Source organism: Podarcis pityusensis (genome assembly GCF_964106645.2).
Source record: "Podarcis pityusensis genome assembly, chromosome: 1".
Classification (NCBI taxonomy): Eukaryota; Metazoa; Chordata; class Lepidosauria; order Squamata; family Lacertidae; genus Podarcis; species Podarcis pityusensis.
In genome coordinates, this window is record NC_138028.1 from 44,325,462 (window position 1) to 44,581,158 (window position 255,697).

Consider the following 255,697-nt stretch of genomic DNA (forward strand, 5'->3'; position numbering starts at 1 on the left):
TTTGACATCATACTAGGATAATTGCTGGATTACAGTATGTTCTTAAGGAACCTGTTGTATCATATTCCATAATCCAAGAAACATGAATAAAGATTGAGCATTCCCGCTACAACAGCTGACTAAATGTCTCGCGTATTTTTGCTGCTGTTTTATCGGGTTTACCGGTAGTTTATAGGTAATTCAGATTTCAGGTAGTTTATAGGTAATTCAGGTAGTTTATAGGTAATTCAGATTTCCTAGATTTCTATTTTTGATACTAAATATTCAAAAGGGGATCCTAACAAATCCCTAGGGATCTAGATAGTTCTGCTCCAGCACAGGCCCTTGGAATCCTCTTTGCACACTGTACTTCAAAGGTCAGCACTTCCTACAAGAATCTGGAAAAAGAGCATGGAGGGAGAGCATTTTCAGAGGAAAAGAGGAGGTTGAATCTCCACAAAAAACAAGGTTTGATACGCAAAGATGCCACATATTCTGTGCTGTGATCCGTTCTGTATGTTCATAACCTTCTTGCTCAAATTACAAGAGTGAAATTGGTAAGGCTGGGCAACAGCCCTGGCAACAGACAAGATATGGTACAGCCCTGTGGGGAGAATGGGGAATCTTCCCTTTCTGCAGGAAACCCTTTTCAAGCCCATCTTGGGTGAGATTTCAGCAGACATTGTTGGCATGCTTTCAGACCTTTCTTGAAACCCACATGGCAAGTGCTTGAGTGTAGTAAACCATAACAATCCAACTAAAGTCCTTAGCTGGAGATAGTGAGGCATGTGCTTAACTCCTTGTTTGAAATCAGTGGGACTTGGAAGTATTTTAATTTTCTGAGGGGGGAAAGCCATGATTCTTAGGAAACCAAATTTTGTGCCAAAGTTCAGACTCCATGCAGGAACGTTCACTCTCATTTCCTTTTTCCATCTGCAGTTATGAAACTGAAAAATAAAGCTGAGATTTTGAAGGAGGCTATTTGTGTGATAGGATTTGGAGTCCAAGCAGCAGAATCAAATGAATACTGAACCCCTGGCTGCCTCCCTATGGCCAAGGTAGGGCAATGAGGAGCAAGTAGATTAGGCAAAGTGAAGTGGTTACCTCAACGAGCTAATGTGGAGTTTATTGAGAAGGCAGCAAATTGTTAGATGTTTGTTGTTGTTTAGTCTAGTTGTGTCCGACTCTTCATGACCCCATGGACCAGAGAATGCCAGGCACCTCTGTCCTCCACTGCCTCACGCAGTTTGGTCAAACTCATGCCGGTAACCTCGAAAACACTATCCAACCATCTCGTCCTCTGCCGCCCCCTTCTCCTTGTGCCCTCCATCTTTCCCAACATCAGGGTCTTCTCCAGGGAGTCTTCTCTTCTCATGAGGTGGCCAAAGTACTGGAGCCTCAGCTTCACAATCTGTCCTTCCAGTGAGCACTCAGGGCTGATTTCCTTCAGAATGGAGAGGTTTGATCTTCTTGCAGTCCATGGGACTCTCAAGAGTCTCCTCCAGCACCATAATTCAAAAGCATCAATTCTTTGGCGATCAGCCTTCTTTATGGTCCAGCTCTCACTTCCATACATCACTACTGGGAAAACCATAGCTTTAACTATACGAACCTTTGTTGGCAAGGTGATGTCTCTACTTCTCAAGATGCTGTCTAGGCCTGTCATTGCCCTTCTCCCAAGAAGCAGGCGTCTTTTAACTTCGTGGCTGCTGTCACCATCTGCAGTGATCATGGAGCCCAAGAAAGTAAAATCTCTTACTGCCTCCATTTCTTCCCCTTCTATTTGCCAGGAGGTGATGGGACCAGTGGCCATGATCTTCGTTTTTTTGATGCTGAGCTTCAGACCATATTTTGCGCTCTCCTCTTTCACCCTCATTAAAAGGTTCTTTAATTCCTCCTCACTTTCTGCCATCAAGGTTGTGTCATCTGCATATCTGAGGTTGTTGATATTTCTTCCGGCAATCTTAATTCCAGCTAGGGATTTATCCAACCCAGCCTTTTGCATGATGAATTCTGCATATAAGTTAAATAAGCAGGGAGACAAAACACAGCCTTGTCGTACTCCTTTCCCAATTTTTCCCAAAGTTGTTCCATATCCAGTTCTAACTGTAGCTTCTTGTCCCACATAGAGATTTCTCAGGAGACAGATGTTTAGGTTGTTGTTTTTTATTGTATTTTGACGGTCAAGAATGCAGGGAAGAGCTGCTCATGAGATTTTCTGCTCCAGGCCCAAAATAAATTAGCTGGCCTTGGGTAATTGACATATCCTGCAAAAAATTACTTGGTTGGTCCTGGGAACAGAAAAGCAGCAGCTCTCTCTCCTCCTCCCCTCTGTGTTTAACTTGTTGACTTCTCTGCTCCAAATTTCCCTCCTCCACCCTCTTTCACTCATGAGTTTCCCTCCCAAATACATACTGTACTGAGTAAGAAGCCAACTAGGGGAAAGGGGGTATAAATAGTAAGCCATTTGGAGTGTACAACATAATTTTTTTGGGGGGGGGAAGTTAAGCACTTTCACTCCAAGTATCCTCTCCTTTTTTGGATTGGTGTGAGGACAGTTAAAGTTCAGTTACATAGGATTGTGTATAATTTGCAGTTAGTATAGGAATAAACGCACAGCACTACACATACTGAGTTGTATCTGACTAAATCATACCCAGGTAGACCTGTTGAAATCAGTGCATATCAGTGCAAATCAGTTGACTTAAGTCCATCGAGTTCAGTGCGTCCACACTGAGTATGACTATATTTCCGTTGATGTAAATTGTTATAAGGATATAATGGCGCTTTTTATGTTTGGCATTTTCTGAGGAAGAACATTCCTTAATGAGCACATGATGACAATTCTCACCTAGATTGCACTATGAAATATAGACCTTAACTGCAGACCTAAGAGCTTTACTAATTAGAATTCAGGTTGTTATAAAAGTTGGTGCTGCTATTCCAGGAAGGAAACTAGTGACAGATGTGGCTAGGAACCTGTATTACCACTGCACCTTCCCCTATCTTCATCTTGAGCAATACCCTCAGAGGCACATAGGAAGCTGCCTTATACTGAGTCAGACCATTGCTTCATCTAGCTCAGTACTGTCCGTATTGGGTTGTAGCATCTCTCCAGGGTTTCAGACAGGGCTCTGCTTTCTCAGCTGAAGGTGCCAGGGCTTGAACCAAGAACCTTTCATGGGCAGAGCAGGTGCTCTACCCCTGAGCTATGGCTCTTCCTTCATGACTCAGTCACAAACAGAGTTCATATATTAGAAAGCAGACTCTGTGGAACCTCTTTCCATTCACCTGTGTTGCTTGTTTTCGGTGGCTTTTAGTCAGCCAATTTGGATATACTTGTATGGTGAATGAGGACTGGAAATGCTGTTTACAGCTTGTTTGGAATAATCCTTCTGGAATGTTCCCTGCAGTGTAGCCAGGCTTGCTTGCTTGGTTCAGCTTTTCTATAGCACTGGACCTGCAATTAAAGTCCTGCTCTATTTCTGCATTTTACTTCCTGATTTCCTCTCCTCCTTGTCACATGATTCCCTGTCTCACAGCCTCTCTCTTCCATCCTAGTCTTTGCTTTTTCCTCGTGTTGGCTTCCTAATGCCTTCCTTCCTTTGCCTTCCTTGCTCCTGCAGCCTCTCCATAGGAGCCAGCTCCTAGGGGCTGAGGTTCCCCCGGCCCCTCCAATAAAATATTAGAGGGGGCTGCCCCTAGTTGATAGGCATTGCCATTCAAATGGTGCGCCCAGGAAAGTTTGGCAGGGGAACTGACTGTACATAGAAACGTTGGTGGAAGTGCCTGGGGACCAGAAAAATGTCCACTTTGCTCCAAGAAGATGGAGCAAAAGGAAGCACCGAAGGCAGAGAAAGCTTGTCTTCTTCACAAAAGAATTACGTATGTCTAATAATGACAGCAAATTGGCACAACTACATAGGAAAAGTAGCTGATCTCTATGGAAATCCAGGTGCAAAGTCCAATTTAAGGACCAAAAATGCCAACTTAACTACAATACATGCTGCAGAACAGTGAATATCTGAAGAAGAAAAAGGTTTCCTATCTTTTTTTTTAAAAGCTTAACGAGGAAAAATAATTGCAGGTGTTTCCATGCTAGCGTTTCCAGTGGGATCATTGCACCTTGTGCATGGAAGATTTCCTGCGGCATCCACATAAAATGGTTGTTATCAGAATGGCAACCCACACCACTCCCCCCCCAAGAGTAATAATAATCTGAATTTACCCTTTCCAGGGAAAATCTAATAAATTAAGAAAATAAAAAACTTGTTGCGAGCGACCCACTTATGGGACCTCAGGACTGCTTACTGTATTAAGTGTCTTTCTGCAAACACCCTGGATAATGTGAGGATTTTGGAAGTGAGCCAAGGCAACTGAGAGCGGTGTGGGATACAGGGAAACGGAACATGGCCTATGGGGAAGGAGGTTACACTGAATGGAATGCAGGCATTGCTCAGTCTCAGGTGTATATCAGGGATAAGAGAGAGAAAGAGGGCCTGAGAAGAATGCAAGCAAAAGGAGCTTTTTTTTGCCCAGCTTCAGCTACTCAGCTATGCAAATCACGTAGCCCATGCAAATCAGGCTGTCATGTGACCCATGTGTGTATGTGCATATGGAACACATAGATCAAAGTTGGGACAGATCTCTACGCTTGCTCTCCCCTCCCCAGTATGTTCTCACTAATACACATCAGGAAAAGGCTTGAGGTAATTGGCAGCTAAGATACATATAGAATTATTATTTTTAAAGGTGGAGATATACCAAATGTGAAGACAAAAAAGCCTCCAAGAACGATACATGTGCATGTTATTAATAGAGTAGACCAGGGGAATCATTGTAAAATAATCCGATTTACTGTGATACTGAGAATAACACAGAGACGTATTCTAAACAGTTATGTTTCTGTTGAGCAGAGATGCCAAAGGAAAATGTGAAGCAACCCAGCCACGTGACAGAGTTCACTGGGAGTTTTGCTGGAGCACATACATATATTACGCCTTTATCTGTTACATTGCCAAAAACACTTCAGCATGTGAAAAACACCATACAGCTTGCTATAGAGAATTTGAAAATGAATACACATTTTGCAATATTGCTTAGCAAAATATTTCTGGTAGCTTAATTGTTATGAAAGATTATGTATCTTTTGTATTTTGTGATATTTCAATTATTTTGTTACTATTGGTGTATATATTTTATGTAAACATTGTTGAGGCTTGCATGACATAAAGCAGTGTATATGAACGAAGAACATTCAATGCTTCATTTATTTAATTGCCTCCAATGAGGCACCTTTATTTCTATATTTATACCACACCTCTCCTGTTCAAGGTGGTGAACATTATTTATGCTCTTCCCATTTTATCCTCACAACAGTCTAACTTTGAGGAAGGTTAGAATGAGTGACAGTGACTGGCCAAAGGACACCAGCGAGCTTCATGGCCGGGTGGAGCCATGAACTGATTTAAAATACAATCAAAACGTGTACAGAACAATTATATATGAAAACCATTTAAAAAACCACCCACCCACACACATACATAATCTAAAGCAACAATAACAACACATGTATGAAACCAATTCAAATCCAGTAGAGATGTGCCTACTGGATTACTGGGCCACATGCAACATGCAAACTCCATTTTTTTCGGCAGTCCCAAGGAGGCTAGGAAACAGGAAGTGGCTCCTGGGTCCCTCATGCCTCCTTCACACATGTCCCTCAGCATGTCCTGTGTGGGGAAACTAGTCGCGCTGCCCTAAATCTGGCACTGGCTTGCAACCATCAGTGCCAGGCAGCAGAGGGCTAGGCAAGAGCTGCCCTCAGGTCCCCGGAGCAGTAGAGACCCAGCAGTGATGCTGCCACTGCTTTTGAGTTGGGGGTGCTCCTCATTGTCTCTGTTGTGCACGGGTCAAGGGGTTTGCTGGAGAATGGGGAGCAGTGAGGTAGGGAGCAGCAGCAGAGGTTTGAGGTGATCAGGGTAGGTAGATCTTGGCTGTGCAGAAAAACCTGCCTGGTGGGGGCAAACTTGGGCTTCTGATTTTAGATTTTTTTGGGGGGGATTTTTAAGATCCCCACCTCTAATGCCTCTCACATCAAAAGCACACATAAACACTTACAGTGGTACCTCAGGTTACATAAGCTTCAGGTTACATACGCTTCAGGTTACAGACTCCGCTAACTCAGAAATATTACCTCAGGTTAAGAACTTTGCTTCAGGATGAGAACACAAATCGTGCTCCGGCGGCGCGGCAGCAGCAGGAGGCCCCATTAGCTAAAGTGGTGCTTCAGGTTAAGAACAGTTTCAGGTTAAGTACAGACCTCCGGAACGAATTAACTACTTAACCTGAGGTACCACTGTATAGGTAAGGAAAAGGAAACTCACGGTGGACAGGGAAGGGTATATTCCAAACTGCAACAGTGTGGGGAGAGATGGGATGTGGTGACCATGGATTTGGGGTCACTTTGTCTGCATTCGGATCTCCCTGCTTGGGATTTCAGGGGTTGGATTCTCTCACACACCCCAATCTTGGGTTCTCCTGCATTTTCATGTAGTGCATCTATATCTATCTATCTATCTATCTATCTATCTATCTATCTATCTAGGAACCACCCTGAGTTTGTGTATTCCATTTGTTTAATGAATAAATATATTGAATCTATTATTTGTTTAATTATATATTTTTAAACATATTGTGTATATTAAATAATATTAACTACATTGCAAAACACTTTCATGAACAATATGGAAATTTAATTCAGTGTGTGGCCTGTGGGTTCTGTCTTGAAGGATTCTTGCAGCCCACTTGGTCTGAGGGGGTTGGACCGCCCTGACTTAGAGGGCTTGTTGAAAGAGGAAGGACTTGTGTTTCAGGAAATGTAAATTACTTCATCTGGCTTTATGGCACTGAAGTCTGTGTGTTTCAAGTATTCCGCATGCTGGCAGCATACACTGTTCCTTCCTGCCCAAGGGCCATAGTAGGCGGAGTTCAGAGGCTACATATATGGAGCAGCAGCAACACCTTTGAATGCAGTTTGCCTGTTAACCTGTTGTTAAGCATTGCTGATGACAGTGGCGCTACGACTTCCCAAGAATGGGGACCGCAGCCGAGAAGGTAAGGAAAATAACTTCTCACAATTTGTTTTATCTTTATATTTTGTTTTATCTGGGGAGTGGGGTGGGGGGGGGTGCATCCAACTCCTCCCTGGATCTGAATAGTCTGAAAATGCCCATGTTCAAACAACTTTTGGAATGTATGTCTGATGTAGTAGCAGGCATGGTTTTGCTTCGGGGAGAGTTTTAATGAAGCAACTGGTTCCTGCTCTGTGAGATAAATGTGTGCCTCTGCACCATTTGATTCTGAATGGTACAAGCATGGGATTTGGTTTGAAATGAAAGGAACTGTTTAAAACTAATACACATTTATTAGATTTATTAACAATGGCAGCAGGGGGTTTATTAACAACATGTTGTTTTTAAAAAGTATATGAAAAGGAAGACAATTTGACAGTTCAGGAGCTACAGGAAAAAAATAACAAAAAGTCTCGTGGCACCTTAAAGACAACCAAATTTTATGTCATAAGCTTTTGTCACTGGCTGTACTTTTGCATTTCAAGGCCATTTAGCTTTGACATTTCTCTCTCTCTGTCAGTCTTTCTCTACCCATTTAGAGAAGATATACAAGTGGGGATCACATGTGCTCATGTTAGGGATGTGCAGAACCTACTTGCGGAATTCTGTTGGCAGTTTAGTTTCTCAATTCTAGCAGAAATTATGGTTGCCAGTTTGACACATTTTGGATGCACACCATTTCATTCATTATCAAGACGAAAGATCTATCTAGTCCAGCATCTTGTAATCGCAGTGGCAAGTCATACCCTAGATCTAAGGTCATATATTTTTATTTATTTTATTTATTAAATTTGTATAGTGCCTTAGACCCGCAGGTCTCAGAGTAGTCACAACATAAAATCACAATATAAAAACACAAAATACATAATGAAAACAAAAAGAACCCAATTAACGCCCCCATCCTATCCATCCAGCCATCATACTATCATTTTATTTGTATGCTGGCTTTCTGTAGTTAAAACCACACTGAAGGTGGCTGTTAACATGAAAAAGTTGCAAACATAGCAAAAGCAGTCAAACAGAAAATCAGGATATGAATTCAAAAGTAATACGGTTCCATCTTAATTAGCCTAAAAACAAATTATTTTAATGCTAGCAGTAAGTGCACCAGGATGCTAATAAAATGGAAAATGGTGTAACTACCAGCAGCAAGACATGTCGGGAGCAGCCTGCGTGTTGATTGCTGTTTTGCAGATCAGAGATTAGGTACAGAAGATAACACTTGGGGAAGAGGTCAGGGAGGACACTGGCAACGAAGAATGTGGATGAGATAGGAAGTATTTTTGAATCTTCTTTGAATTGATGCATACCTGCCCCATGCTCTGAATCCTCATGTGCACATGTGTACTGCTAGTCATCACCATATAGAAAGACTTCCAAGAACATATGTGCTGAACAGAGAATACTGGCAGTACTGAGCACCCTTCTGGTTGGTGTGGGCATCTCTTGGATTCCAAACTCCCCTCCCATCCAGTTACGGGAATGTCAGGGCTGATCATTGGCAATGCTGAATGAGGGGATCGATGTAATATAACAGGGATCGCCATGCACACAAGCCTGGATGTTGGGTCGTGTGCTTATTTCCACCGGGAACACTGTCTGTGTGTCGCAAGGTGTTTATGTTGGAAGGAGGCTTCCTTACATAAGTCACCCTCACTGGATCAGGCAAATGTGGATTAAAGGTGCTTATCAGAGTTACCTTGGCATCCTCAGTTGGGAGTCCTTTACGGAACTAAAGAATAGGACATGCCATTGCAGCAATAATAACAGCAACAGCAACAGCAACAACTCTTTAAAGCCCTAAAAGGCCTGGCCCACTATACCAGTTTCCACCCCCATCGTTCAGCCCAGACACTGAGGTCCAGCTCCAAGGGCCTTCTGGTGGTTCCCTCACTGCAAGAAGTGAGGTTACAGGGAACCAGGCAAAGGGCCTTCTCGGTAGTGGTGCCCACCCTGTGGAACGCCCTCCCATCAGATGTGAAGGAAATAAGCAACTATCTGAAGACATCTGAAGGCAGACCAGTTTAGGGAAATTTTTAATATTTGGTATTATATTGTTTTTTCAGTATTCTGTTGGGAGCTGCCCAGAGTGGCTGGGGAAACCCAGCCAGATGGGTGGGGTATAAATAAATAAATAAATTATTATTATTATTATTATTATTAATTATTACTATTATTATTAGCAGTGTCAGCATTTGAGTCCCTGCTCTCTTCTTTTGAGACACAGCAGCTGGGTTTATAGCGTTGGAGCTACAGCACACTAATGAGTAGTTACCTAGAAAAGACTTCATGATCTATTTGGGTGTGTACATATGTTCCTTTAAACACCTCCCCCCTTTCAGGTGAGCCCAACAGCTCTCTCCTTCGCACTGAATCCCACAAATAGACCCACCAGCAATTCAAAACCCCCACCCTACCCCTAATGCTTCAGGCAAACTGTTTCATGTTAATGCACTGCATGGATACTTTATAATGTTCATTTGTTGCTTGCTCATTTCTTGCAACCACGTTGCAAAACGGATTTGAGTGGGCAGAACTGGGGAAAGCAGGCTTGGGATGCTGCAGTCACATGTGGACCAGCACTGCTGCTGTAAAGCTATCGGAAGTGATATCCACAGAGCCTGGCCCTGGAGGAGGTGAGGTCCCATAAGCATATTTCCTGATCAAACGAACACACATTTGGATGCCCTTAATATCTGTGAATATCCCAGACAGAGTTGTTGTCCAAAGAGACATGGATTGCATTCAGGCCAAGCCCTTCCCCCGCATTAGTCATTTGCTGTAGGAACAGTGCCTTAATATATATTTTAAATATACGATTCAAGCCATTGGAGACATGGACGGAGTTAATTGCATGCTTGCTTGCTCCAAAGGGTTTATTAGCAACGCTTTCCTCCACTGCTCCTTGACCCAACGCACACCACGTTCAGCATTATGCCTTGTCACAAAGAAACAAGTGCCCAGTAGTCAGAGACACTTAAGCTTGCGTTTGCCAGTAACTGAAAGAAGTGTGGTTTTGTTGTTGAGAAAGTCGGTTACTAAAGCAGGCTTCCCTCTTTGCAAAGGAAGTGGGCACTTCGCCCTCTGTTTCCTGAAGCATCTCTGCAAGAGGATCAACCCTGTACTTTTATGAGCAGAGGGTGCAGGATGCTGTGGCTCAGCAGCCATTCAGAGTATGTACTAGGGAGGGAATACTGACAGGAGAAGCTATGTAGGAGCAGACTGGATAGCAGTGGGAGACAGGAAGAACTGGGAAGCAAATGCTTCTGCAGGCCACACTCTCCCCTCTTTTAGCCACTGGGCGTGGGAAGGACATGAAAAAAAGAAAACACGTTAAGGAAAGAAACGTATTTTTGTGTTTTGATTTTGTTGTTGCAAACACATAGCTGAAGAGTTAACATAACTGGGGTGACTAGAGCTTACTGTAAAACACATTTGCATAGTGCTGTTATTACCAAAGCTTAATTGTATAACAATAACACACGCAGACGGATGATGCCTCTAGACATCTTTGCTGCCAGAGTTTTCTGGCTTTTCAGAAAACACAGCTAATTTAAAACACGGCGTCTCACTTTGTGCCTCAGCAAACTTGGTAGTATGGTATTCCTGCTGCCAAGACCAGCCTGCCCTTGGGCAATGCTCAGGCAATTGTGTTTAGGTGGCATGGAAGGGCAGCAAATAGTTCCTTATATAATTAATTATTGTTTCATTTTTACTCACGAGAGATGCACCTGTAGGATTTTCTGCCTTGGGTCCCAAAAGAACTTGGGTGCGATGTACCTTGGCTTGTGTGTGTAGAGGGGAGGGGCAGACAGGGAGCCAGTTAACCCTTTGCTTTGGGCTGCAAAATGTTTTGCCAGCCCCGGCTCCTGTTCAGGGTGCCAGCTAGCCAACCAGCCTCTTCCAGGGATATTTCTTTCCAACCCCAACCCCCGCTTCTTTCTGTTTTCTTCGCCAAAGTCAGCCAGCATTTTTGGCCACTTAACATGCTCAGTCTTTCTGGCCTGTTTTTGAGTGCCCCATTTTATTTTATTTTTCTTCCCTCAAGGCTGCCAGTTCCTCTCTCTTGTGCATGGATAGTGGCATCTGGAACAGCTTGCTGAGTGGTGCTGGAGCTGCAGCAATATAAGCTCCTGATTACCGTGTGTGTCTCTGTGTGTGTGTGTATCTGTGTTGAGGGTGGCAGTGACAGGGAGGTTGGGCTTGTGTGGGTATACTAACAGGACCACTGTGCAGAGTCTGCACCCCCCCCCAACCTCACTGCTGCTTTGATCTTTCTTCATGTAATGTTGTTATGGACCATGTTGAGGGCTTGTAGAATATTCATTTCATGACGATGATGAAAATTGTTGTTAGCAGTAAGCCCAAGCTTGTTCAAAAAGCTTGGTTGAAATGGCTTGGTTGAAATTGCTTATTCCTGATCAGTTGCTAAATAATAGCTATGGTGTAGTGCAGGCATCCCCAAACTCGGCCCTCCAGCTGTTTTGGGACTACAATTCCATCATCCCTGACCACTGGTCCTGTTAGCTAGGGATGATGGGAGCTGTAGTCCCAAAACAGCTGGAGGGCTGAGTTTGGGGATGCCTAGTGTAGAGTGCCAGATTAGGACCTGGGAGACCAGGGTTCGATCCCCACTTGGCCATGAAGCTCCCTGGGTGAGCTTGGGCCGGTCATTGGCTCCCAGACTAACCCATCTCACAGGGGTGTTGTGTGGATTAAAAGAGGACAGTGGGGTGTAAAGAACCATGTGACCATCCTGAGCTTTTGGAGGAAAAGTTGGGATATAAATGCAGTTAACATTTATATATTAATATATATAACAAGATTCTACTCATCAATTTGCTATGTATTCAAACTAGCCCCCAGTTATCAGAAGCAGAATAAAATGTGTTTATTAGACAATGGCAATCCTCTCTTGCATCATCAGCGTAGCTGCTCTTTTAGTATAGATATCTGTATATCTGGAACCTGACTTTTTCAGTTTTAAAATCTTGGTCCTTCAAAAAGAATTTGCTCATTCATGAATATTAGAGAAAGTACCTGCAGCCAGAAGAAAGGATTAGTAATTTGGGGGTTTTTTTTAACTGCCAAGTTGTCTCATTTCCTGTTTCAGAGATCTGTGCCAGAGACTAAAAAAATACATTGGTAAATGGGAGCAACCTGAAGCTTCAAAAAGTAGCCTTCCATAGTGGAAAAACTTCTATAGCATATTGGGGGTGGGGGAGGAAGGGTGTTCATGTTTAAAAATGAACTTGGATCCCTTCAATACCAGTACTTATTGCCCCTGCTGGTTCAACTCCTCCAGAACCCTAAAACTAAGCAAAATAATCTAGTTGTGCTGACTGTCATTCAAGTCTAGAAAAACAGTCATAATGAATAAAGAGCACTGCTTAGCTGAGGCACTAAATATTTTTAAGGTATATTGATGCAAATGGTGGACATTTTAAAAATGAGGTTGGTTTTAAACATTAAAATCAATGGGCATTAATAGGCTTTAACTTTGCCAAAAGAGACTCAACATTTTTAATTGGATTCTGCACATCCTACTGGTTCTTAGTGCTGTTTACAGTATTAAAATGCAACTTTGCCTTTTTAGTGTCTAAGGAAGTTGCCCAGTTGCCCAGTGGTGGGATGCATGATTTGTATGTAAAAGGTCCCAGGTTCAGTTACTGGCATTGCCAATTAAACGGTTAGGTAGCAGGTGATGTGAAAGTCTTCTGCAGGAGGCTCTGAAGAATTGCTGCTTGACAGAGTGGACAAGGCTGGGGTCAAAAGACCAATGATCAGACATAGGAAATCAGACAGCAGCTGTAATATTACCAATAGTAATAAGAGTAAAGTCCAATAACCAGAATTCTGGATGAAGAAGGCGGTGAAGTAGACTAGAGATCAGTTAATAATCAGCTCATAAGAACTTGCCAGTATGCTATTAATTATTGGAGGCAAGAAATAAGACACAAGTCTGGGAAGAGAAATCTTGAGAGCTTCAGAATGTGGAAAGATGTGCCATGTTTGCTAAGAGGGAACTTGAAATGAGGTTTCCTAAGATTGCTCAACAGACAGCATGTATAAGGAAGTGAGGGTAGCAGCAGAGTATATGCAAATGAAAATATGCAAGAAATAGAAGCATGTAGATGACTGTGCAAAGTAATAACATAATTGCCTGGAGCAGCTCATTAGAGTTATAAATGGTGATTAAATGAGGGCAAGTAACTAGTGTGGTGTGATCAACTGAAATTCTTCAGACTAAGAACCAGACCCTGCTGTAAAGCCTTATATAAGCACTATGTATATATCTGTCTAACTTCAAGACGTCACAAGTAAGCCTCTTTCCCATCAGATCGAGCCTTTTTGTGCTTTGTGTTTCCAATAATTCTGCTTTTGTCTGAATTTTGGAATTGACATCAAAATCTTGACTTTGAAATGCTGAAGGGCTCTTAAAATGTAACTCAACTTTTGGATAAATTTAAAAACAATAAGATGAAGACTTAAATGTTGCCATTTTGACTCCAGCGTTCATAATTTGAATAGCTGGGAACCATTTCAAATAAAAGAATGGAATGCTGATTTTTTTTTTTAATGAATCAGAACTATGTTTTGTGGCAGCAGATTCCATAGCCTAAATGTGTGTTGTTGGAAGAAGTGCTTCCCTTTGACTCTCATTGGATTGTCCTGGGGTTCTGAAACAGGATACTGTCATAGAAAAGCTAGAGAAATTTCTGTATGAAGAAAAATTGGGAGGTCAAAGGGTATTTCAGTTAAAGACAAGGTGAACTATTCCATTCAATTGTTTAGGTGTTTGCAAGGAATCAACTCAAGATCTAAAGCTAGGCATTCAGGCCTGCCAACCCAGCACCAACATAATACCCATAGAGTGAGGGATCTACTTTGTTTTTCTTTCTACCAACCAGAGAGTCAGATTCATAAGACATACAGTTAGAATCAGAGTGCAGGGTGCCTCTGAGCAGATTTTGAGCCTATCAATGTGAATCGAGTTCACATTCCTTCCACCCCCCCAAAAATCCACTCTGGATTAGAAAGAAAGCTTCATTGCAGCAGCAAAATTTAGGTGGAAAGTTCTTTATTGTTGCTGTTGTAAAAGAATTGGGAGTCAAAAACCATTGTCAAACTACTATAAACCACCAAGAGACCGCCCAGTAGATCTTGGCCTACCTTCTTCCTATCCCTGCTCTAGAAACTGGGACTGGCTAAATTCCACTTCGGCTAAATTCTGGATCCTGAACTGAATTAGACTGATTCAGGGCTTGTCTTACACTTCTGTTTGTCCTGTGTCTAGAAAGCATGTGTCTGAGGCAGTTGTCCCTTTGCCCCACTCCTTTCCCAGCGAAAACCCACTCTTTAGTGCTAAATCAGAGCAAAAATCAATCCAGAGAATTTGAATTGCAATTTTGCTCTAACTGAGCGCTAGTGAGTGGTTTTCCCTGGGCGAACGCAGCTGGACAAAAGGAAGTGTGGAGGAGCCTTCAGTTCAACCCATGATTTTGCTGTAAATGGCCACTGATATGGCTTGGGTCACCTCAGTTCTGAATTGTCTCAAGTTGGATCAGGGCCACTCCAAAGTTCCTGAATTGTATCAGGAAGGGACACCCCCCCACTAGAAACCCTGTCCCAAGCCAGCAAACCTAGTTGCCTATTTGTGCTGAAACTCACCACAAACACCTCCATCATTCTCTTAGAGTGACAATGATGCCCACCTGAGAGGTGTTGGAACTAAGTCCTGGTGAGTTCCTGCTGAAAAAATAGCTCTGCCTAGATCCAATATCTGAGTTTCACCATTATGAATGCCAATGAAATCTAGGGATTTCTTGCATAACTCCAACTCTCTTTCAACTTTATCCTGAAGAAGATATTGCAGCACTTTTTGCCCATGGACATGATTGAACTTAAAGAAGGAACACAAACAGATTGTTCTTAGAGTATGCTTTTCTCTCACCCACCCACCACCTCTTAAAGTAATGTGTTTGTAATTACACAACTGCAAATACATGTAAATGAAGCCATGCAGCAGAGCCACAATCCATAATTTCTTTTTAATGAAATCTCATCCAGAAACACTGGTCAGACTGTCGGTCATCTTTGTATTGCACAAACTGTTTATTTGGAAGATGTGTGTGGGCAGGTTGATGTCAGAAGGTATGAAGGTCACAGACAGTCTGGAACCAGGCTGTCTGGATAAGAACATAAGAATAATCCTGCTGGATCTGGCCAGTAGCCCATCTAGTCCACCATCCTGTAGGCTATATCTATTAGGTCCGTAAACTACCATATAGCGTATGTTGTTGTTGTTGTTTAGCCGTTTAGTCGTGTCCGACTCTTCGTGACCCCATGGACCAAAGCACGCCAGTCACTTCTGTCTTCCACTGCCTCATGCTGGTAGCTTCGAGAACACTATCCAACCATCTCGTCCTCTGTCGTCCCCTTCTCCTTGTGCCCTCCATCTTTCCCAACATCAGGGTCATTTCCAGGGAGTCTTCTCTTCTCATGAGGTGGCCAAAGTATTGGAGCCTCAGCTTCAGGATCTGTCCTTCCAGTGAGCACTTAGGGCTGATTTCCTTCAGAATGGATAGGTTTGATCTTCTTACAGTCCATGGGACTCTCAAGAGTTTCCTCCAGCACCGTAATTCAAAAGCACCAATTCTTTGGTGATCAGCCTTCTTTATGGTCCAGCTTTCACTTCCATATAGTGTATATTCAACACAAAAAACAGCAATGATTTGTTGTTGACAAAAGACAGCTGGACATATAAAGGGCCCCATTACCTTCAGTAGCTTAGAGCCTCATCAAATCTAAATCCGGCCCTGGAAAGGACTCTTGCCCAGATTGAGAAATGGTTCCTCACCCAAGGTCACACCATACGCTTCATGGCTGATGGCAGCCTGAGTCTCCCAGGTCCTAGTCTGACATGTTAACCCCCACACCACATGGGCTCTCAACTCTGGCAGTCTTTATACTTCTCTGTTGGTACCACATTGGTCCACTAGCCTCTTTTACAATCCTAGGTCAGGATGATTATGAGCCCAGCTGTAATGGCCTCTAGTCCCCTCCTCTGATTAGCAGCTTCAGTGGAACCCATGTCACATTCACAGGGCTCCCAGTCATTGCTTGCTTGCTGCATGTTCTTTTGGTGGTGGGGAAGCTTGGCCAAAACACCTCAATACTCCCTTCTCTCTGTGAGACTATCTCCTCACTCTCATTGTTGCCACCTGCTGTTCCTCATCACTGTTACACCTGCTTGGCCTTTTCAGATGAGGAAGCAGGCAGTAGCTGCTACATTTCCTCCTCAGCATCAATACTGTTATTTGTTTGTCATAGTGAGAGGCATGGTTGCCATGGTGAAGAGTAGGTCCCGGTCCAGGCTTTCACTGGCCCCTTGTCAGTGGGCCTCCTGTGGGGTGTCCCCACCCTTAGTGGGTGCCTTACTATGCCAGCCATTGACAATGGCCCTTAGCCCATTCTCATCTCAAGCCTTGAAGCCATTGACAGGCAAACACGCTCTCTGTTCATGCAGAGACAACATGGAGGCATTCATAAGGGACATAATAAGATAAACTATTTCACTTTGACTTGTCTGCTGAGACATTCCTGGGTGTTACATACAAAGGATTTTGGCTAATATTCTAGAGAGCACATTTTTTTCAAGCAAGGTATGTGTCCTAGGCTCACCCTTGTCATGTTTCTGCATTAATCAAGTAGGGCTATTCGTTTTTTTGGGAGGGAACTCCAGTCAGAGCCAACTGGGACACTCTAACAGCCCAGAACGCTCTTGGTCAGGTGGCACCACAGGACCCATCCAATACCCCAAACGTTTCTTTTTTTTAAAAAAAAATCTTTTTATTGATTTTCTATGCCAAACAACAACAACAAAAATAAAAATAAAAATACACAAAACACACCAATGAAAAAAAAAAGAAAAACATCAGCCAAAACAGAAAATATAAACAAACCAGAAGACAAACATCGGTTAACACAAATAATAGTTGACTTCCCTCCATCTCGGTTTTGGGTTATGTAAAGTAATAATTCCAATACCCCAAATGTTTCTAATATACTTCCTTCTCTCTGTCTGAGTCACATATCACTGAGACTGATCAACAGAGTGGACCGCTGTGCTTCCAGACTACTGATCTAGCCTTCTCATCTACGGCCTGCATTCTCTTGGGCCTGAACACTTAACAACTCCTTGTGGCTCTGCATTGCAGTGGTGGGCAAGATCACATCTGCCTTTAAGGGAAGTTTGTTCACCATTACTCATCATCTGCTCACTAATCAGAAGTTTCTAAGGTTTCCAAGGGAAGTGTCCAGCAGTGTTAGGGAAATGGGAATGGGATGAGAAAGGGAGAAGCAGAAGCTTTGGCGGGGCCCGATGGGCAATGTTTGTGGCTTTGGGTGATCTCTGTCATGTGGGAATAAATCCAGAATTCTTACTAATTTTTTATTCATGTGAAGTTCACTGGCTTTTCTTCCATTGCAGAAACAACTGTTTCCAGTTTCCATGGTGTCTGTCAGAATTATAAAAGCCAATATCATCCCCTCAGGAATTTCATGTAAGTTTTGTGCATCCTTCATTGCCCCACTGGGCTCAACTCTGCAGCAAGATTATTGGATAAAATAGCAATGTAGGAATAAGGAATCTTGGATTGGATTAAATAACAAAAGATCTGAAAGAGCACAGGTGGCGCTGTGGGTTAAACCACAGAGCCTAGGACTTGCCAATCAGAAGGTCGGCGGTTCAAATCCCTGTGACGGGGTGAGCTCCCGTTGTTTGGTCCCAGCTCCTGCCAACCTAGCAGTTTGAAAGCACGTCAAAGTGCAAGTAGATCAATAGGAACCGCTCCAGCGGGAAGGTAAACGGCGTTTCCGTGCACTGCTCTGGTTCACCAGAAGCGACTTAGTCATGCTGGCCACATGACCCGGAAGCTGTCTGCGGACAAACGCCGGCTCCCTCGGCCCATAGAGCGAGATGAGCGCCGCAACCCCAGAGTCGGTCACGACTGGACCTAATGGTCAGGGGTCCCTTTACCTTTTTAAGAGAATTGGTATCCAGTTCTTAAACATTACTGAACATGTCCCCAGTGTTTTAGGTGGAACAGAATTCACATCCATGCATACATTCAATCTTGTAAGAGCCTCTTTCCCATGGTATGATCCTGCACCCCTACAAACTTTCATAGGCACTGCCAGTGGGACTCTCTTGCCAAAAAATAGTCTGTCACCCCTAAATGCTGGATTCCTGTCATCACTGGAGGTAAGGGAATTTTTCACACACTCAGCTCACTTTTCTTAATTATCATGATTCAGTTTATCCCCTTAAGTAATTTTGGTATGCTTAATTGAAAATTTACCATCAAAATAAATAGGACATACTTTTTCAAGGGTTATTCAGGATGGTATCATGAATGAGAAATATATAGTTCTGTTTCAGAAATGTAACATTTCCCGTTCCCTGAAATGCACTCTGCCATTCTATGCCCCACACTCAATATATTTTCTGCTGCTGATGGCACAGTGCCACCCCCCATTGTTGCACTTGCTCAGAACTGGTGATGGTTCAGTCAAAAGGACCCAGTTTTTTGGTCTTGTTCATCAATTTGCACAGGTGTAGCCTGTGCATTTTGCACAATGCTGCAGGTGTGAGAAAGAGGCCTCCTAACACTAGACATTGCTTTCAGCTGCAACAATTTGAACAGCGATATTATGTAAGGCAAAGGACCCCTGGCGACTATGGGGTGCGGCGCTCATCTCACTTTCAGGTTGAGGGAGCCGGTGTTTGTCCACAGACAGCTTTCCGGGTCATGTGGCCAGCATGACTAAACCGCTTCTGGTGCAAGGGAACACTGTGACGGAAACCAGAGCGCACGGAAACACCATTTACCTTCCTGCCGCAGCAATACCTATTTATCTACTTGCACTGGTGTGCTTTTGAACTGTTAGGTTGGCAGGAGCTGAGACAGAGCAATGGGAGCTCACCGCGTCATGCAGATTCAAACCGCCAACCTTCTGATTGGCAAGCCCAAGAGGCTCAGTGGTTTAGACCACAGCGCCACCCGCATTATGTACCAATATCGGTAAGAGTAGTACTAGGTGTTATAACTGCAAGAATATTGGTTTATGTTCTAAAACGTCACATTAGGTCATCTAGTTGGTGCCAGAGGCTTCACCACCACCACCAAATTTCTCTGTTCCTTATATCACTATATATTCCAGCTCAGACCTCCACTGCAAAAATATATTCAGAAATAGATGCCCCTCCCACAGTTTGTCCCATACAAAGTGACGTGGCATCCCCATATTTGCCCCTAAGGCTTAAGACACAGTTGAATATACAATCACAACTGTTAAAAAGCTTTTTCCATTCCTCGCTGCAGTGTTTCCATCTAATTGCTACGTGACCTTGCATCTGCCGACAGCATCGCCTGAGAAATTTAGAACCCGAACTATGAAGAACTCTGATAAACCAGTCTGGAATGAGACATTCTATTTTAGAATCCAAACTGAGATCAAGGTAAGGTAAGCTATTCAACATGCCACCACTTGTTTGGAAAACCTGCTGGGCAGATAAAGACATAAAACATTATTGCAATAAGATAAAATAAATGGCTTTTCCAAACAAGTCTGATTTAGGAACGTTCAGGAAAAATGAAATTGTTGCCTCTAATGCAGGGGTGCTTGTGTGACAAAAATGCCTGTGTGCAGGTAGTTTTGTGCTTAGCTTGTGCTTAGGGCCAAGCAAGGTACCGTAAATCACATTTCACATGCAGGGCTTAAAAGTACTATTATCATCGGCTGAGGGCAGGCCTGATAATTAATGGGATCCGAGCAGGAATGGTGGTCAAGTGGTGCCCATGTGCTCTACTTTACAGAGGACTATTTTGAAGGGGTCCTTTCTTTTAAGGAAGAAAAAGATAAAGGACACTAAGAAAAGGGAGCATTAGGGGCCTTGAAGTTGCAAACATCTGGGGAGCAGACTAAGTAGCCACACAGCTCACCTGCTCTCAAGTCTTTCACACTAGGGTAGCATGTACTGTTTTTTAAATTTAAATTATAGTAATTATATATAAATTTGCAACTATACATATGAATCACCACATGCAAAAATTATGGAAGTCAGTGTCCTCCTTTGCCTTTTTTTTTTTTGGTGGTATTATTATTATTTATTGAATTTATATACCACCCTATACCTGGAGGTCTCAGGGTGGTTCACAGAATAAAATCAAAATATAAAACCCCAAAGTAAATAATCAAAACAACAACAACAACCCAATACCCCCCACAAATCAACCAAAGGCCTGGTTAAAAAGGAACATTTTTGCCTGACGTCTAAAGGTGTATAATGAAGGTGCCGGGCAAATTTTCCTGGGGAGAGCATTCCACAGATGGGGAGCCACGGCAGAGAAGGCCCTTTCTTGTGTTGGACCTCTTGAGGAAAAGGCACATGAAGATGATCTCAGGGTCTTGGTAGGTTTATATGGAAAGAGGCTGTTCTTGAGGTATTGTGGTCCTGAGCCATTTAAGGCTTTATAGGTCAAAACCAGCACTTTGAATTGGGCCCAGAAACTAATCAGTAGCCAGTGCGATCGGACCAGGATCAGTGTAATATGCTCAAACTGTCTTGCTCCAGTGAGCAGCCTGGCCGCTGAATTCTGCACTAGCTGAAGTTTCCGAACCATCTTCAGAGGCAGCCCTACGTATAATACATTGCAGTAATCTAACCTTGAGGTTACCAGAGCATAGACAGCAGTAGTTAGGCTTTCCCTTCCAGATAGAGGCATAGCTGGGCCACCAGCTGAAGCTGATAGAAGGCACTCCGGGTCACTGAGGCCACCTGAGCCTCGAGCGACAGCAAAGGATCCAAAAGTACCCTCAAGCTACAAGCCTGCTCCTTCAGAGGAAGTGTAACCACATCAAGAGCAGGCAGTCTCCCACTCATCTGGTCTAGGGAACTAACAATGTCTCAGTCTTATCTATATTGAGTACATTTTGGACAATGCATAAGTGGCCACCCTAAATGGAGGAAGGGGGGATTAAACCGCCCCCCCCGGAAGTATTAGCTTTCCTGAAACAAAACTAAATCCGCCCTCCCTAGTCATTAGACACTTTGGTCTCAAGTGTCATAAGAATGCCCTCAGCTGGTATGTGCAAGTCATAATACATACCAACTTGTATTGAATCTACCAACAGAGCAGTTTACTTCAACCCTCATTTAATGGGAAGGTGGAGATTAGTTTTGTCATCATCAAAGATGCTAAATTCATAGCACTCTCCCACCAGCTAATCATGCTGGTCCCATAATTACTTTCAATTCATATGGAAGCTTTCCCACTAAAGCTAACCTCCAGGCTTGCCTATACCTGTAATCCAACCCTTTAAATCCTCCCAGAATCTGGTAACAGTTAGGTGTGGCAGCCTTTTGTACACATTCAGAGATTCTGCAGTGGATACGCTTCTTCTGTCTCTCAGAAGATCTGTTGCTCAGTGGTGGAGCATCTCCCTTTCATGCTCAGTGACCCAGGTTGAGTCTCCAGCATCGGCCCGTAGAACAAGGAAAGACTCCCTGGCTGGAACCCTGCTGAGCCGCTGCCAGTCAGTGTAGCTGGCGCAGGGATAGATGGCCCAGTGTTCTGATTCAATATAAGGTGGCTTCCTGTGTTCCTGTGAATCAGTAGATCTCCCCCTTTTTTTCTCCATGCAGCAGGATCCATCTTGCTTTGTGTGTGTGGAGCAGTTCTCCAACATATTCACCAGCCACTTTGCCTGCGGCAAAAGAATAGCTATGTCAGGTGATTCTGTGTTTGGCATTGCGTGGACAGGCGGAGTCCCCAGATCCCGAGCGGTCCCCCCGTCATGTGGAATAACGACTCAAGACAACGTGCTATGGGATTAAATTGGTCACAACTTTATTAAATTCAAATGTGGGTAGACCTTGGCTCAGGCATTGGGCGTTCTCCCTCCCCAGTCCCCAGCTGGGGACCTAGGGAGCATCAGGGTTATCCAGTGTTTGTGTGGGGGATGGGCCGGCTCTGGAGAACATATGTTCAAGCAGAGATAGCCGCCCCCGTTATGCTGCCGCCGCAGGGGAGAGCAATGACGACCTTTCGGCGTACGGTCAAAGCCTCCCTTCAGAAACCCCTTTAACGGGGAACCCTGGTATCGCTGCTGCAAAGAGGAAGATGGACAAAAGGATTCCGCCCAAGGCCTGATACCGCCAAAGTTGTGACGTTTTGCTACGGGAAAGGCGAAACCTGCCAATGCAGGGAAATTCCTTTCCGACCCTTTGACAGCGACCTTAACGTAGCAGCGCCCACATACCTGTGAAGAAAAGTTAACCTGCAAAACCTATGAAGAAAAGTTAACCTGCAAAATAATGCATTAATTGAGGGTGGGTAGGGTGGGAGAAGCTCTGGAGCCAAGTGAGGATTCCCAGGTAAGATCCTCCCTCTATTGTGTGGGCAGGTAATCCCTCCCCTACCTGGCCTGATCTCCTTGGCAACGCTTCCCCCAGGTGGGATTGGACAGCTGACTGGGGTAGGCAGAGACCTCCAGGTATCCCACCTGAGGGAAGGCGAAGCCAAGCCTATGCTGATGGAGCCGCTCCAGATCCAGGGGCTGCGCGCGTCCACGCAAAGGTCACCCCCCGTTTTATGCGGGGAGCGGTCATTCTGCAGAGTCAAGGCTTGTTATATGCTTATGGTACGTTGCGTTTTAGAGTGTCAGAATGGCACTGCTGCAGAAAATGAGACAAGGGGTAGAGTTTATACCTTTTAGTTGGAAGTGGATGGTTTGTGTGTGTGTGTGTGTGTGTGTGTGTGTGTGTGTGTGTGTGTTTGTGTTTGTGTGTGTGTGTGTGTCTGATATGCAATACAGGGGGGAAAGGTGCTCATGTTAGAGATATTGTTTTACCTTTGATGTTTAGCTTAGACCACGCATGCACATACCTTTCTAAAGCCAATATTGGTATTCCAGCAGTCCAAATTCAGTTTGGTGTATAGTGCAACTTCTGCTGCATGGGGCTTCCTTTTAAAAAGGGCTTGGAAACTTCACTTGCTGCTGCTGGTTTTGACTGCAGCCAGTTTTTCAGATTACAGTGGTACCTCGGGTTACAGACGCTTCAGGTTACAGACACTTCAGGTTATAGACTCCGCTAACCCAGAAATAGTACCTCAGGTTAAGAACTTTGCTTCAGGATGAGAACAGAAATCGCATAGCTGCGGCACAGCAGCAGCGGGAGGCCCCATTAGCTAAAGTGGTGCTTCAGGTTAAGAACAGTTTCAGGTTAAGAACGGACCTCCGGAACGAATTAAGTTATTAACCTGAGATATCACTGTAATGCTGTTCCAGTAGCTCCCTGTCTGTGTCCAAGACCAAATCAAAGCCCTGATTACTTATGCTTTTTGAAGTCTTATATTGTTTGGGGCCAGGAATTCACCACCTCCTGTGATGCTACCTGATCTCTCAGGCCTTTGATGCAGGCAGGCTCTTCTCAGGGTTCCACAACCAGCAGAGTCTGATTGGTGAGCATATGAAATAGCTCATTAATCTAGTGCTTTCCAGGTATTTTTGACCCCAACTTCTTTCAGCCCCAGCAAGCACAGCCATATAATGTTCAAGCTGATGGGAGTTGTAGTCCAAAACATTTGGAGAGTACCAGGTTTGGCTTTCCTGCTGAGACTGTGCAGCTCTCTAGCATGGGGAATGAATTTTCTGACTTCCCTAATGGCGTTTAGATTTCCAATGAAAACTGGTGTTCTGTATATCTTTGGCATTAATGATGATTGAATTTCTCCCTCCTTTTTAATGCTGGTTCTGTTCTTATTGTTATATCTACACTTGTATTTCTTACCGAATTCAGATTATTATTATTTTAATTTTTGTTTTTTAAACAACATACTAGCTGCCTTAGTGGTCCCTAAATATGTAAATATATGACATACATAAGTACTTTCAGATGTTGCTTGATGTATGGATGTTGGGGGGCAGGGTCACTATGTGTGATTTGGGATGGAAGGGTGCATCCATTTTGGTTTTCTCAGTTTGGAAAAATGATAATCTTAAATTCAGTTTACCACATTTTGCAGCAATTTGCAAACTTTCTTTAAAAAAAATGCTCATGAAAATTCACCAGCATTTTAGTGCCAATTTCTTCCATTAAACACAGCTATATATGCTGCTTTTACTAATGTACATATTTTTTGCATGCAATTTCCTCTAATATAATGCATTCTTGTCAGTTATCTTCACCAGATATTCATTTTCATGCACACTTCCCCCTAATATATGCATTTTTGCAAACATTGGTTGGTTGGCAAACTGTTTGGTAAAATTCAGGTGAGTGCAAATTTCAAAGGATAGTTGTGTTTGGGTTTGAATATTGTTTTGAAATGTGCTAATTTGGTAGATTCTGTTTTAAAGGACACCTGAACTGAATTTCTACTCTATCCCTATACAATTCTAACCTTCCTTCTCTTCTGTTCCTAGAATATATTACAGCTGGAGGTCTGTAGTGCCAATCTAACCGACAAAGATGATGTACTTTTTGTGATCTTTTTTGATTTGGAAAAAGTCCGGCCTGGCACAACAGCTCTTGAGCTATTTTCCTTAAAACCAGAGGTGAGGACAGAAAGCTAATGTATTGTCTACACATTTACGAAACTAACTAACTAACTAACTAACTAACATGCAGAGAACTGAAAAACCATGGAATAGCTAGCAAGCAGAGCAGACAGGTGAGGATGTCTTGGGTGTCCCATGGCCCACTCCCAGGTCTTGGCTGACTGCTTGAGAATCACTTCCTTAGAGAATTACTTAACTGGGTTTTGTCCAAGTAAAAATGGAAGTGAATTTGGAGGTTCTTTCTCAGGCAGTTGCAGAAATGTTGAGGGAACCCAAAAGACTTTAGGTAACACTAGCAATAATAAATAATATGATGTGGATGTTCTTTTCCCTTGCTTCAGAACAGCTGTGCAGAGCTACTAATTTCACTAGGGAGTGACACCTCATCCCTTTCATCTGCCCTGTTTCCCCAGTCTAAATTCTTCCCCCACCTCCAATGCCTGGATTCCAGGTGTGCTTAGTTAGATTTTGCCAGATTGAAGGGTTTGGGAGTGCAGTGGCAAGTGTCCATTATGTCCTTAATGACTGAAATTACTACACTGAGTAGATAAATGAGCATTAGTAATTGGTTTTTGTGTTATCAGAAAGAAGATTGTCCTCATGCTTATGAATCTCTGGAAGTGGAATTCAAGTTGGCAGAAACGTAAGTGGTTTGTTAGATGCAAGAAAAGGATTCTAAAAATAGTATATTTTTGGAAATTCCTACTTTTCTTTTGTTATCTAGTGTGTTTCTGCTAATCTCGTGGTTTTAATATGTCTCCACCACTATTCCTTCTTTCTGTTTTGTCTACATTTGAATCTTAATATTCTGGTTTTGTTTATGCTGCCATATTTGGGTAGTAGTTCTATATTATATTGAGAATAATGAACTACCTTTCTTTCTTTATCATTCATGACAATACATCAAAAATAGGAAAGGTACATCCTTGCATTTTTGTGTAATTGGTCACATATAGTGTCAAGATACCACCTCTGATGAACCAATATTCTCCTTTGCTATAGCAGCATCTTTAACCAATATGGCCTTTTCAGTACTCCACCTGATTTGTGGAATGCCTCTCCCCATTGCTCTTTTTATGTATTGCATTAAATCGACTACTTTGAATTTGCCCCATAAAAAAATAGAATGCAAGTTACTAAATAAATAGCAATTCTCCCCAACTTCTCCATATTATAGTACAAGAGCACTTTGTGATTTGCCTGACTATTTCATTTCTGGTTTGTAGGGTTGGATTCCAGCAGCTATGTGGTCAGACTTCCATGTACAGTGGTACCTCAGTTTTCGAATGTCTCCGTTGACGAACATTTCGGTTTTTGAATGCCATAAACCCAGAAGTAAATGCTTTGGTTTTCAAACACGCCTTGGAAGTTGAACATGCCACACAGCTTCTGCTGAGTGCAAGATCCTGAGGCCTAGCTGTTGGCTATTGAGTTTTTGGTTTTCAGATTATGTTCGAAAATGGAGGTACCGCTGTATTAAGTACCTTGAAAACTACAGTGGTGCCTCGCAAGACGAAATTAATTTGTTCCGCGAGTTTTTTCGTCTAGCGAATTTTTCGTCTTGCGAAGCACGGTTTCCCATAGGAATGCATTGAAATTCAATTAATGCGTTCCTATGGTCAAAAAAAGTCCAATCAAAGCCAAATTTGGTACAACAATAGTTTATTAACTACTCTTTAAAGTCACACATACTTTAAAGAGCATATCAAAAATTGAAGGAACAATAAATTAAGTTTCTAAACATGACAGGAAAAACATTTAAAAATCAAAAAAGGGTACATTACATTTTCTAAGACTCTGGGGGACCACTCGAAGAAGATTCCTCTTCCACTCTTTGCTTCTTGCTGAGGAACCTGTCCATGGTCTGCTGCTTCATCCGCCTTTTCAGCAGCTCCCTGAGAGGCAACATGACCGTCGTATCAAAAGTGTTCTCTTGGTCATGTGCCACGTGCTTGTTCGGGTGGTGCCGCTCTGCAAAAGCCTGCACCTCCTTCCACTTCTGGCAAATGTCCCTCAGTTCTTTGGAGGACGGCCGTTCCTCAGTTGCTTCCTCGTCTTCCAGCGAGGCCTGCTCCTGCGCAACCTCTGACTGCAGTTCAACCAGCTCCTGGGTGGTCAGCTCGTGGTCGTGTTCCTCCACCAGCTCGCAGACGTCCTCCTCTGTGACCTCCAGGCCCATGGTCCTCCCCAAGGCAACAATGTCCTGCACCACTGTTGACTCTGGTGCATCAGAGTCACTTGGTGCCACACAGTCCGGCCACAGGCTGCGCCAAGCGCAATTCAAATTTCTCTGGCTGATCCCGTTCCAGGCCGTGGTGATCATCTTCAAGCAGGTGACGATGTCGAAGTGGTCCTTCCAGAATTCCCGCAGGGTGATGGTGGTGCAATCAGTCACCTCGAAGCATCGCCTGAAAAGCTCCTTGGTGTAGAGTTTTTTGAAATTGGCGATGACCTGCTGATCCATCGGCTGGAGCAGTGGCGTAGTGTTAGGCGGCAGGAACATGATGTTGATGAAGCTGAACTCCTCCAACAAGTCCACCTCAAGGCCTTTAGGATGAGCAGGAGCATTGTCCATCAGAAGCAAAGCCTTCAGCGGCAGGTCGTTGTCCAGCAGGTACTGTTTGACAGCAGGGCCAAAAGCAAGATTGACCCAGTCCACAAACAGCACACGTGTGACCCAAGCCTTGCTGTTGGATCGCCACATGACACTCAGCCGCTCCTTGTCGCCCTTGTGTTTCTTGAAGGCCCGTGGGTTCTCCGAGTGGTACACCAGCAGGGGCTTGATCTTCAGGTCACCGCTTGCGTTGGCACAGAAGAGCAGGGTCAGACGGTCCTTCATGGGCTTGTGGCCAGGCAACTTGGCCTCCTCCTGTGTGAGGAAAGTCCTTTTGGGCATCCTCTTCCAAAACAGCCCGGTCTCGTCGCAGTTGAAGACCTGCTGTGGAACGTAGCCCTCTGTCTTCACAGCCTCCAGGAACTCCAAGGCAAAGTCTTCAGCCACAGGAACATCAGAACTGGCAGCCTCTCCATGCCTGACCACGCTGTGGATTCCAGATCTTGCCTTGAACCGGTCAAACCAGCCTCTGCTTGCCTTGAAGACTTCTGGCTCGCCTGAGGTTCCTGGCTGTTCCCGGATGAGGTCTGCGTGCAAGGCCTTGGCATTCTCACAAATGACGGCCTCAGTCACTGTGTCCCCTGCACGCTGCTTCTCTTCTAACCAGATGAGCAGCAACTTCTCGACCTCCTCCAGAACAGCTGGGCGGTTCTTCACGATCCTGGTGACTCCCTTGGCTGCATCAGTCGCAAGGATCTTCTCCCTCATCTTCAGGATGGTCCCGATGGTCGATGGGTTCCTGCCGTACTCCCTGGCGAGGTCCATCACACGCATTCCACTGTTGTGCTTCCAGATGATCTCCTTCTTCACTTCCAGCGTCACCTTCTCCTTCTTCCTCTCGCCGGCCTCCGCAGCAGCAGCAGTCTTCTTGGGTCCCATGGCAGCACAGCTCTTACCTTCGTAAACTCAGAAAAAGAAAACAAAAAACCAGCAATTCAAACCCAGAACCAAGTCCTTGAATTCCAAACACCCAACCCAAAATCCAAACCCCCCCAAAAAAGTTTAACTTACGAAATGGCTGCAAATCACCAAAGTCTTCAAAATCCTCAAATGGCTGCAAAAGAAGTTTTGGGAAAGCTTTAAAAATCACCAAAGTCTTCAAAAACCTCAACTGTTCCCCCAGCCCCTCCCCAACTGTTGCAAACCCCTCCTCAACTGTTCCCCCATCCACCCAGCACACAGAAATTCAAAACCCAGAAATTTTTTCAAAAAAAACCAACATGGCCCAATGGTCACAGAAAACCATAAAAATTCAAAAAAAACCCCACACAAGCTCCCAGATTCTTGCAAACCCCTCCCCAGCTGTTCCCCCAGCCACCCAGCACACAGAAATTCAAAACCCAGAAAATTTTTCAAAAAACAACAACATTGCCCAATGGTCACAGAAAACCATAAAAATTCAAAAAAACAACAACAACAAAAAAAACAACCCACACAAGCTCCCAGATTCTTGCAAACCTCTCCCCAACACCAAGTCCTTGAATTCTAAACACCCCAACCCAAAATCCAAAAACCCCCCAAAAAGTTTTAAAAGTTTAACTTACCAAACAGCTGCAAAAGAAGTTTTGGAAAAGCTTCAAAAATTCAGCAAACTCTTGAAAAAGCTCAAAAAGGCCACCACACCACGTGCAATGTGTTGCTCCTCGAAGTCAAGTCGCAACTGCACTTCTTCCAGCAATGCACCCTGGGTTTTAACGGTTTTACGAAAAAGGAAACAAACTTGCAAGACATTTTCGTCTTGCGAAGCAAGCCCATAGGGAAATTCGTCTTGCGAAGCAACTCGAAAACGAAAAAACCTTTCGTCTTGCGAGTTTTTCGTCTTGCGAGGCATTCGTCTTGCGGGGCACCACTGTATTGCTCTTTGTCAGTCATTTCCAAAATGTTACTTTATTAAATATCAACGACTTTACCAGGCTTGGATTTAATCACCCTTTCCCCTCCTCTCTATCTTCCAGTTCAGGACCTCTCGAGCAACTGATTTCCAATGGTGTTTTAGTGGTAAGATTTCTTTGTATTGAAAGTTATCTTGATTCATATTTATTTATTCCATCTTGTTGGAGATGCTAACTCTTTAGGAAAGATGACACTCTTAGTAATATCTAATTCCTTCAGGATTATGCAAGCAATTGAGAGTACATCTTTCCATAATAGTAAGCTGATCTCTGATTTTAAAATATTTATATGGCTTTTATTGTGTGGTTTTATGTAGAACTGTTGTAAACTGCTCTGATACTTTTTATAAGTATTTTTAGCAGTATATAAATATTTTTATTAAAGGGATGGGTGGATGAATAAATGAAGTCATATTCAGGGTAGACACACTGAAGGCTCCTCCAGGTGACCTTTTTACTGAGCATTCATTGCGATTTCCTTGCACAAGGCTTACAGAAAGATTAGACTATGCCTGGTCATTATTGAGCTCTTGTTTTGATTTGTTTATGTGGAGATTAAATGATAAAGAGCATTTGTCCTTATTTGCTGCATAGTGTTCATATGTCAAGAGGGATGCGGGTGGCACTGCGGGTTAAACCATAGAGCCTAGGACTTGCCGATCAGAAGGTCGGTGGTTCGAATCCCCGTGACGGGGTGAGCTCCCGTTGCTCGGTCCCTGCTCCTGCCAACCTAGCAGTTCGAAAGCATGTCAAAGTGCAAGTAGATAAATAGGTACTGCTCCGGTGGGAAGGTAAACGGCGTTTCCATGCACTGCTCTGGTTCGCCAGAAACAGCTTAGTCATGCTGGCCACATGACCCGGAAGCTGTACACCAGCTCCCTCGGCCAATAAAGCGAGATGAGCACCGCAACCCCAGAGTCAGCCACGACTGGACCTAATGGTCAGGGGTCCCTTTACCTTTACCCTTACGTTCATATGTCTCCCTGTTAATCATTTCCCCCCTGTCACTTTCCTAACCACAAAAAGCATTTTCTTTTAAAATAAAAAAGTGGATTTGTCATGCTAGGGCAATAGAGTGCTTCAGCATACATTTCCAGCGTGTGTTGGAACCCCTCCTGGAAAATACTGAAAGTCTAGGGGGGGACAAGCAGTGGACATAAATTACTTGTCCATTGATTTCAGTGGATCTTTTCTGAATATGACAAACACTGAATATCACCTTTTGGGATTCTATGAAGTGCTAGCAAATAGAGAGAGAGAGAAATTAGAGAATGGCAAGAATGGTGCAATTAAATAACTGGCAATCATATTACTTAAACAAATTGCTTGGATGAAATAAACAGATGGCTTTGATTGTGGAAATACTTTGTATTTTCCTCCAAGCATTCAGGCATCAACATTATTACTTTGTGCCCTTGTTTTCATAGGCTCGTGAACTTTCCATCTTGGAAGTAAAGGTGAAGAAAGAAGAGAATGAGAAGCTTTTGAAAGGTTGGCCTCTCTCTCTTAGGCACGTAGCCAGCTAGTGTTTTACCACTAATATATGTTATTAAATATATATTGTTTACTAGGGCTGCAACATTTAATTGACTGTATTATTTTTTTACTGATGTTGAGATTGTAATTTTAAGTGATGTAAACTGTAAGTTTATTTAGAAGATAAATACGGCAGAAGGCAGATGCTATCTTAGAAGAGTAGTAGCTATAAATATTCAACTACTTTAAAGTATTTCTAAGTACTTATATTAAAAAATAATAAACCTGCTGCCTAATTGGCGACTGTCTAATGACTGTTGCCTTTTAGTCAGTTAAATAGCTTCTTAATCCATTAATCACACTGAAGGGAATTCCTCTTCTAAGACTGCAGCTGTGACTCATTAAATTTGCCATATGTATGCTTTTCTCTTCAAAATTATTGTTTTAGAGAAATAATTTTCTCTAAAGAGAAATAGCAAAAACCACACAAAAACCACCCCTAACTAGGTCAAGTTTAGAGATGCAATGAATTGTCTCCTCAATATCCTCCTCTATCTGCAAATTTTGATGTTGAATGCTTGCCTCATATTTTCTGAAGGTTCAGATATCTGCATAAAAGGTGGAGCTAAAATATGGGTTTCTAAACTCATGTTTCTTGAGGGGGAGGATTTGTAAGAGAGAACTGACAAGAGGTGGATGCTTAGTAAGCAATTATTTCCAGAGGGGTAGCCATATTAGTATCTTACAAAAGAAAAAAGAGAGAGATTATGATACCCTAAAAACCAACAAATGCATTATGGCATCATAAATTGTATATAATACAATAGGATGATAAATGTATCAAGATTTTCACTTCTCCAAATTTTGCAGTGTGGTTCTCTACCCATTTAATATGTAAAGAAATGTATATGCGGGGGTGTAGTGTGAATAAAAATGCATATATTCCTGGGAATAACATACAAAATGCATTTTATTAGGGAAAATTGCTCTTTAGAAATGTGTATATTAGGCAAAATTGCACAAAAACACATATATATTAGGAGAAATTTGCACTACTTCATAGCTGATTTGAAATGCTAACAAATCTGAAGTGCTAAAGTTGTGAGGTAAAAGTGAGATTTTAAATTTAATATTCAGATCATGAGTGGTGACTGTTACATTTTTGGTGGATTTTGAATATTTGCTTGAATTTTAACCCAGGCCAATTTAATTTTCTTAATAGGCAAAGTATGAAGTTTAGCAGACCAAAATAAAATAAAATAAAGATAACCCGTTATTTGTGGATGTTAGTCATATTGAGTATGTATAGTTTATGTATAATGTATCTGGAATATAGCAAGGCTTTTGACGTAGCCTCACTAAGCTTAGATGAAAGTTTCATACAAATATGCAGTTAGCTGCTCTCACACATGCAAAGGAACAGTAAAATATACATAGAGAGAGAGAGCGCTGCAGATCAGGATTGTATAGAACTATGCTAAACAGAGTTTAACTGGTTAATTAAAAACTGTCTGTGAACAAAAATGTGTAACTTATGATTAAAGTATTAATTTTTTTAGCCAAGAAAAATGTTGTGCTTACCATGCGAGAGTCTTATGAAGGGACACAGAAGACGTCCGAAGATGTAGATTCCTTCTGCTTTCATTGCATAAAGAGCTGGGGGCCAGTGCTGAAAGCCAACATTCAGGTAAAAGCCACTGTCCTTTATCCTGTACCCACAGGTAGTATTAGAAAAGTACAAGGAGGACTCAGCAAATACAGGAGCATATGCCTGAGGCTAAAGAATCCTGAAATGTTGTGCAGTGGTACCTCCGGTTATGAACTTAATCCATTCCAGAGGTCTGTTTGTAACCGGAAACCGCTCGTAACATGAGGCACGCTTTCGCTAACGGCACCCCACCCCTCACTGCTGCCACGTCACCCGTATGCGACTTCCGCTCGCATCCCAGGGCAAAGTTCGCAACAAGGGGCATCTACTTCCGGGTTAGCGGAGCGCATAACCCGAAGGATTTGTAAGGAGGGTGGTATGTAACGAGGTTCTACTGTACTGAAAATAAATATTTCTGCCAGCACAAGAATTTCTACTCGTGCAATGGAACATTCCCTCCCTCTCCTCCCCGCCATGTGCCCCCTAAATCTGTTTTGGGCGTTCCCCCAACCCTCTGGAGCAGATTTTAGGTGTGTGTGTCATGCTTGGGGGATAGGAGATGGGGGGGGGGAGTTCCATTGCCCTAGTAATTATTCTTGTGCTGGTGGTACAGTTGGATACTATCCATAGTTCCTGAAAATCCAAAATGTATTGATGTTGAGATCTCCAGTTATTCTACTTGTTGCATGTCTAACTAGCAAACCTGTCCTAATTAGCACAGTAGCCAAAGAATGATAAAGTGCTCTGCCTTGATCTAGTAATTCAACCCATTATGAAAGTCAAATAGGATAGTTAAATCAAATAAATACATTTGTAATAGTTGTGTGCTATATTGAAAAGCACTTCATCATGATCCAGCAATGGTCTTATTTTTGACTTTGTCAAAACCATTGTTGAGGATATGTTAGTGAACAATAAGAGGACAGTATGAAGGGAAATCCGGGACAATGCCTCTGGTTCAAAGAGATGGCTGCTCAGCTCTCTTTAGGCTGGATGCTAACCCTAAGGTGGTCCCTGCATTAACACATAGCTTCCCTTCACTCATTCTAAGGCCCATTTTATGGCTGAGAGGCAGGTTAAACATAACATGACATGAAATCAGTGACTGCTTCTTAACTGCGACCTTCATTTTTCAATGTAGTTTCTACGTCTTGTACCTTTGGGTAAAAACTATACAGTATGTTTTCCTTTCTTCCCCAGAGTATTTCATGTGAGGAGAAGAACGATTCAGGCCACGCTTTAATTCTGCCTTTGAAATTGCTTCCAGTGGGACAACAAGTCAAAGTAACTCTACCTGTGCTAGAGGCAAGTGTTGCTTCTGTTTTATAAGAGCTCTTCGAAACAACCTTTCTATTCCTTTTTCAATGTGTTTCCACATCACTTTCCAAACTGCAAGAAGACATCTTCATTTTTTTAAAAAGGGTGATATGTTGCAGTAGGGTGACACTCTCATTTAGACAAGGGCAGGGCAAATGTCAGAGTGGTTGTAGCTACTTTTGCTCATTTAGAATTAAACAATAAGCTGCCTTTGAGAACATGCTGAGCCTAGGAGTTTGTTTTCAGTACCAGACGTGGGTGGAACCAGGGGTGGCTTAGCTGAACGCTTTCCATCCCTGTTTTCTGGCAGGTGGCAGCATGTCTATCTCCCTTTAGATTAGGTGTCAGTAACCTTTTTCAGCCATGGGCCGGTCCACCGTCCCTCAGACCATGTGGGGGGCCGGACTATATTTTGGAAAAAAATATGAATGAATTCCTATGCCTCACAAATAACCCAGAGATGCATTTTAAATAAAAGCACACATTCTACTCATGTAAAAGCACCAGGCAGGCCCCACAAATAATCCAGAGATGCATTTTAATTAAAAGAACACATTCTACTCATGTAAAAACACGCTGATTCCCAGACCGTCCACGGGCCGGATTGAGAAGGCGATTGGGCCACATCTGGCCTCCAGGCCTTAGGTTGCCTACCCCTGCTCTAGATAGAGAGTAGCATAATGGAAGCTTTATTCTGGCTTCTAGACATGACTGATGAGAAGAATTACTCCTAGTAGGAAGAAGGGACTAAGGAGACTCAACTTCCTGAATGGTAGGCAGAGCAGTGTATTTTGGCCTGCGCTTTTCTATGCATCAGTCTGATGACAGTATTGATATAGAAGAGTTAAGTTACAAAAATGAAGTAAGAAACAAAAAAGATTCCACATTCCAGTGTTTTGACTCTTTGAAGACAGCCCTAGCATGTGAGTTTATTGGCTTCACATTCCTGCCAAAACAATCTCAAGAAAGACCAGCAATGCAGAAAATCATTTTCTGTGGTTGGTATTGGACTTCAAGAATAGGAAAAAAGGGCTGCTACAAAAGTTTGCATTCCCCGCCCCACCCCCAAGGAAGTCGCTGCCATGTAGTTTCAAGAAAACACAGAATCCAGAGCAAAGAAGAATCTGTCCATTTCAGTTTCTCATTTTTCCAAACTTAAATTCAGTTCTCCACATTCCTGTAGCATGAAAATTTATCAGCTACGTAGAGCAATTTTCTCTTTTAAGAAACACAATTTTGTATGTCATTTTGACATATGCACACTTTTTTGCAAGCATATCTCTTTACTGATATTTGTATGCTACATTTGCAAATGTGTGCATACTTTCCCCTAAAACATGCATTATTTTGTATTGGTTCTTGTATTGGTCTGGGAAGTGTAAACTAGGTAGTTTCTCATTAAAATGCGAACAAACTTTGATTTCTCTCCCATCTTTAATTGTTTTTATAATTGCTTTCATAAACAGACATAGGGCAATTGCAGCTCCTTAGCACAGATAGCTGCAGTGATTCATTTGTGATTCATTTTTTATTTAATTTTGCAATTACAGGATCAGATTTAAGGTGCTGCTTTTGACCTTTAAAGCCCTTCACGGCCTAGGACCCTCGTACCTACGGGACCGCCTCTCCCGGTATGCCCCACGGAGAGCCTCAAGGTCCATAAATAGCAACACCCTAGTGGTCCCGGGCCCTAAGGAAGTTAGATTAGCCTCAACCAGAGCCAGGGCCTTCTCAGCACTGGCTCCGGCCTGGTGGAACGCTCTGCCTCATGAGACCAGGGCCCTGCAGGATCTGATTTCTTTCCGCAGGGCCTGTAAGACAGAGTTGTTCCTCCTGGCCTTTGGCTTGGAGCCAATTTGATTCCCTCCCTCTTTCTTTTTTCTTTTCCTTCTCCTCCTGCGATGAGGCTACATTTTAATATTTTAATGTTTCAATATTTTAATGTTGTATTTTTAATTTTGTTTTTAAGTTGTAATCATTTAACTTGTTTTTATTATTGCTTGTAAGCCGCTCTGAGCCCGGCCTTGGCTGGGGAGGGCGGGGTATAAATAAAAATTATTATTATTATTATTATTATCTGTTATCATGCATGATCAGGGCTTTTCCATTTTATTTGTCAGGTTGTGTTCTTTTCCTACATATATTGTTTCATTTCAGGGTGGAGCTTTGGAGTTGTACCTCAAGGTAATTGACTGGTAAGATACTTGCTTTTTCTCCAAAGTGCTCTGTCCTGGCTACCTTGAGGACATGAGGAAGGGACGGGAGGCAGTTTGCTTCTTTAATAAGCAGGTGTCTCTACAATTGTAGAACTGCTGTGGTTCAGCTAATGGCATGTCATGCCATGTCATGTGAACTTGCTTGGGTTGATGTGGCATTTCTTAATTGCACTGCATCATTTGAGTGTGATGTGCATTTGCATCTTCCCAGTTGTTCCTTGTATTAAAGCCGATTCCTTGCATTTGCATGCTGAATATCTCTCCCATCTTGCCACAAAACGATATTTGCTCAGGAGCACCAATATTTCTGATTTTTATTTTAAAAACTAAACAGAGGTAAAGCTCTTAAAAGAAATAGAAAGCACTACTTCTTTGCTGTTGCCATTTTTAAAATGGAGTATGTCCCACTGGAGTCCTTGTAGGGAATCTTCCCTCTGCCCCCCCTTCCCTCTGCTAATGCTGCCCCTGCTTCCTTGAGGGTGGCTGGTCTGCTTCCCAAGAAGTCCTCCTCTGTGTAATGATGTATGTGGTTGTATTTTAGTTTACATTATGGTGGTGTTTGGGTGAATTTGCTCAAGAAGATAAAAATAAACAAAGCCCCACTTTTGTACCTCACAGTTAATTGCTTTATTATAAAGTTCATAAGACTTGCTTCTCCCCACACTATATGTAGCTTTCTTTGTTGAAACAGGGAGAAGTGCAGACCTGTGTCTGTACTAGTAGACAACGGTTGTTAATACATCTGGTTTAGTACAGACATAAAGATTGAACATGTTACAATGAGTGCACATGGGGCTGAGTGGGTGAGTGGGATCACATCTGCTGGCCTCATTTCTGTCTGGGTTTCCAATGTAACTTATAGAGCACAGCTGGATTTTATATTTTATATTTTTTAAAAATGGGGCGTCAACCATTATATACTCCCTTCTTCCCGGACAGCAGCCCTACAAAGCACCTAATAGAACTTCATTTGAATGTCCGTGAATTCCTCTCCTATCTTCCCTTCAGTGACTAAGCACAGACTTCATCAGCCAACCTTCTCCTCCCTCCTCCCTCCTCCCTCCCTCCCTCCTCCTCTTGCCCACTGCCATTTTGTTTACCAAAAAGCCCAATTGTCAGAGCTGCTTCCAGATCCTAGCTCACAGAGGATCACGCTAGCCAGCGATCATTAAATAAAAGTCTTTATTGAGTTACAGTTTCCATTCTCAAGCTGCTGCGTGCAACTCTACGTCTCATGGTTAGATCGGCGAAGCCCCATCTGAGTCTCCGCCCTTTGTACACCAACTTAATATCCTAGCCTTGCTCCACCTTTTCCGCCTGACTGTTCTTCTCTCCCCGATGGAGGTGTGGCCACTCCTGACTCGTGCCCTCCCCCCTGTTGTGAGCTGCCAGCGCTTGATCCCTGGCGCCCTTCCTCTTCCCTGCTCTCTGGCGGTGACGCTGGTCCTGATTTCCAACTGCTCCCCTCTGAGTCCCCTCTGGCTCTATCTTCCTGGGGTGTCCCCCTAGGCTCCCCCCTTGCCCTGGCCACTGGTGCTCCTTTCTGTGAATCTTCTGATTCACTGGAAAGACTCGGAGATCTCGGGTCGTCGTCATCACTCATCTTTTCTTCTGCCTCCTCTCCCTCGCTCTCTGTTTCCTCCCTTGCCCTTGCCTCTGCTCCTGAACCCCTGACATCCATCCCCCCCTCGAAGCCCCCTCTTCCCCCCTCCCCTCCTTCCGGTGCGGGATCTGGGTGCTGCCGTGTCAGGGGGACGAATGTCGGATACAGTTCGCTTCCCGTGGCGGGCCGCCATCCGGAGTCTTCCGGTTCTTCCTCCCTGCTCTCGTTGACGACGGTCACCTCCGCTTCCATCTCTGTGCCGCCGTGCTCGAAACCCGGGTCGTCCCCGAAAACGTCCATGTCCGTCTCTCCTTCGTTGCCTTCAGGAGACGTTGCTCGTCCTGGACCCTCCAGCCACCTTCTGCGGAACTGCTCCTCTGGTCGATCATCCCACCAATACGAGGGTTCTGAAGCAGATCCCGAGGGTGACCCCTCTGGGGAACGGGCGTCTCGTGTCGGTTCCTCGTCCGAGTCGAACCCCCGGAACGTGCTGGCTGAAAGCGTGGGCGTGAAAAGCCAGTCGTCGAAAAAGTCTGCTGGCATTGGCCTATGTGGGAAGAGGGCATGAAACTCTTCTTTGAGCAGAGGTTCGTCTAAAGCGTAGCCCGGCACCCAGCTGTTGGCACTGGCCGGGGTGCCCTCCTTGGCGAGAAGGTATTCTACCCCCTCTTCCCCCCATCTGGAGTCCAAAATCTCCGTGACTTCGTTGATGCGCTCCTCCTGTGCCACTCCCCCTTGCCCGGTTCTCTCTCGGAGCGGACCCGGTGCCGTTCCTGGTTCCTGAAACCTGTGAGGTGCCTTGTAGGGAGTGAGCACCGATCTGTGGAACACCGGATGCATTCTGGAACCCTCCGGAAGAGCCAGCCTGAAAGCCACCGGGTTGACCTGTTCGTCGACTTGGTAGGGCCCCAGTTGTTTATGCCCTAGTTTCTTCTTCGCCAACGACCTGGCCGGCACTGCGTGGGCTGCTAACCAGACCCAGTCTCCCACATGGATCTCTTCGCCAACCCTTCTGTGTTTGTCCGCTTGTACCTTGTATGCGTGTTTAGCCAGCTCCAGGTGCCGCCGCAGCTGATCGTGGACCTCCTGCAACTCCGACGCGAACGCATCTGCTGTCTGCGGCTCCCCCTCCCCCATTCTTTCCAGTCCCGGGAAGGTTCTAGGGTGCCTCCCGTTGTTGGCGAAGAACGGCGTGACCCCCGTGGACACGTGCTTCGTGTTGTTGTAGGCGAACTCGGCGAGAGGCAGGTAATCCACCCACGTCGCAGGCTGCTGATTCGCATAACATCTCAGGTACTGCTGCATGATGGCATTGACCCGCTCCGCTTGCCCGTTGGTCTGCGGGTGTCTAGCCGACGCCAGGTTGATCTTGACGTTCAGGAAGCCCATCAGCCTCTGCCAGAAGTTCGAGATGAACTGTCGCCCTCGGTCGGACAGAATAGACCGCGGCAGACCGTGAACCTTGAACACGTGGTCTATGAACAGTTTGGCGGTTTGTTCCGCCGTGGCCACCTTCGCACACGGAATGAAATGTGCCATCTTGGAGAACAAATCCACCACCACCAGCACAGCCGTCTTGCCCCTCGAGCTGGGCAGATCCGTGACAAAGTCCAGGGCCACTCTCTCCCATGGCTCGAACGGAGTTTGCAGCGGTTCCAGCAGTCCGGCCGGCGGTCTGTGCACTGGTTTGGACCTCTGGCAGGTGTCACACCTCGCCACGTAGTCCGCGACTTCCCCTCTCATTCCGGGCCACCAGAAGTCTCTGGCTACTAATTCCACCGTCTTCTCCTTGCCAAAGTGCCCGGCAGTGGGCGCGTCGTGCAGCTGCTGCAGTACCTTGGCGCGAAGTTCGTCTCCCGGCACGTAGACGGCCCCTTTACGGATGAGCAAACCATCTCGCAGCTGGAACTCGTCGGTCGCTGCCGTGCCCCTGTGCACCTCTGCCATCTTTGCTTGCGCGAAGGAGTCATCCTGCAACGCTCGTCGCACCGCATCCAGGTCAACTGTTGCCGCCGCGCACGCCCACACTGTCGGTGCGAAGATGTGCATGGCGGCCGCTGGCGTTGCCTCCTCCAGATACTGTGGCTTACGGGAGAGAGCATCCGCCATGATGTTGGTGTCCCCCGGGACATACTCTATTCGGAAGTCGAAATTCGCAAAGAACTCAGCCCAACGTATCTGCCTCTGGTTCAGGAACTGTGCCGTGCGCCAGTGCTCTAGATTCTTGTGGTCCGTGCAGACCTGCACCGTGTGCTTGGCGCCGATCAGGAAGTGCCTCCACGCTTTGAACGCTGCATGAATGGCCAGCAACTCCCTGTCCCAGATGGTGTAGTTCTGTTCGGACTTGCTGAGCTTCCTTGAGTAAAACGCTCCCGGCCTCCAAACCCCCTGCGGGTCTTTCTGCAGCAGGACTGCTCCCACGGCTCTGTCCGAAGCGTCTGTCTCCACCCTCATCGGCCTGCTGGGGTTGACATGAAGCAGCTGCTCTTCCGACGCGAAGAGACGCTTGAGTGCCTGAAAGGACTGCTCCGCCTGCTCTGTCCAGATGAACTTCTTTTTCTTGGAGCTGAGCGTGTCCGTGATGGCCGCTGTCTGCATCGCAAAGCCTTTGATAAACTTGCGATAGAAGTTCGCGAAGCCGACAAACCGTTGGACCTCCTTCCGGTTGCGTGGGCTTTTCCAATCCAACACTGCTCGGACCTTGGCGCTGTCCATGGCGAGCCCTTTATCAGACAACTTGTAGCCCAGGAAATCCACCTCGGTCACGTCGAATTGGCACTTCTCCAGCTTGGCGTAAAGCCTATGTTGCTGTAGCCTGCTCAGCACTTCCTTGACGTGTCTGTCATGCTCCTGCTGCGATTCCGAAAAGATCAGGATGTCATCCAAGAAACAGACGCACGTCTTGTAGAGGAGCCCCGCCAACACGTGATGCATGAAAGCTTGAAAAACGTGGGAGCCATTTTGCAATCCAAAAGGCATAACTCTATATTCGTAGGTGCCCAGGGGCGTGAACATGGCTGTCTTCCACTCATCTCCCTCCCGCATGCGAATGAGGTTGTATGCCCCTCGCAGGTCCAACTTGGTGAACACTCTGCCCTTCCGTACCTTTGCGAGGAGGTCGTCGATTCGGGGCATGGGGAAGTCCGATGGCTTGGTCACACTGTTCAAGATGCGAAAGTCCACTACAAGTCTTTTTTGGGGCGTGTCCCGCTTCTTAACAAAGAATACCGGACTGCCCCCCGCTGCCTTGGACTCTCGGATGAAACCGCGCTCCAAATTATGATCTATGAACTCTTTGAGTTCCTGCAGTTCGTCCTCAGACATGGAATACAGCTTCCCTTTGGGTAGCGCCGCCCCCGGCAGCAGGTCAATTTTGCAGTCATATGGTCTGTGGGGGGGTAGCCTGTCTGCCTCTTTCTCGCAGAAAACCTCCAAAAATTCTGCGTACTTGTGGGGGACCGCTTGCAGCGTGCCTAGCTGCAGCTGTGACTCCTCTTCCCCTCCTTCCTGCCTGGGCACGATGCAGTGTTCAGCGCAAAAGGAAGAGCCGAAGGTCAGCCGCCTCTGGTACCAAGCCAGCGTCGGGCTGTGCTTGTCCAGCCAACTCATGCCCAATACAATGGGCGTGTCCGATAGTTGAGTGACATTGAAGCTGATGATTTCCCTGTGATTCCCAAGTCGCATCACCATTGGTGGCGTCTGCTTCACCACTTGCCCCCCTAGCAGCTCCCTGCCATCCACCGTGACAACCTGCAGGGGCAGCGTGGCAGGCAGCAACTGTATAGCGTGCCGGTCGACAAAGTCCTGCCCTATAAAGTCCGCATTGCTTCCGGAGTCAATGGTGATTGGCACGTCCATGGTGATTCCATTGGGCAGCTGGAGCGACGCGGTGAGCTTCACTACCGGTTTGGGCGGGAGGGGGTCCATGGGCTGTAAAATCTCTGGGGACTGCTTCACTGACACGTCTGGTTGGGCCCCAGTGCCTCTTCCTCCAACCAGACTCCTTCGTTTCCCTGCTGTGGTTGTCCTTGCTGCGTTGCTGCAGTTACCATTGCTGAGGCTGCAGTGTGCTTGTGGAGCCTCTGGGGACACTCTTTCGCCATATGCTGTGGATCATCGCAGATGTAACACTTCCTGTTCCCTCTAGGAGGCTTCGCTTTCACTGCTGCCGGTGCTAGGGCTCTGGCTGCTGACTGAGCCCTTGCACCTCCAACCTCCATAGGTTCCGCTCCTCCTCCTGGCGGAGGCGTGGATTGCGCACGCGCTGCTTCTCTGGGAAGGAAGGAGGAGCCCCTGGCTGGTTCGCGCCCTCCACGCCCTTCGTCCCTGCTCCACGGACGTCCTTCCAGCCGCACCCCCACCGCCAGCGCCCTCTGAACGATCTCCTGCGTGGTCCGGGGTCTCTCCCCCCTCGCAATTTCATCTTTAACCGAGCCGTGCAATCCCTCCCAAAACAGGTCTCTTACAGGAGCCGAATCTCTGTCCCATTCCAGGGCACTGACCAAAGCGAAAAAGCGGGCATGGTACTGCCTTACGCTGGCCCTCCCTTGCTTCAGTCCATGTACCTCCTGCCGAGCAAGATCCACGTCAATGCTTGATAAAAAGCACCCATCCATCGCTTTAATAAAGGCATCCGCATTTTGGAGCGCTGGATCATTATCTCTCCACAAATTGCGCAGCCATGCTTTAGCATCTCCATGCAAATGGGACATGATGAATCCCACCTTCTCTTGCTCATCTCTAAAGTCTTTGTTCAGCAGTTGCAGTGCACACATTACATCTGCTCTAAAGTTGGGGTACTGTTGCAAATTCCCATCGAAGTGAGAGACCAGACCGCCTGTTCGTCTCCCCAACCCAATCCCCTCCGGTTTGGGTGTCAGTTGCCCTTGCTTCGTAAGCACTTCCAACCTGACCTGGAGATCCCTGTAGGCGGCAGCTGCGTCCTCCTCTCTCTTCCTGGATGCAAGAGCCTCGGCATTCAGTCGTGTCACTGCTTCTCTGAGTTCCACTATCTGCTGTTCGGCCGTCATGTTGTCTGCCGTTCGTGAGCTCGCTAGTAGGCACCCGCTTTCTCTCCTCTCCTCGAGGACGTAGATGCCCACAATCTTGAGATGGGGCTTACTGTCAGAGCTGCTTCCAGATCCTAGCTCACAGAGGATCACGCTAGCCAGCGATCATTAAATAAAAGTCTTTATTGAGTTACAGTTTCCATTCTCAAGCTGCTGCGTGCAACTCTACGTCTCATGGTTAGATCGGCGAAGCCCCATCTGAGTCTCCGCCCTTTGTACACCAACTTAATATCCTAGCCTTGCTCCACCTTTTCCGCCTGACTGTTCTTCTCTCCCCGATGGAGGTGTGGCCACTCCTGACTCGTGCCCTCCCCCCTGTTGTGAGCTGCCAGCGCTTGATCCCTGGCGCCCTTCCTCTTCCCTGCTCTCTGGCGGTGACGCTGGTCCTGATTTCCAACTGCTCCCCTCTGAGTCCCCTCTGGCTCTATCTTCCTGGGGTGTCCCCCTAGGCTCCCCCCTTGCCCTGGCCACTGGTGCTCCTTTCTGTGAATCTTCTGATTCACTGGAAAGACTCGGAGATCTCGGGTCGTCGTCATCACTCATCTTTTCTTCTGCCTCCTCTCCCTCGCTCTCTGTTTCCTCCCTTGCCCTTGCCTCTGCTCCTGAACCCCTGACACCAATGAAGAGTTCTGGAGGACCTGAAAGCTTGCACAGTATTTTGTAACAAACATGTATTGTTGACTCACTAAAAGTATTCCCCTAATTTGGACTTTGGAATTATATTTAAAATTATGTATATCTATGTAATGTTCTGCCCGATTTATCAGTTCATCTTTTTTTTAAACGAATTAAACACTTCAGCCCTACAAATAATATGTGAAAAGTAGGTGGAGTTCCCATTTAAAAGTTATATTTATACCTGATGTGTGAAAAGAGGAGGCCACCAAGGCAACACAGCAATTCCATATAAATAATAACATGCCTTGAATGGGAGTCTTGTTTTTCTGGTTCAGAATTTGACTGATGAGTCTTAGTTGTTGATGGAAGCTTGTGTAATTGCAGCTACTGTAAAAATGACCTGTCATCTGCTCCACAGTGACATGGCTCTGTAACTCTGTTCCAGTCCACAGAATCTTGATGTGCGTTTGGGATATGAGCTTTGTGCTGATGAGCAGGACTTCCTTCGCAAAAGGAAGAAGATCGTTGCTGGTGCCTTGAATAAGCTTGTTAATATGCGACGAGGACTGTTTGAGGACGAGGTGCGTCTTAGCATCCCATGATCTGTTTGGAAGTTATCTGGTGACTCACATGTTTGAAATTGTTGTTTGCGTGGATTTGTATTTGACATAGGACTACCTGTGAAGTGTGAAGGTTCATGTACTGTAAGGGAGGTCCTGAAAACTCCAATTCTGATGTCACTCAAACTTCTTGTCTTGTGTGAATTCCCGTTAACTGTCTGCAACTTAAATAAATCCAGAAATTCAGTGGGGGCCCTGTTCCATAACCTCTGCACTCGTATAGGATAGCACAGTTTTGCACATGCAAAGTGAGAGCCAAAATGAGAGATTTGAGACTGAATCCCACCTTAGCCGTGACCAGCCTTGTTCTTGGCCAATGTTCCACATTCCATCCTCTATAAAGTCAGGATTTGCCTCACAGGACAAATGAGATTAAGAGAGCAGGACATTCTGTAATTTATTCTAGGGATCAAACAAAATAACCTTTAATTCACAGATCACTACCATACTGTATTTCATTGTTTTCCAACCAGTATTTTGTTCTGTATGGATGCTGGAAAGCCAAGATTTTGAAATTCTTATCTAATTATTGGTCACATTAAGCAGAGTCTTATAATGCAATCGTTCGGGTTTCTGAGGTCATCACTTATATTTTTGGTGATGCCATTGCTTATATATTTTTAACAGGTCCCCGTGATAGCTGTTATGGCAACAGGAGGCGGAGTCAGAGCCATGTCAGGATTCTATGGTCATCTCCTAGCACTCCAGAAACTCAACCTTTTGGATTGCATTTCATATATCACCACTGCTTCTGGGTCAACATGGTAAGGAGTTAGGAAAGTATGTCACATTTAATTAGAATCCCAGCTGTACTGGGCACAATCCATTTAACATTCTACATTCTGAAGGTCAGTGGAACAAATATACACCTCAGTGGGATTTCCCATGACTAGTGTATTTTGGTTCACACTCCAATAAAATTTTGCGATGTGGGCCAATAGATACAAAATTAAGGAACCTGAATTTCGATTCTCCTTCAGCCATAGTGGCACCTACAGCTGAGGGAGAGCCGGTGGGCGAACCGTTTCGGGAGCGGGAAGCCTGCATGTGCCAAAGCCACAGCATCTCTCACAGACGTTGAGTTCCGCACAGCATTTTGTCACCCCCCTCGGAGGTGACACCCGGGGCGGACCACACCCACCGCACCCACCTTGCTACACCTCTGGGGTAAGGTGAAGTGACCCTTTGCTGGACTTCATCAGCCTCTGCCACTATGGAAGTCCCCATGGCACCCAGGGGCGTAGGAAGTTCCTGTTAGTGCCAGTGCCCTGAAATGAAGACATTTTGAGGCCACAGAAAAATCCCTGTCAGGAGGGACAAAGCTGGGGTATACTGTATTTGGTCCGAATGTAGGCAGCACCTGAATATAAGCCGCACCTTTAAAATTGGAGCGGGGGGAATAAAAAAATAAAAAAATACCTGAATATAAGCCAGTCCATTCCTTGCTGCTCCTGGCTGCATACTGGGGGGGGGGGGAGCCGTGCAACGTTGCCAGCAGCCTTTCCCCTCTCTCCTTTCCCGGCCTTGGGGGGAGAGGATGCGCGGGGCAGGCGGCGCTTTGCCACGCTCCTGGCGCTGTTTGCCCCGCGCTCCTGGCTGCATACCGTAAGGTCGTTAATATAAGCCACACTTTAACTTTTCACAGTCGGAATTTGGGGGCAAAGTGAGGCCAATACGGTAAATAAAATCATCATCATCATCATCCTTGTTCTGTAAATGCTGTTTTTTCTCCTCCCTTTCTTAGGACTATGACAGACTTGTACAGAAATACTGATTGGTCACATGAAAATTTGGAAGAAGCTATCAAAGTAGTTAAACGCAGCATGTTGAAGAGCAAAATAGATATTATTTCTATCGATCGATTGAAGTATTATCACAAGGAGCTGGTTGAGAGGGTTAAAAGGGGGCACCTTCGATCTTTTACAGCTCTCTGGGCCCTTGTTCAAGAAGCTTTCTTACATGATAAAGTATGTATATTAAATGTTTTGTTATTCCTAAACTAGGGGCTCTGATGGATCTCTGTAGTCACAAGGGCTTACCTGTTGACAAATCCCTGCGCATGGAGGCAGTTTTTTTCCCAGTTAAAGAAAACCATGAAAGACTCTCACACAGCTTTAGGTTACACTGTTTGCAAGAGCCATCTTTTCCCCTTTGACAATATTTTAGGTTTTGCAAGTGCTATTAACTTTGCACACCACAGAGCACTCCCTGAGTAGTGGTTTGAGCACTTTAATAATTTTTACCCAAGTATAAAATGTTCAGATATGGGACGCGGGTGGCGCTGTGGGTAAAACCTCAGTGCCTAGGACTTGCCGATCGTATGGTTGGCGGTTCGAACCCCCGCGACGGGGTGAGCTCCCATCGTTCGGTCCCTGCTCCTGCCCACTTAGCAGTTCGAAAGCACGTCAAAGTGCAAGTAGATAAATAGGTACCGCTTTATAGTGGGAAGGTAAATGGCGTTTCTGTGTGCTGCGCTGGTGCTGGCTCGCCAGAGCAGCTTCGTCACGCTGGCCACATGACCCGGAAGTGTCTTCGGACAGCGCTGGCCCCCGGCCTCTAGAGCGAGATGAGCACGCAACCCTAGAGTCGGACACGACTGGAACCTAAAATGTTCAGATAAAAAAAGAGCATTGAAAGCAGCATTTGAAAGGTAGTGCTTATATTTATGCTGACTTAATCAGCACAGGATTGAACCACAGATAAACTCAGAAGTAGGCGTCACTAAGTTCAATGGGACTTACTCCCAGTAAATGTGCATTGGATTGCTGCCGCCCATCATATCTTAAGAACTGTACACAAGGAAATGGTGCACAAGGAAAACCATTCTGAAACTAGTTACTAGTTCCCCTAAAACATTTCTACAAGAAAAGAACAGAGTGAAACTCATAGAAAGATTGGCGGGCTAGGGGTTGTTTCTCTATTCATCTTAAACATGAAAATCATGTTCTTGGTTGGAGTGGGGAGGGAAATTTTAAGCCAAGCCAATTCCCATGCTACCCTAAACTCATCTGCTAAAGGCTAGCACCAAACAAGGACCATCTAATTGTTGTGAAATGCCCTTGGCTCAATTTTTGGTGAGCCTGCAAGAGGCCAAGACTTATGGTACATAACAGCAACTAAGCATCTTTACTGTCATGTGCTATGAAGTAAACGGGGAGAGAAAGTTGTATTCCTTGGGGCATTTGAGCTTTCCCTATCTTATCAGTGAAGAAGTGGTGGTGATGGTGTGTGTGTGTGTGTGTGTGTGTGTGTGTGTGTGTGTGTGTGTAGAAGACCTATAGTTCAGGGGTAGATCACATTATTTCCATGCAGTAACTGCTATACTCAGTCTTTGGCCTATCCAGTGAAAGGTGATAGTTAGGTGATTGGAAAATCCCTGGAGAGCTGTTGCAAGTTTGGATAGAGAACACTTGGACCAACAGTATGACTCCATAGAAGACAGATTCACATATGGTAGGAGGTGAATGGGCACACCTGCTATTTCTAGATCGGATTTTTCTTTTCGGGGGGCAGTGGGAAGCTCATTTTCCTATTCCAGCATTAACCTTTCACTCAGAAAAAATGGCCAGACAATGAGATTTAATAACTATCTAGACCTATTCATACCCTCTCCATCTGGCTGGGTTTCCCCTGCCACTCAGGGCAGCTTACAGCATATATACTTGCAGAGAGTAAAGTCAGTATTAGATTGCAGGGGGCGCGGTGGGGCGGGAATCAATATGGTTTCATAATCATCCTTTTGATACTGGATGCTCATGAGATATTGGCTTCAGTGTTGTTTTTTTCATTTACTTTGATATTAGTTTAATGACAGTAAACTCTCAGAACAGCGGCAGGCTTTGGATCAAGGCCAGAACCCTTTGCCTATCTACACAGCTGTAAATGTCAAAGACAAAGTCAGCACCTTTGATTTCAGAGGTAGGTGTTGTCATGCTAACCTCACTGTTGTTGAATGGAATCCTTGATGCTGCTGCTGAATGCTTTGAGCATTTAAAGACAGAGAGAAATGTCATTTGGTTTTGCAGTTGAGTTGCTTCTATTTGTAGGGGAATCCATTTCTTAGAGTAGACCTTCAGAAGGCCAAATTAAACAAGAGTCTCCTTAATTTGTAATTGGGAGTTTGGATTGCATTTTTCTTTCAGTTTAAAGCTTACAGTCATATCAAACTGGTATTTAGAGTCCTAATGTGAATAATATTTATACGTCTCTTCCTATTGGCTTCTAGGAGATTCCTTTTCAATGGCTTTAACCCTGATTTGGAATAATCTGCTTTCTTTCCCTGAAAACCTGAGCCTGTTTCCATGTTAACTTCTTTAAAAATTGTAATGAAAACCAATGGTTCAAAATTTCAAATGATGATATGTGAAATAAGAAGAAATTACCTTGTATCCCATGTTGACTTTTTTGTAGGTGGTGTTTTCTGTACCCATATTCCAGATGTTGCATAAAATTGTCAGTGTTTTGTCATCCAAAATCTTGCTTGAATGAGCTTAGGTGATTCCTTTGCACACCTTTTGTTGCTCTCTGCTAGTTGGCCTTTTGTTCTTTAAATACAGTGCAGGGTAAATTATTCTATTTTTAATTTAGACCACGATTTACTACCCTAGTTAGACTTTACATTAAGATACAAAAATGGGACTCAATGGTTTGCTGTCTGATGATGCTAGTTCTTCCACCAAGAATGTTCACTGAGGATGTTTGCTTACTTCTTTTCTGCTTCTTTTTATGCTAGTGACCTAGCTATAAAGTTTAGAGGCATTTAACCTTCTGTACACCATTTTGTTTGCAGAATGGGTGGACTTCTCTCCTTATGAAGTAGGGTTCCAGAAATATGGTGTCAACATTCGTGCAGAAGATTTTGATAGTGAATTCTTCATGGGAAAGCTAGTGAAGAAGATCCCAGAATCCCGGATTTGTTATCTGGAAGGTGATCTGTTTATTCATAAGCTAAACTAGAAAACCTATCACATCCTTGCACATCTCCTTTCTTCAATGTTATCAATGCTTCATGACAACCAAATGATGCCAGTGTACAAGCATATCTCTCATATTATTTTTAATAATGTTATACCTCATTGTTGATATATGATGTAGCTTATACAAGATTCTATCTCTGTGTAAAGAACAAACTCAGTTTCCCAAGACACCACACTCCTGTAATTGAGTGTGTCATGGTGTGATTATGCTCTTACTGCATTCCTTCCAGCTGTTGTTTAAAAGTATTGTTAGCAGTGCTAATAGAGGCAACTAATGTATGGAAGAAAGAACAACCAATTCCTTTCATGCTTTCATTGCAAACCAAAAATGCACAGTGTTAATTTTCCTTTGCCACTCACAAATTACTTTCAAGAGCAGCAGACTGACAAAATGGTTGAAAAAGTAATGATCTGAATCTACTTCCTGTGATTCAGTGATAAAGCAACATTTGGCCTCGCTTGTGGTAGTGTGACTAATAACTTGGTGCTAAGGCAAATAATTTGCTTATTCATTGAGCATATAGACACTGATTCTCCTGATTCTGGTGGTTAACTTGGGCTAGTACAATGATTTTTCTGTGTGTTTGGATTTACAGGTATCTGGACTAACATCTTCTGTGTGAATCTTATGGATGGGCTGTATACTGCTTCAACGACAGAAGAATTTTGGGATCAATGGGTCAAAGACCTGGCCAAGAGTAAGAGCTTCAGTACTGACCTCTTTATTCTTGCTTGCACAGTTGTGGGTTGCATGCAGCTCCCCCAACGTGCTTATTCCCTTCTCAGATTTGTCACATAAATAATTAACTTAATGTTAAAATTAATGTTTAAAAATGTTTTTGACTGCTTCTTTGGGCCATTCTCTGTGATGCCACAAGCCAGGTTGGTTCATAGGACAGAGGACACAAAACTTTGAAGTCTCGATTTGGCAGACTTGCATCACATCCCAATTCCTCAATTCCTTCCCCTTCCCTTCCAGGGCAAAAACAGTGGCATCCAGGAGCCATGTTGACCATGGCTTCCATTCAACATAGCTCAAAGGCTAAGGTTCTGTCAGCACAAGGATCATCTGCTGGCTTCTGCTAGCACAACAGTTTAATTGAATAAGGCTCTGCGAGTTTGAAGAGAAAACCATGAAACTGAGAGCGGAGGTTATAGTATAGCCTTGCTGGTAGGAACCCTGAACAGGAGTACCCCTATCAGGGGGATGAGGATACACTGCAACTTTTGGTTGTGAATCCCACTTACAAGCATCAGTGATTGGCTTTTGTTTTCATTTTCCAAGAGTGTGCCAGTTGGATGATGCCTTTATCAATGGAACATGGTTGTGTGGAAAAATACCTGAAGTGTTATGTTCTGGAAAGGGAAGGGAAAGCTTCCAGAAATTAACTTCCTCAATATTTTATTTCAGGTGAAGAACATGAAGGATATTTCTCGATCTATAAGCCTCCAACTTGTGGGCCTGGAAAACTTGGTGAAATCTTTAATGATATTCTAACTGATCGTCCTTTAAAAGGGGAAACTCACAACTTCCTACAAAGTCTTGACTTTCATAAAGACTATTTGCAACAGAAAGAATTTCTTGAATGGCGAGGTAACTAATAACTACGGTTCCCTAAAAGGTTTTGGCCCTTCACAACTAGCTCAGTTTTCTACAGCCAGCAGAAAATTCATCAAGACCCTCAGCAATTTTCAACTGGTCCATGAGTTTGGGAACCACGGTCCTATGTAATTTTCATTTTATAGCAAGGGGAGTGCTCTTGTGCAACTCCTGCTCAGTTTATTGGGTTTACCCAGTAGAAGCAAGGTGAATTATTATGAAAAGACAATACAAATCTTACCAGTGATGGATGTTAATACCTGCTACCATGTTACTTTGACATAATCATCTTTCTCATGGTCATGCTGATAAGAAACCTTAAACCTTGTTTTTTTCAGACACTGTGTTTGATGCTTCTCCTAACAAGCTGACACCAGTGGACAAATCACTGTGCTTAATAGATATCGGCTTTTTTGTTAACACCAGTATTCCACCACTCCTTAAGCCAGAGAGGAATGTGGATGTCATCATCATAGTGAATTATGACGTTAGTTCACCCTTCAAGGTAAGAAGAAATGAATTCTATATGGCTTTTCCATCCCAGTGTCTGCAGCAAGGTGGCATCCCAGGAAGCTTTGAGACGGTTGTGGAGAGGAACAATAGTTCAGCAAGTTCCATCCTTGGCGTTTCTGGTTAAGGATCAGGTTAAACCACAGAGCCTAGGACTTGCCGATCAGAAGGTTGGCGGTTCAAATCCCTGCGGTGGGGTGAGCTCCCGTTGCTCGGTCCCTGCTCCTGCCAACCTAGCAGTTCGAAAGCACGTCAAAGTGCAAGTAGATAAATAGGTACCGCTCCGGTGGGAAGGTAAACGGTGTTTCTGTGCGCTGCTCTGGTTTGCCAGAAGTGGCTCAGTCATGCTGGCCACATGACCCAGAAGCTGTCTGCAGACAAATGCCGGCTCCCTCGGCCAATAAAGCGAGATGAGCGCTACAACCCCAGAGTCGGTCACGACTGGACCTAATGGTCAGGGGTCCCTTTACCTTTACCTAAAGGGGTAATGGGAACCCCAGAGAACTGTTGTCAGAGTATTAGGCAGGGTAGACAAATTATCGGATCGACTTTAAAGCAGTTTCAGTGCTTATAAGGGAAGCTGCCATGCTGACTCTGGATCTGAATATCCCACATACAAAAGGGGGGGGGGGCCTTGCTGAAGCAAACATGACACCTAAGAGAGGTGGAAGTAGATTTAATGAGAGTCATAAAATCAGCTTTTGGAACATGATGCAGGTATGTATGTAAGCGGTTTATAAGGACAAGTTAGTGGAGTCCCTTCCTTGCTAATGCAGGGAGTTATAGTGGTGTGGGTTTGGTATACTCACTCCATCCCTGAATCCACCTTGCTATTCAAGAATCAAGCACCACAGTGGGGGTGCCTTTTCCACTGGCTCTGAAAAGAATTGTGTGGTCCCTGTAAAAAAGTCACCGGGCTGGGATTTAAAAGGCTGTTGTTATTGGGTGTTCTCTCTCTCATTAACAGAAGTAATACACACACATAAAGCCTATTGGACACATTTGGTAATAATAATAATAATAATAATAATAATAATAATAATAATAATATTTGTACCCCACCCATCTGGCTGGGTTTCCCCAGGCACTCTGGGTGGCTTCCAACAGAACACTAAAAACAGAATAAAACTTCAAACAGTAAAAACTTCTTTTCACTTTTAATTTTAAATTTATGAGATGGGTGTGATATAAATAAAGTAATCATAATAATATCATTTTTCTATAACAATTGCTGTCAAAGCATCTTAGAGAATAGAACAGTAGCCTGTATTTTGTATCACAGGTATGTGTTTTGTATTCACACCCCACATTTCAGCCCTCTCTAGGTGGCCAATCATGGGTTAATTCAGCGTGCCGTACTATTGACTTAAATTCTGATAAACAGAAAGTGTTGATTTGTGTCTTCTCCAGCAAATACGTTTGACAGCCAAATACTGTGAAGAGCAAAGTATTCCTTTTCCAAAAGTTGACCTAACCGAAGAAGACTGGAAGAATCCCAGAGAGTGCTATGTGTTCTCAGATGAAGATAACCCACAAGCGCCAATTCTGATTTATTTCCCTCTAGTATGTGCCTCCTTCAAGGAGTACAAGGCACCAGGTAAATTCAGCGTCCATTGCCTAATGCGTTTTTAATAGCAATCTCTAGTCTGAACTTCTCAGTCTTTTCCCCCCCATTTAATTTTTTTGTTTAATCCATTTGATGCTTCTATCACTAGGAACCCTCGCTGGTGCCTGCCATCTCCCCCCCCCTTGAAATGTTGGTGCATGTTGACATAGCATCACTTGGAGGGAGTTCTGGGGAAAACTGGCACCCACCAGGATTTTTTTCCATACACCCACTTTCCCCTGCCAGCAACACAGAGAGGAAAGAGAGAGGTTTGCTGATTTAGACACCCACCCACCCACTCACTGAACACAGGTCTCTGAAATAACTAAAAACCTGTCCCCACCCCACCCCATCCAGATGAGAGGTGGAAGGGGAGTGTGTACACCCTGGGTGAGAAGTAGGAATGGCTTGATTGATTTTTTTGTATCTTGCTGTGTAGTAAATTGGCATTCCCAATATATATCTGGCATAATTTATATGCATCTTACTATGTTCTATGCGAATATGTCCCAGAATTGGGAGCAGTGGTGGCATTTAGTTAGTTGGGTTGTGGAATAGCTGAAAGGGTGGGGAAGAGTCAAACTTTGACCCCTGAGTTATCCAATAGGTTTTGTGGCAGGAGGTTTATTATAGAAGTGCTAGGCCAGCTATTGTTTACACATAATAGACTCTGGCTGTGTCTTCCAACTTTCCCAAGCAGCTAAATAACACAAGAAGCAAGTAAGCAATCTGTTTTTAAATAGCCATAATTTGAAATTTGTGTGTAGTGAATCCATCACTCCAAATTGTAAATGTGGGAATGGGTTGGACCTAACATAAGATTCCACTTTCCTTCCAATAAAAGGCCAATGAGAGTATATGGAAAGAATGCTGGAGCCAAGATTTGCAGTCTTCCACCTTGGCCCCAAACTGTTAATTGGAGACAAGCAAACATGAATCCCAGACAGTAACACATTTCTGAGCTACAGGCTCACATGGCAGCTGTAAAACTGTACAAGCAGGAGGCTTGCCAATAGCAAAATATAGTAGGGCTTCATACTGCATAAGATTGGACGAAATTCAAAAAGGGAGGGAATGCTCTGCAATTATTTTCAAAGCTTGCCCCAGCCATGGTGAGATTCTATAGGTGTCATTTCCAAAATTGTTTGCAGAAACCACACACTATTTATTCACTATGGACATTTTCACCCTTTTCAGAGGCCTGGGAAAAGAATGCCCCTGGCTTCTACCTCTGCCCCTATGGCTGGGGTGGGGAGTTGATTCAGTGTGCTCCTAAAGGCCAATTTATGTAATCTGCATTTTCTGAAACAATATGCGAACCCAAACACAGTCATCCTTCAAAATTCCATTCTCTGAATTTTGCACAGCAGTTCCCCAGCCAAGTAGTATGTACAAAAATGGATGTGCTAGGGTAAAGTGAGCATATGAATGCATGCTTGGAAGAGCACGGAGATGCAAACAACAACAACAAAAGAATTTGCAAAGATGCATTGTTGCTATCACAGGAGAAACTTTTCTTGGGACTTTTAGCTGGTTGAATGAAAGTTTCAAGGGGATGCTGCTTGGATTTGCAGAAATGAGTATTGGAAAAATACCCTAAAAGTGCAATGTTGTCTTGCCCAAAAGAAAAGAAAACCCTATAGTACTTTTGGAATTTCTTACTGCTCAGCAAATTGGGTCGTGCATAACAAGGAGAGCATGGAATAGGTAGAGTAATGTGGAAGCGTTTTGTTGCTGTTGGTTGTTTCCAGTTTAGCAAACGTTGACACTTCCAACCAAAATGCAGTACAGAACTCTGAATGAAGTAAGGTTTGCTTACCAGTGGTATTATTTTGTTTCTTTCTTTCAGGAGTGAAACGCACTCCTTCTGAAATGAGTGGATGTGAAGTAAACTTGGGTAAAGACTCGCCTTACAAAACAATCCATTTAACCTACAGTGAGGAGGACTTCGACAAACTACTAAACCTGTGCACCTATAACATCCTCTGTAGCGAAGACCACATCCTCCAGGCCATCCAGCATGCTATACAGAAGAAGAAAAACATTTGGTCTCAGGCTAGAAAGAAATTCTGTCACCCTGAGCAGGGCACCAATTAGCCCCCAACACTTACATTGTTGGAGGTTATGCTAAGGCATAGTCATACCATACAGTTTGCAGTGAACACTAACGAGTGTAGTTCCCACCCTGCCTAGTTTGAACAGATGGCTTCTTTATTTATTAATATTCCTATTTTTTGAGCCATCCATGTTCAAGGTCACATACCTGGTTTGTAGCTTGTGAACAATGCGAGGAACATAGCAGGAAGAGCTTCAGGAGGTGATTCTGATGGGGCTGGACGACACTCAGTTAAAGTTACCAAGTCAGTAAGTAGCTGAGATTGTATTGCAAGGAGTGACATTGTTGATACGTTAATTTGAGAGGTCACAGGGATTTGTTTATAATACTTTGAATGGTGACCCTCTGCAACTCTAATGGAAATGAAGGAGTACCAATGGAAACTGTGAAGAGTGGAGCTTTCTTGCATCAATTCCACTATGAGCAATTACATCATACCATACAGATATTCTTGCTGTTCCTTTGCTGATCATTATTGTTTCCATTTCCTATTCTAAAGAGGACTGATGCATTTCAGCTGTGAATAAAAACCACCATTGCTAAAATAATTTAGTATTATAACTTAATGAAACCCATTATAATTATTTGCAATATTGCCTTGTTTGCTTGTATTGCCTCCGTGTTTAGTCAGATCTGCTAGTTAAATTCAACAAACTCAATCCACAACATGATGGCTTTTGCTTGTATTTGATCCTTTTAAACCCAAATCTATAGCTAAATTTGCCACAATAGAAGTGATTCAGGAGGGAGTTAATTGGAGATTTATTGAGGGTAAGGTTACCAGATTTTTTTCAATGAATCCGGGGACACTTTTCAACTTCAGTGGATTTTGTATGGGGACTGATGTGTAAATCCGGGGACGTCTGGTAACCTTACTCTAGGGCTGGGAATAGCACCTACCTGATACGCTCAGAAAATGGGTCTGAGACATGCTGTGGTCAGCATTCACAGTGTTAGGCTAGATAGATGAACTGCTAATCTGACTCAATGAATAAATGTTGCTCTTTTGGTGCTTTGAGGCAGCTGATTCTACCAATGGTAGTATTTTTAAAAATAGATTGGCACTATAATATTGCTATTTGGACTGGCAGAGATCAGCAAAGCCTCTATATGAATTGTGATGTCAGGTGCCCTGATTCCACATGCCTGGTTCTTTGGTGAGGCAACCTCTTACACACAAGCAGTGCACAGTTGGTGATTGTATCTTTGCATGCAAAACCTTCTGGGGGATGCAATGGCAAACAGTTATGTTGTATAGTTAAAATGGAAGCCTTCAACTTGTTTGCTGTAAATTGAACATACCCTGTAAAAAACTGGTTTCCATTGCTTATGAATGCTCTGGAAGATGTTACCATAAACCTGAGGGTAGGCATGTCAGAGCCTTAAATAGTGTCAGAAGAATTTTGTCTCCACAGAACATTAAAAACCAGATCTTCAGCTGGAGCAAATTATATCCACTCTTCAGAAATTATTTGGGGTAATATGATTTATACTGTTTCAGAATCTGGTTAAAAAGTATTTGCATCTCTCATATAAAAGCAAGACCACTCAGAAATGGTATATTTTCATCATCTTGTCAAGAAATTTGAAATATAAAGAACAGGGACTTGAGAGACAAAGTATGACCAATTTTGTTCTAAAGCAGTCAAGGTTAAACATTTTGGTGTGTTTTAAATAAAGCATGGCCACATTTAATAAAGGCAAAATGAATAGAAGTAGCTGTAGTGTACTAGGAAGGAACTCAGGAATTTATTATTTTTGCTTTAAGAGTATCTCAGGAAGAACAAAAAATATATGCAGCTACTATGTGGTGACTATAACTTCATAATAAAACAGTTGCAACAGTAAATCTTCGTGTGGGGTTAGTTTTATTTAAAGAGGTACGATATATGAAAAAATGTTTTCCATTAGTTTAAAACTAGAGAAACATCAGTATAAAATTTGGTATTCTATGTATTATCTAAAACCGAGTTCTCTCTGGAAAGCAGTTTCTAAACATTAAAATGAAGGAACGCAAACAGTTTCATCCTTTTCTCTTACTATAGTGCATTTTTAATGCGCAACCCATTGATGGTGACAGCCTAATGTAAGGGGATGGGCCAGCAGTGGGGAGAGGCTCTTTGTAGTCGCAAAGACCCTTTCACATGCTTAATATGTGAAGGAGGCTTAAGTACTTTCTAGCAGTACTTCCCTCTAAAAAAATAAGTATGCTGAGAGCAGCCAGTCTACAGTCGCTTTTATGGCTTTTCAATCCATATGGTTTACAGTCTAAAATATATTGGTGCTGAATTATTGACAGTGGCACTGTTTTGTTGTTTTATTTACTTAGTGAAGGCAATAGGGTGTAGTCAAAAGAAGAACCCAGCACATCCACAGAACTGCAGCACTCGCTTCCATTTGCTGCTCTTATTTCTTGCTAAAAAGCTTTTTGAAGACATTCTTCTCTTTCTTTTTCTTCTGCTTTGTGACATCAATCTCTGGCTCTGTTCTCCCCGGGTTCTGCAGAGTGTCTAGGCTCTTGGTTACTTCAGTTTTTGGTTCAGCTTTGGCTCCTGAAAAACTAACCATTGTCAGCACCTGCCTAACCTCAGGAGAAAGCATATTTCACAACCAGGGTGCAACTGCAGAGATGGCCTTATTATATATTGCTGGGGAACTACCCTTTATTAGGCAATGGTGCAACCAAAAAGGCCGCCTAATGGAAAAGGGAAATTCTTCTACCTGAGATCTTAAAAATCTCGTGCTGGTCAGGATCCTTGTATTCTAACTGAGCCAATAGCCATCTCCATGTTGCCTACAGAGACTGACAGTAGCTCTCCATGGTTTCAGACAAAGGATTTTTTCTCAGGCTTACCTGACTATGCAAGGGACCGAACCTGGGCTCCTTACCAGTGCAAAAATACGACTGAGCTATTACCTTTCCCCATCACACTAAAAAGCTGTCATGATGCACTCCTGGAAAAATAACCACTCATCAATGTGACACCCTGCGCCAAATTCTATGTCTGATCTCCCTGGGTTGCCACTACTCAAGGAGCAGAAGCAGAATTTATAATGGTAAAAAAACTAAGGGGCTATCAGGCCTTATACTACAGCATCTGCTAAATCAACTTGGCTCCTATTCTGGTGATTTAGGAGTGGTTGTTTTGGAACTGACACAGCATTTTACAGAGCTGCTTTACTGAATGCCTTGCAGGCTCAGTTGGCGGGTGATTTGTCTGTGTTTGACATACATCCCCAATGTAGGAATTTAAGTTTTGGGGAAAGGCCAAATATGTAATGAGAACAAGGAGGAATTTCACACAGAGGCGTGTAATTGGAGCAGATTCCTCAGTTCATTATTCCAACCCCCTAAGAATTTGATATATTTCCTAGCCAACCCTGTTTTTCCACTCGATTCCTCCTAATTTATAATCTCACATTTTAACCAACATTTCCCATGGACTATATCATTTTCTTAGTTGATACATTCCACACCTCCTCAGGGATAAAACAGAGATGGAGGGTGGATGTGTGTTTAAATGTGTTAAATTGAAATTAACATATGCACAAAATGAGTGCAACCACCCCTTCAAGCTGATGTTTATGAATTGTATAATTGTATCTCAAGTTACCCAGAAAATTGCCCCCTTTTGCCTAACTGCAGTTAAACTTTACCTTGGACTCCTTGATCCAGAGTTCCTGTCTTTCCTCCATTAGGATAAGGCTGTGCTTTATGATAGCTTTGAGGGTGCTCTGATAGACTGGACATCAACAGTGTTACTGGATCAGACTCCACGGAGTGCACAGAAGAAGCATCTGAAATGAGTTATTAGCACATCTTTAATGGTCCTGTAGGACGCGGGTGGTGCTGTGGTCTAAACCACTGAGCCTAGGGCTTGCCGATTGGAAGGTCAGTGGTTCGAATCCCCGTGACGGGGTGAGCTCCCGTTGCTCGGTCCCAGCTCCTGTCAACCTAGCAGTTTGAAAGCAAGTCAAAGTGCAAGTAGATAAATAGGTACAGCTCCGGCGGGAAGGTAAACGGCGTTTCCATGCACTGCTCTGGTTTCGCCAGAAGCGGCTTAGTCATGCTGGCCACGTGACATGGAAAAACTGTGGGCAAATGTTGGCTCCCTCGGCCAGTAAAGTGAGATAAGCACCGCAACCTCAGAGTCGTTCGTGACTGGACTTAACGGTCAGGGATCCTTTACCTTTAATGGTCCTCTGGCTGAGTAAAGCTACCATCAAAACTCTAGAAATATTTATAGATCACTATTGATTTATTCAAGTCACAAGTAAGGACTTGAAAAAATCTGTTGACTTGGGACTGCTGGAAGGTTATCAAGCCTCTAGCACAGAGCTTTCCAAACTTTTCATGTTGATGACACACTTTTTAGACATGCATCATTTCACAAGACAGTAACTCAGTTTTACTAGCAAACCAGAGGTTAAACTAACCCTTTTCCAGTCCCGCAAGGAGCACGGGGAGCGTTCATGCAATACACTTATACCCTGCAGATGACTCACGAATGTTGCGACACACAGTTTGGAAAGGTCTGCTCTAGAAGGCTACAGTATGCGTCTGATGAGCTCTGTTCACCAAAGTGGGTTATAAATTGGGGAGGCCTGACCTAGATAAAGTACAGTTCTCATCTCCTAATTGAATGAATCATTTATCCCACACCTCTATTACTCTCCACCACCTTGAATGTTTTCATAATGAAAGAAGATATGAGAACTGATAATAGAATAATAATAATGCTTTTAATTCTGTTTATGGAAGCAAGAGGAGGTCTGTATCAAATTTACGTATGTATGTACCATGAAGAAAGCAATTAATCTGTGCACTTGACTGGTAAGAATTTTGCATATTGCTATGGTCAATGGCCAAAATATCATTAAAATATTAGATTAGTAAACTGGATTATACTATATGGCAGAAGAATATGGTGTATTTTTATATGTTAGCTGCCCTGAGTTCCTGTCAGGGAAAAATATATAAACAAACAAACAAACAAACATACAACAACAACAACAACAACAACAACAACAACATTACACAGCATGTTTTCATTTCTATATTATGTAGTTTCCCCCTCTTAGGTGTATTTTTATATTTTTAATAAAAGAAAAAATGTTCCAGTATTACCAGAATCTTCAGAATCCTGAGCAAAGATTATACTAAAATCCTGTGTCAATTCTCCTGATTCCTGGGGATTTCCAACAGGTTTTTTTTCTTTTGCAACTTTGAAGGAAGGTGTTCTCCTATCAACAAACAGTATTAAACAGATATTAGCTTTCCTCTGCTGAAAACTTAGATAACAAATACAAGTTTAAATTAATTACAGTATATCACACCCTTAACTGTAAATATATTAAGGGCAAGAAACAAAACAAAGAACCATCAATCATTTTGTCGCAAGTCCTGTGGAGGTGTCATGCAGGGGATGGCCTGATCCAGAGAAAGAATGGGTAGAGATTTCAGTGAGGTATTTGGCAGAAGTAAGTGCTGGTTTTAAGACACTGGCATTCCTGATCCTAATAATTTCCACCACATGATTTCCAGCAACAAGCCCGTCCATACTTACCTTTTGTCCCGTGTTTTCTAGGCACAGGTCTGCGCTTTAAAGCGCTGTCTGTTTTGTTTTGTTTTTGCCCCAGTGCTTTCCCTGTGAAAACAAGAATCAGAACAAACAGCAATTCAGATTTTCAGCAGATTGCCGTTTGCTCTGATTCAGTGGAAGAGAGTGGACTTTTGCAGTGAAAGTACTGGGGGGGGAGTGCTGAAACGTGGCACTTTAAAGCATGGACCTGGGCCCAGAAATGTGGCACAAAATGAAGTCTGGATGACCCCTACGTATTGGCTTCATTTCTGATAGAAGTGTTTATAAGATGCAGAGGCATATCTATGCCGTAAAAGACAATCTATGTTACTTAGGTTACTGCAGTCTTTACAAAGATAACGGATAAGTAACATTTGACCCGACATATACAAAATCAGTGTGTACCTGAGAAGCAGACTTTTGGTAATCTCCTTGTTGGCAGAACTCCCAGCTGCAGAGATCCAAGGTTTTATCTGAGGCCTCGTTGCATTTGTAGTGGCTAGAAGTTCATTCCGCAGAGAACGCAGGCTGTTATGGCGGCCTTGTAGAACCCAAGTAAAAAATACATAATATGGATGAAAGACAATTAATAAGAAGGATTAGTTTTTAAACACAATATTGCTCCTGAGCTACAGCCCTTATCCAGTGTGGTGTAGTGATTAAGAGTCTCGTAATCTGGTGAACCGGGTTCGCGTCTCCGCTCCTCCACATGCAGCTGCTGGGTCACCTTGGGCTAGTCGCACTTCTCTGAAGTTTCTCAGCCTCACTCACCTCACAGAGTGTTTGTTGTGGGGGAGGAAGGGAAAGGGGAATGTTAGCCGCTTTGAGACTCCTTAGGGTAGTGATAAAAGCAGGATATCAAATCCAAACTGTTGTTCTTCTTATCTTCAGTCAGTAAAGCTTCTGCTCTTTGAGCTGGATAGACCAATGGTTTGATTTGGTATAAGGCAGCTTTCTATGTTGTATCTGGGGTACTTCAGTATGTGTGTCTTTTGCTTGTCCAATTATGCACCTCTGTTGAGGCATCTTGTGGGAATGTCACATGGGCAGAAATAGGGAAATGCTGCATAAAATGAATCAAACAGCCTTACCTAATGTAGTCCTTAATGCTTGCACCCAGTCTTCCATTAGCTTCTGAGAAGGTGCTGCGAAGTAGTACTCTGATCCATCACTCAACCTGTAAGTCACAGATTGAAGAAGGACTGAGTTCTGGGGTAGCCTTTCCCAATAAGTTATGTATAGGAAAACCCAGAATTCTCTTCTTTTGTTTTCAGTTGGGTTTTTCTTTTGAGATAAAGTTAAGGATACAGACAACAAAAAGGACAACTAATATGTAATGATACAAAAAGATCACTAATTTCTGCAGTTTCCCTGGGATAAAGGAAACGACATTCAAATGAGTCTAGACACAGAGATGCATGTTTTAGATTGGGTGTGTGATGTGTGGGATAACCAACCTCATTTAACAAACATGAAGGAGCTAACTGTTCTGTCAGGCTTAGCGAGGTCACTCCCTCTCACCTTGAGAGAAGAGGAATCAATAACTTAGTTACAGTGATGAAAGTTCTTAAGTCAAGTTTTACTGCCTGTGCAACTTTTCCTGAATGATGTATGGAAAAGCTAATGAATTTGACCTTTGGAGAATTTGTAAGTAAACAATTTTTAACGTACCAAACATGTGGTCTTTTTCTTTGCTAGGGGAAATGGGGAACTTTGGGAGGAACTTAGAAGGGGAGATTTTAAAGGTCTAACAGCCTATATTTCCTTGCTTTACTTTGCCACATGTTTTGTGATTTTCTGGGGTTCTCTCACCAACGAGTACTTGCCCCAAACTTGGATCTTTGCATCACCGACTTGATGTACCTTAGGCTGAAGGCGTGTTCTTTCCTAGAATACTCCGTCAACTTCTCACACTTGGCTCCAGCAATACTAAGTGATGAAATTGGAGTTGTATTCTGGCAAGGCAGAAGAAGAGATGATAACCAAAGACTTTCAATCCTATTTTTTCTGGTTTAAACACTTACTCATCCTGTATAGCTGGGGTGTCAATAATGCAGGAAAAGTTTCCTTGAAAAACTGCTCATCATTCACTATGAGGGTTTATCCACACTTCCCCTTGTCCTGTACCTAGAAAGCATGGTCCAAGTGATTTCCTGCTTGACCCATGCTTTCTTGGCATGGATCTGAGTGGGTTTCCCCTTGTTCTGTTCCTTTCCTAGGAAAACCTGCTCTTTAACTCTAAATAGGGGCAAACGCAAATATGGAGAAACCCACATTGACATTAGGTCCTATGGAGCGCTAAAGAGCAGTTTTCCCTGAGGGAAAGCAGAGGGGCAAGAGGAAGTGTCAATAAGCCCTCAGTGTTCCTTTGTGATGTGCAGGGGAGCATCTGGTACCTCCCAGGGCTTGTTCTCCATATATGTGGAGTGACAGTGAGGCATGGCTAAAGCTTCAGGTGGACTAATCCTGAATATGCCACAGAACCTACTTTAGCATAAAGGAGTGTATTGGCATATAAACTGATATGGAAGGGAACATTAACAGCAGAAAGTTTGAAAGCCACTACTGTAGGGTTATATGCCAATATCATGTTTCTCTGCACTAACAAATGACCAAGTATCATAACCTTACTGGCTCTGTCTGTCTGTCTGTCTGTACCATGGATCATCACTTACAATACTGAACATTGTTGGGGTCACGACCCAGCTCCTATTTTTAAAGGGACAGATTTCTGAATCTTGCTGCCCTAGGATATATTCATCTACAACTGTGTCCAGCTAATATACCAAAGATGAAGACTACCTCACCTTCAAGGCAGATTTCTATTGCTCAATATTTCTTTGCCAGGAATGTGGGTTTTTCAGCATTTGTGTGTGTGTGAATTAGAAGACATTTTGACATGTATGTAGTGCATAAAATACCAAATACTACTAATAATAACACAGTCTTTAATAAGAACTGAAATATGGAAACACAAATTACCTGGAATGCTTCCTTTTCATCCCTGTAGATGTCAAGTTTTTGTCTTCCAAGTTTAACGTAATATCTGTTCCAAGCTCTTGACATTGGCTACAAAAGTCATAAAACTAAGTCAACCACCTATTACCTCTAAACATCAACTGTGCTGCTTATTACTGAATCACTGGGGGTTATTCATCACTTCATGGTTTGCTTTTACTCTGATTACATTCATCTAATGTATTGTACAGTGTTTTGTTTTTAGCCTCAACCATGCAGCTGGATAGTAGGATACGCTTTGCAATAGCTGAGCTATACAGTTCAGGGAGAGAGTCTTGTAAGGCAGGGATGGCGGAACCTGTGGCCTTCCAGATGTTGTTGGACTCCATCCTCCATCGTTCTTAACTATTGGACGTGCTGACTAGGCCTGATGGAAGTTGGAATCCAACATCTGGAAGGCTGCAGATTCCCTTTCCTGGTTGTAAGGGCCAAGCTTCTCCACAAATTATTAAACATATAGTAATTAACATGGGCAAAGGTGAGATTTCCAAATGTGTTAAAAATCTGAAGTATTTTAATCCTCTCTGAGCTTTAAAATGCATCAGTGTGAAAAGGGTAAGTAAGAGAATGAAAGAAAATCAACGGGATTTTTTTGGAACTAGCTGTATCAATGTCATGTGAACCAATCAATGTGATGTGAACCTAATGTGATGAGGCTACTTAGGATGTAGGCAAAGGGGGGAAGATGGGATGTGGAAAGGTTGGGTAAAAGATGGGTGGAGCAGTATTCAACTAAACAATCGCACCAGCAGAATGACTTTTTATTGCACAATTGGACTCCCCTCCCCGCTCTGCATGCCCCCAACATCTGTTCTGGGGTTTCTCCCAACCTTCTGGAGAAGGTTTAGGGACTGTTGGGGAGGAGAGGAAAAGTCCTGATGCAAAATCCTTCTGCCCATGGAATAAGAAAAAATGAGCAAGGAGGGGAAATCTCAGGAAGGGATAGGTGTATGGGGATTAGCAAGGGTAATTCCACAGGCATTATATCAAGAGTTTTCTTGATTCCCTCCACCCCACCCAAGAATCCCTGTTACAATCACCTCAAAATGGGAAAGAAGATTAGGCTAACATGCTTTGCCTTTAGTGAGCCTGTTCTGTTTATATATTATCTCATCTTTCCCTTGGCAGTTTAACTTGTGGTTACCTGTCTTCTTCCTGGAAGAATCTGATCCCTCTTTTCTAGGAAACCCTCCATGCTCTGCTGATTTGCAGGAACCTGGAATCCACAAGGCAATTTCAGAGATCTTAAATTGGTTGGAAGAATGCTTGATTATAGCACTAATTAATATCCCATAGTTAAGGGCCACTTCACGTATTGCAGAGTTATCAGCTGCCAGTGAGTATTTGGTGTGTCCAGTATCCCCCCTAACCCTTTAATTTCTAACATAGAAAAAACAAATTATAGATTTATGTAGCTTTCATTTAGTGTAGGGGTTGCCGTGGGCACAGATAAATGGCAACCTACCTGAAAAGCAGTTTCTGATCTCTGAGGAGGTAAACCCAAGGATGGCAAAGTTGGATAAATGTCAAATGATTCACTCGTGGGCACAGTCCTCACTTTTTTGGTTTCTACATCAGAGAGAGTGCCATCGTTTGTGTTTTTCATATTTGATGGTTTGAAATCACTAGCGTGTGGTACCACCAAATCACCGTCGGTTGGCTGGATTTTTAGGTTAGAGGGTAACGAGGACACCGAAGAAGTCTGAGTTCCTAAATCTGAATTTTGTAGGCTAAGCGACACTGGTGAAGGAGGAGAACTGACATTGCTGGAGTCGGTCAACATTAGATCTTCTCCAAGGCCACATTTGTGCAAATTCTCTTTGGACTTTTGCGTAGGAGACACACCACATTCTAGGGGAATCTTTAATGTGTCCGTCGAAGAAATAGATGGCAATGGTTGAGTTTGCTTCGGATCAAGATGTTTCGTGTGAGATGTTCTCCTGTCTGAATGTCTTCTTCTTAAAGAGGGAACCTTGATCACTTTCCCTTTCTCTCGTTGCCCACTCTCCTTAGCATCAATTTGTTTCAGTAGTTTCAGTTCCCTCTGAAAGAAACAAAAAGTGTACCTGAATGAAAATGAAGTAAAAAAACAAGTAGTTGTGAGCCATGGACATACCTGCCACAGATACTACTAAATTTGAGGTGAAACCAGCAAGATCAGGCTATAATTTGGGCAGGTATACGGGTGTGTTACATAAATCTGTCAATTTTGGTTTCTCATTTGCTCCATTGCCACATTAGTTTGCACCTTTTTTAAAAATAATGTTCACAGTATAATTTGTCTGCATGCCCTTCTCCTAATATATTATCACATTTGTATGTGATAATTTCCCCCTCATATAACACCTTTTGGTATGCTTTCACTAAACGTACTTTTAAATACACTTTCCCCCAATATACGCTTTTGTGTACCTATATTTTATTTGGGAAACTACAAAAGAGAAAGCAGGAAAATCCCAGCAAGGTGTTTGGCAGCAGCTGCATTTCCTCACCATGTTTTCTCTTTCAATTCACCCTTTTCTGCCTTGACCTTCCTTGGCTGTTATATACACCTGGGGAAAGGCAGAGGATACCTGAGGGCTATCCATCTTAACAAGAAACTCAGCTGTGAAACCACAGGGTCCCACTCTTTATTGGGAAAGATAATGAGAGGTATTGATATCATTTGCCTTTGTGCAACCTGGCCTGCCCCAGGAAGCATTCACCAGCTTCTGTTACATTACCTTTGTCTTTCTGTTCAGCTGCGCAAATTTCTCCTCTTGGGCCTTTAGAATTTTTTCAAAATCTTGATGTTTCTTCAAGAGGTTCTCCACATCAGAGACTGAATGCTGGGGATGGGAGCAAATCAACAGAGGCGACCATTTGATACAGAAATACCATGAGAGAAGTGTTGGCAATGATGGGAAACGGAAGAGGCTGAAATTGTTCAAAGTTGGTCGAGGGAATAAAGCTTCATTTGAAATTGATGAGGCTCGTGTGACATTTTAAGTTTCCTCATTAAAGGGGCTGCATCTTGATCTTGAACATTTTGGAGGCAATAATATTTGGGCATTTGCTCATGCCATGTGGCCGGAAGAGTCAGTCATTGTCTACAATCACAGTTTCCGTTGTACTAAGTATTATGCAACAGATCAGTTGCAATGAGTATTGTGCAACATACTCATAAGCTGCAGCCCTGTGCCATGATATATTCCAAACACTGGCAGAGGAAGAGGAGTGCAGGGGGAGTGCACCACCCCCGGCAGCACGATTCCTGTGGGGTGCCATCATGGCTGCTCCTCTGCCCGCGCTGGGCGCCACGCCCTGGGACACACACCAGCCCCGCCCACACCCGTTCTCTGCCCCCCCCATGAAGCTCCGCCACTGATTCCAAAGGTGTTTTTCCTGCTGTAGGACAGGGGTGGCTAACCGTTTGTGGTCTATGGGTCACATTCCGTCTTGACCATGGACCACATGCCAGCAGAGGACATGGTGACCGCACAGTGCAATATGCATGCGCGTGTACACACACACACACACACACACGGCACTTTTTCTTTTTAGCATTTGGAGGGAGCAGAAACATTTGCACAGGGAGCTGGCGTAGACCCCCCTGTGCTGGGAATTAGCCTAGCAATTGCCTTGTGCTATGCTAAGCAGGCTGTGTATCCAGAAAAGCATGTCAGCATTTAAGTTTATGTTAACCTAACTCACCCCATAGCTAGGATCTGACAGAAAACCCTCCTTGGTTGTCATCCAAGCTTCAGCTAGGTCCAGCTCTCTTCTCAGTAACTGGATCTCCCAGTTTTCCTCGTACAAATCCTTCTTCATGTCCCAGCATTCCCGCACCATTCTCATTAGCTCCAACAGTTCTGAGAGCTTCTCTTCAATCTGCAGTAATAGTAGTAATTAACAACAACAACAACAACAACAACAACAATAATATATTACTTATACCCTCCCCATCTGGCCAGCCCCCCCCAGCCACTCTGAGTGGCTTATAACAGGATATTAAAAACACAGTAAAATATCAAATATTTAAAACTTCCCTAAACAGGGAACAATTCACAATTCCCAAGATTTAAATTGAAGGAAGGGTGGAGGAAGATAAAGGAACTGAACATTTTTATTTGGCATTCACAAGGTGGACTGAATATATGACCTCCCCTTGTGTCCATTTGGAAAGTATGGTTTTGTATTTTGCAAAACCACAGAAAGTTACTTATAAAAAATGATAGATTTAAACAAATGAATCAACCAAATATCAGTAGATATTGGAAAGATAAAACATCTGTATTGTCAAAAAACACCACCGCAAAGGTTCCAGTTAAAATGTCTGCTTGAGTGTTGCTATTGTTCTTATTAGCAGGATTACGCTATTAAAAATGAAAATGGATTCAAGAGGAGCAAGAATGATGGGAGTTATATCCCTACAACACCTGGAGAGCCACCCTTGCTTTACAAAGTCTGTAAAACAGACTTTGGGCACCTTTACTCATCCAGACAAATTTCAAACATAGCAATTTTTTCAGTGAAACTGCATGTACCTGGAACACACACCATTGCATGCAGTAAAAAAAAACCTTAGGCACACAAGCTGCCCAAGCTATCCTCTTTACAAAGAATGCTTTCTCCTAGGCCTGCCATGCACTTTCAGGTTTGCTGGTTGGATAAGACAAGCCCATCTGTTCTCTTGCTCTGCGAGTAGCATTTATTTTTATTTTCGAAACAGAAACAGAAACACAGTGGGGTTTCTCAAAGTATGTAAAGTGACGTCCATAAGAGCAACAGGATCTTTTAACAAATTCTGAAGATGTTCTTACCCCCATGATCTGCAGATCTCCTTACAAATTATACACAAGGCAAGTCGAGTATCATTGTAAAGGTCAGTGTATGAAGTTACATAGATATCAAGACCGTGGGGTGCTTTTCAAATGAAGCTCTCTCCTCTCCCCCCTTTCCTAATAGTCTGAAAAAGGACCACATGTCTGAGGAAGCCCCAAGGCCCTTAAACCCGACCTGTTTGCTCCATATCAGGTTGCACTTCTGCTCTGCTCAACACAGCTTATGCTTTTAGATCACAAGATTGGAGATTTACTAACTTAGTTTTTATTTCTTTTTGAAGTCATGCCTAAGTCAAGAGAACCTTACCCACCACATCCATATTTTATCCTCCTTGCAATAACCCCAAACAGAAGGGAATGCTTGCAGATAGTGATATGTGTTCAAGTTCACTCTGGGAGCTGCTGTTGCTGAGAATAAACTTGAAGTTGGCTCTTCCATGTTGTGTGGCTGAGGCTGCCAACTCCAAAGTACATACACCCACATCATGTAGAAAGCACAAGAGCAAGCTTTGCTGTAGTAATTTTAGATCTCATTGGCAAACTAGGTTTAAAAAATCTCTTTGAGGTAGTCCTGAAGCAAATTAGTGCTAAAGAGAGTCTCCTCCCAGGCTAATTGCAGCATGGAGGGTATTTTTTAATCACATTTGTGGTTGAGGATGGAAGCCCTGAGGTCCTGATGAAAATCGGTATTCCTGCACTTAGTACTGCATTTGTAAAAAACCCAAACTGGACACAGTTGTTAGCTATGCTGTTTAAAACATCTAGTTATGTCTCAGTTGTGTTTGGGAGGCACAGCAGGAGGTTGAGGACAAAATATTTCCCCTTGATGGAAGGGGTGGTTTGAAGGTGCCTGGCATAGCAACTTTGCTGGTCTGGGTAACATGGGCTCCTGGATGAGAGGGAGAATTCATTCCAGAGACAAGACTATGGGATAGGGTTTTTGATCATGCAGCCTGCTCAAAACCATTTGAGAGATGGGCCACATTACAGTGGTACCTCAGGTTACATACGCTTCAGGTTACAGACTCCGCTAACCCAGAAATAGTGCTTCAGGTTAAGAACTTTGCTTCAGGATGAGAACAGAAATCGTGCTCTGGCGGCGCGGCGGCAGCAGGAGGCCCCATTAACTAAAGTGGTGCTTCAGGTTAAGAACAGTTTCAGGTTAAGAACGGACCTCTGGAACGAATTAAGTACTTAACCCGAGGTACTACTGTAAGTGTTACTTGGCCCTTTTCAGTATCCCGAGTTGCTGTTCCTAACTAATTTCTTCTCAATCAGTTCATTCAATAATATCTAACCCATGAAGAAGAAGAAGAAGAAGAAGAGTTTGGATTCAATATCCCGCTTTATCACTACCCTAAGGAGTCTCAAAGCAGCTAACACTCTCCTTTCCCTTCCTCTCCCACAACAAACACTCTGTGAGGTGAGTGGGGCTGAGAGACTTCAAAGAAGTGTGACTAGCCCAAGGTCACCCAGCAGCTGCATGTGGAGGAGCGGAGAAGCGAACCGGGTTCCCCAGATTACGAGACTACCGCTCTTAACCACTACACCACACTGGCTTACCTCTATGGACATAAAGTGCCCAGCCTTCAATAGGTTGTTTCCGGCTTGTTCCAAGTCTTCGTATTTCAGCCATCGCATCTCTATATCACGCTTGTGTTCCTCATGGCGTTTAATAAGCAGCTCAGCACCAAGAAGATCATTGGCCAGTTCCTCAGATATAATCAGGGCTTGCATTTCCTTGGCCCAGGCCCTAAAGGAGTTAACCAAAAGGGAGGCTCTGAGCACCAATGTTTTCTCCACGAATAAAAGTGGAAGGGATTCCACTCATTCAAAGGGCAGGTGGAAGTTTTTTCATTCACAACATTAGTGCACACACAATAGCTTTCTATTGTACTTAAAGTGCATTCAAACAATTCTCAGAGGGATTATGGCAGCTCGGAATGGTGCTAAAATGTTCTAGCACCTTTCCTGGTATCAGTGTCAAGCTGACTGACTGGTAGTTACCTGGGTCTTCTCTCCCCCCTTTTTTAAAGATGTGGACAGCATTTGCCTGCATCCAGGCTGCAGGGACCTTACATGTTATTTATTTGTTTGTCTTTGTTTTTCTGATGGATTGCATTTTTTATTGTTGAAATGGTTATCTATGTTGTTTCTAACGATTTCATATGGGAAGGTCTGGAATAAACCCAGAAAAATTGGGGGGGGGGACCCAGTCCCCCCTTTTTTTCTCTTTTCCCACAAAGCTGTTTAATTTTTTTTTGGAAAAAAACCAAACAGTTCAATATAGTTTGAATATTCCACACACTCCCCCCCATTCCTCCCCAAAAAGCTTTGGAAAAACCTGGAAACCCCCCACGCCCCCCCTGGCCTTCCCATCGACTCTATTTTGTTGCTGGAAAAACAGCATGTATATTTTAAATTAAGTACACACACAAACTGCTCTGTTACAATCGCATATTGGTCCCATTGACATAAACTGATTTTACGGTGCCAATGTTCCACCTTTATTGCTTTAACACATCCAGGGATCTTCATACTGTGCATTTGTTCAGCTTGTACGTACATTAGTTCTCTGCAGTCATTGAAGTAGATCTGAACATGTTCTGCCTGCTGCAGCTTCTGCTTTCTCTCCAGACACTTCTTGTCCAGTAGCTCCCAGCACTCATCTGCCTCTGCTAGTCTTTTCATCATGTTGCTCCTGGGCTGAGGGTATAGGCGGCCAAGACGCCAGGCCTCCCCCCTGATCCTTTCCAGCTCTTTTGCAATGACGGCTAATTCCCTCTGGAACACAGCAAGGGAAGTTAACTGAAGTCTGCAGGATATGGTTTCTCTTATTATTTATTTATTTATTTATTTATTTATTAACTGCATATGAATTCTTTATAAAGTGGAGTGAACCTAGAGAAGTTCTGAATTCTAAAAATAAAAAAAGTTGGTGGAAATGTGCAAATTACCTTTTTGTCTCACAAATATTGCCCCCAATTAACTTGGCTTAATGGGAATTGCATGAATTCTAGGCAGATGTGGGCCTGCAACTCTAAATTTAGGTGGCCCGTAAGCTCAGAGACCAGCCTGAACGTGTAGTTAATGTGCTCAAGGATTTTGTTCAGTCCACATTTTTGAAACAAACTAGCCTGATTTGCAGTTCTCATACTAATTTACAGATCAAAGAGCAGTTCTCATTTGCTTTTTTCTACTTCTTCAAATTTTGAAAAACAGCTCTCAGCCCAAAAAAGCTACAGAGTATCAGGTCGTTGATTAAGAGCAGAGAAGGGAAGTGAGGCTATTCAATCACCTCTGTAGTGAGACCATCTGCCTGTGGCCTTCCCTGCAGTGTCTCCCAGCAGCCCATTCCATTAGGCTATCCGAATAGTTTCCATCCCAGCTAGTCATTAAATACAACTTTAGGAGTGGGGTTAAAATGATTTTTTATTTTTTAAAAAGCCAGATTGCACACAAAAATGTGTACTTCAAACTAAAACATGCACACAAAATCCAAATCTTCATGCAGTTTAACAACCGCCCCCAAAGAATAATGCAGAAATGGGACAGAACAAACTTATGAACCAACAAAGAAAACTGACATGGACCAAATAGAAACTGCTTTTGTCCATCCATAGTAGTGAAGTGTTTTCTGTAAAAGTGAAATAAGGACTTATTTCTGGAAGGGAACGAACAACAAGAGTACAAGAGCTGGAACCTCTGCAAAGGAAAATGCAGGATCTTTTGATTTCATTCATCATGCAGCCAGCTCAGGGGTAGCCAATGTGGTGCTCTCCAGGTGTTGTCCCACCATGCCTGATCACTGGCCACAATGGCTGGGATTTGAGAGAGCTGATGGGACTCCAACAACATCTGGAGGCCACCATATTGGCTATCCTTGATGTCGTTTTTTCAAGGTGGTCCATTCCACTTACCTCGAGTCCCTCATGTTGGCTGAGGAGGATCTGCACACCTGGCAGGTCATAGCCATAATCATCTCTATCCACAACCGCCTCTTTCTCCTGCATCCAACCCTTTAGGTCATCCACATCACGGTCATATTGGTGAACCTCATGAGCAGCTCTGAGATTCTGATGAAGGGAAAGATGTGTTAGCAATGCCAGCCTTACGGTCACAGTATTGCAGCAGACATGAAAACAGGAAAACTGACTTGTGCAGCTAGAATGCTATGCATGGTACAATCTTAAATGTCACTCTAGATATTAGGTAAAGGTAAAGGGACCCCTGACCATGAGGTCCAGTCGTGACTGACTCTGGGGTTGCGGCGCTCATCTTGTTTTACTGGCCAAGTGAGCCGGTGTACAGCTTCCGGGTCATGTGGCCAGCATGACTAAGTCGCTTCTGGCAAACCAGAGCGGTGCATAGAAATGCCGTTTACCTTCTCGCCGGAGCGGTACCTATTTATCTACTTGCACTTTGACGTGCTTTCGAACTGCTAGGTTGGCAGGAGCAGGGACTGAGCAATGGGAGCTCACTCCATTGTGGAGATTCGAACAGCCGACCTTCTGATAGGCAAGTCCTAGGCTTTGTGGTTTAACCCACAGCACCACCCATGTCCCTTACTCTAGATATTAGATCCTATGTAAAACCATGCCCCTGCATCGGTTTTTTTTTTTTTTTTAAAGAAATTAAAGGTCATGGAACTGGCTCAGAGATTCAGAAGTTAGGTTGGTTTGCCAAGCAGATCCATCTTGTTGTAGAGGACCACATGGAGGAATCAGTTGTATCTACTCTTCAGTGATATGCATTATTGATTGAAACTGGCAGCCCTATTGGTAGTTGAAATGACTACAGGAATTATAAACATGCACAGTGGGCGGGCTTCTCCATGTGATTTGTGGGTATTGGCAGTGCTTTTCTTTTTTGAGCTTCTGAATAAAAAAATGAGGTGCTGGTACTCATTGGTGCCAGCACAAAATGGCTGACATGGGCAGCAAAAAGGAAAAAAAAGAAAAAGAGGTGACAGTACTCCATATTGGCAAGTACTGTCACAAAAAGCCCAGGGTATTGGATTATGATGATTAACTCATCACAACAAATTGTATGTCTGAATAGGCTCATAGAGTATGAATGCACTTCAATAACAGCAGTGTCGTAACGAATCAGTCAAGACACCAGAAAGTTTAGGACCTCACCTCCGCCCTTATCTGGATGGCCTGCTGCAATCTCTCCCATGTGTCATTGACCTGTTGAGTCTTTTTCTGGATATCACTTATCTGGCTGTGACACGCTCCTTTGAGCTGAGATGCTAAGTCATTTATCAGAAGAACCTTGGCACGTCCTAGAGATCTTACTTCCTTTATAAAATCTTCAAACTTTTTCTCCAAATTCTGTAGGATAGGGAGATAAATTATATCCCTAGCTTTTTCAGAACCTCTAATACCTACAAAAGCACAATACTATTGGTATAATATCAAAGAAGTGGTAAACTGGAGTTTGGAAACTCACTTGATTTAAGAACAAGCAAACAAACTTTAAACCTACGGGACTGCCTCTCCTGGTATGTCCCACAGAGGACCTTACGGTCTTCAAATAAAAACATCTTGGAGATCCTGGGCTACAGGGAGGTTAGGCTGGCCTCAACCAGAGCCAGGGCCGTAGCCCCTATCTGGTGGAACGCTCTGTCACAAGAGACTAGGGCCCTGCGGGACTTGACATCTTTCCGCAGGGCCTGCAAGACAGAGCTGTTCCACCAGGCCTTTGGCCAAGGCACAGTCTGACCCACTCCTTTGGTAATCCTCACAGAACTCTAGCCCAATGGTTGCCATTAATTTGATTTTGAATTGATTTTAGAATGAATTGGTTTTAGAATGCATTTCAATCAATTGATTGTGATTTTATGTAAACTGTTTTACTTTTATTGCTGTTAGCCGCTCTGAGCCTGGCTTTGGCTAGGGAGGGCAGGATATAAATAAAATTTTATTATTATTATTTATTAAACAAATCTTTCTGGTCCAGCTGCATGGAGGTAAGGGGGATTTCTTTTTGGCACCTACATAAGAGTTTGATGACAGCCGAAAGCTTGGCTATTCCATTACTTTTCATAAATGTTAAATGTTACTGCTCACAGGCTGCAACCCTAACTCCACTTACCAAGGAGCAAGTCCCACTGCAGTCAATAGGACTTACTTCTGAGAAGAAATGGCTAGGGCAGTTTTTGAAAGTGACCAGCATATGCCATCCAGAGCTCTCTATGGAGCTATGTCAGTCTCTAAAATGTATTTCATTTTTTAAAATTATTTTTTAAATGATATTTATTGAGAATTTAAAATTACAGAGAAAGAAAGAAAAAAACAAGAGAAAAAGAAAAAGAAAGAAAAAGGTAGACAAAAATAACAATTGAACAGTACAAGTCAATAAAAACCAAAGTCAAAGAAAAACAAAACAAAACACACAATACATCAAAATCAAAAAACAAAAATAAACAAAAAATTAAAAACAAATCCAATATTCCAAAATCCTTATTTTCCATTAACTTATTTCATCGACCTCCTCACACCTCCCTTTTTTGTATTCTAGTTATTAATTATCTCAGCAAATCCTTTCCATCTTTCACAATATTCTGTCATTAAATTACCTTAATCTATTTTAACCTTATCTTACCATAAAAAACCCTAAAGCTTAAAACTTAAATCTTATTTATACCTAATTCTTTTAAGCATAACATATTCTTACATAATTCTTTTTCACATTTCTACTAAAGCCAAATAATTTCATTCCAACATTTTTCTAGTACTCATTAATTTTACGATAATTTTCTAAATAATTTTTTTAAACTTTCTTCCACTCTTCATCCATCGTCTCTTCTTCCTGGTCTCGGGTTTTGTCAGTCCTTTCTATCCCATCCATCTAGTCCATCAACCTGGTGACCTTCTAAAATACATTCTAAAATGTATTTCAATGACACAGTGATGTCTGTAGCTATAAAATGGCCAAGGTCTTCCTGCTTGGCAAGAGATAAAATCTGCTTTACCTCAACATCCTCCAAATCCTGACCGTAGTTATCTGATTCAGCCGTGCTCTGCTTTTTCGAAAGCCAGGCGTCCACCAGCTGGGTCTCCCTCTCAAACTGATGCAGTTGATATTGCTCCTGCAGCGCTTTTATCTGGCTCTCTGCTCTCTGCAGGAGAGAGAGATACTCTTCGAGAACACCCTGGAGCTTGGGAAGGATAGTGGAGCTGTTAGGGGGGAAAAGTTAACAGCCTTAGAGGGGGGAAAATCTGTACTGATTCACGTCACAATTACTGTATCCTGCACCTTTCACCAGTATAGCCCCTGTCACTACCAGTGAAAGTATCAGTCTTGATCTGAAGCTTAGTAATACATCAAGGTGAAACATGCATTGTCTGTACCAGTAGCATAAATGCCCAGCTCCCAGGCAGAGTATTGATTTGCAGAATGAGTGCAGGTGCTTTCATTTTGGTTGAAATCCTTTGTAATTTATGTATGCTGAAAGACCAGTGTATATCAACGAAGAAAGGCCCCTTTTCTGTTTCTGTGATGGCATCCTGCTCATGGAAAATGGGCTATCTAACTCATTCAACACAGGTCAAAACCAAAATAAATTTATTGGTGAATTCAGGCAATATGATATGAGGGATGTGCCCCAACCTCCCTTAAAAGGTTGCTAGAGTATGATCATTAACACGGGATATTGAAAAAACAACTTATTGAAGAATAAAAAGTCCCCAAAGAACTGTTTGGAGAGCAATGATACAGGAGAGACAGCATGGACTGTATTGCATGAATTAATAATCTACAAAAGATGGTCATATGCCATAAAATTTATTTATTTATTATTAAAAGCCATTGTCTGTGCATTTTAAGACAACTGAGATAGAACAATTGTCTAATGCAGTGTGGCTCATAATTGCTGTGTTTTATGAAGAGGGGGAGAGAGAGAGAGAAAAAATCAAGTTATGGGACTTTTAAAAGGAATACAGGGAACACAGGCACTATAATAATAGTCATATAAGTGGTATAAAAAGATTCATGCACTGTGATTCAAAGCTGCTTGTGTGTGCATTCTGATTTATGCACAGAAATGCTCTCCGCACAGCAGCTTCCATTCAGTTAAATAGGAACAGCTGACCAGCACATGCAAACAAATGTGCATATCTGTTGTGGGAGGGAGAATTCCATGGCTCATTTGAGATCTACCACCCAGAACAAAGAGCCGGCTCAGCTTAATGAGCTACTAGCCCGCTTCTATAGTTTCGCACTTTGCAAAGAGAGACAGCCTTAAACATCATTCACATAGTCAGTATGCATTTACGTGTGTGAAGAAGATCGGTAACCAGTTCGACTCGCCTACCTCTCTGGGTTGTCGCTTGTTGAGAGGCGCATTCCTGTTTCCCTCAGCTTCTCCATTCTGGGCTTGAATCCTTCCAGGTCTAGCTTGGCAGCCTCCACTTTTCGGAGCAGTGCCTGAGTCGATTCTTCATTCCTCCCATAATCAGGGGTTTCCAGGAGCAGTCCTCTCTCTGCCACCCAGGATTCCACTTCCAAAAGCTTAAAAGAAATGCAATGGTGATCAAACTTGAATGAGAAACAGGCCCCGGCCTACAACCCAGCAAAACAAATCTATATTTAACAGTGACATAAATCACTAAGGACTAAATGAGATGTGGCATTAAATGCATCATTAGAAACTATGGGCTTGTGCATACTTCCGCTTGTCCCGTCACTTTCCCCCAGGAAAACTGCTCTTTACTGCTGAATTGCAGCAAAGGTCAAAAGGTTTTTCCATGGAAAGACGTTTGCTCCAATTCAGTGGTAAAGAGTAGTTTTCTCAGGGAAAGCAGCAGGGCAAATGGAAAACCATTTGGACCCATGCCTTTAAAGCACAGGACTAGCAGAAAACCTCTTGGACCCATGCTTTCTAGAGCAAGGGACAAGCCGTGGATGAGCCCTGTGTTAATAATACCAGACATGGGGTAATTTTCAGCAGAATCATAGCACTTTGGGAAATAGGATTTAACTGCTTGCTCCCCTGCTGCACCACTGACAAAAATCCCCCCCCCACAGCACTTTTATCAGCTTTAGGAAAAAAGCTCCCATCAGTGCCATTTGCAGAACATGGACAATTTTCATTGCGCCTGCAGCTGGGGAGGAAAAGTTAAAACTACTTCTCCCTGTGTACTAAAGTCCTGATAAAAATCTCGCCTGTGGCCTATTAAAGCATTTTTAAAACCCTGATGCAGTTTCTAATGACACATTTAGGCATGCCTAGTTTGATGTCAAGGCTACAGCCTAAAGAGGCAGAGGGGTATCTGCTAAATACTAAATTATATTAGATTTATTCCACATGGCGTTTCCCAAAGAATCCTTGGGATTATAGTCTGGTTAGGGTGCTGAGAATTCTGTTAGAAATCTATGTTCTCTGAAATGAGATATCCATCACTGGCTCTCCCAATGTCTTTTTCTTTCATTAAAGGCCGTGGAGTGTCAATAGGCTGATTGATTGTCTGATAAAAGAATTTATATACAGTGGTACCTCGGTTTAAGAACAGTCCTGTTTTCGAAAAATTTGGTTTATGAACTCTGCAAAACCGGAAGTAGTGTCCCGGTTTGTGAACTTTACCCCGGTCTAAGAACGAAATCTGAATGGTGGAAGGGCACTGGCGGTGGGAGGCCTCATTAGGGAAAGCACACCTTGGTTTAAGAACAGTTTCAGTTTAAGATAAGGTTACCAGACGTCCCCGTTTCCTGGGGACAGTTCCCAGATTTACAGCTTTTTCAGCATTCACATGTACGTAGCGAACAATAAGTGTCCCTGGATTCATTGAAAAAAATATGGTAACCTTAGTTTAAGAACATACTTCCGGAATGGATTAAGTTCGTAAACTGAGGTACCACTGTAAAACATCAGGGCAGTGTACAGCAACATAAAAACATTGAAAAGCAATATAAAGCAACTATGAAAACAATGGATTTGGATTAAATCTGCTGCTGGGAGATAGGAGGTTACACCGACTCTCATCCCAGGCCGCAGCCCTGATTTAAATTGCTTGTCTGAAACTTGGGAAGGAGGAGGAGAAAGGACAGGTATGATATTGGGACACATATCCCATCTATCCAATGACTAATAGAAACATGGAGTTGATTTAAGTCAGGGAAATGGCAAACGAGGGCATTTCCTTACAAGAATTTCATATCGACTTACCCTGTTTCAAGCAACCAACCAACAATAAAATAAAATACAAATTATTAGAACAGGCAGAACAGTAAAATCTAGCAAGGTAATGGCTTCCATGTTTTAATTATGCTTCAAGCTCTAATAATTTATCAACCAAGCTATCAGAAAACTTTCGATCCTTTAAAAGGTATCAAACCTGAACATGAGATCCCAGCCCTATCTTACCTCAGTGAGGAAATGCTGAGCTTCGTAAGATTGCATGAGTCTCTTTCTTCTCTCCTGAGCCTCACCCTTCAGGTTGTCCAGGGAAACTTCCAGTTCTTTCACCTGTTCCATAATATCCCGTGAGGCAGAGTGGCCTCCCTTCACCAGCTTCTGCCCAGTGCTGATCACCGCTTTAGTTAAGGCGTTGTGGCTGCTAATCTCATTTTCTAAATTCTGATAGATACAACAAAATAAAGTATATTTTGAAAATGAAGATGTTTTCTCTTTTATATAAGGTAAGGTCAAAACCATGCATCCACCAACACTCTTAAGAGATTCCAAAATGCTCAAAGAATGAAGTAGAGGAATTTTGCCCTCCCTCCAGCAGAAGGAGCTATTCATTTCTTGTCTCTTTTATATCGAAATAGAAGTGTTCATGCACCTTGCTGAAGCACATGGGGGATGGGGGGGGGGAGGCGGCAAACATGCTTGGCAGTGATACTTTAGCAAAAAGATATGGTTAAGGAACAGTGACAGAGAAACTCCATTCTCTCTATTTCCAATATTCCCTGCCCTTACTATAGAACCTTACCTGGTGCTTCTCTTGTAAGCTCTGAACAGTTGTAAGGGATTGGCCGTAGTCTCTGGAGGATGCCAGGGAAAGTTTCTCATGAATCCAGGTCAACTCCTCACTGACATCCTGGACGAATTGGTACTGAAGTCTGCTGGCCTCCAAACCCCCCCGCCTCTCTTGGAGTGGCTCCCTAAGGCTTTTGTACCTGGAGAGTCAAAATGAAGCCTCCACTTCAGTATTAAGGAAGGTTGTTGGTATCCGTCTATCTCAAGAGACAATGGAGTGTGCCTCCAGGGGTGAAGCCAAGCCACTGTGTTAGCAGCACTGAAGTGACCTCCCTGGGGGACAAGACTGGGCAGTGTGTATGGAGGTCCTGGGCTGCCCAGGTGACAAGACCACCCGCCCCCCCAGCTTTGCTGATGTGGTCCAAAGGAAAGCTGAGCAATACGTTTGGCACCAACTTGGCTGCAGGAGTTGCCAGAAGGAGACGTACAAGGAAGATTATGGGATAATAAACCAAGACGAGTGCCAAGACGAGGAATGCAATAATAATAAAAAGATGGAAAGAGGAGGGTGACAACAGAAAAAAGTGACAATAGAAAGGAGAAGGAACACAGAGAGAAGGAAAGGAAAAAGGAAAAACTATTCAAGCACCTGTGCACCACATGGTCAACCCTCTCTTCTATCTCATGTGCCAGAAAATGCTTCTCTTGTTGAAATTCTTGCACTGCATTGATAAGGCCTTGCACCTGGTCTCTATAGCTGACAAAGCTTTCTTCCAATTCCTCCTGCTTCTTTAGGAGATCATTCAGAACCAGTAAATTGTTGCTGCCTTCTGGGGCTTTCATCTCGCTTTCTAGATCTTCCAGCCATTTCTCCACATCGTCCACAGTGCGTAGGAAACGTAAGGCCTGAATCCAGAGGAAAGAACGCAGATGTAAACAGACATTTAGAAGCGCGCGGGGGGGGGGGGGGAAGAGACCAAATGAGGATTCGTCAGAGCCCTTTTATGAGTGCAAGCATAGACACCACACATTTGTTAAGTAATTCTTTCGTCTCTCCTCCTGGCAAATAAAGAAAACCAAAGCCGTCTTCTGATGGCTCATCCTTCTGAACCTGAGAACACCTTTCTGAACCAAATTATTCAATATCAGCACCTTCAAGCGACCCTATCTTCCTTGTGATTCATAATTATGTTCACATTATTTATACCGCTGGTGGCAAATCCTTCCTTTGGCTAACCTTGACTTTTAAATTGGCAACCTGTCAATCAAGCAAAGGTGAGGAATGTGTGGTCCTCCAGGTGGCAATGAACTGCACCTCCCATCAACCTTGTCAGCATGGCCAAGGGTCAGAGATGTCGAGGGTTGTAGTCCAGGAATATCTGGAAGTCCACAGCTACACCACCCTTCCTCTATTGTCACTCCCCCCCCCCGTGTTTTGCTTCACCTTGTAGGCATCCTGCATCTTCCTTCTCTTTTCATGGCAGTTTTGCAGCAGCTCATCCCAAAGCTCATCTATTTCCTGCAGCCTGGACTGGATGGCATCAGAGGCACAATGACCCTCCTGGATCATTTTCTCTCCTTCCTGCAAACAAAGAAAATCAAAGTCTTTTCTCTTGTTGGCTCGTCTTTCTGAATTGGGCAACATCTTTCTGAACTACATCCTTAAGTATCAACAGTTTCAAGCAATCTCATCTTCCTTGGGACTCATAATTAAGCTCAAGTAATTTTATTTCTGATGGCCAAGCATTCCTTTGGTGAACAAGACTTCTCTGGCAGCCCCTCTTCACACTTACAGCTTTGATACTATCTAGGTGGCTTCTGTTGGCCACAATCTCTGCCTGGAAAGTCTGCTGCTTTTGAAGTTTGGCTTGAAGGTTGCTTGGGTCTCTCCAGCTCTCATCCAGAGCAATGCTGTTTTTTTCATTCATCCAGGCAGCCACCTTGGGGGAGAAACAACAAGGAAGTGAACAAGCAAACAAGGCTGGCAGTGTCTTTTCTTCCTCCATCAGGCTTCCCACTTTGGGCACTTCCAGGCTGACGGTATTTACTGGGTGGGGCTCAGTCACAGACCACAAATTCAGGTTGCACAGCAGAAGCTGATTTGGAGCTCTTGCATAACGAGTGAGCTTCCCCCAAACAGCAGATTTTTTTGTGATAAGGAAAGTGATGAGAGAATGCAGTAGAGTGGAAGATGTGGGATGACACTGGCTTTGGACACAACGTCATCTGGCTTCCTTGCAAACCAATCAGAGTGACTGCTCAATAACAAGTTGCCTGGAAGCACCCTTAGGAAAAGGAGACTCACAAAGAAAATGTTGTAGGTCACACTCCAGCATTAATACCCAGGATGACATACAGTTAAGAGATCCCCTAGAGTTCTTTCAGAACTATTCCTCTATCTGCTTTCCTCAGGTATTGTAACTAATTAATGTGTGGAATTGGTTGATGGCAGGCTCCAGCCTTCTCCGTCTACATATACACCGAATGCCTGGAAGGAGCTCCCACACGTACAACTGTCAGAGAAAGGGCTCTGTCCACACAAGCAGGTTCCCAATCAGTAACAAGGCCCCATCTCTCATGGACAGATCTCCATTCAGGCATTCATTCTGGTAGTGGCTCTCTGGAGTTTCAGACAGTGGTCTCTCCAAGATCAAACCCTCTGGAGATGCAAGGGACTGATCCTGGCATCATTTGTATGCAATGCATTTGTATGTTTCCATAAGGGGTGAATTATCTCACTTGTTATCTACACTTCACAGAGTATCACCCACACCTGTAGAAAGGCTTTAGAAATACAGTTCATGTTTGCAGAGCCCATGAGGTGCCATTCTCACTCCAAGGTGTTCCATGACTCGCTCCATTTTCTTTCTCCCAGCTTCCACACATATTACTTCATATCAAACAATGCTAATTGGATCTCACATCATGGCTTAAGTTAGTCTCGGCAAATAAAATAGATTATACCTCAAAGGAATCCCGTAGAAATTTTTGTAGTAGCCACGACTGCTCCAGCAGACGTCTGCGAGCTAAAGCAACTTCCAGAAGCCTCTCCTTTCTAAGAAGAAGAAACATTGTTGGTGATAAGATGGCACGGGTGGTTAACTGAACCTTCTCACAATCTACTTCCAAAACGAGTTCAAAATATATGCTTAACTTTTGGGACAGATAATCTCACTAGAATCCAAGAACCACAGAACTGAGCAGGGCTGGCAAGGAGGCAGGAAGGTCACTAACAGAGTAGCATCCCAAAATGAGCAAATCTGAAGCACATATTCCCAGATATTCCTAGCGCTATGAACATCTGTAAATATTATGTACATTTCCCAAAGTGGGGCGCTGGTAGCTGAGTAAGTGCACTTTTATCTGAAAGAACTTCTGAAGAACTGGAATACCATAGGATGAGTGGTAGGTAATCAAGAAATTGTTTAAAAGATGGGTCTCTGTTTGGGGTGTACAGCCTTTTTCAGACAAACAGCCATATTCCTCCATGGGGAACCTTCCGGGGACACGTGCAAATAGCAGGGGGCACGAGAGGCAAACATGAGCAGAGCAACAGATGTAACACACTTTCCACTCAAAAGTCAGAACATACCCCAACACACACATCTTTCCATCACCCATCCTGGTAGGCAAGAAGCATCAGCACAATTCAAGGCCACACTCCCACTGAGCAGAAGCACTCAAAGGGGCTGGTGAGTGCGGTCTGGGGCCAGAGAGAGAGGGCCACAGTGGTTCCCCTGAGCCTGAGATTCTCAACTCTTGCTAGGAGAGATTTTACAGACACCATGGGAGGAAAAGGTTAGGTGCTACCTTCTGAGAACTGCTTGGCACTTGTTCATGATGTTCTCGGAGTCATAATGCTGGCTGTCCCTCAGTTGCTGGGCACGTGAGGCCATCATGTCAATCTTCTCCAGCTGGGTTTCCAGGGCCTTTTCAAACTGCATGTGTTTTTGATGCAGGCTCTCCACGCTGGATACCGAATCCTGAAGAGGATGGCAAAAATCGTTAACATAGGAAACAACCCTGTAACAGTCCAGCCATTGGACATGCTTGGTGAAGTTGACAGGAGCTGTAGTTCAGCAACTTCTGGAGGACCAAGGGTTCACCTCACTTCATCTAGTCAGTGTCAGTCGATTTAACTGGATATACCCAGGGTGGAACTTGGCACCTTCTGCATTCAAAGCAATTGTTCTTCCACTGAGCTTAGGGTCCACTGTCTAAACTGGGGGATGCTTTTATTTCAGGATTCAAATGTCCATCGATCTAAACTTTCCAGCGGGTCAGGATAGTTTTGCTTGTTGAATGCAAGAGCACAGAATATGGGGGTATCATCAAAAGCTCTGGTTGACTACGTGGCTTTGAAATTCATCAGTGTTTTCAGAGGCTGTCCCAATACATGTGCATTAGAAAGAAAAGGCAGACTGGAGGACGGTGTTAGAGAGGAGAGAGTGAGGAATAGGAAACTATTAAATAAAGCCAATGGTAGCAGGAGACAAAAGGTGAGGAATCCCGTGTGCCTTCTGGCAAAGAAAGCTAAAAGTAAGATTTCCTAAGGGTGATTTTATTTAAAGGAGGGTTTTTACACTTTCTACTCTGTGCCAACGTCTTCTCCCTCTAGTTGAAAATAGAAAACATACAGCTCATTTTTCTTACCCCCAAGTCTTTGTTTGCTAAGAAGGCCTCTTTGCTGCTAAGCCAGCTTTCATTCTGCTCCACACAACCTAAGAATGTCTGTGTGCGGGAGAGAGAGAGATGGTGAGCTCTTTCCCAATAAAATCAAGTCAGCACAAAATACAATGAGGCTTACTTGCAAGAAAATATGCTTAGGATAGGTACCGGTGGAAGATCTAACATTACTTATAAGCATCCAAGTCATTGCTAATATTAAAAAGCAGCACAGCAGACAGTTCTAGGATTCAGAGTCATTACTATATCCAGTGGTGACTGGATTTCCATCCCACCCCTTGCACCAGGAATTAGGAAGTAGTCTTATGCCAGAGGATACATCTGCTGAATCCAGTAATGTCTACTCTGACTGGCAGCTGCTCTCCAAGATCTTAGGAAGAGGTCTTTCACATCTCCTGATACCTTATCATTTAGCTGGAGATGCCAGGGACTTTCTACATGCAATTCAAGTGCTCTGTCAATTATCTAAGTAAACCACTAATGAATGAAAGAGTGCTCCTCAATGGATGCTTTGTGCCATAGTCTCCTCAATGAGAAACAGAAGCCTTTTTCTACATACAGTATCTATGAACAGAGAAAATAGCTTCCATGTGAAAGGGAATAAACACGACTATTAGACCAAGATGAGTTCCAGCTATTCTCATTTATAAATCAAGCCATATCAAAATATAAATAATATAAATATAAATATAAATATAGCCTGGCAAAATATCTTTGTTTTATGCATTTTAAGGAAACACACAGACACACACTGTCTGTGAGTGTGAGCCAGTGTGGTGTAGTGGTTAAGAGCGGTAGTCTCGTAATCTGGGGAACCGGGTTCGCGTCTCCGCTCCTCCACATTCAGCTGCTGGGTGACCTTGGGCCAGTCACACTTCTTTGAAGTCTCTCAGCCCCACTCACCTCACAGAGTGTTTGTTGTGGGGAAGGAAGGGAAAGGAGAATGTTAGCCGCTTTGAGACTCCTTTGGGTAGTGATAAAGCGGGATATCAAATCCAAACACTGCCCAAAATTGAAATAGGAGGATATATCAAAGTTAACTGATGGTTTCAGTTTGAGATGAATATAAGTTTAGTGTAGGGATGTGGGAGAACTGCACTCATTCACATTTTAATGCAAACCTACTTAATTTGCTTGCACTTTGGATAATAAACGAATCAAAACACAATTTTGCACTTTTCTGGATTTTGCAATACCATTCTCCAACAACAACAACAACAACATGTGCACATGTATACATTTGGAGAAAGTGTACACATTGCTGAAAATTGTATGCAAAAGTGAATTATATTTGAGAGGAAAGGCATTCAAAAATGTGTATATAACAACAACAACAACAACAACAACAATTTATTATTTATACGCCGCCCATCTGGCTGAGTTTCCCCAGCCACTCTGGGCGGCTTCCAATCAAGTGTTAAAAACAATACAGCATTAAATATTAAAAACTTCCCTAAACAGGGCTGCCTTCAGATGTCTTTTAAAAAGAAGATAGCTGCTTAGTTCCTTCACATCTGAAGGGAGGGCGTTCCACAGGGCGGGCGCCACTACCGAGAAGGCCCTCTGTCTGGTTCCCTGTAACCTTACTTCTCGCAATGAGGGAACCGCCAGAAGGCCCTCAGTGCTGGATCTCAGTTGAACAATGGGGGTGGAGACGCTCCTTCAGGTATACAGGACTGAGGCCGTTTAGGGCTTTAAAGGTCAGCACCAACACTTTGAATTGTGTTCGGAAACGTACTGGGAGCCAATGCAGATCTCTCAGGACCGGTGTTATGTGGTCCCGGCGGCCACTCCCAGTCACCAGTCTAGCTGCCGCTAGACTGAAGCGTAAACAAAAATGTATATGAATTTTCATGTGGACTTTAAAACAACAACCATGCAGAAATGGGGAAAACTAAGATTAGAAAAAGAAGAAAGTAACTGACATTAATTCATTTTTAGTTTACTGAACCAAGACAAAAGCAGCAACATATTCCAGTTCTTTAAGTGCATTCTTTCCTTCTTCCCCTTTGAGTCCATAATTCTAAGGCTACCACTTTCTCCATCTATCAGCCAGAAACAGCTACTGACAGATGTTTCCTCACAGCACTTGCTCTGGTCTTGGTTGGCTGTCTCAGACCATTTGTCCACCTACCTGCAAATCCATGGCTTGAAGCAGTTTCAGATTCTTTTCTTGCCAGATCTGGATCATTTTGGTCAAGGCCTGTTGAAGTCCAGTGAGGGAATGGTGGATCTCAGGGGTTGCATAATGACCGGAGTTGGCAAGTGTTTGACCGTAGCTGCTGAGCGCCCCGAACCTTTCCCCTCGTGCTTCAATTTCTTCCTATAAAGATGTTGGGTAGATTGATGCCAAATGTTCATGCAGAAATACAGCTATCCAGAATTACAGGTCATTGGGGACAAAAATAGGCTGTGTAGAGTACCTTCCAATACTAATATTTATATGGAAAGTCATTAGTCTTTGAGTTGTCACTGAAACTGCACAGGAAACTGTGAGAGCTAATAAATATAGAGAACAAATGATCCATTCTCTAGCAGCCCAAGCATAGAGTTGGTCCCACTCCAAGTCAATATATTTTTGTTGTCGTTGAAAAGTTTGCAGTAAATGACAGAAGTTTTAATACTGTTGCTGGCATTCATCTGTCTCAAGAGACAGTGTGCCTCTGAGGGTGAAGTCAAACTGCTGTGTTATAAGTACTTAAGTGATCTCCCCTCCCCACAGTACCAAGTCAGAATGGCTCCTTGTGCTTGCTTCTGAGTAAGAAAAAGGCACAATATGTAGATGCGGGCTATGTGCTAAATATACTATGTAGCTTGATCCTGAATGAGGCAATGGAATCCATGATCAGGATGCCTATAGCCAGCTGATGTGATTCATACTTGCCTTTCTTTCCTGATGTTCTTCGATCATACTTTCTGCTTCAGCGAGACTTCTAGGAAGACCACCAGCCTCCATTCGACCTTTGACCTCTTGAATCCAGTCCAGGAGTTCCTTCATTTCAGAATTAAACTTCTGCAACTGGTAAGAGGCTGCCAATTTCTCACCCCTGTCACACAATGAACAATCTAATAGCAGTTCTGATTGGATCTAACTGTACCATTTCCCAGCAGTACTTCTTGCATGGAAACAATTCCTAAGCATATCTTTGCTGGAACAGAGCCAGGTTCAGTGGAAATAGAAGGCTTGCAAACTGAACTCAAGGCAGCAAGGAAAATATATATTTTGCCATGTGTGGAGAGCCTTGCATATCCGTTACCTATAGAATTACACTTTCTCCTTTAGCGACATTCACACACACAAACAAGGAAATATGCAAGCACATTACACATACCTAAATGCAACTCAACTCATGTACATTCCATCCAAGTTCTGCCCCTAACATCTTTTGTGGTGTAGACATATTATGGTACTCATGGTAGCAGGGCTAGAGTGGTACTCAATTTTTTCCTGAATCTGGAACCTGGATACCACCCCAAGTGGAGGCTACATGCCAGCAGTGGGATGGAGCAGAATTCTACCTTTGTACAGTAGGCAAGTTTCTATATTGGGTTATTGCTTTTATTTTTCTTTTTATATATTGTGTTCTTCTCTATGAACAGTCCTGAGACCTTCAGGTATAATATGGGATATTAAATAAATAAATAAATAAATAAATAAAACCACCACCAAAGAAGAAACATTATGAAAAGTTCAAGGTCACATTCTAGACAGGAAAAAAACATTCAAGAGTGCAACTCAGAACTGGTAAGAAGTACTGTATGGCCTAGGGAGAGCCCCAAAGGCCAGACCGAAAGTTCTAGAGGGCCACATTTGGCCCCTGGACTGGAGGTTCTCCATTCTTGGGATAACAATGTATACAGGATGGAGGTGGCCATGTTCTAAGTATTTTTACCTTTGCTTGGTCTGACCCTGAAGTCGTAGCCAATTGTTTTTCATTTCCTTTTGCTTCATAGTCAGTTTGTCGGTTATGGAGGACGGATTCCTCTTGCAAAGTGGAAAGGATTCTAGATCCAGAGCCTGAAAGAAGCATAAGCACACTGTGTAATGGTCCCTTCTAAAAAAACTCTTGATTTAGGACATTTATACCCTACTTTTCTGTTCACAAAATATAATACACAAAGAAAGACAAGAAAAATAATCTTAGTAATGAAACCATCCATGGAAGATCACAAAGTAAACTACTGGGAACATAATATGGCAAAACTAGCCCCCCCCCCCGATCCTCTTTACAACACCATGATCCATTGTAAACTGATGCGACATGATTACTGCATTAGCTTAAAATTGTCTGCAGGACAAATGTCAATGGATGTGTCCATATAGTATTTACCATTTGCATTTCAGGATATTAACTATTTATTTATTTTTTACCTCTATCTTGGATTGAATGACACCAGTTTCCCTCTCCATTTCTTCATGTTTTCGAATTAGGTTTTCTACACTTTCCATATCTTTCCCATAGTCCAGTGTTTGTATCAGTGTACTCTTAAGGAAACAAGACATTTGTGGGGTGGGGGTAGGGGAAGGAAAGAAAAGAAAAGAAAAGGTCACAGCTCAGTTCTTTTAAGCACCTTCAACTTCTTTCCTTCTTTTATTTCTAGACCATTTTCATTCAGAATCTCAAACTGGTTTAAAGAAAAAGCAGTAAAACAAAAAGTATTATAAGACGTCATGGAATATGCACTTCATAGCATGGGTGTCCATAAAAAGCTAGCATCAATGGTTTGCAAACGCCAGTGTAAAAAAGGCCGGTTATTCATAAACAATGGAAATAAACCACCATTGGTGCCTGCTATATTGCAGGAAGAAGTTGACACTTTTTACCTGCCTTGAGGTCTCTCTGAGAAAAGGGCAGGGTACAAATAAACATATAACAACAACAACAATAATAATTTTGGATCATTTTATATACACTATCAAGTTTACAGAACAAGTTCAGTTTAAACTGAACCTACTTATGACAAGATGTCTCTAGAGAATAGGCTATTTTGCTACTTTGTGTGTAACCCCAATCACAAAGCAGAGAAGTACTGCAATAGCTGGGACTGGCAGCTCTCTTTTTCCACGTATTCCAATAAGAAAATGCTACCCCTGCATTTCTCAGTTTATTTGGGTCACTGGAATTTCAATCACTTTAGGGAACTCACCAAGGGGATAATAGGAATGGAAATTTTATAACAAAGCAAATCACCTTTTCACTTATTCTTTCGGTGATATCGTCCATTTCTCTGATCAAGCTATGGACCTCCAGAGCTCCTTCCAACTTCCTTCTATATGATTTGAGATCACCATGGAAACTGTTCCACCTATTATTCAAAAAATTCATTTTATTGGAGCAGATCACACTGTTCAAAGATGGGAATCAGAAGCTGCTTTCAAAACCTGCACTTTGGTTTATGAGACTTCTCAGTCACTGCCCTGCTTTGCTTAGGTAGATGTTCAAACAATTGGAAATGAAGATATGTAAAAAGTGGTTAAGAGAAAAGTTGAAGAATACATGTGGAGTTATTAATTAAATGAAAGTTGTCATGATTATAACTTTTATTGGTACGGGTGGCTTGGTGGCCTAAGTTTAGTTGTTCTAAGACAGAAGTTTCTAATTTTAGCCATAAGAAAATACATTTTAACAGCTGTATTCTGCAAAGTTATAGCCTATTAGAACTTCTCTATGGGAATTTTTTTTGTCTCTCCAAGCTACAAGGTAAACTTAAGTTGCATTCATGAATCCCAAGTTGCTCTGTGGGTTATCTTAGGTCATGGCTGGAAACCTGCCAGATGCAAAAAGCAGCTGTCTTAGGAACAGCTTGAGAAAGTACAGTACATGGCTAGGAAGATAAAAAAAAATAATAAAACAAAAAATTCCTTCCAGTAGCACCTTAGAGACCAACTAAGTTTGTTATTGGTATGAGCTTTCGGGTGCATGCACACGAAAGCTGATACCAATAACAAACTTAGTTGGTCTCTAAGGTGCTACTGGAAGGAATTTTTATTATTATTTTGTTTTGACTACGGCAGACCAACACGGTTACCTACCTGTAACCGGCTAGGAAGATATCATGCTGATTGATCTCCACTCATAATTTTGTTGCCTTTTGTTGTTCACCACGTATTTCTCTGCCAAGCTTGGAGGTACTGGCCTAGAGACTAGTCTGACCTAGTACTGACACCACTGGCATCAGCATGCTAACTGGCTGCCAAGCTCAATTAGCAAGACATTATGGGTTGTGCTCAAAGCATAGCATGGTGCTGCGAAAGACAGCTTTGGAAATGTTGTCATAAAGGAAGCCTCATCACTTGGGAGTTAATAGGTATGACAGTGGACACTGATGACAACTGAAGATCATTTATCCTATGGAATAAACCTGGGTTTAAGAATGATGGTTGACTTCTCCTTTGGCGTACATCTTGTAGTTCGCCCCACAGCTTTATTTTCTTGCACTCCCCCTTCCCTTTGCTAAAAGCTGAAAACTCAATACAATCCCTGTGGAAAAAATGAAATCTTTGGACAGAGGAACTTGCCCAGTTGAACATCACATTTGTTCTAACACCACCTGTCCATGATTCTATGAGAGTATGGTTAGGATAGTGAGGAATGATGAAAATACATATATGTTAAGATCAGTCTTGTCTCTTTTTAAATCATTGCAGGTGGCACTACCAATTCCTCTTGGGCCCTAAAGCTGTTCAGTTTTGATTGTCCTGTTCATCCCCCATGTGGACATCATTATAGATTCACATACACACACCTCTCATTCAGCTGCTTTCGGCGCTGGTATATTGTTTTCATCTCTTCCTTATTCTCCCTCTCCAGCCTCACAGCAAGGACATTGATGGCTTTGATGTGGGCATCGTCCACTGCTACTCCCTACATGACCAACACCGAAGAGAAACAGCCAGCTTATATATAAACAGTTATTAAGTAAAAGTTATGTAATTCTGCCAGAGTATCTCAGTAATACAACCTCTGCTGTTCTGCTCACATTGCTGAATGAATGTGACCCTTGACAAAAGGGACAAACTAGACATAACATCATTAGTCACTGTATGAATGGTGTCTGGTTTGTTTTAGTGTAAACAGCAGATGCGGGCACTGGCAATCAAGATCACAGCAGAGGGCCTGGAGGCCTTAACCCTTTGAGCCCTGCTATAGTCCTATTTTGATGCCCCCTGCATTATGGCCATTTATTTTGTAATGGAAATTCCCATTGGGACCATTGCAAACAGCACAGGAAGAGGGGGAGAATGGTAATCCAGATAAGGATCACAGTGAGGGGTTGAGGTCTCCTATTGGGGCCCTGATCTCAATTGGCCCCCAATGCCTGCAATTTGCTCTAAACAAAACATGTATGTGGTTGTTAAATGTGTGAATGGTGTTATGTCTTCTTTGGCCCAAAGGTGCAAAGGAGGAATCTAGCAGCACTTCCATAACACGGAAGAAACCAACTCAGTTCAAATTGCACAGCAGACAGGCAACATATCCCCCCCCCCCTATTTTAGATTAGGCCATGTAGTTTTGAGCCCTGTAAAACCACTTCAAGAGGAGGACTAGTTAGTGCCCACTCTTTTCTACATAGCTATTATCGCTTCACAGTGAAAAACAAATCAGATCATCTCCATGAATAACATTCTTCAGAAACCACCACCTCCTGTCTGTTTCAATGCGCACTGGAAATGAAAATATTTGCTTACAACACATCAAACACAGATTACATTGTGACGAACCTTTTCCTGGATCATGATCAATATCCAGCTCTGAAGAGTACATAGTTTCGAAGGCCAAACTGTTCCGTTGCGGTACTCAGATTTTCAGCTTTGCAGTAAGTACAATAAACTCACACAAGGAGCAAGGAGACATTAATCATGGGTTTAGCAGAGCCTTGGGGGTGGGTAGGGATCAGTTAAAGAAGTGTTGATTCCTTATGCACTGTGATACATACATACCACTATTCACTATTCATTCTGGGGTAGGCTCACATTTTAGACTCCACAGCTAAGCAAGTATCAAATGAGCAAAATAATAAGAAATAATGCAACAAAGAACAGAGATAGAGGTGATGAAAAAGGTAAAATATTTAGGAATTTGGTTAACTCCTTGTCAGGGAACTGCCATTGGAAGGAAGGGAGGTGGAAGGGCTCACACAGGTCGGGAGAGACTCAGCAGCTGAAGAGGGAACCAGTAGGGGGAGAAGAGCTGAGCTGAGGGAAAGTGAGCAGGAGGGATGGCTCCGAGACACTTCCAGCGAAAACAGTGGGGAGGTTTCAGGACCTCCTGTAGGGACACCCACTCCTCGCCGGAAACTGTCACGCAGAGAGTCCAGAAGACGTGTTTCCGTTAAGGAGCTTTTATGTTGGAAGCGATTCCGAAAGCAACCACTGTCGGAATCTGCAAGCGACTGACAGAGCCATGTTTAAGGGGCTCCGTTACAGACAGAGGTTTGCAAACTTGACCAAACTCTGAGGGACTTGGATTTTACGCACAAGCAGCTCATCGTCCCATCACAGCATTCCGACAGTCTCTGTGAGCAGTTTGTGCAGGAGAAGGCATCATGAGCAACCCAGCCGGAACCGGAGAAGCAGGAGCTGGAGCGGGTCCAAGCCTGGAGGAAAGGTACCGGGCGTTGGAGGTCCAGCTAGCGCTGCAGACGGCGAGGCTCGAGGAGAGGAGGGCTCAAGATGCAGAGAAGGGGAAAACCACCCCGCTCGCCAGAAAGTTGCCAGGATTGGTGCAGAAGTTTGGGGGGGAGGCCAAGGACTATCATGCCTTTAGGACAGAGATGCAATATGCCCTTAATCTGCAGTTTGATGACTTTCCCGACGAGGAATCGCGGGTGGCTTTTGTGATTGGGCATCTCGAAAAGGGGGCGAAAGACTGGGTGAGGCCCCTGATGGCAACAAACAATGACATCCTGAAGGATACGAGGAAGTTTTTTCGTGCAATGGATTTGATGTTTTCCAGCGATATTGAGCAGGGAGTGGTACGCAGACAGTTAATGGCGTGCAAACAGGGGAGCCGATCTGTGCGTGAGTACTGGACTGAGTTTACCATGTTGATCCATAAATTGGGGTGGGATCTATCGGCGGAACCCATTCAAATGCTCTTTGAAGAAGGGCTTGCTTCGGCGGTAAAGGATGAACTTTCCCGGGCGCCCAGGGCGGAGTCTATGGACCAGCTGACCAAATCAGCGCTGACCATAGGAGCGCGCCAAGAGGCGAGAGCCTTGGAGAGGCGGGAAGGGAAGGGGGAACGTTGGAGGGAGCTTCGCATTCCAGAGATTCCAGAGCCACCGTTCCCGCCGGGAGAGCCGATGGAAATTGGAACAGCGCGCGCGCGCGCAGTTTCAAAGCCCAGTGAAGAGCGGAAGAAGGAGGGAAAGGGCGCCAAGAAATGTTATCTCTGCCAACAGCCAGGTCATTTTGCCAGAGTCTGCCCCCAAAGAAAGGAATGGCAAGGAATGGCGGGAGCTGTTGGGGAGAGGGAGGAAAAGGTACCGGAGCAAGTAAAAGCCAACGCCTGGCTGCCACCGTCGGGGCACAGCAGCCAGGCCAAAGAGCAGTGAAAGTGCCCACGCTGGAACCTCCTAAACCCGCCCTAGTGATAGAGGTGTTACTAGAGCTGCCTAACGGACACCCACTAAAGATAAAGGCGCTATTGGACTCAGGCAGCTCCTGCAATTTCATGAGTAAGGAGTTTGCTGCTGAGCACCAGATACAGACTATCCCTTTAAGTAACCCTTTGCAGGTGACCACGATCGATGGAAGGGAGCTGCTGGGAGGAGAAGTCAGCCAGCAGACCGTCCCAATGATAATGAGGGTAGCAAGACACACTGAGCTAATAGCGTTTAATGTGGCTACCTTGGGAGGAGCTCCCATTATTTTGGGGATGAGCTGGCTAGCGTTACATGATCCGCTAGTGGGCTGGCATCAGAGAGTGGTCTCCTTTGGGTCAGCACATTGTCTAGAACACTGCAAAGAGCGGGAGGCTCAAGGAGGGGCCAGAGCCACTCTAGCAGGGACGGAAGTAACGGAGAAGGGGAAGGTTCCCCAACAATACGCCGACCTGAGCAACGTCTTCAGCGAGCGGGAGGCAGACAAACTACCCCCACATAGGCCCTTTGACTGTCAAATCAATTTACTCCCTGGGGCACAGCTCCCTGTAGGCAAGCTGTACGCCATGTCAGACAGAGAGATGCAGGAGCTAAGGGAGTTCATTAACAAGAACCTGAAGAGAGGGTTCATCAGAGAGTCCAGGGCGGTGGGGGGCAGCCCAGTGTTTTTTGTGGACAAAAAAAACACGGACAAACCCAGGCTTGTAGTGGACTTCAGGTCCTTAAATGCAGTGTCAGAACCAGTGACTTTCCCGATGCCCAGAATTGATGACATTTTGACAAGGGTCAGGAAGGGAAAGATTTTTACTAAACTGGACCTGAGGGGGGCGTACAACCTGATACGAATAAGGAAGGGGGATGAATGGAAAACCACCATGTTCACCCCTTTGGGGGCATTTGAATATTTAGTTATGCCCTTCGGCCTACAAGCAGGCTCCGCGTGCTTTCAATCGTTTATGAACCACGTCCTGGGGCCTTTGCTTTACAAGAATTGTGTGGCCTTCTTAGATGACGTGTTAGTATATTCAGAGACTGAGGAGCAGCATGTAAAAGACGTCAGGGAAGTGTTGGGCAGACTGCAAGCCAATCAGCTGTGGGTGAAGCTAGAGAAGTGTCAGTTTCATGCCAAGGAGGTGGAATTCCTGGGGTACCGCTTGTCGGACAAGGGATTGGCCATGGATCCTGGCAAGGTCCAAGCGGTACTGGAATGGAAAACACCGAAAACAAGGAAGGATGTGCAAAGATTCCTTGGATTTGGAAACTTCTATCGGAAGTTCATCAGAAATTTTGCCCACTTGACGGCTCCCATTACGGACTGTCTCAGCAGTAAGAGGAAATTCGTTTGGACGGCGGAGGCGGAGCGAGCTTTTGAGGAACTGAAAAGGGCGTTCGCTTCGGAAGAACAGCTCCTGCATGTGGATTTACAAAAACCGATGCGAGTGGAGACGGACGCATCAGACCGGGCTGTGGGGGCGGTGCTTCTGCAGCCTGGGAAGGAGGAGTCAGAGTGGAGACCGTGTGCCTTTTTTTCGCGAAAGCTGAACAAATCTGAGAGGAACTACACGGTGTATGACCGAGAACTACTTGCCATTCATGAAGCGTTCAGGAGATGGAGGCATTTATTAATTGGGGCACAACATAAGGTGCAAGTGTGCACGGACCACAAGAACTTAGAGTATTGGAGAACGGCACGAGTGCTCAACCAACGGCAAGTGCGATGGGCCCAGGAGTTCTCCAAATTCCACTTTGAAATTTGTTATGTGCCAGGTCCAGAAAATGTTAGGGCGGACGCTCTCTCACGCAAACCTGAATATTTGGAAGGGGAGGGGGGACCCGAAGAGAGACATGTCATCCCAGAGGACCGCTGGGTGTGTGGGGCGGCATTGGTGGGGCAAAGAGAACTGGTAGAGGAAACAGAGAATGATGAATATGCCCAGAATAAGCTCAGAGGTCTTAGGGGTGAGGGAGAGGAACCAGGGGGTTTTGAGGAAAGAAATGGAGCGTTGTATTACAAAGGGGCACTGTATATCCCCGAAGGAGACTTAAGGGGGAGGGTACTCAAGCAGTTGCACGACAGCTCCACGGCGGGGCATTTTGGACAACACAAAACCATGTGGTTGGTCACCAGGGAATTTTGGTGGCCTAAGGTGAGGGAAGATGTACGGGAGTATGTAAGAGGGTGTGAGCAATGCCAGCGAGCCAAAGGGGAGAGGCGGGCGCCGGCGGGGCTATTAGAACCCTTACCAACCCCAGAACGACCTTGGGAGGCAGTGTCGATAGATTTTATGACTGATCTGCCGAAGTCCAAGGGGAAAACAGCCATCATGGTGGTGGTAGACCTACTAACAAAGATGTGCCACTTTGTAGCCTGTTCGCATGCAGTCACAGCGGAAGAGACAGCGAAGTTATTTGTAGAACACATTTTTAGGTTGCACGGAGTGCCATTGAGGGTGGTCTCAGACAGGGGAAAACAATTTACTTCCAGGTTCTGGAGGAAGCTCATGAGCTTACTGCAGGTGGAGGTCAACTTTTTGACTGCCCGGCACCCTGAAACCAACGGGCAGGCGGAAAGAGCAAACGGTGTCCTCCAGCAATACCTGAGGTGTTATGTCAATGACAGAGAGAATGACTGGGTAGAGAAGTTGGCGCTGGCGGAATTTGCCTACAACAATGCAGAGAATGTGTCCACAGGGATGAGCCCCTTCTTGGCTAATTATGGGTGTCATCCCAGGGCATTCCCAGGGGGAGGAGGGGAGAGATGGAGCGTTCCGGCAGCCGAGCATTTTGTAGAAGAAATGGAAGCAATCCATCGTCAGCTCCAACTCAACTTAGAAAGGGCGAAGGAAGAATACAAGAGGCAGGCAGACAAGAACCGAAGGGAAGGTGAAACCATAAGGGTGGGAGATAGGGTGTGGCTGTCAACCCAAGGGTTGCCGTTCAAAGGAGGTTGTAAGAAATTAAGACCCAGGAGGTTGGGTCCCTTTGAGGTCATTCAACACGTCAACCCAGTGGCTTTCAGGCTCCGGTTACCCAACCACATGAAACTGCACCCAGTATTTCACAGGTCGTTACTGTCACCGTATGAGGGGGGACGAGAAGGGATGTCCACTCGGGGACCGATCATAGAAGAAAGGGAATGCAGCAGCCATGTGGCAGAAATCCTCGACGCCAGGTGGAAGGGGGATCAGGTGGAGTATTTGGTAGCGTGGGAAGGAGAACCGGAGTCAGAAAACACTTGGGTAATGGCAGAAGATATCAATGACGAGGTATTGATAGAAACGTTCCATCAAAGGTTCCCAAGGAAACCTCAGCCTGTGGAGAGGTTCCGGAGGGAATACTTTGGGACCACCGATGAGGAGGAGGAGTTGGAAGGATTCACGGATTCGGAAGGGGAAGGGGAGATGGACTCTGAGGAGGAGGAGTACTTCGAGACCAGGAACCGCAACAGGTGGAGAGAAGTGTTCGAGACATCAGAAGATGAAGGAAGTTCCTTCCGGGGTTTTGCCTCCTCACCGCCCATAGAGGAGGGGGCGGGAGGGGGTGAAGGGGGCCCTGGAGGGGAGGTGGATGTCAGGGAACTGCCATCGGAAGGAAGGGAGGTGGAAGGGCTCACACAGGTCGGGAGAGACTCAGCAGCTGAAGAGGGAACCAGTAGGGGGAGAAGAGCTGAGCTGAGGGAAAGTGAGCAGGAGGGATGGCTCCGAGACACTTCCAGCGAAAACAGTGGGGAGGTTTCAGGACCTCCTGTAGGGACACCCACTCCTCGCCGGAAACTGTCACGCAGAGAGTCCAGAAGACGTGTTTCCGTTAAGGAGCTTTTATGTTGGAAGCGATTCCGAAAGCAACCACTGTCGGAATCTGCAAGCGACTGACAGAGCCATGTTTACAGACAGAGCCTCCGTTACAGACAGAGGTTTGCAAACTTGACCAAACTCTGAGGGACTTGGATTTTACGCACAAGCAGCTCATCGTCCCATCACACTCCTAAAAATATTGATTTGTTTCAGAACAATTATATACCGGTCTGGAATGGAATAAGAAAAGATCTGGAGGTGTGGGGCAGAATGAAGTTATCTTTTTGGGGTAGAATTTCTACGATAAAAATGAGCGTTCTTCCAAAGATGTTATTTTTGTTTCAGACTATCCCCATAATAAAGGGGGTAGCAATTTTCAAAGAATGGCAAAGAGTGTTTTCAAGGTATATCTGGCAGGGCAAGAAGCCGAGAATCAAATTTAAGTTACTAATGGATGTAAAGGAAAGAGGGGCCTTCACTCTGCCAGATTTGAAACTATATTATGAAGCATCAGGTCTTTGCTGGCTGAAAGAATGGATAAAACTAGAAAATAAGGAGTTATTAGATTTAGAAGGGTTTGATAACAGATTTGGATGGCACGCGTATTTATGGTGTGAAAAGAAGAAAATCCATAAAGCCTTTGGGAACCACATATTCCGGAGTTCACTAATAGAAATATGGGATAGGTATAAAAACCTATTAGAACCAAGAGTTCCACACTGGCTGTCTCCATTAGAGGTTATGAGTGTAAAGAAAATAAATATGAGAAATAAATGGATTATATATGGTGAATTGATTATTAAAGAAGGAGGAAAATGGAAACTAAAGCCATACGAACAAGTCAGAGAACATGTCTATGATTGGTTGCATTATTTTCAGGTTAATGAAATGTTTAAAAAAGACATTAAAGAAAGTGGTTATGCAGAAAAAGACATTTCTTTACATTGGAAATGTAAAGAAAAAGAAGGAACGTTTTATCATATGTGGTGGGACTGTAAGAAAGTGAAGGGTTTCTGGGAGATGATTTATAATGAAATGAAAAAGATGTTAAAATATACATTTGTAAAGGAACCAGAGGCCTTTCTTTTAGGGATTACAGGAAGGGAAATAAGAAGAAAAGACTGTAAACTCTTCCAATACGCAGTTATTGCAGCAAGAATTCTACTGGCCCAGAAATGGAAACAAGAGGAAATTCCGACGATAGAAGAATGGAGATTGAAACTGACAGATTATGCAGAACTGGACAAACTAACTGGGAAAATTAGATATCTTCGAGACCAAAAGTTCATCGAGGACTGGGGAAAATTTGTTGAATATCTGAAAAGTACATGTGATGTGCAAACAACGCTAGTGGGGTTTCAAGAAGCACTGTGAAAGTTGAGATCTATTGTTAAAAAGAAATAGATAGTGGGAGGGAAGACTAATGGCAATAAAAACAAAAGAAATGCGTAATTGAGAGGTAAATATGGATGATTGTCAGTGAAGCTGAAGGAAGTCCAAATAGAGTTAAATTTGTGAAAATTTTGATAAGATTGTATACTTGTGTTGAAAATTAAGAAAAATTAATTTTTTTAAAATGAGCAAAATAATAATATCTATTGTAGGCTAAGGGCTAACAAGTAGTAGCTGGAGATTGGAATGGGTGGTGATAGCAGCCAACAGTGCAGGAGGGGGGAAAGATGGGAAATATGGTGTAGAGGGATGGCAGCCACATTTGACCTTGCAGACTTCACTTGTATTGTGTTTCAGGAAGATGTCTCATATGCCCATTAATACTCTGCATCTACACATATAGAAAAACTCTGATATGTGAAGTGGACCTCAGCAACAGAATCCAAGCTGAGAACCACCTTACTATGCAGAACCTACTACGGTACTTTCCAGAAGCTATTGGGAGCCATTTTTGTTTTGATAAGCTTTTCCAGCTGGATGAAAAGGTCTTTGCCTTAAGTGTTAATTTTGTATAGTTTTAAAAGTTATATTTAGTTGTTTTTCCCTTGTACTGTATTGAACATTCTTTTTAACTCTGGCAAGTCACTATGAGATGCATGTAAAAGGTGAGTCATGAATGAATGAATGAATGAATGAATAAATAAACAAATAAAAGTTCGGTAGCCTTGTTCTAATTATGACATAAAGCAAAAATGATCTCCATCCTCATCTCTGCATTATTTTATCACGGAGTGTCATGGATTTTATTGTTCTGCTATAGCCAACAGGTTTCTCTTGAAGGCATAAGGGACCAAGAAATGTTTAGCCTTGCCTGGTCTAGCTCTGCTGATTTCCTGCAGTTGAAATGGGACAGTTCTGGCATACTGCCCAGAACTGCCAGATGCATTTTCACTCCAATATTTTTGGGGAAGAGGGAAGCACTGTAGAAGGAAACTTAAGTTTGTAAAGATCCCAGCTTTCTAAGGGTTGTTATAGACACAATACAGATTTTCCTTCTGCCATTGGAAGCAAGTGGCCCATAGTACAAAAATGCTTGGATAACAGGAAGAACTCTAAGTGAAGATGAAAAGAAGGGAAGACCCAGAAAACATAATCCAGCTTCAGATTGTTCCATTTGTTCCCAAACCCCGCTTGCTAGAAAACTGAGGCTCTTTCCAAACTTTCTGTTTCTGTCAAAATTGATGCCATGCACTGCGGTTGTGAACTCTGTTTATGACTGAAAGATGGCCACACATAGAAAACTGAAAGTGGCAGCTAACGGGCCACTATCACCACACAGCAACTGGCCACAAGTGCTCAACTCAGTTCAGTGCCAGAGTTAGCAAAGCCCCGGGGAGCTATAAGTCAACTCGGTTGTGATGACTCAGCACCAGAGATGAAGAAACTGAGAGGTCACGGCAGAGAAAGATGACACAAGCAGCTGTCATGTCATGCTGCCTTTGCTCAAACTGTTACTATATTTTCCTAATGGCTTGTATTGTTTTGAAAGCTGATCTTGCCAGGCCCACATTATATTACATTAATTATATTATATTCAAGCAATTAAATGTATAAAGGAACGGTATACAATATTTAGAAATAAGAAAGAGTTTTGCCATGGTTAACTTGACTGCTAAATCTGATGTGTATAACACATAACATGGTCTTGGCTCATCAGAGGCTGAACTTCAAGTTACAGGACATCTCTAACTTTGTTATGACCAGCGTTTCTCTTGGCAAACATGAAGTGTGGGTGATATCCTGACATCTGTAAGCATTCAGACTGCATGCATCTTGGAAGCCTGATCTGGCCAGGGCCCCCAGATTCATGTATGTGATTATTTTTAAAAATACAGGTACATGGTTGTAATGTCATACATACTTTATGCCTTTGCTGTGAGAAATACTGTTGTAATGTTGGTGTAACAAGTAGTTTTGCTGCACAAATGGTAGGACTTCCCATAAGTATCAAACAAAGCTAGAAAGTCCACATTTGCCTGGTTTGGGCATATATCTCACTTTGAACTCTTGGTGGTCATACAGTTTCCTGCAGAGCAGGAAAGGGTTTAATTCCTTGTTAGCCCCAAATGCTCAATGTAACGGGACTGCAACTTAATGCCAAAATTCCAGTCAAATGCTCAGTGTTCCACCATACAACTAAACATGAGTGTCTGGCTGGATGCTTAGAATCACATTTTCATTTTCTTGTAGAAAATATGTGGTCGGTTTTTCACATAAAGTTTACATTCAGTTTAACATTTTAGCAAACATATGCTAGGCTCATAACTTTGTAGGTTGCTTCCCGTTACAGGATAGCTGACTGATGTTGTAAGAGAAACTGACCTATGCCAAATGATCTTTATGGCAAATAAGGTGGATTCAACCTAAAACAGGTAGACATAAGAGCTACACCGACCAATCTAGCATTGTATTAACTCACACCTGCAGCAGCCAAATAGGTCTGAACAGCTCGCTGAAAAGTTAGATTTTTTCCAGCTGTGAAAGGTGAATCTGGAAATGTATCTCTTACCCCTGATGCTCCTCGGAACTCATTCAGCTTTTTCATCAGCTGCAGACAGTGTTCATAGTCATTCCCCACATCACCAATATTAATCATGACTTCCTGGGAAAAGAAAAACAGTAAAATTGGCATTCCATTAATATCTCACACACAATGCAGGCCCAGGGTATCAACAGATGACATCCATCACCTATCACCTGGATATTTTCCCACTCTGTCCCCTATAAGTCATTCCCATTCTGAGAGTGGCAATATGCTTTTTACAGTATCAGGTAACATCACGTCTGCTGTGTTACATTCTGCTCTGGTAAAGGTATTAACAGAACCTGATGTTTGATGCAGGCGCTAATACAAAGGAGGACAACTGAATCCCCACTGTCTCAAAAGGCATTGGGTTTATGAAGCCAAAACAATAGAAGTCTAAGTCACAGTTATCTGTGATTAAAGCTTTGTGCCTAAGGATTTCCATGCATGCGCTGTACTTATAGGAAGAGGTACCATTTTCCATAACACAAATGAATTTCCAGCATGCTCCTGTAAGTAGCTGGCAAAAAGCTCCATATCCATCAGAAAATTCACATGACAGCTCTTTAGAGAAGGAAAATGGAGACCACTTCAAAACGGATACTTTTTGATTTGTTAACGAGATTTCCCATATCTTCATGATGACCATCATTCTGAATGTTCAAATGTGTGCATTTTGCACTTTTGAAATATCACAAACACAATTTTATATTGCAGGAAAGGCCAAATTACTGGGAGAAGAGCCCTGTCACAAAACATTGTATATCCACTCCTAATACTAAACCCATGGTCTGTTTAACAAACCATGAGTTGTTTCATGGATGAGCAAAAAAGCGATGGCTGGTTCTTCCAAAGTCTGGCTTGTTTTCCATTTTCTCTTCACTCATGCCTTGATGATGATCTACTGTGAGGTAGCCAAAGAAACCATGATTAAGCAAGGTTGTTGGGATCAGATGCAACACCAAACCATGGTTAAAACAAGCCAACAACAAACAATGGCTTCAATCATGGTTTGTTGGCAGAAAACAAACCATTAGTCTGCTGGGTTGGACAGCTAGGTTACATAAAACATGGTTTAGGTTATGCGTGAAACAGGCCAGAATGTGTTTAAAAATGCATGTGCATGTTTGATCTGCATACTAAACATACTTTATGCATTTGCTGTGGGAACACTGCAGAGAAATGTTCAAAAATAAGTAAAACTATGTGACTCTTCTGTAGACTTTGCAACTACAGAAAACTTGTCAGCTATAAACGTATGAAAATGGTAATAATAGTCTACAGAAGAGTCACATAATGACTAGTTTGCAACTAGCCAGTAAAAGTCACTGACCTTGTCTCTGATCCAAGCCTCTACATGGTCCACTTTCTGCAGAAATTCCAGGAAATCCCTAATGTCTTCCAGCATCTTTCCACGAGCAGCAACAGCACATTTCAGTGTCTCCCACCGTTCTTGAAGCAAACGAGTCTTACGACGGATTTCCCCTGATTTCGGGTGATTCTGGCACAATAAGGCTTCTCCTTGCTTCATGTAATTAGGAAATAATTAAATAAGAAGAAAAAGATGAAACACAATATTTCCATATTTTTCTAAGAAAAGCTCAACGCCAGGGAGACACAGGGCCAAACTATCAGGGATGTGGGCCTGTAATAGCAGGTTACCTGCAGCAACAGGAAACAGATTGGACGACACAACTATTGCAGTTCCATATAGATTTATGACTCTGTGAAAGTGGATAAGGTTAAAAATGTGTGACCACATTTTTAAGAAAACAAACTGCTGTTGAGAGAGCCATTATTATTTATGAATAATTTCCAGAGGCTTCCTTATAGCTGCTGCTTCTTGTCAAGGACAAGGTAGAACCAGGAATTTGTACTTATTTTTATATTATTTTTTGCAGATAGGGAGAGAACTGGCCTCTCTCAACAGCAATTACTGTAACTACTGTTTATTCATACAGGCTGTAACAAAGCATTTTCAGTACATGGAGACAAGCAAACTCCAGAGTCCTGAAGAGATCTACACATTGGGGGATAACAATAACTTTCATTTCAAGGCTCTTTAATCTTTTTCTTCTTCGGTAAAAGATTTTAAGGCTATTCCATTTTTTGATCTGACAGTTGCAGAACCTAAAGGACCTAAAGATCACAGCACCTCCATTCAATACTCACCGTGTTAACAGTAGAAATTAGATCCTTGTGAGCCAGAATCTCAGCCTCAAATACTTGATGTTTCTGCAGAAGCTTCATTTTGTCATTCAGGTTGCTAAGATTTTGGAAAGATGGATCCTCCAGCTTTTGCATGCGCTCATCAATCCAGCTCTCTGCCTGTCACCAAAGAATCAGTGTGGTTAGTATTTCACACATATTGCTATTGCCTTCCATGTAACACTGACATCCTTGTATCTTAAGCCACATGAATTTAACACAGTGGTTTCCCTATCAATCAGAACACATCTGAAGGACTAACAAAGACTAAGATCACCCTAGTCGTGTTTTGATAATCCAAGGGCATATTCAAAATAGGCTAAAGTGAGAGTTGATCCTTGGTTGTGCTAACAAAAGTACAGATTCTTTCAGAATGGCAAGTTTTAACTTCTTCATATCTCCATGGCAAGAATGGGGAACCTGTGACACACACACCCCAACATATTATTGGACTTAGAGATGACAGATAACTCTGATGAAAATAGAAACAGGGGGAGAAATTGCGCGTTTGCTTATTTGTCTCATGTCCAGAACAGAAATCAATCTAGCAAATACAGGACATATTTGTTGTCTTTTTGCTTTCACATTTGCATTGTGTTTCCTTTACAGTGAAATGAACGGGGTGGAACAACACATTGACAGTGTAACTTACCTAATTAATAATATAAACTACCTAAGTTACATAATTTTGCTACACTAGTCACTGAGACAAATAACGCAGCTTCTTGTGTTAGATGAACGGCAGCTGGACAGAAATAGTGCTGCATGAAGGCAATACAGGGTGGAACAGAAAACAATGCCTTATTACGTCCCTAGTTGGACTACAATTCCCATCATCCCTGACCATTGGCCATGGGGGCTGGAGGAGATGTGCACAGCTTTTCCATACCTGATCTATGGAGTTCTCAGACTACTGATAGAGCTGGTCCACATAGCAAGCCATTCTATCAGAAAATGCAGCAGCCATTGGGTGATTGCTGTGAAATTATGTTCAGCCTCCTGCTTTTCATCCAAAGGGCCATAACCATCTGGGTAAGGCCAATGATGTGTATCCAATTAATGGAATAAAGGTAAAGGGACCCCTGACTATTAGGTCCAGTCGTGACCAACTCTGGGGTTGTGGCGCTCATCTCACTTTATTGGCCGAGGGAGCTGGCGTACAGCTTCCGGGTCATGTGACCAGCATGACTAAGCCACTTCTGGTGAACCAGAGCAGTGCACGGAAACGCCGTTTACCTTCCCACCGGAGCAGTACCTATTTATCTACTTGCACTTTGACGTGCTTTTGAACTGCTAGGTTGGCAGGAGCAGGGACCAAGCAACGGGAGCTCACCCCGTCGCGGGGATTCGAACCACCAACCTTCTGATCGGCAAGTCCTAGGCTCTGTGGTTTAACCCACAGCACCACCCGCCCCCCTAATTAATGGAATAGGCACCCCCAAACCCAGCTGGATGCTCATTCTGTGTGATTGGCCCTCCCTATATGGTTATCACTCCCAAAATGTTACAGGAGCATTGTGGGATGACCTCCCTCCCCAATAAATAAATGTGGCTCTCATAATGTAATACTCTTTATTATGTACCACATTCTTTGCACTACCATGGGTACATGATTAAAAGAATTGGGCTTTATGGTACTTGGGAATTACAAAACATAATCTTGGCAATAGCATCATTCTCACCTCTGACAGATTTTGGTAGAAGAGAGCCAGCAGAAGGGCTATCTGCAGTTTTTCTTGCCTACTTTGAGAGAGATCTTTGATGCATCTTCTTCTCTCTAACATGGCATTGAGCTTGAGATCGATCTGTTTTTTTTCCAGTTCACTGTCCTGCTGCAGCCTTCTTGATTGTTCCTGAAGAGACAATTCCTGAGAAGGAAACAAGCCTAAAATCAAAGCTGTGTGTTCATGTGATATACATAATCAATCACGGGTTCCTGTTCTGTTCACAAAGTATTAATTTTTTCTACTGGAAGGAAATATAGGTGCAAAAGAGATCCTTAGAACTGCAAGTTCAACCTAATGAAATTGGAGGGAATAAGAAATGCTGGATATTTGAAACTGCTGATTCTCTTTAGCCATCCTGGCTGCTGTGCCAGTAAAAACCATGTATTATACCAGTGCTATTTTTCAAGAAAAATAAGTTCTGGAGGTTGCCATTATCTTCTCCCTTGTTCTCTTAGAATAGCAATGGCGCCTACCCGAGAGGTGTCGGAGCTGAGCTCCAGCTGAAAAACACCCTTATTACTCTTCCCATTCCTAGGGCTATAGCTGTTGAAATTATTTTGTCTTCCCTCAAAATTTAGCAGATGTTTTGTCTCACGAAGAACTTCCAAAGACACTGAAAAAAACAGATCCCCCAAATGGTGGTGTGAATCATCTCTTGTAGCCATGATTCTGATTGATTTCACTTAGCACAAAAATTATTCCAATTATCTTAACCAGTTCTTAAATTCTTAAGAACCAAACTGGACATTTGCCTATAACCTAAATACACCTTCCTTTAAGGTCAGGATCGTATAAGTGTTTACCTTTTCAACCTGAGAGGCCAGAAGCTTCTCAAAAGCCTCGTGTTTCTTGATCCGCTGTTCCACCTCATCTACTGTGCTCCCAAAGTCACTGCTTTTCAAATATGTCTGTGAATAATGAAAATCACTTTTGGTTAAGATTGTTATATTTGATCAAGGAGTTATTGAGACATATCTTGTTACTTCCCTGAATGTGTGTCACCAAAGGCTAGGTGTTCAAAAGATTCCAGTAACCTCAGATTATATATTTTCTAAAGAACATACATAGTTTGTCCGATCCATTGAAAGAGTAGGAACATCTGGGTACTCCTTGAAAACCCCCCACAACCTATCTTTTCTGAGACTATTTAAAATGAGGAACAAGAAATGTCTCTCATCACTCAGTGGAACGCTGGCATGGAGATGCATATTAATGGAAAGGCATAATTCTTCAAATCACACCTGCAGTGGAATAGCAGTAGGCGGTAAAAGGGTTGTAAGATGGTAAGGTGTCATTGTACTACATTCTGTCTTTTGGCTAAAATGTCTTCAAGGGATAAGGAATGTTGAGGAGTGAGAAGCTATCAGGCTGTATTCATTAACAAAGCTGAAAGCATATTTTAAAAATAAAATTAAGATTGTGGATATTTATTGCACTATCAGTCAAATCAATCACTCAGTGAGGCCATTCTAGCTGCAGTGCTTGCTCAGGGAAATCTGGATGCCTGGAAGTTACAGTAGTGGATTTGTTGTTTGAAAATGCTATTTAGCTGCTGCCATTTATCAAAGTCTGCCTGCTTTCTTTTGTGATAGGACATGAAGTTGAACTCGTATGACTCAAAGGATGCATAACAGCATCTGTCTGAAGGTATGAGTGATAGACCCAAAAGTATGGCAGTATGAAAGCGTCCTTTGGAGCCTGATGTTTTGTAGTTCTACATCTAAAACTCCAGTTGTATGCGGAAAAGTCAATTGCAGATGGACTGCTGGTCTAGTTAAGCAAAACTAAACCGCTACCAGCTTTATACGTCTGTGGAGTTTTAAATGTCACCCTGAATGCTGTCAAATCTCTGTTGTTACTAAACATTGCATGGCTTCTGCTTGACCACAATTGCGTCAAAACAAGATGAGCTATATTAGCAGTAGCTCAGTTTTATACAGCTTGTGGCCTGGCAAGTTGAACGCAGTCCATCAGCAATATATTATGCTCCTCTTGATATCGTCTGCTTTTTGCACTCCCTAACAGCATGCAATGTAAACAAGGGATCTATTGAATCCGTGGCAGCCAGCCATGCATGCTTGGTGGGCTGCATTCGGCTTGATACAGACCACAGGTTGTGCAAGTCTGCAGTAATAAATCTAGCTAGTGTTGATGACATGCAGAAAAATGTATTTACTAAGTTGTCCTCAATAACAGGAACGGATTCAGCTAGATCCTGTGCATGCTCACTTGGAATCCAGTCCTGCTGACTTCACTGAGACTCAGGAGCTGTACACCAGATCTAGTATTATATCAGATTGAGGGTGGAATAAGGCACATATTGATATTGTTAGATGCATTTTTAAAATGTAATTATGTGTGTTTTTATTACTATTATTATACAGCTTAGTCCCCAAATAGGCTTCTAAGCAGTTTGCTGACATAAAAATCAGTTAAATAAGCTTTAAAATATAAGCATTAAAACATAAAATAAAATTAAACTACAGAATAAAGCATTTCCATAAAACACTAAAATTTGCTTCCACAACATATCCACATCAGCATGTACCTATGATTAAAGACTGCATAACATGTTGCCATTTTCCTATACGGAAATAATATTTGCACCATATCTATCCAGCTGATGTGAAATGCAACAAATATTCACAGAGCAGCACTTTACACATTATTATAAATGGGATTTCCCACTCGCCCCCTGCCCCCCACTTTCATGGTCTTCAGATGCCACTTTATCTCAAGCTGAGTAAGATTATAATGTGCTTGTCTGGAATAAACATGTGCGCTTTCCAAATAACGATGAGTGGTGACTCAACACATGTATTGGTCCTGTGTGTCAGCCCTGTCCTAACACTCCACACAAGTGCCTGCAAGTGTATAAACTGTATGCACATATGTTGTGGGCATGGGGTTTATGCCCTTCTATTTTTTCAGGGTACAGACCCTACACTGAAAGCCTACCTGCATAAAAACTTGCATGCCTTTAGGGTCTCTGTGCACAAAGTCATATGAATGTGTAGAGCATTGGGACAGGGTAGTGAATGAGATTCCGCTTCCTTCCCGCTTTCCCTGCATCCATTCATGTAGCACAGCTGTTTGCATCTGGCTATGGAGCAGGGCTTTCCCTGCTCCATTCCAGGGACCACAACAACAGAATTAGGTTTTAATAAACACGCCGAGTCACATTTTTCTGTCATCATAAGAACATTTATTTTTGAAACATTTTTCCTAGGAAAATGAAATATTCTGCAAGGTATGGCATGGTGGCAATGTCAAGATGCTTGCATCTTGAGCCTGCGTATTGAGATGTAGAATGCAGAGCCCCAGAATCATGACCTAAGATTAAATTCTACCCTTTGCCTCTCTGCTAGTCTCACTATGAAAACATTATGAAAAAAGACATAAGAAAAATCAGGTGATCCTTCCCCCCCAAAACACACACACACACACACACACACACACACACACGAAACAACCTTTTTCATAAGCAATGACAAACATAATGAGATTACACAATGGACTATGGATGAGTAGAAATGTCTTTTGGTTTGGGGCTTTTCAACAGGTTTTAGCTGAATCCTGAACCTTTTTGGCAGCCACTCTGAGTCCAATGGTATAGGTGGGTTGCTATCTATTTTTAAATTCCAGCTCCCAATATGCTAGCTTATATGCAAGGAGTTGGGACACTTGCAGGCAAAAGAAAATGGTGGTGTTCTTTTTAAATTTTCATAATAACCCCCATCAACCAGGCTAGTAATGACATTAGCGTGATATAGATTACCCACCACCACCAATGATATAATGACCAGTTTTCAGGTCACACACCCCTTTCTTCAGCTGGCTGACAGGCTAATATAGCATATACAGAAAGAAAAAGAAAACTTCCCAAGCACTTTAGCTTTTAAAGCCTCCAGACTTCTTTTCGATTATACCATTTAATGGGAATCTGGCAGAACCAGAAACTGATGGGATGAGAGAGCCTGTCAGTAGCCAGCCAGCTTTCAAGCCACATTTTAGTCAGGGGAAATTCAGCCATATGAGCTGAGTTTTGAGATAACCAAACACACACAAAATTGTTTCACTTAAAACTCATATTTTTGGGTCGTTCTTACAACCCACATTTGTTTTGTTCCTGGTGAAAGCTAGAAGAAGTAAAATTCAAGCAGCAATTGACAAGTTAGCATCTAAAATTAGGAACACAGACAAACCTATCTAAAGAAAGGAATGAATCTGCCCCCACAGTCTCGCTGTTCATAGGAAGAAACAAATAACTCCACTTTAGGAAAACAAAACAGAATTACATTGGGCGGCCTTATTCACCACTACCAGAAAAAAGCAACAGCAACAAAGAACAACAGTTGAACAGATACTAAATTCAAATTAAACATAAAAAATCACGGTTATGCTTGTTTTCATAGGTTTCTAAAATGGAATGGAAATCTTCACCACTCTCCGCCCAGCTCCAAAGGAAGCAATTTTTACAGAGATAGATGGACACCATGCACTCTCACCAGTTCTGCGGGATGCTGTACGTGCCTGCATGTTTGTCACAAGTGTATCTTGATCCACATTCCTTATAGTGTTTGGCTCCTTGGAAGGTTTTGACTGTGAATTCGCATCATATTGTTGCAAAGGTTGGAATTCAGGACAGCAAACAGGGTTTATTGACAGTGAGAAGCCAGAGCCAATATAATCTGTCTGGAACGCTGGAACACCTGTGTTTGAACCTGATGCTCTGATGAAGACCGAAGGAGCTGGGCTTTTCCTGAATTCCTTTATCACTTGAATAGGGAAGGATGTCCAAGGGGTGGCAAGTATAAGGGTTATTTTGGAAACCTTATGGCAATCTGGAATTATCCTAGCGCTGGAGGTCCTCCCAAACTCTTTGCTGGTTGAATGACGGTTCTGAAAGACAACCAAATCAGGATCTAAATGTGCATTTGCAACAGTCCTTTTGCCAACAGGATTATCTCCTTTATACACTGTAGTTGGAGATAACCATATCTCTCTGGAAACTGTTTGCTGGGGAAGACCAGGGCACTTAGCCGTGGAGGTGACATGAAGCTGTGTAATCTGAAGATCTGCAGAGCTTCTTGAGGGGATGGCTTGATGGGTCATCTGAGGATCTGTTGCAAGACTGGAAGATGCTGACGACATGTTTTTTCGACAAGGTAAAAAAAGACTGGAATAACCATGGCTGCTCGCTTGAGAAGCAGTCCTAAATGGCTTTACTGCTATACTGCAAGTTGAAATATAAAGCTTTACTGAAGCATGGAGATCTGGAAGCTGAGCTTTGCACGGGCTGTAACCATGCCGTACTGGCGGCTCTGAACTACAAGGTGTCAGAGCTGTATGTAGCTTTTTGCTCTGAGATGGAATTGCACACAGAGAAACATCCAGACGTGATGTCCAACATGGTAGAGCTCTGGAAGCAGCAGCGGGTGGGAAAGGTACTGCAAACTGCATGGAACCAGTGTGATCAGGAGAAGAATGACAAGCACTCCAGTCACATCCTGAGCACTGCTTGCTGGAGATGAGCGATGACTGGGCACCACCACTACTGTAACCATTGTACTGAGGATCTCTGTGAAGTGCAGGGCACGCCGACTTGATGCCAGGAGGATTAACACAACTGTTGTCTTTCCCGAAACCATTCCCCGTATCTGTATGTGCCAAGACTATATCCAGCCTAGAGCTGTAAACCTCAGAAGATAGCGAGTGAGACGGTGAGATGTCATTTCTTGGCAAGGTATCTGCGGGTGATGAATGAGTTGGAAAATACCAGGCTGAGTCTGATAAAATTGCTGCTGGTGGCATCCTCTGGAAAGAGCTGCCCCAGACAGCTGATTTGGGGGCCAGCGATGGGGTCACTTGACTGGAAGACAACATAACTTCCACAGTTGAAATATAGATGGGTGTGGTCGAAGTCTTGCTGCGATGGTCCGGGCATGACATCCTGCAGTTTTAATCCTAAATTCGGAAGACCAAAGCTGGAGACGCTTCTGTGCTCTGTATTTTAAAACACACTTTTCATCCTTTTTCTGTTGGCACTGGAAATTTCCATTCTCTCTTGAGTGTGAAGGAGAGGTGAAGAGCAAATAAATATTTCTCCAAAAAAAGAAGTGATACAGAATCTGTAACTGAATGAAGAAGGAGAAGCAGTATTCCTTCAGCACAACTGGCAATATTTATCCTGTTTGCAGCATGTCAAGAGAGTGTAGGAAGCAGACAGAGAGATGAACGAGAACGAGTCTCTAAACTAGTAGCGATGAGGCAGAAGTCAAACCAGAAATGCTATCCAAAGATGGATGCTGACCTTATTACAATTTCTCCAGATAAACGGATTAAGCGCCTAGCTCACCAGCACTTCCATTGCCTTGAGAACAGCAGATCGTAACAGCTCTGCTGTTGTTAAAAGCAAGAGAGCTGTATTCCTCTCCCTCTCTCAGTCACTGCCTATCTGCACTCAGAATAGCAAGATCTCTGTTTAACAGGTCGTAGAAGAATTTCCTACAACCGTTCCAAGTAATGGCACACCAGAAAGTCAGTAATAAAAAAGATAGATGTTTGCCTAATTTCCTCCATATGTGCTCTTATTTACTTTAGAACTAAGCAATCCTAGGCTAAACCTTGCTGAAATCCTTCGAAGGCTTAAGTAACTTGGATGTAACCTAAGATGCTGGCACACAGTCAATGCCGTCACACTGGCACAGGGAACGAATGGAGAAAAGTTCTCGTTCAGAATACTGCTGAATGCTTTTCACTATACACCACAGCAGGGGTAGCCTCTGTATCAAGGTATGCACAGCACGGCCCACGTGCAAAATGATGAACAGCTTGGGCTCTGCTTGTATCTACAGTGATTATTTTTTTTTTAAAAAAAACCCTATTCACATTCATGTGACTGTGTTTGTGACACCATCAACACCCCCTACCAAAAATACAGAGAATGACAAATTGCACACGGCCGAGTAAGAATGTTTTTCAAAAAGAGGATCACTTGAGCCAACCAAAACTATCAACCTTTCTGCTAAAAGTAACTAGGAAGTTCCACCTGAAACCTTTGTGGATGCAGTGAGAAAATGCAAATATTTAAATGCAACTTGGTCTTTCTAATGTGGGGTGGGGGCAGGACGGGGTGGGGGGAGTCAAGGTCATATAACCAGGACTGGTTCCCCTTCCCCCAATTTCAGTTGTGCAAGAACATTTTTTTTACTTGGCAAATGTCTAGCATCCTGAGAATGCAGTCCTAGTGAGGTCTCAATGGAGACCAGTGTGAGACCAAGGCTAGGGCCTCATACTTTCTCATTACCCCTCATCAGTTCCTTTCACCAGTCCTGGAGCGTGTTATCTTCACTTTGTGATGTAGCTAACCGCTGCTATCAGTTTAAATAGCTGCTTCCTTCCCAAAGAAGGGTGGCCCTAGGACTTGCCGATCAGAAGGTCAGCGGTTCGAATCCCTGCAATGGTGTGAGCTCCCGTTGCTCGGTCCCAGCTCCTGCCAACCTAGCAGTTCGAAAGCACGTCAAAGTGCAAGTAGATAAATAGGCACTGCTCCGGCGGGAAGGTAAACGGTGTTTCCGTGCGCTGCTCTGGTTCGCCAAAAGCGGCTTAGTCATGTTGGCCAAATGACCCGGAAACTGTACGCCGGCTCCCTCAGCCAATAAAGCGAGATGAGCGCTGCAACCCCAGAGTCGGTCACGCCTGGACCTAATGGTCAGGGGTCCCTTAACCTTTTACTTTTCCTTCCCAAAGTAAGTAGCAGTTTGCGGGGATTCTTGTCAGGAAGGAAAAGGTTAATCCTCATCTAACTGGGTTATCCTAATCCAGGCAGAGGGCCCTGAGGCTCTTTAAAACAATAATCTCAGGGTGGCAAGGTCCCCATGAGAGAGATGAGAAGCACAACTCAGCAAGTCTAATGACTAGATTAAGGTTCTCTACATAATGTAGCAAATAATAGCATTAGTATCATGGGGGGTTCCAATCCAATTCAAAAGTTCAGGTTTGTAAAATGAAAATAAAATAATAAACCTGACAGAGACAGTGTTGCAGCTATCAAACCATCTTGTAATGAGACCCTCACAATAAGACTAGACTAACCAGACCAATCTGGGTCATGATCCAAACTGAATCTGGTGAGTCCTCTTTAGCATCCAAGTTCTATAAACTCCTCATCATTCCCTAGGCAGAGGTAGTGCTAATGGAAAAGTAGGGTTATAAGTGATACACCATGCGTTCATTGCATTTTGCAGCAAAGGTCCAACATGGTGAGTTGTATTAACATGGCATCAATGGCATGAGTATGTTAAATACATTAGCAACAGAATAAATAGATGAGAATGCGGAAAAAACATGGCATTGGTGAACAAATGCACTATTACATCCTTAGTACGTAACTGTTTAGGAACTTTCCATAAAACGTTCCACATTTATAAGTCTGGAATGTGCAAACGTTTCTCTAAGAAATGTTTCTCGTTTTATCAGAACTGTTTTGGCTTCCTCCGAAATTCCTCAGATGTTTTGCCCGAGGGGAAAACTTCACTTTGAACCCAGTGAAAACTTTTACGTACAGATGTAGTAGGTTTCAAAGTCACCACCCACTGTGAATCATAAAAAGGTACATTTTATCTAATAAACACTCTGCATTTGAAGGTAAGTTCTTGGCTAAGCCTGATCAGTAAATGCCGATTAGTGTGACACCATTAATATATCTATTTTTATGCACGCCTTCTCTTAATATATGTATTTTTGTAAACATTGTTTGGTTGGAGAACTTCATTGAAACATTTGGATAAGTGCAAATTTCAAAGGACAGCTGTGTTTTGGTTCTCATATTGTTTGGGAAAGTCTGAATTTGATACATTTGCCTCTAAATGCAAACTGAATCAATTTTCTCTCCCCCATTCGCTAGAGACAGTCTGCCCTTAACCATCACTGGGATGCTGTTTCTGCTAAGGCAGGGTTTGGGAAAATGTGGTCCTCCAGAAGTTGCTGGACTACAAGGTGTATTATCTCTGACCATGCTGGCTGGGGTTGATGGAACTGCACTCCAAAAACATTTGGAGGGCTGCAGGCTCCGCATAACTTTCTAAGGGCTGAGAAAAGGCAAGGAACAGTGGGGCTCATGCAGCCCAACCAGAGGCATCTGGTGAAACATGGGCGATTTCCTATTCTTTCACTGGCAGAGCCCTGCAGCCACTGCTGGGCCACTTCCACTACAGATTATGTGAGCTGGAATCAACAGGATTCCCTAGGCAGCTTCATCTGAAGCTTAATCCTCTGAGGTTCCAGTGGCTCCTCTGTCTCAGGGACAAGGACTTGATTTCAGTGTATGCATAGGTGCAACATAAGTTATTATGCTTAGGAATTGGAGCCTTGACCCATTCCTTCTAGGGATGGTGCTAGACTGGATGAGGCAACTGCTGCCTGTCAGATTCAACATTTCCAGAGTTGTAGTTGTGTTAAGTTTCCTGAGGCATAAATGCCCCAAAGCTTTATGCTAAAGGCAACGGGGCCCTCAAGACCCCTGCTGCCCAGGAGGACTGTCTGCTGAGGGCCTGAAGGGCCCTGCCCTTGCCTCTCTCCACCTGGCTTGGGGCGGGGCTTGCCAGGCTTCACAAGGACTGCAGTTGCTGCTCAGCAGAGAGGGCTCCTCTTTTAAATTGTTTTTAATTTCTATCTGTGCTGTTTTAAATGAGACCATCTTGGCTGTGAGCCCTGGAAGACCTGCACCCTGCCTTGCTGGCCCTTTCCCATCTGGGCTGGGAGAGTGGAGTGCTGACTGACTCCAGCTACAAAAGCTGAGGCTGTTAAACAGATTCTTGGGCTGGAGTATTGTTTACGGGGAGTTGAGAGAGCTTGTTGCTGTTATTGATATTATTATTGTATCTTTAGTTTTAGATCTTATGATTTACATGGAAATTGTTTCCATTTGGTTGTGTACTTTTTGATGTGTTTTATTTATTGTTTATGACTTCTGTTATGTTTGTAATTATGTAAATCTTGTCATGTTGTAAGCCGCCTTGAGCATAGTTTCAACTATGGAAAGTTGGCATACAAATAAAATGATGATGATGACTAGGCATTGATTATTATTGGTGCTCATGGTGCCTTGGTCAGTGGAGGTGCACTAGGGGTGGGGAACTTCTGGCCTGTGGGCCAAGCTTGGTCAACTAGGCCTCCCTTTTGGCCCACTAGGCTATTTGGGGCAAGTAATGATTGAAAGATGAGTAGCCCTGCCCACCTGCCAGGGGTGTGGAGATCTGACCCTCCAGCCAGAAGAGGTTCTTTACCTCTGAGGTAAGTAATAGCCATTGTGGATACCAGCCATTGATAGCCTTATCCTCTTTTAAAGTCATCCAAGTTAGTGACCATCCCTACTTATTGATGGAGTGGATTCCATAATTATACACTGTGTGACTAATTTGTTAAGTCTTTCAGATACCACGAGATTCTGCTGTTTTATGTCCAACATTGCCACCACAAGCATGTGTGTGTATGTATATACAAGGGAGATGACAAGGCTTGCCCCATCCAGCTCTTCTTCGCATCTCATCATACTGCCACCGTTTACCTACCTCTTGTGAGTTTGAGATATTTTCTAGGTGCTCACAGTCCCTGTAAAACATCTGCAGAAGGTGGATCTTCTCCAGCCATGCCTTCTTCTCTGCCCACTTGCGGTACACGTTGTCCTTTTCTTCCAACAGTGCCTGCAATGTGCCTTGGATCTGATATAAGAAAACAACAGAAAATGTTCATGATAATCCACAAAACACTGTGAGTGATGCTTGTTATGTGTCAGACTTGGCTATGCTACTAGGGCTCAAGATTTTGATAAAAAGGAAACAACTGTCTGTTTTCACAAACCCGGATCTGGATATGTTTCAGTAACCCATTTTCCCTCTGAGGAACATTCAGTCATCATGATTATATCTTCACAGCTGTTTAATTGCAGCACATACACAAAAGGGATTACTGGGTAGGAAGGCAACTTCTAGAAACACTGGTGAGCAATGTGTGTTGATGATGAGTCCACATTATGCCTACGTACGTCTTTCGTTGGCATTTTCTGTTCCAGCAGCAGTTCTTGTCCTAGCTGTAGCACCCGTTCATACATGTCATCACGGGCCTCAATCTCTGCCAACAGCTGCTGGTTCTGAGTCAGCTTCAGATCACTAGTAGATATGTCTCGAATTTTGTCCTCCATCATCATTTCTCTCATCATTTCTGATGCCCAGGAGGAATAGTCTCGTGCCTGAAAGCCAAGACAAAAATAAAAGATGAAGGTCAAGGATTATGGATTGCATCCACCTGTGCCATACTCAGACCCACAGAAAACAATGGGAGTATCTGAAGTCCATTGATTTCAATGGGTCTACTCCCAAGTACGATTTAACCACCATAGCTTGGATTGGCAATGTTGAATAAATGCATGGGAAATGAAAATGACAGCTAGAATAAGCCACCTGTGGCTGCTTGTGGCACTGATGAGAGTTTCATAGCCTGCTGCTGGGAACAGACATCCCTTTCTTTCCATGGAACTTTTGTGGTCACTCTGTTTTGCTCAAAGTATGCTCTTGCAGTTTCTCTGAAGCCAGAACTAGGAAAGGGTTTTCCTATACTTCTTGCAGATGGATTAACACCCATGTTAATGTCATGACGTGCTGTTCCATAGAACACACACCTTGGTAAACAATATGCAAGAAGTGCCTCTCTGTATTTTTACAGTGATATTCTGGGATTTTCTGTTTGCAATTGTGGGAATAAATCATCCAATTTTCTTTTCTGATCCGCTTAAAGTTTCTAGGGGATGACTTTTGCTCTATGAAAATTGTTTGTCCATCCGTCTCTTTCTCTGTATACATATGAATGTGTGTTCTCTACTGATTGCCACTGGTGTGCAACCTTTGACTGCCTGTCTAACACTTGCATGTTGTTCTCAGAGGCCAAACAGTGCATTTCCTTTGCTATAGAGCACCACCAGTGATTGATTGATTTATTTAAGATTTTCTTGTTTTACAGAAGTAAGTGTAATGTCTCGTATTTTTTCCATGTAACATTTTTACAAATCCGTTTCATTTGTTGAGACATTAGGGGGAGAAGAAAAAAAAAGGGGTGGTAGAGGGAGGGAAGATGGGTGGGGGTATTTTAAAGAAAAAAGTGGTGGTACTCACCAGGAAGTTGTTACAATAAGTGCCACACTTATTGATTTGTATGCTGTCGGTGGATTATTGTCATTGTCCTGTTGGGCTGTGTATGTGATAAAGGGGAGCCATAACGGGGTGAAGGTGTCTTCTTCTGTTTGTCCCCGTGTCAGTTTCAGTTTATTAGTTAATTTTTTCTAGTAGGGCTGTTTCCCATACTATTTGGTACCATTGGTCCATGCTTACTCCTGACAGGTCTCTCCAGTGTCTGGTTATGGTGTTTCTGGCTGCTGAGAGCAGGTGGGTTATGAGTTCTTTGTGGTGTAAATGGGCATTGTTGTCTTGGAAGATGTTTAGTAGGGCCAATTCTGGGGTGATGTCTATTACTTGCTTAGTTATTTTACATATTTCTTGTATGGCTGTTGTCCAGAATAGTTGGATTTTGGGACACTCCCACCACATGTGGAGGTATGTGCCTGTGGAGGTGCACCCTCTCCAGCATTTTGGTGAGGTTCCTGGGTGTATTAGCTCTAGTTTCCTTGGTGTTAGGTACCACCTGTAGGTGAGTTTCAGTGTGAGTTCTTTTCTTTTCGTTGATATGGATTTAAAGGGGGGTTTAGACCACATTCTGGTCCATTGAGTGGGGTTAATCTCATAGCCTATGTCATTCTCCCATTGTTTTTTGATTGCGTCTAGGGGATTTGCGGGATTTTGGAGTAGTATTTTGTATATTGCGGATACTGTCCCTTTACCGTTTCCCTTTGTTGTTAGGAGGAGGTTTTCGAAGGTTGTCAGGTGCCTAGTTGCTGCTGATTTTATTGTTGGGTTGTTTAAGAGGGCATGTAGTTGGTGTTGTGTTAACCAGGGCATTTGGGTGTCTTCTAGTTTGTCTTGTATTTCTTGTGTTGACAAATGAAACGGATTTGTAAAAATGTTACATGAAAAAAAAATACGTGGCACTACACTTCTGTAAAACAAGAAAATCCTTAATAAAATATATATAAAAAAGTGCCACACTTTTAGCATTTGAAAAAAAAGTGCCGTACTGCATATCCTTGAATACCCCCAGAAAAAAAGCATTGAGCATCATTGATATAAGCATGTATAGGCCTCATGATCTTCTCTGTCCCCTAAGCAACCCTTACATGTCTCCTAATGCAGATTACAGTGGTACCTCGGGTTAAGAACTTAATTCGTTCTGGAGGTCTGTTCTTAACCTGAAACTGTTCTTAACCTGAGGTGCCACTCTAGCTAATGGGGCCTCCTGCTGTCGCCACGAGGCCGCCGCACGATTTCTGTTCTCATCCTGAAGCAAAGTTCTTAACCTGAGGTACTATTTCTGGGTTAGCGGAGTCTGCAACCTGAAGCGTCTGTAACCCGAGGTACCACTGTACTGCATTAGATATATTAATACACCCACCTATTAACTCTGTGAAATTAGTTTTTGTGTGTGTAATTGAGAAGTGTGGAAAGAGTCTGATGAAAGATTGACTTCAATTTCTACCACACTGAAATGCTCACCTGTGTTTGAAAGTGGTACAGTCTGCAGGCTTGTTCCAACTGCTCCCTGCATTGCTCCACTTTGCACCTCAAGGACTCCCAGTTCTCTACCACTGCCTGCTGCTTTTCTTGTATCTCCTGCATTTGACTTTCGGAGCACCGGCAAAGCACGCCATCTGCAGCATCAATCAGTTCTTGCAGCTGCAAAAAAAGAATAAGGAGGATGCCATAGCACATGCACAGGAAGGGAGGGCACCAGAGAGTCTCATACTCAGCCTTCTTGAAAAACCTAACCTAATAACGCAACTATGAAATCATATTGTGGAGAAGTGGGCAACCCCCCCCCAAAGAAGTGTTTTTATTCTAGTTTCACAACAAGAAATTCAATAAACTCAATGGTGGCAGGTCTGATGAAAATAAAAAAGCAGTAGTTTTGTCATGCAAATGGGAAGACAATCAATTTATTTATTTATTTTTACAAATGTCTAGTTATTGTTTTGGAATGCACCATCTTACAAGATAATCAGCAAATTATGAGATGCCAGAATGGGCTTTGGCTTCCAATTGCCATCTGCGAACTGCTATGTATCTTACCTGTTGCTCATTCCCAGACAGTTCATGCTCGAGGGTTGCAAGTTTGCGTAGCTGGGACTGTACACCACCCAGGTCTCTAGCAATGTCATCAGGGATGGCCTTGGACTTCTCCTAGTGAAATAGTATGGGGAAGCTTGCTGTTAATGGGTTGATTATTTGAAACAAAGTGTAAATATATTATTGTTTTTTCATTCACAAATCACTTCCTATGAAGCATCTTGAAGCATCTTGATCCCGGCGCCAGCAGCAAACCGCTAAGTACAGCGATTGTGCGCCGTCGCATGCATGCGCAGTACGTAGCGCTGCCGCACATGCACTGTATAGTGGTTTGCTGCTGGCGCCGCTCCAGTGCCGTACGGACAGTGACAGGATCCTCTGCTCGTGGCTGCAGCCGCGAATGGAGGATCCTCCACATGCGACTGTGGTGGCGACAGAGGGATCCTGGCACCGTCCATACGGCGCTGGAGAAGCGCAGGCAGCAAACCGCCATACAGCGCATGTGCGGCGTTGCTACGTATGGCGCATGCGTCATACATAGCGATGCTGCACATGCGTCCTATGTAGCGATACCCACCCTGGGTGTCACAACGCCTTCCTTCGCCCCTGCCCCCTCATGCAGTGTACATCAACCAGTTTGGTATGTAAGGGATGAGATAATCTTACAGGCATCCTGGTCCCAAATGGTATAGGGAAATGTAAAGCTAAGCCACAGTATATGTGTCAGAACAGCCAGGTGTACTTATGCACATATTGTTCCCATTCACATATAGTTTGGAGGTTGGAGGCTGGGTTGTGTGCCTGTTTTTCCCCCATAAAGGGAAGCACACTGATGAGGAGAGCTAAACTCTTCCCACCTTGCCTCACAGCACCCCATTGCATAAAACACTTTGTTCCCCAGCCCAGCCCTATTGCTGGAATTGAGCCAGTCTGAACGAGGTTAGGGAGGGGAGAGTTCAGCACCTTCATCCAGGCAAACCAATTACCAAGCTTGGGATGTGCATGGAGCAAGTGTGTGAATAAATAGCTTATTTATATTTAGTTTATCGACTGCTGTTTTTCTGTTTTGCTTTTACATGTTTATGGCCTATCTAGCTATCTAGCTATCTAGCTATCATTATCATCATCATCTGTCATCATCTATTATCTATCTATCTATATCATACTGTAATTTTACATTTTGTTGCTGTTACTGTCATGGCCTGGTTGGACGCAGAGGGAGAAACCAGCTGGGGAACTATCAAGGGAAGAAAGCTCAGAGCCCGGGTAATGGTGGTGGGACAACAATGCGTGGTCAGAGGGAGAAGACTGGGAAGAGGAGGTGTCAGAAGCTGAAGAGGTAACAGGGCTTAGTGAGCTGGGAGAGTCTGTGGCAGAGAGTAGCTCAGAATCAGAGGCAGAAGCTGAAGCAGCAGGAGGGTGGGATGAGGGAGGCCAAGAGGCAGAGATGAGTCAGGCTGCTTAAGAGTCAGAGGTGCCTCCCCTCCTGCTGTGACAAGCTCCCCTCCCTGCTTGTTTCCCAGAACAAGGAGGCATGAAAAGGGTGGAAAGGTTGGCGGCATGCAGGCACAGTCTCCAATTGCTTGGAAAAAGCCCTGGAGAAGAGGGGACTTAGACGGCCATGAAGAGATGGGGACTTTCAGTCTTGGCAAACTGATTTTCATGGAGGAAGACTACCAGGCATGATCTGCTCTGCTCACTAGGCCTGACGCTCGTCCACATCTGTGGAGGTTGTGTTTTTGCTAATAAAGAGTTAACTCCATTTTTGAACTGTGTGATTTCTGACTAGCACACTCCTGTGACAGTTACCCATATAGGGTGCCAAGTATGGGAAAGCCGGGATAGATTATGCTAATGCATATGCATAACACTCTTCTCTTCACACCTAATGTGGCCCTCAAAGGACACAGTAGATGGGCAGAAACAAAATACCCAATCCATATATTTCCCAGCATGATTATAACCTCAGTGTGGACAAGGGCTTCCATCAGGTCTTGCAGACACTTGTGTATTAACTCAGCATCTTGTAGTCGTTCGCCTTGAAACTTTATCATCTCCAGCAATTCATCCCAATTGTTCCTGATGAGGGAAACAGGTTGAAAAACGTGAAATGGAACCAGTGCTGGTTCTAGTTGTTTATGCATGCTGAAAGCATCTTTAGACAACTTAAAATATTGTCGATCCCAGACTCATGGCTTAGCAGTTCCACAACAAACACATGCTATAATCCAGCGATGGGGATCTGTCAATAGGCCAGCTCCTTATCTCCTTTATAAATACACCTTGCATCATAATTATATCAGGTGATGGTCACTGAGACTTCACAGCAGCATGCAGGATTGCAAACAGACCTGCGTGGTGCTTTGGAGTGCCACTGATTAGTAGGCTTGAAGTCATCACCTATCAGGTGATGGGCAGTGACTTCAAGCCTGCTTTTTGCAAGGAATGACTACATAATCGGGTTCCTCATGGGTTCCCACTGCACAGCTGATCCAGCCACATCTCTGCTTGCCCCACACCTGACATCACATATGATGTCACATATGATGTCCGGTGTGGGATAAATGGGTGTGGTTTGGGGAAAAACAGCCTCATGGGCCAAATTGGCCCGTGGTCTGGAGGTTCTCGACTTCTACTATGAACCATGAGACAAGCCTCGGTTGGTTACAGTTCATGGTTTGTCTGGAGATATTTAAACCATGAGCCTGAGATTGAACAACATGTTAAGTCAAACTGTGGCTTAGTGCAGCAGCAGAATCACTAGGGGAAGAAAGCAGCCATGGTTTCCTCTCACCCATACCCATGTCCTGAGTGTTTGCATTTTTCCTTGTTTGTGCCAAGCCATTGTGTTACATGAAAACTGGGCTGGTATGCATAGTTTTGTACAGTATCTATTGCTTGCTTTTCCTTTAAAGAAGAAGTCCCAAACAATGCAACCTTTCTTCAAGGTAACACAGTTAGCTAGAAAAGGTCCAGCCTCCAGCAGCTGTAGCTAGTTCTGTCCTTCTTTACAGCTTCCTGTTCCTAGTCATAAAGTGGTGTTGGGAAGAAGACTCCCTTCCACTGTTGTCTTAGAGGTCAAGGTCAGTCCCCTATGCACACAACTCTAAAGGGTCAATGAAACAGTTCTTTGGAATGCTCAACTGTCAGCTGATCAGTATTTCACAAGTTAGTGATAAATCAGAAGGACCAGCTTTGTGTGTCAAAGGAACCAGAATGAAGATCATTTTAGAAAGCTTTTGGTCTTTGAGATCTTTCTTATATATTATTTAATTAGCAAGGATCTGGCTGTGGCCATTTCCTATTTCCCTGCCAGAAGAGAAAGCCAAGGTGACAGAAGATCTCCTCTTACCGCAACTGTTTCTGTTTCTTCCGAATCTCCCGGGATTCAAAATGGCCACGATCCACCATATCCTCTGCTAGCTGATAGGATGCAACAACTCTCTTGGCAGCAACTTCCATCTGGTGCTGGAGCGTTTCATATTTGCCACAAAGATGCTTTCAGAGAAAACAATGAGTGAGCAGGCAGAAGAAATACACACAGTTCTGGGACACACACACACACACACACACACACACACACACTTAGCTATCAACATTGTTCCAAACATTCTGTGTGGCTCTGACTTTTCATTCAATTAAATCTAGCAATAGCTCAGCCTTGCTCTCTCCCAATATATCCTTGCCCAAGTGCTGACATCTTCAGGTGAGTTAGTAGTCTCCTATGGCTCAGATGCATGACTTCTACCCAGCAGGAGCTGTGTGTTTAGTATTGTGGCCACAATTTTATGGAAATCCCTCCCAGTTTAGGTCAGACTGGCCCCAATTAGGTCAGACTACTACTACTACTACTACTACTACTACTGCTTATTCTTCTTCCAGCAGATGGGAAGTTTCATTGTACTGAGTCTCCTGTGCACTGCTTAGAGACTGTTGTGATTAAGGAGCATACCAATGGTTGAAAATAAATAAATAAGTAAATAAATAAAGTTAGTTGCTGATCTCACATGTAAATTCAAAGTACATGGGAGTTCAATGGGCTAGTCCAGACATGTTCAACCAGTCGACCACGATCAACAGGTAGATCCCCGGGTTATCCTGGTGGATTGCGGTCAATCGCGGGATCCTTATCGATTGCGGGATTAAAAAAACTAGGGAATGAATGTCTCCACCCCCCGCCCCCTCACTCTGTCCCTCTGTCACATCACGTGGGCAGTCGTTTGGCATCTGCTTTTGCCCGTTGGTTAGTGGCGGATTTTTTGTTGAGCGATTTATGGGCACTCGCTCCTAAAAAAAGCTCAATAACTCTGGGCAATCCTCCCCTTCCACCCACCCACCTCACGCATGCTAATCCTCCCTCCAATGACAATGGGTAGATCCCTGCCAGTTTGTTTTTTTTATACTGGGAGTAGATTGCAGTCTCTTGGGAGTTGGACGTGCCTGGGCTAGTATAATGACTCGAACACTGCCTTTGACTTTTAAAGCCCTTCAGAGATTGGGAATGGGATACCTGAAGGACCACTTGTCTCCACATGTCACTGTCTATCAACAAAGGCACTTTGGCAGGTGCCTCCATGATCTAAGGTGTGACAAGGGGTGGCTGAAGGGGAAAAGAACTCACTTGCAGAACCCTGATTATGGAATGCTATCCCCAGGGAGGTTCTCCTAGTGCCTTCCTTGATGTCATTTTTGTGCCAGGCAAAGATCACTTTTATTTTCCCATAAAAAAAATAAAATCTCTCTACATTGCTTAAGCTGCTGTTGTCTTTTTTATTTTGGTAGATTGTTTTTATACTGCTACTTTAAAGGTAAAGGTAAAGGTACCCCTGACCATTAGGTCCAGTCACAGACGACTCTGGGGTTGCACGCTCATCTTGCTCTATAGGCTGAGGGAGCTGGCGTTTGTCCGCAGACAGTTTTTCCGGGTCATGAGGCCAGCATGACTAAGCCGCTTCTGGTGAACCAGAGCAGCACATGGAAACGCCATTTACCTTCCCGCCGGAGCAGTACCTATTTATCTACTTCCACTTTGACGTGCTTTTGAACTGCTAGGTGGGCAGGAGCTGGGATTGAACAAAGGGAGCTCATCCCATCACAGGGATTCGAACCGCCAACCTTCCAATCAGCAAGCCGATCAGTGGTTTAGACCACAGCGCCACCCGCGTCCTTTAGATTATGCTACTTTAGTGCTACTTTAGATTATGCTTATTTAATATTCCTGTTTTAATGGTTTTTTTAAAAAAAATATTTAAGTTATCCTGTGGAAGTTTTCAAAGGTGAAACATAATACAAACACAGCAGTTGCTGCTTTTCAACTTTGGTTAAACCACACACCCGCAAATTACAAACGTTTGTTGGGAAACAAAAACCGAGAGTGTTTCAGAAAGGATTATCAATCAGGTTAATTATAATCCTTCAAATTTATTTCAACCAGGCGTACTGTTTGTACTTTTCTGAGTGGCTTATTCTGTCATTTGAAAAACATCCCTGAAATTATCGTATCATTTCTTCATTGACATCTTACAAAGGATTTGGCATAATGATTAACCACAAGTCGGCCACAATGGTTTCATCACTTGCACAATCCATCTTAAGTCTGCTAGATTCCTAAATTGTCAGCTTGCGAAAGGTAACAAAACTAATTCACTTCTTGATATTACACCCAATCCTCTTTATGAAGGCTCATCAGAGCTTGGTAGTTGTTTCCATTAAAATATTTTGGTGTAACAAAGCTTTGTTAAGCAGGGTGCATTTTAATATATCTTGCTGTCTTTATAATATAACTCACCAGGACGTGTTCATAACTGGTCCCATAGCCATTGGAACTGGCTACCTGCTTCTGCTGACTGATCCAGTCTTCCAGATCCTCATATTCCCTTAGAAAGTCATGCAATGTAAGAGTCTCCTCCAGCCTTTTGCCCCTTTTTGGAGAGAGAAATAGATAATAGCAGCAGTGCTGTCAAGGCAGGACTTTTGCAGCAGATGTCCAAGGCTCCACTCAACAGAGTGACCAGTTGTGCTGGCTGATCACATTTTGAAGGAAGTGAAATAAATGAACCATCTAAAGGGGCTGGAGGGAAATCATAAGACCATTAAATCCAGTGTCTAAAATTACTTGGGGACTATACAAAATGCAGTTGAGATATGTACGTTCCCCAAAGCCTTTTGGGGATCTTGCATAAAAGCTAGAGAATGTACTAAATTCAGCTGAGATATACACTTTCTCCTAGGCCTGTTGGATTGTGCATATTGACTGGGAAATGTGAACAATTCTCTCTTCATGGGTGTATTATGTATACATTCTCCTGAGGTCTGGTGAATGTGTACAGTGGCCAGTTAATATGCTCTTTAACCCCACCTTGAACTGCATATATATCAATATCATAGTTATACTTAAGGAAATTGATTCCTGTGAATTTTCAAGAGAACTGACTTGAGCTGTATATCCAAGACTGAAGTATGAATCACAATGCAATTATATTGGTATTTCTTATATTGTACCTTTTTTTACTTTTCTGTAAGCTACTTTGAGATACGTAGTGAAAAATGGGGTATAATTTCCTGAAATAAACAAACACTGCAACCTCTGTCCAACAAAGTCCTGTTAGCACAAGGACTTTCATTTGCACAGTGGGACTTCCGCTCCCTGCACACCCACCCCACCAATATTTTCTGGGAGTTCTGTCTGGAACAATGCCTCTTTCTGGAGATTTGATGGAGGAGGAGTACATCTGCTGCCTTCTAAGAGTGCTTGCTATTTGTCTCCACTTGGTAAACAAAACAAAACAAAACAAAACTTTATAGGTTTCCCATACTCTCTCATTCACAGGAAACCAACTCTGAGTAGTACTAATGATTCAGGGATTGTCCAATGTTCTGAGAAGTAGGAAGTGTGCAACAATATGTACTGTATATGCATTCATCAACATTATATTGTGAACCACCCTGTGATCCTTAGATGAAGGATGGTATAGAAATTTAAGAAATAATAATAAGCATGATCAAAAGCCAGGGCCAGCTCAAGATATTTGTGGCCCATGATGAATTATGATATGTCCCCCACTCCCATTCCTTTCTAGAAGCTGACTGGACTGCCAGCTGGATCTTACTTCAACACTTGGTGTCAATGGGATGACATCTTCCAGCATACCCGAAGGCAGCAGGCTAGTTTAGGGGTATCTGATAGGCCTGTGGCACACATAGCTCTGATCTCCAACAGAGGACAACAGCTGAGTTGGCAGGGCTCGGGAGAAATTACTGCCTCCCAGCATCTGCTGCCTGAGGCAATGGTTTCACTCTGCCTAATGGTAGGGCCATCCCTGCCTAAAAAGCCTCTTGAAGGGATCAGAAGTTTTGCTATTGATTTTCATATGGTTTGGCAGAAGATCAAAGCCCAACAAAATACCATGCAAAGAACCTGGGACTGTTATTTTCTTACCTTGCTATGGCCATATTTTGCAACTCCTGAATCTGTGATTGAACTTGTTCCTGAGGTGCGTCAACTTCATCATAGTGGATGGAGCCAGAGAGGGGCAGCGTTTTGGCAGTTTCACCTAGTTCCATTACTAAATTCTGATAGATGTTGATTTCATGCTCCAGGGCCTGACAGAAAGCAAAGTTCTAGCTGAAGTAAGAACTTAGGTGAGGCCAAACATACAAAGTTGAGAAGCAACAGCTGAGGTGCCAATGTGAGGCTAGAACTTTTATTGATAATATTATATTCATCATCATACATGTTATATATTATGTATTTCTATACAGTTCATATTTGATTTGACAAATGCTTCAACAAACATCAAATAGATTGAGACTAAAACAAGGATATCGAGGCCAGACATTTTCCAGCAGATTTATTCCTGGCAAAAGCAAACAGTCTGCGTATTTAATTTTTGCCACCTTCAGGCAAACTGCAGGAGCCAATTAATATACCAAATATATGGATGACTCATTATTGGAAAGGCTAAGCTATTGCCAGAAGAATTATAGCTGTTTTCCAACTAAGGAAAGCATTATCACTTCATGATTAAATCTTACAGAACTGGTTCTGGGGGCAGAAATCTTACATATGGCAGTCCAGCAGGGCTCTATAACACAGGCCTGCAGCAAGGATTCTCCTGGGACAAAGGGAGAGATGAGGGGGAGATTCTGGGGACTGGGGTGCACTTTGAAGGACCACATACAGTTGATTCACTGTGTTGGAATATTATATAACATTGACCTGCTATACCTTGATCAAGACACAGCCATTTTAAGTTTAGCCTCCACAATGTGTGTGGCCATTGGGCAGGTATCCTTAAGGGTAACCTCAGGCTAGGAAAGAAACTATTCAACCTCTTCAATAATACCTGCTACATTCATTGGGGCAGGGGTGGTGGGGGAGGAAGACTGTGCACAGAATTACCTTATGTTTCTTAATGAGTTTTTGAGTTGCAGCGCCATCTTTGCCACACTCTTTGCTGGTTACCAGTGGGAACTTCTCTGCTACCCAACTCTCCAGGTCCAAGATATCTATTAAGTACTTTGTAATTTAAAATAAAATAAAATTGTTATTATTATTTTTCTCCTTAGGGAAACTTTTTGTGCAAAATACTATTGTTACAAGTTAAAAAGCAATTGATTCCGTAGGCAAAATGAGAAGCTTGTTGAAATACGCAAAATAGAGGGTGGAATTCAACGTGGTGCTAAGAAGATCATTCTGTAATCTCTCCTTTCACCCAGCATGTGTTGTTTTGGGGGTTCTGACAACTCTCTGGAGAAAATCTGAGGGAAGGATGTGGAATGGGAAGAAGCAGGGAAATCACTCTGGCAGAACCCCTGCATCTCCATTCCAGATTGCAACTAAGCCTAAGAATATGTGATTGCAATAACACAGATTCTGTTCTGTTTACCCCTGCCTCCACTTCCCTTTTCTGTCACTGTCTCCCTTTTGTTAATTTTTTTTTAGATTGTAAACTCATTTGAACAGGAGTATGTCCTCTTGAACTTTATAAAGACAACAGTGGTGACCCCACATTTGCGAACTGGTCCTCAGTTGCAGCAGACACACAGAGTTCATTCAAATCCTATAGACCTTTGGCACCTTGTGCACTTAAGGTACATGGCTTGCAAACTGAGTGAAATCAATATATAGTGAAATATACCTGATGGAAGGCAACAGATTGCTGTAGCTGCTTGATTCTTTCCTCACATGCTTCCTCCAGCTCCTGCCAGCTTTTGCTCAGTTCCTGGCACTTTTCCTTTACTCTCTGAGATGGGACAGGCTTGCCATCTGTCATGGCTCTTCCCATCTCCAAAACCCTAGAGACCTGCTGCTTGTGACCATTCACTTCCACCTGCAATTCCTAGTAGAAGAAAAACATGCAGAAATGCCATGAAAAGGTGAGAGGTAAGGGTTAAAAGTAGTAAAAAGAGGCATTTATAACAACTTAGAAGGTGCTTTCCATTTTTCAGAGCCACTGGGTTATTTCTGGAGTAAAACCCCCAAAAGTCTAAAAGGTCAAATACTATTTAAAAAATAATAATGTAGGTGTTGATCATCCAAATGCCTGGAAATTCCTTTTGGGAAGGCGAATCTCCTTGCAAATTAATTTTGGAAAAGGAACTTATTGTAGGGAGATATATGGTAGGAAAAACACACATTTTGTGGGGCTGGAGTTCTGTGGGGTCTAAATGTTATGGGAGTGCAGAAGTGAAATAAATTTGTAAACAGAAAGATCTTTTCAGCATGTGTGGGAAAGAGGAGTGAAAATCATTTGCCATGTAAAATAAGAACATAAGAAAAACTCCGGTGGATCAGACCGAAGCCCTATCTACTCGAATATCCTGTTTCCTGCATTGGCCAATTGGGGTATGAGAGCAATAGCACTTCCTTTCTCTTGATCCCCAGCAACTAGCAATTGAGAACATATTGTCTCTGATCAGCTTTCTGACTAGTAGCTACTGATAGCTAGAAACAGACAGGCAACATTTAGTAGGATAAATTATTCTGGAAAGCTGAATGCTTGATGGATTAAAGTTACTACCCTATTTCTTAATTCCTAACAAAGAATCAGTGGTTTTCTATTTGTTACACATTGGCTTTAGCACAGGGTGCTAAATATGGCCTTTATCCAGCAAAAATAAAATCAGGAAATATGTCTTTTGGTTTCTGAAATTTTAGAGAGGGATTGCCATCCTGCATTGCCTTTTTCAACCATATGTGGGTTTTTTAATTGCTGTCACGTTGAAGCATAAACTTTTAAAAAAACTTCCTGTCACTCGTAACACCAGAGCTAAGTTTAAACATGTGTCTTATGTTCTGAATATTGTCAAGCTGAGGTGTTTCATTCTGACACTAATTTTCGAGAGAAGAAAGTAAAAACAGATTATTCAAGTAACTTCTAAAATATGTTGGTAATGCAAGATCACCCAGCCAAGTAGGAAGGGGAAAATAGCCATTATTTCATTCTTTATTACATTGATATGGAAGAATTCTTGGGAAACTGAGTAATGTCCTCAGCTTGGACCCCTATACCTGAAGGGCCACCTTTCCCCCATTTGAAGCTGCCTGGATCCTGAGCTTGTCATGTGAGGCCCTTCCCTACATGCCAGATCCAGAGTGTGGTGATTGAGGCCTTTTCTATATGGAACGTTGTCTCCAAGAAGGCCTTCCATGTGCGAACATAAGAACAGAGCAAGAGCCTGATGTATCAGGCCAATGGTCCATCTAGTTCAGCATTCTGTGCTCACAGTGGCCAACAAGATGCTTGTGGGAAGCCCAGAAGCAGGACCCGATGCAACAGCACTCTCTTCTTCTGCGGTATTCAGAAGCATTAGTGCCTCTGACTTGGGAGGCTGAGATAGCCATCATGGCTGGTACCAACTGATAGCCTTATCCTCCATTGATTCATCCAATCCTCTTTTAAAGCCATCTAAGTGGGTGGCCATCAGTGGCTCCTAGGGAAGCGAGTTCCATAGTTTAATGATTCACTGAATGAAGAAGAACTCTATTTTATATGGCCAACATCCATCTTCACAGAATGTCCATGAATTCTAGTCTTAGAGAGGAATAACTTTATCATCATTTAGGTGCCAGGCATTTTAGATTTCTTGGGCATTTTTTTAAAAAAATACTTTTTATTAAATTTTCAAAAGCAAAATCAAATAAGAACATAAGCCAAATTTCCAAAAACAAAGTCCAATTAAACATAAACTCTTACATCCAGCATCTTAGTGTTTTCTTATTTACACTGCGCTTTGTCACGCTCAGACTTCCTTCCTTCCCTGCTACGGCTTTCGCAAATTGACACCCACTCCTACAGATTCTTATTTACCCTCCACCCACATCACAAGATTTAAGTTAGATTTCTTGGGCATTTTGGAAGCACCAAATGTTTGGATGTTTTTATTCTATGCTTTTAAAATACTACATATTTTCATTACTGCATTTTGTTCCTGTTGTAAATTGTTTCTGAAGTTTTTGTTGTGGAAAGTAATAGATAAAGTCAACAAACCTACCCTAAGGAAATTTGGTTTCTTTTTCCTCCATTTCCACTGCAAATTCTATGCTCGCTAATCTCTGTGCAGTGCAACTAGTAAATGATCCAACTTTTCACTAAGCACATATTTGCAATATTTTCTCCATCCCCTGGAGCCATTTAAAATGAGTGTCTATAGCAGGGGTATAAATGCCTGTAGCCCTTGAGATTTTGTTGGACTCCATCAGCTCCAAGCCACATAACCAAATGTCACTGGTGATGAAAGTTGTAATCCAGCAACATCTGGGACGCCACAGGCTCCCTAATTCTTCTCTCTCTCTTTCAGTGGCTGGGCTGATTTGCCAAGAGATCCTGCTGTGAGGAAGTAAATCCTCAGATGATTCTTTGCGTTGGCATAGTACATTTGCTGTTCATCTGTGTTTACAAAACACTGCTGTGGGAACACAGTCGTCCAGTCCAAAACCCAAATGTAAGCTCCTTTCAAAGGCATTCATCTGCACACAAAATTTATTATGCTTTCAAGAGCAGTAACTTGCAACAAATGCATAAAATACCAATTAATGTAATAATATCCCATTACTCCCTCCAGTTACTGAAAACCAAACAATTAAAAACAATACTAAACATGCATACCGTAGCACTTCTGTAAGAACTTATGGCTCATATTTTGTTGAGTCTGCAGGAAAAGGGAATTCCAGAAACATAGGGAAACAGCCATTTTATATTCCAGTGCACAGCTGTTATATTCAGGGTGGCACTCTCTTTTTTCACTATTAATAGTTTTGATTATTCAAGGCAGAGGAAAAGTTAACAAAAAAGCAACAGCCTTTCTAAACACCACTTCACTTATGTAAAAAATATATATGAGGTGATACAATTATGGAATAGTTCCTATATGCTATCAGATAAGCTCGAGGATATCCCTCTTTTGGAATGTGACGGGCAGCAAAAATAATTCATTAAAGCCATATGTTGGAAGGTTGGAAGGTACCTTGTTCCTCTCTCTGCTAAGCACCAGGCTCTCTGCATCTAGAGTTGCCCAGTGGTCTCCAGCTTCACTATGCTTTTGGAGGTCACATACATACTGCTAAAGTACAGAACAATCAAGCAAGCATGTTGCCATGGCATTAGGAAGCTGCCACTTGTTTACCATTACAGATCTCAACCCTACAGCTAGGGAAAGAAGCAAACTCTCCTGAAACATCTTCCAGCTGGTTGGAGAATCAGCTATTAATCTCATCCTGAAATAGAAAACATGCTGTAAACTTGTGACAACGGCTATCAGAACTCAGGAGTTACCTTGTGCTTCTGTAGAAAGCTTTGAGCCACATTCAAGGACTGGCCTCGGTTTGTGGAACTGGCCACTGACATCCGCTCACTAATCCACTTCATTTCCATGTCATGGTAATGGTAGAACTGGAACAATTCCACTCTGGCCTGAAGCAGCTGGCCTCTCTCAGCAAGAGGTTCCTGGAGAGAGGCAAACCTGTGAACCAGATGTTAAAACAATGAAGTTCACACACTCAGCCCAAGAAAATGCAGGATCCCCTCAATAAGCAAACATTCTTATTAGTCAACATAATTGATGAGTCACAAAGAAAAGGTCAGTGATCCAGCTGTCAGTGAAATATCTTCCCCTCTACAGTAATGTATAATTCTGAAATGTTGATTTTAATCTTGTGCACCCAGCTTGCTTTCTACACCCACATTGCCAAAACTAATTAGAAGAACCAGTGTAAAATTGCATGTTGGGAATGTTATGAATTATAGAAGCCAGCAGAGTCACTTCTCCAATCATACTTCGATGCAAATGATTTTTATGTGTTTGTGTCCTGCTAATAATCTGGTGAAGGAAGCAAGAAAGAATAGTGGCAAGCTAAGAATACCAGGGAAGCTGATCAGCATTTTACCGTTGCAATAAAGCCTGTGAGATACTTTAGGCTGAGATAATGATTTGGTCATCCCTTCATAGTAAAGTGGGTATTTGACTCTTAAGTTTTCCACCACATCCAAGCCCAGTACTCTTTTCATTGCACCATACTAGCTCTCTCTGCATTACCTGCTTATGTTATGTTAGGCTTTATTCCAGTGTTATATTTCTAGAAAAAGAGGTGCCAAAACTCACTATGAATACCTCTCTCATTCTCTTAGAATGGCAATGGCGCCCACCTGAGAGGTGCCCAAACTGAGTTCTGGCAAATTCCAGCTGAAAAAAAGTTCATGCTTTATTCTATTGTTAAAGAAGAGAAGAAGAGTTTGGATTTGATATCCCGCTTTATCACTACCCGAAGGAGTCTCAAAGCGGCTAACATTCTCCTTTCCCTTCCTCCCCCACAACAAACAAACACTCTGTGAGGTGAGTGGGGCTGAGAGACTTCAGAGAAGTGTGACTGGCCCAAGGTCACCCAGCAGCTGCATGTGGAGGAGCGGAGACACGAACCCGGTTCCCTTAAAGTAGTCTTCTGAGTTCTGTGGAACAAGCAGTATCAGACTGTGCTTGGCTGAGATATAAAAGTAAATCCTTATGGACAGGAGAATAATGAAGCCTTGTACAATGCACTATGTTTACAGAAAGAGCAACCCACCATTCCAAATACTTCTGTGTCTCATCCAGAATCCTTTCACTGTCAAAATGATTTGTAGCCATTTTCTTGGCATGCAACACAATCGAGCTCATTTTCTCAGCCAATCCCTGCATCTCATTTTCCAGCTGACTGTGTTCCTTGAGCAAATTGCGACTAGAACGCAAGTCATGGCCCATCTCTGCATCTCGAAGACTCTTCTCAACCTTCTCTATCTTCTCTTCAGCATCCTAAAGGGGAAATATTGACATGTGGATGATTCCCCGCTTTGCTCTCTTTCCTCTGGCATAAATTCTCTGTGGCGCTGATGGAATGGTGCAACCATTCAGCAAGCTCTGCACCTTGGTTTTTATTCCTTGGTGCAGAATCTGCTATGAGCACTGCGAATGCTCATTTTCTGCTGTCATAGGAGGAACATAGGAAACTACATTATATAGAGTCAGATCATTGATCCATTTAGCTCATGACTGTTGACACTGACTGGAAGAGGCTCTTCAGAGTTTCAGACAAGGGACAATCCCAGCCCTGCCTGGGGACTGAAACTTGAACCTTCTGCATGCAAAGCAGATGCTCAAGTATTCCGCTACTTTACATTTTCTTTACTAGTTTGAGAACCTAAAACTATTCACTGGTTAAATACTTTAAAACAGGAAGAGGAAACTGTAGCCCTCCAGATGTTGGGTTTCAACTCCCATCAGCCCCAACCAACATGGCCAACGATCTTTTAAAATTTATGAACAGTGGCAATGGCACTCAGTTTAGCCCTAGCCTTCCTGGCGGAAAGGCATTTGCCCCTGACCTCAAGAAGTTCCATAAGTTGTTCTTGCTGTCCGGCCTGCCTCAGTTTGTCTCCTCGCTCTATCATCTTGCTGTACAGCTTCTCCCATTTCTTCTTCAGCTCTGACATTTTATCTTGAATGGAATCTGCAGCATAGTGGTCATCCTGAACCAGCTGTTTTCCAGCCTGGAGAGAGACAGTGCATTTGGTCAAGAGAAAACTCCTGTAGCTCTGGTTACTCCTATCTGCCTCTGTTTATGTCAAAGTCATTGTATGCAGAAGAAGCCAGTATCCTAAAAACTGCAAAGCGATGCTCACCAACCAGTCACTGAACAAACCAACAATGCTGTACATTGGTGGCCCTGATTTCAGAAGGCTGAATTCAAGCTGAACTTAGGGGCAGTGTGTTGTTTTCATCTGTTTTGCTGTAGGAAAACTCTGCTTCCCATCAGTCTTTTGCATGAACTTTGACATCTCTTAACACCATATGATGGGAAAGTGCATGCATGCATACATGCAAACAAACACTTGCTTAGAATGTTCTTCCTAATACATTGCTGTAACTGTTGTGCTACTAGACTCTTTTATTCTTAAAATTCAATTTCTGCTTTTTAGTGTTATATGCAGGCATCCTAAGTGATATTACAAGCAGCAAAGTAAGCAATATACTTGATAGGCACAGTTCTTTGAGGCTATGTACTTTGCTTCCCCTGAAAGCCTAGTTTTAGGCTTCTGCAGAAAGCACCAACACATTTTCAGTTTTAATATTAGAAATATAATTTAAAAACAAAAAATTAATACTAGCTTTTCAGAAACACAGAATTTTGGATCCAGTGCTGTGTGCTGTGCATGTGAGTTGTTTGCTATTAGAATCCAGAAATACCGTATTTTTCGCTCTATAACACGCACCTGACCATAACACGCACATCGTTTTTAGAGGAGGAAAACAAGGGAAAAAATATTCTGAATGAAACAGTGGACGTATCATTTTTGTGCTTCATGCTGTGGCCACAGACATGTGATCTGATGGTGAATTTGGGGTGACCCAATGCAAAAATCCTGAGAATCCCTGTGGATCCATGCTTTGTAACCACGTTTTTGCACCATTGCAGCCCCAGGCAACAGTGGGTGCGTGATTTTGGGGGGGCAGGCTGTAGCCATGGACATGCTATGTGCTCTGATGGTGAATTTTGGCTGACCCAATGCAAAGATCCTGAGGATCCATGTGGATCCATGCTTTGTAACCACGTTTTTGCACCATTGCAGCCCCAGGCAACAGTGGGTGCGTGATTTTGGGGGGGCAGGCTGTAGCCATGGACATGCTGTGTGCTCTGATGGTGAATTTGGGGTGACCCAATGCAAAGATCCTGAGGATCCATGTGGATCCATGCTTTGTAACCACATTTTAAGTGGGGAGGGAAGGAAAAACACAGAAGGCTAAGAATGCAGGAGAGGGCTATAACGTGAGGAAAGGAAGGCAAAAGTCCCCCCCCCCACCCACCCACACAAGCCAGCCAGCGCTCTCTCTCTCTCTCTCTCTCTCTCTCTCTCTCTCTCCCATCTGCATGTTTTCCGGCTGCCTGATATTTATTTTTTTTAATTGCCTTGACAGAAGAAAGCATTTTAACTGCATTAAGAACTATTTAGCAGCGAAACCTAAGCTTTGCCATCCCTTAAGAGGTACAGACACTGTAATCTTCCAGATCGCATGAATTTACAGGCAAAACACTGTTTAAGGATTTCATCCTTTTAAATTGAAGAAAGCATATTTGAATGCTGTGTGTCCCCAAAAACAAAAAGCAGGAAGTCAAATCAGAATTTTAAGCTGAACCTGTAATCTCTCTTCCCTTCACAAACATTGTTCCCTCCGAAGCACAGAGAGGAAAGCAGACACTCTGCTTTCCCCTCTGCTTGCCTGGAGGGGAGGGGCTTTCCCTGCTCTTTGTTCCGTTTCAGCAAACACAGCAACGAAACAGAGCGGGTGGGCAGTAAGACCCTGAGGCAGAATGCAGGAAAGCAACCACTTCCTCTTTTCCCCTCTGCTTGCCTGGAGGGGAGGGGCTTTCCCTGCTCTTTGTTCCATTTCAGCAAACACAGCAACGAAACAGAGTGGGTGGGCAGTAAGACCCTGAGGCAGAATGCAGGAAAGCAGCTGCTTCCTCTTTTCCCCTCTGCTTGCCTGGAGGGGAGGGGCTTTCCCTGCTCTTTGTTCCGTTTCAGCAATCGTGAAGCCCGATTTGATTTTTGTCTGATTTTTCGGCTCCAGGGACCACACATTCGCTCCATAACACGCACAGACATTTCCCCTTCCTTTTCAGGAGAAAAAATCTGCGTGTTATAGAGTGAAAAATACGGTATGCATGGAACTCTTGTCCTTAAATTTGAAATGTTCTAATCAAACAAGGAATTGTTGGCTATTCTGCCAGTCATCAATATATCTCCATGAGACCAGCCTTACCACCATCAGCTCCACATAATGCTTCTTATTGGCCATCATTTCTTGTTCTGCAGCTTCATGCTTTTTGAGCTTCCGTAGTATGTTTGTTGGCTCACGGTAGGACTCATCTGATGCTATCTTGTATTTCTCCTCCATCCACATCAAGAGCTCAGCAGTGTCATGAGTGAACTCCTACAATTGCATTAAATCTCTTTTTTCCCCCATGTACATTTTGATACATTGGAACATATATTTACAGATAAGACAATAAAAACATACATACATTAAACATAGTGTGTATTCAATTACAACATTTAATGTCACATTATGGGATGTTCCTGTGAACCTGACCCTTCGCAGTTACAGCACAGAAAAACATTATGGTTGATTCTTATTTTGAAATTTCTCCTACAGCTGCATACTGGTCAAAATACTCTTTTTAGAGCAGGTTAGGTGAGCCCTTTCTTATCAGAAAGTTGGAATATATGATGCAGTAGGCATTAAAGGCAAACTTGGGCCAATCCCTCAAGAACTTGGTGTGGTAATATGTCCCTGCTGACCCACAATGCCTCTTATCCCTTACATATGAAAGTCTGCTATAAACATCACCAGCATTTATTTCATGCCAATGCAGAATACAAAAGTGGCACACTCCCTGCAAAGAAAGCTTAAGAACAACATACCCATCCTTTAAAACAGGCCCCAGGTGAACTCTTCAGGTTACACTTTAGAACACCAGTGAAAGGTCACAATACCTAATATTTCCCTGCGTCAAAGAATGATCTGCTGTGGAAAGCAAACATATCAAAGAACAGTATCCAGGCCTAACCTTCTCCCTGATATGGTAGTGTCTACATGCAGGTCATTTTTTGTGTGGGGAAGCTTTTAAACATGTGTTATTCCATCCACATTCTAGGATAAACTATATGCTCTTTCTGAATCCAGAGGTTTTTCAACCTTTTTGAGTCCATGGCTCCCTTGACCAGCTACATTCTTTCTGCGGCACCCATGTGGGGCTCGGGAGCCCAGTAATGTCACCCCTTGCCTACAGAGCTTTTTGAACACCCTCCCTTGTGGAGTGTTCCCTCAGCCTCCTTGCCTCTCCCCTCTCGTTGGGAGCCCTCCGGGCAGCTGCTGTTGCTGCACCTGGGCTTTGAACTGCTCCCCCTGCCCCAAAGAGAGGTGCCTCCTCACCCACAGGGCCAGGCCCAGAAGCACCATTCACCTGGGGAGCTTGTAGCCAGGGCTGCTGCAACAGGAGGGAGGGAAGGAAAGAGGGACAAAGGCCTGTGTTGCCCGCAGCACTAACTGACCATCATTCAAGGCACCCCAGGGTGCCACAACACACTGGTTGCAAACCACTGTATAATCTGATGTCATGAACTACAGCTGCCATCACCCCTGACCTTGGCCATGACAGCTGGAGATCATAGGAGTTGTAGTCCAAAACAAAAGGAAGCCACCATGTTAGGTACTCCTGAACTGGAGAATACCCAACCTAGGTAAGCAAGCAAGCAAGCAAGCAAGCAAACAAAGCAAACAAGCAAAGCCCTTCCAATCTCTCTACATATGGTTTATGATACACTGCCCTCTAACCTGTAATAGAAGAGAAGCTAGTAGCCTCTTCTTCCTCTGTTCATTATTATTAATTAGCAATTTCCATCTTTCTCGTATGGCAGCCATTCTCTCCTCAATCCTGTAAATGAAATAAGAGGAGATTCAACTTCTCCAAAAGGTATTACATGGGTTGTGGGCAAGGAGCTCTATCAGAAATAATTTGCAAAGTTGGTAAAACATTTCATCTCTTTGTACCTTAGTAGACTGATCTACAGGGTGTTGTGGCAGTTTAGGATAGCTGAATATCTAACTCAAATTAATCCACAGTTTACTCTGCTATTCAGTATAAGACATTTGGATTTTTCTGGCTAAAGGAAGGCAGGCTAATGCTGTATAAATTCCTTTTACAAAGGAATAAAATCTAATAGCATTAATACATGACACAAAAAATGTAAAGGGCATTCTAATGTGTTTCTTAATATCATGCATGAATAGGCCTTGGTCTTTCCTGTCTTCCAGATCTAAATAAATGAAAAATGAAAATCAAATACGTACGTGTCAGAAGCAAAATGGCCCCTTTCCACCAGCTGATATCCATGCTCATTGACTGCATTTATTCGCTTTTTCAGCACCAGTAGCACTCGTTCAAAATCCTCATGCCGCTTCAGGAGGCTCTGAATAGAACCAACGTGGTCCTGAAGATATGGAAAACAAGCATGACCACACCCCACGATGGCTGAGCACGACCCTACCTCCCACATTCACTGGACCTTCAACCTTCAAATGAAGGTGTGATGAGAACTTCTGTGAACTTGGCAGATTCCCACAAAAATCAAAGCACTTTTGAGTGGGTGGAGTATTTACAGATGGATGAGGTGGTCAGGTGACTTAGCATTCAGCAGTCAGTTTGCAAATGGTGCTGAGAACGTTGATATGTGAGGATGCAAGACTGTCCGTGGAGATGGTCATCTTGTCCCACGTACGATGTTCCCAGGAACTATGCTCCAACATCACAACATTCCCAGCACCATTCGGTTGGCAGCAGGTTGTTGAATGCAGCAGTTTGCCTTCCCTTAATGTTAAGGAGACAGGGGGAATTGAAAGATTGTCCTCAGCCTTCTCTTCAAATAATAAACATCCTCTCATTCTGAATTTTCACTTTCTAGTTCTCCTGCACTGCATGTCCATTGCATTCTCCTGATCTTTGGGTAGATTTCCAACCTCCCTAGAATCCAACCAAACACTGAGAAGTCCAGGAGGTGGGGTATGGGTGTTCAAATTAGCCCTAATCCCACATCACGGTGCAAGCATATTTATTCCTTCATTTATCATTTTATCTATTTCATAATATTTATACACTGTTTGATCATGTAAAAAACCTCAAAACAGTTTACCAGAAGTTAAATTACTAAAACAGATTAAAATTCACAACTTCATTATTCTTACAGCAGTTTCGGAGACGGCATCAGATATGTTTTAAGTCATAATATACTACAGCTTATTTTGATGGCAATGAACCAAGGCAAGTCTAGGGCTGAGGCCCTCCATAGACCCCCCTCTTCCTCTGGCACAGCCGTAATCAGGAGACTAGAATATTTCATTTTCTTTCTGATTAACCTAAGTTCAGCATTATATTAAAAGCCTAAACTGTGGTTAATGTAAACCTTAGTTAATTGAAACAAGGTAGCTTCATAAACCATGGTTTAAAGTTTCAAATAAACCATAATTAAGGGTAACTACATTTTGTTGGGTTTAGAGCACATGACAAACTGTGGTGAATCAAAAACAGAAGAAAAAGTTTCTGATCTCCTACTTTCAGTTGTGTCAGGAAAGGGAAGGGGAAGAGGGGTATACAGGCCCAGTGCTGAGCTAAGTTAATTCTCACCACAATAAACCATTGCTTACATGATGTTCAAACACAGCTACAAGGTTTTCCATGATATCAGAACACGTTATCCATGAAACCAAGGAATTTTCTCTACTCATACAACTCATATGTGTATAACAGACGTATATAAAAATACATATATTAATTTTCTGCAGAGAAGAACATTAAGATTTTTTTTAGTGGGGGAGGCTTAATAGCATGGCTTAATAACCCCCATTCTCAGATATATGCAAGATTAAACTGCAAAAAACCAAGTGTGTTTTGTATTTGTTGTGGTATTTTTATATCTCATCCTAACTTTATAAATATTGGATGAGATCCAACGTAGCATGGAGGAGGTTTTTAAAAATATTTTTACACCAAGAATTTATTACCTCAGATACAAATTACTAACTTCTACTCTGAATTTGAATATGATCAGCTTTGTAGCCATAAGTATTTACCTCAATATTATCAGTTCGCAGAAAGGCCTCATGGCTCGAGAGAGCAGCATGGATGCCATTGATTTCTCTGTTGAATTTCTGAAGTTCAACATCTTCCTGGAGCTTCTTCCGCCGCTTTACCCACAATTCATCTAGCTCATTCCTTTGCTGAGCAAGCTTTTGCACAGACTCACAGATTTCCAAAGCCTTGGTGTTGAATGGGCCATCCATTATCTTCTGACCCAACTCTTGCAGCTGCTTAAACCTGTGAAAGTTCCATGGAAATGGCATGTATTATTGTCATAAGTGAAAACCACATCTTCATCAAGAAAATGCATATTTCCTTAAGAATAAACTATTTTAATGACCAGTACTTTATTCATGGAAACCTGTCACTTTTTCAGTCTTTCTTCAATTTTCTTTTTTGGAAACTTGCAGAAATGTGATCTATAAATAGCTATATTAAGGACAAAGCAATAAAAAGATGTTTTCTGAGGAAAGACCATGGGTGGTATCCAATTAAGTCATACTCAGAGTAGACCCATAAAAATAAGTGGACTAAAGTTAGTCTGGTCCATTAATTTCAGTGCATCTACTCTGAGTTTAGCTTAGTTGGAAACAACTTTGTTTTTAAAGTTCCTGAAATTTAAATTAAATACAATGCTTGCGCTGATGATGTAAATAAAGTATGCATTTGGTTATGATATTCAATGTCATTTTGCTGATGAGTCTAACTTCTTTTCATACAATGAACTCTTGAAATATCATTCAATTCAAACATGCACATAGCATACAGTACCAGAAGTTTAGTACACATACAGTACCAGAAGTTTAGTAAGGACAGCCATCATAGGTATCTCATGCTCTTCCCTCCCAAGTAGAACAGTATTTGGTACCATGTAAGAGTGCTAAACATGTTCTGGGACAAAGGTTAATTAACATGGTGCCCTCCATATATTGTTGGACTAAAACTTCCATCTGTCGCAGCCAGCATGGTGAGCAATTGGTGAGGCTGTGGGATAAATCAGCCTCATATAACCTAAATTATTCTGCCTGTCTTTTCTTGCTGCTGTATAGAAAAGCACACAAATCTGACCTTTGAAGAGTTTGAAGCAAACCTTTGAAGTAAACCATTTTAAACTTATGCAGTGTGTGGTCTCTTTCTATTCTAAGGGAAGTGACTTTGAAAGCAACTTTGAAGGGTTTTTTTAAAAGGTCTAACAGACTATATTTCCACACTTTACTTTGCTGCACGTTCTGTGATTTTAAATCTCTGCTGAGGCTCTTTCACCAAAGAGTACTTGCCCTAAACCTGGATCTAGGCATCCAGGGAATTCTCTTTTTTCATTATACCCATATCTAGTATTTTTCCCTTTTACCAATTGTAAAGGGGAATTGTAGTCCAACAATGTATGAAGGACACCATATAGGCTACCCGAGTTCAGGGTCTTCTCCTTTGCAGACTTCTTTTATGCCTCTCTTGCAAAATATGGAATTGGTACACACTCATACACCTTTGAAGAAGGTCTTTACCTGTGGTTTTGACTGTGTATCTCTTTCAGCAAATCCTGGTGTTCCTTTAGCAGCAGCTCTGCAGAGGCCACATCTACCCCCATTTCCTCGCTGGCCATTTTCTCTCTCATGGCATCTGCCCACCAAAGAAGTCGACGGCTGTCTTGCAGGAAGGCCTGTTGGTCCTGTGCTACTTGCAAAGCCTTCCCCTTCTCATCTGCCTTTGACTTTAGCAATAACAGGAGCTCCTCCATATCTTCAACCTGTTCTGTTATGGCCCTGCTCTCTGCGGGATTGGTATCCTTGATCCTGCATAATGAAGCCAAGACACGTTTTTGAATTAGTGCTAGGGCTCAGATCAAGTTCATTATGACCTGAACTGTATTCCACCAGTATCCATCAAGGAATGTCAGCTGGGAGATTTGGTTGGATGTGCTGGAGAAAAGCAAAAACATTTCCTTCTCTTGAGTGCTACCCTCAGCTCCTTGGATGAAAGGTGGGACAGAATAATGTTTATCATCATCAAGAGGAAAAGGAGGGAACCCTATTCTGCATGCTATGGGGCTCTGAACATATGGGTGGCTTCCAAGAAAATATTAAAAATACAATAAAACATCAGACATTAAAAACTTCCCTAAAATGTACCATGATTCTCTACAAATTCCACTGTACACAGTTAATGTGTGTGTGTTTTGGGGGATGCCTATGGGTTGTTGAATTGCATGATATGTCCTAAATCCTATCAATGACCGCAAGCGCTGTGGATTATTCATTCTCCACAACCAAACTAGATCCAAGTTCCTAATAATTCAATAAGGTAGAAGACCTGTTTGAAAAAGAGAAGGAAGCCATTACTGCACCCAGAGACAGCAATTCTTGCTGCTACCCAGCAAGAACAGAATACACGCCTACCAAAGTAGTCACCAGATCTCCCTCTTCTTACTTTAAATCCCCCTGAAATCAGGGCCCCCAGGACCGACTACAATGCACCAAAGGGCTGGTTTCTTACGATTTGGCGACACTCTTCAGGTATTCAATTTTTCTCTCCAGCACTAAGACCTCTCGCTCAAAGTTTGTCAGCTTGCGCGCCTCAGCCGACAGAACAGTAGGCATGTTCCCATGTCCTAAGTCCTCAAGGCGGGCCATCTTGTCTTGTAGCAGCCCTTGAGTATCCTGGCAATCCTGAAGGAACGTCTTCACGTCAGCCACGCCAATCAGCATTGAGCCCTTCTCCTCTTTCAGTGCTTCCAAGCGCTCCCACCTAAGAGCAGAAAAGTAAAGAAGGCTGCTGCAGTGGCGACTATGCTGTTGGACTATGATGAGAGAAATGAACTCTGCACATGCTCAGGGACATTTTACTCTAAAGTTAATGTGTCTCAACATGTGTATCATATTCTTATGAAGAACACGATGGTGGTTTCAGTTTGTAGCCTGCTCTCGTCTGTGCGAGCAAACAGGCACCTCAAAAAGAACAACACAATTGCAACTTAAATTATATAAAATAATTAACAATTCATCAATAAAACAACCACCTTCTAGAAAACACTATGTCTAAACCAGAAGTTACATTTAAAGTAAAGCTCATCCCTCAGACATCACAGGGCTAACTCTATATATGAACCACCATTTACCTCGCATTTATCTCTTTCTGATGGACATGAATCTCATTCTGTTTTCCAGGACTGCTCTTTGAAAACATATCTGCTAAGCAACTGATCTCATCCAGTTGCCTCTTCCCAGTAGCCAATTCCGTTAGAAAACTCTGAACAACAGAAGTCAACAAAGACAGCAGTAATAATTTATTGTTTAGCTCTTTGACGTTATAGAATTTAACTAACAAAAAGAATCTTTGGTAACCTGCTTTACACATCAGTATCTAGAGTTTTTCCCCTTGAAATTCTAGCATGAAACTGCTGAATTAGAACTGAATAGGGTGTTTACTTCTCAGGAATCAGGCATGAACTGAGATCACCAACTGCTGCTTTTGTGAATGGTCACTTTGCTTATGTAATGGTTTACAAAGAATGGTCACAGACCTTTTTTTATATTTCACTGCTGTTTGATGCACTGATTACAACATTTGTGTGTAAGCACCCACCAGGGGCGCTCACTTGCCCACCCCCTTTGAGGGGACGTAGCCATATGACGCGTCACATGACACCACCTGGCATGTGCCGGGTGGGGGCAGGATGCGCAGAGGACAAAAGCAAAGATCTTTATTGTCCCAGCTGCTGCCTGGCTCCTGGCAGCCCCCTCAATATCCGGGGGGGGGGGGTGAGCCCCCTCTGCCCCCTATACCCGGCACCCCTGGCACCCACACACCCACATCCCTGCCAGCTGAGTGTATGATGGAGTGAACTGAAGCCCATGCTATAATAAATTTCCTAGTCTTTCAGAAGCCACAACTCCTGTTTTTGCTGCTACAGACTGAGACATTTCTGGAAGTTCTCTCAAGGTTATTATCTTCAGGTTACTTTCCCAAACAGATTTAATTTATTTCCCACGTTAACTTCAGTGGTGTGATGCTTCACTTTTACCTAGTTGTTCCTGTTAACACTGAGAAGCAAACAAGTGGATAGTCCACATTCTTTTTTTAGTGAGCAAGTGATGTGAAATAATGTTTCCTTTGAAAATCCACACTTTGACAAACAACAGGAAATTTCAGAGTGATTCAAAAATGTGTCTATTAAGAGAAATCCACACAAAAACACTGAAAAAAATTCACTTATGCAGAAATGTGGAGAACTGGATTTAAGATTGGAAAAATGAGAAGTTAAGCCCGGTTCGAAAACAATTCAAGACCTCTTGATCTTCTCAGAGTTTATTGATACTGTTTTAACGCACTTCAACTTCTGCTCCATCCAAGTGTCTTCAGCATGGGTCAGGGGTATCAGCATAATACCACCCTCCTGGGATTTTGGCCCACATGTGATTATTTTCCAAAGTGCCTATATTTATAGCAATTGACTACCGAGCAACTATTGTTATCAACAATAAAACGGACCTATGTACTATGTAGGTTTGCAAGTCAAAGGCACAACTCCATTTCTAGGGCTAATTGTTTAGCCTGTGCTCCTAATACTGCCTTGTTTACGAGGTATTAGAACTGCAACAAAGTGAATTTGAAATAAATAGGGTTGGTCTCCCCCCCCCCCATTTAACCTTGCAGGCTTTTGACAGTTGCTGGGAGTCCCCCCCCCCCCCCAATAACATATCTCTGTCGCTTTTTACTAAAATCAGAAATGGTTCCTCTAAATTCAACCCTGACTGACAGACTGAAGTAAATTATGACTCTGAGTAAGAATGCCAGGGAAAATGTAGGTGGAAACAGCACCTGGTATTTATGCTGTGTAGTCTCCACATTATCTGCTGTTGGCTGAATAGTCTGAACAATTTTCTCTTTGTCATCCATCCAAGACCGAAATTCTTCACAGGAACTGTAGAACTGGTAGAGTCGGATCCTTTCTTCTAACTCTTTTCTCCTGTGCTGTAGGAATAAGTATCCAAACACTGTATGAGAATAAATATGTTCTGATACAAATATATCAACACAAAGGCAGTATATGAGGGTAACAGATTAAAAACAAATTCAGAGCTGAGGCACCAACAAATCACCAAAAGTTAGCTATTTGTGTAGTCCTATGCCATGATTTGTGCATTAGTACTGTCAAATGTGAAACATGTGGAAGATGGGAGTCATGATATATTTGAAATTCTGCTACTGTCCATAGATTTCAGATTAAATTCTTCTCTCAGGAGAAACTGAGAAGGGAGTCTCAGGATATAATGGCTTGGGCCAGCATACCCAAACATTTGTCTTCACTCATGGATGAATTTAAGAATGACATGAAACGCTTTGTTAATAGCACCATTTGTTGTAGAGAGCTATTCTTGGTGGTTGCCCTAAAACATTTCCCTGCTATAAGTCTGAGCATTTTTTTTTTTTAAAGTCAGCCTTTTCCATTTGAGCTGGTTTTCTTCATGACTGGAGGAAACTGGCAGGGATGCTGTTTTTTAGAATTTGTCAGGTTTCTCACATATTGCCCACCTGGAGGTTTTGCAATAGGGCAATTAGCACATTCAGTTATATAAAAACCAGTCTTCAGCAACACATTTCAGGATTCTTGGTATTTTCTCTGCAGAGTAAACTCTAAAAGCTACATTAAGTTTTCATATCTGGAGCCAGGATAGCAAAAAAACAGAAACCAAAGGCTGCAATGCAACTCTATAAACAATTACTCTATGTCTTTAAAAAAGAGAGGGAGAACTCAAAATATTATGAGAAAAACTTGATACCTCAGCCATGGTCTGCAGTTTTTCATATAATAAATTAATCTTATTCTGAGCTTTCCAGATGTTTTCTGTAACAAAATGAGGATCAGAGCCAAATGGACTTGTTGGCGTAGTTTGGGCAGACATGCACGACACAGAAAGACTTGCTGGCGCTTTTGTTACCCTCTGGACTGTGCTGCCATGGATCTTTGTGTTTGCTGTTGGCACCGATACCATCTGTCAAAAGAAATATACAAAAAAAACTGAATTCTGTGTTTTTGGGACTGGCATTGCTCACAAGTTCAAATTAAATTTACTTTCAGTTTTATTTCAATACGTAGCCTTAGCTTAAGATGCCGATTTCTGTCCATGTACACATTAGACATTTGCACACTGCTGTGTGCACCAGAGAGGGGGTGGGGATTTCTCTCCCCAGTGTGCATGACCTGTTTGCACCACCACCACCCCTGAACTCCTATTCATGAAGCTCTCATGTGTGTTTACATGATGGCTGTCTCAAATGTACATACCTCAGCTCATGTTTTCAAATCAGATGGAAGCTGGTTTGAAGGGAAACACATCAAACTACAGGTTAACATATGGATTGTGGCCAATGTCATGTGTTCTTGGCTTCAAGCATCAACAGTAGGAGTGCAGTGGAGCCACAGTAAATGGTAATGGGAACATAGCCTAAGTTGCATCTAGGATAGCAAGGTCTGAAGATAGCAAAGACCTTTTACAACTATAGGAATGTTGTATCTTACTTTGCTATTCCCAGAATCTCTAAATAGCCTGTGAACAAACAAATTAAAAGTGTTTCTGAGTTTTAAAAATGAATTCACCACCAGATGTTGCAGTAGAAATACAATGGCTATTCTCTAAAATGGCTGCAGTTAAGATGTGACAAGGCCACTTTTGTGTGTGCATTTGAAAGAATATTTTTCAAACAGCAACAGATGTGAGAACAATAGCTGAGAATGTTACAAAATTGCTATCACGGTTTTAGAGCAAATAGTCACATTATCAGAGTTAAAAATTTAAATCTGAACTTTACATCTTCCAATTAGCTCCCAAAACTGGGCCATGGCTCCTATCATTTTCACCCAAAGAAATTTTCCAGCACTTCCAGGCTGGCTGGTGAGGACAGTTTTCACAAAATATTCAAAACGACTTTACCTCATCTGAGTTACTTCTATGAGGATAGGGCTTTCAGGTGGTTTAAAATACAAATACTTCACGTTCTACAAAGTCAGTATGAGATATTATGGGACAACAGTAGGCTGATTAGCATACAATTCTAGGACATTGAGTAAACATAAAAATAAGAAGATTGAAGGCACAATTCTACAGAAAGAAAAAATGGTGTTTTGAGGGAAATATCACAACACAGGAACTGAAGATGAAAGGAATTGTTTAATTCAGTCTAACAGACCAAATTGTGTCTGCGTCTGCTTTGGTTTTATTTGGGTTCATCAGCAATAACAACCATATTTGGGCCAAACTGATATGTAACTTAATAGAAATGCGATAAAAAGATAGGATAAGGGCTACCTACCACTGATGCAGCCTGCTTTGCTACAGAATGAGCCTGCTCATCCAAGTGGCTTATTTCGGAGGAATACGCAGCTATCTCTTTCTCCAAACGAACGTGGCGATGCAACAAAGCTTCTGCACTGGATTCATCCTTCCCGTAATCTTTGCTAGCTAGCAGGGTTTGTTGCTCCTGCATCCAAGACTCCACCTCATCAATATCAGCAAAGTACTGAGGGGGGAAATAGGGCAATTGTGTTGTTATATCTTGCCTGCTTGTGACATACTAGCAATATCACATTAGGAGAGTAACAAATCTGAACGAAAGCAACAATTTCTTCAAGACTCAAAGGGAGGAAAGACTGGTTCTTTTTGAGCATTACTGTTATTGCAACCTTGTAAATAAGTGACTTGCCTGAGAAAAATTCAGCTAGGCTTCTGGGAGGTGAAAGAAGAGGGGCAGAGAGAACCCTACCTCCATCAATGACTTGCTGGTGGTGGCCTTCCTGGTTTTTATGCCAGGTGCAAATGAGAGACCAAGAATTCCACCTCTCTTTTCTTAGCCTGCTCACTCACCTGTGTGCAATTCCTTGTCCCCAGTGGCAATTAGACAAGTGCTTAGATGCAAGGCTGTGCTATTGTTGTTGCTGTTTTAACATAACAAGACCTTCCAAGCTTAATGGACAGGCTAAGATCTTGTTTAGACTTCTTAATAATAATCAGTTCAGTTCAATCTGAACAGAGCTGCAGACCAACGTACCTGTTTGACGAGAGAAGCTGCCTCCAAACTGGTTTTACGTCTGGCCACCTCATCTTGGAGCTGCTGCCACAATTTCTGGATATTGTCAGTCTCCTTCTGGATGCTCCTCTGATTTGAAGGGTTTTTCTGACCTAGCTCCCGGCCCTTGCATATGATCTTAGAACAAATCAGTTGGTGGGAGTCACACTCAGCTTGCAAAGCCTGCCAGGTGGAAGTCGGAGGGTCATAATTACTGGATGTCACCATGAAGCCAAACCCAGTCATGCTAGTTTGAATGCTGTTTTCACTTCTTTTATCCACTTTATTATTTCAGGAGTGATAACTATAAGGAATAACATATCTCACCATTCCACTCGCATGAGTCAAGTGATCTTCTCTGGTGAAATCATTTATGCAAATTGTATTATACCTACCACCAACATTGACTGTGCAATCAAATATAGCTGAGCATCATTGTTTTCAGCCATACAATACTTTGATTGGAGGCAGCAGGAGGAATTAACTATGTCACAATAGCTGGCTTATGACTGGGTCGTCATAACTGGCAAAGCAACTGTCGCAGAAAATAAGAAGATAAACGATGGAGCTATGACACTAATCCCTAATGTAACATCAGCAAGTCCGCTTAACCACTTTTAGGGTGTGGTGGCCTTGCAGGGCAGCCAGTACCTCCCCCCCCCCCCGATGCAGAGCTGGGATGCTGGGAATGCGCACTCTCCCAGCTTGAAATCTGGCTCCATGCCAGCCTGCCAAATTGGCCAAGGCTTTGAAAACGGTATAGGTACAATTTACTCTGAACAAAAGGCCAAGTTAATAGTTAACAATGAGGTGACGGAGGAATTTAAGATAGAAAAAGGGACACGACAAGGTTGCCCAATCTCCCCATTGCTTTTTATATCAGTCCTGGAGGTTTTGTTGAATATGATTAGAAGTGACCAGTTGGTTAAAGATATACAAGTCGGAGCTAGACAGTATAAATTGAAAGCTTTTGCAGACGATTTAGTATTGACATTACAGGAGCCAGAATCTAGTACTAAAAGAGTTTTGGAACTGATTCAAGAATTTGGTCAAGTTGCAGGATTTAAACTGAATAAGTTAAAAACTAAGGTTTTAGAGAAAAACTTAACACCGATTGAGAGAGAGAGGTTTCAGAATGAGACAGGTTTAACAGTGGTTAAGAAAGTGAAATACCTGGGGATTAACATGACAGCAAAAAATGGGAATTTATTTACAGACAATTATGAAAAATGCTGGGCTGAAGTGAAAAAAGATTTAGAAATTTGGTCAAATTTGAAGCTTTCATTGCTGGGCCATATTGCTGCGATAAAAATGAATGTATTGCCTAGAATGTTGTTTTTGTTTCAAACATTGCAAATTTTGGACAAAATGGACTGTTTCAAGAAGTGGCAGAGAGATATCTCTAGATTTGTCTGGCAGGGCAAGAAGCCTAGAATAAAATTTAAAATACTAACAGATGCAAAGGAAAGAGGTGGATTTGCCCTGCCAGACCTTAAACTTTATTATGAATCAGCAGCTTTTTGCTGGTTGAAAGAATGGCTGCTTCTTGAAAACGCAGACATTTTGGATTTAGAAGGTTTTAATAATGTATTTGGATGGCATGCATACTTGTGGTATGACAAGGTCAAAGCACATAAAGCATTTAAAAACCATATTGTCAGGAAAGCATTGTTCAATGTTTGGATAAGATATAAGGACTTATTGGAAAACAAAACCCCAAGGTGGCTGTCACCGATGGAAGTGAAAGCTCTGAAAAAGCTCAATATGGAGGTCAAATGGCCGAAATATTGGGAAATTTTGGAACAAGATGGATTGAAACTGCAGAGTTTTGAGAAACTAAAAAATAAAGTGCGAGATTGGCTTCATTATTATCAGATAATGGAAGCATATAATTCGGACAAGAAAATTGGCTTCCAGGTGGAAAAATCAAAATTAGAAACAGAACTGTTAGAACCTAAAACTAAGACTTTATCAAAGATGTATAACTTGCTGTTGAAATGGAATACTCAAGATGAAACGGTGAAATCTGCTATGATTAAATGGGCACAAGACGTTGGACATAACATAATGATGGCTGACTGGGAACAGTTATGGACCACAGGTATGAAGTTTATGGCATGCAATGCCTTAAGAGAGAATATTATGAAAATGATATACAGGTGGTACATGACACCAGTCAAGCTTGCAAAAATCTATCATTTGCCTGACAATAAATGTTGGAAATGTAAAGAAACTGAAGGTACATTCTTTCACCTTTGGTGGACGTGCCCAAGGATTAAGGCTTTCTGGGAGATGATCTATAATGAATTGAAAAAGGTATTTAAATATACCTTCCTGAAGAAACCAGAGGCCTTTCTCCTGGGCATAGTCAGCCAATTGGTGTCAAAGAAGGATAGAACTTTCTTTATGTATGCCACAACAGCAGCAAGAATACGTATTGCAAAGCACTGGAAGAAACAAGATCTACCCACCCTGGAAAAATGGCAGATGAAGGTGATGGACTATATGGAATTGGCGGAAATGACTGGCAGAATCCGAGACCAGGGAGAAGAATCGGTGGAAGAAGATTGGAAAAAGTTTAAAGACTATCTACAGAAACATTGCAAAATTAATGAATGTTAGAATGATGTTGGATAGAAATTAAGTGGTTTTTAGCTGTAATATTATAAGGGAATATGAAAAAAGGATTATTAATAGGTTAAAATTCAATGTCACAATATTTTAAGATTAAAGATTAGGATAAAAAAAGAGGGGAAGAATTTGCTGAACTAACAAACTGAATTGGAATACAAAAAAGGGAGGCGCGAGGAGGTCCGGGAAACAAGCCAATGAAAGATAAGTAATGAAAAGATTGAGTTGTTTTTAACTACTTTTATTTTGTATTTTTTTCTTTTTTCTTTTTTCATTTTGTAATATTTTGAAAATTTTAATAAATATCCTTTAAAAAACAACAACAAATTGGCCAATGGCCGGCTGGTGCTGAGGGCAGGGCTCTTCGGAGGCAGGCCTGAGGGAAAAATCAGGCTTCCTTCAGGTCAGCTCCCAGGGGGGATTTAAACAGTTTGCACCGGCCCCCGACACCCGCTCTTTTTCATCAGTTCTGCTACCATATTGGGAAAACTCTCTGGGCTATCAGCAGCACCCGTCCCCAATCTCTGAGTGTCCTCCGGTGAGCATAGCTCTGGAAAAGCTATTCTTCTCCAGGGTGCTCTAGTGACATAAACCAACTTGATTTATGCACACTAGCCGCCTCTCTTGACACAGTAAAAGAAAGAGGCATCGTAGTTCTGAACTACTACAGTGGTACCTCAGGTTACATACGCTTCAGGTTACATACTCTGCTAACCCAGAAATAGTGCTTCAGGTTAAGAACTTTGCTTCAGGTTGAGAACAGAAATTGTGCTCCGGCGGCACGGCAGCAGCAGGAGGCCCCATTAGCTAAAGTGGTGCTTCAGGTTAAGAACAGTTTTCAGGTTAAGTATGGACCTCCGGAACGAATTAAGTACTTAACCTGAGGTACCACTGTATTTATTTACACTATATCACACAGACAAGGAATCATGGTGCTCTCTCTCATCCAGCTCCGAGAGAGAACAGGCAAAAGTGAAAGTACATCACGTAATACATACAGATAGGACTGTATCCGGTTCTCATGCTTCCTCTCAGACAGACTGCGTGATTTCCACTAATCACAAAGTGCAGCCTCGGAGGTGTGAAATTGCTAACACAACCCACCCACCCACTCCATTAATTTTGCATTTTACTTATTGATTTGACCTTGCTATGGCTGTGGTGGTTGCTGTATTAGCGGGGCCGGGTAGGAATTTGGCTATCAGGCAAATTGGCTATGGCCTGGGTTTTTTTTAAACCAATTTGCATATCACAAATGCAACAACAGGGATATACTGTTCCACATAAGCAAATTAAACAGTGTTTCTAACAAATCCAACCCTTGCAACCCTTAAGGAGGCAAACAAATAAAATAACATTTCAGAAAGAGAAAGCAGAAAGAAAGAAACAAGTCCCTTTTAGAATTTTATTGTTAACTAAAGGCTTCTTTGTTCTTGTCACATCAAACTAGCTAAACCAATCAAGAGGCAAATAGGGTGGTACCATTGTCTGCCTAGACCTATTGAAAAACCACAATATAATCAGTCAATTTCACTGGCTCTGGGCTGATTATGTCTGCACATTTCAAACAATATTGGTAAATTTGTAAGTTACTTTGACCTCATATCTCTAACAGTTTTCCATTTCATCGGTGAAGAGTTTTATAATATTAAGCTCTTACATCAGTTCACCACCAGTTCCCACCCCACCCCTTTTTAGAACTGTTATAAATCTTTTGGATGTGTACGTTAGTATCTATGCTACTAGAAACAGAAACGCTAGTGTTATGTACTGAGCTTGGATCCTAGAACAATAGGCAGGTAGGATCCTAGAATGCAACAACCTGATTGACCTGCAGGAGCAAACCAATCAGACCCCAGGAGGGAAGCAGAATCAGCCAATCAGACGGAACCCATTGTGTAAATAATGTATATAAAGCCTGAGGTTTGGGGGGAAATTCATTCACTGTTTTACGAGTTGCAATAAAGAGCATGAAATCACTACGTGACTCCGAGTATATTTCAGCTAGAAAAGTCTGAAAGCCCTCTAAAACCTGCACAAGCAATCAAGAATTTACACATCACTAACCTTATGGCTTTGAAGAGAGGCTGCAATGTGACTGAGATCGCGCCCTAAGTGTCCCGCCATCACCAGCTTCAATTTGTCAGACAGCCAAAGCTCCTCTTCTTTGCACTCATGGAAAAACTCAAAAAGCTTTAAAGCACTTTCCAGCTGATATTGTCTATTCCAAAAAGGGGGGGGGGGGGAGAGAGATGCATTTGGTAATGTTTATAAAACCACATCATGTTTTTTCTAGTACTTCCTGCATACTGGAATCTGGATTACTCAGGCTTCCTTTCCCTAAGCTGGACCAGCCACCAACGTAGGCCACATTTGAAATATTTATTTATACTTAAGTTGTGCCCTGGACACTTCTCTGCATTCTCCTTGGTTTCAGGTAAAATCCATACAGTGGTACCTCAGGTTACATACGCTTCAGGTTACAGACTCCGCTAACCCAGAAATAGTACCTCAGGTTAAGAACTTTGCTTCAGGATGAGAACAGAAATCGTGCTTCAGCGGCGCGGCGGCAGCAGGAGGCCCCATTAGCTAAAGTGGTGCTTCAGGTTAAGAACAGTTTCAGGTTAAGAACGGACCTCTGGAACGAATTAAGTACTTAACCTGAGGTACCACTGTACTTGGTTTTAAGGAAGTAGCTTTCAATTCTGCTTCAAAGCAACTATCTTTACCTAATGAATTTGAGCAACACAAAGGAAGCAGTGAATTAATTCCTTTGTAACTTTAAGATAAGAATCCAAAGCCAATCCAAACAGAAGGCAGAGAAACCCCAGTGTGTGAGCTCAGGGTTCTCAGTTGGGGAGTAATGCTGAATGTCAGTGGGTGTGCGGGGACCCCTTCTCACTAACACCAAGTGTTCACAGCTGTGGGAATTGGGACAGTATCCATGCTGGCACGAGAGGGGCATGACCAGCTGTCCACTTCACAGTATACCTGAAGGAGCGTCTCCACCCCCATCATGCAGCACGGACACTGAGGTCCAGCTCTGAGGGCCTTCTGGTGGTTTCCTCACTGTGAGAAGTGAGGTTACAGGGAACCAGGCAGAGGGCCTTCTCGGTAGTGGCACCTGCCCTGTGGAATGCCCTCCCAGCAGATGTCAAGGCAATAAACAACTATTTTACTTTTAAAAGACAACTGAAGGCGGCCTTGTTTAGGGAAGTTTTTAATGTCTGATGCTGTATTGTTTTTAATATTCGGTTGGAAGCCGCACAGAGTGACTGGGGAAACCCAACCAAATGGGTGGGGTATAAATAAATTGTTGTTGTTATATGTTCATTTTGGGGGTTCATACAAACACCCCGGCATCCCACAATTAGGATATTCTATTCCTGAATTTCTTAAATAAAAGAATTGGCCAGCCTCCTCAGGAAGAACTGAGTCACAAAAAAAGAAATTTACCGTGTTTTGCAGAGATCCACAAGGTTTTGATGCAGCTGCTGGAGCATCCGATGTTTAGATTGAAGCACATCTGGCTTGAACGATTTACTTTTGACAATCACTTCTGTTCTTTCAGTGATATGCCTGACCCTCTCCCCAAGGGAAGAGATCTGAGAGGCGACCAGTTTATGCTTCTGCAGTAAATCTACGGCTTCCAGGAGCTGTTTACCACAATCCTGGGAACTCACTAGACTCTGGAAATTAAATGAAATAGAAATGATGTTTATTGTCCTCAAGAACTTGCGTGAAGAAAATGGCTAAGTTATAGATGACTATTTATCAGATGATAAATTTACCATAATGTGCATGTAGCCACTTATAAAACTAATAATCCTTTCAACTTCTGAGAGGAGTTTTTACAATCAGAAGAATAAGGGAATGGTGACTTGCACTAAAGTGCAGGAGTCTACACTATTGGCAGGATATTACTGATGCCCAGTTTATCAAGTTGTTACATTCATGCAATGGTAAATTATCACCCAATGTCAGCTAGCAATCATCATATGGTATCCAAAGCCCACTAATATCAAAGGAAAGATGCAAATTCCATCCACATACAGTACATATTACAAACGGGTATAGCGATAATAAGCACAGTGCTTAGTTTCCAACATGTACTGTGCCTGGTTGCTAGACTGCCTAGAAGTCATGCCCTTTGACCTGAATTCTCCTAATCCCAGAAGTGTGGGACCAAATAGGTTACGATAAAGGAAGGCAGTTATATGGTCATAGGTACTCCTGGCTTTGAAACCCATGCTACTTAAGCTCAAATTAAGCCTGTATGCACTGCCTCTGTACGAATTCAGTTTTATAATCTATATGTAACTGGCTTTCACTGCAAGAAACAGGCCTTTTAACCTAATGTAAAGGAAAATGAACAGATTTGTGTGCATGCCGATAATCTATAGTTCTTAGCCTCAAGTCCATATTCTATTATTCTGGCAAGTGGAATATTTTTCATTTAGTTGTCCCTGGAAAATCAAGTTTGTATTGACAATCGTAATCCTACGACTTATTTATTTCCAGTATTATTATTATTATTATTATTATTATTAAAAATAAGCAAGCCTGGGATGTCAATGACTATGTGCCTATTTTCAGACCTGAAAACACGATGTTCTTTCACAACATGACATCAATTGCAGTCTTTAGTTGTCACTAAAACAATGTGCTTGTTAACATGCAAAATGTATAACACGAGATACCTTCAGCCCTCTCAGTTCTTCTGTAATGGTATCGATGTCCCTCAAAAGGACCAGGCCTTCCTGCATTGCCTGCAAGGAGTGTTTTTGTCTCTGGAGCTGGGTCATAAGGTCTTGCCATTGATGCGCAATGTCATTTTGCCTGGATGGGAGGGAAAACAACAACATGGTATATCAAAAGATTCTGAGCAGAACTACGTATTTCAAGGGATGCAGGGAAAACAATTAAAATGGAGGCCCTTGTCAAGGTCCCTCATGATTCCCATGTGGCTAGTTTATTTAACTAAACCACTGAAAATGTCTGGGGAAACAGAAAGGTCTTTCTTAGCTTGGCACTGAAATGATAGAAGTGTTGGATCTAACCAGTGCTTTTCTTCTAGAAGAAAAGGAGCCGGTGCTGTGTACCCTTGATCACCCCCAGAAAAAAGCACTGGCTTTAACCACAATTCTAAGAGGATTGTATTCTGCCAATGGGAAGACACTGTACAGAAGGCCCTTGTGTCACCCATAACAAGCCTCACCCAGTGCTGAAACATGGAGAAGGGTTTTCTCCCAAGATTTTATTTGGAAAATCTTCTTATTTGAAAAAAACAACAGAATGTTTCTCTTTTTTTTAAAAAAAATCAGTCCACTGTCTATCCAAAAGCACGAATGTGAAGCATGGTGGTGAAATCCATCGCCATTGTTAATCTCTATTGTTGCTGCCTTTCTGAAAAGGGGAACTACATTATTCATGCTATCAACACAACTATTTTCTATGTGTCCTTCTAATTCTCCTTAAAGCTATTCCTGTTTCTCCCACCTCCCAAAACCACACACCGCCGCTTTTCAGCTCACTTCTTTTCAATCTGGATCTTGCCATGGTAGTTCTCCTGCTTGATTTCTGAAGCCATCTTAGATAGTGCTTTGAAGCGTAGGTCTCGGGAAAGCATATCTGCCTCAATGGCTTCAAGCTTTCTTGTGGCTGCCTGATGTGCCTCCACACTCTCAGGCTGCCAGTCGTTCTGCTTCTTTATTATCCCTCTCATGTCCTCCAAGTAGGCCTCACGAACAGCTGCTTTCTTCAGAAATCTCTGGACCAGTTGCTCAACTCTCTCCAGCCTCAAGAGCTCCTCCTGGATTGCTTTTCCTCGGTTGTGCTCTGCCTTCTCCAAAACAACCCACTCCTTCTCCAAATCTCTCAGTGTCTTTCCTTCAGGAGGCAGGTAGGCACGTTGGTTGTGGGCTCGCTGTTTGGTTCTGATGTGGAAGAAATTGGCTTCAATGATTCCCTTCTCCCGGTACTTGGGAGGCTTCTCCACAATGCGGAAGGTCTTAAAGCTGCCCATGAGAAGACGCATCTCCTTGAGGGAGTTGGGAAAGAAGCGATCATCCAGTTCCACCACTTTGAGCTTTATCCATTTCAAGAGCTCTGAGACCATTTGCTCATACTGGAACTTCAAGTCATCCGTCTCCTTCAGGAAGAACACAATCTGCAGGGGGGGGGGGGAAGCAAAAGAAAATACTTAATCATATAACCTAGCATAGTTTTATGACTGACTCCAGTCAATCCAGGCTTTCGGTGAGACTAGGATGACAGATTTGTTCCTTAGTCACAGATAATAACCACATCTAAATCTGAATTTGTGTTTGTGTTTGTATGGGTGGTATGAGGTGTTTATTGGGACTCCTGAAGGGGAGTGAAAGGCGGGATATCAAATCCAAACTCCTCCTCCTCCTCCTCCTCCTCCTCCTCCTCCTCCTCTTCTTCTTCTTCTTCTTCTTCTTCTTCTTCTATCCCACTTTATCACTACCTGAAGGAGTCTCAAAGTGGCTAACATTCTCCTTTCCCTTCCTCCCCCGCAACAAACACTGTAAGGTGAGTGAGGCTGAGAGACTTCAGAGAAATGTGACTAGCCCAAGGTCACCCAGCAGCTGCATGTGGAGGAGCGGAGACGCGAACCCGGTTCACCAGATTACGAGTCTACCACTCTTAACCACTACACCACACTGGCCTGCTCTTTCATCACTACCACAGCCCTCCCTGGGGCCCAGATCTCCTTTCCTCAGACCGCTGGGGGATCATTCCCCCAAACTGCTGCTAGGATCAGGCCCCTCTTGAAGCCTAGAATTGAAGACCTGCTGCTAACTGGAACCTTACTTAGGATATTCCAGCACCCACTCTCAGAGCACCTTCCATGTCTTTTCTGGATCTACTCACCCCCTCCACAACACTTCCATGGGACTCACGGCACATTTTAATACCAGAGAAAGAGGCAAGTACTTCACTAAATAGTGCTGCTAGTATTTTAAGGTGCAGGGTTCAAAGTTATCACCACATGTTTTACCATAAATAACCAAACTCTGATAATCACCCTCTGCAGTTCAACTGCTGAGCCTTGTTGTTACTACGACTGCTACTATTTAAACAAATATCTGGAAATACACCCCCTCCACCAGTCTGCAATTTTCTGTTTTTGACTATAGTTTAGGAATCCACAACCTTACTGAAGACTCTTGGATTCATTCATTTCAATTTAAACACGAGCCCCAGCTACACTGGCAAAGAAAAAAAAACACTTTATATGCGTTGTTTGTGCATTCTAACACTGTGACACCAGATGGCGCTGTGGAGTTCCGTCTTTGCTAACCTGATTTCTCATACAAAGTTTGTAACGCGTTTAATTGCAACACTTCTTTGATGTGAGTGGATCCAGTTTTATAGTAGAGCATTTGTTGCCAAAACTCTCTGATAGTGGCCTGCAAATAGTTGCTTCCCGTAACTAATATCAGAAGCACCCATCAGAAAATGGTGAAAGGGACTCTGTAACATGGTACCATCCAGCACAAGGTTTGGAGTTACCAGAGAAAGCCTTGATTCTGTTAGTCAATTTGAACTAACAGCATTAAGCATAAAATACCTGCACCTTCCCTGTGTGGACTGATTGACAGTCATGTTCATTCAGCACCGGACACAAACCCTATGGAAGCATCGCCAGAGTGCAAAAAGTAACCATCTTTCTCACATTGCCCTCCCCTTTCGTTTGCTATTTTTGGTTTCGACTTCTTAATCCTAGCTTCGAAAGAGCTCAAAGCGAAATGCCCCAAACTACAGCAAACTACAACAGACAACACAGGACAATGCTCCATGTCACTCTCGAGGAGGCCTCAGCCGGCCCCCAGTTGTTTCCTTGCGTTAATGAGGAAGGTGCTGAAACCGAACAAAAAACCAATGAGCTGGAAGTGCTAATCTGCTTGCATCCATTTCAGAGCACACAAATAACAAAGCAAACCCAGCTATGGGCAGGAGAAGGAGCAAAACAGCAGCACCAACCTTGAGTGCAGGAAAAGCTGCCTGGGGCATTAGGGCTCCGTTCTGTATGTTCTGCCATCGCACCCAGTTCTCGCTGAAGGATCCTAACAAATGCATGGTCACTGGAGAGGGGTGGGGGAAGGGAGATTTACCTCACCGCATGGATTTCCTCTGCACTCCCTGGTCACCCACTAGTCTTAGCGCATACTGAGGCTGCTTTGACACAAGGGAGGCTTCCCTGCCACAATCCTATTAGGGAACTCAGAGCTGCCTTATTGAGGGTGACTGAGGTCAGCGAGAGATTATCATGTCTCCCTGTGTTTGTTTAGGAAGGGAGGGAGGAGAAGAAGAAGGAGAAGGTCTCTGCATGAAAGAACCCCGAGAGAGAGAATCCGAGTGGGAAGGAAAACCATTAAAGCGAGAAGCACACGAAGAGCAGAACTCTGACACGGCCACTGTCAGAGGCAGTATGCTTCTGAATTGCAGTTGCACTCAGGTCTTGCTAGAAGTCTTCCAATAGGCACCTGGTTGGCCACTGTGAGAACAGGAGGTCAGACTGCATGGGCAAGTGGTTCAATCCAGCAGAGCTAGTCTTAGGTTCTTCTAAAACTTGCAACGGGAATATCATGGAAGCATAGAATTGTAGAGTTGGAAGCGACACAAAGGTCCAACCATCTGCAATGTAGGAATATATGGGGATATGTAGAAGAGCATGTGTACTAAGTGTGTGTGTGTGTGTGTGTGTGTGTGTTTCTGTCCCTTTGCATAGTCACTGTATCTGTGTCTGTACAATACCCAAGCTAGCTTTGGCCCCACAGAATGGAACAAAACAATTACAAAACTTTGGTATCATTTTGAAGGAGATCCCAGATTTTGGGATTCCTCTTTAATAAAGCTTCTGGCTGTCCCCTTTGGCTCTGGCAAAGATATACCTAGTTCTTCAGCCAGAACTTATCCTATTGGACTTGCCTGCTTGTCCATGGTGCCCTTGAATTTTTTTTTTATGAAGGTGAGCCAAAAATGGTGAAAACTTACTGAGATTTGCCCTGCGCAAAGGAAACAAACTGCAATGAATTTTCCTACTGCATAAGCATTTGCCTTTTGACCATGGAGGGCTTTTCCTTAAGCTGAATGTAGAGGAGTATATTGACTTTTATTCTTCCTGTGAAAAGCCCTTGGCATTATCCACAGATTACATACGTACATTAGAACTGATCCACCATCTGATTTAGCCTGTGGAGAGAATTTACTTGAGAGACAGGGCATGCTAATTTATGTGACCGCAGTGCACTGACTTTGGTGAGCCTTTTCTGGACAGTCTGGTCCTGCTTCAGCCTGGAAAAGTAATGGTAGTAGAATGACACATAAGTCATGATGGATCTCTCATCTGGAAATGGCACGGCCACATCCTCAGCATCCAGCAGCTTTGTGATTCCCAGCTGCTTCTCTGCCACAGTGAAGGCATTATTTAGGTTACTGATGGGCTGGTCATGCCTCAGGGAGCTGTACTGGATGAGATCAGGCCTGGGGAGATGAAAGAAGGGGTGATGGGGAAACATACAAGGAAGGTTATGTTTCAAAGTGCATGTCAATCTTCCTTTCACTACCCTTTATTTATTCAAGCAATTCTTTTGCTTCGCTTTTCAGTCAAAAGGGCTCACATCAGATCAAATGAAAACAAGGCAGCCCTGGTCCATGGGTTTGCTATCTGAAAGACATGGCACATAAGGAAAACTGAATGGGTGGAAAAGGGAAAACAAGCAGATTCAGGCATCTGTTCTCAGATGGCCATCTGAAATGGAAGCGGTTCAGAAAGAGGAAGACTCCATTGAAGCTGGTCTCTCAGCAGAGCCCAAAGAATGGTGTTGGCTGGCCATTTCTAATCTCTCCCTCTGGTTCACCTGATGGAATTTCCAGTACACATAGTTAAATGAGGCAAGTGAGGTTGGGAGGAGCATAGAGCAGCCACAACCGGATTTAGAAGACTTGAGTTCAATCTCCAGTTAGCTAGGAAGCTCCTGGTGTGTCTTGGGTCAGACCACATTGTTGGGGGTGCTGCTGGGGCGAGACTACGGCAAGCAGGTCTAGGGACCAGCTCCTCCCAGTAGGTGAGGAGGTGAGCATACAATGACACCATTTCAATGACAGTCATCACAACATCCTTCCTGTAAAAAAGGACTTTATTCTTTAACACGGGGTGCTGTCGTGGAGCAGAGCTCCAGACAATCTCCTTCACCACCTTCACTGCTCTGGGCAACTGAGGCTGATCAGGAAATCTGATCAGGCATTAGCAAGGGAATAAATGGGCCCCTTTTCTTTCTCTTTTGTTTTGAGGGAAAAGAAAGCATAAGGGTTCCATCTGTTCCCTTCTTGCTGCCTGGGAAGTGGTGGCGAGAGAGAGGAAGCACAAAGGACACCATGGGAGGTGGAAGAGAAACTGAAACCTGAACTTTAGAAACAAGCCCTATTGCCCAGTTCAAGCCCCTAACAGCTTATTGCATCATGGAAGGTGGGTTTTGGTGTCAGGGCATGAACTTGGCTTCTGATGTTAAGGGCTAGGTGAGAGAGAAACCTATTTTTGGGAGCTCAGAAGTCCTGCACCAAAGGTTGTGGAAATTCCCTATTCTTTATCCCAACCCATCCTAATCCTTGTGGAATCCAATTTACATTTTTTGAAAAGCACCTTTTTATCTCTAGTAACTTTTCTGAGCTCATTAATAAATAATTTCCATTTGTCTAACATGAGATTGTCCGCAAAAAAATTATTCAGCTTGTCAGATTTGATCACCTTCTCCATTAAAGAATTACAGGAAAGTCTGAGCTACTGCTGCAGGATCTCCTAGTTCTCCTTTACCTGTGAGCATGAATGAGTGCATTGAAGGCTAACCCGTCACTCCAGCTTTTGGAGAAGTCTTTCACATTGACATTAGGGTAGCTGGCAGTCTTATACTGGCACCAGACCAGCAGAGCATCATTGGCAGAAAGGACATTGGCTTTAGCTCCAAACTCTTCCTAGAAACACACCAAGGAGAAAAACCTCAAAGGACAATTGCATATATAACTGAAAATCTGCCATGCAACAACATATCCAGATTTGAAAACTTCTCACAGGTTTGCTGTAGGATGAAACCTTTTTTTTTTTTTTACAAACTGAAATGTAAGGATTTATAATTATAAATTTAGTGAGGTATTTTCTATCTACAGTTTATTAACCACTTATAGATGCATGTTACAGTTGGTGGTGGTGGTGGGAGTTACTGTGCTAGTTAAAGTTAAATTACCCTCAAGTAAAGAGGCTCTAGGGATGCGGGTGGCGCTGTGGGTTAAACCACAGAGCCTAGGACTTGCCGATCAGAAGGTCAGCGGTTCGAATCCCCGTGACGGGGTGAGCTCCCGTTGCTCAGTCCCAGCTCCTGCCAACCTAGCAGTTCAAAAGCACGTCAAAGTGCAAGTAGATAAATAGGTACCGCGGGAAGGTAAACAGCGTTTCCGTGTGCTGCTCTGGTTCGCCAGAAGCGGCTTAGTCATGCTGGCCACATGACCCGGAAGCTGTACACCGGCTACCTCAGCCAATAAAGCGAGATGAGCGCCGCAACCCCAGAGTCGGTCACAACTGGACCTAATGGTCAGGGGTCCCTTTACCTTTTTAAAGAGGCTCTCTCTCTGCCACTTCCCCTATTCACATGTAAACACTTGAATCCTTTACTTAGACTAGATTTTCAATCTAATTAGAAACCCAAGAGTCAAATTTCAGTTTGCTGGGGATCAAGGACATTTTGGAACAACAGAAGAGCTGATCATTCTCACAAAGCAAAGAGCACAAAGGCTATTAAAGAACAGTTTTACCTTATCAAGTCTGATGGATGCAATTTGAAATCTGAGGATAATTATCCACATTAAACCCAGAATGAGAGTTCGGTCCCCATCTACAATGTTCTCAGGTCCAATTACTTTCACCTGTACCTGTCAAATGCACAAATGTAGCTTTTCAGCAATTATTACCATTGTCAGTTTGTTTCTATAAACCCCATGAGGTTCCAGGGCAGGTTACAACAATGTAAAAACACAACTTTCTACAACTTGAGGCTTTAAACTTGTTTTAACTAGTTTCAATGTTGTATTTTTACATTGTTGTAGCCTGCCCTGGAAACTCATGGGGAACTTTTTAAAGAATGAACAGATGGAGGGATGGATGGATAAAGCAGAAGTGGTCAGCCTATGGCCCTTCAGATGTTGTTCAACTGCAACTCCCATCAGTTCCAGTCAACTTTGCCAATCTGCGGTTGAAGGATGGATGGTGGCTAACAAATTGAGGTTGAATCCTGACAAGACAGAAGTACTGTTTTGAGGGGACAGGAGACGGGCAGGTGTGGAGGACTCCCTGGTCCTGAATGGGGTAACTGTGCCCCTGAAGGACCAGGTGAGCAGCCTGGGAGTCATTTTGGACTCACAGCTGTACATGGAGGTGCAGGTCAATTCTGTGTCCGGGGCAGCTGTCTACCAGCTCCATCTGGTACGTAGGCTGAGACCCTTCCTTCCCGCAGACTGTCAGAGTGGTGCATGCTCTAGTTATCTCCCGCTTGGACTGCAATGCGCTCTACGTGGGGCTACCTTTGAGGGTGACTCGGGAACTACAACTAATCCAGAATGTGGCAGCTAGACTGGTGACCGGGAGTGGCCACCAGGACGATATAACACCGGTCCTAAAGGAAATTCACTGGCTCCCAGTACATTTCCGAGCACAATTCAAAGTGTTGGTGCTGACCTTTAAAGCCCTAAACGGCCTCGACCCAGGATACCTAAAGGAGCATCTCCACCCTCATCATTCAGCCTGGACACTGAGGTCAGCGCCGAGGGCCTTCTGGTCACTCCCTCACTGCGAGAAGCGAAGTTACAGGGAACTCGGCAGAGGGCCTTCTTGGCAGTGGCGTTCTCCCTGTGGAATGCCCTCCCACCAGATGTCAGGGAGATAAATAAAGAATTATACATCTTTTAGAAGACATCTGAAGGCAGCCCTGTATCAGGAGGTTTTTTAATGCTTGATGTTTTATGTTTTTAGATATGCTATAAGCTGCCAAGAGTGGCTGAGGAAAAGCACCTGATTCACACAGAACACACGCAATTATCAAAATATATCAACTATCTCCAACATTATAAAAGAAATAGGGGGAAGACTTTAATCTTTCTATGGAACTATGGTTTAAAACTGTTCCATTACTGCTAATTAACATTACTCTTAAAGAGAATTTCTTTAAATTTGTGTACCAATGACACCTGACGGACTATAGATTAAACATAAATTTATAAATATGCAACCTCACACTGTCCTGCAACTTGACATGTCTGCATTGTACCTTTACGTTCTCACCTTGGTTTTGAGGAATTGGATAGCTTTGCTGTTGTTCTCCAGAAAATGAACCCTCATTTTACCCTTGTTTGGTCTGGGCAGTTGCTCAGCAGACAGCAGCTCTAACAGCTGCAGGAGATAAATGCCATCTTTCAGTTCAGTATAGAGATCATGAATCCTAATGTCCACCTGCAAAATGAAGCATCAAAGAATTCAGCCAAAATTTCACAGCCAATGACATGGACAGATGTCACACAAGGATAGATAATGGCAAGCAAGTGCTGTAATTGCTGTTTGACTGGCATGAAGAGAAGAGAAGAGAAGAGAAGAGAAGAGAAGAGAAGAGAAGAGAAGAGAAGAGAAGAGAAGAGAAGAGAAGAGAGAAATTATTTGCTTCTGAGCCAATTGAATTCACATCATTTAATATTCTGAACAGGACTTCACATGGAAAGAAACTATGGGTAGGTCTGAACAACTTCTCTATACTCCTTTACCTACAGCGTCCTTCGTGGAGTCTTGACAAATATCCCCTATTCTAGTCAGCTAAAAGGGTGACTGGAATATTTGCAGCCTTCAATCCATTGGCTGATACGCTGCCAGAATCTTCATTTAAAACACATTTTTAGCAACAGTTTGGAGCTTCTGACTGCAACTTTAAAAGGTCAATCTTTGTTCCAGAAGCTGCAACAAAAAGCAGTAGCTCTGGTTGCCGATTCGCTACCAGGCTAAGTTCAAGCAGTTAGCACATGTATGCAAAACCTTGATACCAGGCTTGGTACCTGGATATCTGATCTCGCCCCTTATAATTCCCAACCAGTCACTGTGCTTTTACTGGAGAGGGCCTCCTGCAGATACCATCTCATCCAGAGGTCTGTTCCCTACAACTAGGAATCAGGCCTTTAGTGTGGAGGCATTAACTGTGAACCTCTCTCTCACATATCAGACAGGTGCCACCTCTAGCATCTTTTTGGTGCACGTCAAAGCCTTTTAAGTGGAGATTTTATTGTCACTGCAGTCTTTATCTGTACTGGATTTGAATTGGGTTTTTTTAATACATGGAATTGCTTTTACTGCTTTCATTATTGGTGCGGTCACTGTTAATCACTTTGAGATGTTTCTGAGGGAGCAATTAATAAATGGAATTACTGTAAATGAATGAATGATTAAAATGTCTTGGTCCAGCTCTGACAGCTGAAATACCTTCTGGGTTGATGTTAAAACATTAACTGCCTAGTCATAAATATTATATTAGCTTGTAATTGGTGTAAACTAAAGCATTAAGGATGACACATACATCTTGAGAAGTTCAACCTGATGACTCACAGCTGAATGGGTAAAAGGCCTTGACTGAAACCCTACAGAGTTTGAGAAGCTGTGGAAATTCTACCTGTACCAGGAAATTGCAGTTGTCAAGTCACTGAAATGTTTAAGTAATAGCAAATTGTGCTAAGGCACAATGGTTCCAGGTGCTACACTAATGCTTTGCCCAGGCTGGTGTTTGTTTTGCAGCCATCTTGAATGTGGTAACTTTAGATGTCAATGGAAGTTCAAAATGCATTGTTTACACTGTTTAAACTCACAGTTAATGATATTGTATGGATAAAGTTTGTCAGGGGCTTTCCATGAGTTGTTTGTCACTCCACCAAGGAAGTTTTTAATCTGATCACATCTGAAGGAGCTTGAGGAAAGTACCTACACCATGTTTGTAGAACACATTGTTGATCCAGTTGGTGAACGTTTTCTTCTGCATGGTCATACGCTGCTCCTGCAGCTTTTTGAACTGTCCTTGTACATATTCTTCCTCCATGGTGCCCTAAACACAGAAACATTCCAACATGACTCCTCCAAAAATAACCATGCATCACCCACCCTAGCTTGCTGCCAATTCTGTTGCATTCTTGAGCTTTCTTGTTCTCCTTGAAGCCAAGGAATGTGCACCAGATTATGCATTCAACAGAAAACTACCAGCCAAATCTGAGAGCCCACGTTCTTCCGTTTCACTTCCTCTCTGGTCAGAGCCAATTTCACACCTCCTGCAATGCATTTCTTGCCAAAAGGAAGTGGGTGCTGCTACCCATCAACTAATAAGCTGAGAACAACCAAGGAAGATCTCTATTAAGCTGAATACATTTTGGAAAGGTATCAGATTAAAGTGTTAACAAAACTGTAACGAGAAAAACTTAAAATACTAGTTTTGGCTTTTCAACATTGAAATAAAAGAAATACTGGGGGTGGGCATGTCTTGCTTCTATTCTCTTTCCTGGTTTTATTGGAACTTCAGATTCCACCCAAAGAATGCAGTGTTAGCAATTTTGGGGAGTGGCCAATCTCAGTGGTAGTGTGCTTTGCATGCAGAAAGTTCCAGTTTCAATCCCTGACATCTCCTGGTAGGAATGAGAAAAACTACTTACCTGAAACCCTGAATAATAATAATAATAATAATAATAATAATAATAATAATAATTTATTTGTACCCCGCCCATCTGGCTGGGTTTCCCCAGCTGCTCTGGGCGGCTTCCACAAAGACCAAAAATACACTAATATGTCATACATTAAAAACTTCCCTGAACAGGGCTGCCTTAAGATGTCTTCTGAATGTCAGGTAGTTGTTTATCTCTTTGACATCTGATGGGAGGGCGTTCCAAAGGGCGGGCGCCACTACCAAGAAGGCCCTCTGCCTGGTTCCCTGTAGCTTTGCTTCCCGCAGTGAGGGAACCGCCAGAAGGCCCTCGGCGCTGGACCTCAGTGTCCGGGCAGAACGATGGGGGTGGAGAAGCTCCTTCAGATATACTGGGCCGAGGCCATTTAGGGCTTTAAAGGTCAACACCAACACTTTGAATTGTGCTCGGAAACGTACTGGGAGCCAATGTAGGTCTTTCAAGACCGGTGTTATGTGGTCTTGGTGGCCACCCCCCAGTCACCAGTCTAGCTGAATAGATGCTGCCAGCCAGTCTAGACCAGAGGTTTCCAAGCTCCCCCTGTCCCCATGGACCACTTGAATATTTCTGAGGGTCTTGGTCGAACACTTCATGGTTTGCCTGCTTGTTGTATGTAACAGGCCATACTAGAAGCTGCATGGTTTATAATTTTATTTTTACAGACATGCCAGGGACCACCTGAATGTGGTTCACAAACCATAGTTTGGGACCCTTGAAATAGACAATACTGAGCTAGATGGACCAAATGTCTGGCTCAGTATAAACTTCCTGTTACTAACAAAGAGATCTTGGAAGCAGTTCCAGAGATTGAGTTGAGGGCAAGGGCTCCCCAAACCAGTAGCTGCCTCTTATTGATGGGCCGCTACTTGAGGAGAGGTATCTTTTGCATACGCAAGAGTGTTGAACTCCTTAGTAAAGCACATATATTAACCTCATGTATCAGTTTGCTCTTAATGACAGCCTGCTTTTCTGGTTCCACTTGCACTAGTTTCTAAGTAATTGTGCTTTCTGAAGAAAAACACCAGCATTCTGCATGCCTAATTTGTACACCAAGGAGTTGCTCCTTGTTTTAAAGCCATTTTCCTTACCCCCCCCCCCATTTCTAATTTGAACTTGGTTAGGTTAGTTAATATTTGATATAAAAAATAATTTCTTTGATGATTAGCTTCATCAAAACTTCAGAAAAATTAGCATTCGTGTGAGATGCCATCATTTCTTACTTAACAAATCCAACACTCAGGACACAATTGGTTCACCCAAAAATGTACTTGGGCTCCCCACAACCAACTTTTATGGTGCAGTGACTGAATAGTGGTGCTTGAAAGATCTTTGTGGTCAGATCTGGTCTTAGGGGATGTGGTAGATGACCCACAACCAAAGCCTCCTCAGACCTGATTCACTGTTTATGAAGTGTGCTCAAATATTGTTTAAATGATGACGGTCCCTATTTGCTGGTGAAATATATCCCAGTGATATGTACTTCTGGGAAGACAAAATGTTGGGACCCTACTTTTCAGTTCATACACAGGACTCCACAACAAGTTCAAGGGTCCTCCCGCACAATGGGAGAATTAACTGTTTTCAAAAAGCTACAGAAATCTAATTTTCTGAAGCAGCCCTTTCACCCTTCAAGGCAACTACCAGAAGGAGGGATTTTTGTCCACAATTTACCAGCTCCCGCACATTTCGGGAAGTCCTCAGTACTTTTTTTCTTCCTGAAGAAGATACATTATCCTCCTTGCCTTTCTCTTGCTTAACCTCTGGTCCCAGCAAAATGGCTGGATCATTTGTCAGCCAAAATCAGCTTTCTGTTCAGTTGTCATTTCTTCACTTACTTTTTTTTTGCACATGCAGTACCATACAATAGGACTGTCAGTTCTTTTTAGAACATCCCGTCTGTCACTTGTAAGAACATACTTTCTCGCAAGGATAACATTTGTCTTCAAGCAATTCTGAGATGACTCAAACGCCTATACCCTCATCTGCCCCATCCACAGAAAGCCAAGGAATTCCTTGAAGTCTAAACTTACCCAGCCTTGTCAAGATGTCCCTTTGAAAGCCAGCAAGACACCATTCAATAAACACTTTTACTCCAGAACTGCTGGTTTATTCTGGCATACAAAGTGACCTTTGAATACTGTGACAGTGAGAAAGTATTTATAATCTATATGAAAACTCTACACCTGGCCGGGGAGGGAAAAGGTCATTAGAATATTGGGGGTAAAGGTTCTCAGCAGAAGGGTTATGATACATCTGCAGCAGTTCAAATGCTGACATAATGTACTAGAACAGGAAGTTGGGCTCCGATGCCCGCGAGTGCTCATGATAAAGAAAATATGTACCTCCCACGCTAAGTTGGAGTAGATGATCCCAGTCACTACCTGGCCCATAGTACAAGGCTGTAAATGACAACGGTAATTCCAATATAAGTTTAAAAATAAATGCCAAGTGTTGGAATTAGAAAGCCTTCATTTCATAAATTAATTTACAATATTGGGCCATTGGCTGCAGCTAGCCTGCCAAAGGTTTATTCCATGTAATATGACCCTTTGGGCTGATGTGAATAAAATAAGACATTATACACACACACACACACACACACACACCCTGCTTTTTCCCTGACAAAGACTCAAGGCAGCTTACAGATAAATATAAGAATTGTTTTTCTATATAAAAACACAGAAAAATAAATCATATAAAAAGAACCAAAGAAATTTGAGCATTCCTTCAGGTTCATCAAACTTTGTGCTAAGGCAGCTGATTTTCAGTAGTTAATGGAGCACAGCAGGACCTGAGAGTAATGATCAAAAGAAAACAAGCTACCCAAATAATCCTGGGGACCCCTAATTGTCACTACTTGTGCAACAGGCTTACATTCTTCAAAGAAATGGCTGCCCTTCCTGTTTCCAATAAGTGGAGTGATGTTCTGCTCTTTTGTACCTGAACTATGTTAGGAAATCTGTTTACAGTTCCATAATTAAAGCAATAATTGTGACTCAGTACTTCAGGCAAAGGGACGTGGGTGGTGCTGTGGGTTAAACCACAGAGCCTAGGACCTGCCGATCAGAAGGTTGGTGGTTCGAATTCCTGTGACGGAGTGAGCTCCCATTGCTCGGTCCCTGCTCCTGCCAACCTAGCAGTTCGAAAGCATGTCAAAGTGCGAGTAGATAAATAGGTACCGCTCTGGCGGGAAGGTAAATGGTGTTTCCGTGCGCTGCTCTGGTTCGCCAGAAGCGGCTTAGTCATGCTGGCCACATGACCCGGAAGAACTGTCTGGGGACAAACGCCGTCTCCTTCGGCCAATAAAACGAGATGAGCGCTGCAACCCCAGAGTCAGTCATGACTGGACCTAATGGTCAGGGGTCCCTTTACCTTTACCTTTACTTCAGGCAAAAGCCTCAAGATTTGACACGTTTATTGCCTCCTGTGAAATACCAGTTGGCAACCTTGCATTGTGAATCAGGCAGCCATGTGTTATAGTTTCCATAATACCTCTGATTTAATCATTTTCTAAATGGCTTGTTCACATAACTGATTGTCTCATTAGCTCCTTTCTGCTCTTAAAAGCCAGAGAGTATACTTCTCCACCCCCACAGAGATTGTACAATAAGTGAATGGCAGCGGGCCTCACTGGGAAGAGATAGTATTTCACTTCCTTTCTGGTTTCTTCTTGCATGCAGCCACAAGCAAAATGTGATGCTAGCAAGGGCGTAGCATGGGTGTGTGTGTGTGTGTGTGCAGTAGGTGTGGCTTGCCCTGGGTGTCCCTACTGAGGGGGGTGACAAAATGGCGGGCAGCACTCACTGCAGGGCCTGCAGTGCACCCAAACCACGTGTCTCAGGCGCCCACAGGCTCCATGCTGTCTACCTGTTGCCTCCCCCCCAGCTGTAGGGCGGCTGAGGCCTTACGGCATGCCCTGTCCCTGTGGGTGCCACACGCCCTACCCCTATGGGCAGTTCGCCCTGCCCCTGGGCACACTGCCCCAGGTGCCCAAGAGGCTTCCTCCACCGCTGGAGATGGAAGTTGCTGGTGGAGGAGGAGAATCTAGCATTTTGAATTTATGGTGCCCTTCACGGCCACCTTGAGTGTGAGGTTGATGTTTGTGGCTGCTACCAGTCCCAACTGTTGAGGTTGTGCAGTACCACTGCATGTTGATTATGCAGCTGGGAGTAAGTGGACAGAAGCAGTTCCATACCCATATGAAAATGATGTACCATTGGTATTTGACACCTAGTAAAATTGCGAAAATGTTTAGAACCAGTTCAAATGTGTGCTGGAAATGTAAAAGGAAGGAGGGTATGTTGTATCATATGTGGGGTGGTAAAAGCTTTCTGAGAAATGATATATAATGAGCTGTAAAAAAATGTTTAATATAGCTTTTGTTTAAAAACCAGAGGCATTTTTTGTTAGGCATTACAGGTGTGGAACTACCAAAAGAAAACAAAAGACTGTTTATGTATGCAACGACAGCAGCAAGGATGCTTCTTGCCCAGAGATGGAAAGAAGAAATACCGACCAGAGAGGAGTGGCAGACCAAGCTGATGGAATATGCAGAAATGGCTAGACTGATGGGAAAGATCAGAAATCAGGAAGACCAAGTATTCTTAAAAGACTGGAATAATTTCCTAACATATATGAGAGACCACTGTAAACAGTTGACAGGAATACAATGACACTTGTAATGTAACATGGATTTTGGATACTTATGATTATATAATAGATTACAGGAATAGATGCAGGGGGGAAAAATAGAATTGGAACCCATGGAGGGGAGAGGAGGAGGTCTCAAGGTTTGAAAGAACCACTTTTTCAAGGTTTGAAAATGTTATGTTTATGGCGTAAAATTTTGAAATCTTCCAATTTCCTGTCTATAATTTGGCAATAATATTTTTGAAACTTAAATCCAGAAAAGGTACAATGCAATAATACCAAATTACCAAGTTCAGTACTGAGTTTGTATCAGCTCTAGAACTTTTATATAGGAAATCCAGCTCCTGCAATACTACCTTCTAACCACTGGAGAGCAGCCCTCCACAGGAATAGACAAATGAATAAACCAACCACAAGCATGAAAGTAACTTTATTAAACAGCGAATTTTATTTCCCAGAACTGTTACACACAAAAAGGAGAAATGTTATAAACATATACAAAAATATATTACAGCATCTGTAATGATTCATGCAGATAATCAAAGTGCAACACCAATGAATTTAAGCTCTTGGGGAGAAAATCAATATTTCTACCAAGAGTTTTGTTATTTGAACCTTAGCAAACAAAAAGCAATTATATATATTCTCTTGATGACACTTGAAATATTTCACAGTAATATAAGGATTGGTCAATCATTGTTATTTATTTTTTAAGTGACCTGATCTTGGATCTATAAATATGTAACAATAATGGTATAGAGACTCTGATTAAATAAAGTGGTTCATATCCTTGAGGATGTTTATAACTATTAGACTATGGAAAGAAAACTAATTACAAACAGGTATAATGAAGATGACAATATTTGAGTGATAATGAAAAGGAGTTGAAGAAAGAACGATTCTTTTCTAAATCCAGATTTTACATCTTTTCAAAACTTCAAGGCCACATATATCCTGGAAACATGCGGAAACATGTCATTTGTGAGTAGCTAGTTTCCAATTCAGTATCAAGTTTTATGTTTCTGAAATACCCCAGCACAAAGCAAAACCCCAAATGCATGTCATCATTTATTTTCAGAAAGGCGGAGTTCTGCTGGATGGGATTTCACAGAACCATTTTTCTAGGGATCAGCTCTCCCTTGCTGGGTGCAGTGGCTGGTCCACCATCAGTTGCAGATGTTCCACATCTGGATGTCCTGCATCCAGCACTACATGGCATACAAGGCCCCCTCCAACAATTATTGTATTCCTTCTAGTGTAAGTAGAAGCGCTCTCCCTTTTGGGCTGTGGCCTCTATGGATCCAATAGCCAATTTAGCAATCCTTTAGTTCAGAAAAACACACTCACCCATAAGGGGTTCTGTTAATGGCCATGCTGTGCTGCCCAACTAGCCTAGCTTTGGAAACTAAGGATTAGGCTGCATTACATTGCAGTGTGTGTTATAAATGTAGGATGCAGCTCGCCACAAGGGAGATTTGCATAAGGGCAACTCACAAAAGACTCTAGAAGCATGAAAAAAGATGTCCAGATCAGTCATGTTTCATATTCCACTGATTCTTACACCAAGTATGAAGCCGCATGAAGAGGCTCATGGATCCAAACTTCGGGTTCTTGAAATAATAAGGATCATAGCCAAAACAAGCAAACAAGTTTCATTATTTGTGTGCCTTTACTTAAAACCGCAACTCTACCACGTTTAAAAGTCATTCAAAAATTCTGACACTGTAGTTGACAAAAAGATGGTTGTTTTGACTTAGCCGACTGAAATTGCAGCACATTTCAGTTACAAAACCTCTAAAATCACTGCAGGATAATAAATAACAGGAAAAATGATTTCATGGTGGGGAGAAACAAAGATCTGAGGAAATTGCACAAGAAAAGCAGATGCTTAGATAAATACTAACAACTGTTCTAGAGAAAGCCAGTGCAGCAAGAGAGAGACACTTTTCTCCAGAACGTGAGGTCAGTTAAATAGAAGTGAAATTGGATTTCTGAGCTGCAACAGAAAAAATATATTCTGCCTACATGTGATGCAACAGATAAAATCTGATCTTGCAGTATCTTATCTTCTAGCATCCAGTGACTTCAGTTTTCTTTTGAAAAGGTAATAAAGCATTGTCAAAGAAATAAACACAAAGGAGCAGGTAAAGACTCAAGGTGCAACAAGAACATAAACAAACTTCTTCCTGAAGTCTGGCCTCTTGACTCATTTGTCTTCTTTCCTTCCTTCCCCCCCTCCCCCATAACCCTCCCCATTCTTTCCCCTATCCAAACACAATCCTGGCCCAAAAAAAAAAATCAACTATTTTGAAAACCATAAGCCCCAGAAAGCAAGAACAACACTAAGTTAGCCTATGCTACTTATCCCGAGTGATGTCTGTGCCTGTAAACAAATACACACAAACCTAGTAACAGTAGGAATAGAGCTGTTAGTTTGTTAATTGATTTCTCACTGAACTATAGCATTAAAAGGATGCACTAAGATAATGACTGCATCAGTCTTAAGTTTCTGAGCTACTGTATAGGGATAGGCTGATCTCCACATAACACATGGAGGGGCCTTCTGTTTTTTAAGCAGGTCCAAAGTTTAATCCCTGACAACTCAGTTTAGAAAGATCTGAAGTTACTAGTTTGGGAAAGACCCTGCCCCAGACCCTGGAGTGCCAGAATAGATAACAGTAGATAATACTAAGACAGATGGACCAGTAATATGTATAAGGCAGTTTCATATAAAGTGTAAAGATTTCTGGGTGACATCATTTGTTGCTCCGACTGAGTCCACAGGTGATAGCATAAGTGATTAAGTCAATCAATAGTACTTTGCTGATGCAACAGGAGAAACTGACTCATTTGCTCTGTCTTTCATGAAAGGACACCTACAGGCCTTTTGGCTAGACTGCTGTAGCCCTCCCTTGATGCATTCACTGTACAGGTTTCATGCCACAAGGCAGTCATAATCTAGTGGCAGTCCATAAATGAAAGAAGTGAAAATAACGCTTTGTAGGTTATATACTGGAAGGTTTCCTGTGGATGTTAAAAATAAAGCCTTAGAATTAGTAGATCAAACTGCTTTAACCTGTGCAAACTATAATCAACTAATTTGTCACCTCACCCTCTACTGACACAAGTGCGCATATATATATATATATATATATATATATATATATTCTGCAAAGTAGCTCTGTCACGTATGTAGGTGTGTTTTCAGCCAAGTCGTACTTTGGGATTAAGCCCTCCAAATGGACTTTTGCAAATCATCATTGCCGTGAACAGAGGTGTCAATATTTGTATATAATGCACATTATTCTTTTTCTTAAAAAAAACAACCAACCAACTACCAGGGGCTTCACAGTATTACAACAAAAATTAACTTATGGAATTCATTTCCACAAGATGTGGCAAAGGCCTCTGTATTTGATAGCTTGAAAAATGCCTAAGATAAATAGAGACTAGTTCTATCTAGTAGGCATGATGCTAAAAAAGAATCTCCATGTTTAGGAACAGCACACCTCCAACTAGCAGATGTGAAGGTAAACAATGCGGAGACTATTGCCTTCATGTCCTGACACTGGGTTCCACTGTTGGACCCTTGGCCTGATCCAGCAGGGCTCTTCATATATATTCTACTTATACAGAGACAACAGTGATAACCTCAACAGTAGCTAAAGAGCAGTAAGATTTTTAAAATGTCAATTTAAATATATATAACTTTCAAATATAGTAATTTGTTGATTTTCTAAATACAATTACATATTCTTATGAAAGCTCTTTCCATGCATACGTTCCCCTTTTCTCCTTCCCCAAACAAATACGACTTTGTAAAGAAGCCTAGTCCAAGACAGGCCTTTAATTTTTGGCTAAAACAAAAAAAACTGAACTGAAGCGCATTCTTACAATCTCTAAATGGAATTGCAGAAGGTGGATTTTCTTTTCAAGTATCATTAGTGAACAAATTCCTGCCTCCTTGGAAGTGTAAAATGTTAGATTTCCTTTTGAAGAATAAAGGTAGTTTTGCATTGTGTTATCAAAGTATTGTTTAGTATATAGTTGCAACTATTTTTACATCTGCTCAATCCCAGTTTAGTATTTTGATTGTAAACACAGTGGAAAAAAATGTCAAAAACCTTACCCACAAAAACCAGAAGGCAATTTTCAAAGGCACTTGTAAGAAACACTCCCCCTGCTGTCCTTTTACTGAGGGGCCTTCAGATCTATTAACATAGGTTTATCCCTGTGCTATGTTGCCAGTTCCTGTAATGTGCACAGAATGCAGCATCTAACTGAGGGCCACTTCAAATGCCAGAAAGCATATGGAGCCTGTCATGACACATGCCATGACTATACATGTGTTTATTTTACAAGATATACATGTTGGACAAATGCACATATGAGAGAACTGCCACTAAGCATCGCTCCCCAGTGCATGAGGTACAAGATAGCTTCTGTGCTTTTTCGTGTGCAAGTGGTATCCATACAGGACAGATTCAATGTTTGAAGTGGCCCTAAAATGCTTGACAAGAACCCTACCTTCAAGTGTGTTATACAATCTTTAACTGTAACAGGTACTGAACTTTTAACATTTTTAGAATGCGTTTATCACTGTGCCCCACGCAAAGGTTTTCTATGCGATGGAGGTACCAGATGGACAGGCAAGCTACTGGGGAGTTCATATCCCTCCAGTTTTATCTTGATAAGATGCTTTGCTAATGCAAATTCCTCCTCATCCAACATGCCATCGTTATCACAGTCAGCAAGCTTCCAGATTTTTCCCAGGACACTGTTGGGCAGTTTGGAGGTCAACATTTCCTTCTTTGCATTGGCCCCAGAGACTCTACCATTGACTGGCGAGAGAGTGTAAAAGATTTCATCATATATAGGTTTATCTTTGGCAACAATCCACTCCTCCTCGTCGGCTCCTTCCTTGGCACCTTCCCCATAGCCCTGGTCAAATGGTCCTACTGTGGTGCCATCAAACGCCCCACCTTGAACCTTCTGCGCAGGCGTGTTACGCTCTTCCTGGCTCACCAGAGTCATGAGGTAGGCAACTTTGTTTGCCAGCATATTATCTACAGCTTCAATCAGCTTTGGCTTCAGAGAATGGAATTTGGTGAAGTCGTATTTCTCCAACTGCTCCTGTGAAATGGAAAAAGAAATGATTGCAAGTAAGAACACTGTTCAACAATTCCTTGATAAAATTCTTGGCATCTGCCAAGTGTGAATAAGGATGATTCCAGAATGAATGTTGCATGAAAGAAGCCTTCAATTTAGGAAGCCGTGTTCATGTTTATAGTTACCCAGGCTGCACCATAGAAAAACAACACAAAAATATAGTTCTGTGAAATGCTTTAGATAGAAGGAAGCCAAGGTACTTGAAGAGAAACAACGGAGTGTTGACAGTAAGACTGTGTACTTACAAACCTTTACCCTGTACCAGCAAAGACACAGATATAATACTTCTTCACATAGTGCACATTTAAACTATGGAATTTGCTTGTGCAAGATGTGGAGATGGCAACAAACTTGGGAAGCTTTAAAAGGGGACTAGATAAATTCACAAAGGCTCAGGTTATCAATGGCTACTAGTCATGATGGCCATCCATGGACTACTCCCAGAACCAAGACAAGATGCCTCTAAATATTGTCCTGGGGATCATAAGCAGATAATGCTATTATACTCATGCCTTCCTTGTAGGCTTCCCATAGGCAGTTGCTTGATCACTGTGAGCACAGGGAGTTGGGGCTAGATGGACCTTTGGTCTGATCCAGCAGGGCTGTTCTTATATCGCACCCCTACTTATCTATTTACTTTACAAAAGAGGCTCTCTTAGGGTCTGACTGGGTTGTTCTTGCATAACAAAATCACCCTAAATTGATGTTTCCAGGCAGTTCTGGCACAGTGGAATCATCTAGTGTGAGTCACAGCTTGTCATAACACACATTTCAAATGGCTTCCAGTTTGTGGCCAAATTATGATCTGAAGAGGCGCCTGCATGTGAATCCAGAGAGAATCTTGCCACTCTGGGATAGCCTGCAAAAAATTCAGCTTACCACAATACAGCCACAACAATGGCTGTGTAGTCAGCCTTAATTACTGGATGATATTCTTAAAGATACACCTTTTTGTGTTTGTTCATGGAGTGACAGTTTCAGTTAGCAACTCATTTCTCAATTGTCACAGCTGTTCTCTGTTTCAGAAGGGTATTGAGCAACTTGAAGAGAAACAGAGATATGACTAACTTTCTGGTGACATTCTCATAATCTACATACCTTTCAATGCCAAACTTGGAAGTTCTGCCATAAGCCCCAACACCACCAAATGCAGCTGCAGAGGCTACAATATCAAGTAGAAGACCAGTATGGGGAATGGGGCTTTTGACCCCTTACCCTTTCAGTAACTCTCTCCCCCAAAGTCCCCCAGGGAGGGGGTACTGGTATCTGCACCTACAGGGTTTTGATTTCCCCCACTACCTCTTGAGATCCCAGGGGAAAAAACACTGGAGATGGGAGCTTTTAAAGCCTTCCCCCTCCTCCCTCTACACAGAACTTCGGTTTCACATAAAGACACCACCACCACAAGATAGATTTGTAAAGTAAAAAATCCCACTTCAAGGCAAAAAACTATATGCAACTCAGGATCATGTGTAGCTTGGCTCATGTGTAGTCCAGGCTTATGAAACCTGAAACAACAGCCATTTTTGAGCAATGCCTTATTAGTAATCCCACTGATGTGCCTTCTACATGGTTCTAATTTCGAGCCAGATTCAACTACGAGGTTACCTATTATCTGTGAGGATTAAAAAAAGGAGTGGGGGATAACTATGCATGACACCTTGAAAGGCAGGAAATAAATGTACTGAATAAACAAATTAAGTGTCTGATTTCCTTATACAATAGATAAAGCTGTTGTTTTTTTGGTAGAGTTTTTTATGATAAAGCTGTGGTTGAAATAATTAGAGATAAACAAACTATCCATCTGTTGAGGTACTGCACCTGCATTTTCTTGACATCAGGGAAGTCCCCTGGAGAGATCTGGTACTGTTGCTGCAACTGAATATAAATCTCAGGTAGCTTGTTGATTAGTTCTTTCTTCTTATTTTCTTTTCCAAATACCGAAGGCATTTCCTTCTTCAGGTGACTAATGATATAAGCATGTACCTAAAACAGAACAGCAGGCGATTCAAGTTAGCAGTGATTTCCATGCCTCCTACCTTACAACAGATGTGAACAAGAAAAACCCTCAAGAGACACCAGTTTAATGTTTGTTGTATTGTAAAAAATGCACAAATACTAAATATTCCATATAACTGACACACTCATTTTAGCTTTGCAAAAACTCCAAAAGAAGAAAAAAAGGGATTATAACATTCTGTCTCTTGAAGAAAGAGAGAAAAAAGTGGTAGCCAGGAAAACTACTGAGATGTCGATTTGCAGCTTAGTGCAAATACAGGTGGCTGAGATGGCAGATAATGACTACGTTAAAGAAAGCTAGGGCCTCCTTAACGGAAAGCATATTATTTGCTCATAAACTTTTATGAATTTAACCTATGTGGTCATTGTCATCCCCCTCCAAAAAAATACAAATCTATCAGTTAAAATGTCTGGTTTTGACATCAGTTTTAAACCATAGTTAAACTTAGTTGTGCATGGGGCTAAAGCCACACGCCTTTCACTCCTCCCCTGCTGCTGCTAGACAGCCAGGAAACTAGCCATGGTCAGGTTGAGTGTTACACCCAAAGCTGGGCTTGTGATTTGTCTTTCTCCAAAAAACCACAAGCTGTAACCAAGGTTTGTTCTTAGCTTTCTGCTTATGGTTTGTTTGCCCAGGTTCAGGTATTGCCCAGGTATTGCTAAGCCAGACCATAGCTTACTTAAGTTTAACTATGGTTTAAAGTGGCATGTGAGCAAGGCCAATGATATCGATTAAATGAAACCAAAATAGAAGTGTGTGTTATATATTTGCTGCCTCTGTATTTAAAGACAACCACAAAGAGATGCCATGAGGAAAGCAGAGCAGTTCCTGTCTATGAAAAATTAAGCTACTATTTATGTATCATACAGTAAACTGTATGAACTGTATGAACTGATTGAAATGAATCACTTTAAAAGTTTATTGAATATTCACTTTAGCAAGAACAAACCCTACAACCCTTCTTCCTACCCATCACTTAATCACCCATCTAATACAATGTGAAGCAGGAACATCAAGCACTTAACTACATAGACAGACAAATACAGACATAAGGAACATAGAGAAGAACCAAGCAAAGATCTGAGAAAGCAAGCAAGATGTGAGCGAGCTACTGTAACAGAATGAAGGTGAGGATCCAGTTAGGATGTATTGATCAAGTATGTGCAAATGCGCTTAAAACATGGTGTCTGTATATTATTTTTATGCAAATTATGCCACTGATCCACCAGGTTTCTACATTCTTACTGAATGTGATCCATGATAGAATGACAAGATTTTGATGCATAGAGTATGGGAAGTCAAATGCTGAATGTCTTCAATAGTATTTCCCCCTGTCTCATTTAACCAATTACATTTCTTCAAAGCCCCCATTGTGCTTTTGCAGATGAGGTTTTCAGCCTTCAAAGCATTTAAATATGACCTATCACACTGCGCACAAGGAATACCAGAGCGGCTGATAAGACCCTGAAGTTGATAGGGAGCTGACAACTGACTTACTCAATTATTCTAACATGATAGGAATTTCAAGAGTATGCTTAGGAGGCGAAGGCAACATCAAAATGAGAACCTACATAATGCTTTTGCTTTTCTATAAAAGAAAACAAACACCCACAAAAAGAAAGAAAGAATGTGGTGCTCTAAAAGAACTGCTGTATTGATTGGAATCCATTTAAAGTCATTTCAAACTTCCTTTTCAACTCTGTTTGCCACTTAGACAATTAACAGTTTGGCTTAGATTCTATGTTAAGCTAAGGAAGTTCAAGGAAGCAAAGTTTCACCTCTCATCCACGCACCCTTGCAGTCAGCTACAACACCCCCTCAAGCCCCACGAGACTGGGTGGGGTAGGGAGCATTGTCCAAAATTGGACTTTGATCCTAAGATAAGGATGTTTATAAAAGGAATGTTTCCCATGCCCTCACCACCACCCCATCCCAGATAGTTCAGGAGGGCCCCAGACTCTCTGGATGAGCTTTTGAGGGGCTGATGATGATTGGAGGAAGGAAGATGGGTTGAGAAACTGTCCTTTTCTTTCATAGCTGTTGCACACTAGGTCAGAAGTTTCACTGGGTGTCCACTAGAATCTTCAAGATCTTTTTAGAGCTAAACCACTACCAGTTCAGACTCCACATATGGTTAGGATTTTTTGCCCCAATGTGCATAACTTTATAGCTGCTTACACTGAAACGGCATTTGCCATTTTAATGTTCATTCACCCAATTTGGAGAGATCTTTTGGAGTTCCCTGCAATCCCCTTTTTAATCCCAACCTGAAAAAATTGTTGTCATCAGCAATCTTTTTCTGTCCATACCTAACTCCAAGTCATTTATGAACAAGTTAAGGACCACAGGTCCCTGTTTCCTTTCCTCCCATAAAAGTAAAACAATAATTACCTTGATTTAATACTGTCAGCTCAACTCACTTTACACTGCTGCACAGAAAGCGGAGAAGATAACAAAAAAGGCACTTCACCAAGAAGTGCTCAAGGAAAGCCAAGCTTTATCCCACAATTTTACCTTTGCAAGTCGTGATCTCTTGATAAGGTCATTCAGTTTTCTCACTGTTGCCTTTTGTGGTAGGTTCTGGATGTCCTGGAACAGATCTTGTGCTTCCACCTCAAACAGCTTTCGGTTCTCTGAGTTTTGCAGGGGCTGAGACCAAAAAGAGCCAATGTAGACACGCAACACCTCTGGAGTGTTAATCACTTTCCCCAAAGACCACATGAGTGCTCCATAGACTCTCATTAACTGCTGGGTGTCTACTTGGTCAGCCTTATTCAACACAACCCGGATCTTGTCATCCTGACCCCGGAATGCTTTGATTGCTTCTGAGAACTCGTCAGAAATATCAAGTTTGTGGGCATCAAATAAGAGGATGATACGATCAACACGCTCAGCAAACCACTGCAGAACCTGACAGAAGTCATAGCCTGAAAGAGAAAGGGGGGAAAGAGAGGGGAGGGTATAAAATCTGATGTTGCTTAGAATTATTTAGAAGTAATTTTAATTTTCTAACATAGGTACTTTGAGAAGAGTCTGGACATAATTTTACAATGCTTGGGAAAACAGTGAGTACAGATGTTGCATTGGGGCAAACTCAAGATACCTTAGATACATTCAGTGAGACTTCTTGCAGGTTCATGCTAGCTTTGATGATGCAAAGGGTATTTTAAATCACAAAATGTAGAACTTTTATCTGACAGAAATTCTGTCATCAGTTATTACAGAATTTCAAAGTAATATTTTATCATGCACCTAGTTCTCCTATTGAATTTTGTTTAAAAAATTGCCATTAATTTTGGCTGGATCACTTCTAATGTAGTCACTGTTTTTAAGTTAATTAAGAAATAGACCTTCTAAAACACACACACACACAGAGAGAGAGAGAGAGAGAGAGAGAAAGAACCCTAGATTAGGAGATTTCCAGACAGATGGAGATGTTGTATGAGATCACTGGCAAATCAGATATCAGCCAAGAAGAGGAAATGGTAGGAAGAAGATAACTATGTAAGTGCTCAACGAAAGCAGCTGGGTGGTCTTTAAAATAAACATTTTCATTTTGGAAAGCAAAATGAGGCTTCTCTCTCTCTCTCTGTGTGTGTATGTGTGTGTGAGAGAGAGAGAGAGACTGATCCAACAAGTAAAATAGTGAACTTTCACACAGAGTTGACATCTAAGAGCTCCCTTGCATTTAACAATCCAACAGATTCTGCTTCAGTTATGAAATTAATATTATCCTCCAGCCTGGCATTGGACAAAAATGCAAGGGGAACAGAAACTTCAAGTTTTATCTTGTGCTTCTCCAAAACAGAATAAACCATGGGCTTGGTTTGTTGGGTCAGGATGATAAAAATAAACCATGAACTCACATTCAGACATCACAACAAGCCAGAGCTTGATTCCCAGCAGCTGTAGGAGTTGGGGAAGAGTAGCACTGCACATTAAACCACAGCTTGTTTTGAACTGTGGTTTAATGTGACGCGTGAACTGGATCATTGAATAAGCCTCCATGAGGAGGAACTATGATAACTGGGAGGTCAAGCATTGAAACAGACCTTTATCCTGCTACCAGTATATATTCTGTTGTCTCTTTGAAAAAATGAACTCTAGTTGTATAAAGATGAGGGCTGTGAGTTTTCACCTTATAGAAAGCAATACCAACCCATGCACAACAGAACGCAAAACATGGATTTAATAAAACCTGGTCCCTATCCATTCAGCAGGCATTAGTTCAAAACAAGGCACCAGAGACTTCCAGGACTGTTACTGGACCATGCTGTTGCCAAACTGATAGAGCAAGCACTCAAGAGATTAGCTGGATTAGCCTGTACAGCAAAACAGGTCACTAGTCCCTGCAATTATTTTTCTGCACTACTTATTTAATTAAGAACCTGATGTTGTTTTGTTTGTTATAAGCGCTCTGGGATGGGGAAAGGGTGGGACATACATTTTACTATAGATAAAACAAAGCAACAAGCTCACCTCTGCGTATTCGCTGTTTCTCTCCTGAAAGAATGCCGGGGCTGTCTATGATGCTAATGCTCTTCAGAACCTGATTGGGCAACTGAGCACACATGAACCTGCAGAGAAAAACAAAAGGGCCCAGTTATTTTAATATTAGTTTTCAGACCTCTAGGAAAAGCAAAAAAATCCTTTTCTGTATCTGAACAACAAATGAGGGACCCCCTAAGTATATCAGATAACATTTCTGTTAGATTAAGTTATATACATACATACATATATATATATATATATATATATGCCTGTTTCTTGGGAGAAAAGCAGTGACAAACCTAGACAGCATCTTAAAAAGCAGAGACATCATCTTGCTGACAAAGGTCCATATAGTTAAAGCTATGGTTTTCCCAGTAGTGATGTAGGGGAAGTGAGAGCTGGACCATAAAGAAGACTGAGCGCCGAAGAATTGATGCTTTTGAATTATGGTGCTGGAGGAGACTCTTGAGAGTCCCATGGACTGCAAGAAGATCAAACGTATCCATTCTTAAGGAAATCAGCCCTGAGTGCTCACTGGAAGGACAGGTCCTGAAGCTGAGGCTCCAATATTTTGGCCACCTCATGGGAAGAAAAGACTCCCTGGAAAAGACCCTGATGTTGGGAAAGATTGAGGGCACATGGAGAAGGGGATGACAGAGGATGAGATGGTTGGACAGTGTTCTTGAAGCTACCAGCATGAGTTTGACCAAACTGCGGGAGGCAGTGGAAGACAGGAGTGCCTGGTGTGCTCTGGTCCATGGGGTAACAAAGAGTTGGACACGACTAAATAACAAGAAGTTATATATGTTTATGGATATATGCAGAGAAAGAAACCACTCTGAAAGTTAAAGAAATGCAAAAGGGGGTTGTGGATTTATGTGGACTAGCACCTCCCCTTCAGCCATACATGTGAGAAAGGGCTCTTTCATGTAGGGTTGCCATATTTCTAAAAGTAAAATTCCAAGAGCGAATATCCCGAGATCCCCCCCTCACATGGAAATACTCTACTATGCCAACATTGGGGAATGCAGGGGGCACTTCTCATGCTCATTGACTGCATGGCTGGGTGTAACCCTTCTTACCATCCCACTACCTTGCAATATGTGAGGGGTGTTATTCTAAACTCCCTTCCTGCCATACAAAAAGAAGAAAAGCCTTGCTGTATTATATTCTCTTCTCTGTGATCAAGTAATGTCAGTACAAATGATCAGTTGTCAAGACGGACTTGGTTCTTTCCTGAGAACATTATCTCAATACATACAGGATTTCCTATCAAAGCATCCTTGTACAAAAACAAAACTTATGTAGTTTTAGGAAGAGCCATGCCACATAGAGAATAATCATTGGTTACAGTTGTGACTTGGATGTGCTGAATTAATGTTACAATAAATATGGGATGGGCTAAGGGAAAGGGGGGGGGGAGAAATAACAAATCAGTTCATGATGGAGTGGGTATCTGGACCCCAATTTCTCACATACCAACCACAGCAAGTAGTGAAGGAGAAGCAAGAGTAAGATTTCTTCCTCATTCTTGAAAGGGGAAAAAGTGACCAAAAACTATAAAACACACATGGCTATTGACAAATTCTAACCCATATCCTAGTTAAGAGAGTCTTTTCACACTGGTGCACAAATTAAGAAAACACAGCAAGCAAAACATACCAGGTGGAGTAACGTATGCTGCTTAGTTTCATCCACTTTTAATACTGCTTCCCCCATTTTAAAAAAAATGATTCCTAGGGTGCAATCCTATTGGTTGTCCTTGTGCTGTTGCTCAAACAGAAATATTTGCTAACAGAAGAGAAGAGAAGCAGCAGCAGTTTTTGCAAATCCTTCTCCTCCTTGCAGCTCTCAATGATACTCACCCCACAAATCTGTTCTGGGGGATTGGCTGACCCTTAAGAACAGATTTTGCAGCATGCTCCAGGCTGCAGGAGGAGGAAGACATGGCAAAAATCTCTCACCCTCCTGTTAGCATGCACTGTTAGTGAGAGCACTGCATCTAAAGTTGGATGCAATCACTGATGTTTTGTATGGTGTGGGCTGCAGATTTTTAAAAACCAGATTGTATAAAAAAGAGCTTTAAAACCAGATTTAAGATTGAACTGGGGAAAAAAATGTTTTACAATGTATTCTAGAGAATGTGATTTTCCTCCTGCGCTATCATATTTTCTGCAAAATCCTTTTGACTTCAGCTGAGTATTACTAGAAGCTAAAGAAGCCAGTATTAGGAGAAGACTGAGCTCTTTTATTCCAGCTAAACAATGACACAATGTTTAAAATTTTCCGGAAGCCAAGCAATGAAGAAGTAGGAACAAGTTTTACAAGAAAAACAAGAACTGCAGTGATATAAGGAGATAGCACTGTGCAATACAGCTAAGCTATTTATAGGAAAGGGGATAAGGGCAGCAAAAAAGTAAAAAGTGGGAAAGACATTATACAGCAGTATAAATGCAAGGTGTCTGAAGTTTTAATATAGACTTAGTAAAATTAGCATTCTACAAACCTTTTACAAGTGAGAAGCAGCCCTGTGTAACAATATGTTTAACAGCACCTATCTGATTAGAAAGAGCTAGGCAAGTTTGTTTCTATGTGCATTGGGAGAGCGGAAGAAACCCCACAGAGAATGACTGAAAACAACCAAAGCCGAAGAGGGGTGTGAGTACACTTGGTGAACAGGATGCACCCCACCCTTGTCTTCCCTTTCCCATTGCTCATGCCACAAAAGCAGAACCAGAGTTTAGAAACTGGTTCCACATATTGGGGGTGGGGGTGCAATGGCGTGGGCCTGGGGAGGGGGTGCAGCGAAGCTAACAAAACTTAGCAGCATTGTTTTGCTCCTGCCAGGGTAGCAGAATTGGAGCTTGTAGCTCTAACTCTGTTTCCACGTCAAGAGTGAGAGAGGTATGGAAAACATCTGCCTCACAGTAATACTTCATCATAAAGCTCTCTCAGTCTCTTACTTATGCTACCAGAAACAAACACACACAATGGTGACCAATGAACCCCTTTAGGGCTCTCCTTGATCAATGGGTGGTGGTGGAAACCTGAAGAACATTATGAACTCATTGGCATGCTGTACCTGCTGATAACTACAGGCAAAACAGAGTAACATGGTACTAAAAATGTAGCTTATCAGTCAAAACACCAATGCCCACAGAGAGCAGCCAACGTTTAGCAGATTAATGGCAGTAAAGTGAGATTGTTGTTGTTTAGTCATTTAGTCGTGTCCGACTCTTCGTGACCCCATGGACCAGAGCACGCCAGGCACTCCTGTCTTCCACTGCCTCCCGCAGTTTGGTCACTGCCTTGCCGTGGCAAAGGGGCTTGAATAACTCAGAGAAGCTATGAACTATGCCGTGCAGGGCACCCAAGATGGACAGGTCATAGTGGAGAGCTTTGACCAAACGTGATCCACCTGGAGCAGAAACTGGCAAGCCACTCCAGTATCCCTGCCAAGAAAACTCCATGGACAAAGTGAGATACAGAGCTTAAATTTATGTATTTAGACACTCAAACTTCCAGGGTGTCTTATCTGGAGCAGCTCTGGTATTTGGCAAGCTAGAAAGCAAATGCCTACAAACCATGCAAAGCCTGAGTCATTGCTATGGGAGTTGGTCTAATATTTTCACGGCCCTTTCCATAGTGTGAGGCTCACCCACAGCCAAGAGAGAAGTAGTTTATGGCTCCCACCCCCAAATAATATTCTTCTTGGCTCATTTATTCATTTTTCAAAGGTTTTCATTTACTATTTGGAAAGTTTTGAGTCATCATCCTTGAAGGTCTTCCAAACTCTTCCAGAAATCACTAGTCAGAAGCTGTTTCAACCACTTAAATGGGTGCATTCAGAACTTACAAGGGGTACTGAGAATACAGCAGAGTAACAACAGAATGACAACTACTAATACGGTACAGATATAATGTGGAGCAGTCTTGCTCCAGTTACATCCGAGGAGTGCCCATTAAAGAAAAGCACTAATATAGTTTGCATTTGGTCCCCCTTAAATATTGTACTTGAAAGTACTACATGGGGCTAGATAAAACTGCAATTCTTATTTACACTTAGAAGTCTCATTGTTTTCTGAAAAACCCACACATTACTTTCAGCATGTACCCAAACTTTGTGTTGGTCTTTACTCAGTGCTCTAAGGCAGTGCTGGAGAACCCACAGCCAGCAGGCCTAATCAGGTCTGAGATGGGTCCCAATCTGGCCTTGTGAAGCCTTTTGCCATAGCTATGTCTGCCTGCCCCACCCCTGACATCATATGCTGGTCCCACTCACCTGTCGAAAGCTGGCTCATAGGTGGGCAGGAAGGCATTAGGGATTCAGGCTGTCATATGGATCTAATTCTCCAACCCTGCTCTACAAGGACATTCATTTTGTGAGCTTTTGCTTTAAAAGCATTAATATTAGATGTGCATCACAGCAATTCTAATAATGTAATTTAGTCTAACAGAGAGAAGTTTTCCTTTTAAAAAACACACAACTGTTTTGATCACTTATTTTTCTACATTTCTCATGGGAGTAGGAGACAAATGAAAAGAAAAATGGTGAAGGAATAAATAAATAAATATGCAATATGCAGCCGCCTCTCCACCATTGACACACACCTGCCATTATTTTAATCAAAACTAAGGAATGTAGACATATTCTACTCCCAAGATAGCAAACAGCAGGGACAATCTGATCAATGGAAGAGGGCTGGGCACATATTTAAGATCATGCCCAATAATTTATAATTTCTGGATTTTCTTGTTTTTAAAAACATTGAATTCAATACTTTGAGGGAGGAGAAAGCTTCATAGCTGCAGCCAACAAGCAACTCATACAATGAATACTTACAGTACTCTAGCACTCCATCTTGGGAGTATTCACTGAGTGCAATTCAACCCCAAGAACAAAACAAGTCTGCACACAGCATCAAGAATTGTTCTCCCACCCACCATTACTTACCTATTCAAGAATGCATTTCCAAAACGGCTGAGCTTGCGAAACGGCTTTTTAGGGTCTACTACAAGAGCATTCCCTGGAACACTCCCTTCGGTGTCTCCATACATGACAGCAATGAAGGAATCTGTAGTTGGTTCTGGACCAATCCTCATTCCTGGAAAATCCTGCTCCAACAGATACCTGTGGAATGGGAAATAAGAATACTAAAATTGAAACAATCAACAAACTGAGACACAAAACATGAAGGGCAACCCTTCTAACAGTAAGTAGGGAGATCAGTAGCCAACTCTCCCTGAATGGGGATTTCTACAACTGTCACCATCACTGAGTCACCCACTATATTTCCACTTCTGTCTGCTGCAGGCTTGTAAGTTCACCATTATCTGCAAATAAAATCTATGGGAGTGTACAGAAGTAAAAAAAAGGTTAGGCCCTACGGCTAGATGAAAGAGATTTGGTTAGTTAGCTGGTTGATCAAATTTTTGTAAAAGAATGGTTATGTATAAGAACAAAAGAGCCAACAACCCTTTAATCAATCAGATTTGAAAGTTAGACTGATTACAAAAACAAGTTTGGCTGTCACCCACATAGCAACATTTTTGCCTTATGGAGTATTTGATCATGGCCAACTAATAGGCAGACAAATAGCAATATTGGACTAGTCAGTTGCCTAGGTTGCCAGTCCTAAAGAGAAAACATGTAAAAATCACTATGTTTGTTCAGTGTTTCCCTGAATGATATAATTCACTTATTTTAGTAACATAAATGAAAAATTAACAGACTTTGACAGCCACAATAAAAGCTAGATGAATTCAATTATAGCTGGCATGCCAAGTAGCATTATTTCCAATCTGCTCTCAAATAAACCATGTGACAATTATTTTTCCACTACCCACATCCATAAACAATTACCTAGCAACATTTTATTGGGCTATCCATTTCCTGCTTTACACAGGGGGGAAATAAAGGCAGGATAGAAGATACGAGGAATTCTTTATTGTTGCAGGACAGAAATTCTGTATTTCTGTTGCACACTGTCAATAAAAGAAAAGCTTCAGCTCCTTGTAATTGTGCTCTATTAACTTTGTTCTTGTTTTTAAAAGGCAGTCCACCCTCCCTGCTACATTTAGGCAACCATACTGCAACCAGTTTCACATGCTATCTGTGCTAATAGGCAATTCACTAAGACATCAGCTCTGGGTGCTATAGCAACAAGCCAAATTCAAATATTGGGAAAGGGAATGAATATTTAATTTCATGTATCATGGCGCATTGTAGTGCAGCCATATTTAAAACACTGTGAAGAGTTCTGATCAACAAATTTCTAAGAGACATGGTACAGAAAAAGGCAACTAAAATGATTTAGGGGTTGGAGCCTGTGTTGTGTAGTGCTCAGTGTTCTATTCTACAATATGTCAGGCTAGGTAGGGCCTGGGAGACCAGGGTTCAAATCCTCATTCAGCCATGAATGTCACTGGGTGACCTTGGGTCAGTCGCTGTCTCTTAGCCTACCTCACAGGTTTGCTGTGAGAATAACATGGGGTGGGAGGGAGAACTATTTATGCCATTTTGAGGTCCTTGGAAGAAAGGTGGGATATAGTAAATACATAATAATAATAATAATAATAAATAAATAATCTTCCCTGTGGAAGAAGACTGAGCAAGACAGGTCTATTTTCATTTAGAAAAATATATAAATATAGATAAATATGTACATGGTTAGGAATGATATATTTGGAATGGATACAGAATATGAAACATTTCCTTCATTACACCTCATGTAAGTACTTTATGGGATTAATTAACCACCATATGGCATGATAAACATTAGTCCCCCCCCCTATTGTTTTTTATTAAAAGTTTTAGGATAAACCAAGGGATACCGAACAAAAACATCATGGACTCGAAACAGTTGATCTCTCACTCGTAATGTGTGAACACTTCTGCCACCTGTGTACTTCCCAAGGTATACGGCTAACCAATGTTGGAGAGAGAATGCTAGACAAGATAGACCTGTGCTCTGATACAGCATTTCAGGCTGCAATCCTAAACACATTCAATAGCATTTAACTCAGCAGGACTTACTTCCAAGTAAATATGAACAGGACTAACTTGAACTAAATTGCTCCATGTCAGAGGTTTGCGAACCTAGTGCCTTAAGAAGTAGACACACACACACACACACACACATATTACCATCTTCCTTCTCAACTTGCAAATTGCTCATAAAAAATAGAGGCAGAGTACAATAAAAGCGGACAAAAGTGAATTTTCCCCACTCCACTCCGTTATATTATTAACACAGGAAAAGCAAGGATTTATGTGGCCAGTAGGTATCAGGGGAGCAAAAGTTCAAAGGCATAGAGTGATATACAGGAAGGCTATTTTAAGATAGTCTGCAAAATGTAGAGTAGTTCACACAACAGACATCCTGAGGATATTTGAAGATTGATTCTTTGTCTTCTGCTCACATTTCATTCCCACCCCCATCCTCTTTCAGCTCAATGGAGTCAATTTTTCCTGAAGCCCAGTTCAATTTGAGCTTCAAACTAGAGCAGTGCTAAGAGTTATCCTTGAGTCCCTGCTGTGGTAATCACAGAAGTACTTTTCAAACTCCACTCCGGGGAATGTTGGGGTAAGTTCATCAGGGAATCCACAGTGGGAAGAATCTGTAATGCCAGACAAGCCTTCCTGCACTTGCTCTGTGGCAGCAGAGGGTATGGTGTGTCCCAGGTGGAATGTTAGTTCACACAGGACAATGATGAGGCCCAGTTAAGCCCAACCAGTGCTCCACATAAGTCAACCATGGAATGCCTACTCCTAGGAAGTCATAAAAGGGCAAGTGAAAGGAAGCAAATAGACTGCTGTAAAAGAGGAAGGGAGGGGTGGGGGAAAGATGTGGGGATGGGGGGTAACTTGGTGACAATTAGGAGGGGAAGGAGAAACTGAAGACAGAACCTTAGGAATAAAAAAGAAAGACAGCTGAAAAGGCATCAGGAAGCAGAGGAAGAGCTGATTCAAGCTATCATATTTTGTGTCATAAGCTTGTTTGAATGTGGTCAACATGGGCAAGAGAGCCAATAGACTGATATGAACTTCTTATGGCTAGTTAGAAACAACTTAATGTAATAAAATGGCTAGAGGCTAATTTCATTTGTACTTTGGTTTATTCTAATTGTTAAATTATTGTTTGGGCCAACGCTTTTAAGCTGTAATCCATTACACTCTAGAGAGGTTGCTAACCAGTCATCTTCCTATTCATAATTAAAAGCTGCACAATGAAAACATTTCTAATACACAGAGGTTCCATTACAGACAGGCAGGCAGGCAGAGATTTGCAGCCCACTATGGAAAGGTTATCCTGAAGGGAAACTATTTGAAAACAACCAGTCTGAAGCATACTTGCTTCAGCAATATGGAAATGCTTCACTTGCACCGCTGGGCTTCTAGGATGAGGTGAGTTGAATCCATAAATTGTTCTGATGGGCAGTGCAGAGCAACAGGGCTGATCTCTTTCCTCTGTTATGATCACTCCACCCTGAATTACCAGGCTAAAAACTATTTTTTACTTACAAGCAAAAAGGAAAAAAAAAGAAAAAGCAAATCCTGTGGTACTAGATTTGCTGAAGAGTAGAAATCCTGTTTGAAATAAAACGCATGGCATTTGAAACCAGTAAGGAGGAATAGAAAGTGAGGTGGTTAAGGAGCGCATGAAATCTCAGCAGTACAGCGAAATGTGGGCACTCTCTGTTCTGCCTCACAATCAGACTAAAAAGGTCAAAGAGAGACAACTGTTTCATACTCATTTCTCCACATTTTACATACATGAAATCACGGAGGAAAAATACCGTAAACTGGAAAGTGCATGCAACAAACCAGAAAATATTTATGTGATTATGCCTTCTGGTAGAAGCATAGCCACAATCAACCCAAACATGTACTGTCTGGTTCACAAACTAACCTTTCTCTGTACAATCAGGGAGTGAGGAGAGAAGAGGTGAACAACTACAAGGGATATGGTATTTCTGGTGCTGGCATATCAGATTCTTAATCTCAGTTACCTGGTGCATAACCCAATGACCTTCAGGTGCCAGGTTAGAACAATTTTGTTTCTCCAGGCTTCTAATTGGCCATTAAAGAGTTTGCTGCTTCTGAACAATGCTTTTTTGTTTTGTTTTGAAGGCTGACTGGTTGTTCAATGCCCCACCTACATACAAACCATTAAGTCATTTTCAGAAACAACAGATGCTACATGCTCTGTGTATCATTCCCCTGAGCTGACCATGAAAAAGTTAACAAATAAGAATGGTCAAAATACCCAAAAACCATTTTTAGAAGAGAATAGAGTGGAGTGTCTAGATTTTCCAGATATTCACATATATCCTGTGGCACTAGACAGCTGAACAACTGTTACTTGTATAGCTTTACAATAAAGACAAATTACATTGCACTTTTGTTTGATGTGAATATCTGTCAAAAAGAAAACACTTTATGAAAGAAATGTCTACTTGTTTGCAAACTAGTAAGGCAAACTGGAATTCTATATAATTAAAAATTGTCTCATAAGAAAATTGTTATTAAAAGTAATTGGTCAAAATCTTATTCCATTAATGCCTACAGTTACCTTTGCAATAATTTAAAGTGAACATTTCAGACAAGTTACAAGTCTGAGCAGTGTGTTGATAAATGAAAGAAGAATGCAACTAAGTAATGTATAGTATAATGCATATACAATGTAATGTGTACCATATACAAATCGTTCAGTTGTGTTTTTCCTGTACAAGGAAAAGTAAAAAGGAAGGAAGGGAATTTCCCAGAAATACAATTATTTGTTCTACATGAATTTTAAGTTCTGTCTGTAAAATAACCTAGTTATTAGGGTTTTGAATTAAAATTAGATATTCGTTTCGAAGCTGTCTAGGCAAACACTAAAGAAGAAAACACAGCTATAGTAGAAAAACACAGTGGCAGAATGAAAGATGTGGTCTGAAGTCAGGAAAGCTGTTACTGCAAGTGTACTGTACAGCTTTGGAATATAAAGAAATTCAAAGATGTGGTTTAAAGGACACTTTTAAAAAATCCTGTGTTACATAATTTCAGTCATCAATATTGTACACTCCTGCACAGCAGTAGGCATTCCTTATTGTATCCATCACAACAGCACCTAAAACCTCAAGGTCACTATTTTCCTTAACCACCTCCCTTTCCTTCAACATCTTTACATCTAATTGCCCTTAGGTGTTGAAAGCAAAATTGGAAAGTTTTGTGGTACCTTAAAGCCTAACTAATTTATAATGGCATGACTAAAGTCCACATCATTTGTTAGTAATGCATGTGCTATTGTCACAAGACAAAATACTAACACATCTTCTCCTCTAGAAGATATTTGCAAGTGGAAATTTTTTTTTGCAAGTTAAGGCCTATTAAGAAAAACTTCCTGGGATATTTACCTATGGGGTGTAGCACTGACTTTGTGAAGGTAAATATTAAAGCTCAGGATAACTGGACAATGAGATGTCAGAAAGGTAAAATGCTGAAAGGGCTACACTCCGACATACCAACCAAGGGATGAGAAGCCTCAAGCATGGGAACCAAATGTGACCTTCCAGGTCTCTTTCTCTAGCCTCTGAGATTCTCCCTCACTGACCCTATTTCACACCTTTCTTGAGTGTATTTACCTGGCTAGAATATGTCATTGAACTATGACAATAAGAGCTAGTACAGCCCATATACTCTCAACCTGAACTCTTAGTCTGCAGAATGGGAACATTATTTTACAGGTTATTTGGAAAGACGAATTATACTTGGATTACAAAGCATTAAAAATATTAGTGGGCTGGCCTGTGCTGTTCACTCAGACAGACAGAATATGGTAGTTACGCAGCAAGACCCTAACAATAGAACAGACAGAACACTGAAGCTTATCCTAGTTCAACACACCGCCCCAAAAGGGAGGCATATCCACACAGATACAATCGTCAACACATTCACAACAAGGCAGTGATGACAGAAGCGGAATGCCTCTCAAGTTCACCCATGTGTTAGTTAGGCTGGCTGGGACAAACAAGAGAACCCATCACCATTCGCTACTACAGACCCTTCTTTTGAAATTCACCAAACCTCCACATCTTATGGCAAGTTCAACTATTTGCTATCATAGTTAACAGCATACATAAAAGGTAAAGGTAAAGGGACCCCTGACCATTAGGTCCAGTCGTGACCGACTCTGGGGTTGCGGCGCTCATCTCGCTTTATTGGCCGAGGGAGCCAGCGTACAGCTTCCGGGTCATGTGGCCAGCATGACTAAGCCTCTTCTGGCAAACCAGAGCAGCACATGGAAACGCCGTTTACCTTCCCGCTGGAGCGGTACCTATTTATCTACTTGCACTTTGATGTGCTTTCAAACTGCTAGGTTGGCAGGAGCAGGGACCGAGAAGCGGGAGCTCACCCCATCGCGGGGATTCGAACCGCCGACCTTCTGATTGGCAAATCCTAGGCTCTGTGGTTTAACCCACAGCGCCACCTGCGTCCCTCAACAGCATACATACATTTATAACCCCATGCCTTCCAAATCATGACTGATCCAAGGATGTTATCATTGTTTACTGAATTTTCATCCTGCCCTTCCTTCCAAAGGAGCTGAGCAACCACTGAAGAGATTAAAAATACCGCTATAAAACAAAAATGTATCTAAACATTTCCAAAATGTGGCAATATACATACAAGTACCATTCACAGGGTGCTGACTTTATTTCTCCCCACTTTTATGACAGGGATGGATAACAGTAATCAAGTGGACCCCACAGCAAAAGAACAAAAAATCCCTACAACCCAAACTTGCTAATCATTTTTGGAACTAATGGGCAAGGTGCAATGGTTCAACTAGGCCCAGGTTTAAATTCCCACTTGACCACGAAATCCTCTAGAGTTTCCTTGGGCGAGTCACCTCCTTTCGCCATAACCTACTTTACAGGGTTGTTGTGAGGACAGATGGTGAAGGTCACCTTAAGCTCTTTGGAGGAAAGAGAGGCTATAAATATAAAGGACAATATAACAAACTTTGGCAGGTGTCACTTTTTCAAAGGACTGTGGGGCAATGACCTGGAAGTTAGTCATATTTGAGTTACTTGCTCAGAAATGACAAGAGGGTTGCCTCACCCCTCCTGCACTTCCAAAGGCAGGTCAAGGAGACACTGAGCAGCTGAAAGATTTCCCCCTTGTGGTTGCAGGCACAGGAGCCCAGCCAAGGCATGTGGCGGACCTTATAAGAAGACCTCCATGTACATATATATATATCACCTTTAGACTAATAACAAGAAGGAGGAGGAGGAGGAGAAGCAGCAGCAGCAGGAGGAGGAGGAGGAGGAGGCGCCTGGGGCTTCACAAAGGGAGAGATGGGCCAGTTTGGGCCAGAAGGGAGACGTGCGTGCCTGAGGTGACGCGCCCTTCGCCGCCTGGCGAGGCCGGGAGGCGTCTCCCCCAGGCGGCGAGCGCGCGCGCGCGCCGGACCTACCGGATGAAAGTGGTCTTGCCGGTGCTGTACTGGCCCACGAGGAGCACCATGGGCTTGTTCTCGAAGTCGGCGGGCTCCAGCGCGGGCGAGTGGAACTCGTGGAAGTGGTAGTGCTCCTCCAGCGGCAGCAGCTTCTTCGCGTAAAGCTCCTTCAGGCCGCCCGTCACCGTCTCCACCACGTCCTCGCCTTCCCCGGGCCGGTGGCGCCCGCCTTGTTTCAGCCAGCTGAACATCTCGACCGCCTCTCGCAGCAGTAGTAATAGTAATAGTAATAGGACGCAGCCGCCGTCCACCCACCTCGCTCGCCTCGCCGCTGCCCGCACTGGAAGGCCGAGCCGGCAGACGGCGAGCCCCGCCCTTCCTCCCGGCTTCCGTGCCTTCCGCCCTCGCTCTGCGCCGGCCTCTCTCGGTCGGCGGGGCGGAGGCTGGAAGCACCTCAGACTCAGTTTTCTCTCGGTCACCCAACAGAGCTGCTTTCGAGGGGCGGGGCTTGGCTCCGCGTTATGGTGAGGTTACTATAGGGATCTTGCTCTTCTCCATGAGCCCAGTTCCCCCTGGTGCTGACTGGAAAGGAGAGGCGAGCAAGCCAAGGCGCTCCGAGCACAATTCAAAGTGTTGGTGCTGACCTTTAAAGCCCTAAATGGCCTCGGTCCAGTATACCTGAAGGAGCGTCTCCACCCCCATCGTTCTGCCCGGACACTGAGGTCCAGTGCCGAGGGCCTTCTGGCGGTTCCGCACTCCGAGAGGCAAAGCTGCAGGGAACCAGGCAGAGGGCCTTGTCCGTAGTGGCACCCGCCCTGTGGAACGCCCTCCCACCAGATGTCAAAGAGAAGAACAACTACCAGACTTTTAGAAGACATCTGAAGGCAGCCCTGTTTAGGGAAGCTTTTAATGTTTCATAGGTTATTGTATTTTAATATTGTGTTGGAAGCCGCCCAGAGTGGCTGGGGAAACTCTGCCAGATGGGCAGGGTATAAATATTTAATAATAATAATTGTTGTCGCTGCTACAGGGAGCAGGCTCCTCCGGCGCTCGCTTTCTGGATGGCATAGCAATCGGGGAGGGGATCAAGGTTCTGTGCATGGCTCTCCCCCCTCGTTATTTAATCTCCACAACAACCCTGTGAGGTAGGTTAAGCTGAGAGGCAGTGACTGGCCCCCAAGGTCAACCAGTGAGCTTCATGATTGACTAGGGATTTGAACCTTGGGCCTTGGCAATTCTCAGTGATGGTGACAAGGGGCAACTACTACTGCTTGCCTGTCTTCTCTGTACAGTACTTTCCTGCGCTATCCTACTTCCTCACTGTCTGCTTCTCAAGGTGTAGGGGACAATTGGGCTCCCTACGCTCAGCTCCCACCATTATGCCACCCAAAGGGGAAGTGCACAGGTGAGTGAGAGGCGGCAGCAGCTGTAGTTTGCATGAGCAGCTGTCTTTGCCCACCTGGATGCCTGTGTGCAGTGCCGGATTTACGTATAAGCTAAACAAGCTATAGCTTAGGGCCCCACTCTCTTGGGGGGCCCCAAAAAAATTAAAGGGGAAAAAAGATGCACATTTCCAAAATATAAGATAAAAAGCAAATAAAACAAAACCTACATACAGCAACAGTGTATTGTGTTGTGTAGGCTCCTGTGATGTAAGTAATGGACCCTGCCTGCTAGCCTGCTCCCTAAAATATCACTGGTTTGCTCATTTCTATATATAGGGTGCCTACATTCTGCATGGACTGGTTGCATGTGTTTAGATACCTATTAGGTCCATAAATTACTATATAGCATATATTCAACACAAAAAACAGTGACAATTTGTTGTTGACAAAGGACAGCTGGACATATAAAGGGCCACATTAACTTCAGTAGCTTATGGCCTCATCAAACTTAAATCTGGCCCTGCTTGTGTGCTCCCTCTAGGCTATGAAAATCAGGGGGTGGGGAGAAGTCTGTTTACAGTCCCATTAAGGAGTGGGGCCTTCTTGGTGGCTACATCTGGGGAACATACTCTGTGGTCGAAATTGGTGGTTCTCCCACATGGACGTAATTAAAAATGTAATTTGTTTTACCAGGATAGGACAAATTGGACAGGAGCCTAACTGTTTGATTTTTCATTGTGTTACGTTTTAATTATTCATAATATATTTTACTGATAGCATAACTATTGTTTTTATTGTGTTTGTATTTTGTAGTGGTTAGCCATCCTGGGGCCCTGTGGAGGGAAGAGAGGAATACAGGAATGAACAATAAATAATTATCTCGACTGAGCCACCAAGAGAGAAAAGTAAACACATAGGGCTACTTTTGATAAGGAGCCATTGCTGCCTCCTCTGTTTTTGCCCGTTTTTTGGGACAGGTTTACTAGTCCCAATCCAGAAGCCTTTTTCTTGTGCTCCTTTTTCTTGTGCATTCATTATTTCTCTATCTGTCACCAACCAAGATGGTAGAACAGAGTGGTTATCCTTGATCCCGCTCTCAATACTGTTTGCACCTGCAAAGATTTTGGCGCAGACCTACTGCTTCATTCTGGAGCAGCTTTTTGCTGAAGTCCTGTAACTTTTCATACCACAAATGCTGCCGGTTTTGTTTTCCCAGACTTTGTTGTGCCATAGAGGAAGAGTGACCTTCTGGGTAGCAATAGTGTGTCGTCATTTGGGAAGCATCACATAACTTAGTAAAGCAGAATGATGTGTGGATGGTCAACTATAAATCTGCTAATGGCTTATTATTGCATCAGTAACATGTTGCAGAATACACCTGGGCGGGGGAACCCCACCAGTCTGGAGATGCCCCAGGTATCCAGAAAAATATTTGTTTTTAATTTAAAACAAAACAACCTCCTGAGGACTGAGTTTTCTGGAGTGTTGAGGGTTCAGGGAGATGGGGAGTGGAGGGAGAGGGAAAAACAGCATGGGCTGGAACATAATCAGCCTGATCAAGTGAGTGACCATTTATCGTGCCCTGGAAAAGGGTATTAGGTTAGCAAATGTATACCATAAGGCTTTCACCCCTTCTCTTAGTTCAAAATAGGCATTGGCCACATTGAAGTAAAAAAGAATTCTGGGTGAGAGAAATTTAATTGGCATTGGAAGAAAAGCAATTCCTAGTTGCTTAATTTATAACTCCTGCAAGGGTTCCCTAGTAGCTTCTTGAATTATCCTGGAAGGCTTGGTGAACTTACGGTAAGTTTGGGGATGCACACCAAAGCTTCCTGCTCAGTTTACCCCAAATCTCTGCAGTCAGTGCTTTACAGTAATTGGATTGCAATGCTGAGATTCTCAGGTTTGGTGTTGGGTCCTATCTAGACCCTAGAACGTAGCAAAATCTCATACTATTGCACAATGGGCAACTTAAATCATGCCCTTCCCTGCAATTCCTGTTAAGTCCTCAGCTTGTCATAGTACATTCACCAACTGCAACCATTCAGTGATAGGAATTGGTGACTAAGAGACTGAGCTACACACAAGGATGTTCCTACTTCAAATCTTCCCTCTACCCTGAATTAACTAGGTGGCCTTTTCAAGTCAATCTCAAACTTAAACCTCCCCCCTTATTTATTCATGTTATTAAAATATTTTTATATACCACTATTCATAAAAAAAAACCCCATCAGGGTGATTTAAAACAGTTATAAAGAAAACCATATGAAAAATTTAAAATCAGATCTGATTATTATGGAAAGATGTGTTGTTAATTGCCTGCGTAAGCCTGACAGAATAGAAAAGTTTTCAGCAAAGTTGAAATAGAGGCCCCTGCTGAATCCCTCTTGGCAAAGGGTTCCACAAGGCACAGCTGATGGTGCTAAAGGATGTTTTAATAATGGTGTCACATGTCAGGTGCCTTCTGCAGCCCCACACTGAGCACCTTGCAGTAATCCAGCCTCAAGGTTTCCAGTGCATGGACTACACTGGAAAAGAACATCTGTAGCTGGTAAACCAGACAAAGCTGGTAAAAGGCACTCCTAGCCTCAGAGAGCATGGGTCTCTAATGAAGTACCCAAGCTACACACCTACAATGTGGGATAACAATAATAATTGACCTTACAGCAGGGGCAACTGTAGTTGTTGAGATGCTGGACTGTAATTTCCATTATCCCTGACCATTGATTAATTATGCTGGCTGGCTGTTGTAGTCCAATAACAGCTGGAAGGCCACTATGTTCCCCTTCCCTGCATTGTAGGGTTCTTGCAAGGCTTGTAGCTAGATGCATTAGCACTGAATATGAAAGTTTCCCACAACAGCTTGCAATTATGGTGGCATCTCAGAATCTGTATTCATTTTGAATACCAGTTCCTTACATCTCATAAATGTAACACTGCAGCATATCCCCAAAATTATTGATATGGCAGGTGAAATGTTAGGCATCTTGCTCCGGTACTGAATCTAAAAATGTTAATATTGATGCTTAATAATTTGATAGTATAAAAGAGATCCTTGTTACCTAAGATTTTTATGCCCTGCCATCCTATCTCTCTTACTTGCGAGAACCCAGACATCTTCCCACAATGGAAGAGCTGATGTATCTTCCTGCAACAAAAACCATAAAAGTTTGTTGTTGGTACAGTACAATTCCCATCCCTATCCAGTATGGACTGGCAATATGAATGCTGAATAATAGTAGTAGAAGAAGAAGAGTTTGGATTTGATATCCCGCCTTTCACTCCCTTTAAGGAGTCTCAAAGCGGCTAACATTCTCCTTTCCCTTCCTCCCCCACAACAAACACTCTGTGAGGTGAGTGGGGCTGAGAGACTTCAAAGAAATGTGACTGGCCCAAGGTCACCCAGCAGCTGCATGTGGAGGAGCGGAGACGTGAACCCGGTTCCCCAGATTACGAGACTACCACTCTTAACCACTACACCACACTGGCTCTCTGAAAAGTGATTCAGTCTGTTTCTGAAGATGGGCACAAGGCATCCCATGTAGAATTAAATCTACTTTTCTTTTATTTGAAATCTTGTGCATTCTGAAAACTACTAGTGCACCAGCTGGTAAGATCTTCAGTTAATGAAATGTGCTTGCAGCTTTTGTACATGCAGAAAATGATTTCCTGAAGGCGCAAAACGAAACCCTTTATGTTATAAATTTTAGCCATGCAATCTCTGCATTAAACCCGGGACTAGTTCTCTTAAATAAAAATCATTCATCTTTCTTTTTTCTCAGTCTCTGTGTGTAGATACAGAATTTTTTGTGGGGGTTGTCTGTTGCACTGGGTGCTATATAAAGAATGAGGATGGGATAGGGATGCAGGTGGCACTGTGGTCTAAACCACTGAGACTCTTGGGCTTGCTGATCAGAAGGTTGGCAGTTCAAATCCCCGTGATGGAGTGAGCTCCAGTTGCTCTGTCCCAGTACCTGCCAAGCTAGCAGTTCAAAAGCACACCAGTGCAAGTAGATAAATAGGTATCGCTGTGGCAGGAAGGTAAATGGTGTTTCCATGTGCTCTGATTTCCATCATGGTGTCCTGTTGCACCAGAAGCGGTTTAGTCATGCTGGCCACATGACCCGGAAAGCTGTCTGCTTACAAACGCTGGCTCCCTCGGCCTGAAAGCCAGACAAGCGCTGTAACCCCATAGTCTCCTTTGACTGGACTTAACCATCCAGGGGTCCTTTAACTTTACCTTTATATGAAGAAATCACCCTTATTCCAGTAGCCAGGAATCTTTGCCCCATCATCCTGTTGTGTAAACACTGATGTGTAAGGATTCACCACCACCACCCCAGCATCAAAACATGATCAGCACCATGTTCTTCGACAGTTTTGAACAGCTTTCCCTCCTTCCCTATCAAATCATAGGACCAATCAGATTCATCCAATGAAGATTCTTACATAGAACAGTATGAGTACTGCCTATTCCTGCACATGGAGACTTTTCCAGAGTGATACTGTTGCATAGGTACCAGAAACTGGTTTTATTTGTTTTAATAAAAATCATTTAGCACTACTCATATTTCAGCAAAACAATTTTATGCAAAACACTTGTTCTTACATAATTTGTACAGAAACCATGAAACAATACATAAAACACCTCAAATGCATTGGCAAAGGGAGTGATATGTAGAGCATAAATAGCACTGTAAGAAAGAAGTTTTACAGTGTATTTCTACAATAATTTGTTCAGAGCACTTAAAAGTAGCTTCCAAGATGATAATGTAATGTACGGCCACAGAACTGTCTATGAAGAACAAAAGTAGAATGACTTACAGTATTCATTAATAATTTCTAATATCCAGTATTTCCTCCTGAAGGGGTTGAACAGCGACTTTAATATTTGTTTGATTGAGTTCTTTGTTTTTCCTTCTGGAATGAAATGCCGATTACTCCCTAGTACTGAACAATGTCAGAGGTTTGAGGCTCTCTTTCCGCTAAAAGGCTCGCCATGGATTTTGAAATTGTTAACTCTTCTTCTGCTGCTTCTTCCGTTCCACAGCTATACGCAAAGTTTTGAAAATCAAATCTATGTTATTTTGGATGTTGTACTCACAAAGTTTTACTAGCTTTTGGAAGTCCTTTTCTGAATACCGCAAAGTATATACATCATATGGGCCAAAGGAGCTGGTAAGACCACCAATTTCACCATCTTCCATCTCCTCAGGGCTTCGTTTCACACCTAAGATTTAAAAACAATATATAAGTAGGTAGTTTTATTTCAGAGGGATAGCCTGGTTTTTGTTGCAGCAAACACCACAGAGAGTCTTGTGGTATCGTAAAGACTAACAGATTTAATTCAGCATAAACTTTTGTGGGCAGGAGTCCACTTCTTCAGATATATAAATTGTTAATTCTCATGCATGAGGTATATGTACATGGGGAATAACCCGGAAAGAAATAAAGATATCATCTTGGTGAGGAAAATAGGGAAGGCTTATTATTGTCTTCAATAATTTGTACAGCAAAATGCATTACAGACTTTAAAGCGTCTCTTTTGGAAAACCATTCTGTTGGAGTGTAATTACTCTTCCCTTTATTTCAGTTTCTCCTCAGTACAGAAGCAGTGTGCCCGAATCTTCTTTCGGAATGTGTGGCTGAGACCGGACTCAATTAAAACTGGGTCTTTAGGTCTGAGTGCAATACTTCATCCAGCTGACTGTGCTATCTCAAAAATCAATGCTTTGGTCCAAATGCTGGCATAGAAGACCTATGACATCTCCCATCTCCCAAGTACAACTGCAGAAAAAAACTCGATAGCTTTTTGGGGTGGCAGTATTTTTAGAAGAGCACATGAAGCCACATGTAATCTGGGACATGCACAGGCCAGTGTCACCTCCGATGTTGCAAAGAATATGACTGGTGGGGAAAGGGGGGGTATCCTGAATTGTGTACTGCTTCTGTTTAGTAGTAAGCATGTCTTACCCCTGCTTCTTCATTTTCCTTTTGAAACAACTCTCTTAGATTTCCAACTTAGTCAAAGAACAGAATTGATCATAATGTAATGAAAAGCAAAAATTATCAGACTTGTACAGACTTACCAGGCGCTTTATACTCTTTGAATGTGTCACACACTAAGGGGAAAAGAAGCACTATTGGAATTTCAGGGCCCTCTTGATCTCCCACCAAGTAGCATTCCTTCAGATCACCATCTTCCTTTGGTATAATTTGAGGGAATGGGACTCCTTGTTCTGAGAAATACTCTGCGGCTTTTTCCAGAGGCTATGTAAGGGGGATAAAATCCAAGCATGATTTTAATAGTGGAGCCATTACTTGATAGACTGGAAGTGCATTCGCACACGCCTAATTCGTAGACTTTTTTTAAAAAAAATATCTCTGGTTTCCCCAATCCCAGCAACATGGAACACTGCAGAGTTTGCACTTCACCTGTGACCAGAAGGTCATCTTAAATTCCCCATTAAAGGGCTTTGAGATTCTATCTCAGTTGTGTGGAAGGCAAATTATGCTGCAGAACGAACTAATTATATTGTTAACCATCTCTTTTTGGGGAGAAGGGTGCCCTTAGTTGCCCAAACTTAACTATGTGAACAGCTTGTAGGGTGATTGGAAACCTTAAAGAACCCCACCCATTAATATCAATTTTGTTCAACCTTGCTCAACTCCCAGAACTTCCATCTCTGTTCTGAGTAAATAAGAGGAAGAGTTGGAGAAAGGAGTGCTGAGGGCAAGAGAAGAAACCCCCCCCCAAAGCCCTTGAGAAAGTAAGTCTTCAAGGGGATTAATTGCTTTGGGACCTTTCATCTGGTAAAAAGTACTATAAAAATCTCATAAAATAAATCAATCCACAGTTGTCCCAGTGGTAGCAGCAGTATCAAAGCAAAAGGCCTTTTCTTTGCAACTGAAAGAAAGAAAGGATGGGAAAGAAGTTTTTCTCAGTGTGGTCTGGAAACTTGGCTGGCACTGTTCTTGCAAACAGGACTGAGAACATACATCCTGTGTTGTTGTTTAGTCATTTAGTCGTGTCCGACTCTTTGTGACCCCATGGACCAGAGCACGCCAGGCACTTCTGTCTTCCACTGCCTCCCGCAGTTTGGTCAGACTCATGTTTGTAGCTTCGAAGACACTATCCAACCATCTCGTCCTCTGTCGTCCCCTTCTCCTTGTGCCCTCCATCTTTCCCAACATCAGGGTCTTTTCCAGAGAGTCTTCTCTTCTCATGAGGTGGCCAAAGTATTGGAGCCTCAGCTTCACGATCTGTCCTTCCAGTGAGCACTCAGGGCTGATTTCCTTCAGAATGGAGAGGTTTGATCTTCTTGCAGTCCATGGGACTCTCAAGAGTCTCCTCCAGCACCATAATTCAAAAGCATCAATTCTTCGGTGATCAGCCTTCTTTATGGTCCAGCTCTCACTTCCATACATCACTACTGGGAAAACCATAGCTTTTACTATACGGACCTTTGTTGGCAAGGTGATGTCTCTACTTTTTAAGATGCTGTCTAGGTTGGTCATTGCTTTCCTTCCAAGAAGCAGGCGTGTCTTAATTTCGTGGCTGCTGTCACCATCTGCAGTGATCATGGAGCCCAAGAAAGTAAAATCTCTCACTGCCTCCATTTCTTCTCCTTCTATTTGCCAGGAGGTGATGGGACCAGTGGCCATGATCTTCGTTTTTTTGATGTTGAGCTTCAGACCATATTTTGCACTCTCCTCTTTCACCCTCAATAAAAGGTTCTTTAATTCCTCCTCACTTTCTGCCATCAAGGTTGTGTCATCTGCATATCTGAGGTTGTTGATATTTCTTCCAGCAATCTTAATTCCGGCTAGGGATTCATCCAGCCCAGCCTTTCGCATGATGAATTCTGCATATAAGTTAAATAAGCAGGGAGACAATATACAGCCTTGTCGTACTCCTTTCCCAATTTTGAACCAATCAGTTGTTCCATATCCAGTTCTAACTGTAGCTTCTTGTCCCACATAGAGATTTCTCAGGAGACAGATGAGGTGATCAGGCACTCCCATTTCTTTAAGAACTTGCCATAGTTTGCTGTGGTCGACACAGTCAAAGGCTTTTGCATAGTCAATGAAGCAGAAGTAGATGTCTTTCTGGAACTCTCTAGCTTTCTCCATAATCCAGCGCATGTTTGCAATTTGGTCTCTGGTTCCTCTGCCTCTTCTAAATCCAGCTTGCACTTCTGGGAGTTCTCGGTCCACATACTGCTTGAGTCTTCCTTGTAGAATTTTAAGCATAACCTTGCTAGGTTATACATCCTGTGCATACATCCTGTGCATAGGCTTTTAACAGCTCTCACACAAAAGTCACCTCCTTTTTTGTGTATTCAGAACTGACCTCCAAATATATGTCTTGTGTACATGCAAACAAAAAGCAGCAGAACTTGTATAGAAGAGAAAAAACTGATTTGGTGGACCTGACTGCTTTCACAGAAGCCGTGGTGCAATGTGAATAAAGCTAGCAGAATATTTATCTTATCTCTCTTCCATCTGACAGGGAAGACGTGTGAAAGACAGCATTTGTCAGTTTCCCCTTCTCACAGCCCTGGTATTGCTGATGGCAGAGGAGGAAACAGCTGCAAGAAGATGATTTCAACAGAAGAGAAGGCACAGACCATCAACTTCCTCTTTGTATGATAGGGACAGAAATGAGTAACCGACTGTCAAAAGCAAATAAGTTATGCACACTCCCATTATTTGTGTTGGGGGGGGGGGGGAAGCTGTGCTCAAGATTACTTACCATTATTTGTGATCCTGAGCTGTAATTTAAGTGTATTATGAGATCCACATTTCTTCCCTGCCTCATGAGTGGTGGGTAGCTGCTATCAAAGGCAAATGCATTATCTACCAGATACAGGTAATCTTCAGCTCCTGTCAGCTGGTTCGGAAAGGTATCAAGATCACAGTCTGAAAGAAATGAATTTGTGGTCAGAAACTGGCAGTGCTGCTCCTACGGGGAACATAAAGAAACAGAAAATGCACTCAAAATATAGTTCTCCCCACTCATGACATTTCAAGAGACTGTCCATTTCCAGTCTCTGAACTTCTGTCTTTCAGTAACTGGGTAGAGCACACAGTTTCTGTTGCCTACCCAGGAAGTCCTTCCCCTCTGGAAGAAGAGGAAATGGTCAGTCCTTAAAGACTCCCTGCTTACCATATGAAGGTATTGGCCAAGCAAGCTAACCCAAGGGAACTTTCATTTAAAAAAGAGCTCTTGTTATACCTTTCCACTTTGAAAATTTGCTCTCTAGGTATTCGTTGTGCATCGGGCAGCCTCTCAGAAAATTAGGGACCACCGAAACTGCTGGTCGCCACATAATGACATTTTGAAAAGCATTGGCAAGGCTGTCCGGAGGATACTGCATACGGGTAGGGAGTTTATCTGTTGACGGATACCAAGGACACTCCTCTGTAGAAGGAACAACATATGAAATGCATTTTTTTCCTATGTTAGAAAATAGTAACCATGCTATGAGATCCTTGGAATTTACAGTGCTTCATTTCCCCATACCACCTTGGCTTTCTACAAGTTTGGTTTTGTCTCAAATCTACCTAAAACTCCAAAATACTGTTCCAAAGCTGGTCTGCTTATATATGGTCTGCTTCATATATGCTTTCTTAATGTGATTATGTGCAACATTTCATCTGCCTGCATCATGTAGGTAGACAGCTGTTACACCAGCTCTGTTCTGCACCAACATATGTCATAGGTGTCATCTATTGTTGATATAACCTGCACTGCTGTGTAGGGCCAGCATTTACTAGCCATTTGGACTAGCAGCGATAGCCATGAGATCCAGCCCAAAGCCTATCTGATTTGCAGGAGTTAAGCTCAAAAGTGTTATCACTGCTGCAGGAAGCAAACATTGGGAAACACCTTTGTTGGTAGTATTCCACTCTAAGCTCATCCAGTCAGTATAATACTCACTTGTGCCCCCACCCTTGTGCTAATTGTCAGTGTTGGGTACCAATAGGGTAAACTGTTTTTAAATGAGGTTTTGAGTCCTTAGTTCCTTTTACTTAGAAAATCAAAGTCATACTTTACCAATATGTCCCTGTTACCACTGTCATACTTTATTTAAAAAAAGAAAAACTATTTTGTTTAAAGTGTACCTGATTAAAAAAACATGTCTTTGCTAACACAGGCACCATATAGGGTTTACACTTTGTTGCAAACTTGTGTTTTGGAACCACCGCAATAAAAACAGAATAACACCACAAAAATATTTAAAATGCTATTGTAACAACAAGCAGCAGTGATACATGATGCAACAAAAAGCTGTGATCCCAAGGAACAGAGTATTAATCTAAATCAAACTGAATCATAAGCAGAATGCACACAAAAAGCTAAAAAGGAGGGAGCCAGATGAGCCTTTTGAGGAAGCCCATGGCCTGCATATCTCAGATGCTGGTGGCACACAGAACAAATGTTTCACAACAGATCTTAAATCAAAAGCAGAATTCTGGGATTCTGGACCTGAAGCACTTGAACTTTTAAAGGTGAGGACCAGTGGTCTGAACCAGTGGTCCGGAAACACACCAGGAGCCACTGCAGATCAAACAGCAATGGTTATATGCTTTGAATAGCAAGACTCTGGCAGCAGCATTCTTCACCAGCTTCCATTTCCATAGTTTTCAAAAGCAACCTACTGTAGAGAGCTTTGCATTACAGTAGTTGATAACCAAAATGTGCCCAGGGAAGTGAAACTGGCCAGATCTGTCTTTTCTAGAAAATGTGTAACTAGCACTCCAGCTGAAGCTATGCACTGAAGTTCCTGGCCACAGACATCCATTGCTCCTCTAAGAGCATGGGTGGTCCAGTAGCATCTCCATGCAATGCACCTGATTGTTCAGACACAGTGCTATCCCATCAGAAACTCTGGGTATCACCAATCGTAGGCTAGCTCTCTTCTGGTCATTTGTATCTCCATTTTATCTGGATTTAGCCTCAGTTTCTTTGTCCAAATCCAGTCCAGTATAGATCCCAAACACTGGTTTAGAATCCCCATTACTTCTCTGGAATCTGCTAGAACTAAGAGATGGAGTTATGGGGGACAGTAAGTACTCCAAAACTCTGGATGGCTGCTCCCATTGGGTTAATGTAGGTGATGAACAGCACAAGGATAACAAGATGGACCCATGACAAGATGGAGTCCCTCAGAGGCACTTTCTGGAATCAGGCTCCAGATAGGGCTGGAATCATCACAATACAGTGCCATCTCAGCCCCAGCCTAGCTAGCCAATCCAGAGAGATCCTGTGGTCAATGATACTGGAAAATTCCCAGAAGGACAGCAGAACAAACAGGCACACACCATCCTGTTTCTTTTCCAGTAAAGGTCACCTAGCAGGGCAACAAAGTCAGTCCCAGGGCCAAAACCAGGCCAAAGTAAGCTTGTGATTATTTTGTATATGGCACTAATAATTACTGGTGTGTTTTGTAGCATTGCCTTAAAGAATTGTAAAATACATCATTGAAATACAAAAGGCCCAGTGATGTGTTGTGCACATGTAGGGCATAGTCATGTTCGTACTTTTTGCCCTGCCCTGACATCAGGTCTCTCTCTTCTGATAACCACAGGTTGCCTACAGTTGTCTGTGAGGTCACCCCAAAAAGCAAGCTCCTGCTTGTGTGCATGATCTGAACACCTGTACAGGCAGAAGCCTGTGTGTTAAGAGCTGCTTTATGGGCAACTGTGATGGTTACTGAAAAGAGAGAGGCAAGGCTAAAAGCACTACTCCCAAGTAAACAGAGCTATAACATACACACAAATAGCACATAAATAGGACTACAGAAGGAAAGTACATAAATGTTTTGTCCCCATAAATAAACAGAGCAGAAACAAAATGGAACAGTAACTTACCAAGCTCAGTTATTCTATTTCGTGTCCACATCTGCCAAAAATCTTCTGTACTAACACTCAGAAACCAGGCATCCATCAAGTTTACAGAAAATACACTACTCCAGATTCCTGTGATAGGGAAGAAATTGGGAATAATTTTTGTAGTTTTCATGTTTGAGATGCCCATGTTACATAGTGCCTAAAAGTGGGTGAGCTGTGAGTCTATTTCTTGGTTCAAATCTCACCTCAGTCATGAACCTTTAGGAAGAGCCTCTACTCAGCCTTCTGTTTATGCTAATATATTAATACTGGTACACATTACAAGACTGATAGGGTATACTGAGATAATGTATATAAGAGACTTTGGACAAGAATTGAGCCAAAACTTCTCAGAAGATCACCCAAGAGTGCTAAGGAACAAAGCTGGGCTGGGGACATTGGCCAAGCTGCCAACACAGTTGCCACCGTAAGCAAAAAAAAGAAAAAAAAAAAAAGAAGAAGGATATAAATGCTGGAAGGGGAGAGAGAGAAGAAGCAATGTTGATGCCACACCTAATGGTGAGGCACACTTCCTAGAAACTGGATAATTTCTTATCCCTCCAGAGAATAATTGACAAAATGGTACCCATTTTTGCTGCCTATGAATAGGGTGAAAAAATCCGGGAAGTTGTTTTTGCTCTGTTCTAGTTATGAACACATAAAATGTTTTAAGATTGCTACGTCATTATAATTTATAGTTTCTTAGTATAAGCACACAGAGCCACCTACTGGTAAATTAGAACAGAGCACATGATGGGATTTGAAATTATTGGTTATCAAGAACATCTAAGTAAGTAGCTCATTAGTAGCAACACTCCAAACGCTGCAATTATGGAACTATCATAATTTATTTTGCGTCTTTGGTGCAATCATCAAATGCATTCCCACCCTCTTGCTAATTGCATATAGGATGTGGAAGTGCCTATTTGCCAGCAACAAGATATAGGAAATGTTTTGTGCATGCTCTTCTAATACATATTGGTCACAGTAGATGATAATTAAGCACACACTTAATTTAAATGTGCTTTATAATAAGATAGATATGTCCCAAATATGTTTAGTCTTTCAGTGTTTTATGTCAACATAGGAAAATTCTAAATAGAGTAGGTTTTATGTGCTCATAGCAGTGGCAAATAGATTGTTTATCAAAAGAGCCTTACTGTACACAGAACTATTTATAATCTGCTAGAGCTCTGTGCTAAAGACGCAAATACTCCTAAAAATAAAAATATTTTACTATTATTGGCTACAATCCTGTGCCAATTAATCTGAACTAGATGGGCCATTGGTCTGATTCAGCCAGATCTTCTTATGTTCTTAACTCAATGGGACTTACTCCTGAATAGGTGTATATAGGACTGCCCTATTAATTACCTTCCAAGAAGCAGATCCGTGATTCTGGGATTTTCTTCATCAAATGACCCATAAAGAATTCACTGCCAAAATGTTCAGCACGAATGTAGGCTCCATATTTTTGAAATCCCACTTCATATGGGGTGAACTCCAACCATTCTGAAAAGGAAGCCACAGAAGAGTATCTTTTAGTATTCCTAAATTACATGAATCAGCCTTTCTAGTCCTCAGTTCTACTGTTTGAGAATTAAATGCAAGCATATATTTATAAAATATTTGCAATTACCTCTAAATCCCCGATTACTTAGTTTTTCCTTTACATTGAGACAAAGATACACAGGCAGAGGGTTCTGGCCATTAGTCAACGCCCGCTGCTGATCTGTGAGTTTATTCTGATCTACCTGTTTGTGAAAGGCAGAAAGAAGCAGTTAATGTAGCTGAAAAGGGTGTAAGAGGCTGTTCTAGAATTTATACTCTAGTGATGGCATCTTACTCTAAACCGAAGCCCAAACTATTGTGCTAAGTTAGTGTGTTAGCCTACTTTGATTCAGCTGTTCTTTCTAAACAAAAAGGGATACGTGCAATTAAATTCTGCCCAACCCCATTCAAAATGAACATTAATGAAAGGTTTTTGAAAGAGCTTGAGGCTTCCTGCATTGAAAACTCTTTTCTTAATGAAAGGTACAGATACTCAAACAATGGACACAGTTGTGAAGAGCATATTGCTAAAATTTTCTGTACAAGCAAATGTTTCTTTGAGAAGCCTCCCTAGGAAGCTGCCTTATAACAGGGTTGCCATACGTTCGGGATCCAAATGGGAATTTCGAAAATTTGACAAAATGTCAGGGTTTTTGCCAGAACAGAACCAGGAAATGTGTGTTTGTGTGCTTTTTACTTCTTGCAATATGGCCACCCTACCTTATAATGAGCCAGACAACTGGTCCATTTAGCTCAGTACTGATTACATTGAGTGGCAGTGACTGTCCAGGGTTTCAGGCAGGGTTTTCTACCTGGAGATGCCAGGAATCCCCCCCCCCCCCCGGAGATGCTGTTACCACTGAGCGATATCCCTTCCGCCAATATCATTTGATGGGAGTGATTAGAGGAGGCTCATAAGCCCCCATTCACACTTCATTCCATGCAAAGGGACTGCACATAATTAAAGGGTAGCATGGCTGTCCCACAATCCTTATTCCTGAAGTTGTGCCTGGTCCAGTTCCATCCTTGGCCTCTGTACATTTAAAGTGTGAACTGGTTAGACTTGTGATTGGGAGCAGTGTGGCCCCATGACCCTTGCACCCAGTGGCGTAGCGTGGGTTGTCAGCACCCGGGGCAAGGCAAGTAATTTGCGCCCCCTAACACGTGGATTTGCGCCCCCTAACCCTAACCCCCAGATGTTGCGCCCGGTGCGGCCGGGCCCCCCTGCACCCCCCACGCTACGCCACTGCTTGCACCATATGGAGTTTCTTCTTGTGGGATAACACGTGAAAGCTGAGGGATTCCTATATGCATCGAATGTATGATAAACACCCAACTATTTGCAGTGCACGTATATCCTTTTCTGACTTCAGACACCAAACATCACAGTGTACAATGAGGATTGATATAGATGTTCCATCAACACCTCCACAATATGGCGCTCAGGCAGAATTTACAGTGCTCCCACCTCAGCACCTACCGGTAGGTGCCAACTCCCTGGGGCCCTGGGGGCCCAAGCACCCACAAAATTCCCCATGAAGGGGCTGGGCACCCACAAATTTGGTGCCAGGGCCATGCATGCTGGATGGCACCCACAGCCCCAGGGCCAAGCTGACACTCCTATCTGAAATTATATTTTGGTATGTTAAGAAGCATAGTTGGGATTGTGTTCAATGAAGCACTAAGCAGCTCATTCCATCAGCACAATGATCATCACAATCCTTGCAAAACGTAATGTTCCCTCCTCTCCTCTGTCTGCCCACTCCCTAAATCTGTTCTGGTGTGTGTGTGTGTGTGTGTGTGTGTGTGTGTGTGTGTTCCCACAATCTCTAGAGCAGATTAGGGGATGGAGGGAAGTCCTATTCCACTACCAGTAATTCTTGCACTTCTGCGATTATTTAATTGAATACCATCCATTACCGAGCGCTTTTCTGTGTGGAGAAAAAACAAAATGGATTTTACTAGTAATTTAGGATTGCTGTCTTTGGGTAATTTATTCTTATGGAATCAAGCACTTCTGTGATATACGCTACTATTTTGTAACTAAAAAAAATTATCCTGCCCAGATGCCTCACTTCATCTTACTGGGATGCAGTGTTAGAAACTGAGATATGAAAGCTAGCAGCTAAATGGCACCTTAAACCTTGGTTGTGGGCACAACAACAGAATGTCTAGGCATGCTTTTTTATAACAAGATTACAAAGCTGAAAACGAATGAACTACAGCTAAAATATTATGTTCATTTTTAACATGGTCTAGTCCTTCCCCTGCCCACCCCCCACCCCTCACTAATATTCTTAAGAGGGTCTCTTCTCCAGTCTTCGGGCAGTAGCTGGAAGTGGGAAGGCAGAAAAGGGTCCTCTTTTCCTTCCACTCTGCAAATCTTTTAGTCTGAAATCTTAGGCGCAGTACTGAGCCCAGAGCTCAGAAATTGCTCATGCTAATGAAATTGCCTGTCACAAAAATGTGCCTAGAACAATGAGAATTTTGAACACTGTTGGGATGTATTTGACTTAATCAGAGTAAAGCTGTTGAAACTATTAAGCTTGTCACAACTAATTTAAGTTCATTGATTTCAGTGGGTCTACTCTGAGTATGATGGAACTTGAAATGCTAATCAAAACTAGGCATTAGCTAGTGTTTTTAGAGTAAAGTATATAATACCGTATCGTGTAGCATGGCTTCAATGATAAGTCCCCAAAGATCTGTAAAAGAGATATGATGCCCTTCTTGATAACGCTGCCACAGCTCCTTTGAATAGTATGCTAGACGTTCTGGGGAAAAACTGGCAAGGAACTTGTTTTTTTTCATTTGTTTTTGGACTTCAACGAGTGGCTCTTCTAAATTTTTATGTGACCAATTAGGATCATCATACAAATTTGCCATTGTCCTGGAAAGAAACACAGTAAATACAGATTTGGGTTCAGAAGAGGAGAGACATGAAATGTAGGTGTTTGACACTTTGTGGCTATGTCTTTACTTGAGTTCTAGGTTTGGGGGATCCATGTGAACTGTATTGAGAGCAGCAATTATTGGAGCATTCCCAGTAAAAGATTGGCCATTTGTGCTAGCCAAAGATGATAACTCAGCTTTCACTACTTTGAGAGCCAGTGTGGTGTAGTGGTTAAGAATGGTGGACTCGTAATCTGGTGAACCGGGTTCGATTCCCTTCTCCTCCACATGCAGCTGCTGGGTGACCTTGGGCTAGTCACGCTTCTCTGAAGTCTCTCAGCCCCACTCACCTCACAGAGTGTTTGTTGTCGGGGAGGAAGGGAAAGGAGAATGTTAGCCGCTTTGAGACTCCTTCGGGTAGTGATAAAGCGGGATATCAAATCCAAACTCTTCTTCACTAATGACCACAATCAAGATTTGGATATGGAATAATAGACAAAGCTTTACCTAATGATTTCTGCTTCTTATGCAGTTGTTAAAAGCCCAGCACTTCCATTTTAAAAAGTGGGATGGGTAACCAAAACTACATCAAAAAAGCTACAGAATTAATAGCATGAGATGATTCAAGCAACATTGACCATTCTACAGTAGGAAGGAAGGAAGTGCATTTCTGATCCCAAACTTGGTGATCAATCAGTTTTGGAAAAGAATCAAAATCCATCCACCTAGACTGCTGTAATTCACTCTACCTGGAGCTGTGCCTGAAGATAGCCCAGATGTTTCAGCTGGTTTTGGCTAGAACCAAATTAATTAGATAACATTACAGCGATCTTGTACCAGGTATACTGATTGCCAATTTGTTCAAAAGCTCAATTCCAGCTGCTAGTTTTGACCTTTAAAAGCCTATATATGGTGTGGTAAACCTGTGGCCTTCCAGATGTTATTGGAGCCCTTTCCACCAGCACCAGCTAGCTTAGTAAATGGATGGGGATGGTGGAAATTACAGTCCTTCAACATCTAGAGGGCCTCTGGTTCTCCATCTCTGCCCTAAAATTGTTTGTAACCAGAATATCATAAGCATTGGCACCTGCTTTTTCCTCCTGCCTTCAGAGCTATGCCAGTGAATACTCACAAGTACTTTTTTCAGTTGTGACCAAGATTTGGAAAAACCCTCCTTAGAGGCATCCACTTAATCCCATTCTGGCATTCTTTTAAATGAGCAGCAATAACGTTTTTGTTTTTGTTTTAAAAAAACAAATCAGTGAGATTTTGCAGAATTTGCTCTCAATTTTTTTTATGTTGCCACTGTCTTTCAAGCTGCTTTTAATCCATTGTATTGAATGGGTTTAAATTGTTATTGTTTTTAATACTGTGTTTTATTTCTCTAGACTTGATTATACTACGGAAAGACAGGGTATTAGTTTCAAAAACAAACAAGTTTCTCCAAAGGAACCAATATTTACTGAAAGTTGACTGTAGCTACCACTTCCCCATCATGCAAAGGTTGATAATAATAATAATAATAATAATAATAATAATAATAAATAAATTTTATTTGTATCCCGCCCTCCCCAGCCGAAGCCGGGCTCAGGGCGGCTAACAACAATAAAACAGTACAACACAACACAACACAACACAACACAACACAACACAACACAACACAACACAACACAACACAACACTCTAAAATCATTCCTTATAAAATTAATTCAAATTAAACCACTGGCAACCATTGGGCCAGAGCTCCGCGAAGCTTGCCGAGGGAGGGAGTCAGGCTGTGCCCTGGCCAAAGGCCTGGTGGAACAGCTCTGTCTTGCAGGCCCTGCGGAAATATGTCAAGTCCCGCAGGGCCCTGGTCTCTTGTGACAGAGTGTTCCACCAGACCGGAGCTACAGCCGAAAAAGCCCTGGCTCTAGTTGAGGCCAGCCTAACCTCTCTGTGGCCTGGGACCTTCAAGATGTTTTATTTGAAGACCGTAAGTTTCTCTGTGGAACATACCAGGAGAGGCGGTCCCATAGGTACGAGGGTCCTAGGCCGTATAGGGCTTTAAAGGTTAAAACCAGCACCTTAAACCTGATCCTGTACTCCACCGGGAGCCAGTGCAGCTGGTATAGCACCGGGTGAATGTGATCTCGCAGCGAGGACCCCGTAAGGAGTCTCGCTGCAGCATAAGGAACATCTTGTTATATTAATTCATTTCATTGCATCGTGGCCATAAATATGGGTTACTTAACTCTTTAGCTCACATTTCCTTACCATGTTGTGCCAGATAAGCCAGTCAAATATGAAACACAGTCCAAAAGATCATACTTTTGGAGAGTCAACAGGTGGGAATATAATGCTGTAAGTGCTCTCATCCCCCCTCCTGTCGTCATAATTGCCACCACTGGCACCTGTTTTGATATAGAAAAAAGCAGAACATTCATTAGGATGGTTTATAAAGGGAAGGGGTCTTATAATTATATCAAGGATAGAAGCTGCTACAAAATATAGATACAGCTGGTACTTCAATATCTGGAGAGCTACAGCCATAACATTTCAAAAAGAACTCTGTGCAAGTCACTGCTCCCTGGAGCCATTCCCAGGTTCTTGGCAGAGCCCTTACATGCAGGCAAGCCAGTAGGGCAGGTATAGAGTAGATTTGTGGATCTTCAAACAGCGTGTCAATGGGAGCAGCAGAAAGAAATGCAAACGTAAAAGCCTTCCAGGTCTTGTTCCTGGAATCCAGGTCACAAGGAATTTAGCTGACTTGGGGAAACAGCACTAGCCCAGCTTATTTGCCCAGCAGTGACCTCAGGGGAAAGATGGGATATGAGAGTACACATTGAGGTAATATTCACTGCTGGCATAAATCGTAAACTTTGTTAGAAAAAGATTGATGACCTTTTTTCCTCCAAAGAATCAAAGTAGGTCATGGGATGAGTCCAGATTTTTAGAGCACACAGGTAGGTATGTGTGTGCAAAACTGCTACACCTGTTTGTTTGCCAGCTAATCTGCTTGCAGAAGTAGATCAAATCAAATGTAAAATGTGAGTCCCCCCTACCTCATCTTCACACAGATCCTCCTCAAGCTGTAGTGCCCTTTTAAAGGCATCAGCAGCAACCTTTTTCCTTTTCTGCAGGAATTCCAGTTCCTCTGGACAGAGATCAAACCCCAAGCGAACATCTAAGCCCGATGTGCTGTAACACAGGTGAAAATGTATCATACAACAGAACTTTCAGAATACACAAGAAGAGCCCTGATAGATCAGACCAAAGGTCCAACTGGTCCAGGGCATTTTGCTCTCTCAGTGGCCAACCAGATACTTGTGCAAAGCAGTATTGAAAATGGGCAGGTCTGCATCCAGTTCATTGATCCTCAAAAATGTAAAGCACTTTGCATAATGTGTGATGCTGGGCTGTGGCCAAACTGATAGTGATGCTATGTTAATTTAACTCCAACCAGAAAACCTCAAATCCAACTCACGATAGTGCAGAAATTTTTTAAGTACATTTTTTAGTTGCAAAAAAACTCTTCCTCCACTTCTATAATGGTGAGCAGAGCACATTGCGTGTTCAGACCCAGAGACCTCCCCCCTAAATAAACACACATTTGACTCAAATTTTAGTTTTGGTTTTTGGCAGAATTTAGGCCACAACTTTATTGATTACAGAAGAGTGGTTGCATAGGCTCTGGTTTGACTAGCTCCCTGCACCCTTGCAGGCAGCGCTGACGCAGGGCACCAGAATAGGTCAGCCAAGGGTGAACACCTGAGGTAGGTGAAAAGCTCAGGAACAGACTATGTTCACTCCCCAGATGCTCCCCTGGACTCAGGCATGGGCGCAACTCCCTCTCAGGGGTTGACCAAACCAAGTTGAGTCCCTGGATTCCTTTAATGGAATACCCTTCACATAGGGATGGCGAGACCGTTCTCCCATCCCTATCACATGAACCAGAGCCTATCCGTAACCATACAAGTTGTGACGATTTGCTACATGGCAGGCGAAACCCAAATGGCAACAGCCAATCAGCCAAGTGGGGAAAATTCCTGCCGTGCCCCTGTCCCAACGACAGACGGCACACGACAGCATAGGAAGGCCAATTGCGAAAATGCCCTAAAAGTAGGGAGAGGTGGGCGGGTGTTCCGATGCACAAGCTGAAAGAGGAAGCTCTGGGTCACGTGCATAGGTATATATAGGTCCCTTGATCTGTTTAGACTGCACCCCATGGCCAGATTAAGCCCAGTAACAAGGGACCTACCAATTGGGGGTTGTGGCTATCCAATATATCCACCCACAACCAGGAGGTCAGTCTCCAGGTCTCACCGCAACACGTGCCCTCTTTTAGGGAGGACACGATTTATTGGAAGAGGACTATAATTCTGAATGTAATGACTCTCAAAAGGGGTTTGAGAAGTACAATTTCAAAGTCATAGTGTTAGTGATAAACATATTCATTATGATCCTAAATTTACTTTTGGCATATGTTAAGATTTTCCAGTTTTCAAGTCAAAACTATATACAAATATTTGAGAGGAGATTTCTCAACTTGAAATTGAAGGCCCAAAATTTGGTTCCTTGAATCTAAGCTTCACAAAGCTAAGTTGTTCTGTGAAGTAGATATGCGGGGGGAATTGGTCACATCTTTTAAAAATGGATAAAGCGGAAGAGCCAAAAACCACATTATTTTATTTCAACTGAATCTTACCAGGTCTTTGCTTTGAAGTGTAAATTAACTTCTTTGTCCTAAAAGTTAAGAATTTAAATACAATCAGTTATGTCATATCATAAAAGCCTTCCCAACTTCCAAAAATAGACAAAATATATTTCCTGTTCTGTGCCAGGTTTGCATATGCTGTTGTGAATGTCAAAAATCAGAGATGGTTTCTGTGTGTTGTTTTTATACTCTTTCTAATGATTGTTGACAATCTCTAAAATTTGGAATTCACAACATCATGTACATAATTTTGGTTTCATTCTGCAGTCGGTGATTCTAGTACCTTTACTGACTTGTAAAGTGACCTCAACATATTCTGGAAAATGCGACTGCAGTTTATATATTGTGATAATATTTAGGAAGGATGTGGGCAGGGCATCTCCCATGTATTTAAGGTTGCAGTTATTCCACAGGACCATCCATTTCTCTAACTAGTCCCACACACTATAGTGGTTTTCTTTCATGCAGCCAATGAAGACAGCAGCCCCATGTCAAGCTTTCCTCCTGTTCCCATTGGGCAGTATTCAACTACTGCACCCCATTAACCCAACGTTTGTGAAACCCAACTGTTTGTGCAACACTTCTCCTCCTGCATGCACCATGCTTCTCCCCAAATCTGCTCCAGAGGTTTGGGGGAACCCCTAGAACAGATTTATGGGGCACATGGGTTGTGGGGGAAAAGAGAAGGAGAAAATTCTGTGGTGCAATAATAAATCCTTGCTCTGACAGGGGGGGAAAAAAGCTAAACAGTCGTACCTTGGTTCTCGAACGGAATCCGTTCTGGAAGTCTGTTCGACTTCCAAAAACGTTCAAAAACCAAGGTGCGGTTTCTGACTGGCTGCAGGAGATCGGAACTGTCACTTCTGGGTTTGTGGAGTTCAGGAGCCAAAACATTTGAGAACTAAGCTGTTCGAAAACCAAGGTACGACTGTATTGGATTCCACCCATTATGGTACCCTTATGGTACTTTTCAATGCTTGCTTCACTTGGGGGAAACGTAATGTGATGACATCACAACACTGGCCTGGGACCCAAGTATTTGAAAGAATATTTGGCCAGCGTGATATATAGCAATTCATTCAAATACAATATAGCACTTAACATAAAAATCATAAAGCCAGTAAATAACATCAGCATCTTAAAACAATAAACACAGCAAGGTGGTAATGCCACAGCAAAGGAAGCAATCCTTAAATCAGCTATTTCTGTTGGCCTGAATAAAAAGCTACACCTTAAGTTGATGCCTAGAAGCAATGAATGTGAGGGACAACCAGATCTCTAACAGAAGCAAGTTCTAAATGTGGGTTGCCACAAGAGAGAAGGCCCTGCTCTGTGCTGTCATACAACAAACTGTACCCACTGAGGGAACAACAGGCAGTGCCTCCCTAAATAACCTTAAGGAATGGATCAGCAGGTAGTGTGAAAGGCATTCCTTCAAATATTTGTATCCCAGGGCATATAAAACTTTTAAGTGTTAACTCTGGAATACAAACTGGGACTAGGAGTGAATAGGCAGCCCATGTAACTCCTTGAGGATCTGTGAACATTTAGTACTGCTGGCTAATAACATGGTAGTCACATTCTGTACCAGCATAGATCACACTGCAATAGTTTAAAATGGGGGTGGGAACCTCAGGCCCAGAGGTCAGATCTCCCAAGGCTACACCTCCTCAACCACACCCCATCTTCCCAGACCACACACTCCACCAGCCCATCTGGTATGCTGAGAGTTTGTTTGGACCCTGGGTGAGGAGAGGGAGGGTGTGACAGAAGGAAAATGAATGGATATTGATTTGTAGATATTAGTAACTTCATATTAATGCAGTATTTTTTACATGTAACTGTGTATTTTATAATATATAGCATTATAATATATATAATATATAAAATATAATATATAATATGTTGTTTAAACTGTCTGTGGTTGCTTCAGTTCTTTTGTACGTTTTGCTTAGATGGAGGACAGAGGTGTGGAGTGTGTGTGTGTGTGTGTGTGTGCCTGCCTGCTGCACAAAGGTTAAGCTTATATTCATTGATCTGTCAATCTTCGCCTCTGGTCCCCCCTACTCACCACTGGCATGTGGCTCTCAAAAAGATGTTCAGAAGGGAAAGGTTTCCCATTCCTAGTCTAAATGTAATGCTATTTGAGCACGTACCTCTATAGTCAGGTTATGGTGGACCAAGAAGGGCCATAGCTGGACTAGGAATAGCCTCTCATAGCCACTGAGGCCAGCTGGGTCTCCAGCGACAATGATGGCTAAAGGTGCACCTTCAAGCTATGCACCTGTTCTATCAGGAGGAATGCAATTCCGTCTGGAACAGGCCCTCTGCACAGCTCCTGGATCCAGGAAAAGCCCCCATCTTATCAGGTTTCAGTCTCAGTTTATTGGTCCTCATCCAGCCTGCTACTACCTCTAGACACAGTCCAGCATCCACACAGACGCTCCTGCTTCAGATGGATGGAATGGACATACGCAATAGACAATCTTTATAGAATTCCTTCAAACCATAACAAGTACAAAATGAAATCTTTAGTCTCAAAGTCTCTGAAAATCTTTAAATGAAGCGAGGTACCAGACTTTGTAAGATGAAAGACAAGCTGTGAAGCTTTGTTCAGCAAATATGATGTCCAACACTGAACAGTGATTCCGGATATTGACTACTGTTTCGTAGAATTCTTCGTCAGCATGGTGGGAGGATATAGAATTGCTTCATAAACCCAGTGACTACATTATTACATGAGCACTGTTCCTCAGCATTTGATATTTTCATTTACATACATTCATTCAAAATAAGATGGGTTTATGAAGCAATTCTACATCTGCCCACCACGCTGATGAAGAATTCTCCGAAACAGTAGTCAATATCCGGAATCACTGTTCAGTGCTGAACATCATATTTGCTGAATACGCAAAGCTTCACAGCTTGTCTTTCATCATACAAAGTCTGGTACCTCGCTTCATTTAAAGATTTTCTGAGACTTTGAGACTAAAGATTTCATTTTCTACTTGTTATGGTTTAAAGGAATAAAGATTGTCTATTGCGTATGTACACGTGTCATCGTGTTGCCTAGACATTGCTGACCTTCTCTTTGCAACACAGGGGTTTGTTTGGTTACTCAGATGGAATGGAGACAGAGCTGGGTGCCATTCACACACTGATGAACACCTGACTTCAAATAATTGGATGATGGCTCTCAGCGGCTTCCTATAGATGTCCAAAAGCATGGGAGAAAGAATAGAACCCCGTTGAACACTGCAGCGTAAGTACAGAGGGGCTGAGAAGGAGTACTTACTTCTTTGATTATATCTTGATCAGTGGGAAGTGCATTCAGAGGCAGAGTCAGGTTCCTGTTTTTGTAAGCGTTAGCTCCACATGAGTTGCAACAACAACACTGAAAATAAAGAGATTGCCTCTTTAAAAACAGAATTGCTTTTTAAAAACACCTCTCCCAATAAAAGGCGCGACTAACTAAAATTATCCAGGTTACTACCATGCTCAGCTATGACATACAAAGGTGGGAAGTGACCTCTTCTTTGGGAGTAGAACATCCAGTTCTGCTTGCTTAAACCTGGCATAGTGGAAAAGGGAAGGATCAGTGAAATGCAAGTTGGAGACACAGCCTAATGAAATGTTTTGAGTTCCTTCAAAGGATCCTTTCAATGTACATCTGACATCTTGTTCTAAAAAAAGAAAAGAAAAAGAGGACATTATTGAAAAAAGAAAGCAGAGCAGTTTAAAAAAGCAAACAAAAAACCCAAACATCAGAAATAATAAAAGGTAAGGTAAAGGACCCCTGGACGGTTAAGTCCAATCAAAGGCGACTATGGGCTTGCGGCGCTCATCTGGCTTTCAGGCCAAGGGAGCCGGCGTTTGTCCACAGACAGCTTTCCGGGTCTGGGACCCTCATACCTACCGGACCGCCTCTCCTGGTATGCCCCACAGAGAAACTTACAGTCTTCAAATAAAAACATCTTGAAGGTCCCAGGCCACAGAGAAGTTAGGCTGGCCTCAACTAGAGCCAGGGCTTTTTCAGCTGTGGCTCCGATCTGGTGGAACACTCTGTCACAAGAGACCAGGGCCCTAAGGGACTTGACATCTTTCCGCAGGGCCTGCAAGACAGAGCTGTTCCACCAGGCCTTTGGCCAGGGCACAGCCTGACTCCCTCCCTCGGCAATCTTCGCGGAGCTCTGGCCCAATGGTTGCCAGTGGCTTGAATTAATTAATTTTATAATGAATTATTTTAGAGTGTTGTTTATACTGTACTTTTGTATTGTTTTATTGTTGTTAGCCGCCCTGAGCCTGGCTTCGGCTGGGGAGGATGGGATATAAATAAAATTTATTATTACTATTATTATTATTATTATTATTATTATTATTATTATTATTATTACTATTATGTGGCCAGCAGGACTAAACCACTGCTGGTGCAATGGGACACAGTGACAGAAGCCAGAGCGCACAGAAATGCCATTTGGTGTGCTTTCGAACTGCAAAGTTGGCAGGAGCTGGGACAAAACAACAGGAGCTCACTCCATTGCAGGTATTCGAACTGCCGACCTTCCAATCAGCAAGCCCAAGAGGCTCAGTGGTTTAGACCACAGCACCACTTGCAACCATATCAGAAATAATATCAACCTCCATGCCACTGAGATCTCTTCATGTGGATTGAGACATGCATTTCATGAAAGTTTTTTATGCTGTTTTGTTCATTATAGTGAAAAATGTTACAGAGGTTTATGAATAAATGACAGTGCAAGCCTATACATATTTACTTACAAGTAAGCTGCACTGTGTTCAGTGGGTCTTAGCTCCAATTAACTCTGTTTAGCATTTTGTTCTACATCCTGATCCCAGAAAAGTACATGGAATGTATCTACAGCTAAGACTTTAATCTTATGCACACTTGCCTATGGGTAAGGTCCATTTAACTCAATGGGGATTACTTTTGAGAAGACACATGAGATCGCACTGTAAGTATGCTTAGAAACATAACCTTAAAAACCATTTCATGGAGCCTAACAGTTCATCTCTACATCAAAATCTGCCTTGTCCCAATCTGGGGAAATGGGCATTTCAAGAACGGGGGGGGGGGGGGGGGCACTCTGGAGTTTAATAAATGTGACAGACTCTTACGAATGCTGCTATAGTCCAAAAAGTTCGGACTATAGCACTTTCAGAAAAATTGATCCAGGAAATTAAAGCCTTAACAGGAAGGAGAGACAACAGGGATTTTATAGAGAAATGGTACCAGAGCTGGCTCAGCCATTAAGGAAGGTGAGGCTGCTGCCTCAGGTGGCAGAAGTTCCTGAGGCACCACCGTCATGGGCTCCCCACCTGCCCTGCCACCTCAACCGCTTTCCCCATACAACCCTCTGGTGGCAAGTCAAGAACAAACCTTGGTTTTTGAGAGAGAAACACACCACAGGCTCAGGCTCAGATTTGTTTCATAGGTGTGCCATGGAAGCTGCTTCCTCACATTAAACCATGGTTTGTTTTACACCATGGTGTAATGTGGTGTGCTCACCAGGACAGAGGTTGAAGACATTAAACTTGACTCTTTCAGTCTGGGCTGTTGACATTTCAGAGTATACTATAGTACCATCTAAGGTGGAAGCCACGTCAGCAAAATGCCTGAGTGTGTTTGCTAGCAATTTTACCCATTCCAGACTGGACCTAGCACCTGAACTCCAAACCTGAGGCCTCTATCATCCGGTCTAATGGGTGGTAGTGTGGAAAAGCATTTAATGAAGGAATAACCCTCACGTTTAAAATACGTATTCTTTTTTTTCTTCCGTTTCCTTTGATCCGCCTGAACCTCTAAACAGCAAAGTTCACGACACTGCAACAGAAGCAACCCACAAAGTAGTGAATAACATTTTTCATCTCACAGTTTGCGCCATGAATGTTATGCAACCACAAACTTAATTTATTTGGCCAAATGCCATATATTCAGTGCTTTTTTTCTTAACAAAATGAAAAAAAAATGATTAGGGGTACTCTCATTTTGACTCAAGAAAATCACCATTTTTTAGTTTAAACCAGGGAAAATAAATACAGTAAATGGACAAAAGTACAAAGATTCACATAATGTTTAGGGGTATGTGTACCCCTGCGTCCCCCCAGAAAGAAAGCACTATATATTCATGTTCTCACATGATGCTTTTAATTGATTGGATTAAACTTATGAGCTCTGGAGATTCATCAAGTTAATAAATGACTTAGCAACTGTTCTAGAAAATGTGAACCACGCCCCACCCCCAAGCAGATATTACTTGACAGCAGTAGTTGCATGATGCAGGGCCTGCTTTGTGAGGAGAAAGACATGGCTTTTTCCTAAACTAAATTCTCAGATGTGTGAAGGCCCACTTTCACAATTACCTAATTATAAGTGGGCTTTTTTGGGATGCAGCCACTACAAATATTGCCCAAAACCTGAAGGCAATTTTATTGCTAGATAGTATAATGTGATACCGTCCAGATGTTATTGAACTCAGCTCTCATCCGGTCCAGCTAGCATGGCTAATTTTCAGACATATGATGGGAATTGTTGTCTAACACCTAGAGGGTCCCATGTTAATTACCTCTCCATAACTTACTATATAAAGAAGAGTTAACAAATGTACACAGACAGATCCCAGAGTTCTTGTGCCTAGTCACTGACTGCTTTTCAAAGTGAGATCTCAAAGAGTACTTCCGGTGTTTAGAAATGACACTTTTAAAAATAGGGTAGCTCTAAAAAAAAACCTGGATGTGCACTCTCTCTCTCTCTCTCTGTCTGTACCTCTTTGAAACCTAGTGATGGCATTGAAAGGAAAAGATGATGGGCGACATTTGCAATGAATTGTTCATCATGTCTTGAAGATTTTAGTCCATTGCAGCTGCTTGGTTTTGCTGTCTCATGGTGTCCTAATACTGAGATTCATTCATTTCACTATTCCATACATCAAGGTTCTTTTGACACGGTTTGGGCATTTATCTGTATGGGCCAATGCATACATTCCATTTCTGGTATATAACCTGTTGTGAGCACTTATCACATGATTGAGTCAACTCACATGGGAAGCCAATTCAAATATTACTGTAGCCAAGTTGAGTTCTGACCACCCAAAACTTATTTTTCTGATTTGGTAACATCTGATTTGGCTCCCATGGTATGCATATCATAAGAGTGTGAATGAAAAAAGGGGGGGGGGGGGGAGGAGGAGAGAAAGCTGCAGTTTCTCCCATACACTGTGTGATGCTTGCATTTCAGTATTCAATATTCCACCATACCCATATCTAAGATTTCTCTTTCACACTTTCACTCAGGATCTTGTTCAGTCAACATTAAGTAGAGGTAGCTTACAGAGTTCCTGCAACCCAGATATATTGCACAGTAAATACATGAAGAAATGGAAATTACCACTATTGTTCCATTTGTAATGATGGTTTCAGCTGGACCACATCTAGGAAATAAATATACATATATATAGATGATGTTACAACTTGAATGATTTAAGGCACAATTGTTCAACATAACTTAGAGCTGAACAGTCAACTTATGTCTTAGAATTTAACTTTGCCCTTTTCCTTTTGCTGTTTACCACCCCCAGCACTAGCCAGCCCTGCTGCTTTCCCAACAGAGACATTGCTTTTGATCACCAGAATGGTGTGGGGCTGGGAGAGCAGTGAGGTCAAGATGCATGTGAGTGCAGGTGGGATTGGCTCTTCCAGTCCTGACCCCCTCCGCTGCCCTGCTCCTCCCTAGTTTTGGTAAGTAACATCAACAACACTATCAGGAGACTGGTGGTGTGGCATCACCCCTAGGTGGAATCTACACACACATTAAAAAAAATATATTGTTGTGAAAATGCTTTTTTAAAAAACGTTTTGAAAAATAAATTGAATTTGCCATAGCTCGCCATCGCCATCTAGTGTCACATCTGTATAATGCACTTTACAAACACACTTAAAATGTTTCATTTGCAGCTGTATAGCTGAGTCCCTGGTCACTCTGGGAAAAGAGTTCCTAAATTCTGACTGCTTAGCAGGAAAGGTTTGGTTTCAGCCAGAGGGCAAGGCTGTGCTTGTGAATGGCAGCAACGATGGCAATCATCATATTAAGCAGATTTTAGGCATGCTCTACTGATGAGGATTTCAAAATACAAAAGCCAAGTGACTGGGTTAATCAGGTCAGTGTTCTAATTCGTAGATCCTTCAGATCATCTTACTGCCACATCACCGCAATCTAGTCCGTTTTGTCATCACCACGTTTCTTTGCCCGTGACTCTAGCATGACACACTACTTATTCTTGCAAAATTCCCAGGACAAGGAAATTCAGAACCTTGTAGCAATATGACCCATCCCTAACTTCTGCCTTGCATCGACAGCTTAGTTCTTGTAGGAGACACCAGGCAATTATTTCAAAATAATACTGCTCTATTTTTTTTTAATTGTTTCCAGTACATGCATGCCTACTCAGATGTAATCACCACTGAATTCAATGAGACTTACTGTTAGGTTGAGTATGGCAGCTTGAATACTCTTCTTAGTAGTAACCCAATAGTAACCCAAGGGGAAGACTCTGATGAAATGGTACAAATCCCTGATGTCAATTTTATCCAGCAATCATAGTGCTTTTGAGCAATACATTATTGTATTTGTATGCCAGGCACATGCAAACTAGACATCTGAGGGAATCAGTACTGATGAAGAAATTCTGGCCTCTGCTAATCCAGATGCACAGGAAGGATTAGTGCAAGGAGAAGAGGAAGCATTATGTAAATCAGAGTTCTTATGAGGAAGTCGTCTTTTGCTCTCCAGTTTATGGAAATCATCACAGGCAAAGTTGACATCTGAAGGCACGCTAAGGTGCGTTTTATTTGCTACGTAGGCACATGTGTTGAAAGAAAGGAAAACATCCCCCCATTAACAAGTTCCTCACTTATACCAGGGAAGGGAGATGGATAGCTAATTTGAATTGCATCGCCTTGAATTTTTATACAATTGGGCTCATTCTATGGCCATTAGCTGCTGATGGTAACTTTTAGATTTAAAACATTTCTGTCCCACTCTCCAACATACAAGATGATCCCACGCTGGGCTACAAATTATTGCCGATGAAATACCAAGCGAACATTAATACACCGAGTAACACAAGATACCTTATTCTTAATAAAATAAAATAAAAACAAGAGAATACAATTCATTGCAGCAGACAGGCTTCTATAGCAATTGGTTTCTACAGTACTTGGGTTACTTACATATTCTCCAGTGCGAATTCAACCTCCAATTGTTCATGTGTCTGAAAATTAGAATGCAGCATAAATGGCACAAATTTTGCAAATAGTTGTTCCATAGACATTGAGAATTTGTCTTTCCTGGCATGGAATGTGACATATCAAAGATCAACACCCCCCCCCCCCCCGATCTTATTGCAGAAATTAAAACTGAATGTTGAAAATTGAACTTGAAAAAGAAAATGAACTTGTTGAAAAGCACTCCTCTCTCTCACACCTTTTTTTCTTTCATAGAATCACAGAACTGTAGAATTGGAAGGCACCCAAGGGTCATCTAGTCAAGCCCTTGCAGTGCAGGAATCCTGCCCCCAGCCTCCCTGGGTGGGCTCAAACCACCAACCTTCTGGTTAATAGCTGGATGCACTGACCCATTGCACCACACCATAGGGCAGTTGAAAAAACATGCAGAACTGCTGCTTTCAGGTCTGTTTTCACCCTTTTGAATATGATGCCCAATCGCAATTTGCAAGGCTTAACAATCCCATGTTTGTTTAAATACAGAGGTTTAAAATCCCATGTTTGTATGTTCAGATGTGCACAATAAGGTCAGGTTTGTTGCTGCTGTTAAACTATGAGTCCTATATATTAGCTTTACGGATTCCTCTTTTCATATTTGTTTGCTGTCTAGGTCATCAGAAACAGTGAATATCCCAAATTCTTCACACTCAGAGCAGCTAACCTGTGGTCCTCCATATGTTGCTGAACTACAACTCCCATCACCCCTGGCCATTGACCGTGCAGGCAAGGGATGATGGGAGTTGTAGTTCAGCAGTATCTGGTGGTCCACAGGTAACCCGCCTCTGGTTTATGTAATTTTTTTTCACAGTGTGCACATTTTCTTTCCTTTTTTAAAAGATGGCCTTTTCAAATAAAGTGTTTGGATTTAAGGATCCGGATGGACTTCCATGTGGTAATCTCACCTTGATATGTAGTACCACTCTCAGCGGCAGAGGAAGCCGCTCAGGTGCCTGGGGCGGTGTGCCCAGGGGCGGGGTGAGCCGCCCATAGGGGCAGGGCGCACCACGGGGCCTCCGAAGTCTGCCTGCCTCCTCCCACTCAGCTGCCCTACAGCTGGGGTGGAGGCAGCGGGCGGACCGTTTGGGTATCGTGGAGCCTGCACACGCCCAAGCCACTGCATCTCTGCAGCCTTGCGGTGAGTGCCGCCCGGCATTTTGTCACCCCCCTCAGTGGTGACATCCGTGGTGGCCCGCACCTACTGCACCCCCCTTCCTCTGCCACTGACCCTCTTCAGCCCTATCAGCAGACTTAGTAGGCTGAATGGCCATTGAGCAGACATGTCCCACATATTGCGATAGCTTGGTATCTCTTGTTGGGTTTTGTATCTAATGAGTAGGAAGCTCTAATTGTTAGAGGGTGCCAATTTCACGAGGGAGGCTAATCACATATGAGGGTGTTAGGTTGCATGGCAAAGATGGTTTGGAGAAGAGAGCAGTTCTGGGAATATAGGTTCCTCATCCTTGGTCTAGAAGTATCTGAAGAAGTGTGAATGCACATGAAAGCTTATACCCAGAACAAACTTAGTTGGTCTCTAAGATGCTACTGGACAATTTTTTTTATTTTTTATTTTGACTATGTCAGACCAACACGGCTACCACCTGTACAGTGGTACCTCGGGTTAAGAACTTAATTTGTTCTGGAGGTCCGTTCTTAACCTGAAACGGTTCTTAACCTGAGGTACCACTTTAGCTAATGGGGCCTCCCACCGCCCCACCGCCGCCACACGATTTCTATTCTCATCCTGAAGCAAAGTTCTTAACCCGAGGTACTATTTCTGGGTTAGTCTGTAACCTGAAGTGTCTGTAACCTGGAGCATCTGTAGCCTGAGGTTACAGAGGCTTGACAACCATATGTCAGGAGTGCTCTGATGGTGCTTCCTGCTTGGCAGGGGGTTGGACTCGATGGCCCTTGTGGTCTCTTCCAACTCTATGATTCTATGATTCTGTGATTCTAGGTACCAGAGCGTCTCTGACTAGCAACTTCTGCGTTCCTGTGGACTACTTTCGGCTGAAAAAACCTAATGAAAAAATTCCCGGAAACCTTGTCACTGAAGAAGCCCGATGGGCAAAACAAGGGTGTGTCCTAAGAATTGGTCTATCATCAGCTGCCTTGTTGTCACTAAGTAGTTCCATTTGTTACACTCTCAAGACATAGGACAATGCAGAAGGAAGTTTTGTTTGTTACACTTTTAAGACATAGGATGATGCAGAAGGAAGATATCAGTATGAAATGGCATTGCCAACAGGAACTGTACGTTGTAATTGTTGGACTTGACAATCTTTGGACTTTACGACAATAATACATATAGAAGGTTAATAGTAATATGATATGTTATTGCCATCAGGAACTGTGCTTTGCAATTTTTTGATATGACGATTAAATTACAGTTTTATTACATATAATGTTATGTTACTTTACAGCCAGTTACGTGTGTGTTGTAGTGTTCTAAACCTACCTGTACCTGGCAGGACAATATGCGAGAAATGCAAAGAAAGCTCAGTTAAGGATTGATCTCTATGCATGCTCACCTGGGGATTCAATTCAAATTTCATAAAAACTGATTCTCCAAAGGGGACTTTAGCTATGTCAAATAAAATGACACGGTAGTCATCATCTCGAATAACATCTTCATCCCATACGGTCAATTCTAAAACATTCTGGAATCAGAAATTAAAAAGTATTATGAATGAATAATGGAAACCCAAAGCTGAGAGGGAGGGAGGGAGGGAGGGAGGGAGGGAGAGAGAGAGAGAGAGAGAGAGAGAGAGAGAGAGAGAGAGAGAGAGAGAAGGCTATTTTAGTCCAACCGTGGGCTACAAAGGAGAAACAGAAGTGTGCTACGTATACCTGTGGGAAGGCTCTATCAAACAGGAGTACTCGCTTACATGAGAAAGGGCCCCAAATTGAATCATAGGGCATCTCTAGTTAAAATAATAATAATAATAAAAATCTCAGGTAGTAAAACTGAAAAGACCCCTAGAGAGTTACTTGCTGCCGGACACTGTAGGTGATATTGTGTTAGATAGGCCACTGGTCTGACTCCTGTGTAGAACAACTAATAATGTGGAGATCTGTATTGCATTGCATTATATAATGACCGTACAGCACGTGTATACGTGAATAGCAGATACTTTTCAAAATGGTGGCAGCAAAAGAAAGGAAGCTGTGATAAAGGAGAAGCCAAGATCCTAGCCTAGGTTTATTTAGAAGGGACTCTTTAGTACATAGTTTAAAGTCAGTGACACAAAGAAGTAATCACCGATGCAGAAGAGCAATAACTAGGGCAACATGGAGATGCTTCTCCTAGAGGAACCTATGCATATACCATCTTTTATCCTACCTTAACTTGGCTCTGGATCCTGAAGTAGAATGTTTCATTCCATACTGGATCTTTGCAATTTGCCACTGTTTTGGTCCGAACTTTCTCACATGAAGCCGTAGGCAGCCACAAGGTCACATAACAATCTGTTTCACTTACTGTAGGGGAGAATATGGAGTAATTCATAGTTTTAATTATGGCCAAAATGAGATTAGCATACTGGATTAGACTGAAGATTTAGTTCAATCTTGTGGGGGTAGCAGATTCAATGTTTTCAAGGTGTACCACGTGTCCCTTAACTATTGCAAGAGGAGAGCTTGATCTTTGGGAGCAGTGGCCCAGTTCGTAAATCATGGTTAATGACTTACAACATAGCCTCTAACATTTCTGCAATGAAAATAGGGATGTCCTATTCCATAATGATGATAATAATAATAATAGTAATTTTACTGTTTATAACCCGCCCATCTGACTGGGTTGTCCCAGCCACTTATACAAAAACATAATAAAACATTAAACATTTCAGAACTTCCCTATACTTTAGATATCTTCTAAAGGCCTTTAGATGTCTTCTAAAGGTTGTATAGTTACTTATTTCCTTGGCTCAGGGATTGCATAACTCTATACCCTTCAACATTTCTCTGATGAAAGTAGGGCTGTCCTAAGGAAAAGTGGGACATTCCGGGACCAAAACAGAAACTGGGATGGCTTCTGTAAATCCAGGACTAACTCTAGTTGCTCTTGATTACAATGCCTAGTTGCTCTTGCTTTGCTGTTTCCCAATCATGAGCATGAGAAGCAAGCTCTGAAAACTATGCAGACACATTTTAATTCTTGAAAATGTATGGCAAATCATTTTTAAAAGAGAGAAAGGCTGGGCAGGGAGCAATGTTTACTTCTGCAAATCTCATTCAAGAGGTCATTACAGTGGTACCTCTGGATGCGAACGGGATCTCTTCTGGAGCCCCGTTCGCATCTTGAGTAGAACGTAACATGCTGAGTAAGCCAGGCACTATTTTTGCCACAAGAGACAAAAACAGTTACCCCACTGGAAATATAGGCGATGAGATTATCTCTTGGCTAACTAAAGAAACAGCTGTTGCTCTTTTTAAATTCCTGTGTGGGTTAAGAAGCAGCAGGTTCAATTAGGCACTTTTCCTGCCTATTTGCAACCATCCTACTGAGCAAAGGCTTGTGGTTGCACATTTGGCATTGTCAGACATTGCCAACCAGGAAATGTGCTCTGTTTTGTGCCTCATCTGCATCTTATCAAGATCCAGCTGCAACTTTGCTGTGGTCACTCTTTTGACCTCCTTAGTGCCTTCCTAGCCAAAGAAGCTTCTGAATGAATGACCTATTTGGTGCCCATTTATGACTTTGTGAAAAGAAGTTGGGGACCGTGCAGAGCCATAGCTATGTAGGGTGGGTCTAGCCAGGATTTTTGCCCCAGGGGAAGCCTCCAGAGGGGCACCATTGAGGCTCTCAGCCTGTGTGTGTACGCAAATGTGTGTAGAGAGGGATTGCCAAATTGGGTCTTTGACCCAGGTGAAATAAAGCCTAGTTTCGTCCCTGGGTTTAGGGAGGCTTCCCTCTTTCTATGTTTGTGCACTAAACACACAGATTGGCTCCTTTCCAGCACATTATTAGGTGAAAATCAGAATCCGTTTAGAGTTTAACAAAGTTATACTCTGATGTGTAACAAAGAAGAGTCTTGTGGCACCTTAAAGACTAACACATTTATCATGGCATAGGTTTTTGTGGACTATAGTCTACTTCATCAGATGCATGAAGTGTATGGATTGGTGGGAAACCAGGGGTCAAATTCCCCACTCAGCCATGAAGGCCACAGGGTGAACTTGGGTCAATGACTGCCTCTCAGCCTAACCTACCTCACAGGGTTGTTGTGAGGCTCAATGGACAGGGGGATAAGTGTGAAAAACACCTTGAGTTCCTTGGAGAGAAAAAGCCTGAGATATAATATAATAAGTTTGCAGACATTTTGCATTTGCATGCACGCACATCTATACACAAAAGAACATCTATTGTACGCATACATACACACATACCTCCCAATTTAGCATAACATTCCATGCATCGGATAAAAGTGGGCTCTAGTTCTGGGTCCCTCCAGATTTTTGGACCACAACTCCCATCAGCCCCATCAGCATAGCCTGGAGCTGATGGGAAATGTAGTCCAAAAACATCTGGAGGTTACCAGGTTGACGAAAGCTGGATTGTGTCCTAATAAATTTGCATTTAAGAGGCATAAAGAATCTATATTCTTTATGCTGCAACAGAATAACATGGCTATCCCTCTGGAAGTTCTGAAGCAATAACAGGGATTAGGCAAGAGGTCTGCGTTTCTGGCACTCTGGAGCAGGGTGTGTGGGATGAAGAGAAGCCTCCAAATGACAGGGCAGCAGAGGAGGGGCGGCCATGTTTCAATAAGGGCAGGCAGTTGGGAGAGAATGTGTTCCCTGTTATTGCTTCAGAAGCTTTCAAAAGCCATTATTTAGGCCTCTACTCTCTGTTGCTGTGGGATGTTGTTCCCCATTCCTCCATTCCACCTTCTTATGTATCTTATAAACCTCAGCTTGCCTTCTTTCTTTCTAACTTGTTGACCTCAGGTGGGAGAGAGAGACAGAGAGAGAGAGAGAGAAGATTCTGGGTGCACTGAAATAATGTTGCTGAGCCCAACCTGTTTCAAAAAAGCATCTTCAGGGATGCAGATGTGTTTAATAATACATTTTCCAACCCCCAACCTCTTTGCATCTGTAGGCATGATAAATTTGTGCCCTTGGCGTCTAACTTCGGCTTGCTGCTTTCTTTTGTAATTTCTACTCATTCTCTCAGGCTGCTAAATGAGGATGAAGGAAATCAGAAGGCTCACTTTACATTCATGCTGTCCTTCCTTCTCCTCTGTCATTTATGTGGCCAAACAACATTACACCACCCTGATCCACACCCCTGCTAACAATCCTCTGGAGCCTCTTCCTTATCTTTGCTGCTCCAGTAACACCTGCCTCTCCTGTGCCACGAACTCATCACCTTCACTTATAAAACTGATACCATCTTCCACAATATTTCTACCCCTCTATTCAATGACCCTCATCCATCTCCCTAACTTCTTTGCTATCCCCCCAGTAAAAAAGGTAAAGGTAAATGACCCTGGAAGTCAAAGGTGACTATGGGGTTGCATCACTCATCTTGCTTTTCAGGCCAAGGGAGCTGGCATTAGTCCCCAGACAGTTTTCCGGGTCATGTGGCCAGCATGACTACACCACTTCTGGTGCAACGGAACACTGCGACAAGTGCCAGAGTGCATGGAAATGCCATTTACCTTCCTGCCTTAGTGGTACCTATTTATCTACTTGCGCTGGTGTGCTTTTGAACTGCTAGGCTGGCAGAAGCTGGGATGGAGCAATGGGACCTAACCACCATCACACGGACTCGAACCGCCAACCTTCCGATCGGCAAGCCCAAGAGGCTCAGTTGTTTAGACCACAGCTCCACCCACGTCCCCTCTTACCCCAGTATCTCATGATGAGAGAATCACTCTGCTGTCCTCACCTGAACTGCCACCCGATCTTTATCCTATTATCTGCTGCCTCTTCCAGAGTATCACCCACCCACATCACCCAACTGTTTCTCTTCTCTGACTCTTTCCTTACCTTGTTCATCTTTGTCACTGTTTCTTCATCACCCCTTTTCCCAAAAGCCTTACCCATCCTCACCATCTCACTGCCAGCTGAGCTTCTTTCCCATTGCATCTTAATTCACTCCTGCTGTCTTGATTTTCTCTCTTCCAATCAGTCTTGAACCCACTCCAATCTGGTTTACCCTCTGCGCACTACTGAAGTTGCGCTTGCTAACCAGAGATCATCTCTTCACTGCCATTTCTAAAGGGCCACTGAAATTACTACAGTTTTGGTGGCTCACTGCATGCAGTAACAACCTTACTAGCCAGCGGTGAGCTTGTGTTTATTATCTAATGCTAAAAAGAAGAGCAGTGCATCCTATACATGTCTACTAAAGATAAATCCCATTGAATTAAGTGGACCTTATTCTCAGGTAAGTGGATATACTCATTGCAGCCTGGTATCATATATCCGTTTACCTGAGATTAAGCCACACAGAACTCAACAGGACTTACCTTGGAGTAGTCTTGCTTCAAAGCTCTACAACATAACTTGAACTGTTGAGACTTTTCAATCCTATCCTGTCCCATTTAACTCAATGGGGCTCACTTTTGAGGTGACATGCATAGGATTGCACTCTTAAACTAGTAGCCTTGTTCTGATTTAGACGAAGATGTGAGATGCAGAAATGTGCTTGGTGGCAGTTGTTTTTATTACCTGCATATATCGAAATCCAGTTGTGCAAGATGGGAATATCTAAAGCATCTGAAAACCCATACAGTTTTAAGTAAGAGGGCACATTTTGCAATACTTGCTGCCTCACCCAGCTGGAAAAAACCATGAAACCGCAAGAATATACTCTGTAAATGCAGTGGCGCTTTTATAGAGATTTTGTCTTGCCTTAAATGATTGAACTACCAAGAATTCTTTACCCTAGTTGATAGCATCCAGCTGATCTAGTCATAAGAGAAGCACTGCTTCCTTTATATTGTCAGATAGCTGTACTAGGGTGAATCTGTCATTTTGGGCTTTTCTCATTCTCTCATTTTTTCCATTCTTAAGTTCAATTTTCCACACTTCACATCAGTTTCTGGGTTGTTCTTTCTTTCTTTCTTTCTTTCTTTCTTTCTTTCTTTCTTTCTTTCTTTCCCTCATGACAATTCATCAGCCTTTTTGCAAAAATTTCTCTCAATATTTGGGCAAAGCAAATTTGCCTGCTAATTTACATATTACTGCATGCTACTTTCACTGTTATACATTTTTATGCATACCTTGCCACACAGTAAGCATTTTTTAACACATTAGTTGGCTTGCAAACTGCAGTGCAGAATTTGGAAAAGTGAAAATGCTGAAGGATGGCTGGGCTTCGATTTACATATTGTTTCAGAAAGCCTAATCTGACTTGGCTCAACATCTATTCACCCAGGCTGGGACTATTGCACAATGAAGTAGCTCAGACTGGGAGTTTATATAGAAGCCGTAGACTCCATCCCTCCCCAGTTCTCAGTCAGGCCCTGATCCAGGCAGGTGTTTCTGTGCACTTTCGCCTCCTCACATGCAGCTAGCCTTGCACTTTAGCAGTGGCTCTGAAACTTCTGCCTGGCTCACTGTCTTGCTCCTGTGGCCCTGTGGCAGATAAAGGAGGGCATGAGAAACAGCCAGGAATCTTAGCAGCTCATATAGGAACTTCCAGTCCTGTGGCAGGGATCACTAAAGTGCAAGAGTTCTGTTTGGCAGGGAGTCCTCCTCCTGCCCCTCCACTGAGGAGATCTCAGGTCAGAGGTCTAGGCAAGGTTGAACCCAGACACTCAATCGAAAAGACACTGTTCCAAATGAACTACAAGATAGTACCTGAACTGCTGAAGGACTGCCTCTTTCCCTGTGAACCAACCCGGGCTCTGAGGACCTTTATTTGTGTGCCTCCTGCGTGAAAGGTCCAGAGGATGGCAACATGAGAAGGGCCTTTTCTGTGGTGGCTCCCCATTTCTGGAATGCTCTTCCCAGGGAGGCCTTCATTACATATCTCTAGGTGCCAGGCGAAAATGTTTCTCTTCAGCCAGGCATTTGGTTCGTTAGCATTCCATGGCCTTTTAAATGTGTTTGTGGGAATGGAGGCATTGGTTTCTTTTCGTTTTGTATTCTGTAATCTCATTTTGTATTCTCAGGTTGTGAACCACTCTGTGATCTTCTGATGAAGGGTGACAAACAAATGAAATAAATAAATAAAAAGACCATCGCTGCTTCTATGAGGAGACTGAAATTATGCACTGTTGTCACAATTCTGCTGCTGTGAGTGCTGGAAGGAAGACCGCTCCCTGCTATAAGGCCCATTTCCACCTGGCCTAGGAGGCAGAGCCCAGACTCACCTTAAACAGCTAAAACAGGCTCCCGGGAGACCGCTGGGACATTGTTGGAACAACTCTTGGGTTGGGGCAACGGGCAAAAATGTTTTTAAATGGTTCTGATTTTGGTTCCTCTGGTTTATTTTTGTCAGGTTGGTGTTGGTTAAATGCTTGGTTGGGGTTGTCAGTTATTTTAATTTGAGTGTAACTGTAAACTGTTTATTATTGTTATTATTGTTATTGTTATTATTGGTTTCTACAGTGGTACCTTGGTTCTCAAACTTAATCCATTCCAGGAGTTGTTTGAGTCCTGAAACCATTCGAAAACCAAGGCGCGGCTTCCAGTTGGCTGCAAGAGCTTCCAGCACTCAAGTGGAAGCTGTGTTGTACGGTTGGCTTCTGAAAAATGTTCACAAACCGGAACATATACTTCTGGGTTTGTGGCATTCGGGAGCCGATTTGTTAGGCAACTAAGCCATTCGAGAACCAAGGTACCGCTGTATTGATTTATGGGTTTGTTTGTTGCTTTTATAGGATATTTCATTTTTTAATGTTTGATGTTTTGTTGTGTTTTTATATATGTTGTAAGCCTCCCAGAGTGGCTGAGGAAACCCAGCCAGATGGATGGGATATAAATTTTAAAAATATTATTTTATTATGTTCTTGTATTTATTTATTTTTTAAGTCTCTAAGTTGGTACTTTCAGAAGGCAGACCAATGTTGGTACCTTTCAGAAGCAACCAGTGTTGGCTCAGTTCAAACATCATGCCAGTGAAGTTTACAATAGTTCAGTATAATGTCTGAATTAGCAAATTGCAAATTGCAGTTGTCCACGAAATCAGAATTAGAAATCAGAATTAGGGTTTGAAGTCTGAAAGTGTTTTGCAAACTATTGTTTGAGACAATCATAGTTTGTCAGGATGACATGTGAACTGACAGACCATAGTTACAGCCATTGTTCTGCCTCCTAGAGAAGGGACCATAGCTCAGTGGTAAACATCTCTGTTACATGCAAAAGTTCCTAGAATCAACCCCTGACACTTTCAGGTAGGACTAGAAAGGCTCCTGTTTGTAACTTTGCACAGCCATTCAGCCAGCTGCCAGCTAGAAGGACCAATTGACTTGGTAAAGGACAATTTCCTATGTTCCTCCACAGATATCAAGACAGAATACACTGCCTCAACAAGCACTCAGAATATGAAAGCAGGCAAGTAGTTTTAAGCCATGACTGTCTAAGGAAGCTCAAACCACAATTTGATGTTCTTACTTGACTAGTTAAGATAGAACTTTAGGCTACTGATAAAATGGATGCTAAACAGTAGTATTTACTTTGGGTACATCCACCACACATGAATTATAAATGCCTTTCTAAAGCTTTAGTTAGGGACACTTTTGTAGCTATGTCCCTATGTTGTCCTTTATTAGAGATGTAATTAACGTGGATGAGAAACATTCTTTGTCTCGATTGTTGGGAAGATCAGATGCAATAATACTCCCACAGGGGAAAACAGAATTAATAGCTACATCTGATAGCTACAGCTTACTTTGTAGTTTTTCAAAGGCTATGTTCACATGTCCAAGTTTACCATAATTACTTCCCACATAGTATATCTGCACATCACATATGCACTTCTAAGTAGAAAAACAACATCATTTTTACCCCTGGTTCATAAAAAGTTTCCCTGAAGTTATATATCCACTTTTCCCTTTTCATGTGTACAACAATGAGGTGAATGTTAGTTGAAGAACCTATTATTCCTGAGTTAACTTTTGCCATAACAATTCTTAGAATTAATATAGTGCTTTAGTATGATCAAGGTATTTCCCACATATTACTCAAACAAAGAAGTCAACCCTGTGATTCAGGGTTGTCCCCATAATATAGACTGGAAATTGAGGTTGAGAGATAGTGGCTTGTAAGGCCACCTAGGACTCGGCTAGATTGGTAAAGAATAAGTGTTTTCTATGTGTTGTATATGCAATATAAGACTGTGATACCACATGGTGCTGTGGAGTCCCAACTTTACAACCAGGGCTGGCGCGCGTCTTGGGGGGTGGGGCGCGGGCAGGGGGGCAGCCACGATGGCACCCTGCTGGGATTGTGTTGCCAGGGGTGGGGCGCTCCCCCCCCCCACTCCTCTTCCTCCACCAGTGCCTATACAGTGGAACCTCATGTTACATACCATCCCCCTTGTGAATGCTGCGGGTTACGAGCTCCGCTAACCTGGAAGTAGATGCTTCTGGTTGCAACCTTTGCCCTGGAATATGAGTGGAAGTCACATGCCAGTAGCGTGGCAGCAGCGGGAGGTACCATTAGAGAAAGCGTGCCTCATGTTACGAGCGGTTTTCGTTTGAGAACAGACCTCCGGGATGAATTAAATTCATAACTGGAGGTACCACTGTATAGATTATTTTTTGAGAAAACCACATAAAAGTTCAGAAATACTAATTTCACCAATAAAATGGCATTAGCAAAGTTATATAAAACTTCGGTTAACATTATAGCTCAAGCATGCTCAATATTTTGGAATAACAAGAAGCCATAGTAAAAGAATGAAAATACTTACAATAATCTTCTCGGCGGACATTCCACATTCGTATGATTCTTACTGTGAGCAGATAGCATGGTGATTCTGTACTCTGCAGAACAAGACAAAATATACAAATGAACCTTTCAAGTGTTGAATGTACTTCTTGTGATTCATAAGCTTTCTGGCCATACAATGCTCATCTCAAAGAAAGTGAACATTATGAGGTTTCAAATTTCTCTCCATTTCAGATTAAAATCCACACTAGAGAAGAATTCCTAGTTTACCCTTCTATCCATGCACACACATTGCCCTTCCTTTTCCCGTTTAAACCATACTTATTCACAGTGGTATCAACAGCAGTGGCAACAATGTCTGTGGAGAGAGGGGAAGAAGCAAGGTCTCCCTCCCAACTCTGGTCACCACATCGAAATAGTACACTGAATAGACCTTAAGAGCCTTTTAAAACTATTTCCAAATGGATCACAGAGTGCATGTGCTGAAAATCAACAACCGCAGGTTCAATTTGTAATTTATGAGTATTTGTATAAGTATTCTATGTGTACAACTTTCCAGGCCCAAATCCTCCTATAGCTCCTAAACAAGAATAATTGAATAAACATATAACAGAGCAGTAGAAAATCTAAATGCCAGACAAAATGAAAGACACTAAAAGGTCTGGGAAAATAAAAATAAATTCTTAACTTGGTGCCAAAAGGATATTAGACTCAGTGACTTTCCCTAGGAAGGGCATTCCAAAATTGGTAGTGCCACAACCAAGAAGGCCCAGTCATGGATTGTTGTGACCAACTGCCAATTGTCACCTTAAAATTGCTATATGAACTGAAAAAAAATTCATTGTTCCTTGTTCCTGATGTAGATTGTTATTCCCTCCTTGTTCCTGATATAAATCCTCTCTCACCCCTTTCTCCCCTGGCAAGGGGGAAGAACCATTTTGTGATTCGCCTCAGGTGCCAAAATGTCTTGGACTCGATAGATAGCAAAAATGAAGAATGTGGAGAAAAACATTTGGAGATGGTTTGTTGTTTTTCTGCCTAAGTGTTCAATATTTGGTCAGAATTGTCACACACCCCCAGTACAGTTGCAGCACTCCAAGCACCATGGGGACAGAGATGGAACAGAGTAGGAAAAGAAAGAAACCTCCCCCCTCTCTTCTACTGCCACCAAAGCAGATGTCACCAGGTAAAGGAGGTGGAAGGGTCAGGAGACTTCTTCTCCTGTAATGTGCATCCTAGTATTGAAGGTGGATATTTTGTAACTGAGCTTCATATTCCAAGTCAAGGAATTACAAACATTGCTGACATCACTAATTTGTGGAAATAAGCCGGACTGATTTCCAACGAAAGATGTATAGGCTGCGATCTTAAGCAGCCAGAAACTCCAGGAAGCAAATGAAACCTGTTTCCAAACAGATGCATTATGAAACCATTTAAAAAGAAAAGAAAATAATCAAGGTGTGAATGCTCAGGGAATTTGGCCAATAAAATTGCTCCACACTTCCAGCTGCAGAGGCCTTGCAAGTAGTGTGCTCAAATACCTCAAAATAAAACCAAACGCTCAATTAAGTCACACTCTTTTGTGTTCTTCTCCATGCAACAGTACCTTGCATTCAGCATCCTGTTGGACAGTATTCTGGTGCATCCACTGAACAGCTACAGTTCCCGAGGTTTTTGTTTTGCTATTTAGAATCTGTCCAAAAAGAAGAACAATGTTGGGTGGGAGGGGTGATAAAGTTTTCCTCCGTTTCTCATAATTCCCATTCTTGAAGGGTGTTTATTACAAATACCCAGTGCTTTTTTCGGGGGGGGGGGTACGCATACGCCTAAACATTTTGTGAATCCAGGTTTGGCATCATTGAGGGGCAGTATTTCAATATGAGTAGGAAAAGGAGAACACCCCGAAACATTTTTTTTAAGGGAAAAAGGCACTGCAAATACCCATCTATTATGCAATGGTGTGAGGGCCCCGCTGTGCCTGCTACATTTGAACACCTTCCTTATAAACGTCAGCTTTGTGTGGATACCTATCTGGCATTTGGAGGACTTATATCAATTCATATGTTTAAATTAAGGTGAATGTATTGGCGGTCACTGTATTTTTAGGGTGAGCTGATAGATTCCCCCCTTCCCATTCTTCTCTCTTTCTTTGTTACATTTGCATTTTTTAAAAAAAATACTTAGGGTGGCTACATATTCATCACTAAATAGATAACAAAAAAGGACACAGAGTTGCATAAAATGTAGACATATTGACGCAATTTTAGAAATTGTGGCTATAATTTAAATAGAAATACAACACTGTCTATGTACTAGTGGTTAGTGAGCAACTTGAGCTCCCCTGCTTTACCTTCTCAGGGTTATTTATCTTTAAAATGGACTTGGACTCAGCCACCCTTCAAATAGAGGAATGTCCTCTGTAAAGCAGGACAAATTGCCACCCTGTGTTTACTGAATCACAGAAGTCTCTGTGATGGAGAGTACAAGTGACTGCTTCTCCCAAGATCACATCAGTTGACTCATGAAAAACATTTGATCCCATTAGAAAACAAGCAGCCAGACATATGCCTAAAGAACCCTATTGACAAGGTTCAGCCAACTGCCATTATAAGATTCTTCAGAGACAAAGAAATAAAATAACATATTTTTCCATCTATAAGACACCCCTGTGTATAAGACGACCCCTATTTTTGGGGACTCAGATTCAAGAAAATGGGGGTAAGAGATGCATCCATGTATAAGACGCCCCCTAATTTTTTACATTATTTTTAAAGGAAAAAACCTAGTCTTATACATGGAAAAAAATACAGTAATAATAATTCTGCAGTTATGCGTCAGTTGTATATTCAGTAATCTGGATGTTAAGTCTCACTGAACCCAATGAGGATTGCATTCTATATTACAATGTTTAAAATGTGGCTTCTTTCCCCATCAGATCTGAAAACAATAATTTCACTTAACTTTCATGAGACAACAAAAAAATCTTAACCTGTCCCTTAAAAGCCAACAAGTTAGGTACCAGATCAACTTCCTAAGGGATGGAAACTGAATAATCAAAACACTAGTAATGAAAAAGCCTGACCTTGTTGTCTCCTGCTTAATTTCAGATGCTAATGGCATTCTGAGAGGGTGACCCTGAAGATATGTGCCCTGCTTGTTTTACTCGTTTCACCTCGCTGTATAAAGAGCACAGTATTACATTTGAGTTTTGCATTTGCAAAAGCTCTCCTTTACACTCTGCCCTTTTTGTACCTCTCAGGCCACAGTTACTAATAACGTGGAAATAGCCAGTCTATTAATGAAAGGCTCCCCCTTGCAAAGGCTTGTGTGATATGGAAGAAGCACCGGCTTTGTATCAACAATCCAGATAAGAAAAAAAGGAAATAGCATGCATACATGTAAGCGCAGCACATTCAGAGCCCCTATAGTAACCACTTGGTTTTATTATGCCTACCTGAGGGAAAACAGCAGGCGATCCCATTGTAGAAACCACTGGATTCCTGACACATGCTATTAAGAGTACTTCTGGTATGCAGCAGTGAAAGATATTTACAGACCTCGGAATGGGTAAAAGCTGTACAGCAGGTGCTATAAGCACTGAGTCAGAGCCCCACCTCTTTTGGGATTTCAGAAGCAGAAAGAATCCCCACCCACTTAGCTTGCACCGTGCACAAGTCTGTTGCAAGAAAGGTGTGTGTGTGGTGTCAGTAGACCTAGAACAAGGGAAACCCATGTTCCATAGATTCCACAATTGCAGGTCACTGGTTTTTGCTCAGGAATAAGTATTTTAAGAATGGCATTCATTGGTGGCACCATGCTAAGGGCCCCCGAAGTCTGGTTGTTGTTGTTGTTAATTAAATTTTATTCCACTATATACCCACAGGTCTTAGGGCGGTTACAACATAAAATCACAAACTACATAATAAAAACAAAACAACCCAATAACTTATGCATTACCAAGGAAGAGTAAACATAAATTTGCATTTTCTAATTTTTCTGCATAGCGATAAAGGTAGAAATAATTGCTCTAATTTGAATAGAAATAAAATACATCTCATGGACTGCAAGAAGATCAAACCTCTCCATTCTTAAGGAAATCAGCCCTGAGTGCTCACTGGAAGGACAGATCGTGAAGCTGAGGCTCCAATACTTTGGCCACCTCATGAGAAGAGAAGACTCCCTGGAAAAGACCCTGATGTTGGGAAAGATGGAGGGCACAAGGAGAAGGGGACGACAGAGGACGAGGTGGTTGGACAGTGTTCTCGAAGCTACCAGCATGAGTTTGACCAAACTGCGGGAGGCAGTGGAAGACAGAAGTGCCTGGCTGTGCTCTGGTCCATGGGGTCACGAAGAGTCGGACACGACTAAACGACTAAACAACAACAACAACTTTGTGGTGCTTGCTCTCCCTTCTTAACGTTCTTGATCTATAAACAGGACTTGGGTAGACTAGCCTGCCAAATAGAGGACTCCTTCAAAGGAAGGGCTCTCCATTGCCAGCCTTTCAAATGGGGGAGTGTCCTCTGTAAAGTAGGACACACTCCCACCCTATCTCTTATAGTTCGGATCACTCCTTCCCATAAAGATGTGCTGACCACAGGACCCACTCAGTCTCACATACCCCCAGTTGGTTTCATTTGTGATAGAATTTCTTAAAAATTGTGTTTGAATGTGCATTTGGCCTTCTTAAACCTACACAAATGATTAGGTGTGCCTATGTGGCCAGATTTTGCTTATAGTTTCACCAACTGGGTTTCTTTATAGTGGTGCAAACACAACGTTATTTCCCATAATGTTATTGTGGGGTTAAAGGCGATTACAATTATCGCCTTTATTTTGTATTTATTAGAAAATAAATAATATTTATTTATATCCCACTTTTTCCCCAGATGAAGCCTCAAGGTGGCTTACATGAATTAGAACAACACAGATAAAATACAAAAAGCTAAAACCTATTAAAGAGAAAAGTTAAGAAGTAATTAAACACTGATAGAATTAAAACCATATTTTAAAAAACCTATTAACAAACAGATAGTTAACAACAACAACAAGAACAATTTTATTATTTATACCATGCCCATCTGGCTGGGTTTTCCCAGCCACTCTGGGCAGTTCCCAACAGAGCACTACAAACAGAATAAAACTTCAGACATCAAAAACTTCCCTCAACAGAGCTGCCATCAGATGTCTTCTAAAAGTCTGATAGTTGTTTATTTCCTTGACATCTTATGGGAGGGTGTTCCACAGGGCAGGCGCCACTACTGAAAAGGCCCTCTGCCTGGTTCCCTTGTAAACTCACTTCTCGCAGTGAGGGAACCACCAGAAGGCCCTTGGCGCTGGACCTCAGTGTCTGGGCTGAATGATGGTACAGCACTATTAAAAGCCCTTTCCTAAACAATCAGCTCTCAAATGCCTGTCAGAATAAAAATCTTTTTTTTAAAAAAATAATACTGTTTTTATTTTCATGCTACAGAAGATAAATTTCGAGAAAACAATTGTTACAACACTAAACAACTGATCTTCATCTGCTGATAAAAGGGCAATCAGAAGGGAGCCAGTTTAGATTACAAAAAATGATTTTATATGAAATATTGTGGGAATAAAGATCTAATGAGATGATAGGACTTGGGGAGTCTGAAGCTTTTCAGATGCGTCAGGGTCAGAAAACATCTGAAGGGCCTTGCTATAGAATGCTTGTTGCACTGACACTGAAATCAATAAAGGTCTTTCTGATTGGCTATTTCAAAACAGTTGGTAGATGTACTCAGCTTCACCGTTTGTAATTGAGCGACATCTGCCAACTCTTTTGAAACGCAATTCCGCTTTGAGGGAACTTCAAAATTTGAACCAAATTTCACTTTTTGCAAAAAATAATAAAATAAAATAGTCTCAGCAGTCACAATATTCCATTATTCACCTCTAATTCCATTTCGTGATCCAAACCCATGTGTCATTTAATGGCCAGTTTACTGGAATTGTCTTGATGTTCATACTATTTGCTAACTTTTTCAAAGGAATAGTCATCCTGAAACCATTTTTTCCAGGTTAATTCAGTTGAGCAATTGGTTTCAGTAATTCAGCTGTGTTAATTACTCACTTGCCTTTAATATTTTGCTTACAGGGCTGAAGTAATAGTGAGAAAGAAAACACGAACACTTCCTTTACATTGTTTAAATGATTAGCTAATTGCTTTCAAAGGAGAAGCTCCAGTTGCTGCAATTCTCCACACCACTTCAAATGCCAGATGTGGCTGGTTACTCATAAATACGGTAACAATGCCTGGGTTAGTCACATGTAACAATCCCTTCAGGTCATAAGCGGGGGAGGGGGGATATTTTAATACTACATATTCTGAAATTACCTGGGAAGCAAAGCCCCAGCATACCTCAGCTACCACACAATTATCTGTTATATTCTGTTTATGATCTTCAAGGGAGAATGCCGACACTTATCTATGTAGTGACAACAACAGCACTCAGGTACAAGAGGCAAGGGTGCCAGTTCCTGGGGACGTAGCTGTTTGGGACCCCCAGGAACCGGCACCCCTGCCTTTTGTACCTGAGTGCTGTTGCAGGGGGAAATCCAAAAACCAGGGGGAGTGAAAATGGAATGGAATATCCTGGAAAAGGGCTTGCAGGCTCCATGAAAAGGAGCACTCTACACTGCAACATTTTCCTTTTTTACAGGTCCAACTTGTTGCTCTGATTTTCAAAGCCACTCGCAGGATCAATTTAATGCTGGGCCCATAAGATAGTTGGCACTATTGTTAGCTATTGCAGTTCGTCTTAAACTTTGGTTGGCAATTCTTTGTGGCAAGGAAACAAAATGTATTCTTTTGCCATTGCTCCCATGTTATCACAGCCACATTACAATAATGTTTATTATTTTAGCCTGTCACAGTATTGTGAAACACATAAATGTAACAACAGGGGATTGGCTGTAACTCAGTGGTAGATCATATGTTAGATTTACCACTCCTCACCCAACTGAGCCTCCTCAACCCCTGTCCCCATTTTGAGTCCTGTTCCCCCACCCCCCACAAAGCATTTCCTTTCAGAAGAAGGGCGAGTGTCGCCACCACCACGCCAACAAGACACAGCATACATGCCTGAGAAAACCCCTTAAACCCTATTTTATATTATTTTATTTATTTTATTTTTCATTCTCTCTCTCGTGTGTGTGTAACCAATACAAATGCATGCAGAAATAGTAAAAAGAAAAAGAAAATAGAAACATTTTTATTCTTTGGGATTTACAGAAAGAACACATACCAATACAGTGGTATCTCAGGTTAAGAACTTAATTCGTTCTGGAGGTCTGTTAACCTGAAACTGTTCTTAACCTGAGGTACCACTTTAGCTAATGGGGCATCCTGCCGCCGCCGCACAATTTTTGTTCTCATCCTGAGGTAAAGTTCTTAACCTGAGGCACTATTTCTGGGTTAGTGGAGTCTGTAACCTGAAGCGTCTGTAACCTGAGGTACCACTGTAAATAAATTTTAGAAAGGGGCAAGATTAGATGTGGACACACAAAGCGTTTCCCAAAATAATCGAGATTCCTTGTGCTCCGCTCCCTCTTTCTTCTGGCCCTCTGCCTGCCCCTCAGAGCCTGCGTGGCAGCCCCTCCTCCTCCTTGCCTGCTTTCTAGCAGCTGCCACAAGCTGCCCAAAGGAGGAGGCCAGCAGCAGCAGCCATGAAGAGGCAACAGGATGCTCCCACAGCTGCTGCCACTACCACCACTTGGGACAAATGCCAAGCTCATCCTCCTTCCTGAACTCGGCGGTGGCAGCACTGTTGGGGTAAATAGAGTCATTCCGGGATCCAATCAGAAGCCAGGATGGCTTTTGTAATTCTGGGACTGTCCTTGGGAAATAGGGACAATTGGATGGTATGCAAGTAGAGTTGGGTAAGGCTCCTGATTATAACCATGAATGCTCGCTGCAAGTCAGTGTAGACAATCCTGATGTAGACTGACCAATGATCTGGCATTAATATTAACATTAAAATATTAATGTTAATGTTAGGCAGGCACCTTCCCGGTTCTGCATTGCTTTTGGTGCCTGGTAAACACGTTTTTGCTTAGGCAAATATACCCAGACATGTAATTTCGTTCTGGAGGTCCGTTCTTAACTTGAAACTGTTCTTAACCTGAAGCACCATTTTAGCTAATGGGGCCTCCTGCTGCCGCCGCGCTGCCGGAGCACAATTTCTGTTCTCATCCTGAAGCAAAGTTCTTAACCTGAGGTAATATTTCTGGGTTAGCAGAGTGTGTAACCGGAAGTGTATGTAACCTGAAGCGTATGTAACCCGAGGTACCACTGTACATGAAATTTAATCAGTCTCATCTTTTCTAAGCACTTACTATCTGTTTGAGTTTCTGTTGCTTCTTCATATTTTAGGGTTGCCATATGACCGGAATTTCCCAGCCATATCTGGGAGAATCCAGATGCATGGCAACAACTTTGAGCAACCTGCCCCCCCACAAAAAACTAAAAACCCTAAAGACTTTCTGTCCAGATTTTCACTGTTTGAAATACGGCAACCCTATCATATTTGTCATCATCATGTTTATCACAGATTTCTAAGAACTGATGGTTTGCCTGTATTGAAACAAGTTTGTCTACCCTTTCACAAGCAAAGAAGGCACTTCCTTGGATCAGGCCCTTCACCTGATCTAGCAGGCCTCTTCTTGTATTTTTACATGAATGCTGCTTTCTTTCCTTTGCTAACCACTGCATATTCACAGCCATCCTTGCCTCAGGAAAAGAAGACAAAGTCAGCTGCCCGGTCTCTGTTGTTGTTCCTGGTGAGGCAATATTTCTACCCTCCCATTTGCTAGGGGAGACTGGCTGCCCTGCAGCAGACACCTCCTTCCTTGAAACATAATAGCTGTTCTGGCATGATACAGCGGCAGAGCAAGCCAACCGGGCACCTGTGGGGGCAGGAAACTCCACGAGGCCTCCAAGGAGTCTGCCTGCCTCCTCCCACTCAGCCGCCCTACAGCTGAGGGGGAGGTGGCGGGCGGACTGTTTGAGGCAGCACAGAGGTGGCGGGTGCTCAAGCCACTGCCTCACTCCCAGGAGAGACATGTGGCTTGGGCGCTATGCAGGCCCAGCGGTGAGTGCCGCCCGGCATTTTGTCACCCCTCTCAGTGGTGACACCCGGGGCGGCCCGTGCTGGGAATTTCATTCCTCCGTGTTGCAGATGTGTGATTGTTGTTGTCACGCGTCTGTGTTTACATTCCGCAGTGTTGGGTGTCAGGGGAACGGAAGTTCAGATATGCTGTTCTGTTGTGTATTACAGCTTTTGCTTTTCCCTTCTCTCCGAGGAAGAAAGGGAGAGAGGAGCCATGTTTTCTTTGTTTTGTTACGTTTGATTTTGTGCATAATAAATTAGGCTTAGATGTCACACCTCAAGGCTCAGCTTCTGTTTAGACTCTGCTAGCCGTGTGCTCATGTCCTTGGATATGGGTCACATCAGCATGACAGGACACAGGAGTGATGAATCATCCCGGGCGGTGCTGCATTGGGGGAGAGGCCTCGGCCTCGGCGTTTCCCAACAGCCCGCCCCACCGCACCCCCCTTCCTCTGCCCCTGGCAGGATAAGTACATCATAAGAACGCAGAAAAGGCCTGCTGGATCAGGCCAATGGAGCATCTAGTCAGGCATCCTGGTTTCACAGAGGCCAACCAGAGGAAATTGCACAAGTAGGACCTTTCTCCATGCCCATTTATAAACATCTACCATGTCACCTCTTACTTAACTATTCTCTAAAACAAAAAGTCCCAACCATTCCACATCAGAGAGTTGCTCCATTCTCTAGATCAGTGGTTCCCAAACATTTTGAGTCGTGAAGCCAAAGGCAAGTATTTATTTTTATTTCCATCCTCTACACGGAGCACTTGGAGATGCTTTGTGGAGCACCAAGTGCTCTGTGGAGCACTGATTGGAAACTGCTGCTCTAGATCATTATGGTTGCCTTTTACTGAACTACAGTGCTACCTTGGTTGACAAACTTAATCTGTTCCAGGGGGTCTGTTCGACTCCTGGAACTCTTCGAAAAACAAGGCGCGGCTTCCGATTGGTTGCAGAAGCTTCCAAAAAACGTTCACAAACCGGAACACTTACTTCTGAGTTTGCAGCATTTGGGAGTCGATTTGTTCAGGAGCCAAGCCATTTGACATCCAGGGTACCACTGTATTTCCAACTCTACAATATCCTTTTTGAGGTGAGGCTACTGGAACATGACACAGTATTTCAAATGTGGTTGCATAATATATTTCTATAACAGCTTTATGTTATCAGCAGTGCACTACAAAGGTTCACTCTTTCCCCAGGAATATTAGGGTAATTTTTTTGAAGAGCTTAGATTTATTAGTTTTATGAGGGGATGTGGTCTAAACCACTGAGCCTCTTGGGCTTGCCGATCAGAAGGTTGGCAGTTCGAATCTCTGTGATGGAGTGAGCTCCCATTGCTCTGTCCCAGCTCCTGCCAACCTAGCAGTTCGAAAGCACACCAGTGCAAGTCAGTAAATAGGCACCGCTGCTGCAGGAAGGTAAACAGCGTTTCCATGTGCACTGGTTTCCATCATGGTTTTCTGTTATGCCAGAAGCGGTTTAGTCATGCTGGCCACATGACCCGGAAAGCTGTCTGGACAAACGCCGGCTCCCTCGGCCTGAAAGTGGGATGAATGCCACAAACTCATAGTCTCCTTTGACTAGACTTAACAGTCCAGGGATTCTTTACCTTTTACCTTTACCTATTAAATTTATATGTTGCTTCCCACTAAGAAAGTCCCAAAATGAGTTACGATCAATTATTATTTTTTAAAAAATCACCTCAACATTATTAAAAGCGGATTTAAGAGTACAACCATATCATTGGTGCTGCCCAAATCCCTGTGAAAGCAAAAACAAACAAACAAACAAACCAAAAAGGGTGGGGGGCTGGTGCCAAAACAATGACAAGGTTGGTGTCAGGGAAAATTCATTTTCATTCCCAAAATAGTGTGATTTATCAAACGTTGACTGTGAACAAAGCCATCCAATATGCCACATAAAGGGAAATTCTATTCGGCTAATTTTACATACCACCCAATCTTGTACCCTTTGGTCATAACAGAGTTCCTCAGAGTACATGTGCATGCAATATTGAAGGGGGATCCTGCTCATTTCAGTGGGCTGCATTTAATGCCATGCCAATATATTGTGCTCCAAATGGCTGAACCACAACATTCAGATCTTTGAGATCTGAAATGCACTTCTCCAATAAAGCATAATTAAAAGCTTCGGCGAGAGAGACAGCTCTAGAACACCTGGTGACTATATTAAAAGAGAGAGAGTTTAATTTGTTCCTATGTCTCCACCCAGAAATAACTCTCCTAACCCAGCATTTTAGGCAGAGCCTGTAGCATCTCCTCCCTTCTGTAAGTTACTTATCAAAGGCATCATCGGGCGAAGGAGGGAGAGAGATTTTATGTGTTACCTAGATAAAGTAAGGACATAGGGCCTCTCTTGCCCCACAACTCCCATCATCCGTGACCACTAGCCCTGCTGGGAGTTGGAGTCCAACAACAGGGCTTGCAGGGCAGCAGTTGAAGAAGGAGCAAAAAGGGTTTTCTTGTGTGTGTTTGTGTGTGTTTCTTTGTGGCTGATTGGCTGCTCTCCCTGTGCAAAGGTCAGAGGGGGCAGGGTTTCTGTTGAGGCAGGTGATTAGCTGTGGGAGGAGCTTATCAGAGCTTGCAGGGCAGCGGCACGCGCAGTTTGATCCATCTTTTAGATTTAGGGGAGCTAGTCTCAAACGTTTGTTGGGGGAGACCTAGGTTTTTTTTTGGGGGGGGGGTTATTTTTCCTGTCTTCACGCTTTTTATGATGGAGGACCGCTGTAGCCACCCCCAACGACACGTTCTCAAGATGGAGGGGGAGGGAACAGCTGCAGTCGCCTGCAGTTCCTGCACAATGTTTGCCATCTTGCCAAAGGTTGCAGGCAGCTTTACCTGCAGCAATTGCATGTTGATTGCCCTCTTAGAAGACAAAGTCCAGCAACTGGAGGAACGTGTAGCTACGCTCCAAAGAATTAGAGAGCTGGAGCTCTTCTTGGAAGCAACAGAGCACACCGTCTCCACCAAGGAGGAGACAGGGGACTCCCCTGAGAAGGAGGCTAGTTCACCAACACAGGAGCCAGATATATGGTGAAACGTGACTCAAAGAAGTAGGAGGCCCAGGGTTCGCTCTGATTGCTTAGAAATACACAATCGCTTTGAGGTCCTCTCCCCTAGCATGGAAGACGAAGAGCAGACTCCATTTGAGGATCTCTCCCTCATTACAGTCGATCAGGTATATGAAGACGAGCAGCAAAGTCAGTCCTCAGGGAATGTGCAGGCAACCTTGGAGCGGACAGCTCACGGAAGAACCCCGACCAAACCTAAGAGGAGGCATGTAGTGGTGATAGGGGATTCCCTACTGAGGGGAACAGAAGCAGTGATCTGTGGGCCTGACAAGATGTCTCGGGAAGTGTGCTGTCTCCCCGGGGCTAAGATCCAAGATGTAACTGAACGACTGCAAGGAATCATAAAACCCACTGACAAATACCCCTTCCTCTTGGTTCATGTGGGAACCATTGACACTGCAAGCAATAGCCTCCAGAAGATCAAAAGAGACTACGAGGCTCTGGGCAGGAAATTGAAGCAATTAAATGCACAAATTGTGATCTCATCTGTCCTCCCAGTTGAACGACGTGGCCCAGGGAGAGAGGGGAAAATAGTGGAAGTGAACAGCTGGCTTCGCAAATGCTGTAAACAGGAACGGTTTGGATTCTTAGATCACGGACTGCAGTTTCTTGAAGATGGACTTCTGGCAAGCGATGGGCTGCACCTCACAACGGTTGGGAGAAATGTTTTTGCCAAAAATCTCAGAAACCTCATCAGGAGGGCTTTAAACTGACTAATGTGGGGGAGGGAGACAGTGCTCCTGAAGGTAGGAGTCTATCAATTGATGAAGATGATCATCCAAATGTCATAGACCAAATGGAGCAAACAGCACACAGACCTAGTGGTGGGAGGAAAAAATCCTTAAATAAGCGTCACGGGGGAATGATTAATGGACTTCAATGTCTGTACACCAATGCGCAAAACATGGGAAATAAACAAGATGAGCTTGAACTCTTGGTACAGCAAACTAAATATGACATAATAGGCATCACGGAAACCTGGTGGGATAAGTCCCACGATTGGAATGTAATAATGGGGGGATACAATCTATTTCAGAGAAACAGACCAGACAAGAAAGGAGGAGGAGTGGCGTTATATGTCAGGGATGTGTATACCTGTGAAGAGATCCAAGATTTAGAACCTCAAAGCCAAAGTGAGAGCATTTGGGTCAAAATTAAGGGAGAGAAGAATAACAGTGACCTCATTGTGGGAGTTTACTATAGATCCCCAAGCCAAACGGAGGACATAGATGATGCCTTCTTGGAACAGATGGCCAAGCATGCAAAAGGAAGGGAGATAGTAGTAATGGGGGACTTCAATTACCCGGATATTTGTTGGATGTCAAACTCAGCCAAGAGCATAAGGTCAAACAGATTCCTCACTGGCCTTGCAGACAACTTCATTGTCCAGAAAGTGGGAGAAGCAACAAGAGGAACAGCCATTTTAGATCTGGTCCTAACCAATGTTGATGACCTGGTTAGTGGGGTAGAAGTGGAAGGATCATTAGGCACGAGGGATCATGCTCTTCTGAAGTTTACTATACAGCGGAAAGGAGCAGCCAAGCATACTAGGACTCAATTTCTTGACTTTAAGAAAGCTGACTTCATAAAACTTAGGGAAGTGCTGGGTGAGATCCCATGGACAGTAATACTAAAAGGAAAGGGAGTTCATGATGGCTGGGAGTTTGTTAAGAGGGAGATACTAAAAGCACAACGTCAGGCAATACCAATGAGACAGAAACATGGGAGGTGCCTAAAGAAGCCAGGGTGGCTATCTAAAGAACTTTTAACAGAGTTAAGATTAAAAAAGGATGTGTACAAAAAATGGAAAAGGGGGGAAACCACCAAAGAGGAATTCAAACAAATAGCCAGCACGTGTAGACACAAAGTCAGAAAAGCTAAAGCACAGAATGAACTCAGGCTTGCTAGAGAGGTTAAAAGCAACAAAAAAGGCTTTTATGGGTATGTCCGTAGCAAAAGGAAGAACAAAGAAACAGTGGGGTCACTCAGAGGAGAAGATGGTGAAATGCAAACAGGGGACACAGAAAGAGCTGAACTCCTCAATGCCTTCTTTGCCTCAGTCTTCTCCGATAAAGAAAACAATGCCCGACCTGAAGAATTTGGAGCAAATGATTCAGCAAAGGAAACACAGCCCAGAATAACTAAGGAGATAGTACAAGAATACTTGGCTAGTTTAGATGTATTCAAGTCTCCAGGGCCAGATGAACTGCATCCAAGAGTATTAAAAGAACTGGCAGATGTGATCTCAGAACCACTGGCAGTCATCTTTGAGAATTCCTGGAGAACAGGCGAAGTCCCGGCAGACTGGAGGAGGGCAAATGTTGTCCCTATTTTCAAAAAGGGGAAAAGAGAGGACCCAAATAATTACCGCCCAGTCAGTCTGACATCAATACCAGGGAAGATTCTGGAGCAGATCATTAAGCAAACAGTCTGTGAGCACCTAGAAAGGAATGCTGTGATCACCAACAGTCAGCATGGATTTCTGAAAAATAAGTCATGTCAGACTAACCTGATCTCGTTTTTTGACAGAATTACAAGCCTGGTAGATGAAGGGAACACAGTGGATGTAGCCTACCTTGATTTCAGCAAGGCATTTGACAAGGTGCCTCATGATATTCTTGTAAAGAAGCTGGTAAAATGCGGTCTTGACTATGCTACCACTCAGTGGATTTGTAACTGGCTGACTGACCGAACCCAAAGGGTGCTCATCAATGGTTCCTCTTCATCCTGGAGAAGAGTGACTAGTGGGGTGCCACAGGGTTCTGTCTTGGGCCCGGTCTTATTCAACATCTTTATCAACGACTTGGATGATGGACTCAAGGGCATCCTGATCAAATTTGCAGATGACACCAAATTGGGAGGGGTGGCTAACACCCCAGAGGACAGGATCACACTTCAAAACGACCTTGACAGATTAGAGAACTGGGCAAAAACAAACAAGATGAATTTTAACAGGGAGAAATGTAAAGTATTGCACTTGGGCAAAAAAAATGAGAGGCACAAATACAAGATGGGGGACACCTGGCTTGAGAGCAGTACATGTGAAAAGGATCTAGGAGTCTTGGTTGACCACAAACTTGACATGAGCCAACAGTGTGACGCGGCAGCTAAAAAAGCCAATGCAATTCTGGGCTGCATCAATAGGAGTATAGCTTCTAGATCAAGGGAAGTAATAGTGCCACTGTATTCTGCTCTGGTCAGACCTCACCTGGAGTACTGTGTCCAGTTCTGGGCACCACAGTTCAAGAAGGACATTGACAAACTGGAACGTGTCCAGAGGAGGGCAACCAAAATGGTCAAAGGCCTGGAAACGATGCCTTATGAGGAACGGCTAAGAGAGCTGGGCATGTTTAGCCTGGAGAAGAGGAGGTTAAGGGGTGATATGATAGCCATGTTCAAATATATAAAAGGATGTCACATAGAGGAGGGAGAAAGGTTGTTTTCTGCTGCTCCAGAGAAGCGGACACGGAGCAATGGATCCAAACTACAAGAAAGAAGATTCCACCTAAACATTAGGAAGAACTTCCTGACAGTAAGAGCTGTTCAACAGTGGAATTTGCTGCCAAGGAGTGTGGTGGAGCCTCCTTCTTTGGAGGTCTTTAAGCAGAGGCTTGACAACCATATGTCAGGAGTGCTCTGATGGTGTTCCTGCTTGGCAGGGGGTTGGACTCGATGGCCCTTGTGGTCTCTTCCAACTCTATGATTCTATGATTCTAACATTTGGAGTTCCACAGGTTCCTCATCCCTGCATTAGAATACACTAGTGCAACTTTCTGTATACTGTGGGGATTCTGGTGCTATTAAGTGCCTCTTGCCAGTGGGATCTCCTGTCCTCTAGTGGAACAACATTTATTCCACTTCCTTCAGCCATTTGTAGAGACATGAGGTGTCTTAAGGCAAGGGTAGGCACACCTTAGGCTTGCAGGATCAACTTTGTTTTTTACTCTAGATTGAAGTCTAGTGCAAAAGTAATACACTTTAAAACAAAACAATCCTGAGCCCAGGGGTTGGTTTTGAGTACCAAAACTGAATGGATCTCACAGTCCGTCTGCATGAGAATCCACCCCTGGTCCACCCCCCCCCAGCTTTCTTAATTTCAGCATTATATTCTTTATTGTTGCTGCTGTTGCTAAATAAATAAGAGCCAGGAGCCCTTGCCAATCTATTGAAAACAACCCAGAGATCTACTCTGGTAGATTCCAATTTACCTTCTGGCTCTTCCAGCTAAATGGTTGTCTGTTCTTTCTTTTCATATATTCTTTATTGAGTTTCATTATTTATACAGTTAATCCAT

At 42.8% G+C, this 255,697-nt stretch overlaps 5 protein-coding genes and 1 long non-coding RNA gene across 8 annotated transcripts; 2 read left to right on the forward strand and 4 right to left on the reverse strand.

The window, feature by feature from the left end:
• Positions 1–6,940: 6,940 nt before the first annotated feature.
• Positions 6,941–56,470, forward strand: LOC308472139 (cytosolic phospholipase A2 beta-like). Of its 2 annotated transcripts, none has more exons than XM_080996660.1 (20): positions 6,941–7,095; positions 17,605–17,677; positions 19,499–19,635; positions 24,606–24,737; positions 25,325–25,383; positions 29,310–29,352; positions 30,674–30,737; positions 32,282–32,409; positions 33,571–33,675; positions 35,845–35,882; positions 43,639–43,774; positions 44,441–44,577; positions 45,558–45,780; positions 47,617–47,731; positions 48,603–48,740; positions 49,386–49,487; positions 50,201–50,383; positions 50,728–50,894; positions 52,310–52,496; positions 54,355–56,470. In XM_080996660.1, exons 1-20 carry the CDS (start codon positions 7,075–7,077, stop codon positions 54,600–54,602), a joined length of 2,436 nt encoding a protein of 811 aa, XP_080852786.1. In that variant the 5' UTR covers positions 6,941–7,074; the 3' UTR covers positions 54,603–56,470. The 2 variants fall into 2 exon arrangements, with proteins under 2 accessions (XP_080852786.1, XP_080852787.1); XM_080996661.1 differs by lacking the exon at positions 6,941–7,095 and adding an exon at positions 16,522–16,777.
• LOC308463173 (tigger transposable element-derived protein 1-like) lies at positions 26,530–28,539 on the reverse strand (the record flags this gene model as incomplete). The annotated part of the gene is made up of 2 exons (XM_080981346.1): positions 28,366–28,539; positions 26,530–28,259 (listed from the first exon to the last, which is right to left on the reverse strand). Exon 2 carries the CDS (start codon positions 28,231–28,233, stop codon positions 26,530–26,532), a length of 1,704 nt encoding a protein of 567 aa, XP_080837472.1. The 5' UTR covers positions 28,234–28,259; positions 28,366–28,539.
• Positions 55,674–168,964, reverse strand: SPTBN5 (spectrin beta, non-erythrocytic 5). 2 transcript variants are annotated; one of them, XM_080996177.1, is made up of 70 exons: positions 168,868–168,964; positions 166,096–166,212; positions 164,421–164,588; positions 162,899–163,015; positions 161,907–162,064; positions 160,348–160,576; positions 156,598–157,232; positions 155,764–155,902; positions 154,520–154,752; positions 153,131–153,284; positions 148,415–148,615; positions 147,680–147,886; positions 146,149–146,361; positions 145,187–145,339; positions 143,484–143,614; positions 142,862–143,113; positions 141,874–142,161; positions 140,362–140,605; positions 138,586–138,725; positions 138,070–138,169; positions 136,495–136,665; positions 134,058–134,222; positions 133,262–133,488; positions 131,976–132,162; positions 128,340–128,540; positions 127,601–127,717; positions 126,638–126,801; positions 124,988–125,120; positions 122,552–122,697; positions 121,164–121,278; positions 119,203–119,313; positions 118,630–118,809; positions 116,016–116,219; positions 115,543–115,692; positions 105,772–105,876; positions 104,924–105,109; positions 103,206–103,361; positions 102,367–102,558; positions 101,019–101,111; positions 90,405–90,523; positions 88,850–88,964; positions 88,030–88,143; positions 87,551–87,675; positions 86,542–86,704; positions 85,792–85,980; positions 83,625–83,702; positions 82,782–82,954; positions 81,936–82,026; positions 80,765–80,911; positions 80,416–80,553; positions 79,621–79,877; positions 78,985–79,171; positions 78,414–78,626; positions 76,365–76,561; positions 75,024–75,228; positions 73,186–73,380; positions 71,965–72,120; positions 70,611–70,828; positions 69,608–69,797; positions 66,915–67,091; positions 65,945–66,049; positions 64,687–65,265; positions 64,366–64,437; positions 63,186–63,272; positions 62,067–62,158; positions 61,295–61,380; positions 60,609–60,744; positions 59,750–59,865; positions 58,279–58,419; positions 55,674–57,173 (listed from the first exon to the last, which is right to left on the reverse strand). In XM_080996177.1, the coding sequence occupies exons 2-70, from the start codon at positions 166,204–166,206 to the stop codon at positions 57,028–57,030; spliced, it is 11,883 nt and encodes a 3,960-aa protein (XP_080852303.1). In that variant the 5' UTR covers positions 166,207–166,212; positions 168,868–168,964; the 3' UTR covers positions 55,674–57,027. The 2 variants fall into 2 exon arrangements, with proteins under 2 accessions (XP_080852303.1, XP_080852304.1); XM_080996178.1 differs by having other exon boundaries at positions 85,792–85,976; positions 86,538–86,704.
• A 2,952-nt stretch (positions 168,965–171,916) lies between these two features.
• EHD4 (EH domain containing 4) lies at positions 171,917–195,958 on the reverse strand. The gene is made up of 6 exons (XM_080997159.1): positions 195,632–195,958; positions 188,122–188,298; positions 183,156–183,253; positions 181,191–181,603; positions 178,478–178,642; positions 171,917–176,620 (listed from the first exon to the last, which is right to left on the reverse strand). The coding sequence occupies exons 1-6, from the start codon at positions 195,862–195,864 to the stop codon at positions 176,084–176,086; spliced, it is 1,623 nt and encodes a 540-aa protein (XP_080853285.1). The 5' UTR covers positions 195,865–195,958; the 3' UTR covers positions 171,917–176,083.
• An 88-nt stretch (positions 195,959–196,046) lies between these two features.
• On the forward strand, positions 196,047–200,779 carry LOC308472759. The gene is made up of 2 exons (XR_013983713.1): positions 196,047–196,137; positions 197,812–200,779. It is a non-coding gene; the product is annotated as an uncharacterized lncRNA (long non-coding RNA).
• A 722-nt stretch (positions 200,780–201,501) lies between these two features.
• LOC308472120 (cytosolic phospholipase A2 epsilon-like) lies at positions 201,502–242,784 on the reverse strand. The gene is made up of 21 exons (XM_080996620.1): positions 242,631–242,784; positions 240,783–240,869; positions 239,199–239,271; positions 230,673–230,809; positions 229,861–229,989; positions 227,279–227,319; positions 225,438–225,480; positions 223,799–223,874; positions 221,546–221,715; positions 221,328–221,426; positions 218,024–218,061; positions 216,381–216,516; positions 215,593–215,729; positions 213,109–213,334; positions 210,533–210,647; positions 210,268–210,405; positions 208,876–208,983; positions 206,237–206,422; positions 205,754–205,920; positions 203,088–203,268; positions 201,502–202,228 (listed from the first exon to the last, which is right to left on the reverse strand). The coding sequence occupies exons 1-21, from the start codon at positions 242,655–242,657 to the stop codon at positions 202,014–202,016; spliced, it is 2,529 nt and encodes an 842-aa protein (XP_080852746.1). The 5' UTR covers positions 242,658–242,784; the 3' UTR covers positions 201,502–202,013.
• Between the last annotated feature and the right edge of the window lie 12,913 nt (positions 242,785–255,697).

Bases quoted from the DNA above. Each gene is read 5' to 3' on its own strand.
- LOC308472120 (XM_080996620.1), bottom strand. From the start codon at position 242,657: ATGGGATCGCCTGCTGTTTTCCCTCAG. The intron at 221,427-221,545 runs GTATGTCATAGC...CTTTATTTTCAG, and splicing joins AGAGGTCACTTCCCACCTTT to TGTTGTTGTTGCAACTCATG. The intron at 216,517-218,023 runs GTAAGATTCAGT...CCTGTGTTACAG, and splicing joins CACTTCAAAGCAAAGACCTG to CACATCGGGCTTAGATGTTC.
- EHD4 (XM_080997159.1), bottom strand. From the start codon at position 195,864: ATGTTCAGCTGGCTGAAACAAGGCGGGCGCCACCGGCCCGGGGAAGGC. The intron at 188,299-195,631 runs GTAGGTCCGGCG...CCCATTCCACAG, and splicing joins GGCAAGACCACTTTCATCCG to GTATCTGTTGGAGCAGGATT. The intron at 178,643-181,190 runs GTAAAATTGTGG...GTTCTGTTTTAG, and splicing joins AGAGATCACGACTTGCAAAG to GTACATGCTTATATCATTAG.
- SPTBN5 (XM_080996177.1), bottom strand. From the start codon at position 166,206: ATGGAGGAAGAATATGTACAAGGACAGTTCAAAAAGCTGCAGGAGCAG. The intron at 75,229-76,364 runs GTAGGCGAGTCG...CCCCCCTAACAG, and splicing joins ACAAGCGACAACCCAGAGAG to CTCCACTATCCTTCCCAAGC. The intron at 69,798-70,610 runs GTACGTACAAGC...TAACTCCTTTAG, and splicing joins AATGACTGCAGAGAACTAAT to GGCCTGGGCCAAGGAAATGC.
- LOC308472139 (XM_080996660.1), top strand. From the start codon at position 7,075: ATGGGGACCGCAGCCGAGAAG. The intron at 7,096-17,604 runs GTAAGGAAAATA...CTTCCATTGCAG, and splicing joins TGGGGACCGCAGCCGAGAAG to AAACAACTGTTTCCAGTTTC. The intron at 29,353-30,673 runs GTAAGATTTCTT...TTGTTTTCATAG, and splicing joins TTTCCAATGGTGTTTTAGTG to GCTCGTGAACTTTCCATCTT.